This window comes from Cajanus cajan, chromosome 7 (genome assembly GCF_000230855.2).
Source record: "Cajanus cajan strain Asha chromosome 7, NIPB_CcT2T_4, whole genome shotgun sequence".
NCBI classification, from domain to species: domain Eukaryota; kingdom Viridiplantae; phylum Streptophyta; class Magnoliopsida; order Fabales; family Fabaceae; genus Cajanus; species Cajanus cajan.
In genome coordinates, this window is record NC_138523.1 from 55,030,644 (window position 1) to 55,298,161 (window position 267,518).

Here is a 267,518-nt window from a genome sequence, read left to right on the forward strand (position 1 = left end):
TCTCATTGTGATTCTTTTTTTTGTTTGACAGCATTGAACACGCTCAAGCATCTCATATTTGTAGCTATAAAGCAGCCAAGCTCAGTGATGAACAAGCTTTTCCCAAATTTCTAGTGAGAGGAAATTTCCTTATGTTGTTTTTTTTCCTTTTCTAAATTTCTAGCTGGGCACAATTCATGTGTGTTTGAAACTGGTCAATATGTAGGTGATCTAGCTGATCCAACTGCACCGAATGCTCTGCTGGTCGGTGGCTTGGCTAAGCCAAATCATGTCTCGGTCACTGGATCAGAATTGCAACTGGATCGGCCAGTCGGTGATGCCATAATCTAAGTGGATAAGATTGCTGCTCCTGATCATGTAGTAGGTGATCCAGCTGCTGATTTGGTTCCATTCCAACCAAGGTATTGTGTTGTTTTTTTTTTGTTGCTGCTATTATAAAAGCATGGTCTTTTGATTAATAGCCTATAATTTGGGGTTTTGTTGTGTTTTCAGACTGACCTCCGTTTCCAGAGCCATGCTGTTCTTGCGTTGCAAAAGGCTGTCGAGGCATATTTCTTTTTGTCGAAGCCGATAGGTTACTAGGGGAAATAGGTGTTTACTATCAGTCATATTAATTGTGATAGGCAAATATAGCTAAAAGTTTGTGAAGGTCTGATTTTTAGAAGTTTGGCATGTAATTGATTTTTTCCAAGTAGGTGATCCAGCTGCTGATTTGGTTCTAGTCCAACCATGGGATGAATTTTCATATAATTTGAATTTTTATTGATCTAAAAGATGCATTGAACCATATCTGTAGCTGCATATATTTCATAATTATTGAATGGATTTTATATTTTTAACAAGTTAGTCTTTTTAATTTTGCGCATCTTAATGCACATCTGATATGAAAACTTTAACGGTGATCTAGTGCGGTACTTGGCTGCGGGAGAGCACTTGGTGGAGCACCAGCTAAGAATCTAATTTTTTTTTTTAAAAGCAATCTACATCGGTTTAAAGTAGAACCGATGTAGATATGCGTTCAAATCTACATCGGTTTTATTTACAACCGATGTAGATTTGAACGCAAATCTACATCGGTTTTCTGACAACCGATGTAGATTTGAACGCAAATCTACGTCGGTCTATTCTACATCAGTTATAAAACCGATGTAAATTACCTTCCAGAACCGATGTAGAATAGTGCTTTTGTAGTAGTGAGAAGCAGTCGAGGGGTGGAGCTATATAAAAATAAGATTTAAATTTAGTATGTGATTAGATAGATAATGTTTTTAAATAAGTGTTTAATTCTTATCATTAAGTCAAAGATTTAGTTACTTGAACAATAAAATATTTTATCTATTAAGTAAGGATAATGTGCTTGATTATTATAATAAAATATCTCTATGAGATACTCATGTAAAAATATTTTGTTGGTTGTTAGGAATTAACCACTCAAAATTAAGATAAGTATTAGTTGTTATAATATTTTAAATTAATTTTTAAATTAACCTTTTTTTTCTACTTAATCATTTTCTATCTAAATAAACTATTTTTCAAAATTAATCTTTTCTCAATAAAATTAATTATTTTTAACTTAATTAATTAATCATTAGAACAAAAATATATGTCTCTACGTATTAAAAAATTGGGACATGCCTTATTCATATTAGAGCTTATGTATTATTTTAAAATTTAATTACAATAAATTAGTTTTTTATATTCTTAATTTAATAATTATTAAGAATAATAATAGTAAAGTATAATATGATTATTAGTTTTTTTTTTTTATAACAATTACTTATATATTTAAATTAATTTTTAATTAATTAATTGTTAAATGGAAACTCAACCACGAAGTTCATTGACGCTATTTCATTTTCACTTTGAAACCTCCATCATTTGTAGCAAACCCTTCGGTTTCTAGTGCTCATGTTTAGTTTTTTGACAAGTCAAACAAGTTGTAACATACTTTGCCACCTCCCTTTATATACTAGGCCACCAAAAACTCCTATTAATATCCTTATACATCTTAGTCATATCAAAATATATGTTAAGATAACTCTTGTGTCCATCCTTCAACACAATTTTTCTCAACTTAGAATCATGAGATAGACAAATATGGCCCTTGAACCTCGAAATCCCATTACCTCCCTACTCAAAACCCATAACCTTTTTGGTATCAAGCAAATCGAAGATTTACAACAACTCTTGATCTTGCAACTATTTCACCCTAATCTATTTCAAGAACTCATTACTTATGGTAGTTATCTCATAATTAATGTGATCTTGAGCTAGCTCCACCTCTAGATTTATATCTCTAAATCGCTTAACTAACTCCAACACTTTCACCATCATCGCCACCATGTGGATGAGTTTACTACTCAAAGCATCAACTAAAATATTCGACAATGATACATCAACTAGAAGTCGAAGTCCTTCAGAATATTCATCCACCTCCATTGCCTTATGTTTAGCTCTTTCTAATTAAACAAGTAATTCAAACATATTGAACCTCACACCATACAGATAATACCTCCACGACTTCAAGGCAAACACCATTGTTGCTAACTCCAAGTCATAAGAGGGGTAGATCCTCTCATGAGTCTTAAGTTATCTTGAAGCATACATTATAACTCTCACAGCTTGCATCAATACACAACCTAACCCCTAGTAAGAAACATCACAAAACACTTCAAAAGGTTACCCAAAGTCGGGTAACACCAAAATGGGAGAAGTAGTTAACTTTCTCTTCAGCTTTTGAAAACTCTGCTCACACACATCTATCCAAATGAAGGGAAATCCTTCTGGATAAGTGGAGTTAGAGACATCGCTATTTTGGAGAAATCCCATATAAATCTCCTATAGTAACCCACCAACCCAACAAATTGAAGCTTCTGATCTCAAATGCATTCCCCAACTTCTCTCATTGTAACATTGCCTTAACCTTGGTTGGGCCCATTACAATCCCCTCAACTGAGATCACACGACCCAAAAACATCACCTCAAACAACCATAACTCACACTTGGTGAGCTTCACATATAACTATTTCTCCCTCAGCACCTCCAAAACCAACCTCAGATGCTCACGGTGATCCTTTAAAGACTTCGATTAGACTAAGATATCGTCAATAAACACCACCACAAATCTATCCAAGAAAGGTCAAAAGAACGTGTTCATGTAATCCATGAACGTCATTAGAGCATTACAACATACTCATCGTGACCATACATAGTCTTAAAACCAGTCTTCAATATGTCACTCTCCTTCAATTTTATTTGGCGATAAGTAGATCTTAGATTTATCTTTAAAAATACCAATGCTCCTCTGAGATGATCCATCTAGTCATTTATTTGAGGTAGAGAATATTTGTTCTCAATGGTCAACTTACTGAGTTGTCAATAATCCACACACAACTAGGCATCATCATCCTTCTTTTTAACCAACAACGTTGAAGCATTCTAAGGAAACACACTTGGTCTCACCATCTAGTTTTCCAACAGCCCTTCCACTTGTTTTTTCAACTCTACCAACTTAGTTGGGGCCATCTTGTAAGAAGCTATTGATACTGGCCTAACACCTGGCACCAGATTAATATTGAACTCTATGTCCCTCATAAGAGCTAACCTAGGCACCACATTTCGAAACACCTTTAAGAACTCCCTCACCACATCAATCTCACTGATCACTTTCTCAGTCTCCACACTCATAATAGTAGACAACATGAAGCACTCAGCTCCTCCCCTTAACGACTCTTCAGCTTGGCTAGCTGAAACCAACACATCATCTTTCACTAGAGGAAACACTAACTCTCTTCAAGCATAATCTATAAGGATGTGATTGGAAGATAACCAATCTATCCCTAAGATTATGTTGATCTTCACCATGGGCAAATAGATCAATTTCACCTTGAACTCCCTACCAACACCTCTATAGGTTACCTAACACACATCTCCTACATCACAACAAAAATAGTAGTTAGAGTATAAACACACTAGATCAACATGCAAAGCAAATACAAGTATTCTTAACCTCCCCACATAAGCAACAAAGATAAAGGAATGTGTAGCTTCTGAGTCAAACAAATACATAACATCTTTACCTATCGCCCTGCCCTTTCCCTTCATCGAGTCTAATAAAGTAGATGCCTTTACACTAGATAGAGCAAAAACCCTCCCAGAAGATGTAGGCCTAGTTGGCCTTGGAGCACTCCTTGCTTGAATTGATCTTGCTTGAAAATCCTTGGAAATGTGGCTTAAGGTGACACACTTGTAGCACACATTGCTTGGGTGAGAATAATCCCAAGCAAAGTTGGATCCTCCACATTTGAAACGTCTCATTACCTAAACTCTTTTCTAAGGAGTAGCAAGCTAAGGTCCCCTAGTGACAGTACCTCCCTATTGCTAAGCAAGCCTATCATAAGACCCCCTCTACTAACCACCACTCTTGGATTTTAATGATCCATTATGATGTTTGGTAGCATTGCAACCACCACCATCCTTCAACCTCTCCACTATCTTCACAATTCTCAACCAAGGCCAAAAACTTTACTATCGACATGGGAACCACAATCCTCTTCAGCTCATGCCTCAACCCCTCTACAAACTTTCAACACTTTCAAGCCTCAAAGATAACCTAGGTGTAGAAATGAGCCATATACTTAAACCTCATTGCATACTTTGACATCGTCATACACCCCTAATGTAACTGCATGAACTTTGCCTCCCGAGCATGTCTCGCACTCTTTGAGAAATAATTCTCAAGGAAGATCCTCTTGAAGCAATCCTAGTCCACTACCACACCTCTGGCCACCAACAATTGATGGGTAGCCCTCCATCAGTACTCAGCTTCCCTAACCAACATGTAGGTAACATATGCCAACTTCATCTCAATTGTACACCCAAGCATCAAGAATATATTCTCTAACTCGTAGATCATTGGTCAACCACCTTCAGATTCACCTCTCCCTTGAACTGATGAGGATGACACTTTCTAAACTCAACCAAGTCCTTGCTTTATTACGACCTTGTCGGTTGTACTGCCTCCACTCTATCAAAATGAGCATTTCGGTGATGCATAACTACAAGCATCATCTTCATGGCCCCAACTATTTAATTGTATTGAGGTCTAAACATTATACAAATATTAATAAACTATTCAACAACATTGTACCATAACCCTAGATAACCAACTACACCACAAATCACGTAGATGACTCACAATAGAAACCTAATGGGATCACCCTTATAGAGTGCCCAAAAGAATTAAGTAGCTCTAATACCGTAAAATTGTAACGACCCACCATGATCCCTACACCTTGTGGAATCAACACTAGCAACAGAACTATAGATTTCTAGAACATACAAGTTAAAAAAAAAGGAATGTGTTGTTAGAAATGGCTTTATACAAGAGGGGTTGAATTGAATATTTAAAAATTTATTTTCAAGATCTTTAATTTTCAAAAACTTTTCTAAAATCTTTTCAAAGAAGTTTATTGATTTAGATAGCATAGGATGTAATATTGAGATTGGTTTCTAAATTTAATAACAAATTATATGATGAACCCTATATGATACGCAAGATTCAAATATAATACATTTAACACATGCAATCAATGTTGATAAGAACTCAAATAAAGAGTATAGAGATAAAGGATAGGACACAGGGATTTATATTGGTTCAGCCACCACCACTGTGACCTACATCTAGTCTCCAATCAAGCTGATTGAAAATTTTCACTATCTTTAGATTGAGAGATTATAGTCACACACATATACCATAAACTCCTAGAATCATAAAAGTAAACTCATTTCTTAAACCCCAAGAAATGTCCCTACTCAAGAACAATGATAAAGAAAGTTATAGAATGAATTCACCTAGATATAGAATCGATTAAATAAGTGAATCAGATTTTGAGTAGTTTAGAGCCTTTCTCTCTAGTTGGATGATAATGATTTTTGAATCCTTTCTTGAAATTACCCACAAAGGATCATAGGATTCTTTCACAAAGAAAATAGAGAATTTGAAAGAACTTTTTTCACAAGATATTTCACAAAGTTACAAGTATTTTAGATTGTAAGTTTTGAGTTTGAAAAAAGATATAGAACTCTTTAACTGAAATAATCAATTATTTTCATGGATAATCGATTATTTTGTTCTTGGTGAATCTAGAAATCAGTCAAGGACACTATAGTCAATTATGTGTTGGAATAATCAATTATTACAAAGAACTATTTCTAAAATAATCAATTATTTCACAATGATAATTAATTAATACAGTATGTTTTTCAAAATAGGAAAAAAATAATGTAAATAATCGATTATTTCAAGTGGATAATCGATTATTTTGAGGGATAAACTCAAATTCTCAAAATTTCAAATTTAAAACCAATTTAAAAACATTTTCATCACCAAAGCAAACATAAACATAAAGCAATACAATTTGCACTCTCTTAAAACATGAGGCACTCTTTGTAATCATCAAAACATAAACTTAAACTAAGTCTTCATCTTGAGCTTGATCAACATATGTCATATATATGGAACGTGAATATAAAAGTAAAACATTTATACCAATATAAAACATATATACAATAATCTCAAGATAAATTCTATGTCCTAGTGTTAATCGATTGAGCACACTTATAAAAGCTACACCAAAGGTAGCAGTGACACCACCAAATGGTCACACCACTTGCCAACAATAACTCTTTAAGTCTAGTCTTGATCTACTCCCATACAACGTATGATCATAACAGTTTAACAACATGGAAAGAAAAGGGTAAGTTAAAGATAAAAAAATATGTAAGTATAGTAAACATATCTATATCATACCACATATCATGAACATACTTGAAGACTACATAGAGAATCCATCAAGCATCTCACACAAACATGTCAGCAAGACATCCACATTATGCATGTGGAAATTATGAATTTGAAGCTTGAGCTAAGAATCAGAGAGTTTGGGTTAATGTAGAGCTTGTGAGCTCAAAGCTTAAAAATTCATCTTCTCCCTCCTTGTCATTCTTAGTTATTTGGAGTTTGAGGTAAGGCAATTAAGATGAATTGGTTTAATGATTTGATGAATTTTTGTTATTTTTTCATCAAATGTGAACATGTATGTGGTTGAAATCAAATTTAACGGTGAGGAAGACGAGTTTTAGTTGTTTTTAACTATGGGAGGTGATTTTGGTGAATGATGCAAATTGAGTTACATGTGTTATTTTCTTGATGATTTTGAATCTTATATGATGTGTATGGATTATTTGATGCATTGCATGTGTAGTTTGACTATTTTTCAAGTGGACTGAATCAGAAAACATTTTTTTTCAGTTATGAATGTAAAAAAAAAAATGAAAAATATCTTTTTTTGTGAGAAAAAAGTTTTTTTTTATATAAAAGAAAACAAAGCTAAAAGACTAAAACATCACTAAAATCACATATGTCAACAATTTAAAAAAACTTTAAAATGTCTTTTTGCTGGCTTAAAGAATTTATATATAAGAAGATATAGTAGATATAGTATATATGCCATTGGAATAGCATAACCATTTATTTATTTTTCTAAAAGCAAGTGCAGTACTTTCCTAAAGGAGAAGCAGATGGTTGCGAGAAGAGCATGACACGTCTCCTTGGTTGCACCGATCTTGTTGCCACGTACCCTCCCTTCCCACCTCCATTACCACTTATTTAAACCACCAACCTCCACCCACCTTCAAAACAAAACAACAACACTGAAAATAGTAGTCAACACTTTTATAAACAAAAGAAGATGAGTCAGGAGCAGCCAAGGCGTCCCCAAGACGGTGCCATCAAATACGGCGACGTTTTCAACGTCTCCGGCGACCTCGCGAAGAAGCCCGTCGCACCGGAAGATGCGGCCATGATGCAAAGCGCGGAAACCCGAGTGTTAGGCCGAACCGCACCCGGCGGAGCAGCCTCCGTCATGCAGTCCGCCGCCACTCGGAATGAACAGGCCGGCGTTGTCGGTCACGGGGATGTGACTGATGTGACCGGCGACCGCGGTGTTATTGTGTCGGAAACTAAAGTCCCCGGAAGACGCATAATAACTGAAGCAGTCGGTGGACAGGTACGTTCTGTTTTTCTTTTTTGTTCGTGTTTAGGTTATTTGTTTTGAGTCTTTGACTAATAATAATGTTTTATTTTGTTTAAGGTTGTGGAGCAGTATTCTGAACCGACTCCGGTTGAGGCCGGACGAGTGAGTAGGGAGAGTGCAATAACAATAGGGGAAGCGTTGGAAGCGACGGCTCAGACGGTGGGTGAGAAGCCTGTGAGTCTGAGTGATGCGACGGCGATTATGGCTGCCGAGACGAGAGCTACCGGAAATAATGTTGTAACGCCGGGTGGCTTAGGTGCTATGGCTCAGTCAGCGGCGGCTTACAATGCTGACTGCAGGCGTCTGGAGGATAAGGTGAAGCTTGCCGACGTTCTGAGCGGAGCCACCGCGAAGCTGCCGGCGGACAAGGAAGCGACGCTGGAGGATGCGGAGGGGGTGGCGAATGCTGAGGTCAGGAACAACCCGAATGCCACCGCCACTCCCGGTGGCGTAGCCGCTTCTGTGGCGGCAGCCGCTAGACTCAACCAAAATGTTATGTAAAATGAGATAATTAATATGTTTTGGTGTTTCATGTTGTGTTGTAGTCTAGAATAAGTGGTGGGGGAGTGTGTTTCTTTATCGTATGCTTGTGTTCTAGTTTCGTTATAAGGAATCTTCTGAGATGTACTACTCGTTTTCCATGCAAGAACTTGTCTACATACTATATATGCTATGCTTTGCTGTCGTTATCAGTAATTATATAATATCAGTTCATCTTATATGGTGTTTTTCAATCTTGTAATTTCTTATTTGCAAATCGCAAACATTGTAGATCAAAAAAAAAAAAAAAAAAAAAGGTTGTGAATCAAGAGAATTAATTCTTTTTATAGTGACAAATTAGACTTCAGACTTTCTAAGACAGATCATCCTTATTTTCAGTGTCTATGTATTTTGAATTATATTTTTTTAATAAAAAAAACACTTGTTAAAAAAATTCATGAATATTTTCAATTACTACTTCCTCCCCTCATTATATGGTCCATTTAACTAAATTACATTTATACACTATCAGTATCAATTATATCTATATATCTATATCTTTTAATTGTGTTATTTTTTTTTAAAGAATTATAAATATATTTATAGTACATGGTATAATTAAAATATATAGTTGGTTATTAATTTTACATTAACAATGTATAGGTAATTAATTCTTAAAAAAAATAATTATAAATTTTTATCGTTAAAAAATAATAATTAATTTAGTTAAGAGATTGTTTTTAAGCTTTCCTAATTTTTTTAAAAAAAATTAGTTAATTTAGTTAAATAAAAATAAGTTAATTTAGTTAAAAGTATTAATTATGTTTTAGAAAAAAAAAATTTGAAATAATTTTTTAATAATATTAGCTGTTAATAATTTAAACTACTTTTTAAAATTAATTTTGTACTTAATTATTTTTTATTTAATTTAGTTACATTTTCAAAATTAACTCCCTATTTTTTACTTTTACCATTTTTCACAATTTAAATTATTTTTAAATTAATTTTTTTACTTGATATTTTTTATCTGATTAAATTACGTATTTTTAAAATTAAATATTTATTTTTATTTAATTATTTTTACCTAATTAATTAATCTGTAAAACAACTTTTATCTTATTTTTAAATATTTATTATTTTTTTTAAAAAAATAATGAAATAAAATTAATTTAGAGAAGATATAATTAATCTAACTGACCATTACAAAAGTATAAGAAAATGTTCAACGAAAGTAATATTTTTTTTAGAAAATATACAGTTTATGTAATTAAAATAGTTTATGAAAAGTATATGAGAAAATATCTAACTAAAGTAATATTTTTTAGAAAATATTTTTAGAAAATATATAGTTTATGTAATTAAAATAGTGTATGAAAAGAAGATACAGTTAACTGTAACCGACAATTAACAAGAATTTGTGATTACAAGAATTTGTGATTAAATAAAAATATTTTAAAGAAGATATAATTAATATATTTAAATTATTTTTTAAAATTAATCTTTTTATTTTATTTAATCATTTCCTATTTAATAATAACTTTTCATTTTCACTTAATTATTTTTATAAAAAAAATAACATTTCTTATTTAATTATTATTTAATTAAACTACTTTTTTAGAATTAATTTTTTCTCTTTTCATTTAATTATTTTTAACTTAATTAATTAATTTTTAGGACAGAAATATATGTCTCTCCATATTCAGAAAATTGGGACATCCCTTATTAGAACTTATATATTACTTTAAAATTTAATTAAAATACATTGATTATATATATATATATATATATATATATATATATTCTCAATTTAATAATTATTATGTATAATAATAATATAATATATAATTTAATTATTAGTTTTTTATAATATTTATTCATATATCTAAATTAATTCTTAATTAATTAGCTTTTAAATAAAGTTAAACTCGTCATAAATTTATGCTGCCTATCTTTTGTAAGTTAAATTTTTTTGATACTGTTTAATTTGTACTGAAAATTTATTTTGGTTATGCACGGGAGACGTTTTCTAGTTGGAGAAATATCATAATGGGCCGGATCTCGAAATTTATTTAAAGAGAGGGTTAATTATTTTATTATTTTTGTTAACATAAAGGGGAAGAGTTCTATGATGATGCGAAGAAAAATTAAATAAGTAACTAGGATTGTAATCTTTGTTTGAAGTAAAATAGTTTTTTAACCATCATAAATATTGTTAATATATATACTAATAATAGCATTGAATATAACGATATGTTATAATCTCTACATTAAATTTACAGTTATTAATAGTAGAAAATAACTAACTTAAAAATATACATATAAAGATAAATCACTACATAACTATGTGTAATATAAATATAGTAATATTGTAAATATAAACTATACAACTTAAGTTGTTCGTTAAGCAACTCATATAAAGCTATACAAAACCACCATTAAAGGTAGTCATCAAAAGACGTCCAACTTTAGCATTAGTGCATGGTCTCCACTACAAAAACTTCATATTTGTCCTTACCTTGTTCTCATACTATGTATAATCATCATAGTCCAAATCATATGAAAATATATAAGGGTAAGTTAAAGTTAAAAGAACAATGTAAATACAACATAAGAACGTTAACAACTTAAAATACATCATCATCTCATCTCTGAAACTATCAACACAAGACATCATAGTACAACAACTCATATGAGTATAATAACTCAGTTTTCAACAAGCCAACACATTTCATCACAAATTAACCCAACATATGAACAACATAATTAAATCAATACATCATATGCTCAACACAACAAATATATGTGTTATCACATATTTTAATTAGGAGATCTCGTACAAGATAAGATGAGTAGTTTAAGTGGTTTGATCTTATCAGACCTATAACATAGGATGATCTTTTTGGACTTACTAGATCAACAACAAATTGGATATAAATCCACAACACAACAACTTAGTTTCTTAAATGTCGTCACTTAAACAAGAAAATCTAGCACTAGTGTCAAGGTAGAATTGTTAAGTTAGACGAAAAAACTCCTAACAAGGTTTTGAGTGAGACAAATATAATACATGTTGTTATCTCTAACAAGTGTGTTAGTGTTTTAGAAAAACATAAGAATAGGTAAAATGAAGAACAAGCATATGCATCAGACGATACAAGACGATAGACAAAAGGCTAACTCAAGTATCCAACAAGTCAAATCAAGAACAAGACAAAAGCGCGTCAAGCACAACCTAAAGCGAAACATAAAGACTTAGACGAAGGTTGGTCAAAGATCATTTGAAAGTCTGACCATATACAAGCTGACTAAACGAAAGGAAAATTCAATGCGTTAATGAAAAATGCTCAGACAAAGGTCAGGGCTTGAGCTACACATAGACTACTAGACGCGGAAGAAAATTGTCACGCAATCACTTGAGGAATCAACTTTCAAAGGACAATTTGAATATCGTCCACACTCATAGGAGAACACACGAAGTCATTGAAATTGTGAGAAGACAAGAAGAAAGAAGGAAAGTAAGTACAAAACGTCAAATCCTAAGTGTGTCAGAAAAAGGACACCTACTTTTCTGATAAAGATAACGTCTCTGCAGCTAATCCCTAGGATTCTAGAAAAATTAGAATCTGCAGATCCAAAATAGTATACGCATTGTTCATAAATAGGAAGTAACATTTAATACAATATCAAGTGCATTAAATGAAAGGATCAAACTAGTCATGAACGACTATATCAGCTTCAACGGACACTTGCAACGGGCAAATTTCTATGAGAACATATATATATCACTACTTCAAACCTTAAAGAGTTGGGCTTTTCAAATACGAACAAAAAAGTGATATCAAGCCCATATAGCAACAAAGTCAAAGACAGAGCGTATAGAGTCAAATGTACTATAGTGTATTCTTCTCTGTAAACTAAGTTCCAAACGTGTACATCTTAGGAACAAAACCTTAGTGAGTGTAGAAACTTAAGTATCATCTTCATGAGAGTAAACCAAACACTCAATCTTTGTAAAGACTGAGGTTGCATACCTTAGTGGGTGTAGAAATCTATGTATCATCTCTATGAGAGTAAACCATACACTCAACACCAAAGCACAAATCTATCATGTGTAAAGCCTGAAGAGGCTAGGGAAAGAATACTTGTAAAAGCCTGGAGAGGCTTGTCAAAGAATACTCACTACGAGTTTGAAGAGGCTGATTAAAGAATACTAGCGCTGGTGAGTGAAGCTGGCAGGCCAGAAGTAATCGAGAATACTTGGGGAATCAAAAGTGGTTTAAGAATATTAGAGTTGGTGAGTGAAGCTAGCCAACCAGGAGTGGTTGAGAATACTCGTGACCAGGAGTGGCCGTGACCGGGATGGTCTACAATACTCAAGGCCTGGAGAGGTCGAGAATACTTGGACCAGGAGTGGTTCTGACCTGGATGGTCCATAATACTCAATGCTAGCCTAAAGAGGCTGATAAGAAGATACTAGTGTTGATGAGTGAAGTCAACAGGCCAGAAGTCATCGACAATACTTTTGTACTTAATTGCATATTTAGTGGAACTCTTCAGTTGAAGGAGACTGGACGTAGCTCAGTTGAGCGAACTAGTATAAAAATGATTGTAGTGTTTTATTTATATTTTAGACGCAAACTCCTCTTAATTTTGTTTAACAAATATATTACACTAAAAAGTTTTATCTACTGCTTATTCTTAAATGAAACTATCTTGAAAAGAAGATGCAAGAACCTTAATCATTACTGTTATATGAAACATTTTCCTTCAGCAATCAATAAATTGTTTAGACGTAGTGACCTTGTGTTAAGAAAATTATGCATAACCGTCTAGTATTTAAAAGTGCATTGGACGAAGAACATTACTCTTGCGAAAATGGTTTTAAAATTTCTTCGTACTCACACACACATATTCAACCCCCTTCTATGTGTTTTTCACTAACTTAAAGAATAGTTGGATATAGGCCTACCACTGCATTAGCTTACTTAACTAAGTTTTCTATAGGATTAGCCTACCGACTACCCCGTAAATACTATGCCCTTCTGATACTTGGTTAGGGACTAAGTTCCTGACTTTGTATTTCACTTGATTAGTCACTTATAATTAGTATAGCTCGACTTGACTGTTATACTATGATTACTTTATACGTGTATGTCTCAACCTTACCTACACATAGTACCAACAAAGTCCTAGAGGAGATTCAACATAGTTATCCACTTTAATTGCCAACTTTCCAGGAAGGACTTTCAACAAACTTAGACTCTTGGAGCATCACTACACAATATTTATACAATGGGATATGCAACTTTTAAAAATCTTTCCTTTAGTCCTAGGTTAGTCATCAACGCCATCCAAGTAGAGAACTTTCTGTCTTGCACATGTCCAACACTACACAACAAGCACCCGATATGGCCAAGGCAAAGGCTCTTGAGACCTCACGCTAGACTTCATCTCGGTCAAAGAGTCTCTATCTGGTTCATGCTTAATGTTATCATATCGATGCTTGGTCTTATCTAGATAAAGAGCTCTAGCTTGGCCACACTAGGTGCCACTCAACTTTGGACCCAACGTCACCAAGTCAGAGACCTCCTAACATTCTTATGTTCGACACTATTCAAACCATGCCTAGCATCGTTCCAACCCAAGATGAGTCTCTCTCCTCATGTCTAGTGCTATCGATCCTATGTTTGGTGTGATTGAGACAAAAAACCTCAAACTAGATGGGTGCTCGGCACCATGAAGGTGCGCCCAACACAATATCAAAATTCTGCATATGCTAAACCTGATTTTGAGCCATAACCTGAAATTTAGCGAAGTGCCAATACATGCAACATAAAATAGTTATTATATACCTCAAACCAACACATTTTTCATCAAGAAATCAAAACCCTAACTCTCACTACAACCCACTCTAATTTGATCCACACAACCACGGATTTCAAAGAATTCATACAACTCAAAAACTCCATTAAAAGCAATAATTTAACTTTCCTTACCTCGGAATCAAGGATAATTGGGGAAGGAGAAGAAGGAAAGTCCACAACACAACTTTGAATGGATCTTAAGCTTAATTCAAGGTTTCTAAGCGCCTAAATTTACCAACAAGGCATCACAATGAGAATCATAGAAGGAAAAGGAAAAGATTGAGAGAAAAGAGTAGCTTATGGACCAAAAACATTCTCTCTAGAATCCTCTCACTAAACTTAGAGAAAAAGAGTTTATGAGACTCTGTTCAAAATAAAAACTTTATATACCCTTTCTCTCAAGGTCAAATTGACCCTATGTACAAAGAAATCTCCAACATGAAAAAAACTCCTAAGAGATCCTTAGATCCTAGAGTCTTTCAACACTGAACAATAATCCAACTTGATAACATAAAATGACTTAAAATAATCATAACACTTCTATAATTCACAACGTTACATTGAAACATTCCAGTTGATATAACAAGGTCTATATTTTAAGCTTTTAATTAAAACAATAGAGGCCATCAACTAAACAATTATAGGTCATTGTTTAAACTTCAAGAAAAGTCAATGAAAGATGTGAGCGTGGGGGAAAAAGAAAGGATAGAATAGAAAAAATAACTTTCTTTTATTATACAGACAAAATTGAAAGAAAATATAATGTAACAACATATCATCAACTAGGAAACTATTTATTCTTGTTATTGATTAAATAGGGAGAGAGAGAGAGACTTTATCTCTTCTCTTACATTTTCAATTTTTCACAATTTTAGAATTTTGAAAGTTTTCTCATTTGCCCAACCTTACTTATTCTTCACATTCAACAAGCACATTGAGTCTTTATCTTTTCTATTAAAAACTAAATGAAAAAATATTTTTACATGATTATCTCCTAAAGATATCATATTATAATATAAAGCACATTATTCTTAACAAATAGATCAAATATCTTTTATTCAATTGAAAGAAAATATTAGGGTTCCTATTATGTTCATCCTAAAAAGAAAGGGGAAAACGACAAAAAAGAGGAACAATTTATTTATGATAGGAAAAACAGTTTTGATCATCATCCATGTTAATTTTGGTAGTGCAATCTATCGTAGCATATTCACAACAACAACACTAAGATTTATCCTGCATGATGTTTTAAGACATCTTCACCTTGATATTTCCCCCTTAATTGTAGAGTTATATATTAAGTAATTTTTTATTTGATATTTTATATAAAAATAATATTTAAATATTATTTATTTTTATTTTTATATAATATTTTATTTTTAAAATTTTTATTACAGAAAGATTCTTAGTGACATAAAAAACGAATGCATGATATCTGCAATCTTTAAAAAAATGTTTAGCTTAACTTTATGTAAATATAATTTTAATTATATGTTATTGAATTATTTAAGAAAACACATTTATATAAAATATAATACATATTTATTAATTCTTATTTTTATATTGCTCCACCCCTCGATTGCTTCCGCTTCGTCGTGGAGACAGACCGAATTGGTGGATAATTTGGTGTAAAAGATGAATAATCCGCTACAAAAGGTATATGCTTAGATTATACATCTACTAATATATAAAGGGGATACCCTTTTTACTAACTATCTTGGTCTTCACTTTTTTTTATCATTATACTCTTTTATTTTAAAAAATTAAAAAAAATATTTTTTAATCACATTTAAGAACTTGAAACTAATGGATTAATTATAATACTAATTAAATTAATATACTTTTATTATTTAATTTTTATTTTTATTTTATTTTTAATAAAGGCAGGCAGTACCTTGACTCCACTAGTATAAGATCTTGACTCCACTAGTATAAGATAAAATAGATCTAATGATGTAAATTAATGCACCACCATAAATTACTTATTAGATGGTTGACCATAATCCTCATTTATATAAATAATATATATTGCTTGCATTTATGAATTTACAATTATAATTGAAAAATATATTACACAATATAAAATTTATTGAATGGTGTATTATTTTAAAATCATATTTAAAACATATTTAAATTTAAATTTAGATATATAAAAATGATAATGACAATCACCGTGTAAATGCATTTATTAATGTATAATATTACAATTGTAATGTTTCAATTAATGTTATTATTAGATATCAAAACGGTTAATTTTCATCCAACAAAGATTATAATCCCACTAACCCAGTGACTCATTACCTTTATGTTGTAAAAGAATAATAATAATTAACCCTCGCTTTAAATAAAGTTCGGGACTCGGCCCATTATGATATTTCTCCAACGAGAAAACATTTCCTGTGCATATCCAAATTTTTTTTTATTTTACAAATTAATCAGTGTCAACGTTTTTTAACACACAGAAGATACACAGCATGCATAAACTTATGACTTTATTTAAAAATTAATTAATTAAAAAATATTTTAAGTAAATAGCTGTTATAAAAAACTAATAATCATATTATACATTATATTTATTATTATTATACATAGTAATTATTAAATTGAGAATACATGAAAGAAATTTAATGTATTTTAATTAAATTTTAAAGTTAAATATAAGTTCTAATATGAATAAGGGACGTCCCAATTTTCTCAATATGCAGAGATATATTTATGTTACAAAGATTAATTAATTAAGTAAAATATAATTAAGTGTAAAGGGGAAAGATTAATTTTAAAAAAATACTTTAACTACATCAAAAATGATTAAACAGAAAAAAGAAGATTAATTTAAAAAAGTAATTTAAATTATTATACCAAACTAATAATTATCTCTTAAGTGGTTAATTTCTAACAACTAAAAATATGTTTTTTTGCATGATTATTTTCTAAAGATATTGTATCATAACAATCAAATATATTATTCTTATCTAATAGATAAGATATTTTCTTGTTTAATAACTAAAATTTTGGCTAAATGATGAGAATTGAACACCTATTTAAACACACTAGGTATCTAAATGCATTCCAAATTTAAACTCTCCTCTAATTTGAGTTAAAATGTCTTTGTAGATGTCTTTACCATCGATGTTGAAGTGTGAAGTTGTTCTCCTTGTCAGAACTCATGTTGAAACAAGTAAGAATCTGTTATCACAAATATATTTTGTTTTTCTCCATCTCCTTAACTCACATAATTATCACATCCCAATTTTATCCATTTTTGTAGTAATTGGAAAATTAACAAATAAAATAGATAATAATTTTTTTTTTCATTCAAAACGCATTATGGATACAAATTGAAAGAAAATTAGAGTTTTCTATCATTTTCACCCAAAAAAGAAAGGGGAAAATGACAAAGAAAAATAATCACGACTTTGTGATAGAGAAGACATTTTTTTTTTATCATTGTCATGGTATTAATTTTAATAGTATACTTTTTTTGTAGCATCCACAACAACATCATAAAAGTTCATCCTATCACGGACGAATCTACATGGTGGTCTATGACACCTTGACCCTGATATTTTTTTAATTATAAAATCTATACATTACGTAATTTTATATTTGATGTTTGAAATAAAGAATTATGTTTAAATTTTATCTTTTTTTATATAACATTTTAGTTTTAAAAGTTGTATTATAGAAATGCTAATATTGTTTTCTTTATATTAATTTGATAAATAAAAGATCTTGATTAGTGTTTGTTTAACTTTAAGATAATTAAAAAAATTGTTTTTCTTCTACCTATATATTTCTTTTATTTTCCTTTTTGTTCTATCGTTATTTTTTTAGGCGTAAAAGATAAATTAATATGTAACACAATTTATTCTAACTTAGTATATTTTTAGGAATTAACTGATGCGTTTACTTTTTAATATAAAAAAATACCGTTAACAAATATATAAATTTTTATTATAAAATTAAAAGATTCTTAGTAACAAGTAAAACTAATGATTGGCATTCTTTGAACAAATATGTTTACCCTAATTATAAATAAATATAATTTCAATTATTTGTTATTGAAATATTTAAAAAACATATTTATATAAAATTTAATAATTATTTATTAATTCTAATATTTTAAACTGGCCTTTCTATTCTTCAACTTTTTTGGCTTTGTAGTAGAAACTGATTGAATTAGTGGCGTGAATACGGTGAAAATCAACCTCAATCAACACGACCAATATGTGACATCCAACGGAACAATAGAACTCTTGTTCAATCATCTCGAACTCGACATGTGAGAGTTTCAGTTGTTAGAATTTATGTAGTCAAAACTTGTGAACACGGTGTTTTATTGACAGGGAGCTCATTGTTACAGTACCAAAGGAACATGAGGAAGAGGATGTGGACGATGATACTAGTACAGTGATGAATAAATGAGTGAGTAGGGGAATTATTGATTTTTTTGTTAATTTCTTATTGCATTCGAAACTTTACCTTAATATGTCGATTAGATTTCAGGTTGTTTTTGAAATTAGTTTATCTAAATATTTTTGTTGTTGTTGTTGAATCATGAAAAAAGTGTTCTATAGAAAACTTTATTCTTAGTAATGACAATTTTCATAAATGTGTAAACTAAATCAAGTTTTTGAAACATATTTTTTCTTTTTAAGATGTCTAACCTAAAAATTTAATAACTCATCACGGATGGATTCAAATTAATAACTTTAACTAAGATGTATGTTACTTGGTAGTTAATCTACCTATGCATAAATATGTAGGATTCCATTAAATTAAGTATAATTTGGATTAGAAAAATATTATCTTAGATCAATCTTAGTAGAATGTTGCCTATTTAGGTTTGCTTAATATTTTTATATAATTTAGTTATTCAAATAATTGAAATATTAATATTAAATAATTTACTAGATTACTTTACATTGAAATATTTAAATAATTTGTGTGAAAGGATAGTTAATGGTATTATATACTATTTATACTTTATCTCTAAAAACAACATAGTTATTGCACACTATAGGGGAAGGACGAAGTTAGATTAATATACAGTTATAGTTCTATTAATAGTTAGTTTCAAAATTATATCTAATCTCTCATAATACATGATGTTGCACCTATCTTTCAATACTCATTAATCAAGGACTTGTAAATAATAACATTAGTTAACATCTCTCTTTCAATTATTCCATCAAACACCTTTTTTGTCTCACATACATTATCCCTTAAACACTGACCATTTATCAAAGCATTGTAATTAGAAACATCAAGCTTCAACCCTCTCTTAAACATTCATCCCCAACTTATACAACGCATCAACCAATATCTTAAAAATTTACTTTGTTCAAATATCATTAAACTATCTTAGAGATATAGTGATCATTCTTATCTAACATAAGTAACATATATGAGTTATGAAATCAATCATATATATTGCAACTGTATATAAATCAAAGATTATAAAATCAACAATAGGACATAACGGAGCTTTGATAAAAATATGTAAATTGTATTTAACATTAACATAAAATAAAATAAAAATAAAAATAGTAAAATACGCGAGGGAATTCATGTTTTAAAAACGAGTTCTTATAAACATAGAATGTTAAAGATTTACTAACTCTAACAAAAAAAACCAATCTCATAATAATAATAAAAAAATGCAAGAGCTTACACTCTAAATAAAAATTGAAAAGAAAAGACGAAAATTGTCATTAGCATGAATAAAGCTTTTTCCGAATATTTATTTTTATTATTCAGCAACAGTAACAACAATATTCAGAAAATCTAATTTCTAAACAACTGAAATTTAATCTACATACTAAGTTTCGAAGGCAAGAAAAAAATTAGCAAAAGAATCAATTATTTTTAGACTCACTCATACATTTTTCACTATACTGTATATAAGCACGAGTCTTCATCATCCCCATGCTCTTCCTTATGCTTCTTCGGCACCGTGACGATAAGCTCGCCGTTGGCAACCACCGCGCTCGTGAGCTCCGGCCGCGTGGATTCTGGCAGCCGAAACCTCCACATGTCGAGTTCGAGCTGATCCACCGAGCCGCCGTCCCTCACCACGATCTTGGTGAGGCCGGGATGGATTTCCACTGTGTGCACCCTCACGTTGCACATTCCATCGCTCTCTGCCACAAAGCGGAAACAGTCGGGGGCCTCCTCCACCGCCACGTCGGCGTCCGAGCGGAAGGGGAGCTCCAGGACGCGACTGAACACGTGCGGGAGTCGCCGGAGCTTCTTGCCGGCGACCTGAGCATCCGACGTCGGGTTCTCTCCATCGTTGCCGGTTTGGATTGAGATGTTGTGCTTTCTTGGAACAGAGTGGAGCTTCTTGCTGTTGCCTTGGACCGAAACTGCATAGGATTGCATCGTAAAGGAACGGTTATTCTTTTTCTTCCCCTTTCTTTTTTGGGCCAAGAGAATACAAACCGTAACCCTAATTTTCTTTTTTCGAATGGAAACGGATAGATTTGAATTTGATGTTACTGCTGTTTCGGTGTGTTGTCCTTTTGCTTCTTTTAATTCTTTTAATTTACTAATTTTTATTAATAAAAAAACTATTGAACAAAATTAAAAATTCTGACTCCCCTTCATCTTTATTTCATTGCTACAGTTTTATGTATAAAACATATTAATATAATTTAGGTTTAATATATATGTTCACCTTGAATATTTTTAAAATGATAAATAATTGTTATTAAGATCTTAATTTTTTTTTGAAGTTTATGATCTTAATTTAATTTGGTTAAGTTGAACTGACATCAAGAGTAGTTGTTATTATTCTAATCTAATTTTTACATCAATTCTAGCCTTTTGTCTAACTTGAGCGTTGGAATATCTTTGTAGATATCTCGTCGCCATGGACATTAGACTACAAAAAAGAAAGAAAAAAAAGACTCTTATCTTCGACGCACTTACAAAATTTGGTAAGAACACTTAACATGAAAATTACGTTTAAGATATTTTAATTTTTGAAATGAAAATAATAATATCAATTAATAATTACACATAAAAAAATATATAACAAAAGTATATAACTTTTTAAAAAATTATAGTTATCAAAAGTGGCCTAATTCAATTATATAGTGTATTAGGCATAAATAAATTATGTTGAATTCTTTATTTTGAGACTCATAAAAAATAAATCCCATTTGACTTGACTCGATAAGTCAAACAAGTCAAGTTAGACCATAAAAATTTAATAAGAAAGTTATTTTTATAAACCTAATTTTTATACTATATGTTATACTAACTTAATTTTTACACTTACCCTACATTTCTCTTTAACTTGAGTGTTGAAATATCTTTGAAGGTACTTCCATTATCATAAACATTGAAGTACAAAGGAAACAACCCTTACCATCGGCGCACTTGTAGAATTTGGACAAAATCAAATAATTTATGAATTACTTAATGTATCAATTAGCTCATACTAGGCCCCAAGCCCATCATAAAAATTTTCATCTTTTGTCTAGCATCTATCGGGGAGGATCATGATGATGATATTTTGTATACTTGATTTATTTCATCTTGCTTAGAAATGCTATTAATCCTTAAATTTATGAATTATTTTTGAACAATCACTATGATCTAGTCATTATTTTGGAGATATTTGTGTTTTGAACTTGTTCTATTTTAAATCAAATGTGAATATTCTATCTTATGTATTTTATAAACTATTATTTCTTTCAAGTAAAAATGTATTTAGACAAATCTTTTTTTTTATTTCATTAGTATTTATGAGTATGAGTATTGTGGATAGAGGGTTTCATATTAATGTTCAACCTCATTGTGTGTATTGTGATCTATAAATCATTTTTGTTAAATGTTAGTTACATGTTCTAATGACAAAACAAATTCAATTTTTGTATTTATTTTGACACCAAATCTGTTTTGTTAAGAAATATATTTTAATTATCTTGACTTTAAAAAAAACATTGTGTTTATTTTGACCAATATTTCAAATCAAGTAAGGTCATAATTTTATAAATATTTTTGCATTACCACGAATTTATAACGATATTTAATTATTGAATTCAAATTTAGATTATTAATATCCTTTATGAAAATAAAAGTTATGGTGTTTTAAATTTATTATTGTCACAGTGAAGGCACAACAATGCATGAAATAGAACTGAATTATATAATCTCATTTAAATTTTAAAACTATACTGTATATAACTTGTTCGGATCTCAAATTTATTGTCTCATATCGGAAATTAATCCTATCTGACAAGTTTTCAAATCCAGATAAGTTTAGCTTTTGCCTTTACTCAATCCCAAATTTTGCTTAGATTAAAACTCAATCGGACCAAAACAGATAATGTATGAATGAGATAGAACTGAATTAATCTCCTCTATTGAAATATTTAACATTATATATAAACTGAAAGGTTGATTCAAAATACTTTACTGAATTCCCAACATGAATTGTTTCCATAAAGAAATTGGGGTTATTATAGCATATATACATGAAAGAGTAACAAAAAAAATTACTTTTCTTTTTTTAATGATAAATGTCATCCTAAATTATTTTATATCAATAAATAAAAGAGAATACTTCTTTGATATCATGATTTTTTTTTAATGTTTTAGACTCTTTTTTCTTTCTTTCAAGTTTTCTATATTTTACACCTTTTTAAATGATATTAATTACTTTTTTCACGTATATTTTATTTGGCAATTAATATTTATATTTCATAATTATAATTGTTCTTACTTTATATATTTTAAGATATTAAATATAGATATTTTAAATTTAACATACTAAATTAAATATTTTTTTATAAGATATGCAGAAATCTTATAAACGTAAAAAATTATGATCCAGTAGTAATTTATTATATTAATTTTATGATTAATCTTCTCTATTAAAAATAATACAATATTATATTAAAATAATAATATGACACTTATTTTATGATTTTTAAAATACGACTATTATTGTAAGTCGGGGAAAGTAATTTACTTCTTTTTTTAATTTAAAAGAAGCAATTTTTAACCAACTTCGACGTCATCAATAATGATCATCTTCCTAACCACCAAATTATACCTTTTATAGAAGGTAGCATAACTGGGATTTATTTATACTTGTAATTCATCCAATTATTATACACTATTTTGGAGTGTCATAACATTAACAGACACTCCCTATAGTTTTATTATAAAATTAAAATGACTAACTCATTGAGATTAAGAATTTTTTTTTTAGATGACTAAGAATAAAGACAATCGACAAGTCTTTTTAAAAGACTATAAGCATTTTCAAAAGATTGAGAATAACATTTCATTGAAATGTGTAGCCTTAAATAATATTGTTTTGATAGAGTAATATAATAACTATTCTCGTTTATATATATATATATATGCTTTAAATAAATTGGTTGGATATCTAGCTACTTTTAATTTTTAACAATTATTTTTTTACTCGTTTCTGCAGAATAAAAGCTCAACACCTAAAGAAAAAAACAAAACAACTTTGTTACTTACATATGATGGGCCTAGTAATCAGGCTTATTGGTGGGTTAATGGGAGGGCCAAGAGTGTGGAACAAATTCCCAATGTCTGCACATTCTTTATCTCTGCTGGTACAGTCCATATCATCCAAGCCTTTCTTCAGATCTTTTACAGATTAAACGCTCATATTAACAACCAAGCAAACTACTTTTCACACTCCCTCGTCATTTTCCACTTTGCAGTCACTAGCAGGTACTCTCATTTTAACAATAAAGCCTTTCGTAACAATCCAAGAATTACTAAATTAATTACAATCATATATATTTTATTTTACTTGATCATTAATTAATTTTCAATTTTAAATGGCTCAAATTCGTTGTCTACAATCTAGAAAATGTTGCATCATAACTTGTATGCTGTTACATGCATGGAGAGAATCAAAATATAAACATGACGAGTAACATGATGTGACAAGAAAAAAAAAATGATATAAATATACGAAGAGAGTTTTATGTTTGGATGTTTTTTGTATGTTGAAAGTACGGTTTGTTGTAAAACAAAACTGAATGCAAAAGCGTAGTCAAATTGAGGTTTTAAAGAAAATCAATTCTGGCTAATAACCAAACAATTTTTTTTATATATAAAATGGAATTTGACAACAGTTGTTATCCCCGCTGGTACAGTGAAAAATTGAAAGCAAGAAATTTGAAAGGAGGGCACAAAAAATCACAGCATATAGCGAAGCCTGGGTGTATAAGCAAGGTCAGATGTTCGAATCCTGCCTTGTGTAGCAGTCGCGTTAAATCTTGAGGCTAGTTATCCCACCCTTTGAGGTGCCTCCAACGTAGCAAGAAAATTAGTCACTGCTATCGGCAGTGGATACTCCAGGGACGAACAAAAACCATATAGGTATAAATGGAAAATGGGAAGGAGAAAGATGAAGCATTCACGTGATTCCATTAGAGGAGGAAGGAAGGACAGTCACACTCACATGGTACAACTGCAAATGACAAAGAGAGACTCACTAACAACAACAAGTTTAAAGTGTGGGGGGCATTTCTGTCGCCCTGAATCCCACTTTTAGTTTCCATGCCTGACATGCCATGCATATATAATATTCATCTGGTCGATATTATAAAATATAATTTTAAAGATTTTTATTTTATCTTTTTATGAAATATTTTATTGTTCTTTAAAAAATTAATTTTTTTCTTTATTTGTTCTTATTAAAGATGGTGAGAATATATGTTTTTTTTCTCTCATTTCTTAATCTCTTTCTAATTGATAATTATCATTTTTGTTGGTATTTGTATACCAATTTTGATCATATATATATATATAAGCTAATTCACTCCTCTTAAAAAAAATTAATGATAAGTAAGAAGGATAAAATTGGTAAATTGTAATTTTATTTGATTGCATTTCTAAATTTATATTTTAATTTTAAATTTCATTTATTTTCATAAACTTAAAAATTTGTTCATAACCAAAGTTTCATTTTTGTTATCATAGATTTGGTATTGGATGACAATCAATTGATAAATTTCGCGCTTGCTAAGATAGAAAGGTGTTGCAGAGTAAAAATAGAAGTTTGGCAAATTTCCCAACAATGCCTAAACCAAACATGTCATTTCTTTCAACATTAATGAATATAGGTTAATTTATGATGAGTTGAATTATGATAGCCAAAAGTTGGCAGAGGAACATAAGCAATTATTGTCATCAATGACAATTGAGCAAAGGGGTGTATATGATAAGATAGGGTATCTGAAAATAGGAGTGGATTATTCTTTCTTTATGGTTATGGTGGCACTGGTAAGACATTTGTTTGGAACACTATATTAACAGCTTTAATATGTGTGGGAGAAATTGTTTTGACAATTGCATCAAGTGGATTAGCAGCTTTGCTAATTCCCGGTGGCAGGACAACACATTCTAGATTTGCTATCCCAATTAATGTGGATGAGGGCTTTACTTGCAATATTAAACAGGAAAGCTATTTAGCTCAATTAATAATTAAAGCTAAATTGATAATCTGGGATGAAGCTCCCATGACTCATAAACATTGTTTTGAAGTAGTTGATAGAACTTTTAGAGATATTTTGCAATTTACTATTGTTGATATCTCTCATTTGGAAGAAAAGTGGTAATTTTAGGAGGTGGTTTAAAACAGATTTTACCTGTAATTCCTAAAGGACAAGACAAGATATTGTCAATGCCAACATTAGTGCTTCTTATCTTTGGAAATTCTGTGAGGTTCTCACTTTGACAAAAAACATGAAACTTCAGACTACTAATTCAATTTCTAATGCTGTAAAGATTAAAAAAATTTCAGATTGGGTGTTGAGCATCGGTGATGGAACTGTTGGTCAAGGAGATGATGAACATTGAATTTCCTAAAGACTTTGCTTATAAAGAATACAAGTGACTCTCTTTCATCAATTGTTGATATCACTTATCCATCATTTTTGCGAAACATGACTGACCACACGTTTTTCCAACATAGAGCCATATTAGCACCAACAAATGAAATTGTTAACCAATTAAATGATTGCATACTATCATTGATTCCTGGAAAATTAAAGTCATATTTGAGTTTAGATAGTACATGTTCTACTGAAGGGCAATTAGGTACACCTGATGATGTTCATACCCCTGAATTCCTTAATACTATCACTGCTTCTGGACTTCCAAATCATGAGGTGAAATTGAAAGTTGGTGTTCCGATAATGTTGTTGAGAAATATAGATCAATCTTTTGGGTTGTGTAATGGAACTAGACTTATCATAACTCAGTTGGGTAAATCTGTTTTGGAGGTAAAAGTGATATCAGGCAGTAATATTGGACAAAAGGTTTTTATTCCTCGATTGTCCTTAATTCCATCATATAAGAGAATTCCTTTCAAATTTTAATGTAGACAATTTCCAATAAATGTCTCATTTGCCATGACAATAAATAAAAGTCAAGGACGATCATTGAAGCATGTTGTCATCTATCTTTCACAACCTGTTTTCTCACATGACCAATTATATGTCGCAATATCTCGACTTACATCTCGCAGTGGTATGAAAATTCTTATTTGTGACGATGAGGTAAATGGTTCAACATCTACTACTAATGTAGTTTATAAAGAAGTCTTTTAGACTCTGACATAGGTAACTTGCATTTTTTTTACAATAACATTATAAAAGAAAAACATGTCTACTTTAGTTCTAATTTTACCAATTTTTCAGGCATTTCATCAAGTTTATTTTCCATGATAAATGTGTTCCGGAGTCATTACATAATCACTATATAAATTAAAAATTTAATTTTGTTTCCTTCTTATTTGAATTACTACATCTTTATAAAATTTTAATATTACACATTTTATAAATTAATTATAAGGTTTTTTTTTCTTCAAGTTAATGTATTAACTCATATTATAGATGTTGATGGTTTTGAAACTGAGACACAATGTAATTTAGTTTTCCTAATACTTTGATATTATCATGTTTTCAATCGTTTATTATTATTATTTTATTTATATATTTAGATATTTTTCTTTATGCTGCATTGAGTTTAATTAATTTTCACAATTATATATATATATATATATTAATTATTAAAATAAAAATTATTTATTATAATAATTTATTTTCTGTACAAGTAGAATAAAAAAGTTATTTAAAATATCTTTTATTTTTTAACATTAACTACGTAATTAATTTATCCATAAGTCGGTTGATGTTGATAGTAAAGTGTCATCATTGTATTGATAGATTAAAGGCGAGACACGAATGAGAGTAAAAGATGAGCATTGCGTGGGGAAATAAGAGGGCTAACGTTAATTTTCACAGCGCGTTTGGAGTTCCCGCGGGTTTTCCAATAGTCTTTTAAAGGTAGGGACTAGGGAGCAATTTATAACTTCATTTTAGTGCCAACAAGAAAATGTCTTGGTAAATCTTATGTCCCTTGGATCTAGGTAAAATGGGTTCACTTTGAATTTTAAATCATAACCTCATACTTAACCTCATACTTATTTTACATAATTTTTAATGCATGATGGTTTCCGAATTAGACATATTAATCTTTTAATGTACGAATTAAATTAACATAAGATTATAAATAAATGTAAAACTAGTCTATGATTTTTTATTTTCATACAAGGGGAGTCCCTACCCACACATGGGTGGTCCCAATGAGGAGTCAGAGACCAATTCCTGTTCCAGGATTGGCTTGCATACATTTTGAAAAATACATATATATTTTTTCTCACATGTGTTTATTTGGATTAAAATTATTGTTTATGTTTAATAATATTATCTCCAAAGTAATTTTATAAAAATATTTTTTATTTGAATAGTACAAGGTAAATATTATGTTATATAAAAATACTTTGTGACTCACTGACTCATGTTATAATAAACTGTTGTATTTTATTATATTTCAAGTACGAAGTGTACGTGTATATATAATTTATTTTAAGACATAAATATGTGTTTTATTTGTGTAAAATAAATTTTTTTTTGTCATTGTGATTTTGTTTTAGTCTTTGTAATGTATGAATGGTTACTTTTAGTCTCCACAATTTCTTTTTCAAAGTAAATATGATATATATTACAAGCACTAAAATGAAAAAATATATATATATTATAAAAATTAAAATAAAGTAACAAGAATTAAAAAAAATGTTACACATAAAAGAAATTGTATATTATAAAAAATAGGTACATAACCCTTTATTTTAATGTATAGGTGGACAATATATCTTTATTCATGGGAAATAGCGGAATTTAAAGGGATATAAGTTCACAAGCCATGAAAAGGGGTGAGGGAGCAAGAAGCAAGTCACTGCTTTACTTTGAGTTGTTTAGATAAATTTCTTTATAGTTACTTTTAGTGAAATAAAATAAAATAAAATAAAATAGGTCCTTTATATGAAATTACTACACTTAATGATCACTGCGAGGGCTAAAACCGTTATCCTTGCAGAACTTATCACTCGCTATGATTGAAACCTCCACCCATTATTAGAATCACCACCATGATGCAAACCCATGCTCCATGACTCAATGAGAGAGAGAGAGAGAGTAATTTTTTTACTGCTCCTACCACGGCTCCACCACAACATTGCTCTATGTCATTTAGGGGCCTTCATGGGTTTTGATAATTGTGAACCAAACTCGAGCCAAACACATTGATTGACATACTTGGAGTTGAAATTAACTCAACTCTTTTAAATTCAATGATCTAACTCATTGATGTGATATTTTTAATTATTATTTATCTATTTTCAAATTTATTTATTATTATCATGATTTACAATTATGTGGTAACTAGTTTGGTTTTATTTTAGTTTGGAAAGAAAGAGAATTAGTTTATTATATATAAGGCGCAGACCAAGAAAGTGTGCATGTTTTCTGTCTCCCTCTGATTGTGAAAAGTGGAAAGTGGAAAGATCAAAGATGCCGAGCCTGTTCTCCAAACACCTTCATCTGTGTTTCTTGAAGCCGAAATACCCCACCATTCTCTGCCAGCCACCACCTTCCACGGACACGAAGGACTCCGACAGCACAGAGCCAGACTTGGCCTCCGTGTTGGCCTCCCAGCGGTTCTTCTTCTCCTCCCCTGGCACCTCCAACTCCATCGTAGAGTCCCCCGACAGTCGCAGCTTCTTCATTCCCACAGGGGGTGGCGTGAGAGTCCCCAAATACTCTCTCAACCCCTACAAAGACTTCCTCCGCTCCATGCAGGACATGGTTCGTTCTCGCCAACTCTTGGACATCACGCTAGACTCCGATTACCTCCATGAACTTCTCCTATGCTACCTCGCTCTCAATCCCACACACACCCACAAATACATCCTTCGCGCTTTCACCGACCTCCTTCTCCAACTCTTCTCTTCCGCCCCTTCCCGCACTACGTACGAGGTTTGTGTTTCATCAAAAGGACAGCTTGAGCCAAACCAAGGAGGCGTCTGTAGACTGTAGACTGTAGACTGTAGAGGGACGAATGCTAGACCTCTTTTTCATTTTAATTAATTACTATAATATAGACTATAGTGCTGCTTTCTGTTCATACTTTTATTTTATTTTGGAAGAAAAGAGCGTGCTGTGATTTCTTGGAATTATTGTGACGTTGGTGATGGGGATAGTGGGTGACAAAGCAGGGTTCGTTTATTGTCCTTGTGTTTGTTGTTGCTCTTGCTCTCTCTGTGGTCCTTAATGGTATTAGGGATGTTCTGCACACAAATTCACCAGCACCTTCGTTTTCTTCTGTGTGCTAACGTACAATGCTGCCCTTTAATTTGTCTCTTCAATCCTCCTCATAACTCAATAACTATTCTGTAAATTTTGGTTCCACGTTCTAAATATATTCATCTATTTCTTTCAATACATTCAGTTTAAAGCCATAAGATCTCATTTTAGCTTGTTGAGACAATGGTAGACCTCAAATTTAGCGGGGATCAAAGAAAATTGGGACCATATAATTAATTAATGTTGCAGGTGGCTGGACTCCCTTTTCCCCCCCTTCTTTTCAGCTTTTTTTACCTCATGAAAATAATGCACCTATCAAAAGCAGAAACAAGTACAAAAACAATCGAGGATTAGGAAAAGAGTAAACCTGACAAGTGACAACAAAAAAGCAGATAAGGTTCTTTAGCATTTTGCCGATTATCAACAAGCTAGATAGGAAAAATGCTTAGGGAATAAGAGCCCAAGAAAGAAACAGTTGAGTGAATTTAATGTCCCAAAACTCACAGGTGTCTGCCGCATTTTCATTCCACTTGAGTTATTTATCCACCTTTGTATGTCTCCATTTCTTTCACACACCGTAATATTTACACTCTGTTTAACTCCACATATTCTCTGAATTATTACTAAATATTTAAGTCACGACAGATGATAAATAGTAGGGAAATGTGACCAAAAAAACAGATAAAATTAAATTTTGCAATGCTAACAAGCATTTAAAAATATATAGTGTTTACAAAATATTTATTGAGAAAAATCCAAGTTCTCACATCGATTAGAGATTAGATAATTGAATAGTATATAAGTAAAAAATAACTCTCACCTTAAAAGCTAGTTTTGTAAGGTTGAGTTAGGCTTAAATTCATTATTCTAAGATGGTATTAGAACAATCCTCTACAAACTAGTTTTGTAGATTTGAGTTAGGCTCAAATTCACCATTCTAAAAATATTATTATATTAAAATAACAACTTTCTTAATTATTACCTAGAAAGAATGATTAAAAAATCACTATATTTTTAAAATTAAAACTTATAATGGAAATGTATTGATAATGTTAAATGTTAAATGTTATATTTTTTAATTTTGTAATTAGTGTTAAGTCCTTGCTATTTTTTTTTAAAATAAGATTCAAATTTAAATATTTACCCAACTAAGCCTACCTAGTATATAATATTAAGTCTTTATATATTTAGTTCTAACATCGCATACACTTCTTTTAAAAATTACAAATATTTAATATGATGTATTTAATGATTTTTAATTAATATACTCATTATCCAAAATTTTCAATATTAAAGGGCTTATATTTATAATCATTAATTAATTAAATATTAACAACTAAGGTTATAATAAAAATCAAGTATATGCATAACAAATTTTAAGATTAATAATTGAGTCTTTTAAATCAGTGATATATTTAAAATATAAGAGGTCAATTTAATCTTTCATGATTGATTCTTCTATTGTTAAAATAATGTTTAACTAATAATAGTCATATTTTATAACGGCATGTTAATTCTTAGTTGTCAAATATAGTATAAAATTAACTTATCACCGAATATTTATGTGAAATATGATTTAAAAAATTATAAGCAAAACTTATATAATAAACAAAGTACAGTTATATAAGGAGAATACAAGAACCTCTCACAAGGCCACTACCATATCAAAAGAATAAAAAGAGACAAGTCATTACATGATTAATACGTGCACCCATAAACAAAATAATATTGAATATTACTTTTTTTTTCTGCCTTAAATCAGGTTTATGAAATGCCTTTTATTAAAACCAAAAAACTGTCATGTTCTAGTAAGAAAACTAGAGAGTATTTTGAAACATATTTCGATATCATTTTGCTATTCATTTCCTTTTGAATGCTCTTAGAAACAAATAATCAATAATATGTAATTATAAAAAGAAGAGTGTTCAAAGCTAACTTCAAAACAAAAACTCACAAGGTCCCAGAGTGGGTATTGTCAGGTTCAAATCCCCAGTTGAATGTTGATCTAGGAAATGTTTAGTCGGAGCCAAGAGTTAGCGTGGAAGAACTCAAAATTCGCATTGGGCTTAAAAAGGGTTTTGATGTTATATATTAGAATAAACATTTTGGGTTTACTCCGCTTAATAATTGCTATTTATTTAATGTGCCCTGAGGGAAAACTTGGGGACAAGCAAAGAGGATCCAAAGAGATAACTTCAACAACTACGTCAAAAGAATGGATATTCTTATCTTGAGTAATTTTAATCATGGATTTAAAGTAGTTGGTTTAGATAACTTTATATACCGGACTATTTGTCTTAAAGTGCATAAATATGTACTAATATTATATGTGGATGTTCATTTGGCTTAGAATTTTGTATGCCATATATTATCATAGAGTGGGGGTAGAGAGGAGTTTATAGCCCTACGCGAGGGTACCTACCTACTTCTGTGTATACTTCTCACTTCAACTATGAAACGATGTTAACATACATTATATATTTGACAATTAATTATGCATGGTAAAGACCGCCAGTGACTTAAATAATATTAGAAACAGTTCTAGTTAAACAATTAATATATAATCTAATGATAGGTAATGCTCTAGAAGAGTCTAAATATATAATGGTCATTTGGTTTGAGAAAATATTTTTACTTTTATTTTTTAAAAATAATTTTCATTTTAAATATTTTAAATTTAGAAAATATGCTTAGTTTGAGTTTGTGTTTTCTATTTTTAGAAAATAGTAATGTTAAAAATGTATTTGGTTTAATTATTTTTAATAATTTAAAATTTTTCAAAATGTAAATAAATGATTAATAAATATTTTAACACTAGTGACATAATAAAAAAAAATCATATTATATAATTTTTAGTATTTTTTTTATAAAATTTAACGACCTCACAATACATGACAGTTGTATAATAAGAAATATTTATAGTATCACTGTATATATATCAATTAAATTCTAAATTTATTTCTTGAAATTATAAAAATATTATTTAATTTTTAAATTATTGATTAAATGTCATTTTAATTTTAAGTTTTGATTTTAATTTTTAATTTAATCAAATGATGCTCATTTTAATTTTAAAGTTTTTACAATAAAAATCATAGTACGTAGTTGAAACTAATAAAATTCAGGAATAAAATAGTGTAGATTTTTAAAAAATTTGATCCACTAAATCTAATCTACTGATACAAATATTTTTCTTATCTCTAATCAAGTAAATCTAACTATTCCAAAAAAAAAAATTAAAATGGTAAGTTCATGGTATAACATTTTTTTTCAAAAAAAAAATTAATGTCTTGAAAAGGAAAAATATTAAAAATAAAACAATACAAAAAGATAAATTATCAAAATTAAAAAGATTATGCTAAACTAATAGCAAGTGGATCTACAAAGAATATACGGTCAAAATACTTAATACATATTGTAATATCCTAATATTTTTAACAATATTTTCATCATTATTATTAAGTGTATTGAAATTTTTTTTAGTTATGATAATTATATATATGGATATATATATAAAAGAGAATATATATATATATATATAAATTTTATTATAACATTTTTAGTGAAATAAAATTATGAAATATTTATTTCTAATTATATAATTATCATGAATTAATTAATAATAATAATAATAATAGTGTTTTATTAAATTTTATGTTCAGTAAATAAATAAATATATATATATATATGTGTGTGTGTGTGTGTGCGCGCGCGTGTTAACTAATTATATTATAAATATTACTCACTAAAAATAACTTATTATAAATTTACATGATTTATAGACATATAAAATAAAATGGTTTAGTGGTTTCATTCCTTGTGCTTAGGGACTTCTAGTGCTTGGTGCTGGGTTCGAATCCCACCAAGGCCTTATCTAATTTTTTTTTATATAAAACAATTAATAATAATAATAATAATCTTCTTAAAGTAAATAAGGATGCAAAAAGGAGTACGGTGAGTTACGTGGTGTCCATCCTTCTAAGTGAGCTACGTTGGTGTCCCATGGTATCTTCGTACCCAAAATTACGCACTCCCTTACGTAACTTTTTAACGTGAGAGTGAAAGATCGGAGGTTTTTAACGTGAAAGCGAAAGAGAAAGATAAAGAAAAAAGTAAGATAAACAACTTTAAGGTAAGAGGGAGGAGAACCTTATCTTTTTAAATTTTATATATCCTTATGTTTATTTAATTATGTTAATTTCTCGATATATTTATCTAATGAGGTGTCCCTAACCTCATTTATTTACTTATTTTATGCTTATTGTTATTTATAATAATTATTAATATGTTCATACTTTATATTGTTTATTTATTCTGTAATAATTATCATTATTATTTAATTAATTGGTGCTCTTAATATATTTTATTTACGTATATGTTAATTAAATAAAATAATGATAAATTCTCAAATTTATTAGGCGTTATATTTTAATGGTATTAGAGCAACGTTCCATGTGTAACTTGGGGAAATGTGCTAACCATGTTTCTAGTATAATAATTAATCTATAAATTTCAGATGGCAGGAAGGAGAAATACAGAACTGACTGAGGCTGTGCAGGCTATTAGAGACATGGCTGCCGCCTTGTTAAGGAATCAACAACCGGAAAGAGTGGGGGAGTCACAGGGACTAATAGAATTTAGAAACAATAAACCTTCCCAATTCGATGGAGGATATAATCCTGAAAAAGCTGAATTATGGATTAAAGAAATAGAAAAAATATTTCGAGCTATGAACTGTCCCGATAACCAAAAAGTAAACTATGCAGTATTTATGTTAGTAGGAGAAGCAGAATATTGGTGGGATAGTACCAGGAGATTATTAGAAGGAGGGGGAATAATCATTACATGGGAAGTATTTAGAGCCAAATTTTTTGAAAATATTTTCCTAATGATGTTAGGAGGGCTAAAGAAATAGAATATATGCAGTTAAAACAAGGAAACATGACAGTGGGAGAATATGCTTCTAAGTTTGAGGAATTGGGAAAATACTCTACTTTCTTTTATCACCCTGATGAGAGAATGAAGTGTATTAAATTTGAAGATGGACTTAGAGCAGAACTAAGAAAGGCAGTAGGAATATTAGAAATCTCTGATTTTCCCACATTAGTACACAAGTGTCAATTTTTGGAAGGCTTTGATCATAATAAGGATAATAGACCAAAATCCTTTGGCCCTCAGTTTAATAAGAAAAAGAATAATGAAGGAAAACCTTATGACCGACCACAATGGAAACCCCAAACTTCTCAATTTGCAGGAAATTCCAATAGACCCATGAATAATCAAGCTAAGTGTCTTAAGTGTGGACAGGGTCATTATACTAAAGACTGTCATCTCAAAGGACCTGTTTGTTTCAAGTGTGGAAAGCCTGGCCATGTGTTTTCTGAGTGTGGACAACCAAATGCACACGCAAATACCTCTGGACCCAAACCGAGATCTCTTACAACTGGGAGAGTTTACACTATGACCGGAACTGAAGCTGCTCAAAACAACGATCTAATACAAGGTAAATGTTTCATTAAAGGCAAAACTTTAAATGTACTGTATGATTCAGGCGCAACTCATTCTTTTATCTCTAATAATTGTGTTCAACACCTCCAATTACCAATTTCTTCTTTAGAGAATAATTTGATTGTTTCAACCCCTACAAACAAATATGTAATTGCCAATAAAGTTTGTTCAGACTGTCCTATTTTTATTGGTAATAAAAAATTTCTTGTAAATTTGATATGTTTACCTTTATCACAATTAGATGTGATTTTAGGTATGGATTGGTTATCTTCCAACCATGTTCTTCTCAATTGTGCAGAAAAGTCTATCATATTTTCTGATTCTAAGGACCTATCGAATTCATTATCCAAACCAATAAACAAAATTTCTTGGGGTAAAGTTCAAGGATATTTAATCTTATCTTCTATGGGAGCTAAAGAGGAAGTCAACTTGAAAAACATAGCCGTTGTTCAAAATTTTCCTGAAGTTTTTCCTAATGATATTCCTGGTTTACCACCTGATAGAGAGATTGAATTTTCGATTGATTTAGTACCTGGAACTGGACCAATTTCAATGGCACCTTATAGGATGTCACCTTCTGAATTAGCGGAGTTGAAGAAACAATTAGAAGAGTTACTTGAAAAACAATTTATACGCCCTAGTGTATCACCTTGGGGGGCTCCTGTTTTGTTAGTTAAAACGAAAGATGGAAGCTTTAGGCTGTGTGTGGACTATCGACAATTAAATAAGTTTACCATAAAGAATAAATACCCTCTTCCTAGGATAGATGATTTAATGGATCAATTGAGAAGAGCCATTGTGTTTTCTAAGATAGATCTAAGATCAGGATACCATCAAATCAAAGTGAAAGCAGAAGACATACAGAAAACTGCATTTAGAACAAGGTATGGTCATTATGAATATCAAGTGATGCCTTTTGGAGTAACCAATGCACCTGCAGTGTTCATGGATTATATGAATAGGATTTTTCATCCATATTTAGACCATTTTGTGGTGGTCTTTATAGATGATATCCTCATATATTCTCGAACACATGAAGAGCATGAAGAACACCTTCAAACTGTTCTTCAAATTTTAAAAGATAAACAATTATATGTCAAACTTTCTAAGTGTGAATTTTGGTTAGAGGAGGTTAAGTTTTTAGGACATGTGATTTCCAAAGACGGAGTGTCTGTGGATCCGTCTAAAGTTGAAGCAGTTTTGTTATGGGAACCTCCAAGGACGGTAACAGAAATCCGTAGTTTTTTGGGTTTGGCAGGATATTATAGGAGATTCATTGAGGGATTTTCTAAAATAGCTATGCCTTTAACTCAACTCACCAAGAAAGGGCAACCCTTTGAGTGGACAGAGAAATGTGAGAATAGTTTTCAAGAGCTTAAGAAAAGATTAACTACTATACCAGTTTTAGCCTTACCCAATCCTAATGGACAATTTGTCATATTTTGTGATGCCTCAAAAATGGGATTAGGGTGTGTTCTTATGCAAGATAGAAAGGTAGTAGCATATGCTTCTAGACAATTGAGAGCTCATGAAAAGAATTACCCAACCCATGATCTAGAACTAGCTGCCATTGTTTTTGCACTCAAGATATGGAGACATTATGTGTATGGTGGTAAGTTTGATGTTTTTAGTGATCATAAGAGTTTAAAATATTTGTTTGATCAAAAGGAACTGAATATGAGACAAAGAAGGTGGATGGAGTTTTTGAAAGATTATGATTTTGAATTACATTACCATCCAGGGAAAGCTAATGTTGTGGCTGATGCATTGAGTAGAAAATCTTTACATATCTCTTCATTAATGATTCATGAGATGAAATTGATAGAAAAGTTTAGAGATATGAATTTATCAACTACAGTAAGTCAGGATAGAATACAATTGCATGCGGTTCAAATTACTAGTGACTTACATGGACAAATTGGTGAGGCTCAGGTAGTTGATAAATTCATTCAAAAGAAAAAGAGATTGTTGGGTAAAAAGGATGGTGGAAAGTTTAATATAGATCAAAGAGGAGTTTTGAGATTTAATGATAGGGTATGTGTGCCTAATGATTCTGAAATTAAGAAAATAATTTTAGGTGAGGCACATAAGAGTAAGTTGAGTATACACCCTGGAGCAACAAAGATGTATCAGGACCTCAAGAAAATGTTTTGGTGGCCCAAAATGAAAAAGGAAATAGCACAATATGTGGCTACATGTTTGATTTGTCAGAAGGTCAAGATAGAGCACCAAAAACTAGCAGGAATGTTACAACCCTTAGATATACCTGAATGGAAACGGGATAGTATAGCAATGAATTTTGTAGTTGGTTTACCACGAACAATTCATAAGTTTGATTCCATATGGGTTATCGTGGATAGGCTAACAAAATCTGCTCACTTCTTGCCCATTAACATTAGGTATTCACTAGAGAAATTGACTGAACTGTACATAAGGGAAATTGTACGCCTGCATGGTGTACCATCTAGTATAATATCTGATAGAGATCCTAGATTCACTTCTAAATTTTGGGGAAGTTTACATCAAGCATTAGGAACTAAGCTTCGCCTTAGCTCTGCATATCATCCTCAAACAGACGGATAATCAGAAAGGACCATTCAATCCTTAGAAGATTTATTGAGAGCTTGTGTGCTAGAGGATTCTGGTAGTTGGGATCAATATCTGCCTCTGATTGAATTCACTTATAATAACAGTTTTCATTCTAGCATAGGTATGGCACCCTATGAAGCCCTATATGGGAGAAGGTGTAGAACTCCTTTGTGTTGGTTTGAGACAGGAGAAAATTTAATCTTGGGTCCTGAATTGGTGCAACAAACCACGAAAAAGATCAAAATGATTCGAGAAAAATTGAGAACAACTCAAAGCAGACAGAAAAGTTATGCTGATAAAAGAAGACGACCTCTTGAATTTCAGGAAGGTGAACATGTATTTTTGAAAGTTACACCAACAACTGGAATTGGTAGGGTAATGAAATCAAAGAAACTCACACCTCGATTTATTGGTCCTTACCAAATCCTCAGAAAAATAGGTCCTGTTGCTTATCAAATTTCTCTACCTCCTTTTCTTTCTAATCTTCACAATGTTTTTCATGTGTCTCAATTAAGAAAATATATTTCTGATCCATCTCATGTAATAATGCCTGATACAGTACAATTAAAGGATAACCTTACATTTGAAACAATGCCTGTACAGATCACAGACAGGAGGATCAAGCAGTTGAGAGACAAACAAATTTCACTAGTAAAGGTCATCTGGAATGAAGTTACTGGAGATGCTACGTGGGAAGTGGATGAAAAAATCAGGGAAAACTATCCTTATTTATTTTTAAGCAATAAAAATTTCGAGGACGAAATTTCTGCAAGTGGGGGAGAATTGTAATATCCTAATATTTTTAACAATATTCTCAACATTATTATTAAGTGTATTGATTTTTTTTTAGTTATGATAATTATATATATGGATATATATATAAAAGAGAATATATATATATATATATATATATATATATAAATTTTATTATAACATTTTTAGTGAAATAAAATTATGAAATATTTATTTCTAATTATATAATTATCATGAATTAATTAATAATAATAATAATAATAGTGTTTTATTAAATTTTATGTTCAGTAAATATATATATATATATATATATATATATATATATATATATATATATATATATTGTGTGTGTGTGTGTGCGCGTGTTAACTAATTATATTATAAATATTACTCACTAAAAATAACTTATTATAAATTTACATGATGTTATAAACATATAAAATAAAATGGTTCAGTGGTTTCATTCATTTTGCTTAGGGACTTCTAGTGCTTGGTGCTGGGTTCGAATCCCACCAAGGCCTTATCTAATTTTTTTTATATATAAAACAATTAATAATAATAATAATAATCTTCTTAAAGTAAATAAGGATGCAAAAAGGAGTACTTACGTGGTGCTACCTGGAAATATCCTTCCAGGTGAGTTATGTGGTGTGGAAATATCCTTCCAGGTGAGTTACGTGGTGTCCATCCTTCTAAGTGAGCTACGTGGTGTCCATCCTTCTAAGATAACAATAGCAAGTAATAAATGTTATAGATTAGCTTCAGTAAAAATATTCTTCGTACCCAAAATTACGCACTCCCTTACGTAACTATGCAAAGAATTGCTCCTATAAATAGGAGGCCGTAACAGTCAATCTCAACATAAATTGGAAGTTTTTAACGTGAGAGTGAAAGATCGGAGGTTTTTAACCTGAAAGCGAAAGAGAAAGATAAAGAAAAAAGAAAGATAAACAACTTTAAGGTAAGGGGGAGGAGAACCTTATCTTTTTAAATTTTATATATCCTTATGTTTATTTAATTATGTTAATTTCTCGATATATTTATCTAGTGAGGTGTCCCTAACCTCATTTATTTGCTTATTTTATGCTTATTGTTATTTATAATAATTATTAATATGTTCATATTTTATATTGTTTATTTATTCTGTAATAATTATCATTATTATTTAATTAATTGGTGCTCTTAATATATTTTATTTACGTATATGTTATTTAAATAAAATAATGATAAATTCTCAAATTTATTAGGCGTTATACATATACTAGTACATAATATACATTCTACGTATGTTATTTTAGGGGTTTTACGTCGGAAAAACCTTCGACATCGATGCGGGTTACAAAAATCGACGTAAATTTACGTCGAACATGCCAAGGTCCGACATAAAAAAGTCGTAAAAAATTATATATATAAAAAAAATGAGTGCAAATAGAATGAGCCGTTCTGCTTGGAGAACGGGCCATTCTGCTTGGAGAACGGGCCGTTCTGCTTGGAGAACGTTGTCTAAGCAGAACGACCCGTTCTGCTTGATAGTCCTAGGAGTGGGTTCTCCAAACCCGGACTTGGCCACTTCCTTCTCCAGCTTCAAAAACTCAGAATGCAACACAAACATCACCTTCCTATTTCCGTGAACACACTCAGCAGAAGACACCACCTCATAGAACCTCCTAGAAAAGCCTATGACCAACGCAACCGTCCCAAGAAGAAAAACATCATCACGCGAATCAACCTCTTCCCCAACCTTTCTAAGCTCCAGAGGAAGGTGCGGATGAAGAGGTAGAACTTGTCGAGGCGGAGGGCGTTGATGTCGGACCACTTGCGGCGCATGGTGTGGAGGAAGGTGGACGAGGTCGTCGGGGAGTGGCTCCGACTGCGAGAGCAGCCACGATTTGAGGAGGAGGCGGAGGGATTTCTCGCGTGTGGCCTCCATTGCACAACGGGAGAAGGAAACCCTAGATGAAGTTTTTGAAATTTCCAGCTAGTGTACACCTTCTTTTAACAGGGCGGTCCTCTGGGTTATTTATGTCGGCCCTGGTAGGCTCCGATGTAAATTTTAACATCTATGTCGGATACAATGCATAGCTGACGTAGATGTTAAAATTTACGTCGAACCCTAGGAGGTCCGACCTAAATAATTTAACTAAAATTACGAAATATGTCACCGCGTTTTTATTAAGTCGAGTTTTTGTATGTCCGACGTAAAATAGGTGACGTAATATACTAATTTTTCACTAATGATAATTGTTTATCTAATTTTCTTAATTTTACTATAATAGAAAACATATATTTTTTTAAAAGAAAAAAGTGAGTTGGTCTTAAACTTTTGAATTGCTCTCCCATGCATATTCTGAAAACTAAAATAAATTACTTTCATACCAATGGTAAAACTTCTTAAATTGTCTCAATTAGTTAAACTGATTGACGAAAAAGGTGAATACTCGAGTTTAATCTCCCACAATACGATTCCATCCTTACCCTTTCTCATTTTCTCATAATATGCTTTATAATTAGGTTCATTTTGAATATATCGACTTATCGTTAAGAAATTAAAATATTTAATTGCAATCATTAGATTAAAGTTGGTGGTGCAAATTGTACACTTACTCACAGATATCACGTTTTCCTCCTTTCTAATTAAATATTACAAGAGATTTTTGAAAGGTCGTGTAAGATTTATAATCAAATATGCAATTTCATTAACTTTAATCTAATAAGTATATTTTAGTTATATGTTTTTATTTGTCTCGCAATAAATTAAATATTTCATTAATTAAATGTGTGTACCAAAAGTTTAAAATTAAATTATTTCACTATAGACTTGAATTGATTGCTAATAAATTATAAATTTCAAGAGTATAAAATCACAATGTTCCACACATATGATTATTGTACAAGATTCTTCTTTCTTCTTTATTAGAAGGATTGAAATAGAAGAATTAATGTTTTACGTGAGCATAGGTTGCAGACTTGCAGTGCATAAAATAGTTCAAACTCCAAACACTTTTATGATAATATTTATGATAAATTATTTTTTTTCAAAAAAAAAATTACATATAAGTATATAAAATTTCTTTAATTAATTCTTAAAAAAAAAAAAAAACGCTGCTGAATTTCAAGATTGATGATTGAGAAGTTGGATTTAAGGATATGTTTATCTTATACGTAAGTACCGCCGCCAATTATGAAAAGAGAGGTAATCAAACTCGATAGCTAGCTTAGATACAAGATATAACACCCTGAACAACATATCTAGTTGAAAATGAAATATTAGCTTTAATTACATCAATGACTCAATTGTGAAAATGTCGACGTAAGAATATGTTCTATTACCTTTCAGGAAAAAAGAAAAAGAGCACCTAGCTAGATTTAAGTTTGGACAGGATTCGACACCGTGACCCCTCCTATAATTGAAAACAATATGTCAATGTGGAGAACAGGTCAATAATAGAAACCAATTATGAGGGTAATCAGGCTAGATGGGCTCATCCGAATCCATTCCAACCAAATATTCTGCAGATACAAATCTTTCAAGTGAATCCCTTCACCATACACTGTTCAAAGCCTCATTTCATAAACACCATCGTAAAAAGCTAGTTGAAAAGACAATGACAAATCTCATCTTGTGGATTTTAAAATTATTTGTTAATGCAGATATTATTATTTTTATTCACAATTCTATCATGAGTTGCATTAAGAGTTGCTTTTAAACGTTTGTACAAATATGCTTAATATATTAAGAATTTAAAATTTATTTTCTTAAATTCTCAACTAAACCACCAAATGTAGTTGTTAGCATTGACAACGAATGCATTATAAGTTATACATTCACGGATCTCATTTGTAGGTTTGGATGGTTTGGGGCCTCTTGTGGCCACCGAGACAATATTAATATTTTGGAAAATTCTAAAGGTTATTCCCTTTTGAGGTAAATTGGAGTGAAGAGGAAAGAGACAAGAAAATAAATAAATATAATAAATAATAAAAAAATGTGATAGAAAATATAAAAAAAAATTAATATATATTTCTCATAATCTTGTTATTTTCTCAGTTAATTCATTTTCCCGTACAGTAATGCATCAAACATAGCTATGTTATTTTCTGTAACGGGATATATTGGAAGTGGTAAAAGCGCGTTTGTCTTATTCTGTTTTGTTTAATTTACATGTTTTGTAACATGGGGAATGAGTACACTCTGCTAGCCCGTTTGAACAGCATTTTTTTTGTAGGCACTGTTCTTGTTAGCATGCATAACGACAACGTCAATTGCACGCCTGATGCTTCTATCCATACGCTTTATTTTGTTATGGTTGGTTTATTTAGGTTGATGATATTTATAATCCCTTTGCCTTTTATATTCTCTCATATAATTCTTTTACTTACACTTATACAACCATCAAGAGAAAATAATAGGAAGAAGCCCTCGAAACTAAGACAACCCCACTTAATTATTAAAACAAATTGTCCTGCAAACTTTGCCTAGCAGAGTCTACACAAGTTAAAAACTACTCAATAAGGTAATTATAAAGGTAACCATTGAGAGGCCTATATAGCATAGTTTTAAAAACCGGACCAGTCATCGAACCGGTTAAGGTACTAGGTCAGTGAGTTAAAGGTTGAACCGGTGGGTCATTAGTTAAACCGCATGACTCGATTTTTATTTACTTTTATTAAAAAATTATTCATATTAAATATATTTTATACTTATAAATTTTAATAAATTCATATCTTATTTTAAACTTTAATTTTTCTATCTTATTTAAAATTATTTTTATTTTTATTTTGTAAAAAAATACATAAAAAATTACATGTTAAACGGTATATTAATACAAATTAAAAATAGAAATAATATGTACATATATAATATGCTTGTAATTAATATCACAAAATAATATATGTAATATTTACATAAATATTATATTATTAAATATATAATTTAAATTAATAATATACTATAAAAGTTATTTAAGTTGTATATATTGCAAACAAATATATTAGAACAAGTAGTCATTATTATATTTAATAAGACTCCTTGCTTTTCCATTAAGAGATTCAATTTTTTTTATTATTTTTTGTGGTTTATGGTCCCTTAAAATTTTTTTTTTAAAAAAAAATGTGGTTGAACCGGTTTGACCCATCGGTTCACCGGTTAAACCGGAAAATTGACCGGTTCAATCCGGTTTGAAACGGGTCGACTGCATAACCGATCCAACTTAAGATTCGGACCAGTTGGACCACAGGTTCCCGGTTCGACCTGCCGGTTCGGTCCGGTTTTTAATCACTGCTATATAGTATTGTAGTAACTCAATTTCGTCTGGAAAATATTTTGTTTCTTTCAAAAAATAATAGCAAAAAGATATATAAAAAAAAGAATAAAAAAGATAAAATATGGAGGCCAAATGGAACAGCTCAATTTTCATATTTTTATGGAGGGTAATTTAGTAATTTTCATGTGATATTAGTAGCCCAGAATGGTCGTTCCCAAACTGGAACGGGCCGTTCCAAACTACTAAAAATACCTATAAATTCTAGTCCGGAACGAGCCGTTCTAAGATTCTAAAAAGAACTATAAATTCTAGCCTAGAACGGGTTGTTCCCAAACGGAAATGGGATGTTCCAACCTTCCAAAATGACCTATAAATTCTATCCCAGAACGGGCCATTCCAACTTTCCCAAATGATCTATAAATTTTAACCCAGAACGGTCGTTTCAACCTTCCAAAAAACCTATAAATTCTAGTCCAGAATGGGCCGTTCTCAAACTGGAACAGACTGTTCCAAATATGGTCGTTGAGAGTAAAATTGCAACCCTATAATGGGCCGTTCCAGATTCAGAACGGGACGTTCCAGTCACTCTGAAAGTCTATAATAGCGACACCTTAGCCTTCCCAAAGGGCCACACACACAAACACATCTCTACTTTGGACTTTTTCTTCTTCTACACTCTCTGAAGACCAGAGAGAACCCAGAGGAAGAGACCAGCAAGCTACCACTTCGGAAGAGACCAGCAAGTTATCACTTCTTGAGCAAAGAATTGTGAGTATATTAAACTCACTTCTTTTTATTTTTTATTTTATGTTTATATTAGTAATATCTGTCATTAGTCCTTATTTAAATTCAAAATGTGATTAAATATCAAAATATAGTGTTACAATATTCAATATAAATACTTAAAGTTATTGTATCAAAAATTTTATTGGAGGAATGGTTAATTGGATGTGACATCTTTTTAACTTTTGAATTTAAAGTACAAGTTGTGACAACTTATCTTTAAATTTTTCCTAAAAAAAAAACAAAAATGTTCAACCAAAAAATCTTTTAAAATAATAATATCTATAGCAATAATTATAATTAAAATTTTATTGAATTGAATTAAAAATATAGCAATAATTATATTTTTAGGGTGAATAAGCTGAGACAATTCAAAAATCTTATAACAAAAAATAAAATTTAATTAAAAAATATTAACACAAATATTTTCTACAAAAAATTACGTGACTCTGATTCTTCATTATACATGGAGATACGTAGGAACAGGAAATGAATCTTGTTGAGCAAAAAAATAATAATATTATATTTTTTATAAATACATTAGTTAAATAAAATACATTTTTTTGTTACAGTTAATTTTAATTAATCTAGGATGAGATAAATATTTTATAAATAATTTGTTTAATTAATTAAAGATAATCGTCTTAAGACGAACGTTGTGAGGTGCTAATACTTTCTTCATACGTAATCGATTCTCGAACTCAAAAATCTGGTTTTCATAAATTATTTTCTATTTTATGATTTTTTTGATATTTTTTCGTAAAAAATAATATTGGTGACGGTTACTTATTTTTTAATATATTTTTGTCATCCCGGTTGCGAAAGGTATTTTTGTTCTTGAGGTCATTGCGACGTGTGGGAGTGATATGAAGCAACGTACCGATGGTTAGGGTGTATCTCTCTCGTTAATTCTTCACAATTGTTAATGGGTAATAATTGGGTTAGAATCGCGTAACATTCGTCTAGAGTTTATTTATAATCACTTAAAAAAATAATTTTTTATAAGTTAAAATTAATTTATATAAATTAAAGATATATTTTAGATAAATTAATATAAAAAACCTTAATACAATTCATGTATGAGTTAATTTTATTTTTTTTGAATTTTTTTTCCTTTCATAACTACGTAGACTTATAGATAAATTTATGTAATGAATCCCTAGTTATATATTAATACGGAGGAGAGAGTTATTTGTAAAATTAATTGTTTTTATAGCACATAGAAAAATATTAATATAATGAAGTTATGTTTGATAGAAAAAAATGAAATCATGACTTGATTTAATTTGACGGAGGAAACTTTATTTTATTTTTTTTAGCTAAAGTCGTGAAGGAGAACCTACTTTTAGGTAGGAGTGTTTTAAAAAAATGGTGGGAACTATCTAAATTGATATAAATAAAATATGAATATATATATATATATATATATATATTATGTTTATGAAATATTTTAACATATAATCATTGATTAATAGGGTTTGGTGGTCCTGTTTTTTGTCCGCAAACCATTAGGAACATGGTTTATTTCTTGCCAACAAACATTGTTTATCGACCATTGTTTAAGGAAAATTCTTCATATACTTACCCAACGAACTCTTACTTATTGGCCTTTTTATGTTTATGCATTTGAGTTTGTAGGGTTGTTTAATTGTGTAAGGAAAGTTGTCCACACATTGAATCAATAAATTATTTGCATATCTCATCCTTAAGAAAATACATTTGCGTTAAAATTTACAGTATTACATAATATTAATAATACACACTAAATAATAGTCATAAATGTCAAGGTTTGGATATGATGTTGATATATACATTCAAAGACAAAGAATAAAGAATTTTAATAGAAATTTTAAGTTGAATATATAAAAATGAACACATATATTAGAATTAGATTACACTCATTTGATTGTTCTAAATTAGAATAATTGTTAAATTTTCTTTGTAATTGTTTGAAAAATTTTCGATGATAATTCTTTATTTAAAACAGTTACATTTTTCAACAAATTTAACATGAAGCATACTTGTAGCACCCACATGAAAAAAAATAAAATACAACACTATTCCAACACGTAAACTATACTTATAATAATTAACAAGTCTAACGAACGAAATAGGATCAAGATTTTTGCCATGAGTTGCAACTAGGAAGTTCGACTAGTTTAATGGTGTCAATGTGTTCAATGCAAGATTTCCTTCATTAGCCACAACTATGAATTCTAATAATAACACTAACTCAATATTATTTTTAACAACTTTAAGTGTATTGGTGCAAGATTTTGGCATCGATCGTGATTAAGAAGTCTTACAAGTCTAACAGGACCAACTCAAGATTTGCAACATCAACCAATGCAAGATTTTTGTCAATGATAACAACTAGTAAATCAAATAAGTCTAACAACGTCGACTCAAGATGTGCTTCTAGTAAGTCTAATTGTGTCGGAACAAGATTTGCAATATTGACCAATGCAAGATTTTAGCATTGATCATAACTAAAAAATCTAACAAGTCTAATAATTCTAATTCAAAATTTTCTATTGACAAGTCCAGTACTGTTGGTGAAAGATTTGCAGCATCAATTACATTTGCCTTATTTTAATATAATATGATTATTAAAAATATAATTTAGATTAAATATTAGTTTTATATCATCTATTTAAGATCATTTTTTTTTGTTTGTCCCTGGAGTATCCACCACCGATAGTAGTGATTAATCTCCTTACTACGTTGGAGGCACTTAAAAGGGTGGGATAGCTAGCCCTAAGACTATTTAAGATCAAATTATAACTTTAACGGTTAAAAGATGAATTAGTGGTAAAACAAAAATAAATTTTATGAAAAAAGAAATTAAAGCTACAAAATTTAAAATTTAATATTATAAGAGATGAAAGTGTAAATATATAACTTTTTTTTATTTGTCCAATGGATTTTAAAAGTTGGGCCGGTATTTCTATGTAGAATTTTAGCCCAAGTAAATGTTTTGAAAGGCTTCTCCGGCGCGAAGAATGTGAGCATTGGTTTGGTTGGAGCTCTGGGTGTCTTGAAGCGCCACTCCTTATACGTAACTGTAATATTTGCGGAACATCCGATGAACGTGCTTCCTCCAAACCCAAACCTGCTCGCTTCTCTGCTCGAGTCAGCTCTTTCAACTCACTCTCCCCTCCTCGCACGTGCCGTCCACGCGCTGATCCTCAAAACCCATGACCCCCCTCTCCCCTCCTTCCTCTGCAACCACCTCGTCAACACCTACTCCAAACTCGACCTTCTCAACTCAGCTCAACTCGTTCTCTCGCTCACCAACCCTCGCACCGTCGTCACTTGGACCTCTCTCATCTCCGGCTGCGTCCGCAACCGTCGCTTCGCCTCCGCCCTCCTCCACTTCTCTAACATGCGTCGCGACTCTGTTCCCCCTAACGACTTCACCTTTCCCTGCGCCTTCAAAGCCTCCGCTTCGCTGCACATGCCCCTCACTGGAAAACAGCTTCACGCCTTCGCCTTCAAGGGTGGCCAAATATTCGACGTCTTTGTGGGATGCAGCGCCTTCGACATGTACAGCAAAACCGGCCTTCGACGCGAGGCTCGCAACATGTTCGATGAAATGCCGCACCGGAACTTGGCCACGTGGAACGCGTATATTTCCAATGCAGTTCAGGATGGCCGCTGTATGGATGCTATTGTTGCGTTTAAGAAGTTTCTTTGTGTCGAGGGAGAGCCGAATGCGATAACATTTTGTGCATTTCTCAATGCGTGTGCTGACATGGTGAGTTTGGAGCTTGGGCGTCAGTTGCATGGCTTTGTAGTTCGGGGCCGGTGCAGGGAGGATGTTTCTGTTGCCAATGGGCTTATTGATTTTTATGGAAAATGTGGGGACATTGCATCTTCTGAAATGGTTTTTGATAGAATTGATAGGAGGAATGTTGTTTCTTGGGGCTCCATGCTTGCTACTCTTGTGCAGAACCACGAGGAAGAGAGGGCGTGTATGGTCTTCCTTCAGGCGAGGAAGGAAGTTGAGCCCACGGATTTCATGATATCGAGTGTTCTCAGTGCCTGTGCTGAGCTTGGAGGGCTTGAATTGGGCAGGTCAGTTCATGCTCTTGCTGTTAAAGCATGTGTCGAGGAGAATATATTTGTTGGGAGTGCGCTTGTTGACATGTATGGAAAATGTGGAAGCATAGAAAATGCGGAGCAAGTCTTTAGTGAAATGCCTGAGAGGAACCTTGTCACTTGGAATGCAATGATAGGTGGATATGCTCATCTGGGTGATGTTGACATGGCTTTGAGTCTGTTTGAGGAAATGACGTTGGGCAGCTGTGGTATAGCTCCGAGTTATGTAACACTAGTTTCGGTGTTGTCGGCATGTAGTAGGGCAGGGGCAGTGGAAAGAGGCTTGCAGATATTTGAATCCATGAGAGGGAGATATGGAATTGAACCAGGTGCCGAGCATTATGCATGCGTGGTTGATCTGCTTGGGAGATCTGGTTTGGTAGATCGTGCGTATGAATTTATAAAAAGAATGCCAATTCTTCCAACTATACCTGTGTGGGGGGCTCTACTGGCGGCATGTAGGATGCACGGGAAAACAAAGTTGGGGAAAATTGCAGCCGAAAAATTATTTGAGCTTGATCCTGATGACTCTGGCAATCATGTAGTGTTTTCTAACATGCTTGCTTCTGCTGGCAGGTAATAGTTCAAGACCATGCTGGCTAGTTTTTCTTCTTTAATAAGATTGATAAGTTAATTGAATTGTTCATTTTATATTGGTAGAATAACCTGCCACATCCTAATTAGATCACAGAGTTTTCTTCCTTTTTCATATTTTTGCATCTAGTGGGATAGGACACTTGTTATTTTCATTTTTCGGCTGTTGCTTTAACATATTTAGCTAAACCTACTACCGACTCTTCCTTCTGATTCAACATTGTTTATAGCATTGTTGCTCATGCTTGTAGTTGCTAAATGCAGATGGGAAGAAGCCACTATTGTTAGGAAGGAAATGAGAGATATTGGTATTAAAAAAAACGTTGGTTATAGTTGGGTTGCTGTAAAGAATAGAGTCCATGTTTTCCAAGCAAAGGATAGTTCTCATGAAAAGAACTCTGAAATTCAAGCAATGCTAGCAAAACTCAGATGGGAGATGAAGAAAGCTGGGTATGTTCCTGATACCAATCTATCGCTCTTTGATTTAGAAGAAGAAGAAAAGGCTTCAGAAGTGTGGTACCACAGTGAGAAGATTGCTCTAGCTTTTGGCCTCATTGCTCTCCCTCATGGAGTGCCCATACGTATAACAAAAAATCTTAGGATTTGTGGAGATTGCCATAGTGCCATTAAGTTCATCTCAAAAATCGTTGGAAGAGAAATTATTGTGAGAGATAATAATCGTTTTCATCGCTTTAAGGATGGTTGGTGCTCTTGTAAAGACTATTGGTAATAGTTCCATTCTTCCATTATTTATTTGTTTCATATGCCTCAAAGGATATGTTGTTGTAAGCAATGAGGATGTAAGCAACACGTCAGGTTTACGTTCTCTTTACCCATGTTGTTGGAGGTGTATGCTGATCGATTGTTACTGTCGGGCATCTATCATTGACTAATATCTGTGCAGGAGTTTGGGGGCTGATGTACCATTCTTCAGGTATGGTCATTCTGCATTGGTGCTTATTAATGTTCAGGTTGTTTATTCGGGGGAATTCGACAAAAAGGGGTTCAGGGAGTACAGGGTGATTTATGTATGTGACAACTGACAGGTTGATTTGGTTTCAGTATGTACGGTACTGTAGTTGGTAACTTGATATGAACTGGGATCTTATGCCTTGGACGGGGGGCATTACATAATTTTTGGTGGTTGAGGCAGACAAATAGTCGCAAAAATTCATCTGATTGTCATCAATGTCACTATAAATAGTGACTCGGTATATATTTTGGTGTGGTTCGGGTCATATCTTAATTTGGGGGCTGCCGTGCTGGGGTGAGTGGGTTGCTAGGTATTCATCTTCTGTGTGTGGAAAGTGTTTTATGGGGGATTATTACAGCTGCCATGGTCTTACTGTAGAGCCGTATCAAGGTCAATTAAAAGCTAGTGTGGACAATGAAAATCTATGGACTATGCAGTTTGGTCTCGCACAAACGTATGCCTGTGCATTACACACGAGGTATCTTCATTGTACACATGTATACTACTCCCTCTGTTCTTTTTATAAATAATAAAAAATTGATCTCACACATATTAAAAAATCAGTGAAGGACATTAAATTTTACTAATCTTATACTATTTTTCTTAAATTGATCTTATTATAAATTTTCATAAAGTGGTGCAGCCAAAGGGTTGGGCATTAAAAGAAAATAATTTTAAGAAGATTATCAAGTAATAGTAATTAGAATTTGTTTATATTTGAAAACAAAATGTGTTTTTTCCTTATAAAAGAGAACATTATAGTATATGCTTCGGCGGCCAAAATGGGGTTGTGGAGTGGTATCTTCAAATTATACACATTGGAATTAAAAAAAAAAGATAGAATGTCTGAAAGGAAATTCCGAAAAGCATTTTGAATAATTAAAATAATAATTTAAATTATAAAATATTAAATTAAATAATTATTTTATAATAAATTTATTAAAAAATATTAATATTTTAATATTTGTGATTTGGAATTTTTTTTTTCTAAGACTGTATTGTTACTCTGGAATTAATCATCAGGGAAGTGCACAAACTTGTTTTGATGCTTAAGGGAGTTTGGACCATTTCATGATGCTTGTCAAACTAGACAATCAGTCACAATCTGATTTTGGGAGCAGAGCATTGTGATTAAATACCAAAGCGGTTACGTCTCGTGCTGTTTTGGTATCACCTAATACTTAATTTTTTCCCCATACAAAATTAAACTTTAATGTTAATTTGAGAGTTTTTCCTTTCTTTTCTTTTGATGTAATGTTTATTTGAGAATCACAAACTTTATTACAAGGATCACTGGTTTCCCAGTTAAAATACAGCACCTGAAATCAGTAATGATGTAGCTTAGAGCCTTCAAGTGGAATTCAGGATTCAAAAGTCAGGCTTTCAGCTTCATGTCTGACTGAGTCAAACAGCACAGTGGACAGGTACCTCTCACCAAAGCTTGGAAAAATAACCTGCACCAAATGAAAACGAATCTGTCAACTAAGTGAACCTTCTAATTGTAACATAATGATCGTGGCCTATAATCTCGCTTGGAATCTATCAAAACCTAATCAAACAGGAGAAAAAAAATAACAAAAACATGGGACTACGACACAACGTTGCAATTTCTCAACTGACATTTCAAGACACTTAGACCAAAGTTTGTCTGAAGCGATCAACTTACGACAATAAGCTTTCCAGCATTTTCTGGTCTTTTTGCTATCTTAATGGCAGCTGCAGCTGCTGCTCCAGATGAAATTCCAACCTACAGCGATAAATATAGGTTCAATACATCATACGGGTATAAAAAGAATGACATAATCTCAAATATGGGTGATTCAAGAGATTTTGAACTTACAAATAGTCCTTCTTTAAGTGCAAGAAGCTTTGCAGTTTCTATTGCTTCATCACTTGATATCTGCCAAATCACAAATCCAAATTTTAACAAATCTTAAACTGTTACGAATGTCCAAACAAAAACTGCAACATAATGACAAAATCGTTATCTTATTAATAATTAAATCCACATAGAATGTTGTCCATAATAGGTACTGATTTCTAGTCCTCAAGGCATCCAACATTCTCTTCTTGCAAAAAATAATACAAAGTCTTGCTTGACTTAAGGTGCCATTCATTGTTCACAATTGGTGATTTGCCGTTTCCCCACAAAATGAAACTTCGTCCCAAAAGTCGGGACTTGTGCATGGAAGGAGAGAACCGTAATACTTAATGTAGGACACGTGTATAGCCGAAATTAACCGAATCTGCACCATAGTTCCTTGCAGCATTGTTCTTGTACCAAAAAATAATAACAAAGAATATGTACCTATACTGGACATGCTTAATTAGTAGCAAAAAGCGGCTTTGCTCAAGTCAAAGTAGACACAAACACAATGTATCAATATCACCAAGTTGATATTAAAACAAGAAACTACAGTATCAAACCCATACAAGAATTTCAAATCATTTGTAGATGATTGGATGCAATAACCATAAACACAGCAGCTATTACATTGTTTCCAAAAAAAAACTTCACATTGCATTTCAAAACAACTTTAGAATAAGGTCATAATATTTCATTATGTATAATTCTGTGAAGTCCTGAAAAATATGACGACTAATAAAAAAGCGTTAAAAGCTTACTTGAACTACTTCATCTAAAAGGCTAACTTCCAATACTCCAGGGACAAAACCAGCACCAATCCCTTGAATCTTGTGTGGACCTAGATGTTCACAATGGCAATCTGCTCATCAGCAACAGCTTAAAGAGCATGTTCTTATCACAACTCTATGGTTATATTACAAAGAAACCATTCAAAATATAGTAACCATTGAAGAGAAAACAAACAGGAACAAACATAATTTAAAGTGATAATTTTAAGATGAAGAAAAGATGGTATAATCACTGTTGCATCAACTTTACGTGCTTGACTTTAGCATGTGATAGTCCAAGTGCTGAAGAATGGAAAAACATACTTAAGGATTGTTTTCTTATTTAGGGGTTATTTAAGAGTTTTTTTTTTCCATTATGCTTATCATGTTAAGACTTTTTTCTTTGATTTAATTAGGATTTTATAGTTGATTATGGTTTATGTGGCATTTTGATTGTCTTGGGTTTATAAGAACCCTTTTGATTATGTTACTCAGACCTTTGGCATAGTATAACAGTAAAATTTTCTTCCCAAAGAGCATCTGAATTCTGAAATACTAGTCAGGCTAGTACTCTGCCCTGAAAGAGTACTCAAGGTTTTTCCGCATCACCAAAAGTCATCCTGGTTTGGTCAAAGAGGTGAAAATTCACAAGGATAGATACAATCAATACCCCACTAACAAAATAAAGCTTGTGACAATCACCCTTTAATAACATGATCAAGCAGAGCAAGACAAATAACAGTCATTCCTGGACGACTGGAAAGGATATCTAACAATTCCGATAGAATCACTTCTTTAATGTTAACAAACTAGCAACATGGCAAAGTAAAACAATCACCTAATAATTGAATAAGTAGAAAACTAAATAAAAATCTACTTGTCATGCAACATTTTTAATTTTTTATGGTTCATGTGAAAAAGTATTCAAAAAGAGTATATTATCACAGTGGAGCAAAGCATGTTTTTATAACTCACCAGGTTTTCCTCCAGAGAGTACTGCACTTTCAACTGGTTCCACACCATACAGCTGCAGGAAAATAAATAATTATATAAATAAATAAAAACAATGAGAGGGGGGATCGCTACAGCTGTAAACCAGAATCAAAATATATCTCTCCATTCTCAGGAAAAATTACATGCACATCCCTTAAATAATATTTAAACACATACAAATTTAAAAACTAACCTTTATATTAGGATTCTGCTCTTTAAGAAATTTCCCTGCACCCGTTATGGTACCACCTGTACCTATACCACTAACAAGTGCATCAACTTTCCCTCCTGTGCCCTCCCATATCTCTGGACCAGTTGTTTCATAATGTACCTACAAATACAATGCCGACAAAATGTATCACCCAAGTTGTGAAGCATCCACGGCTATAGTTACAGAACAAATTTGTAATGGTTACCTTAGGATTGGAAGGGTTTTCAAATTGCTGAAGTATATAGGCATTGGGAGTCTTAGCTAATATCTCTTCAGCTTTCTGAAGTGCCCCATTTATTCCCTTTGCTGGATCTGTGAGAACCAACTCAGCTCCAAAAGACAGAAGAATGATTCTTCTTTCAAGACTCATTGAAGCAGGCATTGTAATTATGAGCTTGTAACCCTTGGCTGCTGCCAGGAATGCTAATCCAATGCCAGTATTACCACTTGTTGGCTCAATGAGGACACTCTTCAGTAAAATAAGATAACCAACATGCAACAGAAACGATACTTGTGAACTCAGGGATGCATCAAGTTTATATCAACAATTTTTTCTATTTTTTTTTTCACATGTTTACTTCCTTAGTATTTATACACAAAAGTTGTAGCAGAAACTAACATAACAGTGCATTATTCACCTAAAATTTAATAGCTGCTATGAAATTTACATGAAGTTCATTTTTTAAGTTGAAAATGAGAAAGTCTAACTTAATCTGACTTTATTTTTTTTTATTGGTTTGATCTTTGACTTGTCGGACTAAGTCAAATTAAATCCCTTTATTTTTTTTAATAATTTAATATGTAAAAACTAATTGATTAAATAAATTTGATACCTTTAAACTTAACTATTATTGAGACTTTTTTAGTCCTAAAAGTAAAAAGTCTAATATGACTAACTAGTTACGTTAATAGGCTAACTCAACCAATTTTGACGGCTCTCGTAAAGTCACCAAGTTTCATCAACTACACACGAAAAGTTATTTGTGGTAATTGTATAAATTACAATTAAACACCTGACAATAAAATGCAGTTTTACTAATCTGAATAAGATCTTTATGAAATTATTAGAAGCTTCCCTATTGATGCCCAATCCTAGGCAATTTCTTTGTACTAACCTGTCCAGGTGTGATAAGTCCCTTCTCCTCTGCATCAGTAATCATACTATAGGCAATCCTACATTTATAAAGTAAGCATAGGAACAAAATCACTAAGTAACACCAAAACATGTAAAAAGCAAGACCCAAAACTCAAATAATAGATAGAAGCAAGGATGGAAGTAACCAAAAAAACATTACCTGTCTTTTACACTAGAGCATGGTTCCATCAATTCCAGTTTGGCAGCAACCCGAGCAACAGAATCATCCGTGATTTTATTCAGATATACTAATGGGGTTTTGCCAATCAACTTCATAAAATAAACAATAGGCATCAGCATGTATTCTAGCAAGAAAAACTGAAATAGAACAACAACACATAAAAAAAAATCCATAGAAAGTGCAGAAACTCACTTCCGTAACATCTTTTGCAATTCCAGCCTTCTCAACTGCCATGATATCAACTCACTTCAAGGCTAGAAAACAGCGAAAAATATATATTAGCATCCAAATGTGCCTTAATTCCCAAAACTATCAATTTTATGTAGTCTAAACTATAAAATATAAATGGAACGGAATCTGATCTATTTCTAAAATATGAAATCCACCAAGTTTAAGTTTGATTTTGGCGATTACTATTAGCCTTAAAAACTCAAACCTCTTCAAAATTCAATTGGGTCCACAAGAACAACTGCCATATCCTATAACTTAATGAACACCACCTTTCTCGGGAACCATACGGTTGGAGTTGGAAAGATTACAAAAATTAAAAATAAAAAAGTTTCATCTTTTTCATATAGATATATAACTTCAGTTATATTTTATTAGTAGCAAGAAATGATGTTTGGTACGAATTTTAATAACGAATTTGTGTAGTAAGAACCTCGAGTGATTTAAGCCTAACTGATTGGAAAAGATTGGAGAGAAAGAAGAGTCAATCACCTTTAGCAATGACTATAGCACAAGCCTAGCGTGTGTGTGTGATTTAAGAATAAACCTTACTGTATTTAATAGAGATGTTATTTGTCTTGTTTGTGGAAATTTTGCTACACCAGTTGATGCCGGTCGACAGATTTTGTACATAGCCAACTTTTCGTCCTCATAAGTTTCAAAAGATGACACCGTTATTTCTTAAGCATATAGTCAAACGTAGCTGGCTGTGATGCATGCAAGAATAGATTCTCTAGCCTTGGAATGGATACAAAGAGCATTTACAATTTTTTTTTATTTTTTTTTTATTTTGATCGACTATTATAGAGAACCAAAAAGCAGGAAAATACATTAATGTATTTGGACGGTATTGATATACTATCTTTCTAATTTAAATGCATTAACTCGCTTACTTTCTATTAATTCCATTTATTTTTGGTACCACAGAACAAAGCATACAGTTAAATGCAAACACATCATGATATATGCCAACGGGGCGGAAAAAGCCACAAACATAAACATCGACCTTCACCGAAGAAGATTCATTTTTTTATTTCATTAAATTTTATTGAGATGTCTTGAATATTTTTAACGGAACTATAACCCTAGTTTGGAGTTGTGGCAGCCTATCCCATAGCGCGGTCATGTTACTATAAAATTATAAATTGTTGAATATTTCTTCTGATAAGATATTTTTTCATCTCTCTAATTTATTTCAAATTCGCTTTTAGTCTTAAAAAAATTGTTAACCAATTTGGTAAGAAATGACTTGGCCACTTTAGAGAAAACTACCTGTTAGTTGGGATTAGTATAATTAATTATCTTATTCTGTAAACCACATAAGACAAAGGATAAAATAGTAAGTTACAATGTACAGTGAGTAGTTCTAAACCACTTAATTATCTATGAATAACTTAAATTAATTTAAATAAGGAATAATAAAAAAGGCAACTGTTGCAATGTGTTTTCTATTTCGACAATGTAAATCTTTTCTATTTCTATACGTTGTCTTCTTGACATGTAACTTTCATATTGGTGTTTTAGTCTACTTAACTTAATCCATAATGTCATCTTGTTGACTTTAGTTTTGTGTCACACACGTTACTTGAAGTATGAGGTTTGGAAAATTCTTCCTTTTGTTTCTTTCGGTGTCATCAGAATTAAACCGATATTCGACTTGATTAAGATAGTGAGTCGCTAGATCACTGATTGTACCGGTTTATAAACATAGACATTCCCCATTTCTTTTGATCAAGACAGTACGGAGGTTGAGCACGACGTGGTGGAACGTGGCTATGCAATTCCTGCTTGTCTTTGTTTATTTTTAATATATATTCCCATTCCCATAACTCGTATTGTTTTTTCATTTATGGATGAAGTAGAAGGTATGACTTGATGAACCAAAAAAACAGGCTTCATTTGCACAGACACAACAAATTTTGATCAAAATTAAATGGTATGTCACCTATTGGCAAAAACAATCGACAAAATATGGATAATGTGTGTCATTTCATGCAAAATTAACTGACTGAACGCTATTCAAATATATTAAACAAGGGTGAAATCCAAATTGGTTGTGTTCACCGTTGAGAAATATTTAAAATCTTAGCTCTAGGCTTTTCATGTGAATATCCACCGTTCAAGTACTTGAATTTCATGCAACGTGCTTGGTTCATATATTATCCTTCTTGGGTTTTCTTTGCTTAGTCTCTACTCTCTACCTTCACATTAAAGGCACTATCAATGATGTATTGAAAAACAATCTGAATTTTGAAGCTTCCGCCCCAGTTTTCCTTCTTTCCTTGGAGTGTAAATTACGTGTCCCCAAGTGAACCAAATTGCTCTTACTAACAACCTTAAAAGCTAGCTAAGCTAAACGGAATGCGGCATCAAGCTTGCTATTTTCCCTCCCTATGGACAATAATGCAAGTAAATGTCCAACCAAAATGGTTCATTATAAGGAGCCTTTGGCAAGTAAAAAGTAGTAGTACCCTGCCATGCCAAGTCTGCGTCTTATTCACAAAAGTAGTGTCATTGATTTCGTATATAGCAGGATAGGATAGATATTTCGCTTTTACTTGTGACTTCATCAACGTCGCTGGAAGTCACATTGGACTTGTTTTTTTATCTCCTCAACATTTTCTTTTCTTTTCGTTCTTCTTTAATTCTTCGGAATTCCGAATTATATTCTTGGAACTGTGCTCAAATTTATAGATATGTTGCCACGATTATCTCAAAACAAAAGCCACCACTTCACCCTCAAGGGATTCACCAATCACTCACTTCCTGACGTAAAGAATATGGTAATCATGTCATGCAGACACATAATCCACAAAACTCAATATCACATCCTTTCAAATGATGGTTAACATCAGAGAACAAGGATAAAAGATGAAGGCTACCTGAATAATCACAAGTTAGTATTGTACCGGAGGGGTTAGTATCGGTCACGTGGATCGATACGTGATATCTTATTAGCCACCGATACGGATTTCTGACACGGCTATAGCCGTAATAACAAACCTACAAGGCCATCAATGACTCAGCTAGGGTAGTGTTATTAGTTAATCCTCTTACCAACCTCTCGGCTTGGCAAATGGCCGAAACCGAGAGGGAACCCCAATCACACACACTCTCGGCACGGTCGGCGACCGGTAAGACCAAACATCAAGACAGCATAATGGGCTCTATCCCTGGACACCTCCTCGGCTTGGTGAAAGGTCGAGAATGAAGGACAACCCAACTCTCTATATATCGGCTCGGCCAAAGGCCGAGAACGAAGGACAACCCTAACCCTTATCTATCGGCTCGGCCAGAGGTCTATAGAGCCAGATAGCAATTAAGACGATGATCACGATTAACAAGGACAAACGTGCGATTAAGGCATAATCAACCAATTAGCACCGTATTACCTAATTTGGTAAGTGCCAGAAGAGGCCCACTACGTTCAGGGTCCATTACAGGTAGTATAAATAGGTTACGTAAAATAAGGTATGTTACTGTTCATTTATTATTCTCGAGAATCGTGTTTGTCCTGACTTGAACGTCGGAGTACCTTTTACAGGTATCTTTCCCCTCTGAAGCATCCGCCCGCAACTCCCGTTCGGCCCCCCAGTTACCAGAAGATTACGAGTGTACCTTTAGACAGGTACAAGTATAAAATGAGTTACCCTTCCTAAATGTTAATGGGAATCGTCGTTGAAGACTTTGAGTAATGTACGTCCTCAAGGAAATTACGAATGTAAACTCAAAGTAATCCAAAGTAAGAGTGATAGGAAAAGTGGAGTTGCAAGTTGTAACTCGACTGTGTAGTTGGCTTAACATGTGAAAAAAGATTCCCTGCCTCCATGTGGTCTTCTTTACAACCACCTATCTTCTGTGTGCTTTCTTCCTACTTTTCATGGGTTGTTGAGTAGTGTCAATACTTTTTCCCTAATCTTCAGGGATTCATAATTGCAATTTCTATCCTTCATCTTTATTTCCAGAAACAGAAACAATATTGCACAAACTGAATTACTTGGCAATATTCCCCTAACTTGTATCCTAGGCCTGGTTTACTCGCACTCTTTTCTCTTATCATCTTATATTTTGGGCCAAAAGAGAAGTTAATGCTATTCTTCCAACATTATCTTCTCAATACTTAATCTCCCTAACGTTTTATAAGAAAGTGTATATTAAAAATATTTATGTTAAAAACATTAATACTTTCTATATTTGGTAAATAAGAGGATTAGAAAATATGTTGTTAACAGATTTAGAATTATTCTTTGGAAGAATGTCACAAGGAATGTAACGAAGTACTATGGTTGAATTAATGCAGAACTAACAGATATCACAGTTTGGTGTGCGAATGCTGAACCACGGATGAAAGATTCCCTGCCTCCGTAGTGGTCTTTGAAACTGAAACAAGCCTATGTCCCGAATGCTTTCTTCCTTCTTTTTATGGGTAATCATCAAAGATTCCCTGCCTCCATAGTGGTCTTCGCAACAACCCTGTGTTCGGACTTCAGACTGCTTTTTATGGGTTTTTGCGCCCAGCTTGTTAAGCAGTGTAAATACTTTTTCATAATATTCAGAGATACATAATTGCCATTCATTAGTTTCCTTCATGTTCTTTTTGTCCCAACAGAAATACTGTTATACCAAACCATGGTGCACACCCCCAAACTGGATTACCTGGCAAGATTCTCCAAACTTTCACTCTCAGCCTGTTCTTCTACTCGCATTTCTTTTCTCTCATCATCTTGTATTATGGGGAAGAAAAAAGAAATCGTTATTCTTCCTACATTATCCTCTCGTTAATGTATTCGTCAAAAAAATAAAAATCCTCTAGCTAATGTTTCTAACACAATTGTCGTTAGTCTTCCTAACATTTTATAAAAAGATATTAAATATAAAAAAAATACAAGTTTAACATCTTATAAACATAAGAAAAACAATAATACTTCATGCATCAAAGGAAATAATGGGATTCACGATAATGTTTTGTAAAAAGATTAAGAATTATTCTTTGGAAGAATGCTACAAAAGGAAATGTAACAACATACTACGGTTGAATGCAATACTAACAAACACCATAGTCCGGTATTGCGAAAATGCAGAACCGCATTCATCTCGGACAAAATTATTTCCTTTATAGCCTTTTATACCATAGTCAACAGCTGCCAAGAAATAGATTACCTTTCTTTTTTTTTTTTTTTTCCTTCAGTTGGATCCCAAGATAAGCATATAATGTAAACACAGTAAGTCTTTCTACAACTAAACCGAACAGTGGTAGTTGAGTTTCTGATGTTTCTTGGCCGTCCTAGTTACTTTCCACAATCACCTAGTACTATGGGATCAACATTAGAAATACAACTTCTCCCCATGCAGAGCAGGAAGTGGGACAGTAGTTATAATTAACACACAGAACTGCTACCGTTAAACGGTTAGTGATTACAAACAACATTGCGAAAGTAAATTGGATCAAGGTCGTCATATCAGTGGTTACCATCTTCAAGGGTTGTCATTTCTATCGGTAGTAAGCCTGCTGATAAGTGGGTGCCAAAACATTTCCATAGCCACCATATGCAGGATAGTTCATGGGAGCAGCCGGGTATGGTGCCGGTGGTGCCGGCTCGGGTGAATAAGCAGCATAAGGATTGGCAGGGGGGCTTCTGCTGCCATACATGTGGGGTGGGGATGGGTATGGTGGAAGAGCAGCTGGGTATTGCCCGTGTGATGGAGACCTGACAAATGCAGGAGCAGCAGGGAAAGATGACACATACGCATTAGTCAAACGCCCAGCTTTGGCTGGTGGCATTGGACCTCCATTGCTGTTGCTTGCTCGAGTTCTTTTATTGGCAGGAACAGCAGCTGGTTTCCTTTTCTCAGTCTTCACCGTCTTCACCTTCTCCAATTGTTCAAGTCGCTTCTTCAGATTTTCTGGAGGGAACTCGGCCTCAAGTTTGTATTCCTCAATGCACTTAATCACAGCCCTGAGTGCAGACTGCTCTTTCCTTGCAGCTAGGTACTGCCAAATTTCATTCACCATAGCAAGGGGAAAAAAAAAGTCCATTAATACATTAAAACCTACTTCCACCAAGTCAAAAAAGGAAAAGAGACTACACTACACAAATAGAGCGCTTTTACCATTTCCAGCCTTTTTTTTCCTCCAACTAACCAAAAGATCAGCACAAATAGATGAGAATAAACAGAAAAGAAATCAAAATCAGTATGCAACCAACAGCCTGAAAGATCTCACCATTCCCTTCCCTCATATAAACCACATACAATCTTTCTAATCTAACCTAGATCCTCTGTCTATACAAGCAAACCAAAAATAGAAAGAGAAAAAAAGGCGTATCAAGCATCAAATACTAGACATTCACAAGATAACAGAAAAAGACACGGTACTAGTACTAGTACTACTACTCTACTGATCATTAAAGAACTAAACCAAAAAAAAGATATTAAAAGAAAGAGAAAAAATACCGCAGCTCGGCCTGCATTATTAGGATCTTCCAAAATAGAAGCGGCAACTTTCTTAGCATCCTTGAGAAAAGACTTCAACAAGGGAACAGGGGGGAACTTGTCGACAAGACCCACTTCATAGGTAAAGTGAACCGCATCAAGCTGCTGCCCTTTGCTGATCAACTCTTCAATCATATCTGCAAACAGATGAACAGCACCATCAGCACCACCACAAGAAAGCATGAAACCCTAAAAACTAATATAAATACCGGGCATCTGGTTGGCGAGACCAAGCGAAAGCGCGAGCTTGGGCATCTGTTTCCTCCAAGCGGAGGCAATAACGAGCTTCCGATACAAATCCAAGTCGCAGTTGTTGACAATCCCAAAGGTCACCACGTGCTGCAGGAAAGTGTGAACGTCGGGGGTCTTCACGTTATCGGCGCCGCCGCGCTCCTCCAGGGAGGCCTTCCACGTGTCGGCGATCTCGGTGGCCTGCTCCTTGACGGTGGGGGTGACGAGGAGCCTGGATTTTCCGACGACGGGGTCGACGAAGAGCGGAACGAGGGACTCGAGAACGAGGACGCAGGCCCAGGCGAGGTCGTGGCCGGCTTTGTCGCCTCTCTTGTCGACGGGGAAGACCTCCGAGATGGCCTGGAGGACGAACTTGGCCGGATCCACGCACTCGCCGAGTGCGGCGGGGAGGTCGGCGCGGAGGCCGTCGAGCTCCTTCTTCTTGGCGGTGAGGAAGGACCAGAAGCCGAGGGCGTCCATGCGGAGGCAGAAGGACTTGAGGTTGAGGACGAGGCCGGCGGCGTCGTCAACCTCGCCGGCGTCAGCGTCGTCGGGGGTGTCGAGGAGGGCGGAGAGGGCGGCGGAGCGGCGCGTGTCGAGGGTGCGGAGGGCGATCTGGAGGGTGGCGTCGAGGGAGGTTTCGCGGCGGTCGAGGAGGCGGAGGGAGTCGGAGGTGAGGGCTTCGAGGGAGTTAATCTTGCGATTTAGGGCTTCGGATTTGTGCTTGAGGTCTTGCTCGAGGGATGAGAAGTGGTCGGAGAGCTCCTTCCAGAGGAGGGTGCAGCTGGTCATGAGAGAGGTTTGGCGCTGGAACTCGTCGAAGCTTGGCGGAGTCAACTCGCTCAACTCGCCCGGATCGGGGATGGACCCCATGGTGGCCAACGCAGCGGAGAACCAAAACCCTAGCTTCTCCTTCTCCTTCTCCTTCTTCTTCCTCTTCTTCTTCTACTGGTGGATTAACGAAAGAGTAAAGGTGCTGTGGAGGTAAAATGAAATCAAAGAAACACCCTATGCTGACGTGGATGGCTATTGCCGCGACACGTGTTCTTCTGCTCTCTAAAAGGTGGTTGAGGGGCGACGCTACAATGCGCCGGGAGTGCATGTGTAGGGTAGTAGTAGACTATGACTTGTAGCAGTAGGGTTACCAACAAGATAAGATCATCAATTCACAACACTACTTCCACTTCCACTCATAAATTATTTATTTCCACTCTTTTTTAGTTACTTTTTTATACAATCATATAAATTTAAAAATAAATTTTATATAATTACGAGGACTAAAATGATAATTAAATATAAGATTTATAATCACGAACGACACATGAAAAATTATTCCAACTTAATTATTCATCTTAATCTTGGGTTCAAATGCTAAATATACATTTCTATTAATTATTTAGAAGAAAAGTTTTCTCATGCGTCTTAGACAAAATTATTCCTGATAAATAATACCTGTTATCTAAACAAATACAAGTAAAACCCTAAACAAATTCAATCGTAAATAGTTGTATATATGGTTAGGTTACCTTTTTATAATACCAATAATTATTTTTAAATGATATTTATCCGTATATTTTTAATTGGCGGATAGTGTTGAAAATTTTATGCTCATAATAAATAAAAATTAAAAATAAATAAATGAAAAACAGTAAAGACATGGTTCTATACTTTTTTTCGATACATTAGCTTTTTTTTATTTTAGAAGAATGTTTCGAAAATGATTGCTTTGAAATTAAGAAAATAAAACAAAAAAGTAATTAAGCATTATATGCATGGCGATCAATTATAGATTATTATGTAGGATATGTTTATTAGAATTTATAATGATTATCTTAAATCGGATGTTTAAAATGGCTTTTAATTAGTTAATCGTATGTATTAAAAAAATTAAAATTTAAAAATAAAATCATTTCAAATAAGTCTGACATCCATGAGATAAAAATACGAGGATAATGCATCTAAATATTAAAAAGAATTATAAATTAATTAGTTGCACTCTTCTATACTCTTGCTTAAAGAACGGCATGCTAATTTTTATTTTTATATGATAGCAAAACTAAAGAGCTAAAAATTAAAAAGAAAAAAGACCAACTCGATAGTAAAAGAAATGGATCAGGTTAAAAGAACACAAAAACGTGGAAACAAAATTGAGATCCGTGAAATTAAAAAAAAAAAAATCTGTAAATTCCAACAACAAATAAATAAATGGGAATTGAAACTCAAACATTAAAGTATAAACTTTCATTCATATTTCTATCCATCCGATAAATATATATATTTTTTACTGTATTTTTTCTCTTTTCTTTTCTTTATTTGAGATGTAATTTAGACAAATCATTTATAGCTACTAGTGGATAAAAGACATTCAGTGTCTTTCTTTTTAATATCCACATTAATAAAAAATAGTGAATAGTTATTAAGAGATTAAAAAATATATATTTGTATAAAAATACTTTTCTGATCTTTGTTATTTATTATTTTACAATTTTTAAAAATGAAAATTATCAATAATAATAATAATAATAATAATAATGTCTATACCAAAACAAAGAATCTGGTGCATATGAATTTATAAATAGGTAAATGAAAAATAGGAAGACTGTTTTGACAAGGACGGGTAAACTAATTGTACTGCTAGTGGTAGCTGTAAAAGGATAAAAAGTGTTTCACTTTGGATTGGTTTAGAGATAGACACTAAAGCATGGATTTATCCATTTCCATGCCCCTTCTGTCATCCTTAGATCTCAAACACACTGTATCAATTAATGAGTGGGTTAGTCCACACTAATCAGATCTTTTAAGTTCAAATCTTAAATATACAGAGTTTATCATTCAATATAATCTTATTTAACTTTAAAAAAAAATTACATTGAGCGGAAGACATATGTGTTTATAAAAATAAAAATAAAAAGTTTAACTATGTGAAGTACATTATTTTAAGATTTTTTTTTGGGCAAAAACTATGTGTAGTATTAATTGTAATAAATGCATTAATTATAATTAAAGCGATTTAGGAGTATTTAGTGCTAACTACCAAGCCAACGTGACTTGTTTTGACCTACTCAAGCATATGTTCAGTTTAATGCTTTCTTCCTGTGCAACAGTATGTACTGTTTTGATTTAAATACTTTTTTTTAAAATTAACAAATATTTCACTAAAATAATTAATCGCAATAAATTCAGAGTTTAATGTTTTGATTATTATTATTTATTTCCATCAAAAGTTATGATTAAATCATAACTGATAATTTTCTTACAATGCCCTTTTTTTTTTACAAGTACAATGTCTGGTTAAACATAGTATTTCATTTTATTTTAATAAAAGTGAAATATCTTCTAATCAAATTCTTTAAAATCTATATTTTAAAGGTTTTTTTGTTCATTGAAAATTTGAATTTTACTTTATAATTTTTAAACATTCTGTTTAGTCTATTTTTTCCTTTCTAAGAAGAAGATAAATCTTAAAATGAATTAACTCAAATGTCTAACTTTGCGCCGCATTAACATCAAGTCCTAACATTTTTATGTAAAAATCTCTTATCATTTTTCACTATCTATAATTTTATATATTTATCTTCAACATATTACACTAAATTTCACAATTAACATAAAAGATAATCGTAATAAGAATAATTATTCACATAATATAGTAAGCATTACAAAACAGTGTATTTGATAAATTTATTGTAATTAACACTAAAAAATACAATAATTAATGGTGTTCATGAATTGATTTAGTTAATTTAAAGAAAAAGTTTACATACATGTACTTATCCTATTAAAAATTATTTTAAATCTATTTCTCATGCCTTGGATTTTTATCTAAAATATTATACCTAATTTATCTATTATTTTTTTCAACAATACAATATATTGATAAATGTATAATTTTATAAATTAAGAAAAGTTAGTTATTATAATTGGCGATAATTAACTATAAATAAGTTAATGTGATATGAAGATATAAGAAATGGGTGTCCTAGGAGTAAAATATAAGATTAGAATATTAGTGGTGTTGCGTATGAAAGAATGATAGGAACTTTCCCAGAAATCGAAGATAGATGAAATAAAATAAAAAGGTGGGTGGGACAAGATTGCTGAGCTCCACATGGGAAGAGTCAGATAAAGTAGTAAAAGGGAAGAGAATGAAAATTCAAATCAAACGGTTAAAAACAAAAAACATGGCTTTGGTGGAGTGGAGGGTACAGTACCTGCCATCGCAGAAAGACACATGCATGCGTACAAATAATTCTCCTGCACATATCCCTTCCCTTCAAACTAATTCTATCTTTATGCCAACATGATTTCATCATTAAATAACAAAGCCTTACGTTTCATAAAGTAATTAACAAAAAAAGCTGAGGCTCACTACCAAAGTATGTTTAATATACATCTCCCAACTTAACAATTTCTGGGGCTCAGACTAAGTATAACGTGTACCTCCCAAAAATATATTATTTGCTAAAGGGCTTATTTCATATATATCTGCATTTCAATTTTAATACAATTTCTTTTTGTAATAAGACAAAATTTTAATACAAAATTTCATTCAACTGTCTTACTTATTTTGTTAAATAAAACACGTATTTTCATAGTAACCACCACAATTTAAAACATGAATTTAAACATCAATTACCCTTCATTAGGGGTGGGCAAAATAAATTGAACTGAACTGAACTTATAAAAACTATACTGAACTTAAAAATAGTTCTTATGAACTGAACTAAACTAAATATTAGTTCAGACTAACTGAACTGAACTATTTTTTTGTGTCATTGAACTGAACTGAACTATACTATAAAAACTTGAACTGAACTGCAGTTTAAACTGCACTGAACTGTTATGATATTTTGAATTGAACAATTTTGACTCATTGATCTATCAAAATAAGACACATTTACCAATATTACTTTATTTTCCATTTTATTTAAATTTTTCAAAAAATATATATATATAATTAAGTCAAACAAACTCATTGAATTTTAAGTCTAAAAATAAGTAGTCCAACATAGCTCAATTGATCCGTTAGATTCGACAAAATTGATACAATTTTTTTTGGATCACTTTTTTTTTTTTTAAGTTTTGGTTATTAGACTATCGAGTTAATCCATTAAGACATAACATGTTAGACACATTTAATTTTTATCCTTTTATAAAAATAGTTCAATTTTTATAATTCAGTTCAGTTTTATAGTTCAATACAGTTAACTATCCAACAGTTCAGTTCAGTTTTTTTACAAACAGTTCAGTTTTTTATAGTACAGTACAGTTCAGTTCACCACCAGTTTAGTTCAGTTCAGTTTTTTTTGCCTACCCCTACCCTTCATTGTTCACAAAGAATTATTAAAAAAATAATAATAATAAGCATACATACATACTTACAGGATATTTCGGGTACAAGTGTATATATATTTTACCGACGAAAGACAAAAATCTTTTAGTGTGTCACTCAAAGTGTAACTATTTAAAAGTAATATGCTGGTTTCGACGAGAATTTTAATAGTAACGACAACTAACCAATGTACCATAAAAGATTATATTGGTTACCATAAAGTTAAAAAGGCAGATCTGGATAATCAATACTCCAACTGGAATGGAAGCAATTTCTACTTTGAATAAAAATAATATATTTATTAAAATTATACAGAGCATGTGTTTTGAAATTTTAAAATAAATAGCAATGCTCTAGTGCCTAATTAACATTCTCTTAAGTAAACGATTTAAAAAGAAATCGCAATGATCTTTTATTCTTAAGATGGAATCATACAGCACACATCATACATCATCCAGCAAATTTAAGCACACTTAAACACTATTCACCAAATCATAACTGCTTACCACATGCTTCGACCACCTTCCATAGCAAACGTATTTAAATATCAAATTTGTTTGAAGACTGACATGTACTATTTGAATATAGACCCACAGCATGCATAGATGAAATCATGTAAAAGTAAATACTATATATACTAACCGTATATATCATCCAATTACAAATTACAACATAAAATAAGATTAACTTTAACAATAAATATCTTATAAATCATATTCTCATTAATTAATATTGTAATTTTTTTTACATTGACAGTATCTAAAAATTAAAAATTAAGAAAACACAACTAAAAATTTCCCCTCAAACGCAAATAATTAAAAAATTGAACACAATAAGTATTAATTTAATAAGTCCATTATGCTTTGTTTGAGAGAGGAGGAATGGAAGGAAATGAGAGAAAATAAGTATTAATTTAAAAGAAAATTAGTAGAAAATAAAATGGAATAAGTGAAATTTGTAGTTGTTTAATAGAGTGAAATTAAGTAAAAAAAAATAGTAAAATTAATATTTATAATTATTATTTTACCTTCATTTTGCAATATAGATTAAATAATTATCTTGTAACATATTGTAATTTTACATATTTTACAAATTCTAAAAAAATTCCCTCCATGAAGAGTATAAAAAATAATGAAGGATCCACTTCTAACTCCTTACAAATTTTCTTAAATACACTCCACCAGACAAGTCTTTCATTTGAAATCCACACTAATCCTTCCTCCTCCCTGTTAAATCACCTCCACCAAACAAAGGGTAAAAGTAATCAACCTTGAGATCCCATACAAGTCCCTAATATCCCTACTAAAAGCAGTTCACTAATGCGAACTTGTTTTTTAGAGTGAAGATGTATTTACCATTAAATTAAATAATTGCAATGAATACACCATAAATTAAAGCAGAGATAAATACAAATTGGCCAACTTTAGAAACGAAATCACTTAAAAGGAAAACAATCGTTGCTATCTTATGCAACAATAAATAAATATATATAAAAAATAAATAAATAAAACCTTGCGGAAAATCTTGTTACTAGATAGAGTATATCATCTGCAGTTATTTATAAGCACTACTTTTGCTAATGACAGACAGCAAAATCTAACATGCCCCAAACTCAAATTGAATCCACTTGTTTCTATGATCAAAAGGTTTTCCACACCACTTGATGTGCAGAGTATTTACACTAAAACATGGATTGGTGCCTTCAACTTTAGTAAGCTGGAATACAATCACTAAGCAGTGATCGTTGCAATGAATCCAAAATCCATTAACTTCACCATAACTATTTCCATTTAAACTTTGGGTACAATCTTGGGCAAGCTTAGAATGTAAGACTGCAGTACAAGTATCAATTATAATTTATAACGTCACCAAGCCCTCTCTACTCGCTGCCTTGTCCAAAAATTCAAACAAAGATCCAAAGAAAGAAAAATAAAAGAGTAAATGAATAATCAACAAGGAATTTGCAGCGAATAGAGGGTTCCATCAATCAATCAAAGTGAACTGCAAACAATCAACTAGGAAGGCTACTAATGAGGGATTTACAGAGTTGGCAGGAAATCATGAGTACAAATTTCCATGCCCCACCATTGTAATAAAAAATATGTAAACTGTAAACAAACAGATTCCAGCCAACATGGGCAAAAGCGAGGACAAGACTAAGACTTTAGATCTCAGTCATTGACTTTAACCGAGATAGTGCGTTCCAGGTTGTCAGATGGTGGAAAGGCAAAGAAATCTTCCTAATGTGCCTAAATATTAACTATCACAGGAAAATTCAGTATAAATTACGATGATTAAAATAAAAATGTTGACAACGCTGACTCCTATTGTACATTGAAACGGTCAGCACAATACATAAAGCTTTTATCATCTCCAGGAATCGGGACTGTAATGCAACTGGAAAGACTTTCTCCAGAACAGTCCACAAATCATTTTACATTGCTATTTCCATGCAAGTCCAAAAACTACATGGTTGGTTTGTATTCTCTCTTGCTCTCTATGACAGCCTTCTTCCTTGTGTCAAAATCAACTTTGTCGAGATCAAAAGCAGTCCCAAGATAACCATACAAGACCCTCCTTTTCTCTCCTTTTTTCTCATCCACCTTAACAAGGTTTGCATTGTTCTCATCATCCTTTCCTAACGTTTGTGACTGCACACGGGCCCAATCCTTGCGTCCATGATTTTCCTTCTCAAAGTGTTCAGCAAGTCGAATGGCCTCCTTAAAGCCTGAATGGTCCCCAGCAAATTTAACCAGTGTTATGCCCAAATGACCATCTCTTCCATATAATGACTTTGATTTGCCACCCATAAATCCAAGCTCTGGAAAACCATGCATGTATATCAGATGGAAAAAAATATAGTCAAAAGCTCACTATCATCAGATATGAGTGGATGATTCAAAAAAAAACCTAAGATTTTGGTTATGTGCCTAACAAGGATTTGTTTGTATAAATGCTGCCATCAAAGGCACATCAGCCAAGTAATTTACATCTTGAAGGAGATTTTGAGCCCAACAAAATGCTGTTTGTCAACGAATACTAAATGAGTGAAATCCGGTGGAACTAGAAAGGGAGAAAAAACAAAGGACAGAATAGTAAGCCAAACTATCTAAATCAAGAGACTATACTGCATGAGCAAGAGAAGAGAACTGTAAGGAGGGTGCTTAAACATTGGAAATATCGGATTCAGTTTTTTCTGTGTCAAATTTCTATCTATCACTAAAAATGGTTTATTTGATTAGGGCAAAAAAGATCAAGGTCTAATAGATTAAAACTAAAAACAGGTCTTAATGGAATTAGCTTGCGGATTCCTTAAAGTAACAGTAACCAGCTATGCTAAGCACTTGCAGTAAGACTAGAATCACGATTCATGAAGATTAGCTGAACTGACAAGCTAGTAAGTAATAAAAAAGAGTTCAAGAGATACCAAATGCAATTATATGGGGCTAGAAAAGCGAAAGGAAATAAGAAAAAATGGAGCAAGCCCCCTCAAAAGAAAAGGTAAGGAAGCAGAAAAAATTAATATTTCACACCAGTCATTGAGATTTGAAAAAGGTAGAACATTATTTAACAAACCCAGGTCAGGCTTACAAGCACAATATAATTCATACAAATTAAAATTAAAAACGACCTTGGGAAACCTAAAGATCAAATCAACTCCTTCTTACCTTGTTAAAGGTCAAGGCAGTTATTACCTTGACTAGTTAAATAAGCTAACAAGCTACAAATATAATTCAAAATTGATCTCAAAATATTTATCAACAACACTATGTGCAGAGACAATATAGTTAAGCATCAACTAGAATAATATATGGAAATTATTTTCCCAAAATAAACAGATATCCTCACAGTAATGCTTATCACTTTATTGATTGTAGCATCAGATATCAATAAAAAATATCAATGCATGCATGTGCATAAATGGACAGGGAAGAAATATATGCACGTGCACAACTTAATATTCTCCATCTCAAAATAAACACCCTCAGTGCTTGATGCAAAAACAACATAGTTTAACATAAACTAAAATAATGTCCAGAAATTATACACACAATGAAGAGCCATCCGACAATAACATTCACCAAAACTACTTTCTTAATCTCCAGACTACCATCATTAAAATATAAGCATTAGCATAGATGCACAGCCACATGTGTGCATAATTACATATATAAATGGACATGTACATATGTCCACAGACACAATTCATCTCAACATACACACCCTCAGTGCTAGGTTGCCAATCAAATGAAGAGCATAGTTAAGGAACAACTACAGTAACATCAGGAAAAGATAGGTCAAAAGGAAGAGACATCCAATAATAACATTCACAACCTACTTTCTTGGCTGTATAATCAACTGTCATTGACATATGAACAAAAGTGTGCACGCATAAATGCATAGGTAACAATTAAGTATCCCCTAGGTAAAAAAAAATCTATTCGTGAACATCTCTATCTATCTATCGAGCAAACAACTTTGAAGCTAGTCAAAGGAAATTAAAATAAACAGAAGAATTATCCAATAAATCAAATTATGAAGGAGGAAAAGAAAGCAAGGATGTGATTCAGTTCAGGTAACATGTACAGTATGAATAATGTTTCATACAATGGGCATGTTTAGAAAGGGTCAACATGTTTGACTTCCACAAAGTAAGCCTCCCCAACTAACACCCAAATTAATAAACCTTCTAAGGAGAAAAAAAATTATAGAAATTCCTCAAATGCTGAGACCACAAACTCTCTTATTCTCTAATTTTTGGCTTATATCCTTGTACCATTAACTGCTTAAACTTCTTCAAAGAACTGCTTTAAAGGATCCCCTAATTTCTTTGCATTGATAGGATCAAAACTCAGTTTTGAGCTACTCACCATTGCTTTCCAGTTCTCATAACTCAATATGTAATTATAAGAGGTATGCAAAAAAACACCCATCTGATTACCAAGTGGTCACAATCCTTCTTAAAAGATCAACAATCAAGGGTGGAGTGAAGGGGAAGTTTTAGTGGCCCAGAACAGGTAACTGACCTTATTAATGAACTGAGACCCATGTTTAGCAGTTCATTTGATAGGAAGAGGCAAAGTGTGAAGGAAAAGAGTGCAACATTCATCATCAAGAACAATGGTCATTATTGAATCAATGCAACAGAAATTCTTGGGGAAGAGAAAGGAACGAATATTTATATAAATTCTCAAACATAAAAATAACATCTATTATATATATCTAAGCACCACATAGAGGACTGATATAGTTTCCCCCAAGAAAAGCTACTTGTACACACGCACAAACACTCATCAATTAACATCAACAAAATTTTCACCATGTGATTGCCCTTTGCATGCAAACTCTGCTTCTACCACCTAAACAATTATGAGATGTGACTCCTTCTTATGAGTATCAAGCATCAGTCCTATGTACTCTCTCGAGCAAGAGTGATCTGTATTGATCATTGAGAAGCTGAATCCTTAGGGAGCTAAACCTAAGAGTTAGTCTGACAATTACATCCAGTCAACCCAAAATCAACATTCTTAAATATAAAAAAAATACAAAACAAAAATAGCTTTTAGATTGACTACAAAGAAATTTAACCAATGCGTAAATTAAATGAAAACCATCCAACAATCCTAACCAATCTACTCAACTTGACTCAAGCATGCATTGTGACAAAATTCTGAAAACCTAATACAAGTAAACCCAAAAGAGCAAAGTAGAATGGAACTTAAAATAGAACTTGATCAATGATTTGTCATCATCTTATCAAAGCTATGATGCAAATGCCTCTAGAGGATTTGCATAATAACTACACATCAAAAGCTACTAACTACAAATTAAAAGCTAATTTTTACATACCAAATCATAACACCATGAAGTTACAGTAACCCTCAGTATTTTGAAGATGTGTCAATAATATAAAAAATATATACATTAACTTCAAAAAATCTGCTTCATATTATTGTATTCTAAATCAACTACAACTGTCAAACCAAGACAAAAAAGGGCATTAGTGACTAATGAAAAGGTCAAAAAAATTGGCTTGGTAGCTTTTGACAAACACAAATTTTGTAATTCAATAGCCAAACCAGAGCAACAACCTACCATGAAAATATATAAGACAGGACTTATTTCAATTCAAGATTTACAAAACTGCTTCAACAAAACTGCTTTATATTATTGTATTCTAAATCAACTACATATGTCAAACCAAGACAAAAAATAGAGAATATACATTAACAGCTTCAAAAAAACTGCTTTATATTATTGTATTCTAAATCAACTACATATGTCAAACTGAGACATAAAATGGAAATAACGACCAATGAAAAGGTCAAACAAATTAGCTTGGTAGCTTTTGATAAATACAAATATTGTAATTCAATAGCCAAACCAGAGCAAGAACCTACAGTGAAAATATATAAGACAGGACTTATTTCTATTCAAGATTTACAAAAAAAAAAAAAAAAAAGCAAAGCAAAGCAAAGAGCAGCCTTGACAGAAGAATCAACTCCAAGAACTCTTTGATGTTAATGGAAAGTCCTATAAAATCAAAATTTTGTATTTCAAGTGAGACGGATGAGGCTCTAATGTCCCAGTTTCTAATTTGATGTTAATGACAAACGCAATAAAATCAGAATAACTTTTCATCTCATTATCCTTAACAGATAATGCCATAAAAGTATTCCATTAAACGGTAGCCTAAGAAGTGGGAGGTTGGCTAACTAAGAAATACTGGGAAAGGCAACTACGAAGTGTTCCCCACTGAAACTGCTCTAAAGGGCTAACTTAGCATGCATGCAAGACAGATTTTCTTGAGCTCATTAAGCCCGTTAAGAAAGACATCATAATAGAAGATGATAAAGAATGGAGGGGCACGTTATACCTCTAATTTTATTATCCATCGTTTTGTTTCCCAAACCCTCCATACGACCATCTCTATTTTTTCCAGTATTTGTGTTATGGATGATCACCAAAGGTGGCCACATGATCAGATCATCCTGATTTGCTGCTGCTTCATCAGCAGATAAAAACTGATACGCCTTTGAGTTATCAGGAGGCTTTGAGTAGTTCCAGCCCATTAAGACACACAGAGCTTTGTGTAATCCCAAATGCTCAACACGTGAATCAGCATTATCTGAGTTGTAAGTGTGCATGATGAGAGCATGCATATCTGGAAAATCTTTAGCAGACCTGAAAGTTGGCATATCAAGGGCATTGAAGAATATATTTTAGGTTTTCATCGTGCAAGTATTTAGAAAAGGCAAAGTAACAGCAGCACATATTCACCTCCTTTCATTTACATTTAAAACCAAAGATCTTCTTTTGAACTAAGTCACACAGAGAACCTACATCCTAAAGTACATCAAAGCACTGACGGACTACTTAAGAAAAAGTGGGAAACACAACCTCGGAAAAGTTCTAATTGGCACCATAAATATAATCTAGTTAACTAGACAGTTGGAGACAACCAAATTTTCAAAGACAATTTGACCAAACTACACATGTACCTTTAAATTGCATGTCTACAAATGGATTTTTTTCCCAGTATGTAGTATGTACCCAAACCATGAGTTGCATGGGCATAACACATCAGCAAATAAATATAGTATTAAACAGGTAAACAGATGCTCATACTCCAATGAAAAACAAATAAAGTTCTCTCTATAGCGACGTAGAAGAATAACTCGAGTTGGTGCAAATTTGTTCTCATCAAAGTTTCTCTTCTCAAAATAATTCAATCATTTGCAAAGACATCGTAGTAAGGGCCATGCATGATGCCAAAACTCAACTTCAGATGCAATTTACTAAAGGGAGCTGACAGGGCATAACCCAAGACTCATAATGCTATGTTCCAGTAGAAAAGGGAAAGCTAAGCACTGAAACTCACAAGAAAAAGTATAAAATCAATTTTAAATAAGCAGGAGAAAAATTGTATAAGGAATATGCACATTAGCATGGTTCTAAGGTTCTCCAAGGGGCCAGAGATGGATGAAGTTCACTTATCTATCTAAGATAATAAAGAACAACCTACTTCATCAAGAGCAGCTCGATGATACTCAGGGAATGCCTCAGATCCTAAATTTCTTTTGCAACAAACAGCACAATAGCCTTAGTTGTAATAAACGATAACTAACATAACCATACTCAACAATCACTGTACCTCGTGTTTAAAATATACAAAAGACTGAATATATATAGGACAAAGGAGGCTATATTGCCTTCATAAATTAGAATAATTAAGAAGCAATTGATGGCAATGTCAGCCATTTCATAAATCAAGCAACATTAGAGAAAAAAAAGGACAGACCAACACGATGTGGGATCTCAACCCACTAAGAGCCGATGTCTTGACGGCTTCACCCTATGACGCTTCACTCAGCTTTTCTGGTCAGCCCCTTCATAGGTAGCCCTTTCCAAGACATTGGCAACCATCTTTGATAGGCCACAATTAAGACAGGCTAGGGGTTATCACAATTAAGGCATTTATGGAAATGACTCCATACAAAACAACATAAATCAACAACGTAAATACCTCAACAAAAAATCCTTCATTGAAATTTCCTGACAATACCAAATGAAATCACACATGCAAAAGTAAAACTTTTAACAAAACTAGTTTCCAGTACTGTGAAGTATAAAATTCAAAGGTGTCAACCAAACCAGTTGATTGTCTTGTGGACTAGAGTAAAGTGATAACTCTTAATACTCACAAACAAGACATCAGAAGCTAGATGACTAAATTCTATGCAGTCAAATACAGGCATAGAACTGAATTTGACAGCCTGTTTCAAGGACCAAATTTGCTAGGCATGGGAATAACCGAATACATGTTATTACTGTCAAATTTTGTGAGGTTCGATAACTGTAGATAACAAACAGAAGTGATATGCTATAATGGGAAACAACATTGGGATCAGGAACCTAATATTTTCCAAAGCCTAATCTCCAGATAAATCTAAGTGGTAAGCGTTGTCAATCTGAAATAAAGTAACCAACTTCCTCTACTCAACCGAGCAGCACAAGTTTTCAAGACAGGAAAAGATCCATGATCCATCTGCTAAAACAATGGACACTTCATTTCTTAAAAATTTAGATTTATCACAGATTCCAAAATCCAAATATTTCCTTTGTCTCCTTGCGTACCTAATCTAAAGAGGTGGTCAAATGCCTAAGGCGCGAGACATCTTGCTCGTTGAGAGTCCAGTTCAGCCACTTTGGTTCAGGCAAGGCATGCTTTTAGTACCTCCAAATGTTACAACATAACTAGTTGTTAGTCTCCGGGATTTTAGCAGGAAGAAATCGAGTCACCTAGATTGAACAACTTATTTTTCTATTGTGACTATGATAATTATGCTATGCTTGAATATTTAACCTACATGGAAAATAACAGAAAATAATCATATGTTACTACTGTCCTTAAGAAAGTGAATTATAGGTCTAAGTCAAGCTTAGAAATCAGAGGAATGTTCCTCGCTTATATATACTGATTGGTCGATGTAAGATCTCGAAACAGGTGGCTCTTGCACGGGCCATAAAGAAATAAAGCGAAAGGAGAGAAAGTTAGAAGAAGGAATGGTAATGATCTGAATTGCAGCAAACCTGGCAGCGCCAGAGCCACACGCAAGACAGTGAAGGCGCCCCTGCTTGCCATCGTCCAAGTAACTCCTCTTCTGCGATACATTCTCGTTGATGAGCTTCGCGAAGTTGAAAAAGGCTCTCCTCAACGCGTCCTGATCGACCTGCGAGTGTCGGGAATTAGCCCCGTCGAGCCTGGAGAGCTTGGAGGGCCGCAAATCGCTGGGGCCGGCGGAGAAGTCCCCGCCGGGAGCCCTAGAAAGGCCGTTGGCGTTACGGAGAAGGTGGTCTCGCTGGCGGGCGAGGTCGGCGTCGTCGTCGGCGGCGTACTTGCGCTTGGTTTGGTAGTCGGGGAGGCGGAAGCGGGCGGGGCTGAGGGGCGGGAAGCGGGGGTGGAGGTGGGGCGAGAAGTCTTGGTAATCGGGGGGGAGGGCGAAGTAGGAGCGGACGCTGCCGTCGGCGAGGACGATGGTGCGGCGTTCGAGCATGTGGAAGCCGTAGGCGGGGGGAGGGGGAGGGGCGAGGGGGGGTGGGGTCCGGGAAGGGGAGGAGGGGAGGGTGTTTGGGGCTAGGAATAGGGTTAGGGTTAGGGTTAGGGTTGGGCTTGGGTTTGGGCTTGGGGGAGGGGGCGGTGGTGGGATCGGGCGGGGTTTTGGCAGAGGAGGCATTGGGTTTGGGTTCCCAGCGGGACTTGCGGTGGGAGGAGTGGAGAGAGGCCTTGGGATGGTTGTTGCTGCTGCTGCTGCCGCCGGCCATCCTGCGTTCAGGCTGCACTGCTTTCTTCTGCTCTATTACTTCCCTTCCTCCCCTTTACAACCCCACTTTCAGGACTTTCCCATTTTTTTTATAATTAGTTTTTATTTTTTATTTTTCTTACAATATTAATATTATTCATGTGTCTTTTATAATTTATATGTATATCTATATCTATTAAAAAGAAATATTAAGAATATGTAATAATTTTTAACTTTTATTTTTTAAGTGAATTCTTATATTCTTTAAATATAAAAAAATATATATTTTCTATGAATAACAACACGCAATCTTATAATATTATATTTGTTTATAGTATACAAATATGTTTATTATAATAATATAATAAAAATTAAAATTTGTAATAAATTATATATAAATATATTATAGCTAGTTATAGAAATTATATTCAAAATAAATACATAAAAGTATTTTTAAATATATAAATTATATTTTAAATTTATGATAAATAATTTATTTTAATATTTGTGTTTAATATTTAGGAGTTCATTTTATCTTATAACTATCCTTTAATAAATTATAATTTATATTTTGTTTTTTTATTTTGTTTAATAATCGTCCATATTTTTAAGGTTTAAATACGTTTTTAATTCCTTAAATTTAGAGTAAATTTATTTTTGATCCTTTAAATTTAAAATTGTTGTTATTAATCTCTATGATTTTCAAAAAATAACATTTGAAAATGACAGATTGAGACAGTTATGCAGTATCAATTGAGTTTAATATTATATTTTTATTAATAGAAACATTAGCATGTAAATTTTATACTATAATATTTGATGAATTTCTTAACAAAATTTTAGTATAAAGACTAAAACAATTTTTTTTGGAACTACATGACTAAAAATAATAGTTTCAAATTTGAGAAACTAAAAATAAAATTATTTTAAATTTAAGAGATTAAAAACATATTTAAATTCATTTTTAATAATTGTAATAACCCAAACACACTAGAATGAGATAAATTCATATATTTATACAAATGTGAGATTGTACAATTAAGAAAGACTTAAAATAATTAATTTGTATTACTTATACTAATAAGATATATTTACTTTTCAGTGACTCATCACATAAGAACTTCACAATTAAGTATGCTTGATTTGAAACGATTTAGGAATGAGTGACATTCTGAAAGTTTTCTCAAAAAGTGTGCAAATGAGAACAAAGTTCGTTGTAAAGTCTATGTTGGTTTGTGGAAAAAGTCTTTGATCCTAAGACGGTCAGGCATCTTAGAAAGGACTACCCACAGAGAGTCCTAACTGGTGAAGAGTTATAATTAACGAACAGTTGTGTGAAGTGTCATCATATAAAATGTCGTTGTGAAGTGAAGTTATTAAAACATTAAATTTGAAGGATGTTACAATAATCACTCACTATTATGTAATTTTTATTACTTATTATTTACACCACAATCATGTCATACAACCATATAAACACCAAAGCATATGAATAACATCAAATCACAACGCATCATATGCATACACCTCAACTGATGTATCATTACACATTCACTTACAAAAATCTCCTACAACAAGATGAGTAGTTTAAGCGGTTTGGTCCTATTGAACCAACTCGACCTTTTTACACTTGTTAGATCAACAACCAATTTGGGATATCAATCCCTAATAACATGATTTTTTGGATATCGTTACTTAAATTAAGAATTCGTATTTGTGTAAAGGTGTAACAGGTTGGATATGAGTCTATCACGATATTAACTTGCAACAGTAAGTAACCTATCGAATTAACCCACTAATTATCCTTTAAATATTATGCCCCTCTGATATTTAGTTAAAGGACTAAGTCTCTGACTTCATATTTTACTTAGTTGGTCATGTTATACACGTACACCTCGACCTTTCTCGCATGTGGATCAACATTGATCTATTGCAGGTGATATACCTCGACCTAGCCCATAGTCACATTAAATAAGGTCTTAAATAAGATTCAAAAATCCATTCCAACATGTAACACCTACTTAAGGATGGTTTCTCAATAACTAGGCTCATAGAACACCACATTGATATCCCACACAATGAAATATCTAAATTTAAAAAATAACTTCTCCTATAGTCCTAAGTCAAACAACATACCTAAATGTTTATAACACTTTGAGTATCAACACTTCAACAACATGCATCTATATGCCTTACCCCTAGGTCAATGAATATAGATTTAACAACATAAGTAAACTTATAGCATCCAAATGCATCTCAACAAATTCAACCATACAATCATCTATCTATTTATCTATCTATCTATCTATCTATCTATCTATCTATATATATATATATATATATATATATATATATATATATATATATATATATATATATATATATATACATTGTCTCAAATCAATATACATAGAACAATTATCATTAATCAATATACAACATGTAATAGATCTACCTAACTTATTCAAAATCACATTTAATCATACAAATAACAATAATTTTTAAAGTAACTTGTGCCTAACATCATAGGGGTAGGGAGTCTTTTGTCTCACCCACGCCCAATGCCATTTAACCCATGCCTAATGTGGATTAAGTATAGACCCCTAGACCCCTAGGCCTAGCATAACAAAGCCTCACACTCAATCCCAAATCAGGCAAAAATGATTCTTTCTCCTTACACCTGACATCATTCCTTTGATGTTTGACACCAATTCAAGCAAAACCAAATCTCTCACCTCATAACCAGTTTCATTCAACCCACCCTTGATGTCGTTTCAACCTAAGGTATTTATCTCTCTTCACGCTTGTCGTCACCAATCTTGCGCTCGACGTGAGAGAGACAGAGCACCTCAAATTGAAATCACATTCAATGTCTTAAAGGCATACCTGACATGACTGTGAGTTTTGCACTTGCAAATCATAAATTTGGCTCAAAGTCACCTGAAAAATAGAATAATCCAAGCATGTAATTCTACACCAAATTTGCAACATGCAATAACCAACTTGGTAGAATAACCCTAAACCATTTCCAACATGCTTTAAACATTCCAAACCCAACTCTTCTATAATAAAAATCCATAAATCAATTAACACATGTCCATTTGATAACAATCAAACAACATGCAACTCATCTAAAGCAAGTTTTTAGCCCCTTTACCTAAAATTCCATGAGGAAGGGAAGAGAAGAAGGATGAAGAAATTCAAGCTCCTCCGAGGAGACTTTACATTAATCTATATACTTCACACTAATCAACGAGTATGATTTACGATTCACTGACCTGAATCAACAAAAACACAACTAAATCAAGACCCTAAGAAAGGAATCACCCTCACAAGAGAAGATTTAGAGAATACGAGAGACTTACAAACTCTACAGTGCTTCTTTATACCACATCTCTCTAAATTTTTGAAGAACTTAACTTGTGAGACTCAATTCTTAACAAAAAATCTTATATATTTCCCCCCTTCTAAGGGTTAAATTAATTGGACTTATACCTGAAAAAACTGTCTAAAACATTGAAAGACTCCTCAAAATTTTCTTAACTCCTAAAGTTTCTCAACACCTCATCTTAGAACACCATGATAAACAATTATGGCTAAAAGACAACAATAATTAACGAAAAATTATGGTATTATACTTAGGTCACAAATAATATATCTAAAAATCATAAATTGAGATAATTATGCACCATAATGTGATATATTCACTAATAGGAACATCAATAGATAAATTTTATATGATCGTATTCGATAAATTATCAAACAAATTTTAAGTATAAGGACTAAAATAAAATATTTAAAAATTACATAAACTTAAAAAATTAATTTTAAATTTAAAAAACTAAAAGTAATTTTACCTTAAATTTAAGAGAGGAAAAACATATTTAAGTTAATATTTTATTATTTTTTTTCCACTTTAACATACATCTTAGCGTAGCACATATAGCTAATGTTAAATATTTTCTTATATTTTATAATAGATATCTATTATGAAAGACAATGTCACTCAAGCTAATATAACCACCAGAGCATTTTTTTTTTTGAAAATTTATTTATTTACATAGCATGAAACAAGTTTAATGTGTTATTTGACAAACCAACAACAAAGCATGCGACAAAGCAATTTTCTTTTGTTGTGCTGTTGTAAATATTACTTGAAATTGGATAATGGAATAATTTATTTGTTTAAAAAAATTTAAATTTTTTTAGCTGAATTATTTTGTTTGAATGAAAAATTTATAAAGATTTTGAAATATAAGTATTCTTAAAATTTATTAAAATAGTAAAATTTTAAATTTTGTCAAAAGAGTAAAAACTTAAAATTCTTTATATTTTTTTTATTTCACTTACATATTTTATTTTATTTCCTATCTCTTTGTATTTTTAATTATTTAATATTTAAAAAATATTTTTTAAATTATCAAATATTATCTGATATTAATTTTTAAAATATCAAATATTTAAAATTTGACTAATATTTATTTTTATAAAATTTAATTTAAAAATCTCAACATATAAAAATATTTTTAAATTCAATTTTATCATGATGAAATCAAAGTACCATATTTAAACTAAGAATTTAAAATTTTAAAATTTAAATTGACTTATCTAAAAAAATCTTTTAAAAAATAAAAATAAAAATCAAAGTAATTTAAATATCAAAATTTTTAAATTTCTTAAATTTTTCATCCAAGCACACTATAATTAATTGATAAAGCTCTATTATTATGAGTATTTGACTTAGATCTAAATCATAAATTTAAACCAAAGAGTTGAAATTATTGATTAATTTGAAATAATACTACATTCTTTGATTATAACATGCTTAATGGAAATACAGACATGTGATATATCACTTTAATTAAATATTTATTTATTTTTCTTTCTTTTCACATGTGGTCTCTGCAATAAATATTTATATTAATCGAATAATTTTTCAATAATCTTCCAATTATCTTTTTATTTATAAAATAGACAAGTATTTGATAATCTTTTTTATTTAAATTATTATATATATATATATATATATATTTATCTTTTGATATATTTTTTTATAAGATCAAATATTAACATCAAAGTACATTATAAAATTACAGCATTACTCTTAATTAAAATAGTATTTACATAAATAGTTTTGCTAAAAATAAGTAGTCATAGGTATGCTGGGGAATAACTAATACACCTTATTATTTTTTAATTATTTAAAAACATTGAATAACTATTTGTAATTTTAATTAAAAAAATCACAAGTTTTTCCTCCATATATATGTCTGTTAAAGAGAGAAAACTATAATATTTTATTATTAAAATATTTATTATATAAAATATGATTAATTTTTATAAAGTTATCCTCTTGAATATTTATATATATATAAAAGAAAGTATCCATTTACTTCAGAAATAAGTTTATTTAGATTTATTTTATTTGATAACTTCTGTTTTACATCAAATTTTAATGATCAAATTATTAAATTTAAAAATTTTAATACATAAATTAAGTTTATAAATTTAAAATAAATTTAAAATTTATTTAATATTTCGTTTTATTAATTTAAATCAATATATAAAATAATTTTGTGATTTTACATTAATATTATTAATATTATGTTCGTTCATATCATTTTTTTTTCCTTTTCTACTTATAGTCTGCACACAATTTTTATATCAACTGAATAAAAAGTCAACGTTCTCCTACTTATATTTATTATTATTATTATTAAATGGAAAAATTATTAAATACTCTTTTTATATTGTTTAAATGTTATATATTGTAGGAAAAAAAAACCTTTTTTTTATACACAACCATGAAATATCACACAAAAAAATACCATAAAATATAGAAAAAAATATTTATTTTCTTATATTGTATTATAGGTTCTTTGTTGAAATTTGAAAACTTTTTATTATTAACAATTTAAAGTTTCATCCAAAACACTACTCGACAGTCACTACGTGACTAATGTAATATAATTTGCAAATACTAGTTAGCATTTTTTATTTAATTTAAATGATATATTAACAGTAAATTAATATTATTTATTTTTGAATTTAGGGAGGCCAAATTTACAATAATTTTTTTGAGAAATTAAAATTGTATATTCATAGAATTATGAGAACCCAAAGTGAATTTAGGTATATTTTATTTTATATTTAAGCAATATCTTAGGGATGTTGAATTTAAATTATATATAAATATATATATATATATATATATATATATATATATATATATCGACTGTCACAAAATTACTCCAACTTAATTAATAATATGAACTTCAAATTTTAAGTATGCTATTGCATTGATTCGAAGAAAAAACTTTGTAGTAATCCTCCTATACTCGACTATCAAATCTATGACACAGACAAAATAGATGTTATATAACTGATTTGGCATTTAAATTTACTAAATAAAATGATTAATTTTTTTTTAATTTTTTTTTTATAAGACCACATGTTTTCCTCCTGAGAAATGTTAATATTAATCATACTCAAATTAGTGACAAGTAATAAGAGTATTGACAATATTTGAAGTTAATTATTTATCGTTAAAAAATATTCTTATGTCTTATTAGACAATTAAGTGACAAATCATGTAACACAAAAATCTTATCACTTCAATAAATTATTTACTTATTTATCTTTTCATTTGTGTCTCTATATTAAATATTTATTAATTGAATATTATCCTATTTATATTTTAATAATTAAATATAAAAAATTTAATACTTTAATATTTTCAAAATAATGCATATTAATTTTTCATTTAATATTTTTTTCTATAAATTAATTGAATATTAATAACAAAATACAGTAATAAGTTATTGTATTACACTTAATTAAAATATGTATTTACTTTAACAGTCTTGCAAAGTAATAGGTATGTTAGGTAATATTTAATAAACCTTATTAAATATTTTTTAGTGATTTAAAAAAACATTAAATAAATGCATGTAATTAAAATAGAATAATAATATCCCTTTATATGTTAAATTGTCAAAAATATTATAAAAATTGTGAAGGCTCCAAGTTACTTTAGGAATAAATTTCGATAAAGCTATCCTCTTTAATAACTATTTATAAAATCTTTAAATATTTTAATATTAAGTTAGCAATCATGCAGGCCAATTTTAGATAAATACAATACTATTAGTTATGTAATTTTATAATCAATTTTTTAAAAGTATATTACGCAAGTTGAATTTATTTAATAAAGTATTAAATTATTTTAAATATTCTCATCAAAATATTTTTAAATATTATGAAAGTTTACAGATTTGATCTACTCAATAATTTTTCTAATTAAATAGTTAAATGAATGAAGTTTAATATGTACACTAAATGAAGTAATTTTACCAAAAACTTATTCATGAAGTAATTTGTCCTCTTCTAATTAAAATATAAAAATCATTTATCATATCAATAAATTTTTTATTTTGAAAATTAGAATTAATGTAATAAATATTTTCTACCTAATTTTATTTTTCTCATGTTAAAAAATTTATTTTCTAGATGGTCAAAAGACAAATTACTATTAATGTAATAATGTTTTTTAGAATATTAATTAAATTATTTAATGTGTGTAAATATTTTATCGTATAAAAAGAGGCATCGGTGCTTAAAGTGTTTATATTCCATTTTCAGTGAGTTCTTTGCCCTAAGCCATGCCCATGAATATCAACAACATTTTTAACATTAGCTTTCAATTAGGTGTTTTCAACTCTGGACAACACCCTCACCAAAACAATATTACATGCAAATTGTGCAATCATGTTCTTCCTAACTTCCAAGCATTCATAGCCCATATTAAGTCTCATTTTAATCAAGAAAATCCTGCCATGAGAAGGCTAAATTCCCTGAATCATGTAAACTCGCACAGAGAAACGATTTCAAGCCCTTTGCAATCCAGTTTCCCTAGGCCTGTGGTGACACATGAAACAAGAGTTTTTGTTGACAATGGTGTTTTTCATGCACCACCACAACCTAGAATAAACTCATTTCCCTGTGTCAGCCAGCAAGTAGTTGTTGCTTCACAGTCATATCATGGTCTCCCACATGCCATGTTGCCTATGAGGAATAATGTTGCTGAAATGGCATGCTTGCGTGTTCCACCAATCTACCAAAGGGAGATGAAGGTTTCTCCAATTGATGGAACTAAGCCATATATCAACTTGCTGAATAAACCCATCAATGATAACGGGTTTTCTAATAGGGCTATCCTCAATGGCGACACATTAGATCTTGCGTTAAGGCTTTAAAGCTTTAAGGGATTATTTGTTCGAAGTCATATTGAGTTGTAAATGATGTTTGGTGGTTGTGAAAACTACAGTTTCATGTATGATTTAGCTTAAAATAAGGTGGATCTTCAATTGGGAATTAGTATCTTCAATTAGGTGTTTTTTCGTGTTGATCTTCATTCTAGTTCAAAGATATAGACAATGAGAAAAAGTCACATTGAAGAAAAATGTCGGTTTGCATTTTTTTTTTATTTATAAAAATGAAATTGTCATGTGCATTTTGTGTTTTTCTCTTTGTAATTCTTAATTTTCACTTTTATTTAGAGTTTGAATTAAAATAATAATCACAATTGAGGTGTGACAACATAGATATACATAATTCGCAAATACGGGATATTTAGAGGTTTCGAATTTCGATCATGATTAGTCCAAAATTTTTACTTAAAAGTTTTAATGATAAAAAATGACAAAGAATCACGAAGAATAATGAAAATAATCATGTTAGCTAGCGATACAAAGAATAATAAAAATAATGATGTAAAATCGAGATTTTTATTATATATATATTTTTTTATTTTTTCATGTGTAATTTTCGTTTCCTCTTGACAAATCTTAATTTTTTTTTTATACAAGATTCTAAATTTTACTTAGAATTTACCTTCGATAGATCAAGGAAGTTTCACTTTAGAGAATAAAATATAATAATAATTTTAATTAAAATTTAATAATAAAAATTGTGATTAATTTTAAATTTTATCATATGTGTATTTAATTCTATCACAACATTTTAATCTTAAATTTTTTAATCAATATTTATCATTACATTTTATTTTCTAAAATACAATTTTTATTTTAAAGGAGTCGAATCCACCCAGGTAACATCACAATTGAGATGCTTCAACATCACAATTGAGATGCTTCAACATCACAATTGAGATGCAATGTGAATCACATAAACATGCAATATATTAAAATAAAAGGTATTTCCTATTACAGCTAAGTTGTATACTGCAATTTCATAGTTCATGTTATTGCTTGATGATATTGGCAATACAAAGAATAAGGAAAAAAATATAAAGAATAAAAATGAATTGAGTTTTTCATTATTCAATTTTTTATATGATTTGTCTTTTTCTTCATCAAATCATAATTTTTATACTTTTATTCAGGACTTAGAGTCGCATTGAGTTCCAGCAATATGAACAAACATAAACAGTCATAATTTAAACTGCTACTGAGTTGCCTTAAAATCTCTTAACTCACTTACTCACTTGAACTTGTCATGTCTTATAATTAATCTTTTTAATTGGCTTTTAATTCCTATAAAATTAAAAAAAATTTAATTTTAATTTATGTAAAAAAAATTCTTTATTTTTTATCCTTCTAAAATTTGTAAACATTGTTTATCTTTATAAAATGAATAAATTTTGATTTTAATCTCTTCAAAATATTTCTTCTTTGATTTACATCCCTTTAAAATATAATGATGATTTTTAGGTATATAAATAAAATTCATTTTAAGAATCTACAATTTTTTTTAGAAATATCACATACTAATATAATATCACTAATAATTATAAATAACAGTTAAGTGAGTCACTTAACCTTGTAATAAATAAATAAGTAGTTAAAAATTATTACATAATAATATAAGCTAAAAATAATTGTTCTAAATTCTAAATAGATGAAAAATAAAGATTTTTTTTACAAAGATTAAAATCAAAACTTGATTATTTTGTAGAGACTTAAAATATATGTAAGTATTTTTAATTTAATTTTAACAATGTTCATTGATGATACACAATTATTATGATCATTATGATCAAATATTATAAATAATCTATACTAATAATAAAAACAATATCTTTTTAATGTACACTTTTTGTTAACTAATTTACTCTTATAATTTTCAAATCATTTTTTTATTTAATTTTATTATACCATCTAATTAATTACCAAAAACCAGTTTCACCCCATTGTTAACAGCTATTTCATATTTAACTTTAATTACTTTTTGCCATTTATTTATACTCTTTATGCAAAATACATGGCAACACAAAAGTATCTTTTGTATAGTGGTTATTATATATAAAAAAAAAAGATAATACATAATTATTATAAAATAAAGAAGGTCGCAAAAGAAGTGTTACCCTCTCTCCTAAGGAAGGATCTTCAAAGTAATAATAAACTCATTTTATTACGGTTATGGGCATGGAAAGACAAAACTTGGACAAACATAAATTGAATGATATCAAAATTGAAACATAAATGAGGATAATGGAGCACCACCTCTCAAGTATCAAGCATGAACCATCCACGTCTCCACCATCAGCTGGCCATTATCTATGAACAAAAAATGTGCACCAAATATGTATATTTCACTTAACTTATTTATTTAAAAATGTACACCAGAAAACACTAGAGATTATTTTGATTTCTAAAATATTTATACGTACAACAATATTGTTTACAGAGGCCAGTAACTTCTATCAGATACTGCCCCCCAGCACCAACATTTATCATCATACGGCATCTAAGGAATGTGATTATCGAGCCACACCAGAACAAACCATGCAGGTCCACCGGCCGAACATATTAACTACGGGACAGAACCCCTTTTGAACTGCACGTACAGAAAAGATGGATAGTATTAGTTTTACACAATAAGCAGATTCAAGGAAATTCACAGTTCTTGTACAAACATTGCAACTGTGAATGCAAAGAATGTAAACAAACAGAATTGAATATTTCTACATTTGAAGACAAATCATGGATCTGATGGTCTGATCCTATAGAGCAGAGAGATCATCTTTGTTATTAAAGAACAGGAAAAAAAATATAAATGGTTTTTTTAGCAATACTAGCAGCAAATAAAATCTAATTCTCGTAATCTTTGTACAAATCAAAAGGCAGCTTCAAAGATGCCTTACCTTGGTACAGTTCCTCGGCGACGTGGATCATACTCTGTTGCTTGTCGAAGAGCCCTAGCAAAAGCTTTGAAAGTTGCTTCAATAATATGATGGGAGTTTTTTCCAGCAAGCTGTGCTCAGAGGAATGCATATATATTCTGTTAAAAGGTTTTCAAAATTGGAATAAAAAACATCAACTAGGAAAAAGCATAAGACCTAGAAAGTTTAGGTTGAATTATGTAGTAAATGCATGAAAAACATAGAAACAATATCTCAATTTTCTAACCTATGTGGCTATGGGATACAACAAAGAGCCCTGGTACAAAATCTACAACATTCATTCGGTATGTTTCTTTCATAATGATATGCACAAATAAAGTGACAAATTTAATGACTATAACTGATTATGACATAAATTCTAAGTATTAATACCTGTCGAATGTGAAGTGTCATACCAGATGTGTTCACCAATGATTGGAAAAAATGCTCAACCAGCTATAAACAAGAATATCCAGTGAATTCATTACCAAAAAATAAGTGTAAAGGGAAAGATGAAAGGAACAAATAACATGATAAATTATTCAAATAATATATGTGTATATATATACACACACACATATATATAGAGAGAGAGGAAGGATTTACTTACTTCAGGAGTAAATTTACTTAGACTTACTTCACTTAATAACTTAAATTCTATATTACATTTCAACAATTCAACCATTGAATTAAATGTTGTTAATGCATAGAAAGTCTGCAAATTTTTTAAAAAATTGAAAATTATTTGATACTCCGTTTCGTTAATTCAAATTAATGTATAAGTTTTCAAATTTAAATTAATGAAACGGAGTATCAAATAATTTTTAATTTTTTAAAAAATTTGTAGACTTGGTCTATGCATTGAAAATCTTTAATGCAATGGTTGAATTGTTAAAAATTGATGTAAAATTTGAGTTATTGTGTGGAGTAAGTCTAAGCAAACTAACTTTACTCAATAACTCATGTTTTACATTAAATTTCAACAATTCAAATGTTAAATTAAAATTTTTTAATGCATAAATCAAGTTTACAAATTTTAAAAAAATTTGAAAATTATTTGATATTTCGAGTTATTGAATGTAGAGCATAAGTTATTAAATGAAGTAAGTTTACCGAGACTTATTTTTATAACAAATGGATCCCTATATATATATATATATATATATACACACACACATCATAAGCACAATAGTCATAAGGTATATGCACAAAATTCTAAACTTCAATGAAATAAAAAAACAGACATACACTACCTGAGTATCATATGTCCCAACCCTCTGAGTGGGTATGTCCAAATTATAACTTAAATGCGGTCGGCCAGACAAATCCTGAAAAAGTGTGCGAGGAACCCATGATGGAAATAGAGGGAAAATAACGGGTTTTATAGCTTAACTGAAAAATTAACAGAACAACGAGAAAGATCCCTCCTTAAGGGTTTCCCCTCACAACTGAGCTACTGTTTTGTTTACCCAATGCAAAAAATTCAAATGATGATTCCTTCTTCTTCTACACCATATTTAAGCTAAACTTCTGTCCTTCCAACCTATCTAACCAACTAAATTTATGAATTTATCTACTAACTACTGATGTGATACTCTACTGTAAGTCTGTAACTAACTAGTTACTAATTGTGATATCTGGGAATCTGAACACTAAAGGAGGGAAGCTAATGACTAAAGTAATTAAGTATATAACACAAATTAACAGTGAAACAATAAACTTATAAAGGTGATCAGACAAGTCATTAGAACCTCCTAATTCCTGTGTACAACTACTTCCAGAGCTAATGAATGAATGCCCTCAACACAAGCTCATATGTGCAGTACAGCTATGTCTGAATTTACCAAAATTTTTAAGAGTCAATTGAACTTCTTGATGCACATTAATCAATATGATAACATAAAATTATTAAGGTTATACATACAAAAGTCCCAACACTGTTTCAATTTATTTTATTCATTTAATATATTTGTAACTTGTAAGCAAGGACAAATCACATTTTTTCCCACAACACATATATTAAGTTGAACCTTTAACTAATAATTAATTATTATTTCTACAAACAGTGTGCAAATTACCAGTGAAACATGTATTAATGCTTCATCAAGTGGAGCAGAGAAGTTACCAAACCGGTTAATACCCTTCCTATCACCAAGAGCCTGCAGCAGAGCCTGAAGATGAAGTAATAGAAACATTTTAGTTTTAATAAGATGATAGATAAATGCAAATTTATTAAAAGGATAAGAAAGTCTAGGTAATTACAAATTGCCATTGATATAAGCTTAGAGTTGACATTGTAATTGTTAAATTTGTCACCAACTACTTAAATGCCATTGTGTGTAAAGGAAAAGATGAAATATAAAGATATAACTTTGAAGTAATGTCTTCAAAGCAAGATAATGAACTATGAAGCATGCTTGAGTTTCAAGGAACAATTGTAATAGAAAAACCCATAAAGAAAAAAGAGAGGAAAGAATCCTCTCATGTAATGGTTTAGTTGGAAGTACTGTTCCAATAGCGAGGGCGACATCTTCATTTGTGTGATGATCATCAATATGTATGTCACCTGTAGCCTTTACGTGTACATCGAACAGCCCATGTGAAGAAAGTTGCTGAAAAATTACAACCAAGTTTAGTTTCCATAACTACTATCTCCATTGAATAATCTTACATTCTTAACATTCTTTAATGTTTAGTTTTCAAGTTAAAAAGCATAAAACTACTCATTCGTGATCAGATTCTAGCAACTCAAATCTTTCCAGTGGGATACCTTCTTTTATAGACAAGATTAAAGTCCATCCCACATCCACCTAGCCTTTAATCTCTCTCATATTCCAACCTTAACATGCTCACTGTTCTATTATATAAAGAACTTGGATGTGATAATTTTAATTAATCAATTAAACTTTTGTTTTGGGCTCCCACGTGACCACGCAATTTATTTTCTGGAACATACAATAATAGGCACGTATATGACTATATGAACAATGATTGAATCTTATATTAGGTTTTAAGGCAGATGGCAACAATGGGATATAAAATACAAAGCATGAGCAAGAAGAAGACACTAAAATTGAGTTGAAAGTACTGACATCAAGCATATGATCGAGGAAGGGAATTCCAGTACTACTATCAGCAATCCCAGAGCCATCCAAGTTCATTTTGACCGATACATTGGTCTCCTTGGTGACTCTTCTCACCTCTCCGATTCTAGCATCTGAAAATGATCGAAAAAGCATTAAAACTCATTGGAAAATCCAAAATATCAGAACGGAGATTGGAAAGTGAGGCTTGTGGTGACCTGAGTCAATTGGCAAAGCCGTTGCAGCTGAAGAGTTGTTTCCCTCCAAAGCCGCGCAAGTGACGTCTCTGGGAAGATTCATTGGAGTGAGATTGCGTTGATTGAGTGAAAAGCTTGAAGGTCGAAAAGGTAGGGACGTGGTGTTCGGTGTTCTGAGTAAAACCCTAACCCTAGATTTCGTAAGCAGAGATGAAGGACATGGGGGAACTAGAAGAGAGGGTGAGGGAGGTGCAGACAGCTCCATTCAGAGTGCGTAACAACGACAGCGCCACCACGCCGATCTTCTCACAAGGTGTTTTTGGTCCACACAAAACCAACTCAAGCCCAAATAAATTGCAACCTTTGTATGGGTATGCCTGTTTCTATTTGCACCATTTTTTTACAAGGCCCGTTTGGATAGAAGAAAAGAAAGTGAGTGAAGAGAGAAAAAAAAATTAAAATTTGTATTGAAAGAGTAGTTAAAGAAAGGCTAAAAATCTATTTTGCTCCCTTATAATAATTGTTTATTTTAATTTAGTCTCACTTTATTTTTGGTCTCAATTTGGTCCCTCATAAGTTAATTGATTTTAATTTGGGACTTCCGTCCAAATTATTTAAGCGAAGTTAATTGTTGGCCACGTGGATGCCACGTAGATGCATACGTGGATACCATGTGAACGCCAAATTTTGTGAAAACACCTGGAACCAGAACGACCCGTTCTGGATGCACTCTTAGTGTGTTAATTTTGCATCTGAAACGGGCTGTTCTAGATGCAAAATGAACACACCACCAGTACACCAGAATGGTCCGTTCTGAAACCAGAACGGGTCGTTCTGGTTACAGAACGGCCGTTCTGGATTTAGAACGGCCCGTTCCAAGACTGAGAATAAAATATTCTTTATTAATTTTATTAAAAAATATAATAATTTTGAAAAATATTTTTTTTATGGTAAAAATTTTAAAATTATTTATTTTTATAAAATACAATTGTCTTATAAATAGAGTAATAACTTTTTCTTTTTCTCTTTCTGTCTGAAAAAATATTTAAGTGTCACTTTATAACTTTTTGCAACTTATTTAAAATTAGAGGAATAAAATGATAAAAATTAATAGGATAAATATAATAAAATTTTTACATTCATTTAAAACAAAAATATTTTATATGTTAATTTGAATAAATTTAACGAAGTATCATATGATTTTTAATTTTTATAAAATTTTTTATAAATTTGATCTATACATGAAAAACTTTTTAATTTAACAATTAAATTCTTAAAAAATTGATATATAACATTAATTATTAAATAGAATAAATCTATCAAGACTTACTCTTGAAATAAGTAAATTTTTTCTTTATTAAAAATGAAGATAATTTTACCACAAAATAAAAAATAATTAAACAATAAAATAAAATATATAAAAATATTAATATATTTATTATATTAAATATAACAACATAATTAAAATATAATTAATAATATATATTTTATAAAATTATTAATATTTTATATATATAAAAAAAAGAATGAAAAAAATTTTAGTGGGGGCAAGTGCCCCCACTATGATTAACTTAGATCTGTCCCTGCATATGATTGTGGTGAAATGTTAGTCCTGTGTATCCTCTTCTTTTACTTCAGGTTCTACCTCTTCAAGAACAGGTTGTTGTTGTTGGGGTACATCGTTAATAACTTCAAGAAAAAATACTATATCATTTCATCCTTTACTGTATAGTGTCAATTTGGTAGTAAGTGGTTCACTCCAGTTTTAAATGAAATAAAATCTGCTACCATTATCTTTAGTGATACATTGCATTGTCCTTAATAATACACTGTATAGCTTAATTGTTTAGTAATTGAAGTTATCAATTTCCATTGACAATATTACCAAATTTAGTGTTTGAAATGCTTTGTACCTTGGTCTTTTTCCTTCCATGATTCACAACGTGAACTATAATCATTGATCGTTTATGCTTAGCAGTCTGGAACCAGAACGGGCCGTTCTGGTTGCACTTTTAGTGTGTAAATTTTGCACCTGGAACGGGCCGTTCCGGATGCAAAATTAACACACCAAAAGTGTAACCAGTTCTGGTTCCAGGTGTTTTAAAAAAAATTGGCATCCACGTGACATCCACCTATGCATCTACGTGGCATCCACGTGGCCACACAGTTAACTCCGTTTAAATAATTTGGACGAAAGTCCCAAATTGAAACCAATAAATTTATTAGGGACCAAATTGAGACCAATTAATTTATTAAGGACCAAATTGAGACAAAAAATAAAAGTAGGACTAAATTGAAACAAACAATTATTATAAGGGACCAAAATAGGTTTTTAGTCTTAAAGAAAAGAAAAAAAATTTGTTAAAAAATAATCATAAATTTCAAATTTTTAGATTGTTGAAAACAACTTATTTATTTTTAGAAAATTCTATTCATAAATTTAATATAATTTCCCAAAATACACATTTCTTTAATAAAAACAGTTATTTTCAATAAAAACAGCTTAAAAATACAAGAAATCATCTTCCTCAAACATGCACTAAATGTATGATGCAAACAAACTACTATACAAAAAAAAAAACTCTTGAAAACTAATTAAATATGAAGAAGATAACATGTGAAATTATATTAGTAATCTTAAAAAAGGGAATATTTGATTTATCTTCATTGAAAATATATATTTTTATTATGTCTTCAAATAATTTTTAAAAAATGTAACCATAAGTATTTTTTATGAATTAATATTTATATATTTGTTATCATATTTGGTCGTCCCTTTCTGGGATAAATGAATAATATTTTATTTTAATACAAAATAAATAATTTTACATCATGTAAATATCTAAAATACTAGTATTTAAATAGTTTAATATTTAAAATTAATTATGAAATTTTAGAGTTTAGGAATATTCATAAAATACTCATTATAGGTAATGAGAAATGAGTGTTTTTATTTATTTTATTGTATTATTAGTAGATTATGTTTAAATTGATGGGAAGAAAGTGAAAGTGGCGCGTTTGTAAAGCCTTGAAAGCCACTGTGGTTTGTGTTGATGCAATCCCCAAATCCTCCCTCCCATTCCGAGACATGCGTCTACCTTCTCCAATCTGCAATAAAATCCCGGGACCCATTCATCGGAAGATGCATTCACGCTCGAATCATCAAACACGGCCTTTGCCTCGGCGTCTTCTTGGCGAACAACCTACTCAATTTCTACGCCAAAACTGCCTCATTCACCGATGCCCACCGCCTGTTCGATGAAATGCCCCTTAAAACCACCTTTTCATGGAACACTATTCTCTCCGCGTACGCCAAGGGAGGCAACTTATACTCTGCACGCCAACTGTTTGATGAAATTCCCCAACCAGATTCTGTCTCCTGGACCACCATGATGGTGGGGTATAACCACTTGGGTCTTTTCAACAGCACTATTCACACGTTTCTCCACATGGTTTCCTCTGGAATTTCGCCGACCCAGTTCACGTTTACCAATGTTCTTGCTTCCTGTGCCGCAACACAAGCCCTGGATGTTGGAAAGAAGCTTCACTCATTCGTTGTAAAACTGGGGCTATCCGGGGTTGTACCTGTGGCAAATTCACTGCTTAACATGTATGCAAAGTGTGGTGATTCTGTAATGGCAGAGTTTGTTTTTGACCGGATGAGGTTAAAGGATAAATCAACTTGGAATACTGTGATTTCGATGCACATGCAGTTTGGTCGACTTGACCATGCACTTGCACTATTTGATCAAATGACTGATCCGGATATTGTCTCTTGGAATTCCATCATCACAGGGTACTGTCATCAGGGATATGACATCAAGGCCCTGGAAACATTTGCTCTTATGCTCAAGAGTTCATCTTTGAAACCGGATAAGTTCACCTTGGGAAGTGTTCTGTCTGCTTGTGCCAATCTTGAAAGACTGAAACCTGGGAAACAAATTCATGCACATATTATAAGAGCCAATGTTGACATTGCTGGGCCAGTGGGAAATGCCCTTATTTCAATGTATTCGAAATCAGGAGCTATTGAAATTGCTCGAAGGATTGTAGAACTAACTGGGACTTCCAGTCTTAATGTTATAGCATTCACATCACTTTTGGATGGTTATGTCAAAATTGGGGATATAAACCCTGCCAGAGAGATATTTGATTCATTGAAGTTTCGTGATGTAGTTGCCTGGACTGCCATGATTGTTGGTTATTCACAGAATGGCTTACTTAGTGATGCTTTGGCGCTCTTTAGGTCAATGATTAGAGATGGTCCAAAGCCAAACAACTATACCCTGGCAGCGGTATTAAGTATCTTTTCAAGCTTGGCTTCTTTGGATCATGGTAAGCAGCTTCATGCAGTTGCTATAAGATCGGAAGAAATATCATCAGTTTCTGTGGGTAATGCTTTGATTACCATGTATTCTAGATCTGGAAGCATCAAAGATGCTAGGAAAGTATTCAATCGGATATGCTCCTACAGGGATACATCGACTTGGACTTCCATGATTTTGGCTCTAGCTCAACATGGTCTTGGAAATGAGGCCATAGAACTGTTTGAAAAGATGCTGAAAGTTAACTTAAAGCCTGATCACATTACTTATGTTAGTGTGTTGTCTGCTTGCACACACGTGGGATTGGTAGAAGAAGGTAAAAGTTACTTTAATTTGATGAAAAGCGTTCATAACATTGAACCCACCTCTAGTCACTACGCATGCATGATTGACCTATTTGGACGTGCTGGATTGCTTGAAGAAGCATATGATTTTATTAGAAATATGCCTATTGAACCAGATGTTGTAGCTTGGGGTTCACTTTTGTCTTCTTGCAGGGTTCATAAAAATGTGGATTTGGCTAAAGTGGCAGCTGAAAAATTGCTTCTTATTGATCCCAATAATAGTGGGGCTTACTCAGCGCTTGCTAATACACTTTCAGCCTGCGGTAAATGGGAGGATGCTGCCAAGGTTAGGAAGTCAATGAGGGACAGGGCAGTAAAGAAAGAACAAGGATTCAGTTGGGTTCAAATCCAGAACAAAGTCCATATTTTTGGGGTTGAAGATGCTCTTCACCCACAAAGAGATGCAATCTATCGTATGATTTCAAAAATATGGAAGGAGATCAAGAAAATGGGCTTTATTCCTGACACCAATTCCGTGATGCATGACCTAGAGCAAGAAGTGAAAGAACAGATCCTTAGACATCATAGTGAAAAACTCGCCATTGCATTTGCATTAATAAATACTCCAGATCATACTACATTGAGGATCATGAAGAATCTTAGAGTCTGTAATGACTGCCATTCCGCCATAAAATATATCTCTATGCTTGTGGAAAGAGAAATTATAGTAAGGGATGCAACGCGTTTTCATCATTTTAAGGATGGTTCTTGCTCCTGTCAGGATTACTGGTAGAAGAAACAGTTCAATTTCGTGTAGACTACAATTTGACCAGTAATTTACAACCACATTCACCAGAAAGCATAAATTTGCCATCACTTTTAGTTGGCCATAGGCCGAGAATTGTCTCTTAGCCCCTGTTTGTTTCGGGAGATTTACTGTTCACGACAAACGAAAGGTGAAGAAACTTGACGTTTGTTTCCGTTGATTTGCACCGAAAGAAAAGTGAAGAAAAGCGGAAGAACCTGCATGACCATTCTTCGCGAAGTTGTGAAGAAAAGAGATGAAAGCCACGTAAGAAATGAGAAAACTCGATAATACCCCTGCCCAAAAGTTGAAAAGAGATGAAGCTCTGCCATGCTCATGCATGCAGAGACTGTGCCATGCAGCAGAAGAATCTCTATCATGGTTCATGGGCCTTTGTCCTTCGTTTGAATGGCATGGTGACGCGTTTGAAATGAGGCTGAATGGGTCTCACTAGTCACGCGTTTATAAGAGACTTGGAAACTTTGTGTGTGCTGTGTGCTCGTGCGAGGGTGGTTGTTGCTGCAGTGATTCTTGATGGGGCAGCCATTGTAGGTAAGCTTCATTTCTTTATGCATGAGGGAGGGTAGCCGAGGTATGAGAATGAAGAATGGAGGGCAAACCGCGGTGAAAAACTGAACCCCCAGCCAGCATAATCGATTATGCATGGCACATAATCGATTATGCCTCAGCATAATCGATTATGATGGCATATTTTTGCTTCCAGGCGCGTTCCTTCCATATTTTTGTTATTATTATTTATTATTATAAATATTCTGTTATTATTATTTATTATTATAAATATTATTATTATTATTATCATTATTATTAATATTATTATTATTTATTATAATTAGTATCATTATTATTTATTATGATTCTTATTATTTTTCTAATATTTATTATTATTATTATTATCATTATTTATTATTTTTTTTAGTAAATTATACCTATTAATATAATTTTATTGTAATTATTATTATTTATAATAAATAATATTCTACTCATTTTTAATCCAAGGGTAAAAGTGTAAATTACATATTCATCTGTTTAAAATTTTAATTTTTATCTATTACATCAATCAATTTCTACACAAATTTTCACAAACTTTCTATTCACTTTTTACTATCTTTTCCTTAATCCAAACAACTTCACTTTCCACTCTCTTTCTCTTCAAATCTTTCCTTTTCCACTCTCCCAAATCCATTCTTCAATCCAAACATAACCTTAAGGAATGAGCCCAAGAATGCTTACCCCTACGTCCGGTAGAGATGAAATAGCCATGAATTGGCAAGGAGAGCAAATAAATGGCTAAGAAATAAAAAAACACAGATCGTTTGAAAGCAAAGAAATGCAACAGCAAAGAAATAAAAAAAGAATGAGATCTACACCTTATTTCTGTGTAAATTAGTGCGTCAATAAACAATACACACAAAAAAAAATGGTAATCAATTAAAAATCAATGTCATGACTTGACTATATTTTTTTCATGAGAAACCATGAAATCATCCGTTCTCAAAAAATTTAATCGATTAAATAACAATTCAATGGATTAAACTGTATTTTGTCATGACTTGACTTTTGAGAAGTTATAATGTTTTGAAAACAAGCTTAATCGATTATGATTTTTCTATAATCGATTAAACTTTAGAAAAATCGATTAAATTATTATTTTTTAATTTCTTTATTTGTTTTTTTCTTTTTTAATTCTCTTACATATTATTATTATTATTATACATTTTATTTCTCATATATTTCTTTCTATTCTATTAAATATTAATATTATTTTTCTTTGATTTTTTCTAATTTTTCTTAAATCAAATAACTAAATTTTCACTTTATTCCTTACTTATTTCCATTCATTTATTTTTCTTTTCTTTATTTCTCTTTTATTTCTTTTCTCTCTATCAAAAATATTCTACGAGTCAATCAAGCTTGCAGATGAAGTCTCATATTACCGACTTGGACATGTTCAGCAACGTTGGTTTTGAATGAATCACTTCAGATAATTAGTTAACCCTCTCAGTATGCAAAAGTTCTAATGTGTGTGGATAAGCCATTTCCCATAGTGAATTCTACTCTCATAAAGGATTCACGCTCAATAGAAGACCACGGAAATTCAAAGTGATAACCCGTTTTTGTTAATTGATAGCGTGTTTGATTCGGTGTTAACAAGGTGATTTTTCACGTCAAATTAAAAACAAGTAGTTTTAACTTTTATATTTCGGATAGAATTGATGTAAAAATACATTATGAAACGCCAAAACAAACACTTATTGAGGCTGAGTTGCTGACTTAATCTGGAAGTTGAGTTTCGATTTCTTTTTTCTGCTTTGTTAGGGTGAGGGAATGTTGTTCTATAAGGAGCGTAGGAGCATTTTGAGGGACATAAAACATGTATAAACATCTGCTTCATGATTCTATTTGTAACACATACGAAATAAGATAAGATGAAAATGTATAAGAAAAGCAAAAGGATCTGCTGCAGATATTTGTGCAGACTTTACAAAATATCACTTGGTAAAAACAAATTATAGTGATACAAGGAGTCAATCCACTGAAATTTTATAGTTCCCTACGAATCTACGATGCTTTTGCTTTTATAAGCTTTAGTAGATTCATAGGCTTTTAATAAAAGACCCTAGCACGTTGATAAGGTGCTTCTATTGAGAATAAGGTACAAGTGAGACAAGTAACAATACTTAATAAGGTTGCCTATCTCTGGTAGGATTCAAATGTGATTAACTCATTACTGCTGCTAATTAATACTCTATTTGGTAAGAAATCTGTTCGTTAAATCCTCTTTTGAAGCATATGAGATTGGTGATGGAGCCACGGAGGGTAATAGGTATAGAGGAAGGTTAATTGAAGAATAACCAATAAAATCAGGATTCTTAAGTATGTTATAAGGAGTTTAATTTTTAATGATATATATGAAAAACATTTTGTTGAGAGAAATAAAATAAAAACAAATTTAAGCACAATCCTACTCTTAATATTTGTTTTTTCTCTATGGCCTTAGGCCTCGTACTCAGAAATGGATGATCATAGCCTACTAATCTATTATTAATAATATTCCTCACAAGTTACATCTATAGATTAGTCACCTCTTCCTTCTTCTTAACCACGTTGCTATCCAATTGTCAAGAACATGACAAACACTCATTATGTACGAATAGACCTTGCCTCTATGATCATTGTTACGTGGATATATTTAATGGACACATCTTTAAGTTAAATTCTGTTCTGTTATCTGCCAAATGTCAATAAAGTTGTCATACTCTACAATTGCTTTGCCCCCGGAATTTCAACATAATCTTATGAATGATGATATCCATCAAAATCCTTTTTTTTTTCGCTCATCCAGATGATACTGTCAGTTTTACTTCCTTCTGGCACCCCATTATTTTGGGATAGCATAACTTCTCTACTCCTAATTATTAAATGAAGTTAAATTAAATTTACATTAATATAAAATTTAAAATTGAGTTTAAATTAAATTTTCATCTTGTCTTTAAATTACGACTATTCCCTCCATAATGACCCTTTGACTATGCGCTGCTGTTTGCAGAAGTGCTTTTTGGCATGCTTTCTGGTGTCATATTTAACGTTTACTTGTAAAGTGCCACAACAAAGCAAATAATAAAGGAATCCGTCTACGTGTGTGTTTATGACGACATTCATTGCATTTGTATGTATGGCCTACACTTTTCCATGTTTTATTTTCGTAGGATGCCATGTAGTTGTTGTTACTTATTAGTAAAAAAGTGTCAACACCAACTCCCCATCTTTAGCATATGTATTATTAATGAAGAGAGATACCCAACAACACTGCCAATACCTATATTCTCTTGAGAATTAAGATATGTTATTTTTTATTTAAACATGTAATTTCAATGAATAAAAAAAAACTCACTTAAATGAGATTTTGATATCATGAAAAATTGAAAATTAATTTCTAGCATGCTTGGTTTTATATTTTAATATAGATATGATTTTGAGAACTTAAATTTAATTTGATTTTACATTTCGTCATAAATGTGATTTTCAGATGCTATTAGATATAACTTTCATGGCTCAAATGTAATAACACATAATCAAACATGCCAAAAAAAAAGTATGGAACATCATAACCTAATTTATAGTATGAGTTAACAAACTCAAATGATATAGGCATAAGATGTTTCTTGGAGATTCACATCAACTAGAAATAAGATTATAATAATATATATAAGTAGAGAGTAATCTTTATCTTACAAAGAATTTTATAAAGTTGAATTAGATTCTTAATTTACTTTTTAAGATAATATAAGAAGAATTAATCATCTATACACTGTTAGTATAAATTTTTTTTACACTGGCAACTAATTATATCTTTTAATTATACCATGTCACTATAAACACATTTACTTTTAACAGTGAAATGACACAATTAAAATATATAATTAATTACTAGTGTAAAAAAACTTTGTACTGTCATTATATAGATGATTAACTCATATAAGAATATATCAGAGTCTTTATTATAATGATTATTGGTTGTTAGGAGACTTATTAATTCTCGGTGTGAAAACATGCTAAAAATTCTATATCAACTAGTTAAAATAGTATATATAAATAGAAAATAATTTTTATAATATAAGATAATTTTGTAATATAGTTTGACTCTTAGCCCATTTCTTTTAGAGACGGAGTTATCTAGAGCACTATACATCAAATTCCTTAAAACAAGTCACTTTAATAGAGATAGACCTATCCAGGTTTATAGTAAATCTTAATCTTGAAAATTCCTTCAATGGGTCTGTTATTGTTTGGCCAACAAAATTTGAAGCCACGGGATGCATATTTACAATGAAATAATATTTTGTCAGAGCCAACATGTTATCCGTACCATTGAAATATCTATCAAGTTGGCCAGTTTAGGATACGCAGCAGCAAAAGCATGTGGCGCCGCTGGCATGTTGAAGTGTGCATATCAGCAGAACATTAAACATCACACAAAATGATGGACCATTTCTTCCCTCCTCTTTGAAACCGCCCCACTATAATCTCATAGCCTTCTTCTTTGGCGTTATCCCTCAAAATGGAGAATATAAGTGTACTTTTCAAGCGACCTTTAACTAATATATATCTCAAAATTTTCTTTCTATAATTTGGCTAAGCCATAGTACTTATGAATGTTTTATGGATCCTGTTAACCGTACCCGGTCCGATTAACAAATCAGTATATAGATTTTTCTTTATTAAAAATTACATTGAAGTTATATGGGAGAGTACACTGCTATATTTCTAATAATATTTCTTTTCACATTTGATTCATTATTACATTGCCAATGAAGAAGGAACTAAAAATACTAGTTTCTGGTTACATGGTACCTTCATTCCTGGAAAATTTATCGTATGATATGAGATTACCACATATCAATGGTACCATGACTGAACTCTAGGTAGGTAACATGTAATCAAATTTTATTAGCTTTTTCTCGTAGACCGAAAAACTTGACTATACATTACATGATGTTTGGCGGAAACTAAACACACGGTAGTAGTTTGGACTATACAACAATTTCTCTCATTTCTAACCTTACCTGGTTGCCACATTACTCATTACATTAGGCTAGTGAGAAAGGTTAATTGAAGATAAATGGATTAAAACTTCTATCATAGAGAAGCCTGACAGGTTTTACTAATAAAGCATCTCATATCATCTGTAGTATATAATACTCTAGGAGATGGAGCTGAGATTCAGCATTGCAAGGGAAAATTTTGCTTACATTAACGTGACTGTGTTAGCCTGTGCATGATTTACATCTGGCATTTTCAATACTAGGTCAAGTGACCTTACTAGAAAAGTGTGCCAACAAGCTAAATTACATCTAGGGTTGTTTGAGTAACTTCTATTACTCTCTGGCTCTGATTTTTCTCTTCCCTAAATTTAAGTAAACAGGCAACCAGTTAAGTGTAGTTACATTGGTGCCCACTTATGATGAGAAAATTATGAACTTTGGTGGTTCATAGATTCTAAACATCTACTGCATCAACAGGAAGTGAGGTTGCCCTATGAAGTGAGTGTGGAAGCAAAGCTCCTGTGAAGAAATCCTGGGCTGTGACCATTTGCTCAGGACTGTTGGACTGACTAACCTCATCAATATTCTGAACCACTTGATCAGCCAAAGTAGTGCATTTTTCATCATCAACATGAAAATGCTTCCCAGAAAATATAGATCTCAATAGTGGTTTATTGTTTTGTATCTTCAAGTTGGATGTAGCCGAAAGCCTCAGAATTCCATCTTTTCCAATCCCATGCTCTAATTTTTCAGTGTCAGGAGATATGCTAGAAAATTTTGGTTTACCCCCTAGTTGGTGGTCTCTAAGCTCCCTTAACTGCATTTGGTACTTTGCTTTGAGCCATCTTAGTTCTTGCCTAATTTCATTTTCATAGTCCAAGGGAGCACAATTTGTTGCAGGGTTTGAAAGAGGCCTTTTGGTATTGAGATCACTTTGTTCATCCATATTAACAGTTTTTCCATCCTCCTTGATGTTTGATGGGTGTGATGCCTCGTGAGCTTGGTCACAGTGAATGTCTTTTAATTCTTCATGGCATAACTCTGGATCATCTCTCTGTGCCCAGATATCTGTATAATGAATGCCTTTAGATTGCCTTGATGCATCTGGCTCACCTTCTGTAGCACTATTTTCAGATCCTTCAACTTGGTATGTTATCTCTTCAAATCGCCCATGAACTGCAGCACATCCATTTTTAGAACAACGAAGAAATTGAAGGTTCTTGCCACATGGATTATTTGATGATACATAGTCAAACAAGGAACCGTTTGCAGCACAATTGCGGCAGACATTTGCACTTGAACATTCTGAATTTTCCTCTATTATCTGTTCTGCTTTCCACTCTGGAACCAAGGTTGCAATTTCATTGTCTATCATATTTGCTAATTTAGTTACATCTTGGTCAGTTATGTCAAGCTCAGCTACCATTTCATTTGCAACACTCAATGCAGTATCAGTCTCGATGTCAAATGGGAAGTAGATATTTCGAACTCGACCTATTTAGAGAAATGCATTGTTAATTTGGTTTCTTTGCTTATGTAGCAAGTATCAGAAGAATAACAGAATATGGAACGATCAAAGACAAAAACAGTTAAAGAAGAAAATAAGAAAGTGAAATGCTAACCTTCCTTATCTGCTATTCTGATTCTCAAAAAGATGCCATCATCTTCTCTTCTACTACCTTTGATTGTGGTGTCAACTTCAGCCAAATTGTCACCCTCTTCGCATTCAAAGAGACCAATTTCACTCGGCTCAAAATCATCTTGAGGATAATCCAATTCAGATACAGGTCCATAACCACCAAGATTATCAGTGTACCCACTCATTAAGGTATCGTTAATGCTATAAATTCCATTCAAAGGTTGTCTAATTAATGGGGTTACTTGATAGCAATCTCTTTGATACTGAACTACTTTTGAGTCAGACCCATAATCATCAATTTGGAGAAACGGGTCCTCCAAGAGTTCCTTAGCTGAAAGTCTGAGGGACGCAGTTGCTAGGCATTTCTCTACAAATTGTCTAACCTCGGGATTGTTTACTTTGTAAAGAGCTTCTGGCTTCTTACCCTGTAAAATTTGCATGCAAATAAGTGGAGCAAGAAGAAAAACCAAATAGGAAAGTGAATCAAGGTAAAATAGATAAATAAAAAATAAAACAACTACTTTTGGTTCTTACAGAGACAACTTTCTTGTAAATTTGAGCAGGATGGTTGCATTCACTATAAGGATATTCAAAAGTCACCATCTCTAAGATGCACATTCCAAAAGAGTATATGTCGACCAACTCATTGTAATCCTCTTCATACACTTCAGGAGCCATAAACTCAGGTGTGCCTGGAGTAAAACAAAGAAGAAAAATAAGTAAATCCGGAGTCTTAAACTGATAATTGTGCCTATATAGAGAACTGATTATCAAAGAGAAAAGTAACATTTTCATATTCGTAATTTGGAATATAATCACAGGCTTTTCATGCTGCTGTTCTACACACCAACGCAGCGAGCAGCATTAGATTTGCGGAGAATTGCAGCAAGGCCAAGATCACCAATTTTGACCTCCCCTTGGTTGCCATTGATGAAAATATTATCACACTTGAGATCTCTATGAATCACAGGAGGATCATAGCTGTGCAGATAGAGAAGTCCTTCCAAAATCTGCCTGCACCAATGCTTAATAGCTCTGATGTTAACCCTTCTGTGTTTAAGTCTGTACCTGCTCACACAATGAATATAAGCATATATAAGCCAAAAACAAGATGCAGCAGGTAGAGCTCCCTCATTAAAGCATTGAACGGAATATATACATACACACACATATACTAATAAAATAAAAAAGGAGAGTGCTTACTGTCTTAGAGTTCCAGAGGTAAACATCTCGGTGACAAAGTTAATGTGCCTGTTGGCCGTATCAACCCATGAAGTATAGAACTTCATGATGTTCTTGTGTTTCAATGTCTTGAGCAGATGAATTTCACTGTATAACCTCTCAAGATCTTCAGGATTCTGCAAAAAGTCATAAAGCTTTACTTGATTCCATGCTACTTCTATCCCTTCATACTCATCAAATGCTCTATAGCTGCAACAAAAAAATATGGTCTCATATTATAAAAAAAAACCTTATTTTGTTGAAACCCCATAACTGTTCCAATTAAACAACAAAAAGGAGAACATCTCTGAGCAGTTTAGGATTTTGCTTGGAAAATTCTGAGGTGGGTGTGCTGAAAACCAAGATATTAAGGACATGATGCATACACAGTCTTGGAAGCTCCCTTGCCAAGAATTTCATTGTACTGCAAAACATGAAATTCAAATCCCGGAATCAAAACAAAGAACTTGGAATATAAAAAAAGTAAGAAAAGTTGATGAGTAAAATAGAAGGTATATACTCTTCCATATCTTCCCGTGGGATCAACTTCCACAAACTCACAGCACTCTGCCTCGGCACATGCAGCACCATTCATGCTTTGTTTCTAATTATCTGTGCTCTCGTTTGCTTTTATTTATAAGGGCTTTTAATTGCTCCTGTGTGAGCGAGAGAGATAAAGAACACGAGAAAAGAGAGAAGCAAAAGTGAGTACTAGTTTTTTCATTGCATTTACAAGGAATATAGGAAAGTGTGATAAGTAATTATTTGGTTTTGTGTGGAGGTAGAGAGAAGAGAGAGATGGTGGGAAGGTCGATCAAAAGGACAAAGTTATTGCCAAGTGCCAACTAACCTATACAACAAGGCAAATGTTTCACAAGGTTGGAGAGTGATACCTCTAATCTACTACCACGCTTCTCTGACAAACAACTCTCTCTCTCTTCTATCCTCCTCTTTTTACATCTCATCACGAGCTGTAAAACCATTATCACTCTCTAAATGCAACAGCTTGCACTGCATGGACCAACCATTGTTTTAGGCTTTCTTATTAAACAAACATTTTATGTGGTGCTCTAAGCACGGGAGGGGAATTTGGGTCCTCTGCATTTATGGGAAGGTTAGACTTTTCATCATTCAAATTTATAAATACCTTTTAGTTAGGAATGTGGGTTGTTTGTTATGGTTACTATTTTAGTGAATTTCGTTTACTTGTTTTGATTTGTCCATGTCCTCGGTGTTACTTCTCTTAGGTTGCTTTCTATTTTTAGTTTTCCACAGTTGGAGGACAGGTAGGATGTAAAATTCTAAGGTTAGGCCTTATAAAGAGAGGTCCAAACTTTTAAATTGCAGATAAATATATCTGATGTCACCACAATCAGTTTTATTGTAGTTCGAAAGCTTCTAAAAATCCTCACGTTTATACCCCTTTTTCAATATTATAATTAAGATGTATACTTTTCTTTGAGTTTGCTTTTAAGATAGAGTTGTGTACCAATTATGATTTCATATTCAAATATCTAAATCTTTGATAAAGTAATATAAGTGTCAACTTGGTAACAATTTTAACCTTGATTGGGAAGAGAAGATATAATTGGGTAAGAAGTGACGTGGAACAGTGGCTGGCCCAGATTACTTGGCCTCCGATGCAGAAAAGGGGACCAATGCAGTTGAATTCTAGGCTAGGCCCACACACGCTTCAACCTGATTGTGCTTGCTTGTATTTTCTGTAGAGAATTGCTTGAATTATATATATATTTTTATTTATAAAAAACACAACCGGTACTTAAAGAATTTAAGATACTCACTCACTCCAATCAATTAAGTAAGTCAGAACTCCTTGAATTTTTTTTAGTAATTTGTATATTCACGGGTTTTTATTTTACAAACAAAATTAATTATATTTTGAACAACTTGATGTATATTAAAATGGCGAGAAGCAAAAAACTATGGTAATGAATAAAAAAAAATTGACGTAAAGCGAGAAAATATATAACAAATTTTTGCAAACTTAATATACTTAATGGTTGAGAATTATTTTGGACCTCAAATTTTAGTTTATTTTTTGCGTAATTTAATTTGTATTCTTTCCAAAAAAAAAAATTTAAGAGCAGAGTGTATTTCTATTTTCAAACCAAATTTAATAATTAGTGTTTTAAGATAATCTACGTTTATTGAATTTCGTAGTGACGATTAGATATTTCACATAGACTTAAAATATGAATATATATATATATATATATATATATATAATAGAAAGTGAAGAAAATTTTATTTTATAACGTTATTAAGCTCAAATTGAATTCTTAAAATGGCATCGATTTCCAAATGAGAATGGAAGAATATCTATTAAGATACATCAGTTCTTTAAATAAATATTTGTATTGTGATCGGTCTCTAACTTTCCACCAGGATGTCTTTTATTCTGCCAATAAAACATGACAAATCTAGTAAAACGATACTCTTAATAATATTGTTAAATAACATTATATTTTACTAACAATGTATTAATTTAAGTATAAATGAATTCAATTTTTTTGTCACAATCATTTAAATGAAAAAACATGGTACGTAAAAAGGATAACAACGGAGGGAGTAATAAGATGTCTAATACCTCCCACCACCCGTGTCATTTAGTACGAATATCTATTTAGTAAATATCTCATCATTTTTTATATATTAACGAATATGTTTAAATATTTTTTAAAATATAAATTTTTAAATAAAAAGGTATGAAATTAAATAAATATTTTTAAAACATATATTTATATTAAAATTAACAATAAATAATTTTTATTACAATATAGATTTTTATTGTAAATCTAAAATATAAATCATATGTCTAAAAATATTTATTTAATGCAAATTTTTATTATGGTATGACATAAGTATTCAAAAAGTATTTATTTATTATAAATCATAATTATATAAAATAAATATTTATTATGTGCATTATATGATTAAAATACTAATTAATTTTAAATATTATATCCCTTCATGTAAATTAGTATAATTATCTTAAATGAAATTATTTTTAAATAGTTATTATATATACTTTTTTCATCTGTTGCATTAAAATAAAAAAGTCTCAAAATAATTATGTTAATTTTTTAATGTAATATTAATTACTTTTTTCATTTATACTTTTAATAATATTATGTGGAAAGGAATTTTTGTGTTGCATTTTTTTAATAAAGAAGATTAATAATAAGATTAATTTTATAAAATTATTATTATCTTTTATCTGTTAATTAAATTTTCTTAGATTTATGTAAAATAATCTAAGACCACTTATTATAGGACAGATGAAATATTTAATATATTTTAAAATATTAATTTATTAAAAATCAATTATATTTCTTTTGTGTATCGTACAAATTAAAATATTAAATTTAGATTATGCAGATAAAAATTTGATTTTTTATTTCTTTTTTTTAGTTTTTGTGAATAGAGATATGAATTAAAAATATATATCAAAGAATTTAAAACGTGAGGTATTGAATTGAATCTGAATGTGAAATTAATCCTAAATTTTAGTGTAAATAGCATATTAAAATTATTGATTTAATTAAAAACATTTAAAGCAAATGAAATTAAAAGAATAATTAATATATTAAAAGATAATTAATGTGTTTAGTCAGCATAAGCTACTGAATTTTAATAGCATTAGTAAGTGAAAGACTTAATTACAAAAATTTTAAACTACAAAAAAATTGTAAAATATTTTTAACTACAAGAACTTAATTAAATATTAAAAAACTATATGAAGTTACGGATTAATTCAACCTATAATTTATGATAAACTAGCCTAAAACGCATCCCCTATCAATAAGCTAACCAAACAAAAGTTACCTAAAAATTTAAAGTGCTTTGTAGCACATGATTGATGTTAATGCCGACCATCATGTAGAGGCCGGTGCCAGATATGGCAAAAATGATGGTGCCTTAAGTTAAGACATATTTGTGACAACTAACAAACATTCCTCTTTTTAGGTGTATTTTGTTGGAATTAAAACAAGTAAACTTATTATTATTTTTTTATTATTGTACAATAAAATCTATAAAATGTTTTTGTCAAATAAACTTTGTTATTACGTAGTTCTTGTCTATTTTAAAGTTACAAACATAATATGTAGTTGAGGTTAATTTAGGCACACATTTACAAATCACATTTAATAATTCAAAACTAATTTCACCAAAATCAGTTTTATCAAACTTCAAACCAAACAGATATGCAGAAAACTTGTTAACATGGATGGAAAAGGTTTTTGGTTGTGTTGAATCGTAATTAATTTATATATGAACACAATAGAATACAGACTAATGATAACAAATTAACAATCATTAGCACTTCACGTTTTGTTTTTTTAGCTTGCTTGTTCTGTGCGAAAATTCAAGCTTATTGAATCTAGCATGCCATGGTCTGTTGAACTCTCTATATAACATAATTCATATAGAAAACTCAAAGTTGTTTATTGATGTAAATGTTTTAGCTCTAAACATTTGTTTGTTATGCTTTAAAAATGAGGACAAATGTCAAGAAATGGGTTCTTAACATGACTTTAATATAAATATATGTACAGTTTATTTATTTATAAAGGCATAGTTGCATGTGGATTAGTATGCATTAGTTCAGTAATGGGCCAAATAATTCTCAGACAAAGTTATCTAATCGGATCTTATGGAACTAACACATTTTAGGGAGAAAAAATAGTTTCTAGTGTTGTCCTTTCTTCCAAATCAGTTGTATGAGGTGATTCGTTTAACATATAAAAAGATTTTCAACTCTAAAGGTTAGAACAAAAGACAAGAAAGTGGGTGTAATTTAAGAAGAAGTATTATTATAATCAAAGCATCTAATCCAGCAGTCATATTTGTCTCTATACACACACACTAATCTTTGGACTAGGATTCTGTTACAGTCACAGAGTGATCCAATACGGTTTCTCCAGATGCCACTATGTTCGGAACAAGCGATAAAACCAAAAGAATAAAATCAATATTTATATGTTCCATTTCTTCAAATGGCACACAGTTCAGATTTTATAAACTAATGGCAATCTGATTTTGTCGATCGGCTTAAAGACAAAGTTCAAATTGTTGCTACATTCGCATGTGACATTTTTATTTTTAATCTTAACCAGGATTTTTTCCTGAAGAACTTCAAACCTGGCTCATCTGCTAACGGCCAAATTTCTTTTGACATGCTGCCTCATTTAGTCATTTTGGTTGACATAACTTTAATAGCTCGGAAGCCGAACACAAATACTAATCTTTACATTGTTTTTATTTTATGTTGTCTTCAAAAAGTTCCAAGGAAAATGATACTCTATTTTCATCGTTTCCTACTTTAAAATTAAAAAAATAGCAAAAACAACTTTTGGAAAAAAGAAAACAAAGTAAAATTTTGGTGATTTCTTTGTAATTAAAACTGAAAATATTTTTGTAAGTTATGATATAAAACATTTGTATTGAGAAAAAAAAAACCTTAATTCCACAGAGTTTCTACATTTCATATTTACATGTTTTAATTTACATTTTTATTAGGAAGAGGGTATCTCTTGAATCTTATTGAATTCCTATGGATTTATCATTTATATAAACAAAAAGGAATGATGGAAAGTTTATCCTTTAAATTTTCCTCAAAACGTGGAGGGTTCATTTACTACTTGAAAGTTAATAAATTTATCTGAGAAAATAAAGCAGGAAAATTCAGGCGCAAATTCAAGAAACCCAACTTTCTATTGTTAGCTGGTACAGTATCAAATCATAAGAAACGAACATCTTTCTTCAAACAATATATTATTAGCATCTTTTTGGATTTACACTAGATGGTCTATGATTGTATTGAAATACTAATTAACTTAATTTTATGTAAATATTCACATAATTTCATATTGAACAATTGATCCAAAATTAGTAAAAATTCATTGCAAGTTTTTGTTTAATAGTCACAATAATATGAGGGAAATTAATTTTTAACCAATGAATTAGAAAATACATGTGACAAGACAAAAAGAAACTATTCAACAATTGATTCTAAATCCAAATTTAATACATGTTTAGTAACATGTGGGCTTACATTCATTGTGATTTTTTGAAGCAACTAATTACCTGTGTTAAATTTAACATGGTTTTACAGTGAATGTGCATCCCTAACGTGTTAGCAAATATCAAACTCCAAATAACTCCAATTAGCTTTTATTTTTCTGAAATGTGTGTCCAACAAGCATAACATATTAAGCTTGTGGCATGTGCTTAACTATCAAGTGCTCTCATGTCAACTAGAAACCTTATAACCTTTTCCGAAATGCGTTTTTATTTGGGTACAAGAAGCATATTTTATAATTTACAATATAAAACTCAAAGAATTGGTAAATTTTACCAGTTCCATAATGCTTAATTTTCATGCACTATATGTGTAAAAAATTTACACCGAAAGTCAATTAAAACATTTTAAAATATAACTACTAAAGTAATTAGTACAAAAAAAAAATATAACATGATTAAATAACCATGTAAAACATTCAACATTGTAATGATGTTACTGCATTCTGATTAAATTCTTTGCACAACTCTATTTCTCCCGCTTCTGACTCTTCCCTTTTTTTTCACCTTTCTATCCTTCTACCTCCAAGGCTCCACCCCAAAATTGGGGGGTACCACAATGATTCCTCGCTAAGGATGTTGGCAAAGCATAAAAAACGCCAATTGATGTCTTGGACCACTCCACGAGATTTGGAGCAGGGAATCAATAACCATCACATGAATACTTCAGGCCTTGAATTGTGAATTTCACCACGAAATTTATATTTGAAAATTTTCAAATTTCTTGAAAATTTCAAATTCTCTATCCAAACACAACCTTAACCTTGGTTTCTTTGGCTTCAATAAACCAAAACAAAATGAATTTTCAGAAGGTACTTTTCATTATACTGTTTATTTCAAGATGTCGTTTTCCACATAAACAGAGATAAGCAGATATTAATGTTCACAAAATTGGTTTAGGATGAAGTAAATAAATAGTGCAAGAAATCAGTAAAATGAACTTGATTTCTCTATTGTGTTCCAATTCTCTACCCTGTCTCCGGCTTATTAATGAAGTTCGAATTCAGATTCAAGAAAATGGCCATCTTCCTAGAGATCACAGTGTCATCTAGTTGACGAAGTAAGAAAATATGGAATCCCCGATGTAAAAACCAATTAAAGAGGGGGAGAAAGAGAAGGTCAACTGTTGCCCGTTTCCTCCCATCATATTACAATATTAGCAACGTAGAGTGGGATCTTCAACCTGCATATATGTTACTTATTGGGTACCCTTCCAGAATTGCTTTCTCCATAACTTTTTCCTGGTTAAAAATTAAAGAAGGGAATTTTGGTTCTCTGATTGCAATGCTGTGGACTACAATTTAGATACAAGAAAGGCCAAAAAAGCTTGATTTTGAATCAAAGTTTTTCTTTTGCTTGTAAATATAGTAGGAAATAAGCGTTTTCTTTTGTTTATTTTCCCTCCTTTTTGTTAGTGTAGAAGTAATAAATAAATTTACCTGGATAACAGTTGTGATCATCCCAGGTCCACCCTGCAGTCACTCGAGTTGAGAAAATCATTAAAAAAAAAAAAAAAGTGATTTGATTGCAGCACCAGCAGAAATATACCACCTGAAATTGCTTTTTTGTCCATGATATATCCTTCCAAGTTTTAGAATGGGCTGATTGCCATTCTGTTGGAACCTGAATATTATCCACATGTTGCAAAAGCCTCAAGCTATCTGCAATGACATTTAGCCCCAAGTGAATGTTAGAACATGATAGTCCAACATTTGATTTAGGAATTTATCGGTGATGATGTGACAGTAATATATGAGTTGTGTTATAGACTTGTAAAAGGAAATTAAGGTGTCAGATTGTTATTCCCCAAGTGTTGAAGGATGATGCTCCTTGTTAGCGGGAAACCCTGGTAGTCTGATCCAGTTTGAAGGTATAGGAAACAATCATCAGCCTTTGATTCAGATCCAGGAAGGAGCAATTTTAGAAGTTAGAAAGCTTTCATACAGCTTAATTAGCCACTCAGTCAAGATAGATACTGAAATTTCTAAAAGAACTACTGTATGACATACAATTATTAAGCATTTGAACACTACAAATGAAACATTCAAAAGCCAAAATAATACTTGTGATGAATGCCTCCTCCCATATTTCACGTTCTGACCATGATGGAGCAACCTCTCGAAATGGAATTCCTTCACTCCTGCATATCCTGCACATAATGCAAGTCAGTGCTTGTAAGTGCTTCTTCTCTATCCTATAATTTATGACACTGGCCACGTTTCATTTTACCCCACAAGAATTTCTGTGGCTAAGACATTATCCCAATATTAGAGAAAGCAAGACTCCTCTCTGACTAAACTGTCTTTCAGAATTAAGTTTATTACTGTGATACAGTAGAGCTAAGAGCTCCATATGAATGTAAAAAGGGAAAAAGAATTAATTATTTATATTGCTTAGGCAGAGAACAGGAAAAATTACAAGTTCATCCAATTTAAACCAAACAAGACAATATACCACAAGTAGATTGTTCAAACACTACAAAAACAGAAAGGCAATGCTTTAAGTCTAGTCTTATTGTTAGCAATACGAGAAAAAGCCTTTGTTTTATACGCAAGTTGTTGAACTATAGATCACAGTAAATAACAGGAATTCTTCTAAAACTTCTACACGAGGTCACAGTTTCTTTATGGTCAAAGAAAATATATTAGCAAAAAAATAGTCAAATCATACTCAAGTACTAGTTGGCGTATCGTTCCTGGAAGAACACCATCACTGATAGGAGCTGTTTGTACTTCAAAAGAGTATTTATTTCCAGAATCACACAGGGCCTTCCCATCATTTGAATCCAGGTCCTAAAATGAAACAGGAAATGAACATTAAAAGTTGCACATGTAAAATCCATGATGAGGAAGCTTATTCCATAAAATGTTTCAATATGCACATGTGCATATAAAAATCCTTGATGAGGAATTCGATTAAATGCGTAAGTGTGCAGTGAACATCAAATGTTCATGAAAGCATAAAATTTTAAAATAGAACACAAACATGTAAAGGCTTGAAACTCAATTAGTAGTCCAGTACTGTGTTCATCAATATGATGAAGAATAGGAATTCATTCTGGAAATAGAATAGGAGATGAACTTAGAGGTTTTCAATAAATAAAATGCGTATGCTTGTTAATCGTCAACAGTCACTGCTACCTAAAGAAAGCTTATTGCATTAATTTTAGCATTACAACAAATCAAATTTAAGAAATCCCATAAAGCTGAGTTAGAATTTAAATTGAGAGATCAAATAAGCACACCTTGCAGCAAACAACAAAAAAATTTGTCACACAACCTTCAAGAATCTGATCCCCGTCATTAGACAGCAACAGTTCTGTTACTGAGGGAGGCCTGAGCTTTTCCAGAGGCTTCCTAATCCTGCAATGTAGACAAAATTTCCAACTAAATTAATAAATAAATTTAAAAGAAAAGAAGTGGACCATCCTCAATTATGGTAGTTGTAGGCCCTCAAACAAAGGTTTTTTTTTTAAGTAAAAAACTTGACTTGGTTTCAACCAAGCATTTATATATAATTCAATTTATAACCATGTGACAGACATGCTAAACAATTTCAGGGAAATCAAACAATTAAGACACTAGTGTCACTTAAAAAAAATCAAATCAAATCTGAGAAGCTAAATCATTAAGCAACAAATGCTGGCTTGAAGTAGAACAGAGAGAGTTTCTAGGACAAGATGACATTATATAAATACTTTCTAATAGTTCTTTAATGATTGTCTGTGTAAGTTGTCGTCATTCATTCCTAGATTTGTCCCTTATATAACTTAACCTACAAATCCAAATGCCTCTAAAGTCTAGACAACTCAATAAAGTTAAGCAAACAATAATAGATAAAAATACTCATACTTTTTAGTATCTGCATCTTTATTCATTAATAATTTAATATCATTTTTTTCTTATATAGGATTTAAGGAAAAAGCACAGTAGAGTTTAATAACACTTCCAATTCAAATTGCATAAACTTACCTTACCCAATCAGAATATTTTGCAGCTGCAACATGCCTCCCATAGCCCACCACAGCCAAATGTACACCATTTCCTCTAATACCAAATGTAGGAGGAACATAAGTCTCAACATGCACATGCACATCAAGAATTTTACTCATTCTTTCCTCGCTGACAGTATCACATGCATTTAATTCCTCCAAATTACCACTAACAAGAATTGTAGTGGCCAGCTCCTCACAATCATTCCTCTCTTGCAATGCAATCGGCAAGACTTTGCACAGTGAATCATTAACAAGCATCTGAACTGTGGATTGCCATATTGACAAGGTTGTTGATGTTGGTATCAAAATTGCAGAATTATTAGATTTAAATAGAAGCTGTGGAGACAAATTTGATAGAATTTTTATAGATTCTGAAAGTCTTTTCATGTGTCGTTCCCAAAATAACAACCACGAGGCATTGTTGTGAGTACGAGAAGTTGTGTAAGCACCTAGACAAGAAGATAGCTGAATAAGTGTTAAAATAAGCAAGGTAAGAAAACCATGAAAAAGATTATTTACTTATTTTACTAAATTGTTTTACTCGTTTGAAAGTACCTGGATGAGATTCAAGGAAGCTTTTGACTGGAGGGGCATTTGAGGTGTGTAAAAGGACGCCATTACTGAAGAGAAACCTTGAACCTGACATTTCTTTAGCTTTCAGACAATGAGAGGAGAATTCAAACCAAATAGCAGTCCAAAGGATGAAAAAACAGCTCTTGACCTTTCCCCAAAAGAATAGTTTGTCTAACTATCTTCAGAGGGAATAAAAATCCATGTGCACTGCAAATAGCTGTTGAGAGTATATCACGATGAGATACGTGTTCTAATGCCAGATGCAGCAAATTCAAAAGACAGCTTCTACAACATGTTATTTTTGTTGTTTTTAGAGAGGTCAGTGCAGAAAGACAAGGAGAGAAACCTGGAACCTAATAAATGACATTGCTATACCCTACTAAACTTATGAAGAGAAAAAAGGAATCACATTATAGATATATCATCCGCAACCACGAGTTCATAAATTGAGTATTTATTTCCCCTCCTACTTTTATCTGTAGATAAAAGAAAGCAATTTGCATCATTGTATCAAGTATGAACGAACACACACCACAGTTTTTCAGGGGAGAAAAAAGGCAAAATGGAAGAAATATGACCCGCAATAAAGAATTCAAGTGGGAAGGGGGCAGACGAAGAAAAAAAAAGAAGATTTTAGGTAGTCACTAGAACTTAGGTGGGTAGTGGCGGCAATTTTCAACATCAGCAAGAAATTGTGTTTTCTTTCATGTTTGTTGTTAATAAGGAAAGGAACACTGGTTCCAGCAATAATGGGTTTTTTTGTAGAGATAAAAAATGCTCCATTCCGATGTATAATGACCAAACCATGGCATTAAACAATAATAGAGAAAACGCAGGATACAGAAAAACCCAGAAAGAGGAAATGATGAATGTTACCATACGCAAGGTGCACGCCCAGAAAACAAGCACAGAACTCAAAAATCAAAATGACAGCGTCAGCAGATACAAGCTCCGCTACAGCTTTGGGGTTTCTTCACTGTTTCAAGTTTCTCCCATAATTTTATTTTTTTCCGGATATGTGATTGTGAATTAAGATCAGACATACAACAAACTTGTTCATTTCATTCGACTCAATTCAATCTCTTTACCCAACGTCTTGTGAGACTTCACTAAACCCTATCATCATATAAATTATATTTTAATTTACAATAATTATTTTGTATCATAATTTAATATTTGTTTAATTATTAATAAATTTATTATCAAAATATTTTTCTTATTATTTCACTAATTTTGTCCTTTAATTTTTATAATTTCATTTTTTAATATACATACTTATCTTTTTTAATCCCTAAATTTAAAATTATTTTTTAAATTTTTGTGCTTACAATTTTTTAATTTTTTTAATTTCTTTTGTTTATTTTTTTTAACGCTTATTTTTTTTTTACTTGATAAAAATTTTAAATATTAAGAGGATAAAAAAGTTATCTCACCAATAAATATCAAATACGAAAATATTTTAAAAAAATTAATTTAGAGTAATTCTAATAAAATAAATTGGACTACAAAATTAAATTAATATCTCACTTCAATACAAAAAAAATATTTTAAAAAATAATTATTAATAATTATTAAAAGAATTAAAAAAGATCTATCTTAAATTATATGGATGAATAGTAAATAAAATATATATTTAAAAGAAAAAACATTCATAATGTATAATTTAGAAAATAAAGTCATCATTCACTTGTATGTTATAATGCTGGAAAAAAAACTTTTATGTTTTAATTTATAGTATAAAAGTATATTATAAATAAAATGTTAATTACTTTTTCCTTATAATTTCATAAATTTTAATATTTTGTAATTAAAAATATTTTTTTAATCTTATACATATTATTTTTTTCACTTTTAATCTTATCGTCTATTTTTATAAAATTAAATGTAAAATTTAGGTAATTATAAAGATTAAAAATAAAATTAAAAAAATTATAAATAAATTTAAATAAATTTTTTAATTATAAAAATTAAGACATAAAATTCTTAAAAATATAGGGAAAAAAATAATTAAACCTGAATAAAATTTATAATAATATTTGTATAATGATAGAATTATTTACATAACAAATACGCATGCAAGTGTAAACAGAAGTATATAAAATAAGAAAAATAATAAATGCAAATTGCTTTTTAGAATGCAGAGTGAAAATCTTTATCTTTTAAATATGTTGTATTTGATCTCAAGTTCATGAAAAACCATCTACTGGGAAATTTAACTCTTTGTAAATGAATCTCAATATTTTAAGAGATATTAGTAATTAATTTTGAGCTAAAAAATATCTTGATTCACCCAAAGTATGAGAGAAAGGAAGGAAAAATTAAAAATAATAATAATAATAATAATAAATGTAACGTCATGTGATAGATACCGAAAAAAAAAAAAATAGGTGTAATTTGGACAAAAGAAAAAGTAAGCTTATTTAAAATATTTTTCATAAAATAATTTGATATATATATTTTGGAAATTTTGTGAGGTAAAGAGATGGAGTGTGGATATTGGAACTGTGTGTTATGGCTTATGGGTGAACCTAGGAACCATATCTTGTGGCCTTGTGGGTCTGGAATTCTGCTTCGTTGTTGTCAGGGCCCAATAACTCCAATGGGACTAAATGCATCTTCAACACAGATATTCAAGTCAGCTGTTAAATATAATTTTTTATAACATTGTTTTTTTTTTTTGGTACAATTCAACCAACTTTTTTCATCTAACCAAAAAAATTCGTTAAAGTTTCGTAATGAACCATACTATTTATTTCATTATTGTATATTTTATTATTATTCATCTTAATTTTAATTTAATATATTTGTATAATTAAATACGAAATTTTAATTAAATAAAAAACTAAATTAGGAATTAAGATGCATAAAAAATAATGCTGATTAAAAATGGGATTATATTGATCGAGATATATTTGTGTAAAAAGAAAGAACAATAAAGAAAAAGAAAACTTAAAAAAAAAAAAGAAGAAGAAGAAGAAAAAAGTAGATAACAAAATAAGAGATTTTTTATACAAATTATTGTGTATGAAATTTACCCAAAAATAAAAAAGTAATCCCAATTAAAAATGGGATTATAATTGAGTAAAAAAAAAGTCTAACTCAACTCATTGAAATATAGTTAAATAGATCAATTTGTGGGTCAATCTCAACTTATTTATACTCAAACGCAATGTTATTTCAACTTTACTAGTAATTTAACACAAATCGTTGGATTAATCGGAAGAGTTTCTTATCAGTTGATTTACATATTAAATAGTATCATTTATATTATTATTTCATCAATTTGGATTCTTATAAAAAAGACAGTACTAATTACTTCTTATAGTTAATAAAATTATGAGATAGTTTGAAATTATGATATATTAATAATCTTGATTAATATTTATATAATATATATTCAAATTTTAATTTTATGAAAGAGATTTAATAACATTTGATTATATATAATGTAGAGCTTGTGATGATGCCAAACCCTCAAAATTTCTCCTCAACCCGTGAATTAGTGGGTATCTCTAAATTGCTCCCTAATTATATATGACTTTATTATTTGTCTGAAGTTCGTAATATTTTTTTGGACACTCCATAGTGCAAATGTTGTATTAATACTTTTTTTCCTATTATTAATATAATTTCTTTTATTACATTATATTACTTATTATATTTATATTTCTCTTTTTATTTATTTATTTCACTCTCCGAAATATTCATGAATCATCATACTTCTTGATGTGAAATTTACAAAGACCCACCACAGTGTATTACAAAATCAATAAATATCAGCACTTGATTTGAACTCCAAAAATGGATGGCTACGTGTGAATGACTTTTTGAAGCCATTTATTTTATTTTATTTTATGAAGTCCTTCTGAAGCCAGTAATTATTACTGTACCACATGCTTCTTAGGACGATACGATAGTACTCCGCAATGCTTTAATTTGCCATTGCGTGCTACAAAGCATCAAAAGTAGCTATTTTAATTTAGCCGTGAATTAAAATGAGACATAGTTTTGATTTCACAAAAAATAAACAAATTCTAGAGTTTGTGGGGGATGTTTCATCAAGACTGCAGAGTTTCAAATACTAATTGCAGTTTGATTAAGCACTTCACATAATACATTCTGCTTAATATGCCTCTGATACTGTTCTTGTCAATTTTACAACATAATTGCCACAAGGTATTATAAAAGGTGCTTCCAGTGATTCCCAATTTAGAATTAAATGACATATAATTAACTATATTATCTCATCACCTCCCCTCCTTTTTTTACTACTTATAATTTGTGAATAGCTTATTGAAAGTATAAAAGACTTTCAAATTGAGCTTGTTACATGATTGAACGAGAGGGCCTATTTTCTATAACCTAACATGCTGTCACTCATTTTTAGATTGACTAAGTATATGCCTGTGCTTTCACTGGTCAACTTCAACAAGGGAAATAAAAGGAACAAACTACCATCTCAACAGCTTCAATAGACGTCTTAACAATCAAAATTAAAAAACCTTACACTAAGAAAACAAATTATGATTTCCTCTTTCCGTCCCCAAAAGCCAAAACAGGTTTCTTAGATGGACAATAACTTGTGCAAGCATTCAAGAATTAAGAATATAAAGATAAATGGATTTTCATATAAGAACTTATAGTATATTTAGTTTGGCTTCACTCTTGCTAAAATCAATTCATATTTTTCACTTTGAAGACAAAGCAACACAGAGCTGCTTCCAATTTTTCATGGTGTAATCATGATTTTGAGTCTCACCGTCGATTCAAACACACAACTAATAATGCTTCTAAATCAAAAGCTGAGAGTCACTCTACGCTAACGGTGCTACAAAAGTTAAGAGAAAAAAGTAAAAGAAGATGAAAACACTCTATTGTATGGACATTATAAATATATTTTATTTACATTATGATGAGCCTCTTCTCATTTCTGTATTGTGCCCATGGCCTTCATTTCTTGGATGGCAAAGAAGGTGAATGTGATTCCACTAGTATTGACCAGAGGACGTGCACGTCTTCATAGGGGCAAGATTTAACATCTTCATACAGAATGTAAATCCCTCTTCCTGATATGTTGGAAACAAATGTGAAAAGTTCACGTGGGAGTGAGATGAAGTTAATAAAATCATGCAGTGTAGTATGTTTGTGTAAAAAACACATTTCCCATAATTCAAATGGGAGTGTAGAGAGAAATGACATGAAATTGGGTTGTTTTTTTTACTTGATTTCAAATCCAAATTAAGTGATAAACATGGAAGTGAAAGATAACAGTGGTGTATTTGATTGATTGGTTAAGAATATATAGAAGGTATGTGACTAAGTACTTAAACAATGTAAAAAAACAGGACACAAGCATTGTGTGAATGAAAATTGATAAGTAGAATGCAGGTATGATGATGGAACATACTCTTCTTTTGAGTTGAATTCAAGCGGAGCCAGAACTTCTTGAGTGGAGAGAGGAGGGATTGCAGCCACCCCATTTGGTGAAGAAGTGGCTAACTAGCTCATGCAGATGAAGTAAAGTGGAGGGAGATAAAGAGGAAACATCTAGGCTTTTCTTAGACAAGGGTGAAGATTTTGCAAGGTCACTGTTTATAATTTTGGGACGTTTTAAATTCCATAATTGGCCATTCATGAATTAACATTTGTTGCTGGTGCACTGTCCTTTTCTTCCTTGCACAAGAAGAAGCCACTCCACCAATCAGCTGTGCATCTCACACTTTGATCACCACAAAATAGCTTAGTACCCATTTTACCTTTCCCATTGGCTTCTTCTTCAAGACATGTTTCAATTCTTTCGCCATCATTTGGCACGTAACTTGGTGGTAAAAGGAACACATTGGAAGGTTTCATGTTTTGACATATAGGTAGCCCTCTTGCATTTTAAGCAAGTAGATGCCTCTTTTGCTAGAGTCTCCCACAAGCCTTTCTTCCATGCCAGTCCACCTGTTCCACTAGGGTGCCTTATAAGAGTGAAAATTTCTCAAATCTCTTGCTGACTCATATATATCTCACACGTCAGCCCCATAAATTGCTTCACTTTTAATGAGTTTGAAAATTGGAGTTACTTCCTTGTGTGCACAAGAAAGATGTTATTTAATACTTAAACCTTAGGATGATGAATAACTAAGGGATAATTAAATTATATCACCCCCTTTTTGTTAAGAGGGGAAGACGTTTGTTCCATTTGGAAATTAAAACATGTCACAAGACTTAATGGTGACCAATTAATAAATGTCTACTGGTAGGTTTAGGTTATTCGAACCCCTTTACTATATATAATATTATTAGAAAAACCAAAATTTATATAAATGCTCTACCTATTCATTTCTCACCTAACACTCTTTGTTGGACAAAAATTGATAAAGTCACGAGAGAAAGAAGCATTCCATCTAAAACTGAAAAAAAAAAGACAACAAACATGCGTTTCAGAGCACGTACATTGGATTTCAAAATCCACAAATTAAATCACGAGGATTTAGCAATTCGTCTTCTGGTTCACTACGTAAATAAAATGCGTACCTTATTGTCAAATTCATGCGTAACTCGAAAAATAAAAAAAGGCATGTCTTTCTTTTTCATCTGTAAAAAGAATAAGGGCTAATACACATATTTAACGCTGTAGATGAACATATACTCTGTTTAGATTGCTGAAAGATATAGAAAGGAAAAATAAATAGAAAATGATAGAAATATAGAGAGAGGAGAGAACGATGATTCTAGGATATCGCTTGGTACTCCATGAAAATGATCTGTTGTTGTATCAGGTTTATGTAATAATTTTTTAATTATCTGGTAGTGCCTTTATTTTATATTTTTCAAGAGTACTTTTTTTTTGGATGATTTTTCAAGAGTGCTTAAAGCTAGTAATAATTAACATTTTAGGGGAGTATTTGAAATAGTTAATGAGAAGCTTATTTTAATTTATGAAAATAATTTATGATTTTCAAATGAGAAGTATTAGGAAAATAAAATTTTTGATACAATGAAATTTACAAAAATTACAAAATTTGTTTAGTATCATTGTCTTAATTAATTAATTTTTTCATAATTTTATAATTTTTAACCAATAAATAATAGTGTTTTAGAGGAGAGGAGAGATGTGTGGTGTTAACACTCTTCTATTCAAATTATTTTTAGGGTTAAATATGTCCATCAAATGAATGAATATTGATTACAATCTCTCTAAAAAAATATTTATTTTTCATTCTTCTAAAATTTATACATTATTTTTAGTCCAAGTAAAAAAAAAGTGCTCTTTGTAAAATAAGTAAATTTTAGTTTTGATTCTTGTAAAGTATTTTTTTTTACTGATTTTCATCCTTTTAAAATTTAAAATCATTATTTTTGGTCTCAAATAATGATTTTAAGATAGATAAAAAATATTTATTTTAAGAACATATAAAAAAAATTAGAAGTGTCATACATTGATATGATATCAATAATACAACAATAACACTTGAGATGATCGCTTGACCCTTTTAAATAATAAACAAATAAATAGTTGAAAATGATTACAAGGACTAAAAGTGTAACACTATCATTTTGAGGTGTTTACTTCAATCATATGATTAAGTGATGAGTTTTAGTAAAGTTAAGTTGGGTTAACTCACGAAAAGTATATAAGATTTTCTTAAAATCAAAACCTCATAACTTCTAATTTTAGAAAAATCTCAGAGAAAAACTACTGAGAGACTCTCTAGAAAACTCCTAACCCCTTTGCTTCTACTTGTCGAGAGATCTTTCATTCTTTTTCTTCCTTGTAGTTAAACCAATTGGATGACTTGAGGATTGAGAGCTTGTGCAAGCTAAGGAATTGCTTTGAAACTATATGAAGTTTCTTTTTCCTCTCCTTTTACTTACTGATTTGGTTTTTCAAGAGGTAAGAAAAATTTGTGTTGATTTTGGTTGAATTTCAAGATGATGAATTGTTGTTGATCTTGTGTTTGGTAGATGTTTTGATTGTACTTGAGGTGGTTTGCAAAAATGGAGGGAATTTTTTTTCTCAAAGTTGTTCATGAGTTGAAATATGATGATTTTTGGTTGTGTTGGATGCATGTTGTTTCTAATGGTGTAAATATGTTGCATAAGTTGTATAGATATGTTATAATGTATTACATGTTGGAAAAGTATATGATTTTCAAGTGTTTGGGCCAAAATTGTGTTAAGCATAAGTGAATAATTGATATCGCGCCAAATGCACTTTCAAGTCATCAAACATGGTTTCAACCAAGGGGTTCTATCTCATTCTCATCGGGCGTGAACGAGATAAGGAGCCCTTGCCTCAATGGTTTCAGACATCCTAGGCGTGGCACTAGATGTGGGTTACATGAATTTTTGTGTGTTGTTTAAGTTATTTTCTAGTTGCAAAGTGATGATAAGTTGAATGATGGATAATGTATGATGGTGAATCTATATGTTGTAAGATGGTGAATAATTGATGATTCATGTTGTAAGTTGTGAGTTGATAGGTGATTGAATTGTAAAGCAACATGTTGTAGGGTTGCTCAAGTTGCTGATTTGTTAAATTGTTAGACATGTGGTAGAGATACATGTCTTTGCTAAAATACATAAAGACTAGAAGAGAGTAAGTGTTGCTTTCGAAAATTAAAATCTCATTGTGAGGATATATGTTGTAGTGCTTTGAGAGTCAAGTATTAAAAACCTTCGATAAGTAAGTTGACTTTTGAATGGTAAGTTGTTGTGTTGTCTCCTCTTGGATTTATGTGGTATTCATATTTAGGTAAAGTTGAGAGATACATGTATAAAAGAATCAATCAAGTAAAATACAAAATTGAGAACTTAGTTTCTAACCAAGTATTAGAGGGACGTAATACTTAGAAGGTAGTCTGTGGGCTAATCTCATAGGTGACTTAATGTTGCAAACTAATGTCATCATAAACTCATACTTAAGCTATTGTAGCATAACAGTAGTACTAAACTTCTTAGTTTAAGTGATAAACTTAAGAAATTAAATTGAGTGGTTAGCTGACTTAATTGAGATAAGTTACACGTTATAATTTGGTAAGGTATAATCACTTAAATTGTTCACCTCTATTGTAAAAGATCTCCATAATTGATATGTCTGATGGCATATTAGATATAATTATATGTGTTGTTGTGTTGAATGTGTTGAAGTTGATTAAGCCATTAAGTTGTATAATGTATTTTTGGTAGAGAAGTTGTATGCTGTTTATATGAAGTTGAATATGCTGAGATTGTTGTGAGTTGTTCAATTGTATAGTATGATAATCTTCTTCACAAGTTTACCCTTCTTTTCCTTGTGGTTAGAATTGCAATGATCATACTTGGTATGAGAGTTAGACAATATTAGCTAGATTACTTGGTTGGCAACGTGGTGAGTCACGCTAATATGACTCTTTTGTGTTATAACTACTTTGATGCAGTATGATCTTGTATAGTCATTTGATATGTGTAAAGCTCATTATGTGTATGTATTTGATATAATTGTATATATATTTGTACATGGTATGTATATAGCTTGTGAGGGTTTATTTTCAGTTATTTATTTTTTACCTTATACAAATATTGCTTACATAATTGCTTACGTATCGATAACCTTAAGTTTTTGTTTGTTTACTATTCAGTTGTGTAATAATTGAATCGTAATAAGTATAATAATCTGTCAAGTTGTTACAAAAAATAATAGTTTTAAATTTTAAAAGAATAAAAAAGAAATAAATTCTTTTACGAGAACTAAAATAAAACTTATTCATTTTATATAAACTAAAAATATTATATATAAAAAATTTAACTTATTTACTTAGATAAGCTTCCTACTAACAGGTTAAAAAAATATTTTCTAAATTATTCCAATAACTTCATAATCAAATTTATGACATAAATTATCATATGATAAAAAGTTGTTAAATAAATACTTAATTAAATTATTTATCTAGACAATTCTTAATCATTAAGTGATACTATACTGCTTACTTATAAAGTTATATAGGCGTTTTGTCCCCTTCTCCGAAAACATTCTACGCTTGCTTTGCCCCGGGCTTCCCATGAGAAAGCCCAAGTGACAACTGGATAAAAGTATAAAATAAAAAAAAAAACTGAGAGAAGAAACATGTGTTTGCTTTATAAGAGAAAAAGAAGAAAAATGGAAGAAATAAAAATATGGAAGGATAAACGATTTTTTTATTTCTAAAAAAAAATATTAACCCCAATTTATGGCCACTTGAGATTTTTTTATTTTATTTTTTTTATAAGTAAAACTCAGTAATATGTTTTATCTCTGTCGTTTTTAATTATAAACTAGATAATAAAAATGTTTTTATTTACATCTTTTCCCATTCATTCATTTTCCATAAAAACAAAGATAACAGTGTCAACCAAATGATGCAACTTAATATATACTAATGTAATTATTTATTTAAAATAACTACAGAAGCGAACTCTGAGAAATAAGTTCTTATGTTTGCTGCAAGTGATGATTTATTATTTTTTGTTAATGGCCCATTTTTTATCTGCACAGGGTTTGTTTTAAAAGATGAAAGAGAGAGGAAAAAAAAACCACATTTTTAACATGAAGGAGAGAAGAAGAGAAAAAAATAAATTCAATATTACATAATTAAAATAGTTAAGCATAATTTAATCTATCAGTATAATTTTTTTTCCAAAATTCCTAAAAGTTTAAATAAGTTTTTCCTTTACTGTTCAACTCGTATTACAACAGTCATTTATTTTTAAAATTCTTACTTAACGTGTAATCTAGTATTCTAGTTTACGATTAATAAATAATAAAAAATTAGTAAATAAATTATATAATTTCTTATTTAATATATTTTATAAAATAAATAAAATACATTTTTATATAAATATAAACAAACTAATTTGTTATATGAATGAGTATATTTAGTATATATATATATATATAATAATAATAATAATAAATCAGTATGTTTATATTTAAACAAAAATGTGTGTTTATATTTATTGTATAAAAATATATTGAAGAATAAATTATATAATTTATTTACTACATAAAATATAAATATATAAGTATATGCAATATAAGATAAGTAATACAATATTAGTATATTTACTATGGATTCAAAAATAGTTTATTTATTTAATCTATACCACACGTCTCATTTTGTCACTTTTAGTGTAAATATTTTTGTATTATCAATGCACAAAAATTAAATTATCAAAATATTACTAGAACCATCACTAATTAAATTCTCAATAAGATTTTTCGCAATCAAGGTTTAATTAAAAGAAACAGAATAATAATAATTATTAAATTATTCTAAAAAAAGAAATAATTATTAAAGAAAAACTAATAAAGATTGCTATAGTAACTAGATACTCAAGTGAATAATTTCAAGCAGAAAGGATGACCGCATAAAAGTCACTGATCGCTGTAAAAAAATAAGAAGAAAAAAAAAAACCATCCAAAGTTTATAAATTTGCATTATAATTGCTTTTTTAATCGGATTGTAAAAAGATATTTTTTAATCTTCTTATTAATGCGTATCTATTGAATTTGTTGATAATTAAAATATACAATTTTCTATTATAATAAATTGTTTCATAATGTTGAAAACATAATATATTTTATATATTAATTTGAATGATTATATTTTTTTTCTTAAAAATAGTAAAAAAAATATATTTACAGCTAGACATTCAGAAACTTCTTTATGTGCATGGAACGTTAATTTCAACCAAAAAGTAGATCTACGATGCGAGTTGTGCAATGCAAAAAGGTAAAAATGTTAACACAACAAATAGTGTGTACAAAATTCTCATCATTTAGAAAGAGAAGTTTTCTTTAAGTGGTTTTCACATACAAAAATTTCATTTCTTCCTCTTAGAGTGTGTTTGTATTCACGTTAATGTGGAAGTTATTAATACAAACACGCTATTAGAGTGTGTGCCTAGATACACGTTTGAAAACCACGTTAATGGAGAAGTAAAAAAATTTTGCTTCTTATTTTTACGTTTTTGATCTCGGACGAACGTGATTAAATGTGTGGAAACGTATTTTCAAACACACTATTAGTCTATGAAATGCACGTGTTTTAGTGAAGCAAGTGAATAATAACACTTTCTTGTTGGATTTTATATGTGTTAGTATTATTTAAGTAAGGTCATTTCAGTAAGAAGGGATGTTTCATGATATATATTTTGAAACAAGTAATGTCAAAACAAAAATATTATCATATTCCACAAAAGACATTCAATTAAATTAATATGTTTTACAAAATTTATACATAACTTTAGGAATAGTTATACTAACCTTTCATGATGTTAGTGTGATAATTATGCCTTAACTAATTAAAAATTATACATTTTTCTCACTTAAAATAATTAATTAAAATATACCTATTTTCTTGTTTAATATATTTTTTGAATTTCATAGATTGACATCCATCTTTTTTCAAAAGGTTATGCACATATATTTTTTTTATATTGACCATACACATACTATCCTTATTTCAAAAAATTAACTAAAATATATTCATGATATTTTTTTAAAAAAAGTCATTTAATTATGTGTTATATATGTAATAAAATTGTTAATTATTTTAAAATTAATATTTACAATAACAAATTTCATTAATTAATTGTTAATAAAAAAACATATAAGATGTCAAGGAAATAAGTAAGAGTGTAAGTAAATTAAGTTTGATACATGTCTAAACATTAATAAGGAATAACGATTGTAAATGCCGTGACATATATGTCTCACGCAACACAATAATACCAAGAATAATGAATAAATACATAATTTAAGTCTAATGTATTATATATATTTCTAATTATGTGTAATAGAATTGAGAAAAATGTTAGTAACACTATCTTTAATATTATTTTATTAATACTTCTTTTATTGGTTAAAAAAATTTAAGTTAAATTAAAAAAAATGAAAATTTATTAAATGTTATATGAGACTTACAAAATTTATGACTTTTAAAGGATTTAATCCAATAATAAGAATTGGATACAAATTAAATTATTCGCTTGAATTTTAACTAATGTATTATATGTGTCTCTAATTATGCGTTGTATTTCATGTATATTAGATAATTAATATTTTTAAGGTTTAAATATGTTTTTAATCCCTTAAATTTAAGGTAAATTTATTTTTAGTTTCTCAATTTTAAGATGTTTTTTAGTCCTTATAATTAAAAAATTCTTATTTTAATCCTTTTACTTAAATTTTGCTAAAAAAAACTTATCAAATACTATTGTATATAATCTATTTATTGATGTCCTTATTATTGAAAACATGATATTAAACTTAATTGATCGTGTATAATTATTTGAGTTAATCACCTATACATTATCAGTGTAAATTTTTTTTACACTGGTAACCAATTATATCTCTTAATTGTGTCATGTCACTGTTAAAAGTAAATGTGTTTACAGTGACATGACACAATTAAGAGATATAATTGGTTGTCAGTGTAAAAAAACTTTACACTGGTAGTGTATAGGTGATTAACTCTAATTATTTTAATTCGTCACTTTTAAATATATTATTGATGACTTGAAAAGTTAAAACAAAATTTTTAAAAACTGTAAAAACTAAAAATAACATTTTAAAATTTAAGAAATCAAAAATAAATTTACTATAAGATTAAGAGATTAAAAATATATTTAAATTTATCTTTTTTTATTATTATCAAATTTAAGTCAAGTTAAATTGTTATGGTTCACCATGTTACAAACCTTTTAACATGGTATCCAACTTAACAATAATTATGGAAGGTAAAAAATAAATCCAACTCAACTCATTAAAATTTAATTGAGTTTATTGAATTCACGGTTAGGGATGACAATTATACTCGTACCCGTGGGTAATACCCGAACCCGTCCCGACTTTGACGGGGAATACCCGGTTTGACCGGGTACGGGTACAGGTACATGTATGTACTTACCCGCCCCGTACCTGTACCTGTCCCCGTCCCCGTTCTCATTTTTAATTTAATATCCACTTTTAATTTAATTTTATTAAAGAATTTTAATATTTTTTTATGTGTAATTATTTATTATAATATAAGATAAAGAAATAACTTAATTATAATTATAATATAATTAAAAAAATAATTTAAAAATATTATATTTTTAAAAAAAATAAAAATAAAAAATTTGGCGGGTACTACAGGTATACCCGATACCCGATGAGAACGAGAATGGGGATGAAAATCACATACTCGACGGGTACGGATACGGGAACAGGGACGAGTTTGGCTCGTAGGGACGGGGACGGGTATCATGAAACCCGTACCCGCCCCGCCCCATTGCCATCTCTATTCACGGTTGAATCACCATCCACTTGCATCCTAGAGCTGAGTATAAGTTTTAAGTCAAAAGTAGAATTTAAGTATAATTAGCGAAAATTCTAAGAAAATTAGTACAAGTATTAAAGAGTGTTTTTAAGCTGATGATGTACATGATAAATTAAATTAGTTTGCAGGATAATAATTAAAGAAAAGCAAAAGAGAGATAAAACTAAAAGAGTGGTATGGGTCCAAGTTGCAGATTGTTTGCAGATGCAGTAGGAAAAAGGCATGATCCGGATCGATCACCCTCGCAGAGAATCCACTTCTCCCTGTGCTGCTGCATCAACAGTATCATCGATTGGGTTCTGAGGACAAAATAATGTCCTGCTCCAACTACATTACCACTAAATTAGAATGATTAAAGATTCAGTCCAGCAAATGTTATTGGTGGGTTCTCAATACTAATTACCCCTTACCCCTTTTTTCTGCTTTTGCAACGGTTGGTTAAGAACCAAGTATTCCACTTCTGCACATGAAAAAATCTTTATAAAATATAAATTAAAAAAGAAAAAAAATAATTATGTCAATTTCAGTTCATCCGTTACGATGCCCCACCAAAGTTCAATGTCCACGTCATACATCCACTGTTTCCCTTTACATGCATATATCATCCTACTTTATTAAGTGTCGATAGTTTTTTGTTTTTTCCCACTCAATATACAGCTAGTTTCATAAAGATTAACAAAGCCAACATTGTTAAATTAGTCAAATCTTTTTTATTTTGGGAAAAGAAAATATCTCAATGGATATGGTGGCTTAGGTTCAAAATGGAACGAAATAATTGGTTTCAAGTCTTTAAGATCAGTAAAGTTTGAGACATGGACAACCTTTTGAGTTTTAATAATACTATAGTTACCGTTTGATTAATTATTCGGTGCCTTTACGGTCTTACTTTGGGTTAAACCTTAAAGTTTAAACTTCCTTTTTGAGCACAATCGATCTATGTTTCTGTATTTAAAGGTTTCACTACACTTTTAATTTTTATAACTAACGAATACTAATTAACTAGCTCAATTTATTAACAAGAATATAATTTTTCAATATTTAGATATAATTTATAATTTTCAAAGGTTATTTATTATTCCCCTTTTGACCAATATACGCCTCTCCATTGTTAAAAAAATATATTGTAACTTGAAAATATGAGTGCCTATAACTTTTTTTTAAAAAAATATTGCAACTGGCACGTGAGAAAAAAAATCCTTAATTAATTGGAGTGCCTATATAATATACTTTTGTTTACAATGTGCTCAAAATAGAGAAAGATAATTGATAATATTTGTAAATAATACAATTTGCTAACAAAATAAAAACTAATAGAAGAATATCTTATTTAACCGGAAATAACTTTGTTGCTAGGGATATAAGAAAAAATAGATATTAAAAAAAAGATTATAATTAATTAATTATTTTAAATGATTTAAATACACTTAAAATTTTAATACATTAATTTATCACATAGATAAAAAGTAAATTTTAATACATTAATGTATCACATATATATTTTCTACAGTTTTATATCGCATACATGTGTGAATGAAAATAATACCAAATATTCAACAACAAAAATAAAAATCTAAACGGCGATTTTCATTATAATTAGCATGGAGAAAAGGCGGGAAAAAGGAGCAAAGTGGTAGAGAGGTAGTTGTTAATTGAAACCGTGTATATAAAGATCATTTCCTTCATTTTATTTGGAATTATTATGGATCCGTTTTTAAATCTCTAATGACCTGGCATATATATCACCACTCACTCTTGTCCTTTGAGAGTCATTTTGGTTAATTCTTATTCTACTTAATAACGACACATATCAACACCATAATTAGTATAATTACGTACAATAATTTTTTTACTTCTTTATATTTGTGTGAAGTAGTAGAATTAGTTTGTATGGCATAAATAATTATAATATTAGATGATAAGATTATACTTAGTTGCATTCTTTTATTATGAAAATAAACTTTTGACATGCTTGTTTAATTAACTATTTATAAGTATTATTTTGTAAAACTTCTAAACTCCAAATTAATTGATAATTGATAGTATAATTAATTTCATTTAACATTCTTTATTTTGCAAAACTGCTAACACAGCTACATAAATAAGTACGTAGCATGATTTATTAATTAGTTTTTATTTTAAATAGTAGAATTAAAATATAATTTTAAGAGTTTATAATTATTATCTATGATGATAATTAGCACATAGACACACATGAACAAACATATATATCGTACCTATTAATTAATATTTAACTTATAATTATGTTTTTATATTTTTGTTTATATGTTTTATAATTTTTGTGGGTAGCATAATTGCTTAGCAATTGGTGGGGAACATGTCATTTATGAATGTGAATCGGTGTGTCCCAGAATGAATCCTTTTACACATCCATATAGTCCTCTGAAGGTAATGTGAACCCGCATAAGTTCTGTCCGTTTCAGGCCATAAAAGCAGACACCCATGCCCCACTCACTCAAATTCTAGTCAAATTACATAGTAGCTTCTATTATTTTAGCAAAATCGCTGTCTCTCTATCCTTCAACACAGTGAACACTACTGTTTAGAGAGAGAGATAGATAAACGGAATGTGCACTTTGAATTTAAAGGGGTAATGATTCAATCATGATGCGGTTTTAGTAAAAAAAAAAAGTGGTGTGTGCGCTGTGCAATATGCATCGGTCATCATGTTCACAAGGGCAATAGGGAGGGAGAGAGGTCGTGTTTCAAATTTTGAAATTAGAGAAAGTGAACACAGCATTTTTCTCACACGGGTAGGTGGGTGTGTGAGTGAGAACAAGAGAAGCAAGCCACTTTAGTAAACCTTGGCCACGTGGGACAGATTTATTTCAAGCAACTAGTACACAATCATACTATAATATCTCTTCAAAGAGTCACCAGTTAGCTCAACTAATTAGCCAACCTGACCCTAAAGTTATATTCTACATATTAAAATTATCCCAACCCAAAACTTCAAATATTACTTTACTTCTAGAATCCAAGTATCAGTTTCTTATTTGTTATGGGTCCTTTTTAAAATAAAATAAAAGTTGAAAAAAAGAAAGAGAGAGAGAGAGAGAACAGAATCTCTGTAATATTTGAATGAGGACAAGTGAAACAAATGTCACACTAAATTCCACCTTTATGAATATTAATTTAACCAGGACGATAAAGCTTACAACTTGATCTTGGAAAGCCCAACTTAGCAGCCTAAATACCGCTTTAACTTGGTTAATTACTTTTCCTCAACCCCACAAAACGCACTGTTTTGTTTCGGTAATCAGACGAGTATATGCTTTTATTTGTTTTCTTTAATCTTTTATTTATTTATTTCCGTAATCTACTTCAATATATATTGACTTTGGCTTTCGAAATTCGGCTACGTACTTCTAGGCATGCAATTAATTAAACAATGCAAAGGTTGATAGTTACATAAAAAATTCATAAATTAAAAACCGTCTTATTTAAAAGAGAGAAAAAAAATATTTAGTAACAGTAGATATGCATTTTAAAATTTTTGACGTATAGAGAATGTCCTTGGCATCCAATTCTCTCTCTTAATTTTTTTTCTATCTTTGGTGGGTCACCGCCGTAAGGACAACGGAGCTTGAACTTCTATGAACATGGGACTTATTTAGTGTATCATTTTCTACGGGTCTTTTTAAATAGCACGGAAGAACAAGTATCAAGGTTTTGACTTATGGAACTAAGTTATTTTTTGTGTTGAACAATTTTCTCCGTGCGAGTCTGCCAACACTGTTTTCACAAGCATTTGTCGTCCAAGCACAGTGTATATAATATATATAAGGGATGCATGAGGACGAATGATTTACTATATGCCTACTTAATTTCATGCATTATTTTTACATCCATATGTACGAATTCCATTGTTCGTGGTTCATTGTCATTCATTCACGATGAGAAAAGTAAATTTGAATACCTAATAAGATGGTCATTCATAAGGAAAAGCAAATTAACTCCTTCCTTCTTTGTTTACTTACTCCTTATTTGTTAATTATTACACATCTGCTTCAAATCATGATGAATTAATATATTAGGGTTTTAAAAAGTAGTTTGTCGTGATCCCGTTTGAAGGTGCAAATAGATATCAATTAACAAATAAATAAAAAATTTCCTCTGCATACCAGTCAAAAGAGAACTGATTTAAATAGAACATGTGTGTGACATTGTAAATTAAATAAATCAAGAGTTGATGTTTTATAGTCCATTGCTGATGCATGCATGATTCATCAAATGAATAACGAATTGAAGGAAACAAACTTAGATTCGAGAATAATCATTGAAGAAACAATGGACATATGTAGCATCCAAGTGTCCAAAATTGAGTGCATGCAGAGAGAAAAAATAAAGGTGCGTGGGAGAAAAGAGTTACAAACGTGGTACGAAGAAGTTAAAAGAAGAGGAGAATCTCCTATCAAATCTAAACAGCGAGTGGTGATGGTAAATGAATATTCCCTTTAACCCCCCATGCAATAAGAACAATCTGAGAGCAGAAAAAGTGGGATTCACCATTTTCCACTTCCAAGCAAACAACAATACTATACACTACTACTACTCTATCTTCCACACGCAAAGGAAGGAAGCCACAGTTCACAAAATCACAGCTACATATACCTATAGGCTATAGGTGAAAGATATTAAGAGAAACATGATTGTAGGTGCATTATTTCAATGAGTAATAAGTTACTACAAACAAAATCATGGACTCTTGTCTCTGTAACATATACATGCTAATCATACGTATACTTATCCCGCAATATCCGTTCACGTGCCCGGGTATTGTTTTGGCCTCTTATATTTCATATGCATCCCATTTTCCAAAAACAATGATCATGTACTTGGTCGTGTAATTACTCTCTCGCACAGTCCCACTCCTATTCAGCCTAATCCATCACTGCAGCCTTTCCCTTCCTACCTGCACTGCACACACCACACTTCCGGTCTTCCACATCATAATTGAACTGTCACTATGAAAATTCAATGCCAGTTTGCCGCTGCTACATGAGTAAAGGAATATATGCATCTGCCTGTGCTATGAATTATGATAATTTCCTAACCCCAACCAGCCTCCAAAGAACACGATCAAATTGTAGCAATTATGTTATTGAAAAAATATCGTGTATTAAGAAAAATTAAGTTTTAATTTTTGTTTGGTTTAATTGAGCATTTTCTCACTCAAGTTTCATGATTTCCTGAATTTTATCACCAAACTTTTGAAATTGCATATTTTATCATCAAATTTTCAAATTTTTACACATTTTATTATTCCATCAATTGATTATCTATTTCTATTAGTTGATAAATGATGTAACATATTAATGGTTGATTCATTACGTTAATTAGGGGTGTAACATATTAAATCGTTAACGTAATGTAACATATAGATGATGATATGACAAAATATATCATATGCATTAGTAATAAATATGCATATCACATCATTGGTCAATATATCACATTATTAGTCAACTAACAAAATGTAATCAATTATTTTGATGACTAAATGAGCAATTTCAAAAGTTGGATGACAAAATTCTTGAAATCATAAAATTTGTATGCTAAAAATTATAATTAAGCCTTTTTTGTTTTACCTTGTATTGCTGAAATAACATTTTCTTGTAAGGTATGTTTGAATTAGAGTACTGCATTTGTTATATGATGGTATGTAATGATAGTTAATAAAAAAACACAACCAGATTTTCCTTATGATTTTAGCTATTAAAAGACTAGTTTTCAGCTTCATCAAAGATTAGACGTCTCTCTTTAAACCTTAATTGTATTGAATCTATTTCTTTCAAGAATATGTTTTTTTTTTATCAAATCCAAAATATCAAATTTGAGACTTGAGGGCTAATCACATCACTAATTAGACTAACAAACGTTAGTATGTAATACGCTCATTTGAAAAATATAAAAGTTAAATTAATATTGAGATATTCAAACTATTTTAGGGCTTGCTATAGTGTAGGTGTATGTGAATTTAAGTTGATACTTGTTATCGTCTTTATAAAATAAATTATATTAAAAATATTGAATTAAGTTATCAAATTTTAAATAAAATTAAACAATTAAGTCACTCATTTCGTGAAACCGTTATAAAATGACAAAATTTATGACGTTTTAAAGATACTATGAATCTAACTAAAACAAAATTTATAATATGAACGACTTAATTAAAACTAAAAAAAATAAAGACCTAATTATTTGTGTTTAAATGATTTAGGGATTTACTAATTAATTTTTAAAAAATAAAATAAAAATGGTGAAGTGAGGTGAGGTAGAAGGCTTCTTTATACAATAAAGAGTACTATTTTGTGTTGTATATTGTTGAGATATTTCGAAACACTTTATTCCTATATTACTTGGAGATATATTACTTAAGAGTATATATTTATATACTAACTTATGCGTAACACTTTTAAAAGATACAAGTAATGGAGCGTGAGCTTGTGCACATAAGAGTGAGCCTATCACAATATAAATCCACCACCAATTTGTCCTCTTGCACTTCTCTGCCTTCTCTCCTCTGGATTCGCCAAACATCTTAAAATCATTAGTGGAAAATTATTATTATTATTTAAAATTAATTACTTAAAAATATAAATAAAAAAATATATATTATAATTGCAATATTTTATTTAGTACAATACCGGTTTATTGTTTTAACTAGTTAGTATAATTAATATATAAAGTATTAATTTTTAGTTATATTGTTGGTGTGGATTGAACTTATGTACTAATAAAAAAGTGTAATACTCATCTACTATTAATGTAAAATATTTTACACCTAAATCAATTAGAAATCAATTTTTGATATAATTTGTTAGGTGATTATCATTAGAATTAATAAACTTGACATGCAATATGACTTGTAATAGGATGATAGTTGGTATAATTTTTTGTTAATTATTATTTTTTCTCTAAAATTAAGACACGAACGGTTAATTATTATATAAATACTATTTACATTTTAGTTACAAGCTTATATATAATGTTTATCGTACTATATATTTCTTTTTCTATTAGACGCCTGATTAACTAATACAAATTATTTTAATTTAATTAGTAATTTTGAATTCAAGTTATATATGTATAGGTAATTTTTAAAGAAATAATTTTTTTCATAAATTTTCTACTGAACGCGTGATCAACTAGTACAAATTATAAATTGTTTTGCCTGTCAAATAATTTTCTATATTTTGAGAAACGATTCGATCATAATAAAAATGTCCACAACATAAAATTTCTCAATTACTTTATATTTTATGAACGTTTTTCAATTATTGACAAGAAAAGTATTGGTTAAAAAGCAAAAAACGAAAGTGTAATGTTTCAATTTAAAAATAATCTTTTGACTTTTATATTTTTATCCAATATTCTAGTTAAGAAAATTTAATTAGTATTTGCATGTAGTGAAATAAAATACACTTTAGAAGAGCTACAAAGTTATTTATATACTATTTCTGTTATTTTACTCTTATACAAATTTTAATTATAAAATATGTAAAATATAAATTTTTAAACTCTTCTTTCTATTAAATTAATTAATAAAAAAAGGGTAAGGAATGCTAAGAAGAAAATAGTAGAGCTTAAAAAAAACAAAATATATAATAATTCAAAAGACCAATGTAAACTAGGAAAATTAAGTCAATTGGTAAACATTTAATTGAATTACAGAAACTTAGAAGTCGTAGAATTGATTTCTGTTAATGATCTCTCGCTTGAAGAAATGACAAGTATCATTATTTCAAGTAATTTTAGGGAATTTTATCTTTTTCTTCACTAGACATTTGTTTGTTTGCTTTATTTTCATGTGTGTAATTAGAGTTGCAAATTTTGGGCACATCCTTGGCAAAAATTAAAGAAAATTGAAACTAGTTTAACACGCAAAGTCGGCGTTTTCCGTTACGAATCCCTGTCGGGGGCATCATTGTGGTGGTGAGTGGGGACCCATTTTGGGACATCGACTCAAAAAATCACTGTGGACTCTCAAGCCTAATAAGTAATCACAAGTGTTGACGTTTTCAAAAACAAAATCCCTCTCTCTCTCATCTCATCTAATCTAAGTGTTCGTGTTTTTCTTTTCCCCCCTTTGGTGCGTAACGGCGTTATTTGCCGTCGTTTCGCTATAAATAAAGCCTCCAAGTTCCTCTATCACATTACATTCATTTTCTCTCTCTCTTTCCTCTGAGTTGAGCGACAAGAACCCCTCCCACCCTTTTATTAATGGTTGCGTGAAGCAGAAGTTTGGAATAATAGTCGTTCTGTTCTCTCTAGCTGGCTACTACCTTGTTGGAGATTTGGTAATTATTGCAAACGCATTAGCCTTGTTTCTCGAAATGGGGAAGAAAACAGAGCTCAGAGATCACAAGGAGACACCCAAAGTTGAAGCTGTTCTTGAGCTCCTCAGAAAACAAACCCCTCTCACTGTCAAACAGGTTTTTATTTTCCCTCTTGCTTAACATGTTAAGTGACTTGTTTGGAGGATATATTAAATTGTGGTTAATTTTGTTTTTGTGTGTAGGAGAAGTTTTGCAACTATGCTTGTGTGAGACGGTTTCTGAAAGCAAAAGGGGATAGTGTGAAAAAAGCTGCCAAGCAACTCAAGGCTTGTCTTGCTTGGAGAGAGAGTGTTATCACTGGTATATTCCACGAATTCTTCTTTCTCCTTCTTCTCCACTTCACCCCCTTAATTCCTTTTTCTCGCAAAAGCTTTTTCCCGTTGCCAAAACACGCCGACTTCTCTTTTTGTTTTCTCTCGCCAAGGAATCTTGCTTTTCCCTTCCCTTTGAACCAAACGTTAAAGTGAAACGCACCCCACTACTCCTAGTAATCATTAGTTCACTCTCTTTACCTTTCCTCGTCCATACCCCAAAACCCCACACACACACATAAAAAAAATTATTAAATTTTTTTATCAAACATAATATCATGAAATGTAACTCATGATTTCCTTTGATGGGTTGAAAACAGACCATTTGATAGCAGATGACTTCTCAGCTGAACTAGCTGATGGGTTGGCCTATGTGGCTGGTCATGACGACGAATCCAGACCTGTTGTGGTAATTTCATACCCTTCTCTGACTTTGTGTTTGAGCCTTACTTTTAATATTATTTTATCTCGTCACTTCAAATAAAAGTTTGTGATTAATTTGAATTGGGGTGGTGACAGATTTTTCGTTTGAAGCAAGACTATCAAAAGTTGCATTCCCAGAAGATGTAAGTTACCAAACACGAGAGAATTAACAAATATATTTTTACCCTCTCACACTGCTATTATAGTAGAACCAACTAAATAAATTTACTCTTGATATATATAGTTATTTATTTACTCATGTGTTTATTTTGATATTGAAGGTTCACTCGTTTGCTGGCCTTTACACTGGAGGTGGCCATCTCGACCATGCCAAAAAACGTAGAACAATTTGTGATTCTTTTCGACGCAAGTAAGTGAGCTGCCAAATTTCCATGATGCCATTTGAAACAGTTATTGGTAAAGAAACAAAACAAGTAAAAGGGGTGAAGGAAAACAGAAAAGATTTAGGGATCAGAACAATAAATGAGAAGGCAGGGGGGATGTGGAACTCTGTTAGGATCACCGGCAGGGCCAGAGGGGCACACTGAAAGTGTCCGGAGTGCCCCTGAGGTGTCTCAGACTCTAGGCTCCAATTAATAACCATGTTAAAAGGGTATTATTGGGAATTGGTGTCATTATTGATATTCTCTACCCGAATTGGTCCATTTCAATCTTTAATGCTTCCTTAAATTATGCCATTGCAGCAGAGGAACAACCCATGATTCTCCTTTTTAGCTTTTGCCAGTACCCCTTTACCTTTTTTTACTCACCCCAACAATTTTATAAATTATCGTCCCAAAGCTAATTTGAAGATTGGGGAATACTAACGGGTTACTTAATTGCCTGTTGCAGGCTTTTACAGATCCGCATCTGCTTTCATGAACTTGTTGCTACCAGCACTGAAAATTGTGGCGGAGTACTACCCAGGAAGGCTATGCAAAGCGTTTGTCATAGACACTCCCTCGCTTTTCGCTTACTTGTGGAAGGTAACCACAATTCAAAATCCTTACGTACCTAATTTTGGTAGTCTACCATGTACTGTTTGCCAAGTGGCAGTTAAACTCTTTTAACACTGTTCCACCACATTTTAGTTTGGTGGTCTCGTTCTGCTGTTGTGTTGTGTTGTGTTGGGCACATAATGCACCCTTTCTGGCATCATCATATCCTCAGATCATGCATGTTTGACCAATATCAATAAATGGACCACTTCCCCTGGTTTTTTGGTGGTCCACCCACCCACGACCCTATATCCAAACCAAGTTCATATATACTCACTCTATTAATTAACATTGTACCCCATGCACAAAAAGTATCCCTTTCCCGTTACTGTTCAACATTATCATAAATTCAAATGTAGACCATTAACCAACCAAGAAATTGAAAAGCTAGTTTATTTGTCCTCGTTACATTCATATTTCATAGTGTACGAGGGAACACTATATACTGTTTTGGCAAGGGATTGAAAAAGACTTATTTGTACCCATTTAATATTAAATATTAAATATTAAATATTGCAGAAAAAACAAATTAAAGTAGAATAGAGTAATTATGGTGTGTTTTGTGTTGACGATGGTGCACTGGACTGCAGGGTGTTCGTCCGTTCGTGGAATTATCAGCGTGGACGACGGTGGTATCCTCGTTGGATTTCGAAGAATCGTTGGATTTCAACGACTTCGCGGCGTACCCGCGAGCCTCGTCCCTCCGATTCGATACCTCGAGCGTTAAATCAACGGCGAAGATTGGGTCGTGCTCGTCGTCGCGGTTCTCCTTCACCGTATCTCAGCACCTGGACTCGTTGAAGCCCTGGTACCTGAGCCTGACCGACACGTCAGCATCGAAAGTGGGACCCACGAGTGCCTCCCCCGCACTAATCTCGCCGCTGAACGCGCGGTCACTCTCGTTCGCGTCGCCATGCGCGAGGACCCCCCGTGGCCGTGGCCCCCCGGCCTCCAGGAAGGGCCTCTTTCCCTCGACCCCGCTGCCGCAGCGCGTGACGGCGCCACCGCGGACCTCCTTCCTGCAGTCGCCGGCGACGTTCTTCCGGCGAGAGAGCCAGGTGAGCAGCAGGGGAGAGAGGTGCCGGGAATCGTTCTTGGCGTACGTGAAGTTCTACCGAAGACCGTACGACGAAATGGTTTATAGGTCAAAGATGAGGCCCCCACTGGGTGGCCTCATCTCCATTGTTTCCCCTCACATCAGAAGACGCCACGTTTCTGTTTCTCAGCGTTTCTAATATTCTAAAATTCCACTACACCGCAATCAACGCCTCCCATTACCACTGCCATTTTTTTCCTTCTTGTTTTTACCCCCTCAGTACATAGTATTAAATGTATTATTATTATTATTATTATTATCAAGTACTACTAGACATCCATTCGTTTTTTGCACTTTGCTCCTGAATTTCAATTTTCAAGTTCCCTCGTGCGGTTCTAGTTGCATTGAATGTCAACCTGAACCATGGACGCTCCATCTCCATGAAAGAATAAAAAAAACGACGACGTGCGAGGCGGGGTATGAAATGACGTGCAGTGGGATGAAGGGAGCGTGGTGGAAACGGCCAACAGTAATGGAATGAATCCAAGTAGAGGAGGAGGATTTGGTTGAAACTTGAAAATGTAAAGACAACGTTGGTGTTTGTAATTTATTTAATTGCTACAGAGATGCAGATGCAATTTTGATTTGGAGGGTTTTAGAATGGAATCTTTTAAGGGTTGGACTTGGTTTTTTTATAATTACGGAAAAGGAAAAGGAGTTTGAAATTTTTTATATAATGTATAATGTACGGTAGATGGCGGTATGTAACAATAGTTTATAGATATGTGTTGTACGATGAGAGTTGGTAGGAATATGTGTCGGGTTTGGTTGTGAGAAGTGAGAAGTCAAAACAGAGTTGGAGTGGTGCCTGCATATGCATATGCATATGCAGAAGCAGAAGAAGTAGCAGGTTCATAAGTACTGTAGTGATGAAGCATGGAAATGCAAAAGATGCATGCATTCACCATTTAGAGGCAGACCATGAATGTGTATCTTGTATCGGGGAAGGCTACGACCTAGGTAGTAGTGTTGCGTTACAGAGGTCCGCATAAATAATTGACCTAAACTAATGCTAAATTCACTATAACAACATAAATCTTTTTTTTTATTATATAAAAATCAACTGCGCTGATTGTTTGAAAATTAAACTCTACTCAATTCTAAAAACTACATTCAACTATAAAAATTGAAGTGTTTTTATGAGAGAGTGAAAATTAAATACGTTTAGTATATTCTATCTTAATGAGTTAGGTCAATAATTCAACCATCTAGATTTTGAAAAACAAATAAGTGAACTAAAAAAATTGTCTAAATTTGTCAAATCTAAACTGGACGATTAATTTTTAGACTTAAAATTTATCAATTTTTTTTACTCCATTTTATATTTTTTTTCTTTGAAAATTTTAAATAAATTTAAAAATAAAATAAAGTTGAAAAATGTGTCCTATTTTCATACATCAACCAAGAATTATAACAGCTTTCAAATTGTAATTCTTTTCAAATTTTTATAATACAGTTTAGTTAAATTTAATGATAAAAATAAAATCCAATTCAGTTTATCTAAACTAATCTAAAGATTAATTTAAGAAACTCCTTTTAAATTCAATACAACTTTTATGATTTCAGTTCAATTTATCCACGGGTAATGGTAAAGATGGGAACGGCGCTGCGTTCGTTTCTTGCTGCACATGCTCATATCATAATGCCAGCTGTTTTTAACTTCTTTTTTTTTTTTTTTCAAATCACGTTCATATGAACCAAAATATTACTCCTTCTTTTTTATTCATAGTTGTTTTGTCATAATTTGTCATTTTTTTCCATTATTATTTTATTAAAATTAATGACTTATTAATTTTTTTTTTATTTTATCCTTGATAATTAATGTATATTTACCAAACAATGTGTCTATTTATTTCTAATGTCTACTTATTTTTTTTTAACTACCTATATAAAGTTAATGTTACATTTAAAAGGGTAATATGTTTCCAACGAAATACTATAAAAAAAATAGAGGGTAGAATAGGAAAGTAAATAATAAATATTTTTGAAAACTAAAATATCAATCATTTCCTTAAGTTCCGTGCAAAATCTTAAACGACTATGAATAAAAAACGGAGGAAGTAACTCGTTAAAAACACTAACTGTTCAAGCATTCTTATCCTAATTTTTAACATATTTAAACTTAAAAAGGTGCTTTGTTATTAATTTTTAGCTGATCTTCTTAAAATACAAGTTAACTGGAATCAAATATAAATTTTACACAATGTGGTTAATCCGAATAATAATACCAAACTCGATTCTTTTAAATAAAAAATATATTAAAAAAATAAATTTTACAATTATTTTTTTCAAAATTCATTTTTTTAATCATTATAACTATTAAGATTGAACTAATAATAGAAATTCAAGTAATATGTATAAAGTTTTACATTTAATTCTATGTATTTTCATTGTAAGTACGATGAATAAAAATAATTATTATTATCGATTCATGATAGCTTATAAAAACAATCGTCTGCCTTACAGATGCATTAAAGATTTATTGTGTTTTAAAGAGAAATGGTTACTTTTTATAACTGAATTTATGAGGAATAATTCTAAATTTGGTTTTGTTATTGGTGGCGTGTGGGTTTCATGATATCCGTCCCCGTTCCTGCGAGTTAAATTTATTTCCGTTCCCGTACCCGTCAGGTATGTGATTTTCATTCCCATTCTCATCTCTGTCCCCGTCGAGTATCGGGTATACCCGTACCCGTATCCGTACCCGTTAATTTTTTTATTTTTTATTTTTTATTTTTTATAAAAAATATGATATTTTTAAATTATTTTTTTTATTATGTTATAATTATAATTAAGTTATTTCTCTATCTCATATTATAATAAATAATCACATATAAAAAAATATTAAAATTCTTTAATATAATTAAATTGAAGATGAGTATTAAATTAAAAATAGAAACGGGGACGGGTACGGGTACGGGGCAGGTAAGTACATACCCATACCCGTACCCGTACCCGATTTAAAGTATCGAATTTTACCCGTACCTTTACCTGGTCAAACCGGGTATTCCCCATCAAAGTCGGGACGGGTTCGGGTATTACCCGCGGGTACGGGTGTAATTTTGCCATTCTTACGTGTGAGGCAATACATACAAATTAATATTTTCTTTAAAATGTTACAGTTTAAATATATATCAATTAATTATTTAAGAGATATAATTTTTTAGAATATTAATTGAGATACTTAAAATAAGATCCTTAAGAAAAATACAAATTATATATAGTTATTATTTAACTTTCTTGGAGATGCTTTATTATAGATAATTATCATGTTCAACATCATTAAGTTTGATACATGTATCATTGGTAAGTGACTCATTTAAAGTGGATCTAGATAATTCTAAAACCATATTAGAAAGTGAGTTTAAGCTTAACTCAATCTTACAAAAATGACGTGTAAGGTAAGGTTTACCCACCACTTATATACTTTTTTATCTCTAATTAATGTGAGACTTAAATTTTTTTAATATACCTCTCTCATGTCTAATATTATTGGGTTTGGTACATAGATAAATAGTGAGTGACTATTTTTAATGATTTATAATAAGTCGAGACTCGAGTTTTTCTCAATGAAAAGTTAAAATAAAGCTATCACAAATTACCAAATATCTTAATTTCTATTGTCAAACACCATTATTAACCACCTCTTTTGTCTTCAACAACAACAATAATAGTTGAGACATGATAGTAGTAGGACGCTTGCAATGAGAATAATAACAATGACAATAATAAAGATAACTACGATGATAGTAACACAAATTGATTTTATTTATAATTATTTTTTTTATCTTTAAAAATTACAATGATAGCAATTAAATTTGAACATGTTGCACATATTAATCTAACCTCTTATCACTAAATATAATATTTTAATATGAATCTTTTTATTTAAATTTAAAAAATTATTATTAATTATTCTTATAAAAGCAAGTATTCTCATTCAATAACCTTATAGATGATTATGGTATAAAAATTATTTACACTTTTGAAAGTAGAAATTTTTTATACTCATTTATTTTAACTAACACCAATTCAATAAAGTATACCTGATATTTTATTTTCTTCATTCAAATATGAAATTTTCATTTTCATTTTTATTCAAGATGTTTTTTTCGTCACCGTAGGACAATGTTCAAAAAAATCATTTTAAACTTTCTTACTTCTAATTACAAATCTTTTACTTTCTAAGTGAAAAAAATATTAATTTTTTTAATGTTTAAGACCTTGAATATATTTTTATTTTATATTTATTTTATATAAAATTAGGATGATTAGAAAAACAAAAGTATTATGAAAAAATTGATTAAAATACATTTTTAAGTCCTTTTATCTTATTATAAAAATTCGTTGTTGGATTTATGCAATAATGACCATTTTGGATTCTGGTACATAGTGAAAAATTAAATGAAAAGTGAGTATCCCAATTAACCGAAAAATAACTTGTTGTGAAAACTTTTAGTTTTTTCAATTGCTCAGAGTTCCCTTTTCACATAATTTCTATCATGTTTTCAACTTCTTTTGTTCAAATAATAGTTGGACTCCATAGCTTTAATATAAGTGTTTTTTATGAGACAAAATTCATGGTTTGAATAAAAAAATAAATGTTCAAAATCGCACTCAAAAATTTAAAAAGATAACACTAAGTCAAATTTAAAAGTTAAAATAATAAATGAGTCATTTAAAATGTAAAAGATGAAAAAAAAATATAATAAAAAAAATAAAAAATATTTAGGGAAAAAAATAATTTTACTTAAAATTAACAGAAAAATTGTGTTGTAAAAAAAAAAAAAAGAATAGTATAATTGAATTTAAAAAGTGAGTAAAATAGTGATGGAACCAGTGTGTTGGGAAATGGGATCTGAGAGGAAGGAAAATGAATAGATACGGTGTCGTATATTGGGGATTGGAGTTGGTTGTCGGGTAGCATGTGTCATTTAGGTATCAAGGTTTGTGTTACTCGAAGTGAGATGATGTTAGCAATTTGGGGTGTTTTTTCACCTTTCACGTCTTCCTAATCTCACTTTTGTATTTTAGCCCCAGATTCTGCATCAATGTCCACAAAAACTCTCCCTCTATTTCTAATTTCTATACTGCTTAATTTGCTTTTCTACAATTTCTTCTACTTGAGAAATCAAATAAGATAAACAATACCCTCTCTCTTGAAACTTATGTCGCCATTAGGCCCAAACCATCAAATATGTATCTTGCATATATGGATTGGGCTGGCCTAGTCTTAGCTCTTCTTTTTTATTTTACCATGTCCAAGCAAAAACACTCGTTGCTGTTCATTTTTACTCTTTCTTTCTGTTCAATTTGGTCATTTTCCTATTTCATTTGCTTTAAGGTCAATCCGGTGTTGTGTATATATAAAATGATGTCAAACGTACAAATCTCTCTTGATTATCTTTGAATATGCTCTACATTCTATTATATGTTTATTTTAGTATGTCTTACTTTAAAGAAACACTAATGAAAAACATTGAACAGCATATAAAAGGGTTTTTGCTCATGTTATTTTTTTGTTTCTTATTTCTTGGGACTCATTATGGCCTCCATATAACGGTGGCTTCATAACCAATTCATAGACCTTTCTAATTTCTGATCACTTCTTGGTGCCGTTTCACCCTTCTTGTTTTGTTGAGAAATGAGAAAGAAAAGGTTCTGGAACAACCTCTAATTGAAATTTGTGTTTAATAATCAATGGCAAGTTGGAAGTCAAAGTTTAAACTTTGAAGTTAGGTTGGTCTCGCCGGCTTGACTACAACTCAGATGTTGGGCATTCTGTCATGATGTGATATCCACCTGTAACCATATGTCAGAATTCTACTACTTTGGTTTCAAAATAATTATTAGTTATTGCAGAGAGGATTTTTGCGGGAATTCATTCAATTTTTATTTATTTTTTATTTCATGTCAATGATTTGGGTAAGATTTCTTGTATTCATTTAGATAAAATTTAAATACTTAAATTCACTTAGTCTCAGCTTTGAGAATTTTTTACTAGAATAATATTTATTTTAAAAAAAATTACAAGAATGATCACTGTGCAGGATTATTTACCAAGATAGAACCATTTACTGTTCAAGCTCAGAACTCGGTTCCGGGAACCGAATTCTGAGCATCAAAATGTAATTTTTTTTGTTTTTTCAACTCAGAATTCGGTTCCCGGGGAACCGAATTCTGAGTTGGTTTTAAATTTTTTTTTTTCGTGTATGGGGCAAATGTGGGCTGATCTGGGAAGCGGAACGGCCCGTTCCAAAAGCAGAACGGGTCGTTCTACTTAAAAAAACAGAGTGCAAATTCTGAATGTGAAACGGCCCGTTCCAAAAGCAGAACGGCCCGTTCTGCTTAAAGAATTTGCACTCTGTTTCTTGGCTCATGATAAACACACCTCCACTCTCCTATAAGCACACCCCCTTTTAAAAAAAAATATATATAAAATGTCTAAATTACCCTTAAAAAAACAATTCTTAAATTTACACCCCTCCTTCCTCGCACCCCCTTCCCCGCAAGCAGAACGGGCCGTACTGCAAGCAGAACGGCCCCGTACTGCAAGCAGAACGGCCCCGTACTGCTTGCAATACGACCCGTTCTGTTTTCAGTGCTGGCCGTTCTGCAGCAAAACGGGCCGTACTGTTTTCAGTACGCCCCGTTCTGCAAGCAGTACGTCACGTTCTTCAATCAGTACGGCCCGTTCTGCAAGCAGTACAGGCCGTTCTGCTTGCAGCAAGGGTCGTTCTGCTTGCAGCAAGGGCCATTCTGGGGCCGTTCTGTTGCAGTACAGGCCACCGCGTCACTTTTAAAATGACTACCTTATTACTGATTTTAAAACCCCGATTTTAAAAGTTATTTTTGTACTAATCTTTCTTTTCATAGAACAAGTAAGAGTCTTTCTCATACAAAATCACTTGCCGACATTGCGCACCCCTCTTCTTTCTCTTTCTGGCACTCCTCTTCTTCTTCTTCTTACTATTACGAAAAGTTCTTTCCGGAATTATATAAAAATGTTCCGGAAAATACTTTTCATAATATTAAATTCTTATTCCGGAAAGTATTTTCCGGAAATATTTTGTTATATAATTCCGGAAAGTATTTTCCATAATATTAAAGTTACTATTACGGAAAGTTCTTTCCGGAATTATATGAACAATAATTTCTATTCTGAAAAGTACTTTCCGGAATGCTAATGACTGTAAAAGTACTTTTCGAAATACTATGACTGTAAAAGAACCTTTCTTATGCTGATTATGGTGGGACTAGTCCTTTTTTTCTATTCAGAATGACTGTAAAAGTATATTGCTTAATAACATTGAGCGGAAAGAGGCTTTGGGAAGAAGAGGGGTGTGAAATGTGGGGTGCGGGGAAGGAGGGTGGGGGAAGGGAGGTGTAAATTTAAGAATTTCATTTTTTTTAAGGGTAATTTAGACATTTTATATTATTTTTTTTAAAAAGGGGGTGTGTTTATATGAGAGTGGAGGTGTGTTTATCACCCGCCCTGTTTCTTTAAGCAGAACGGCCCGTTCTGCTTTTGGAACGGGCCGTTCCGCTTCCCAGATCAGCCCACATTTGCCCATACACGAAAAAAAAAAAAATTTAAAACCAACTCAGAATTCGGTTCCCCGGGAACCGAATTCTGAGTTGAAAAAACAAAAAAAATTACATTTTGATGCTCAGAATTCGGTTCCCGGGGAACCGAATTCTGAGCTTGAACAGTAAATGGTTCTATCTTGGTAAATAATCCTGCACAGTGATCATTCTTGTAATTTTTTTTAAAAAAAATATTATTTCAGAAAAAAATTCCAGCTTTGATGCATATTTAATACTTCGAGGGACCAAATTAATTATAAAAGAAAATTGATAGTAGTATTTTAATTTAACAATTAATATAAAATAAGAGAGAGCGGAATTAAAGAGAGAGAAAAGAAAGTCATGAAAGAAATAACTTAATAGAGAGACAGAGATCAAAATATTATATAAAGACCGTTAGCATTTCTATCATATAAAATATTACAGAAATATACCGGATAAATAGTAGGGTTTATTTTAAAATTTTCAAAGAACCAATTTGATGTTTGTTATACTGGATAAACAAGTAAGATATCAATCCAACTATAAATTCTAAGAATGATATGGGAACTAAAACAATTATGAATGATATTCCAAATTATTAAGTCATTCTTCAAGCAATGGAGCCTATATATGCAGTTTACTCTTACCAGAGAAAGCAAGCAATTTACTGCTCAAGTACAGGTATAATTTATCAGATGAAATTCATATAGTTCCAATTTTTCCCAAAGACTGTCAGTAACCTTATACTACAAAATGTATCAGGGGAAAACGAGAAAATGAAATCAAGAGTTATTAATCATTCTTAAAAGTTAAAACTCAAACTTCACGTGGTTCATTAAGAAAGAACAGCATATATCGTCAAAGATAAGCACGCAGATTATCACATACTCTTTTGTTTCACTGTAGAAGTAAAGCAATAAAATTAATCAATTATTCTTGCTGTGAAGGCAAGGAAAGAACATATACAGGTAATGCTGAAAATCAAATTGCGCTATTCTCTGCTTTAAACTCAAGTCTTTTTCCTTTAACCACGAAAATTAAGTCAATAACCTCAACTTAAATCTTGTCCACCTAAATTATATGAGCTAAGCATGATGACTTCATTAACAAAGTTTGCAGAATTGTTTTCAATCATCCTGGGTACCAAAGGTAAAGGCAACAACAAACGAATATGGACAAGATTTGAAACATTCTCATATGAATAAAATAGGATAAACTTCAAAATTCAACGTTTATTAATTTCCATGCGACACAAATTTGGTACTATAAATACAACATGGTAGTCGTATCATATTATATATCCAACGCCCACAACACTGTGGAAAGCATGATGAGATCAAGGTTTGATAAAGGAATTCCCATGATTGTTCAATGTCTCATTCTATTCCTTTTTCTGAGATTAAACTCCATTAATAGTTTGCCTCACCCTTTAGACCCTCTCTCCCCTACTGAAATCAACAAAACAAGGGACATAGTTCAAGGGTCTTACCTTGGTGCTATTCCTAACTTGACCTATCATTTTGTGGATGTGGAAGAACCAGACAAAAAACATGTCCTAGAGTGGCTATCTTCAAACACAAAAGACAAGCCAATTATTATTCCTCGCCAAGCCAAGGTAGTTGTTCGAGCCAAGGGTGAAACACACGAGCTTGTAGTGGACTTAATCAAAAAGTCCATTGTATCAGATAGAATCTACACCGGTCATGGATACCCTCCTTTCACATTCAATGAGCTTTTTCAAGCCACCAAATTGCCTCTTACGTACCCCAAATTCAAAGAGTCAATAGCCAAAAGGGGCTTGAATTTGTCTGAAGTTTCTTGTGTACCATTTACTGTAGGTTGGTATGGAGAAAAAATCACAAGGAGAGCCCTCAAAGTGTCATGCTTTTATAGGGGAGGATCAGTTAATGTGTGGGCAAGGCCTATTGAGGGAATCACAGTGCTAGTTGATGTTGATTCAATGCAGATTACTATGTACAATGACAGGTACATTGCTCCTATGCCTAAAGCTGAAGGTACAGATTTTCAATCTTCAAGCACCAGCAGGTCCAAAACATCTTCTTCATGTGATGATGTGTCAGATATTGGGTTCACTATCAAAGGCCATGAAGTCAAATGGGCTAATTGGGTTTTTCATGTTGGGTTCAATGCTCGGGCAGGAATGATCATATCAACTGCTTCTATATTTGATGACAAAAGAAACAAGTATAGAAGAGTGCTATATAGGGGTCATGTATCTGAGACATTTGTCCCTTATATGGATCCTACAGAAGAATGGTACTTCAGGACTTTCATGGATGCTGGGGAATTTGGCCTTGGACGTGCAGCTGATACCTTGCAACCGAGGGTTGATTGCCCTAGCAATGCTGTGTACATGGATGGCTACATGGCAGGGCCTAATGGAGAGGTGCAACAGGTTCCAAGGGCTATTTGCATTTTTGAGAGGAATTCTGGCAATGTGGCTTGGAGGCACATGGAAATCAACAACCCCCAAAAAATGGTAAGGTGTTAGATTGTGTCGTAGCATTTTTGGTTGAAATTGTTTGGAATTTCTACTGTTTTGATGTGAACACACTTTGCTTTGTTTTTGTGTAGATAAGAAATGGAGAAGCTGAAATTACTTTAGTGGTCAGAATGGTTGCCACCGTGGGTAACTATGACTATGTTCTTGACTGGGAATTCCTTAGAAGTGGCAGTATAAAAGTTGGGGTAAGATTCTTCTACCAACTGGGTGATATGAACATTTAATTGGTTGAAGTGGCCAAGTGGGAGAAGGAATAAGAGCTCAATTTAATCAGCCAGCTTTAAAGTATATTTTTCTACTCCCCCATAGAGCATATACATGGGAATTTGGAAAATTAGCATTACTCGTACTCTCAAGTCTCACGTCTCGTGGTGAATATTATAACAAATACCATAGTTGTTCTATTTAAAGTTTAAACATAAGTTATATAATTGTTCAGTTATAAAAGAATATGACTTTTCTTTAAGATAACTATATAATTTAAAAAAGAATACATTTGGTACAAGTCAAACAAAATGGCACCAATCCTAAAATAGTATATTGTATTATATGCATAGGTGGATCTGACAGGCATAATGGAGATGAAAGCAGTATCCTATACAGAGAAAAGTCAGATAGAAGAAAGGGTGTTTGGAACCTTGGTGGCAGAAAACACTATAGCCAACTATCATGATCACCACTTAACCTACTATCTTGACCTTGACATTGATGATAATAGCAACTCCTTCATCAATGCTAAGTTAAAAAGGGCAACAGCAAGTGGCTTTGGAACACCAAGGAAGAGTTACTGGACTGTTGTTAGAGAAATTGCAAAGAGGGAAGCCGAGGGTAGAATTCAGCTCGGCTTGGAGCCAGCAGAGCTGCTAATAGTCAACCCCAACAAAAGGACAAAGTTAGGGAATGAAGTGGGTTACCGGCTGATCAGTGCACAGCCAGTTACTTCTCTATTGTCTGATGATGATTACCCTCAAAGAAGAGCATCTTATACAAAGTATCAGTTGTGGGTCACTCCCTATAACAGGTCAGAGAGATGGGTTGGAGGGTTCTATGCTGATAGGAGCCGTGGAGATGATGGCTTAGCCGTTTGGAGCCTCAGGTACCAATTAAAAAAAAACTTTATCTTAGTCTTGCATGCTAACATTTTGATATTTTTATATGAAATTTATATTTGTGCTGATGCTGCATGCTAAATCTATACTTCATATTTATATATACTACTATTAAAAAAATCAGCTAGCTAATTGATCAAACTATATTATGAAATTGTAATTTGACCGAGTGGATCATGGTTCACACAGGAACAGAGAGATTGAACATACAGACATAGTGCTATGGCACACAGTTGGGATCCACCACGTCCCTTATCAAGAAGATTTTGCAGCAATGCCAGCAATTCATGGTGGATTTGAGCTTAGGCCAGCTAACTTTTTCGAAAGTAGTCCATTGCTTTGAATAAAAGTATAGCTCTAAATTAATGCAAGCATGTTCAGCTCATTAACCATGCATTATTCATGAAGAAAAACAAGATGAAATGCTATATAAAAAATTAAATATTCGTTGTTCTTTTAATATTGTAAAGTGCAGGCATGTTGTTGAATAAAATTTATATCAAATTAAGGTACACCGGTTTATTGTTCTTTTAATATTGTAAAACTTCCTATTATGTCATGAATAGAATTACAAGTCCAAATCAAAGAGATGGTCTTCACAGTTCACATGACGATTGTTGCATCCATCCTTCAGCCTAAGAGTGAAGTGTTTCACCATGGACTTTTTCAAGCCTTCTTTAGTTGTTTCTAAACAGATTCTTAAGTTAATAAATAAAAAATTTAGGTTAACAGATACACTAAAAAAATAAGTCATATCATGCAAACAAAACTAACTTTTCCATAGTATACTGCTTCCGAATTACCACTACAAATAGTTCAAATTGTTGATGTACAATGTAATTAAAAAAAACAAAATAGGCAAGGAATTGCGCACAATAACTCAGATCGATGTTGAATTTACAAAAATCTAAGAGCAATAACAAAAATTGGCGAGGAAAATTGTTCTTCCCTTAACCTGGAACATTATTATCTTCTTGCCCACTCTAGTAATTTATTAATATGTCGTGAATCTCAAATGTTTTTTGCCTTCATTTGCATAAACAGCAGTGCTAGAAAATGTCCCACTCCTAGAAACCATTGAGAAATTCACTTCCTTCGCGTCCAATGTCCACCGAGGCATAGGCCCAGTTCGGAGTCCAATAAAACGACATCGTAAAACCCACCAACAGCCCAAAAGACTTGGACTTACGATTTGGAATGTTTCATGGCCTTTGTTCTTGCTCAATTGCCTAGAGTTGAATTTACAGGAAAAATACTCGGAATTGGTGATGGTTATGGTGAAGTCTTGCCTAAGAATTTCTTGATTCAAGTTATTGTAACGAGGCGTTGTTTTTTGTACTGAGATCAGGTTGTCTTTGATCTTTTATCATTATTATATATCTATAATGATAACATATATATATATATATATATATATATATATATATATATATATATATATATATATATATATATATATAATTTTATTATTATTTTAAATATCTTTACATTACTATATTTATTTTTAAATATTATAATATTTAATTTACTATTTCAACATTGTATGTCAAGATATTGATATTCATAAATGATAGATTTATTTTATTTTTTATATTATACTATTTATTTTAACCATTATAGTATTTGTATTATTATTATTATTATTATTATTATAAACATTGTGCTTCAAGATATTTTAATCGTTGTACTAATTAACAAAACGAAAGTGGAATATCAATGTATATTATTTTAACTTTATTTTAAACTTGATCAAAAATATTTTAGATATAATATAAGATTAATAGTATAATATATAATATGGAAAAAATTGAAACTAAAAAAGTAGTTAAAATAGTTCATCTATAAATTAAAAATTACAAGAGTTTAAAATAATTAAAAACTAAAAATATGCATACCCAAAAATATAATTTTTTTATCAATAAAATGTAATTCAAATTTATATAAAATAATAAAATATTATATAAACATGTTAATTTATTTAATTGTACATTTATCAATTATTTTAACATAATTTTACCAAACACTTACAATTCCATAAGCTAGCATAACAATTTTCATCAACCCATTTTCAGCTTTAAAGTAGCTTTTCAACTACGTTTTGCCAAAAGTAGGCTTAAAAAGAAATTATTGTGTGTTTGGATAAAAACTTTTACAAATTTAAGAAATTTGAAATTCTTGGTATTTGAATTACTTTGATTTCAATTTCTAACATTCTTAAAATATTTTGTTTGGATAAGTCATTTTGAAATTTTTTTAATTTTAAGTTATTAGGTTGGATATGATAATTTGATTCCACCATGATAAAATTAATTTTAAAAATATATTTATATGTTGAGATTTTTAAATTAAATTTTATAAAAATAAATATTAGTTAATTTTTAAATATTTAATAATTTTAAAAATTAATATTAGATAATATTTAATAATTTTAAAAATATTTTTGAATATTCAATAATTGAAAACATGAAGAGATAAGAGATAAGGTAAAATATATAAGTGAAATAAGAAAAAAAATGAAGAATTTCAAATTCTTACTTTTTTGGGAGAATTTAAAATTCTACTATTTCAAGAAATTTCGCAATTACTTAAATTTTAAATTTTTTTTATAAATTTTCTATCTAAATAAGGTATTTCACCTCAAAAAATTTGAAAATTTTCAAATAAATGAATTACTCCATTTAAATTCTCTATCCAAACACACTATTAAGTTTTTAGCAATTATGATAATTAAAAATGATTTGGTAGAGATCCATTTTAATACAATATGTTTAATTGATCAAAAAATTAATAGATCGTTTTATATTTTTAACATAGTAAACATTTTCAGTTTCGTCAAAATATGCGTAATTATAAATATCTATCAATCTCTCACAACTCAATTTCATTCCATTTTTCTTTTTATTTCTCGTTACTTGAATTTTTCATCACATGCCACATCTTTTATTTATTTATTTGTTTATTTTCCTATCTCTCCTTCCCCATCCACTTAAATGGGGGTGTACGTTTACACTTATTCATATATAGCAGCTAATGTTGAGAAGTGCAATTAGGCCATTGCACATAGTTGGGTGATTTTGTTTTAAGGACTGGGTTGCTCTCAAAGAAATTGGTTGGCCTCAACTCAAACCCACCACTCAATGTTGGCATAACTGGAAAATCTTCTTGGGAAGGAACATGATGGAATCCCATTGTGTACCACAGTACTATGTCCTTGTTCTCAATTTCCCTATCCCTGCGCATTTAAGTCACAATCACAATACTCAAACCTCATGTTAAATGCAGACTATTAACATTAATGTTTGGCTGAAATAAAAAATTAAGATAAAACTTAGATTTACGTAGTAGTTGCTTAGTGTGTTATTTTTGGATCAGAATCATAATTTTATAAAATGAGCAAGTAAGAAGTGTGACATTGTAACATGTGATCAAGTAAATAACACACCTGAGACTCCAACTAGCCAAAGTATCATCGCCTCTGCTACGATCAACGTATGACCCTCCCACCCATTTCTCAGATTTGTTGTATGGCGTGACCCATACATTGTAATTGGTGAAGGCAGCTCTAATTTGTGGATAATCATCAGTAATCAAAAGTGGGCGTGCTGCTGGGCCTGGAAGCAAACGATACCCAATTATGTTTCCTTGTTTAGTCTTTTTATTAGGATTTACCACCAGTAGCTCTGAAGGCTTCAACCCCAAGTTGATTCTAGCATCAGCTTCTGTCTTAGCCGTTTCACTTACAACTGTCCAATGGCTTTTCCTCGGTGTGCTGTGATCTTTCACTCTCACTGTCTCCAAATTGGACTTGACAAAGGAATTGGCTTCACCATCAATGTCAAGGTCAAGATAATAGGTGAAGAAGTGGTCATGGTAGACACCAATGGTATTATCTGCTAGCAGTGTGCCATAAATATCCTCTCTTATTTGATCTGTGTTGGTGTACGCCCCTCCCTTAATCCCTAATATCCCTGTAAGCCCTACCTATTTTAAAATATAACATGAGTTAATTAGCTTCTAAGCAACATGTAATCAGTAATTTAATATGTAAATTATAATTATAATTTAGTCAAATTTCACTCATGGCATAAAACATTTAAATATTGCAAGCGTCCATACCCCAAATTTGATGCTGCCACTTGGCTTAAATTCCCAATCAATGACATAGTCATAGTTGCCCACAGTTGAAACTATTCTCACCACTAGGCTTACATCTGACCTGACCTCAGTTATCTACCAAAAACAACAGTCAACTAAAGAACAAAATGGAAAATGGAACAAGAACCAAACAAAATAGAGAATAAAAAAAAATGTACCACTTCATTCGGGAGTGAAATTTCAGTGTGACGCCACATGATATCACCAGCATACCTTTCGAATATGCAGAAGGCATTAGCTATCTTTACAGGGGTACCATCTGAAGCAGCATAGTATGCATCTAGGAATGCAGCATTGGGTGGGCAATCAGTCAAAGGTTGCAATGAAGACATAGATTGTCCAAAGCCATATTCACCGCAATCAAAGTATGTTGTGTAATACCATTCCTCAGTTGGGTCTTGGTATGGCACAAACAACTCTGATATGAATCCTCTGTATAGTACTTGACGATGTTTCTGCTTATGTAGATCAAAAATTGAAGCTAGGGAAATTATTGGGCCAGCCCGAATGTCAAATCCTACGTGAAAATTCCAATTGGCCCAACTAATTGCTGAAAATGGTCAGTATCAAAGCTACATACAGCTATTAATTTAACGGTAAAACCGTGAGTTACACTGCCAATTAATTTAGAACAGAAATAGTAAATATTATGTGTGTTTTATCAAGTTTGAAATTAAATAGAAAAATAATATATTTTATTGTTGAAATAATTGGAAGAAGTAGAGGAAAAAAGGAAGTGGGCAAGTGGCAGTGGCACCTGACAGTATGGGCATGAATGGAGAATCCAGGTCCATCGTGTTGAGACACAGCTATGGGTTTGAGCTTCGGACCAAACGGTGGTTTGAGCTTAGAAGCTCTGTACTCAGTAGCCTCTGCCTTGGGCAGTGGAACTGGAACCACATATCTATCGTTGTAGTCAAGGACTTTCATATCGTCCAAGTCAACCAGCGCCGCCACCCCTTCCACAGGCCTGGCATACAAATTGGCAGTGCCGTTTGCGTAGTAACACTTAACCTTCACGTTCCGTTTCGTCTTGGCTTCTCCGAACCAACCAATAGTGAAACAGGCACACAAAACCTCAGACTCGTTGAGACCCCTCTTCTTCAAAGACTCTAAAAAGGGCTGGTGGCTGAATGGTAACTGCGACGCCCTCGCTTGTTCTCCAAAGGTCAGCATGGGGAACCCGTGTCCTTGGTACACTTTGCTTGAAACGATCGAACCACTTGACAAGTCAACGCTCATCTCCAGAGATTGTTTCTGGAAGCGGGCTATGACGGAGGCTCGCCGAGCTGGTGCTACTTTGGGCTTGCTTTTTGGGTTTAATGATAGCCATGAGAGGATTTCGGCCTTGTTGGGCTCCTCTAAGCCCACGTACTCAAAGGTGAGGTTGTGGGGGGTGGTTGAGGTTTGGACTATGGTTCGGACTAGGTTCAGCTCAGAAGGGCTTAGAGGGTCAAGTGGGTGAGGCTGGTTGCATTCTGCACACCGACAAAAGAGGATGAGGATACAGAACAGCGTCACCCTCCTCGTTGCATCCATTCTCTCTCTCCTCAAACTCAACACCACGCTCTTGTTCTTATTCTTATATATTTTATAATAACTCATCACTCAAACAATAATTTCATTTTTCCTTTGAGAGTTGACAGGATTTGGTGAATATAGCTTTGGTAAGGTTTTCTTGATAAATATGAGACTTGGTATGAGCTATGATTGCTTGGAAAAGTTAGTTAGGGAGAACATGGTTGCACAATGTTAAAACTAATGTTAAAACTATTATTGATATTCCTGGAATTATGGATACCACTTAGGAAAAAAGAACTCACAAAAATATAGTATTAACACTCTTCAAGCACTCAAATTATTCTTTAGCAATATTTATTTAATAATATTTGCACGTAATTTGAATGTAAAAGTAAGTTGCACACCACCTATATTATTTAGAATTTTCCTTAACAATATTATTACACTTTTTGTAACATATATATAAGCGAAAATTGTGCCTCTAATTACGATAAAAAAATATTATAAGTTATTATTAATACATTTTCTCAACATAATATTATAACAAAAATCACACATTACAAACGTTTTATTATCAGACTTACATTACATATCACATATTATTACTACTAAAAGTTTTAAACAATATATACTACCAAATGGTACACAATTACACATTCATTAAGTAAGAAGCATAAGTATTATACGTGGTTGAATTTGGTTTTCGATCATAACGAGAACTGAAAACTGAAGCCAGTGCTAAAAAAACAAACAGATAAACATACATATCATTTTAAATAAAGAAATGTTAATAAAAACGCTCCTTATCACACCTCTTCTAACAACTGACAAGCGCTTCTTAACTCCAATAATGAAGTTACAGAAAATGTTCCTATATACTATTATTTTATTGGAATGTAATTCTGAAGTACAGCAAAGTTTCCAATTATTTTATTGCAAAAGCGAAAAATCAACTCAACTTGACGTTTCTAAAAGAACCAGTTGCGGCATGGCAGAACAGAACCCTCGTGTGGGGGTCCTTCAGCTTAAGGGCACCAAAAAGTAGACTTAAAAAAAACAACTAAGGTTGAGAATTGCACTTGGGCAAACGCACAGGCTTTGGTCGTTTGGCTTTAAGGACCGGATTTCTCTCAAAGAAATTGGTTGGTCTTAGCTCAAATCCACCACTCAGTGTAGGCATAATTGGATAATCTTCCTGACAAGGCACATGATGAATCCCCACCGTGTGCCACAGAACTATGTCCTTGTTTTCAATGCTCCTATTTCTGTATTAATTTTAACAAGATTGAACAAGTAAAGTGACAATAATATTCTTAATTTCTTATGGAATATAGATATTCATATATAGTATAATAGTATATACCTGAAACTCCAAACTGCTAAAGTGTCTTCTCCTCTACTTTGATCAGCATAAAGCCCCCCTGCCCATTTCTCAGACTTGTTATAAGGGGTAACAAACACGTTGTAATTGGTGAAGGCACCTCTAATTTGTGGATAATCATCTGTGACCAAAAGTGGGTGTCCCACTGTGCCTGGGAACAGACGGTACCCCATCTTGTTTCCAGGCTTTGTTTGTTTGTTGGGATTTATAACTGCTAACTCTGATGGCTTCAAACCAAGTTTGATTCGAGCATCAGCCTCCGTCTTAGCAGTTTCACGCACCACAGTCCAGTAACTTTTCCTTGCCAAACTCTTGTCTGATATTTTCACGGTCTCCAAATTGGTCTTCATGAAGGAGTTGGCTTCTCCATCAATGTCAAGGTCCAGATGATATGTGAGGTAGTGATCATGGTGCACACCGATGGTGTTGTCTGCTAGTAATGTTCCAAAGACATCCTCCTTTATCTCATCCACGTGAGTGTATGATGTTCCTTTAATACCCAATATTCCTGTCAGACCAACCTGTCACACACGTCTAGTTAGCATTAAACTCACACACCTTGTATATAATTTATTATATTATTAATAGTGGAAAGAGTTCTTATATTGTTCATAAGAATTAAATTCTAAATGGTATGGTATCATACATACCCCCATTTTTATGGATCCACTTGGCTTGAATTCCCAATCTATGATGTAGTCATAGTTGCCCACGGTAGAGACAGTTCTGACCACTAGGCTCACATCAGGCCTAACCTCCCTTATCTGACAAGAACATGCATATTTATCAATATATATATATATATATATATATATATTTAATTATAACAAAATTTTAAAAATGTTATTGCACGCGAATGGTGGGGGGAATTAAGGGGCTAGTACCTCTTCATCATGGATCTCTGATTCTGTGTGTCGCCACATGATATCCCCAGCATACTTCTCAAAAACACAAATTGCATTTGATATTTTGACTGGTATGCCATCTTCTCCTGCAAAATATGCATCCAAAAATGCAGCATTGGCTGGGCAATCAGCGAAAGGCTCAAGTGACACCATGGACTGGCCAAACCCGAATTCACCACTGTCAAGGTAGGTCTTGTAGAACCAATCCACAGTTGGGTCCATATATGGCACAAAGAACTCTGATATGTATCCTCTATATAACACTCTGCGATACCTATGCTGTTCAATATCATAAATTGATGCTAGCGAAATCACTGGCCCAGCTCGAATATCATATCCCACGTGGAACTCCCAGTTTGCCCAACTGCTCATACATTTCATACAATCATACTTGCAGCTCGATCGGAAAAATTAATACTCTTAAGTCTTAACGTACATTCATCTTCTTTTTTTTTTCTTTTTTTTTTTCATCTCTTCTCTTTCTACCTCAATTATTTATCCTATTTTTGAGTGATTTCGTGTATCCAACCATATTAATTCTTCATTTTATGGTTTTTGATGGAATAGATCCTCTCATGTTAATTCTTCATTATATAATTTAATGTAATATTCTTGTTTCAAGAATTACTTCAAGACAAGTGTGGTGTCTTATTATGATAATTATAACAATACTGCATCACAAACTATATTGTCGAACTCAAGAATGGATGAATATCATTTTTAAAAAAATGCAAGATATTGAGTTACAAAATTTTAAAAATAATAAGACTACTTCGATCTATTAGAGTAAGGTAGACACACGCGGATCATATTTTTATTGACTAAAAGAGACACCAAAATGGTGTAAATACGCTAGATATAGTTCATCAATGTATAACATTATCAATTTATTATGGGTCAGCTTTTTTTTATTATTATTATTTTGTTTGCATTGGAAAATAAAAGAAAAACATATATCAAAAGTGAGATCATTTAGTAAGACGGAAAATCAAAGGAAAGAAAGATGATTAAAAAACAAATCCTCTCATTTTTTTTTGTGCTTTTTGAGTTTTCTGCACACAAAAAAAGAAATTGAATTCTGACTATTTTATTAAGGGGTGAAAGACTCTCATCACACAAATTTTCTTATTTGATTGATTAAAAATAGAAGGAAAGCAAATATACATATACATACATATATATATATATATATATAATTACATAAATTTCTTCAATAAAAAAATTATAAAAATAAAATAAATCGATATTTGTGTTTTCGAAAAACAACTCCGCTGCTTTATTTTAAATTTGGGAAGAACAAAATTTCATCCAGGTTCACAAAATTTTCTTTTCTCTCATTGACATTCTTGGGCGTAGACATCTTCAAAAGATATGAAGAGAAAAAAACAAAAAAAGAAATAAAATATGTGAAATAAATATTTGTAAATTATAGGTGTCTCAATCAATATCATAAGTATTCAAAGTTTTAGTTTTCCTCCTGTGTCCGTTTGGCCAATTGCTTTGGGTGGTGACAAACAGACACGACATATGAACTAACCTGATAGAGTGGCCATGGATCTTGAATCCTGGTCCATTTGGTTGAAGAAAAGCAGCTCCTTTGAAAGTTGGTCCAAATGGAGGTTTTTGCTTTGCAGTAACATACTCAGTCCCCTCAGCCTTGGGCACAGGAACACTCAACCTGTCAATGAAGTCAACAATCTTTCTCTCATCAAGATCAACAACCACCGTAATACCCTCCACCGGCCTCACAAACAAATTTGAAGACCCTTCTGTGTAGAAGCATTGAAGCTTCAACGTGCGTTTGCTCTTTATCTCCCCATACCACCCCACCGTGAAAGTCGAGCACACAACATGGGAAATATTAAGGCCTCGTTTGTTAACAGACTCGATGAAGGGTTTATACTTATGAGGCAGCTCCGCCACAAAGTCTTGCTCATCGAACGTGAGCATGGGGAAGCCATGGCCCGTGTGGACTTTTCTGGAGACAATGGAGCGTTTCGACAAGTCAACGGTGATCTCAAGGGATTGCTTTTTGTAACGTGCGATGACAAAAGCTCGACGTGGTGGCAGTTTTGTGGCTTTGGTTTTGGGGTTTGAATATTGCCATGATAGGACCAAGGCTTTGTCTGGCTCGTCCAAGCCAATGTATTGAAAGGTTAGTGTGGGGGGTGTGGCTGAGTATGCTTTTAGGACTATGGTTCGAACCAACTTGAACTCGGATGGGGTTAAAGGATCTAGTGGGTGTTCATAAATGGATGCTGTGGTACATAAGAAGAAGAGAGTTAAGGGAAATAAGAAAAACAGCTTCATGGTTCATCAACTTTAATCAAACTACTAACTAACTATGGAGGTGTTGTATTACTATTGATCTTAGAGGAATTATATATATAGTGGTGATCACTGGGCACCATCTCTTTCTAAAGTACTCTAGGTTCTTTGATTAAAGGCCCATGTTATTTGATTAAGAAATAAAAAATAATTAATATACAATAAAGAAAAGGAATTAATCGATATCCATGTTCACCAAATACAACTCAGCAACTCACTCATAAATATAATTAATTACCTTGGGGCGCGGGAGAACATGTCCTTTTGTTAATTTTGTTGACTTCTTTAGTTTCTTTTTCATAATAACAAGCTTTTAATTATTACCTTTAAATAATAAAGTTTTTATATATACCAAAAAGTTAACTAAACCGAATAATTATAAACCTCATTCACCATTGTATAGGACTATTTTTTCTTTTTTGAATTTTATGAATAAAGGTAACCCGCCTTAATTTGATGATTAAAATAGTGAGAAAGCTAAGGAAGAATTGTCGATCAAATTCAAGATATCTCTATTGATAAACAATCACATCTACACGTAATCGAGATATCTTAATTTTGTTTTTTTGTCTGTGTAATTTGGATGATTAAACTGTTGATAAAGTTAAGGAAGACATATCTCTATTGAATATTGATAAATAACCAAGTTCACATGTAACGAAGATATATATTTTTGTGTATGTGTATGTGTGAGTGTGTTTTAAATGTGTGCGAGTGTGTATGTTTTAAAATTTGATGTTAGTTTTAGTATATTTGTCTAATATGTTTAAGATATTTAGCAAGATTATTTATTGTTTAAAGTTAAGTTCCATAAACAAAAGATGTGATAGAATTTGAATGGATAATTCTTTAGGTTAATTATTTATGTATGAAACTATTTTATGTCTATTTATAACATTAATTGTATATTCTCTTTAATTATTTTGTTTTTAACAATAATTGTCTATTGTAGTGTTTTGAAGTGTGGTGTTGAGAGAATCTCAGAATTAAAGGAATTCCTTATGAATAATTTATAGGTGTCTTAAAGGGTTTCTCTAGATAAAGGTCTAGCTTAATCTTGAGGAGGGAGTATATAAAGTTTCCTTTAAGAATTGAGTCTCATAAATTCATTTTCAAAGAACTTAAATAGATAAACTAGAGAGAAAGTCTCTAGAATTTTGACTTCTTTCTCCAAGCAAGTGAAGATTGTGCATGGATTATTGATTCAAAGCCCATAATAACTAAGAATCTTGGTTGTGTTGGTGTGGAGCTTTGGTGAGAGCTCAAAGTTCTTCTCGTCCCTTGTTTTTTCTTGACTCTGAGATAAGGAAAGTTAGAACTTGTTTCTAGTTGGATTGCTTGGGATGCATGTTGGTTTGTATGTTGAGGAAGTTCATCTTGGATTGTTGCTTGAATTGTTTTCATAGTTTTTGTTTTGATTATTGAAATTGGTATGATGAAAGGGGTGGATTTTGGATGCTTTGAGCATGAGAGTTGGATTTTGATGAATTGGTCTATTAGTGGTTTCATGTTGGATTTTTGGTGTAAAATGTGTTGTTGATGATGAATATATGAGATATATGGTATTGTATGTTTTTAGTTCTCTATTTTTCAGGTGATGGAGAGCAAATTCATGAGTGTCTACAAGTATAGAATTCACTGTCACATCGAGTGCACCTTCTAGGCATCATACATGGCTTTAATCAAGGGGTTTCTGTCTTACTCGTGTTAGGCTCAAGATTGATGGCACCGAGCGTAAGGAGACAGAATTATCTCATGTTTAAATCATGTTAGAAAAGGTTTGAATGCCATTGAATATGAGGTGAGAGAATTAACTCATATTGGATTGAAGTTAACGTCAAAGGAGTGGAATCAAGCATGAAGAAAAATAATTATCTCGGGTTGATTTAGGATCGAGCGTGGGACTTTGCCACGCCATGAAGGTCTATGGATTTTTACCTAATCCACGTTAGACATGGGTTATATGGTGCCAAGTGTGGACGAAGTAGAAAACTCACTACCTTAATGAGTGTGTGGCGTCGAGTGCAAATTTCTTTAAAAATACTTGTTATTTAGGAATCTCTTACGATGAATGGTAATTTCAGTGTTTTCATGTATTGGATCAACCTTATTCTTATTATTGTGTTCCTTTGTTCTTAATTTGAAAATAATTTTTTCATTATTTTTTTTAATCTTGATTATTATTTCTCTGAATAATTCAAATCAAACTCTAAATTATCACATGGTTCGTTGTCTTTGTGAATTATAAGTTTTTAATTATTATGGAACAAATTTAGCACTGGAGTACAAGTAAGAGGGATGGATCGACACATATTAATATGGGGACAGACAGTTGTTTCCTAATCTTTTTCCTTTCATTAATTTGTATGTGTTTCTCACATAGTATTCTTATAACTGGTCCAAAAGTTCTTTAAATATTTAAATTAAATTTAAATATGTTTATAGTATAAATTAATTTTATTTAATAATTTAATTATAAATTATTATATAATGAATTGTTAATTTTTATAATAATAAACTTAAAATTCACACTACTATATAATTTCCGATTAATATGTAAAATAAATAACACTAATAATACATAATAAAAAATTATAATATTTAATAATATTAGATTACCAGCTGTAAAATAAATAATATTTGATTACTATATTGTATTATATTATATCCATCATTCCTTTCTTATACCAGATACAGAAAAGAATGACGAATCCGGATCGAATGCAACCTGCACAAAAAATAAGCAGATTAAAAAATAAATGAGGATATTATATTTAATTATAATCATGATTGTACTTTTGCATTATAATTAGTTCTCAAATAAATAAATTATTCATTTACAATGAAAAACTCAAAACAAGTAACAAGAGACGATTCAAAAAAGGGTCACGTGAAAGAACCAAGTTCTGAACAGTTTTAATTAAATTTTTATTTTCAAAGATTGCACGCGTTAAATATAAAACTAGGAAAGGGACCATGCTGATCACGAATCTTGTATATCTATATTTATTCATAGAATTTTGTAACATCTAATAAAGGATATAAAATAAAAGGCGCAATTGAGAAGCGGAAATTGATTGCCAATGCTAGTATATATCAAGTTACCATTTTATATTTTTGTACAAAGTTGACTGTGGCAGACCAGACCTTGTTGGAGAATTAAACATTCTAACATTTTTTTTTATGTGTGGTTTTTTTTTTTTTTTCTAATCAGCAGCAGGATATAAATTTCCCGCGGATTGGATTTGCAAATAATACTTTTATAGATAAAAAAATTCTTGGTGAATTCGAAAGAGTTATGTTTGGAATTTAAAAATTTACAGGAAATTTCCTGTGATTTTTTTCTTCAGAAAACACATTAATATTTAGAAGCATTAATATGTACCAAATTTGAGGCACGCCTTTCACGTGCATTAAGTATTGCGTTGATACTTCATCAAATGCCAATTGCTCTCTTTTTAGATGAAGCATTTCATTTTCACAAATGCAACATTTTTCTTACATTCCCGTCCCTTACTTATCGGGAGTGCATATTTTAATATTCTAACTTTTTGACCACAATATTATTAAAATTTTCCATGTAGATAATATATGACTCAATCAGAATATAGCGTCAATGATGTGTGTGATGGGTTATTTTTATGGTATATTTGTCTGAGAGGATATTTTATAAGTGTTATTTTATAAAGTTATTACATAAGCATACTTTACAATGATGAGATATTGTCCGTTTTAGGCCTTAGCCCTCACAATTTTGCTTTTAGTCATTACTCAAAAGGTCAATTGCCCTCTTTTTAGATGAAGCATTTCATTTTCACAAATGCAACATTTTTCTTACATTGTAGGTCGCATCCCTTACCCTTTCGGGAGTGCACATTTCAATATTCTAACTTTTTGACCACAATATTACTAAAATTTTCCATGTGGATAATATATGATTCAATCAGAGTATAGCGTCAATGATGTGTGTGATGGGGTTATTTTTATGGTATATTTGTCTAAGAGGATATTTTATAAGTGTTATTTTATAAGGTTATTACACAAACATACTTTACAATGATGAGATATTGTCCGTTTTGGGCCTTAACCCTCACGATTTTGCTTTTGATCATTACCCAAAAGACCAATTACCTTCTTTTTAGATGAAACATTTCATTTTCACAAATGCACACATTTTTCTTACATTGTAGGTCCCATCCCTTACCCTTTCGGGAGTGCACATTTCAATATTCTAACTTTTTGACCACAATATTACTAAAATTTTCCATGTGGATAATATATGATTCAATCAGAGTATAGCGTCAATGATGTGTGTGATGAGGTTATTTTTATGGTATATTTGTCTGAGAGGATATTTTATAAGTGTTATTTTATAAGGTTATTACACAAACATACTTTACAATGATGAGAGATTGTCCGTTTTTGGCCTTAGCCCTCACGATTTTGCTTTTAATCATTACTCAAAAGACTAATTACCCTCTTTTTAGACGAAGTATTTCATTTTCACAAATGCAACATTTTTCTTACATTGTAGGTCCCATCCCTTACCCTTCGGGAGTGCACATTTCAATATTCTAACTTTTTGACCACAATATTACTAAAATTTTCCATGTCGATAATATATGACTCAATCAGAGTATAGCGTCAATGATGTGTATGATAGGGTTATTTTTATGATATATTTGTCTGAAAGGATATTTTATAAGTGTTATTTTATAAGGTTATTACACAAGCATATTTTACAATGATGAGATATTGTCCGTTTTGGACCTTAGCCCTCATAATTTTATTTTTAGTCATTACCCAAAAGGTTTCTCAATTATTAAAGTATGTTTATATTATATTGTTATTTCTTGTCTTATTTTATTGATATGAGACTTGTTCGTATCCCAACAATGTGTTTATAAGAAAACTTATTATATACTCAATTAGCATAACACCATATTCTTGATACCTTAGGTAATATTCTGAATATTATTGGGACCTTTTCGTCAGCATCTTTCTCTCCTACTTATTGAACTCTCTGGTCATCTTGTTTTAATATATTTAGTTGCCATCAACAGTATTTCTTAATTAATAGTCAGACCCTAAACTTTTCGAAATGTTAAAATTATATATGTAGACTTTACCTTTTTCAACAAAGGTATTATTATCTATACATTATTTGTTACCTAAATAGCTGGCAAACTCACAAAATATGTGAATTGTATTTTATTTTTTTTTAAAAAAAATTATTGAATACGCGAAAGATACAACTATTAAATTGGATAAGAATTAAACAAGTAGAAGTAATTTAATTGATAATGATAATGAAATCCCTAATGTTAAGAAGGCACGAGCATAAAGGGATAAGAAAATTTTACAACTAAATAAAGTGCACAAAATAAAATAGTAGGATTAATTAAAGAAACACACCGAGAATTTAGTGATTGGATTTGATCACCAACTATGTGTGGCCTACGTCTAATTAATTTCTAAGCTAAGGTTGACATTTTATTTTACTATAATTGTCAGAGTATTACAGTGATTTAACCGATAATAATAAAAAGGATGACTTGCCTCAAATAATTAATTCGATCTCCTATGGATGTCTCTCGCCGTAAATTTTTTTTCTTTTTAAAGATATTTTATACGCGAAATAAAATTAAAAAAAAAACCCAACAATATAGATATGATACGTTTTATAAAAATATGGTATAAATATATTTTAAATTTTAATATTAGTAATAATTTATTTAAAAAATTATCTTTGTAATAATTTATTTATAATAAAATATCTAAATAGAATATGAATTTATCTTTCAATAAATTATAAGTTTCATTTTATTATATATATCAACAAGTTTAATATTTAAAAAGATAAATAAATGTACAATTTTAATATATTATAGTAAATTTAATATAATAATAATAAACCACCTTTTAAGTCTAATATAAGTTTTTTTTTCTTTAAATAACTTATAGTCTATGCTTTTAAATTAAATAGATTATAATAAAAAAATTTAGTTTGACTTGTTTTTTCAAAAGGCCTCACTTGCCCTGAACCTAATATAAACCAGGTCATAAACCTTTGTAAAGTTACCTAGCTTATTTTTATCCTTATAAATAATATTACTTAAAAAAAATAAAAGGTAACAATTTGAGTTCTTATTCTCCGAGTCAGGAAAAATAATCGTTGGCACACAAAGACATGCATTTATTATGTATGTAATTACTTCGTTCTAATTAATTTCTGTACGTGAATTGAGTAAATTACATTATTTAAAAAAATATATTTTATTTTTTGTTTTAGGTCATTTGTATTGTTTATAATATAATTTTATTTAAATATTAAATTTAATTCTTTCAGTAAAAAAAAGATCATACGTAAAAATTGAATTCAATATATAATTGAAATAAAATTAGGCATATGCGTACTAAACCAACTATTATTTTTGTTTGATAATTCAATTAGGTTTAATTTAATATAATAGAATATATAACCTTGGGCCAGAAGGACTGTGGTTTATTAGATTGGTTTGTAGAGAGTGGAACATGATAGTGGTTCATCTGTACCCACTAAGAGGAAGTTGTGGAAGCCCACATGGATGAATGATTATGTTTAATTGGGCCTTAAGCATTATCTGCTCATTCCTGTTGTTGCTTTCAATAACGAATTATTTGTGAATCTAGTGGCCCATTTATGTTAGGCATGTGTTAGAAATGCCTTTATATTACTCTTGCATTAGAGGGTTTAGGTGCCCTATGTGGCATGTTGACACATGACATTTTTTTGTCACATCATTCAGAACCTTGAAAAGTTGATCAGATGTGTAAATGAGTTATTCATAATTGGATCCGATCGTTTCTTGACCAGGATCTGAACTTGTATAACCTCTTTGTCTATTTGATAAAAGTATGACATCTCACCTCATCAAACATTAGCAAATGACACCTTACTTCATCAAACCTACTTCATGTCTTGTTCTTGTGACTCCATTGCCATTTCAAAACCATGATTTCATTTGTCTGATTTCATTCAAATGTAACCATACAAAATCTCATCTCATATTCCTTTTTTTGTGCCCCATTCCCGTGAAACCTAGTGTTTTGTGGCTTATTGTGAATAAGCATCTCGAGAGTTTGAATTATAGTTGCGCGTGTTTGATGTTCGGTGTTTATCTTATAAGTCACCGAGTGGTCGATTTAGGGATAATGACCATCGTCAACTCAATAGTTAGTGATAAGTTCATTTTTACTTTCAGCAAGAAAATAAAATAAAAAATTGATCGTCATATTCAATTCTCCAGTATTGTTTTATTTAGTAAGATTGATGGTGAATAACGATAAAAATGAATTAGATTATGATAGATTTTATAAGTTCTAAAATTGACTTGTTTTTAAAGTCAAAAGTAGAGTCAAATCTATTTATTTATCATAATTTAATAGTTTTTTTTAAATATTTTTCACTATTAGTCCAAATGTATTTAGAATCACGAACTCATAAGTAAAATTTGCTAAGATAATGTTAAAAAATTATTTTTAATATTTTTTAAGAATCGCAAAAAATCATAAATAAAATTTAGGCTAAAACCCTAATTTGAACTTTTATAATATTTTAAAGTTTTAATGTAGCTTCATTTTAATTTTTGGGTTTAATTTAGTCTCACCTATTAAAAATGCTAGTAATATTTATCTTCTGTCTAAATTTTTCAAACGCCGTTTAGAAGTGTCCAAGTGATTGAGAATCACGGATGTAATTCTCAGGGCTCTTACTTATCAAATGTTTTTATGACGATCGTGATTCTCACGACTCTTTAACGGAGTTTGAAAAATTTAGACGGAAAACAAACATTTTTAGTATTTTTAACAAGTGGGACTAAATTGAACCCAAAAATTAAAATGGGACTAAATTAAAACTTTAAAACATTATGAGAGAAAAGAACTGCAAACTTATCAGCAAGTAAAAGAAAATGTGTCCAACTCGGGAGAGAACTAAAAATATGCACTTCTTCAAGAAGGGAGAATCCTAGCTTGGCAAACCCATCAACAACTTGATTGGCCTCTCGGAGGACATGAGAGCAATCAATATTGTGGAAGCCACCTAAAATTCTGACAATATGATTGAGCAAGGAGTAACACGAGTGTGACCGAGGACAACCTTCAATTAAAAAGGAAACTACTGTAGATGAATCAGATTCTATGATTATAGGAGAATAGATGAATTTGTCCTTAATAAGCCTTAAGTCATTATATAAGGCCCAAAGTTCTGCTTGCACTACAGAACAACTATCAATTAATCCTGCCTAAGTCAATATAAATGATCTATAACTATCTCTCAGAATCCCTCCACATGACGCAAGTCTGTTATTCATTAATGCCTCATCAAAGTTAAATAACTATGTCATCTAATTTTTAATATTATTTTATTTTATTTTATTTTTGTCATTTTTTCTCAAAATTTCATCAAAGTGAAGAGAGTTTTTTTTTTTTTTTTTTTGGGTTGGAATCTCTTCAAACTTTTCTCTCTTCTCTCACTTCTCCTTCTTCTAATATAATTAAAAACTATTCTCTCTCCCCTTTTTCTCACGTACTTCTCTCTTCCCAAATTCATTTTAACCAAACATAACTTAAAATTCGTTTTGTAAAAAAAACAAAAACAAAAACAACAACTTAAAAGTACTCGTTAATAGCATTGTTTGAAAGCTGAAATTTCTTGTGTTGGAGATCAAGTTAGTTTCATCATCATTTATCGGACGTTAGTGGCCTTAAATTTTTTTGCATAATTTACGAACGAATTTAGTCATATGCATTAAAGTTTTCATTTCACGTCTCTAGGTCGGTCATTAATTTTTGTTTGGCAAATAGAGACATCAAATAACAGTGTTATCCCATGGAGATATACAACATCCTAAGCATATGTAAATATGTAAATTAGGCACAAAACAACGTGCATTTTCACTTGTGACGGTCTCTGTGAATCTGAGTACATGATTTCTTATGAAACCACATAATATATCACACGTTAATTTTGACTTATTTGATTTACATCCAAATTTTCAAAAAGGGACTTTCCAATTTTCAATTGTTTTCTACTTTAGTTTAACAAAAGCGTTCTATCTTAATCAATTTCTTTATTATATATCTGCTGTAATTTAATTAGAATCTGACCAAGCTTATCTAATGTCCAAAGGTAATCAGCATTTTATGAAAAAGTCGTGCATGCTTGGTTTATTTTTCTTTCTGCTTTTCGGTAACAAGATAAGGCCACCAGCCTCGTACCTATCAGCTAAGAAAAGGAAATTCATTTGGATCAAGAGGTTCATGCATAATATCACATTACTGTTTAACTAGAAAGTTATAATTAAGAAAAAAGAAGAATAAGAAAATTGCCGGCCTGATTAATAAAATTGGAGGTAGGCACATTCCAATTTTCTGCTATTTAATTAGATTCTTGAGTTGATAAGTATAATACAAAAGGGACATTTATACTAATTTAGTTTGGGAAGCATAATAACTTATACACACGAGGACAGTAGTCCATCATTGCTCCCCCATAATCCCCAACCAAGGATGATTTCTTTGAATGCATGGTTGGCCAGCATGAGCAACAGTATCTCCTCTTACGCCCCCTCCTTGTCCTCATTAATGTCTATGTGGAAACATCATGCTGATGCCAACCTTACATCAACAGAAAAACAGCCAATAAAACTCTCGGTCCCACAAAGTGGATCATACGAGGGAGAAATACTTGAGTATACCTCTTATTTTTCATATCTACCTTCTTAGTCAGTTAATATCTCTAAAATTGTATTTTAAATATTATAGTTAGTGTGGGAAAAAGGTTTAACGGTGCAAAACAAATATGTTTCTGCAGGCAGGACAACTAAGAATCTTTCGTGCAAGATATTATTATCCGATGCTGGTTAATTTTTGTTAGTAATGGTGGGGTTGAAATTAAATTTATTAGTTTGGGGGGATTGCTTTGATGGTGACAGTGATGATGAGTACTTATGGTAAGGCACGCGCAGTTCTCTTCCATAGCTTTTTGAAGCAACAAAGAGAATAAATATGATTGTCTCCACTGCACGCCCCCTTCTCTTTCTGTCCTCCTCTCACAAACCCAAGATTTTTGCACACATTTCAGAAGGAAAAAGAATTACCAGAATTTTCGGTAATTGTCACTCCCACAATCATCATTCATCACCTTTTACCCTTTTCTAATATATATTTCAATACGCAACAATCTCCTATGTGATAACTTTGTAGCAATAACATCATTAAATATAATCATGCATGCCATTTATATGCACCATGGAGAAATTCCTTAGCTGCCCATAAAGTTCATGGGAAAGTGTTTTTGGTATGTACCATTATTCGATGTGTGTCACATTAATTATGCGAGTCATTGCTGTTTCTTACTGTAATACTTTTTTTAGCCTTGTAACTTATAATTGAGGTGGTATATTTTTAAAGATAAAGAAGAAAGAATTTCTGTTATTACTGTTATTAGCATGCACATGTGACATGCTACTGTACACAAGTATAACAAAGATATTGGCCTAACTATGATATCAAATCAACCTCAGAAATCCCCCAGAACTTATTTGTATTCTACTTTACGAAACCCCAAGAGGATATTGCGCTTTTCATATATGCATTGAGCACATCCACTTTGCTAGATTTCTTGTTTTTCACATTCTCAACCCGCATCATTGTCCCTTTTGATTTCCCTACCATCTTCACCTCCTTATATTCTCCTCCCATTCTCCTATCCTATCACAACACTTCTCTAGCTATCTTTTCTCTTTAGCTCTCTTTCCAATACCTCGTTCAGTAGCTCTCAGGCTGAGTTGCAAGCGAAATGGGTGAGATAGCTTTACCAAATGGCATTAGCAATGGCAGTATTAGTGGAGTCAATGGACAAAGCCATTCTTCGAATGGTTACAGGAAGAGTTGTTGGTATGAAGAAGAGATCGAAGAGGACTTGAGATGGTGTTTTGCTCTCAATAGGTACATATATCTCTAGTTCTTTTTTTGTTCTTACCCTAAGTTACATATGCTATGTGATAATACTAGCTTGTTATAATACCACATTATTAATTACCATTTTGCATACCTGCTCAATGTGGAAGTTTTGGCTCCATCATATCGTCCAAAATGATGTTTTGCATATACTTCTTGTTGACTAAAAAAATCAAAAAAATGTATCACCCGGTTATACTTTTCATTTCGAACTCCATTCTCTCTTAGGAATAGGATTATTCTTCCTTTGACTGCTCTTTTGGCCTTTCCATGTTCATTTTACTATTAGTTATTATTTCTTTTTGTTAATAATGATTTAAGAAGATTCATGGAAGGAATAAAGCCACAAAACACATAACAAGAAGGTAAAAGAAGCAAGAGCTTTTTTATTTGGGTTTGATTTGAGTGCGACAAAAATACAGTGCTAGTTGTCTGCTACTAATGTTTGGAATTTTCTTGGATGTATATATCACGGACATTTTGATGGTTCCAGCTTCTCATGCTAGGAAAAAGTAAAAGGGATCCTAAAAGTTGCAAGTTCTTTTTGCTTGTGGCCATGAAAAAGGCAGACAACACAAATGAAAATAAGTTAGCTTTTTCATAGCAAAGTCCAGCACTATTTTCTGTTTGATATAGATACTAATGTAACGCATATTGTTCACATTAGAGTTTTCTTTTCTTAATAATGTAGCAGCAACTTTTCTATCTCTTTTTATTTGCCAAATGAAAAAAAAAAAGTTTGCAAAGAAGTTTTACGTGTCATTCATGTGTTACTTACATGTAAGTATAATTTATTCTTCTATCTTTGGTGCGGTTGCAGTATACTGCATACAGGAGCTAGCCAGTACCAAGACATTGCACTGTTGGACACAAAGCCCTTTGGAAAGGTTCATATGCACATACAACATAAAGTTACCTTTGCTCACCAAGAACCTAAAATGAACTAGCCTCTTATTATGTGCTCTACTTTGTTGTGCCCTCTTGCAGGCTTTGGTAATTGATGGAAAGCTTCAGAGTGCCGAGATAGATGAATTTGTCTACCATGAATGTCTTGTTCATCCGGCTCTGCTTCACCATCCTAAGTACCTCCTTTGTTCTCTAACAATCAAAGATGAGATGTAGATAGCATTTCTAAATTTTGTTTCATTATCTTTTGTATGCGATGTTTTAGCCCAAAGAATGTTTTCATTATGGGAGGAGGAGAAGGCTCTACTGCAAGGGAATTGCTGAGGCATAAGACCATAGACAAAGTTGTAATGTGTGACATAGATGAGGTAAAATCTCTTTTGTATAAAGTTTAGTATACCATGGAGCTAATTGACTAGTTAAAAACTTAAAATCTGTGTGTTTGCTGGAGCAGGAGGTGGTGAATTTCTGCAAATCGTACTTAGTTGTGAACAAGGAAGCATTCCGTGATATGAGACTTGAGGTCATCATCAATGATGCCAGGTTTGATAATCAAATAAGGTCCCGTGCTTGTTATGTCATTATTTAATTATATTTGCCACTAAGTTGCAATTATTATGTGTCATGTTGCAGGGCTGAGCTAGAAGCCAGAGATGAGGAGAGCTATGATGTTATAGTTGGCGACTTGGCAGACCCAATTGATGGTGGTCCTTGTTACAAACTTTACACTAAGTCCTTCTATGAGTTCATTGTCAAGCCTAGACTGAAGAAAGGTGGCATATTCGTGACACAGGTATATTTAAGTAAATATGTATCGATACTTATAAAAAAAAAATGAAACATAATTAAATAACATGTGTGTATTAAATTCTTATACATTTTCAGGCAGGACCAGCTGGAATATTTAGCCACACAGAAGTGTTCTCGTGTATCTACAACACCTTGAGACAGGTTTTCAAGTGTAAGTGCCGAGGGAAAAGAAAATATTTCTTTTTTGAGATCAATTGCATCAAACTGATCCTCTTCCTTTTGTTTGCAGATGTTGTGCCTTATTCAGCTCACATCCCATCCTATGCTGATATTTGGGGATGGGTCATGGTAAATATTACTTATAATTAATTTCAAGTTGTTGTTTAATTCTATGTGTTATGTATGATGATATGTACTAAAGAAAGGACCCCCAAATAAAATAAAAATAAAAAGGTTGTTCAACTGTTTGGAAAGGTGTTTTATAAGAAACGTATCTCAACAATATTTGCACATGTAACAGGCTTCAGATTCTCCATTAGACCTGAGTGCAGAAGAACTAGACCTGAGAATGAGACATAGGATTAAGGGGGAAAATAGATATCTTGATGGGAAAACTTTCACATCAGCCTCAACTTTGAGCAAAACTGTTCGCAAGTCGTAAGTGCAACGCTTAGTTGTATTCTATCATCTTGCAATTGCATTTGTTCCCTTTTGGTATTCTGTTCTTGACACACATTTGACACTATTGACAGGCTGAACAATGAAACTCATGTATACACAGAGGAATCTGCTAGGTTCATACATGGCCACGGCAAGCATGCATAGCCAAGCTTGAGAAGTAAAATCAAATAGTAACGCAAAAAGAGACACACAACGCAAGTGAAAGGGCTTTCAAGACTTTATTTATTTCATCTTTTATGCATTTCCTTTGTTTTTTCTTTTTACTTTTGGTGTGTAGTTCACCTGAAAAGGCTTACATGATATATGAATGGGCTACAAGCGAGTCCTATTTTCTGCTTCTTTATGAATATGCTTACACTATCCGCGGGTCTACCAATATTCTGAATCTGAATCACTTCAACAAAAAATCATCGTTGAGTTACTACTAATTTTCAGTTTTCACCTTTCTCCTCATGCGATGTGATCTAATTGGGTTTGTTTAATATGATGTTACAACGGGAATCATATCTTTTCACAGAATTTATTTATTTTCTTTTATTTTGGTGTTAATATTATATAAACTACTTTATGCAAATGATAAATTTTATAAAAAAAAAACCCTACTTTATGCATTCAAAATACTTTTTATGTAATCAATTTTATCTAAGCATTCGTTAAAAGTCATATTTTGTTTGCATAACTTTGCATACATATGATAGGCTTTATTTATTTACATTCTTGAAATTTAACAAAATTTCACTTGATACCTTTTCTTTTAGTTTAACTTATATACACTATCAACATAAAACACTTGTACATAAAAAGGATTTGCCTCCCCAACACATCATATCAATAAAAGAATGATGTGGTAAAATGATAAATATCTTGTTAGATGCTTGTATAAAAAAAATATATACAAATAATACATATAAAATAAAATAAAAATTACTCTATGCAAACATTCCTAATTTATATAATAACACAACAAGGAGTACGCTTCCCCTTAACACAGATATCTTATGCAATTATATAGATTAAGAGAAATCAAACTAATGAAAGAAAAATAAATATTGAGTATAATTTCAAAAGAAGAAGAAGGAAAAAAAAAAACCATGATACTGTACTCTCTTTTTAAAAGGAAGTGCTCAAGTGAGCTCCAAAATTAAGATTTAATTAACATGGAGAGCCAATTTTAGCCTTAAAACCAGGTTGCTTGTTCTGTTTCCCAAGTATCAGGCAGCCTCAAGCATATATGATTGCAAGTTGGCATAAAGTTATTCCTTTTAACAATATTTTTTTCATTAGTTTTTTCTTCCACCGACAAAATTTATATTATATTTTAGATTTTTTTGTTGAATAATATTATAGTTTACATGTGTACCAAACAGTTGATATATGATCGGCATATACAGCTTTCTTTATTTGTTTCTTGGTCCATAAGATTATGTGGCTGTTCTTTTAGCTCTTCTCAAAACGATGGGCCATAAAGTTAGACCTACCTTTCCCAATTTATACAAGCCAGCCCAAAAATTTACACCCGATACTGGGCTTTTTCCAGTTTAACATTTTGTAATACCTGAAGTTAGAAATTGGCAATAGAAGCAAGGGCCTAAACGTGGATCATGCCTAGTGTATCATATATTTAAGTGAAAGGAAAATGAAAGGTATAAATAAAGAGTTAATCAGTTAAAAAGCAAGAGGGGAGTTAGTAAGAAAAGGCTTGAGATTAGTATCATATATTTACCAAATAAGTTGATTCACGTGATTGTGACAGTACCTAATGTCTTGTATTCGACTTTTATCCTACTTATTTTCTTGTCTCTCCTTTTCAACGCCTACAAAATATGTTCTTATGATTTTGTAATATTTATTAATAGTTTTGTAAAACTAATTTTAGTAATTGAGTGTATCCTAAACGCAGTATAAAGCATTAAGGATCTTGGTTGTTTGATTATCTCATCATTTCTCCTAAGAAACGCTTATTAAGAATTTGGAAATAAGAGAATAGATAGTAGAGCACTTTAATTTCAAGATTAAGATCATATGATCTCAGTATACTATTCATAAGTTGTGTAGATAATCGCGTGATTAATCTTGGTATCCTTGGATCATAATGATCATTTACTTTATTAGGTGCTTGATGTTGCCCCTTCCCTTCTTCCCATAATTAGAGAAAACACCCAATGATTTTGCTTTCGTGTAGGACTATAATTTATTAGATACCGAGACAAAAACTACGCGTATATTTTGTAGCACGAAACTCTCGTGTTTCTCTCTCTTACTGCAACATTCATTTGCTGCAAATGATTCCAACCGATAATTTATTAAATTATTATTTTTTTTAGACGATTTGCCCCGTTTATAAGATTAAAAGAAACAGACAGTAGGAGTATACTTTATCATGTGAACACTTGCGCCACTGCCAACAACCAAGAATTAATGAGAATATTTTTTCAGTGATCCCTGTCTTCTCCTAGTGGTTGGGCTTGGGCCATCAATGACAGCCACATTTACATAAGAAAGAACGTTGTTTAATTCATTACTTGTATTTCTTGTTTCAGACAAAACACGTCCTATCCTTGCCTTATCAAATATCAAATATGCATTCTGGTTGTCATATTTTCTTATATTATTGCCCATCACGTTCTTTCTTGCATATTTTGTTATAATAATCAAACTAATATCTTCAAGCCTACGAATCTGAAAACGACCGTCTCACATGTAGTTAGTTAAAAAGACATGAAAATCCAAATATCAAGAAGAAAAGAAATGAGTTTATCATTACATTAATTTGATTGGAATCTCGTTTTTTCTTTGTTAATTTTCGAGCCTATCCTGAAGAACTATGATATGCCCTTAAATTGGACGAGATTTACACCTTTTTGGTTTCTCTATGGTGAGACGATGAAAAATTAAATTTATAATTATTAATAAAAGATGCATATTGTTTTGGTGTCTACATGACTAATATTTATAAACACTACACCATTATTAAGTTAATTATACAGTTCAACTTTATTATCTATTTTTATTTATTACTTTACTTTTTAAAATAAAATAACAAGGCACTTCAAAAAAATTTCTTTTAGTTTACACAATGATTCTTTGACTTTGCGCGTTGTGGAAAGTAAAATTCCTGGCATAAATTATTGGTAACATTCGATCGAAAGGAAGCGCCAGGTGTTGGCTGATAATTTATCAAACATGAAACATGCATGGCATTAGTACTACTTTATACAGTCCAAACGGTACTGCCGCACGAGAATCGAGTGCTTGTTCCTACCCAAAACCTTATCTGCACACTGCAGCCTCTGTTTTAATTAAGGCTTTATCGATGTTACTGGATCAGAGAATGTATTCTATGTTTTTTGTTTTTTACTATACTTGATTAGAGAATGTTTAATTCCAACTTGCGGGTTTTAATTTGTTTAAGGACTTATGTGAACATTTATGCTATCTTAAAAGGGAAGGTTAGAATCTCGCTTAGCAAATATCCCATTTATGTTTCGTTTATAAATTTTTAGTATTTTCGGCAATTAAACAACTTAATTTAAGTATTTATTTAACATTCTTTCGTCATATAAAGGCTTATTTCTTATATTTGATCATGAAACTTGTTAGAATAAGTTTAACATAACTTGTTTTGATAAGTTGTATTATGCAATTTGTTGAAATAAGGAAAACAAGTTTATAGAAATCATAAACTCAAATAAACTAAAGACTCTTTCAAATGCCCGTTAATGGTAAAAAAAAAAAAAGAATAAAATGAAATAAAAACATCATTTTCATTATTTAAATATTTTACTATGATACAAAATAAAGTTATGTTTATATAAGAGACAATTACATAATTTATTAATATTAAAAAAATAATTAATTTAGATAATAATAATAATTTGTTATATATTTTTTTAAAATTATCTTTATACTATTTTTTTTCCTAATTAATACTCATATATCGTCCAATCAATTAGAGTATATGTCCTATAATATTTCCCTCTTTTAACTAATGTTCCTGTTTTTCCTAACAAAATTGAGTGTATGATCTTTAAATAATATATAATTAATATATTTTATCAAATTAATATACTTTAATTAGTGAGTATTTTAGTCTAAAAATAATTAACATACGAGACAATGCAAATTGAATCTTATATAAAAGCACAAGTAATTATTTTAAATTAGATCTTATAAATAGGAATAAAAGTAACAATATATATCTTTATTATTCTTATTCTATCATTGTCATTATTAAATACATTTTTTATTAATTTATAATAAATTAATAATAAATCTATATTAATGAAATAAAATAATATTAAAAGGAGTTTAATGGAGATATATTGACAATATAAAATAATTTTACATTAACAACCAAACGTATATCACCATAACCAAGTCATAACCAAGTTTCTTAACCTAATAATTGTAAAGTTTGCCTTAAGACATAAGGTCGACTTGGTAGTAAATTAGTTTGTTAACTTTAAAATATTGCGTAAATAATGCTCATGGATAAAAAAAACACACATATATCACCATTTATATGACTTTTAGCTTATTTATTATAAAATAAATTAAGAAATTATCATGAGTAATAATTTATGATTAGATAACAATATAATATTATTTTACACTATTAGTACTGGGAGTGTTCATGATTGATACAATCTAATGTAAAAAGCATAAAATGAATAAAAAAAATAGAAAAATATATATATATATTTTAATTGGATTGAATTAATTTTTGGTTTCAATGAGAAAATCAATCCAATCTAAACCAAACCGAACACTTTTGTCTATATATATATATATATATATATATATATCCAATTATTAACTTTTATGATTTTGTATTAAAAATCTATTAGTTTGCTCATTTATTTTAAGCTAGTGATTTTATCACATTTTTAAATATTGATAGATTATCTCAATTCATAATTTTGTATATTATGACTTATATTATTATTAACATTGTTATTAATTAATTAATTATATTAATCTTTTCTCGCATATAAAAATATCATAGTTTTTTTGGCTCATCAAAATATTATAGTTATGTTTGAAAAACGAAAACCTATTTAATCCAAACCAAAATATATTTGGATTGAATTGAATTTGACTTTTAAACCAAATCTATTGGGTGATCAATGAACAAAATTAAAGAGATTGAATCAAATATTTAATCCAATCTGCGAACACCCCTAATTAATACATGACAAAAGGAGAGAGATGGAAGACACCACTATTATCATATATACTCACTCATTTGTCGAGTTCATTTTTATTTGCCCAGAAATATTTTGTCGATCAATTCACCCATTTAAACTCACCTCACGTAAGTTCACAAGTAAATGGTCCATCCACATAAGCATGCAACACAAACGGCTTAGAATCTAAATAACACATTTGTACCGTGTAACCTATAGGGTACATGCCAACATGAAACACTATGATTGAAATCCAAATTAAACCAAACTATGATTTAATGACACATCTTGTTATGTAAATAACAACTTAATGACGTATTTTGATATATAAGTTTTATGATTTTTTTAATTCTATCAATTAAACTAGAAAGGTATAATATTCATATTAAGGTAGAATAACTTGAGTGTGAGTATACCATGGCATTAGCATGCATATCAAGCCTCTTATGGGACTAGTTCGTGAACTACCCTCCAAATACTATATCTCTTACAATACTTAGTTAGAAATTTTGACTATCGATCTTGTACCTTACTCAGTTTGGTCACTTTATATACATATGGCTCGACTTGGTCCATGCAGATCAATAATGGTCATTTTATAATCAATAAAATTCAACCTAACCCTTATATTATGGTCACTTGTTGTTGGTATGCCTCAACCTTGTCCACATACTGCATCAACTAAATTGGGCTCATAAAGCACCACAACAATATCCTCATAATGGGTATACAACTTTTTAAAGCACCATTTCTTTTAGCCCTAATTTAATCAATACAACACACCCTAATGTCTTAAGCATTATCAGCATTATCGCCTCAACAATTAACAATTTAATCATGTCTATATACTTTATCTTAGATCAATGTATATAAAACTAACATCATTCATCAACATTCAACTATCAACAATTTAATCACCAATATGCATTATCCCAAATGAATGTATAAAAAACTAATAACATACACCAACATACAACATGTGAGATATACAATTAACACCTACAAGTTCACAATTTTATCAATCAAAAAACACATCTTCATAAGGCAATTCACGCCCGGTGTCACTAAGGCATAAAGTTTTTGGGCTCACCTACCCCCAATGTCACTCAATCTGCGTCCAACGTGAATAAGGTAGAAAGCCCTCATGATAATCACACATGACATGGCTAACCCCATGTCTAATCTCATTTCAGGTAAAGATTCTCTACTTGACTCACACCCAATGTCATTGAACTGATGCTTGATGTCGTTTAGCCAAAGAGCTTTTGTTTTGCTTACGTCCAACGCCTCTCGACTAGGGTTCGACTCACCAAGTAAAAAAACTCTAAAGGTTTTTACATCTAACGGCATTCAAACCACGTCCGACGTAACCAACTTAAAGAGCTCTCCTTTAACTCATGCTTGACATTACCAATCCATTTCTCATCAAAATAAAAACATAAAACCACCAATTGGCTAAAATCACCAAAATCATCTCAACATACTTCAAAACATCCAAAACTCACCAAAACATGAATTTCACTCCAAAATCATCAACATAGTCATGATTTTAGATAAGTTAAAGCACATACAACTTCAATAATTAACAAAATTCGAGTTCTATATATTCTTTTACATCTAAATCAAAGTGAAACAAGGAAGAAGAAGAAGAGGAATACTCTGAGTTATCACTGAAAGCTTCATACGAAAACTTGTTAAGTCTCAGTTATACCTCTTTTTGGACAAGACTTAATGAACAATTCTACTCATTCTTTGAATCATTGCAATATAATTGTTCTCTTTTTGATCCATTTTGTGTGCAGATATAACTAACCCATAATTTAGCTAACAATACCCTAATACACCTCACTTTTTGTGCAGGTATTGAGCTAGAGAATTGAGGATTGAAGACCCTTAGGATTGGAAATCTAAGGAGCTAAGGAGCAGAGCAGAGTGGTTGTGCTGGGCGCAAGATGACCCGCGCCGGACTTGAGAAGAACAGAGTGTTCCACCTCTACAAGTCACACCTGCGTCGGGCGCGAGACTACCCTCGCCGGGCGTGATCGAGACAGAGAGTACCTCAAACTCTCTGGAAGGTATTGCGTCAGGCGTAAAAGGAATTGAGCCGGGCGTGTTTTGAGGCAGAGAATACTTAACCTCACTGGAAGGCCCTGCGTCGGGCGCAAAGACTTATGCGCCGGGCATGTAACCCTAATCTGACTCCCCAAGCTCGTATTTGAACACATTTTTGAGGCTTTGCTCCTCATTCATACATTGGGCGCGTTTTAGGAGCTGTGGAAGGGATTCCTGGAGCTTGGAGTCGTTCGTGTGTGGGTCTTTCCTTCGGTTCTTCATTCTCCCTTCATCTCTATTTTTGTTTACCCTCATTGTTTTGAGTGGTTCTACCCATTTTTTGTGGGGTTAGATGTAACCAACATACTCTATTGTAATCCTTACGTTTTTAATGATATATATATATATATGTTGTTCATTCATTGTTGTGTATGTTTCTATTCTTAATGCTTGCTTTGGATTGAATCTCCTTTGCATGATATAGGTTTCATTGGGTGTTGGAAAATAACCATTGAAACTAGCTCTGAAACAAATGCCTAGTGGAAAATGTATCTAGGAATGGAGTTTAGCCCATTAGTAGTCTTAAACCCTAGCCCGTAATGCAGGTGTAGATATGGGGTACTCAAGGAATTGATATTCAATATCCGCACCTGGGCTCTTGCTCTAAGGGATTAGGTTTGAGTAAACTTATGGGTTGACTAAACAATGTTTGTAACAAGAGATTAAGGATTCATTAGTATAATGTTTGGTGAAATCTGACCCCACAATCTCACAAAAATCATAATACCATTTCTACCATTTTCCACTCACAATCAAATATTTTTATAGCTTACATTCCAATAGTCATAACTTTCGATTCAACTTGCATGACAAACAATGAATTTGGAATTATTCTTTAGTCACGAATAGTCAATAAATGCTTATTTTACCTACTAATCCTTGTGGATACGATAATTTTACTACTTGAACGGCCGGTATATTTGTCGTGTTTGAGACCGTTGATAGAACAAAGGTGATTTAAAGTGTTAACAAAAAAAAATAGTTTTAACGAAAATCTCAACAAAACTCTACCACTTGATTCTCAACCCAAATGCCTTGAATCTCCACCCAAAAGCTTAGCTACAATCTTCTACGCTCTCGGGGCTAAAAAGAAGGAAGAAGGAAATTTAGAATATCAAAGTTTCTTTCTCTAATTCTTCTAAGTTTTCTTAAGAAATTAACTTATGAAATTGAAGTCTTAAAAAAAATCTCATATGCATTCCCTCCCGATCAAATTGGACCTTTACCCCCTAAATATCCAAAACTCACAAGAATTTCTTAATTCTCAAAATTTCTCAACAACAAAACAACAAATCACTACAATACAATTATTGACAAAATTAGTAATAATTAGCGAAAATGTATTGTGTTACATTAATAAAATAAATAAAATCAATATATTTTTATTTTATTATCATTATTTACATTTTTTGTTGTTGATATCTATTTCTCTCTTTTTCTTTCTCCAAACTATAAGAAAGAAAACAAGTCAAAAGCAAAACCATATTTTATAATTATATAAAATACCGATTTCTTTTAAAAGAAGAAAATAAGACGTTATAAGAAAGAAAACAAGGCAAAAGCAAAACCATATTTTATAACTATATAAAAATACCGATTTAAAGAAAATAAGACGTTATTGCCCAAGTGTTAATTATTTTATTGAATAACTTTTTACAAAAGTTGGAAATAAACAAATAAGTTTGCATATCTGAGTTGTGACACAAAGCTGTGACACGATTGGTAACATAATGCCAAGTTCCTCACTTGTCACCATTTCTGTACAGATGCATGTCGTCTTGGAGTCGATTATTGTCCTATAACTTGTCTGTTTCGTTTGTGGGTAAAAATGAAGGAAGAAAATATTATTTTTATGAGTTTTGTATATAATATTATTTATCCAAAAAATGCTATTAAATTAAGGAAAAAAAAATATACTGCGTTCATTTATATTTTGTTTAACATTTTTAAGAAATAAAAAGAATTATAACATGAAAAAGTAAATAATTTTATTTTAGAGAAAATAATACAATAAAATGCTTATTTTTATAGTTAATTAATTTAATTTTTAATTATAAAAAATTATACATTATTTTTAATTTAGTTCCGTTTAATCTTCTTCTACCTGGTCGAGAAAGTTTGGGAGAATTTTTTCTATTTTCAAATAGATAAATTACCAACAAAAAAAAAATTAATGCATAGCATAGCATCAACTAATTAGTGGCTAAATTATTCTTTAGCGATTATTTTAGGATAATATTTGTTTTTCTTACTTTCTTTAAGAACGTGAGATCATCAAAATAAACAGAGGAAAAACAAATAGAAATAAGTGAAATAAATGAAAAGAGGACATTGGAAAACAAAAATTAAAAATAAAACTTAATTATATGATGCTTGGAATTTTCTTATTGCATGATTTAACAAAAAAAATAGTCACGAAATAGTATGGTTCCAGTTGTTATTGTTACTTAACAAAATATGATCTCATTTAATTTAAGTGCATAATGAAAATCTAAATTCTAAAGATATATGCACACGTATTAGTACACACATGTATAAATAAAAATTTACATTCTAAAGATACCACCGTAACATACACACAAACACATGGAAAGTGTGATATTTTTTTTTAAAGAAAAGTTTAGATCCAGCAATGTATAATCTAATACAAGGAGAAAACTAATCACTATTATATTTATATATATATATATATATATAGATTTTCTAATAGGATTATGAATCATTTATTCTATCTCCAACACAAATTCATGTGAAAAATTTAGTTACACATATAAAGATGTGGAGCGACTCTTATTAAAATGTTAAAAATATAATTAGTTATTGAAAATACAAATTAAGAATCACATTAGTCAAAGAATTAATAACATGAATAATTAAAATGACAACACACCGCTTAACTTTCATTAGTCATAAAGACTTTTAATACAAGTGTTCTGGTCAAAGGGTGGTCTAGGGTTTCCTCCTAGATCAAGCCTCCGAGCCCGAGCATTCAAAAGTGTAATTTATCTCTTTAACTCTAGGATTTTAGGTCTTATACTTTCTTGTTCATGGGCCTCATGGGCTCCGTGAACGCAGGGATTCTCATAACCGTCGATATTTGGGAAATATTCGATAATTAAAGGTAAGATTTTGTCCTTGACATAGGTCCAGCATCTATATGGGGAGGTTAGGATCGAGATTTGTCCGAGATAGCGTTCCAAAGAATAGGGTCAGATTCTGACCGAGAGCTCACTACAGAGAGGCAATATCGGATTATGGCCGAATGGCCCCCTATAGATCGCTAGATTGGATTTTAACCGAGTATCTCCCTGTATGGAGGTCAGATCGGCTAATACTGAGTCCCCCCTATATAGATCGGATCGGCCTACAGCCGAGACAGTACACTTTCCTTCCAGCCCTGAGCCTATAAGTCGTAGGGGCTAAGCTAGCCATGATGTTGGGAGGTCGGATCGGCTAATACCGAGTCTCCCCCTATATAGATCGAATCGGCCTACATCCGAGACGGTACACTTACCTTCCAACCCTGAGCCTATAAGACGTAGGGACTAAGCTAGACACGATGTTGGGAGGCCAGATTAGCTAATACTGAGTCCCCCTGTATAGATCAGATCGGCCTATAACCGAAACGGTGCAACAAGAATATTGCACATATTCAATGCTTAAAATAGCTAATATATAATGATACGGTAAAGAAATTTTTTTTACACTATCATTTGATTTAAATTGACATATATGACAAATTTATTAATTTTTATAATAATTACTTTTTAAGTCATAACTATCATTATTTTGTAATTGATAGTGTAAAAACTTTGTAATAACGATGTTTAAAAATGAAAATCCTTTCTTTATTAGGAATATTTCATGAATTGAAATTGTAAACCGCAATAATGAAAGAGTCTATATATATATATATATATTTTTTTTTTTCCATTAGATGGATTAAAAAAAAATTAAATTTGAATATAACCGTATCACATATTAGAAATGCATCAGATCTACTAATGTACTTTATTTAAATGTGTTAAAATTTAATTGAATTATTTAGTGAGACGAGAGAATTCATTAAGATTGCAAGTTTTTGTGATAGTTTTAGAGTGAATTATTTGAGTGATGTTGAAGTGGAATGAAAGTAAGTGTGGAATTTAGAATAAATTAGAAAAATGTAAAGAGCATAAATAGATAGTATTTTGAAGGAGTGATGAGGAAGTTGAGAAAATAGAATGATTTGAGAAAAATAAAGAGTATAATAAATAGATATGTTGAGGTGTGAAGGAAGCAGCGCGTGGGGTTATAGCATAAGCGGTTATCGTGTGGAGCCCTCGTCTACTGGGCTTCCAAAATCGAAACGCTGACGCGGCAATCATCCGTCAGCCGTTCCTATCCAATCCACGTGGTCCACCTCATCTCCCCTCTATAAATTATCTTCCAATCCCCGCTCAAAAGCTCGCTTCGCTCTCTTCAATCTTCATCTTCCCTATGGCTTCCCCTTTTGACTCCATCATCTTCGGTGAGTTCTTCTTCTTCTTCTCCTTTGCAAATTACAATTCCCTCAAAACTCGTATATATCTTGTTTCTTGTTTTCTCCAAAAACAGACTTGGACGACACTTTGTACCCCTCCACCACCGGAATCGACAAGTGCATCAAGAAAAACATTGAACTCTTTTTGATCCACAAATGCGGATTCTCAGAATCCAAAGCCTCTACTCTCCGAGTTCAACTCTTTAAAACCTACGGAAGCACCCTCGCCGGTTTGCGAGTCAGTTACATAACACTACTCAAATTCTCATCCATAATGTCAATATTCAATAATAATAAAAACTAATTAATAACCGCGCGCTTAACTCCTTTGCAGGCACTTGGCCATGATATCACCGCAGAGGAATACCATAGGTCAGGATCACAAAATTCTAAAAACTGATTTTACAAACAAACAAGACCTAAATATAAATGTTTGGTTCTCGAATCTCCATGCAGTTTCGTGCACGGAAGCCTTCCTTACGACGTCATCAAGCCTGATGCTCAGTTACGGAACCTCCTCCGCACTATCAACCAAAGAAAAATTGTATGTTACTTTACAATGGAATTTTTCTTTTTTACCTCTCTTTCATTTCATCGTCCTAATAATGTTTTTTTTTAATTTTTAATTTTATAGATTTTTACTAATTCGGATAGGATTCACGCGCTGACCGTGCTGGATAGACTTGGTATCAAGGACTGTTTCGAGCAAATCATATGCTTCGAGACGATAAACCCGAACCTTCCGAAGGCGACCCGACCCGAGGAATTCCCCGTGCTCCTGAAACCGTCGCTGGATGCCTTCAAGATCGCACTCCACGCTGCCAACGTGGATCCTCGTCGAACGGTAAGACAGCCAACCAAGACAAGTTTACGCGGCGTCGTTTTTCGACAGCGAAAACTGAATTAGTTGTTCAATTGCGGAAAAGTCAGAGATGATCATTTTTTATTATTTATAGGAAATAATTGAGAGGCATAGTAAAGTAAGTTATATTTTATGTTATTTATTGCAGCTGTTTCTAGATGACAGCATTCGCAACGTTGCCGCTGCAAAAGAAGTGGGTCTCTACACTGTTCTGGTAATTTCCGAAACTGACCTCGTCTATGTCTAGTTATTACGTTTTTGAATCCACGAGTATACAGTAATATTTAAGCGTGTTTGTTCTGGTTGACTTGGAAATTGGAATAGGTGGGGAAAACGGTGAAAAGCGAAGGAGCAGACTACGTTGTGGAGTGTGTGAATAGCGTTCCACAAGTGATTCCGGAGATATGGGGCAACGAAATGGAAATGGACGGTGATGATGGAACGATGCGGCGTTCCAAGAGCGAATTAGAGGCTGTACTCGCCACTGCTGCGGTGGGAGCTTGAAAATTCACCCTTTGCTTGGATCTAGTGTCTTATAGGCTAAGGCCTCACGTTGTACATTCCCAACCCAACTACTTAAAATAATACTCCAATAACCAAGACAATCAAAATAAATAACATGGACCCCCTCTAAGCTCATCTTTATCTTGTCAATATTCTAAGATTTCATGTACTATTACTATTACCTTACCTCTATCAATTATGAATTATGAATCGTATAAAAAATATCCAATTGTGTCTCTCAGAGATATCAATTGGTTAACACTTAAAGTTCTCTTATTATTATTTTCATTATCTTTCTTTACACTCTACTGTCTACCGGAATATTCGACAACCGTTTCACGTCATCTGAATTAAACTATGATAGCTATCGCTTCCCAAATGTTTTTTTATACTTTTTTTTTCGTGGAGAACAAAGGCCAGTAATTAATTACCATAGGAATGTTAACTTTTGCAAAAGGTCATTTGGCTATTTCGCTAAATGCCAATATTAAAAAGACATACCATCGATTAATCGATAAAGAATTTTGCATTGGACATGACAATGTTGGAATAACTTTCCAATTATTGATATTTGATTAATGTTTTTGCAAATGCATTTCTTGTATTATTCAGCACTTCAACGGAGTTTTTCTAAATTGCAAATATAGATCTCGCTTATAATCACGTGCATTTTTAAGTTTTTACATATAGATTGAAAATAATGATAAAAATCACTTTTTTTTATACAATTTTAATAAACTAGTGCAATCTCTTAATAAGTGTGTATTACTTTTAATTTTAATGGTTGAATAATCTACAAAATGATAAATTAGAAAAAAAATATAATTAATATTATATTAAAATGTGAGATCATTAATTTATGTTAGAATTATAACTATTATGAGGAATAATAGTTAATTTTTAATTGAACAATGATATATAAATTTAATTTGAAAGGACAACATTAGCACTTTAGACAATATGATATATCATTTCATCGATACTCATGCTACATTCATATTTACAAAGAAAGACTATGATCGATTAGTAATGCCAAAAAAAAATCTCTAAATAGAAAATGAATATTGTTAATAGGTATTTATGATAATTAATGGAGTATTTTTTTATATTCACATGTTAACGATATAAGTATTATAATATCCACTAATATTTAATTATATAATTATATATTAAATTTATAAGAATGATATATTTTAACAAATAAAATTAATTTTTAAATTGAAAATTTTGATTGATAAGATTTTTTATAATATTTTAATAATTTAAATTTAAAATTTAAAATTGTTATTTTTAAAAAAATTATCAGAGTAAATAAAAATTATTATTAAAATATTTTTTAAATATTATTTATTTTTAAAAATAAATATGTAAAAATATCTACAAATATGCGTAAATACTAAACAATACATAAATACTTACTTAACATATATCTATATAAATATAAAATAAATATTTATCCGACAAGACAACTAATGGACCTACTATCATTGCCCCCGGCCCGGCCCTTACATCCCTAGATCCAATTGTGTTCTTTTTTTTTTTTTTTTTTTTTGGATAATAATGCCGAAACAGTTTTGACTTAAATCTACAGTTTTGAACTTTTGAACTGGTCCAATATTGTGAACTGTCAGCATAAATTGTCCGGTAAATAAACTAAACTTGAGAATTAGTATTAACGAAGTATATATTTTTATTATTAAACAATTTTAAATTAGTATCTAAATATCTACTAAATTTGATTTATAAACGTAATTTTAACCTAGGTTTGTTTTTAAAACCATCAACCTCATGCATGATGATGAGGTCACTCGCAAGGAAAGTCCCATTTTCACCATTTCAACTTCATAACCAACCATATTTAATCCCTGTTTTTGCATTCGCAGTTCGCTCTAGTGCAAGATTTTATTTTATTTTTGCCAAATTTCTATCATCTCCAAGTAGGAGAAAGAAAATATTTGTTTCCTTTCTCTTCTTTTTTCCCTTGTTTTCCTTCGTGACTTGCAAAATGAATTTGGGATTTTGTGTATGTGATGTTGATGCAAGTTGTTAGTTTCATGTTTGTCCGTTCTCCTAATTAAAATATATGTCGAAAATAGTTGAGAAGAAAATGAGGACATGAGCATGGGCCTAATGCTAATGGTGGAACTTTCTCTTCTATGTACTTTTCCTTCCATTTCTTTACTCTCTATTCAATGATGAAACTCACTTGCCTTCTATGTACTTCTTTTACTCTATTGGCTTCTTGTGTGATTGAATATATTTGTGTGACTTGTCTACTAGACCGTAAAGTTTCTTGCGTTCGAATTAAGAGAAGGAAAATCTGAGGTCTAAGGATTATTTTAGTTGTCCTCTCCCAACTTAATGTTGAAAAATTATTTTATAATTTAAAATTTAAATTAAATATTTAATATAATTATTTTTTTAACGTTTCAAAACGGTTATGATTAAAAATTGGGGTGCAATATAATTTGGTTTCAAATTGGTTAGCCAAAGTGTACCACGTACACTCACTATTACCGAAAAGCTAGTGTACATCCACTCACAACGTACACTTTTTGGTTACCGGAAAAATTTGCAAAACGTGGGCACATCTTTTATCTAAAAATATATTGTGCTTATATAGAGTGACCCTGGTACGTGAAACGTAGCAGAAAAAAGATACACAGCAAGTTCATATTTTCTCTCCCTCAATATTATTTATACTAAAAATCATAATTTTGGAGCGGTGTTCTTTGGTTCGGGGATCTTTCGCTGCACTCGAACGGTCTAACGAGTTGACGTATCTTGGGAGAGGAGCGTACTATAAGGCTCAAAATTACCAGTGCAGTAGGGGCGTTTTCTCTCTAAGGATAGCGCTCTGCGTGCTTCAACCCAGGCTACTCTAAACTCATTATCTAATGATTTTATCTACTCTTTGTGTTTAACTAGTTGTTACTGATTGCTCTGTTTTAATTTTATAATATTCATGTGTTGTTGATATTGATTTTATTGATAAATCTAAATATTTAATTTTTTTGTGCTCTATTAAATTTATTTTCTAACAATCTTAGAGAGAAAAATCTTTTTTTTTTTATCAATATCAACATGTCTGCAATGGACATTTTAAATTCTTTGAGTAGTAAGCCAGAAAAATTTACTGGTGAAAATTTTTTATGTTGGCAACAACAGATGAAATTTTGGCTTACAGAGTTGAATTTATTTTCTGTTATTTTAAATGGAAAATCTGAAAATTCTTCTGAATGTGCCTTGGTTGAAGCTGGTTCTTCTAGTGATAAAGATATTTTGTGTCATGGTCGTATTTTGAGTGCTCTATCTGATAATATTTATAAAATATTTTGTCATACAAAAATTGCTTTGGAGTTATGGGACGCTCTTGAACTAAAATATGGTTCTGCTGAAAAGGGTTTAAGAAAATACTCTTGTGAAAGAATGATTTATTTTCAAATGGAAGATGGAAAACCTTTCTCTGACCAAGTTCATGAATTTGAAAATATTATTTATGATATGAAAATGAAAAAAATTACTTTGCCTGACATAATGCTTGTTAGCTTATTAATTTCTAAATTGCCTCCTTCTTGGTCTGAATTTGCAAGAAGCCTTAAATATAAACCCTATCATTTCACTTTATCTGATTTATTGGTTACCTTGCGAATTGAAGATAAACATCGTATTTCACAAAAGGTTTCTAATAAAACCCCTTTTCAGGCTAAGGCTCATTTAGTGGAAAACGCTAATAAGCCTAAACAAAAAATTTTCAAAAAATCTGGTTTTTCCAATAATAATAAATTTGGTCAGAGCTCTCATTTCTCTAAAAATAAAAACAAAGCTTTTAATAACAACTACAAACCAAAGAGTAAAATTCAAGAAAATGAGTCCTTTTGCTTTGTTTGTAGAAGAAACAATCATTTTGCTAAAGATTGTTTTCATCGTCGTCGTCAACCAAAAGACATTACATCTGATCCCAAATCTTCGTCTCAGCCTCAAGCTAATGTTATTACCGCTAATGCTAGCTCGGATTCCCCATCTAACAGGTATCATGTCACTAGCCCAGAGTTAAATTTTATTTATAACTCAAATGATTGGTGGATTGACTCTGGAGCTAATGTTCATGTGTGTGCTGATAAAAAATTATTTTCTTCATATCAGGAATGTGGCACACGTACTGTAAGCATGGGGAATGGGAGCCTAGCGCGCGTCATTGGTCTAGGCCGAGTAGAATTAGAATTATCTTCTGGAAATTGTCTTGTTTTAGATGAAGTTTTTCATGTTTATGAAATTAGAAAAAAATTGATTAGTGCTGCTTTGTTAGTTCAACAAGGTTTTAAAGTTGTTTTTGAATCCAATAAAGTTGTAATTTCTCGACATGGTTCTTTTGTTGGAAAATTATATATTTGTGATGGTTTATTTAAACTTAGTATCATGTCTTCCTTTATTAATAAAAATTCTAGCATTTCTTCATCTTCTATTTCAAATGTTGAATGTTGTGATATTTGGCATGGTAGACTTGGACATGTTAACTTGAATTCTATTAAAAGAATGATGACACTTGATCTTACTCCTAAATCTTTTAATGAATTGAAACAAAAATGTGAAGTTTGTGTTCAAGCCAAACAACCTAGAAAATCTTTTCAAAATTCTGTCCAAAAGGAAACTTGTGTGCTTGAACTCATTCATAGTGATATATGTGATAGTAATGGTGTTATTACTCGTGGTGGAAAAAAATACTTTATTACCTTCATTGATGACTTCTCCAAATATTGCTATGTATACTTGATTATTCATAAAAGTGAGTTATTTGAAAAATTCAAGGTTTATAAAGCAGAAGTTGAAAATCAATTAGAAAGGAATATTAAAATTCTTCGTTCTGATAGAGGAGGGGAATAATCTTCTAATGAAATGGGTGAATTTTTTGAAACACATGGCATAATTCATGAAGTCACTCCTCCCTATGCTCCTCAATCTAATGGAATTGCTGAAAGAAAAAATCGTACTTTATTAGACATGATTAACGCTATGCTTATAAGTTCTGGTTTGCCTGATAATTTGTGGGGGGGAAGCTTTGTTTACTGCATGTCACATTTTGAATAGAATTCCTTATAAAAATTCCGATAAAACCCCTTATGAACTTTGGAAAAATAGAAAACCAAATTTGAAATATCTCAAAGTGTGGGGGTGTCTTGCAAAGGTGAATATTCCTATTAATAAGAAAAGAAAAATTGGTCCCAAGACAATTGATTGTGTTTTTCTAGGATACTCTTTACATAGTACTACTTATAGATTTTTAGTTATTAATTCTGAAGTTTCTGAAATTTCTAATAATATAATAATTGAATCTAGAGATGCTGTTTTCTTTGAAAATATTTTTCCTTTGAGGAATAAATTGTCTAAACCTGTTTATGATACTTCTAGCTTTGTTTTACCTTCTAGTAGTACTGTTAACAAGGATTTTGAACCTAGAATTAGTAAAAGAATTAGAAAAGCTAAAGATTTTGGTCCTGAATTTTATTCTTTTTTACTTGAAGATGATCCTAAAACTTATAGTGAAGCTATGAGATCTGTTGATGCACCTTTTTGGAAAGAAGCTATTAATGATGAAATAGATTCTCTTAAAATCAATAAAACTTGGTTTTTGACTGACCTTCCTCCTGGTTGCAAGAGTATAGGTTGTAAATGGGTTTTTCGGAAAAAATTGAGAACAGATGGCTCCATAGATAAGTTTAAGGCAAGACTTGTTGTTATTGGTTATAAACAAGTAGAAGGTGTAGATTTCTTTGATACATACTCTCCTGTTTCTAAAGTTACTACTATTAGAGTTTTAATTGCACTTGCTTGTGTTTTTAATTTGGAAATTCATCAAATGGATGTAAAAACTGCCTTCTTAAATGGTGACTTGGAAGAAGAAATTTACATGAATCAACCTGAAGGTTTTATAGAACCTGGAATGGAAAATAAAGTTTGCAAGCTTGTTAAATCCTTGTATGGTTTAAAACAGGCTCCCAAACAATGGCATGATAAATTTGATCAAGTTGTTTCTTCATATGAATTTCAGTTTAATAATAGTGATAAATGTGTTTATGTGAAACAATTTGATGATAATTCATGTGTTATTTTATGTCTCTATGTGGATGATATTTTAATCTTTGGAAGTAATCTACATGTTATAAATGATGTGAAGTCTTTCTTGTCTAGTAATTTTGAAATGAAGGATCTTGGTCTTGTTGATGTTATTTTAGGTATTAAGTTGATTAAGAATCAAAATGGTATTGTTTTGACACAATCACACTATATTGAAAAAATATTTAAAAAGTTTAATTATTTTGATGTGAAACCAGTTTCTACCCCTTTTGATCCTAGTATTAAATTGAAGAAAAATATTGGTGAAAGTGTCTCTCCTCTTAAATATTCTCAAATTATTGGTTCATTGCTGCATTTGTCTAATTTCTCAAGACCGGACATTGCATATGTTGTTGGTAGGTTAGGAAGATATACTCATAATCCTGATCATTCACATTGGCTTGCTCTAGAAAGGTTATTTAGATATCTCAAAGGAACTGTTAGTTATGGCATTCACTATGCATGTTATCCTGCTGTTATTGAAGGTTTTTGTGATGCAAATTGGATTTCTGACTATGATGAAACTAAATCTACTAGTGGTTATGTCTTTACTTTAGCTGGAGGTGCAGTAGCTTGGAAATCTGCAAAACAAACTATTATTTCTCGTTCTACTATGGAAGCTGAAATAATTGCCTTAGATACTGCTAGTAGTGAGGCTGAATTTCTTAAAAATTTATTATATGACTTGCCATTCTTAAATAAACCTATACCTCCAATCTCAATGCATTGTGATAGTCAAGTAGCCATTGCTAAAGTTACTAGCAAAAACTTTAATGAAAAAAGAAGGCACTTGAGAATAAGACACAAATCTATTTAGAAATCTGATATCTCACGGTGTTATTTCTGTTGATTTTATCAAGTCTGAAAATAATCTTGCGGATCCGCTCACAAAAGGGTTGACGCGTCAACAAGTACTTGAATCGTCGAGGGGAATGGGACTAAAGTCCATCAATTAGTTGCAACAATGAACACCCGTCTCCACATAAATGGCGATCCCATAAATGGAGTTCAATGGGTAATAACGAAATTGTTTGTTAACTAAGTACATCATTATAAATTGCAAAATTATTGCATGTTCCATTCCTATGGCGAGGTGTACTCTAAAGTAAACTGTGACAGTAATAAGGTTGAGGTATTCAAATATTTATATTTATTGTGTTAAAATTAAAAATACCTCTTAATGAACCCAATGACAATTGTTGTAGGGGTGGGTGTCACATACCACCCTTGGAAGGGTTCACCTAGTGAGTGTGGTGGTGGGGCCGCTACTGTGAGATATGGACAATCTCTAAGTGACACTCACGAAACAAGATACATGCGCAAGACCGTAATGCGCTCTACTGATTAGAACTCAAATGAACACCTTTATTATACGTGTTATGTTCTAAAGTTTGGTTAAAGGGATATATGGCTCAAGACAATTATGTCTCCATATTCTCTCAAATGGAAGTTCATATACACTAGGTATAAGGCTCAAACCCGGAAGGTTCCTTGTACTGAAAATATAATATATTATGCTCCATTAAAATATTTAAGTTTATATATATATATATATCATTCTTTTTTTCTATATTTAAATTTTAAATTAGTGGGGGATTGTTGAAAAATTATTTTATAATTTAAAATTTAAATTAAATATTTAATATAATTATTTTTTTAACGTTTCAAAACGGTTATGGTACAGTTTCTTTTTCTCTTCAAGACCACGTATGCTTTTGGTTTCAAATTGGTTAGCCAAAGTGTACCACGTACACTCACTGTTACCGAAAAGCTAGTGCACATCCACTCACAACGTACACTTTTTGGTTACCGGAAAAATTTGCAAAACGTGGGCACATCTTTTATCTAAAAATATATTGTGCTTATATAGAGTGACCCTGGTACGTGAAACGTAGCAGAAAAAAGATACACAGCAAGTTCATATTTTCTCTCCCTCAATATTATTTATACTAAAAATCATAATTTTGGAGCGGTGTTCTTTGGTTCGAGAATCTTTCGCTGCACTCGAACGATCTAACGAGTTGACGTATCTTGGAAGAGGAGCGCACTATAAGGCTCAAAATTACCAGTGCAGTGGGGGTGTTTTCTCTCTAAGGATCTCTAAGGATAGCGCTCTGCGTGCTTCAACCCAGGCTACTCTAAACTCATTATCTAATGATTTCATCTACTCTTTGTGTTTAACTAGTTGTTACTGATTGCTCTGTTTTAATTTTATAATATTCATGTGTTGTTGATATTGATTTTATTGATAAATCTAAATATTTAATTTTCTTGTGCTCTATTAAATTTATTTTCTAACACTTAAAAGAATTCAAAGTTCTTAAAAATGAAGCTATGTAGGTCAACTTTCATTATTTTCTATACTTTATGTGTTAATAATATTGCTTGATCACTTCCATATATGGCACATTCCCTTGGAAGCAACCATAGGTGTAACTTAGTTAAGACGTTCTAAACTGGAATTTGAGTTCAATTTCTGTGTGAATGTATTTATTAGATTATTAACAATATAAGTAACAATGTCACACCAATTGGTTGAAAAATTATTTCTTCAATTACAAGTACTGTAATTAAATTTAAACATCACTAAAACCATTTAATTATACAAATTATACTTATTGAATAAAATTTAAATTTATAATATTATTAATTAAAATTAACTGATTTGATTACTTTTATTCATGTTGGTGAGTTAAATATTTGTTTTTATCATATAAAAGAGTGGAAATATTTTTTAACCATTGTAATTACTCTCTTCACTCACAACTTTCTATGTTTTAGATTTTCTCTCTCTCTCTGTTTTTTTTTTATAATGTTTTACATATTTTAATATTAATTAACTTTTTTCACATATATCCCTATTTAAAAAATGTCATTCATATTTCATAATTGTTATCGTTAAAAATATTAAATAAAAGTATTTTGTACTTAACCTACTGTGGCAACTGAGATCGCGACGGACGATAAAAAATATAAATTGAAAAATAGGGAGTTGTCACCAATGTTATTTTTTACAGAAAAAACATTGGAAAAAAACATAAAATAGAAAATGGTCTACGAAAATTAGATTTTTGGGTTCGGAAGTCGATTACGTGTAAGTAAGGTATTAACACCTTACAACGTTCGTCTTAAGACGATTACCTTTAATTAATTAAGCAAATTTATTATAACTTTTAAAATATTTACCTCAAATATTTATATTAAAAATTATGATAATATATTTTATATTAATTATATTTTAAACTTCAATAAGAGGGACTTTAAGATAACAAATTGTCACAATTTGCACCTTAAGCCCAAGAATTAAGGGAATGTCACATTCCAATAAATCCTTTTTTTTTTAAACAAAAGAATTAAAATTACATGAACATCTAACACATTTATATTAGGAAACAACTTAATCAAGTAAAATCAATTAAGCTAATTTTGTTAAGCAATAAATAAATGCTATACTCTAAGGAAATGCCTCATAATCTTATCACTATTATTATTAATTATTAAATAAAATTAACTAAATTAATTTGTTAAAACAATAAAAATTATCACCTAAGATTAAGGAAATGCCCCGTTTAACTAATCTTGTTTTGTCTTTTTTTTTTTTTAGGAAAGATAAATATTATTAATACTGATATAATAATAATAATTACTATTACCAATACCTTTCTTATTCATGTCTGTTGTGAAACAATTTTAGCAAAAAGAGGATAAGGAATTTAATTAGATAAGTTTAGGGCGGATGATAAACACACCTCCACTCTCGTATAAACACACTTCTATTAATACAGTTTAATACCGTTTAACACTTCCTTGCAATCCCAAATACCTAGCTGAAATATGATCACCCGGTACGTTGTTATATCAAACCCTTCCTTCTCGGATTTTATGTCAGTAAATAGGGTCTGGGCTTTTCAATTGTAGCTGTTGCTGCATTTAAACTAGGCAGCTGCATTTAAATTAGGCAAGTATATTTTTTTAGTTTTTTAAATTTAAAATTAGTCTTTTTTATCGCCAATAATTTAAAAAAAAAACCCTTATTTTAATCTTTATTATCAAACTTTGTTAGAAAATTTATGTTCACATAAAATCTATTTATTAGAATGGAAAATAAATTTATTTTAAATTTAAGAAATTAAAATCATATTTAATTTTTTAAATTATGAATCCACTACAAGATTGGGGCAACTGAAAATTTTAGAACTACCTATTAGGCTTTTATTGAAAAGATGGGTATTTGTGGTGGGTGTTTTCTCTTGAACACAGGATATAATGGAGAGCGGAGAGTTTGAGTGGAGAAAATATGAAATTGGATTTGTTTGTTTAGTAAGAAAACTCGGGAAAAGCTGTGAATTAGGTATGCATAAAAATGTTAGGCTACAGATGTAAAATCGTTGTGGAACCTGCAATGGTATTAGTAGGATGCAATTCATTCAGAATTAGTGAATTATTGATGAAAAAATTCTCAGTTGATCAGCGATTTGTGAGTCTTAGGCAAGCAAGGTTTGATGAATATATGAGGAAATAAAGATGGTGTAGACAGAATAATGATATAATAGGAGAAAGAAGAGTGTAAACAGAAGGGTTACAGAGTTGAGCATTTGTGACATAAAATGGAGAATAGGTAGATGAGAAACGGGATGTAATGATAGAGTTGTGATTAGAGTTGCTCACAAATCATAGGGTTGCTTGCCAGTGAACTTGACCTCAATAGGGTTAACATTCTTACCAATGGACCTGAAGTTTTGACCAACCCCTTGGCGACCAGGGTTGACCTTCTCAGGGTAGACACCATCCTTGGGGTGCAAGTATTGGACTTCTCCGTTGGGGAAGACCCTGTAGAACTGGTACTTGATCTTGTACTTGGACCTGAGCCTGGTTCCAAGAGCCAAGCACTGCTCCTTCCTCGCCAACTTGAGGAGGTTAGGGCCCTCCCTCATGATGGCAGCTCCCCCAGTGGGCATTTCGAAGATCTGTTCCTTCGGAGACTCCCATGTGATCACATAGAACTCCTCCACCTGGGCCTTCCGCAAAAGCCCACCAGTGCTGCCGCCGAAGATCGGGGACGGGGTGTTTGGGTCCAGCTCTGGGGGGGTGAACCCCACTGGAGCCTCTTTTGTTGGGGCCTCTGTCACCTCATCGGAAGCTGCTGCTCTCATTGTTTTCTTCAACTTGAGGGGCCTGCAGGAGAAGCTGGGGGGCTGTTTCCATGGCACGGAGGCGCGGTCGCTGGGCTTCAGGCCTGAGAGGGGTGGGCTCAAGAGGGAGGCTTGGGTTGCCATGGCCATGGAATATGCTATGCTACAAGGTTCAGAAGTGTCACAGATCAATAAGAAACAAAAGGAAAGAGAGTAAAGTAGGATGTGGGAGATGTGTGTTTGTGGATGTGGATATGGATAAGGTGATATGCCTTGGACCAATTATAATCTAACATTTTGATTCATTCTCCTACCCACACCTCTTATTCATCTATTCGCTATACCTACAACAATTCCAATGGATTTTCAATTATTTCCTCTTCAAAAATAAATTGTTTCTCAATTATATTTATATTGCATCATATAACTTGTCACATTTACATCTCGTTTCTATCTTTTTCTCTCTTGATCATGGATGTCAGAGATTTTTTTTTAAAAAAAGTCAGGCATCAAAATATATCTCTTTTTATATATACAACCCAAAAGAGAAAAAGATATATTTTAGGCACAGGAAATTAAACAAAAACTGATATAAAATGTATGGACTAAAATTTATTAACCTAAAAAATAATTAGGCATTATACCTTAAAAAAATACTAAAATGCTGTTGATCCGAATTTAATTAGAATAGATTCCTTCAATATTTAATGTTTATAGTGAATTAGATTTTCTGATAAAATTAATTATTATTAAAATTGATAAATATTTTATACTTATAATATGATTGATGAAAAAAAAAAAGGTTTCCCAAAAGATATAGTTTAGAACATGATTTTTTTTTACCAACCTTGTACTTTGCATGATAACATGCAAATATGATAGGTGTTCGAGTAAACTGGGTTTGAATTTGTTATAGTTGATCAATTAGTTTTATAATAAGTGTCATTCAAGGTTTTTCTTACATGTGCTTATAATTTTTATTCTCTCAAAATGACTGTAATTTTAGTATTTAAAGAAAAAAGAAAGTCATAAAATAATTGATGTTATCTGTTGTCAATGTAATTTTTTTTCCTAATTTATCCTCTCAAATTCTTCAACCATTATAATTAAAAATGATTATCTTAAATTGTAATTTTTTTAGAACAAAAAGAGTAATAAATAAAATAAAGAGACTAATAATTTCACAAAATTAATCTTATCATTAATCTTGTTTACTAAAAATATTTAATACAACAACTTTCTAAAATATATTATTAAGGATATTAATGAAAAAATAATTAATATTATATTAAAAACTAACAAAAACAATTATTTTATTGCTTATTTTTTTCTTTCTACACAATACTTATTTTTTTCTTCTTACGCAATATTTATTAAGAGATACAGATAATATTAAAAATAAAAAATTTATTTTCTGAATTTCAAGAATGTTAAAATTTCAATAATCATACTGGATATCATTAATCAATGAAGAGCAACTCCTCATTTTTGAAAGTGAGGGCCTGCCTCATGACCATCACGTGGACCTATGCTTATTGAAGCCCTATGACTATCCATCTCAGTGAAATTTTCCTTATTTGCTGATACTAATGCTAAATCAGCTAATTTAAAGAATCTTGCTTATTGCACAAATCTTTCTTTTCATTCTGTTTGTTCTTATGTCCCTGTGACTCAGAATGTGGTTTCAGCACGAACGAAACAAAACACAAAAAAGAGAGAAGCAACACTGGTCAGGGTTCAATAAGGGTTTATAATTTATTTTGATAAAATAATTCATTAAAATAGACTACATCAGCTTAACCAAACTTTTGAAACTTTAGCTTTCAAGTGTTTTATGACGCTCCCAAAAGATGGTATGGTTTTTGAATATCAGATGAGAAGATTACACAAGAAGCCTGAACCAATTAAAGCAGTGGCAGCATGATTATTTGAATACAAATAATGTTATATATTATACACACTCTAGTATTGCCATAACAATAGAATAAATTGCTAGAAAAATAATCACGATATACGTACGAACGAAAATGTTTATTCGACATCCCCATATTCCTTAGTTGGCTAGAATTGAATGAGAAGATAGAATCTAGTAATGGAGTTTTAGATAGATATACTATTGGGGATTCCCTTGCCAGTGAGTCCACCCTCCCTAGAATAATCTGATGTGTTGGGATAGAGAAGTGTGTAAGGCATCTTCACTGGCCCATTCCTGTTTTTCAATCTCTCGTCCTTGTTCCTTTCCAAAATATTGTTCTCAATTTTCAACAGCTTCTTTCTGAACCTCTCAAATGCTGCCAATGCTTCAGCATCTAAGGTCCATTCAGGATTTTCACTCTGCCCAAGGTAAACCTCTTCAGTTGAGTGTCTGGATAGAACTTCTATCAGTGAGACACCGAGGAGAGTTTGGAACTGCGCAGTGATTGTTTTCAGGAATGCCAAGTCAGGGTCTGACTTAAGCTCCTCATATTCTGGGGTACCTGGCTCAGGCATGAACCTACGACTCACTGTTGGACGATTAGGGAGGTAGCCAGCAAAAGGGTACTGTCCGAAATTCACAGCTGCATGGAATGCAGAAGCCAGCCAGATGATGATGGTGCATGATTGAATCAGTTCCTCTCTAGTCTTCATCTCTGGCCACCATGCCCTATCTTTTAAGTCACCATGACCCTCATTGCGGATCTCTTTCCACCAATTCTGAAGTTCATAGTCTTCCTCAACCATGTCATTAGATGTGTAATAGAAGTTGCAATATTCAGTCACCCATGTTTCAATTGCATCCCAGATTTCTAGCCCGTCCACAGCAAACGGATAATCCTCTATCACAAGTTTAAGTCCATGACGGCAGCTTGAATCAGGAACTGCCATTCCCCTGAAATATAATTGTAGTATGTTACTAAGTTCTTATAAGGATAAATAGCAACGACACATTTTTTACTCTCATTAACAATCTTTACTATTAATTATAATTTATTAAAAATTACAAAATTTTGCTATATACAAGTCTCACTACAAAAATTGAGATGCATGATACTTATCAGAATTAGCAAACCACGAAGATGAATTATAAGTTCTAATATCACATTAGATTTTATCTTAAAACTAATTGACTTTGAATGAAGTTATTCAACAAATATATAAGACGCACCACAAGAATTGAGGTAGAATGTGAGACTTCTCAACATAGCCAATAATAAAGAATATATTTAAAATAGTGCATTATTAGTGTGACAGAGTAAAATTAATACAAGTCATTTTCTGATTGAACTAACACTCACCTCTTCAGAAGATCAGCAGGCAGTGCTTGCTGGGTGAAATCCCAACTTTTGTATATAATAGATGACATTTCCAAGGCGAATTTACCAGGGAAAACTGTTTTCTCTAGCACCCCTCCAGCATTGATGAGCGTGTGCCTAGCTAAGGCATTTATATGCATTGTGTCCCTGAAGTGTGGCTTCAAGAGCTTGTGTAACGGGTGGAGAATACTCAACTGCCTGTTTGTGGCTATTATGAACGGTTCAATTACTGCGTGAGTGTATAACCTGCACAAGAGTTATTATTTGTTTAAGATCAGACATATTCTTCGAAGCACTTTGTTACTATTGAGATTGTTCATACCAATGGCTAACCAATTGATGATATCCCGAATCGTTCACAGCTGCATAAGCTTTAGCCAGCTGCCACACTGAAGCCGCTACTCCTTCTTGTGCTGCAGTGAAAACTTTGCTCACAGCTCCATGTTGATCCCCTTGTGGATGGGGTAAACTTAACTCTATAGCCAGTGGCTTTAGTGTACCGTCATCTTGTAGAAACAGGAGTGTTCTAGAGGCATAAGTCTTTGTGTTGGTAGAGTTTATTCGACTTATGTATGGCATCAGTGCGTCGTGGTGATCTAGTATAAATAGCCTCATTGCACGAATTGCCTGCAACAAAAAGATGTTTGGTTGTTAACAAATAGATACCATATTTCAATATGGGTTTGGCCTCAAGGAAAAAGTGAATCCTGATGTGAATTTATAACCTCATCTATTGTGAGTCCATCCAAACTATCTTCTATGTGCGTTGCTCTGATGGAGCTAGTTTGGTCTCCATAGAGTCTGGGGTCTAGCTTGCTGGCTGGGGGAAATTCCTACATGAAGCATTTAGATTTAGCTCACTTGCTAAAACAAATATGTTTTGAATCCAAAACATAGACACTCTTTCTTAAGCATTTTGGTGTATTGTTTTCTAATTAGAATCAGAGTTTCTAATTCTGAAATCAGACTTTTAATATAAACGTTCATTACATAGATTACCAAAATGAAACTTTAATTCTGATTGAAAGAAAAACAACACAAAAGTAACTACATCAATGTCTGGTCTAATTATAAATTGACATTGTTTTGTAGAGTACTTGCAGACGACGGATAATAACAGGGTTGACCCCAGCAAGCATTTCCCTTGCAAATTCCTCATCTGTCCTCCATGCAGTCTTACTCGCTGCAATTATACCAAAGTCAATGAATGTAGTAAGGGGAAGTAACTAGTAACGGGAAAGCATTAGTATACCTTTGATGACGTCAGGCACTGGGAATTTGAGGAATCTCTCACCATCATTCCTAATAAGTTCTCTGACCAGCTCATAGGGAACAAGTTCTCTAAGTTTACTCACCGTAGGTGCACTCGGCAGCTTAATACTTCCCTCATAAATATTAAGTACATCTTCAAAGGTGTCAAACTCATTGATAGTTTTGTCACACAGAGATTTAATCTCTGGAAGCAAGACCTGAGCAACGGATTTGAGTGCGTAAGCCAGGAAATCTGAAAACTTGACGTGCCCAAACTGTTCATCCCTCGGCACATAAACGTTTAGATTAAGAAGATGCAATCTTGACTCAGTTTTGGGATCTGCAACACAATGATTAATTATTTATTTGTTCCGTAGAACTACAATGGCCCTTTAAGTTAAATGAAATGAGATTGTTATTAGTGGAATTGGTGGAGAACCTGTTTTGGTATGTGGACGACTAGTTCTTCCTCTACGAGGATATGGAAAGTGTGATCCACCAAGAACAGGGCGTGCATATGGTGGACCATCATCTGGTGTTCCCAAATCATTGTAGTAAGCATAGTCATAAACTCTGTCCCACTCATTAAGCTTGCCGTATCCTTTCCCTCGGAGAGCTATTAGTTCTTGTTCCCTCAACTTGCGCAGTGCCTCGGGTGTTTCACATGGAAGATAAGCCTGAATCACAAAGCCAGCTTGTTTCAACTTTAATTATTGTGACATATATATACATACAATGCAAGATTACAAACATGGTCTTTGGCATGAAAGAAACATATTTCAGGTAAGATGCCATGCTATTCACCCCGACCAACCGACACCAATAATTCAATGTACAACCATTTTTACATTTCCCATGCATGTATTTATGTATCATGACGTAATTCTCTCGAGTCATCATTTCATTTCTCTTTCCTCAATGTTTTAATGTCTATTCTGCTAATCTTTTGTTGGATTGCCAAGGTTTCTAACTCCTACCGTAGAAGCAACATTCGTGTTGCTTACGGGTTTTGTTTATGGAAGAAATCTAGTAAAACGCTCTCTCGTCATTTAACATTAATCATCAATTCAATTATGTAACTTTTTCATAAGTTTAAACTGATATATTTTATTGACAAAAACGAAAGAAAAAAAAAAACTGATAGATTTTAAAAATAGTCTATAAGAGTGCGTTTGAAAAGTTGAAAACAGGAATACAACAATGATTAGAAAATTAAAAATTTAGATATAATACAACATTGGATCCCAAATTTTTCAAAAATCTGTAATTAGATGTAACTTGATGTTTGATTTTCGACCATTTTTGTAATTCATCTATGAAATTAGTAAAACTATCACAAATTATTTTTGTTATGGTTTCAAACTATCATAAATTTACTTTAGAAACTCAAATATAAACACTATAAAAAATATCGAATATACAATATCTTTTAGTTGATACTTAATTAAAAATTTTCAAAAAGAAAATCAAGAACTTACTAATATATTAAGCCTAAAATTTTTAATTAATCATATTTCAATGTGATTTATTAATTTTAATTTTAATTTTAATTTAATCACTATTTTGGAACATAATTAACCTTAAATTAATTTTTGAGAAAGTTCTTATGACAACAAAAATTTTGAGTATCATTAATAATATTGTAAAAATAATACACTACTAAAAAAGAATTAATTTTTTTATAAATAATTGATTTAATAACCTTTTTATCTTTATAATTTCATAATTTTACATTTAATCCCTATAGTTAAAACTATTTCATTTTAGTCTCTATACATATCATTTTTATTTCCTTTTGGTCTATATTGTTTATTGTTATAAGGAATAAAAAAATAAAATTTGTAGAACTAAAAAAACTAAAATAATAAAATCAGTAATATAAAGATTAAAATAATTTTTTTATAACAGAAATTAAAAAAGTAAAATTTGTAAAATTGTAAGAACTAAAAAATAAATAAACGCATATTATTTAATATTTCTAATAAAGTATCTATTTCCATTCTAAGTATTTTTTTCTCTATACCTTCAATTTAGAGAGAGAAAAAAATAATAACACGACTAATATCAAACCAATATTCACTAAAACTTAAGAATATAAAAGGTAAAAGTTTGGATGAGACCTAAAGCTTTGAGGCATCACAAGGTTTTATTGTTGTTTTTATTTTTATTTTGAAAGGACCACAAGTATTATTTTGGGATATCCAAGGTGAGGCATGTGTAAAATATTAAGATTAACGGTTTATATGGATATATTCCTATATTGTAAATACTCGTTTAATATTTTTTATTTTATTTTCTTATCATCTATCATTATTTTTCCTTTCTTTCTGAAAATGTCAAATAACATGAGGTATACATATTAATATTCTAGTATGAAAGTTTTGGGTATGAACTATAAACATACATGATGCAACAGAAATTATATTGACTATTAATTAATTTATATAAAGCTAAAAATGATTAAAAGTAATAATTATTATATTTATATACATTATTTCGTAACAATGATGATATCTAAAACATAATCAGATTCCGAATCCACTGTACAAGAAATTGATCATTCAAGAAAGAGACGAGACAACCATAACAGCTTTAACTTGCCACAGAAAAGGTGAACATTTTGTTATACCACTATTTTAAGAGTAATCATAAAGTTTTATTGTTATCGAAAAGAAAAAGATATTACTCAATAATTTCAAATATAATCACAAATTTCTATTTTTTATCAGCAATTTGTGTTAGTGTTTTCTGTAGTTTTGAATTTAGTCAAAATTGCTTTTCAGACCAAAGTTCCATTTGTGAGAAAGAAAGTAATCTAAAAAAATATCTTTATTTATATAAATGAAGACTTAATAATATAATATAACTTACAGTAGGTATATAAGAATAAATAACACTTACCTGAAAAATAATTTTGCGCAGGGACGGAGGTACACAGTACGGTAGGGTCCCCTGACTTTTTTTTTATTTATAATTTTTAATTTTTTTAATATGTATTATTATATTTTGATATTAGAATAATTAAGATGATTATTTACATTTAAGAATTTAATTGCAAAAATAATTGTACTTAAGTTTTATTTATCTCTTATATATATATATATATATATATATTATTTTAACAAAGTACTTTAGTTTATTCTCTTTGTATATTATTTATTATGAAGATAATGACATTTTTTAAATAAACATTTTACATCTATTTTTATAGTTTTCTTGCTCTATATGTCTTTTCAAATTTACTTTCACAATGTTGATCATTGCCAAAAACACAATGTTCTTTTTTCTTCTTTCATATTTTCTATAATTTTGAAAGTAAAATTTTATTGTTAGTTTCTATTATTGAAAAGATAGTATAATCAATAACATAACTCATTTTTATTTAACAATTTTATAACAATATAAATTTTATTGTAAAATTTATGAATAATATATATTTCAATTTTTAATTATAAATTCATGATGATTATTAGCAATATGGGAAACTAACAATTAACATTTATGCTTAGGTTGTCTTTTTATTTAAACACATTTTTAGTATATATTAATAAATTATTTTAAAAATACAAATTATAAATACTTTATATAAAATTTAATACTTATATAATTTTATAATTATTTAATAATTTTAATTTTTAATATTGGCACAATGTTCCCCAAACATATACTGTGCCTCCATCCCTGCCTCACGTTAATGTAAATTATAGATGTACTAAATTATATACTAGCAATATTATGATTTTGTAGAACTATAAAATTGTATAAAAAAATCATATATATATATATATATATTTATTTATTTATTTATTATAAGTGTTAAGGTTATGTTATGTAGTTATTTGAGAGTATATATTTATATTAAGAGGAGAGAATTATTATTCATTATTTTTATTGAGATATATCTCTTGTTTTAACTATGTGAAAGTTAGTTTGTATCATACTATGTGCCTATATTGTTTTCGGAGATTTGTCTTATTGTCTGTGAATTTATATCCTAGGATTTCTGCCTTCAAAGTAAGTAAAAAAAAAAAAAAAAAAAGGAAAAAAAAAAGTAAATAAACAACCTACGATTATAACTGCAGGGAATCCCTTACCAACGTGTCAACTGTCAACCACGTACCTCGGGTAAAGAACATGGATAACGGTCCCCAATAAATTAATATTATTAATTTTATATAACTACCTCAATTCTTATACTAGTTGTCAAAAACAAAAACTCAATTATTATATTCTTATATAAAACCTAAATACTTTATTTATTAGAATTAAAAACTAATTAATATAATTAATAATAATAAATATATCTTATTTTATAATATTTTAAAATCATCATTATATTATTTTTTAATAAATATTTTTATTTCTCTTAATCAATGTCTTATATTACTTTTTATAAAATTAAGAGAATTTATTTTAATTAAAATATTTTAATTTAAAAATAATTAACACATAAAATAAGTCTCATATGAAAATAAATAATTGTTTTAAATTGTTCTTTTAATTATGAACGGAAGTAATAATAAAAATCGATATTAATTATTCAGATACATTGTATCGTCAAATTTATGGTATATGAAACATATCCAGGACGCTGTGTACGATGAAAACGATTATTCAGGACACGACACAACCAATTGACCAAACCAATCATAGTAGCTTTAACCAGGTCACAGAGAAGGAAAAGGTTATTTAACATAAAAGATTAATGATAAGATTTTATTTTATTTTTATCCAAAAGAAAAAGAAATTACTCGACAATTCGGCAGAAAATCTTAAAGTTAAAAATATTTTAATCTGCATTTTTGTATAGTTTTGAGTATAATCAAATAAATTAGCTTTACAGAGGAAAGTTGGATGTGGGAGTTGTGAGCCAACAATTTAAGAGTAGCATTTTTGCCCCCTAAAAAGGAAATATAGCAAGTAGCAGGTAGGGTTTTAAACGAAGTTACCTTGTTGGCGAAGAAGACACGATCATAGGCATAGCGATGAGAAGGGTAGACCCAAGAATTGCAGACAAAATGAACAGGACCATGCCCAGGAATGTCTTCTATGGTCACAGTCTTTAGGTAGAATTGACTGTGGTGATGGTTCCTTATTATGAACGCCCCCGGAACTCCTATCTTCTCATCCCAATCAAATGAAACCAAAAACTCTGTATCTGCTGCACTTGTCAGAGACGAAATGGTCGAAACCCATCTCTCCAAATATGCGACCTTTCCGTGCTTCCCTTGCAGCCCCTTTGCTATAACACAAAAATAAATAGATCTTCAAAACTAATTAATACAAGTCAAACAAAACATTGAAAACATCCTAGTATTCCAAAAGATCGATCAAGTTTATTTATTTATTTATTTTTTGCTGGGATAGAATCATATTGGATGGGTTCAGACCCTTTGCTTCTCGTGTACTCTTCTTCTCCTTGTCGTGATTGACGAATCAATTTTTTTGCGAACAAGCATTGTGTTACAATAGTTTTATGTGCAGAAGATGGGGGAAAAAGAGAACCTGGGTCAGGAGTAGTAGCACTAATGAGCTGAAGAGAGACACCCTTGCCCAACAACTCGTGAACTCGATCAAGAACGTTGGCTTTGATGTCGTGGAAATCCAACAGACCCTTCTTCATCAAAACCACTCTCCCTTTAACCCTCTTGCTCCTCTCCACCACCTTCTCCTTGTGGTTTACCTCCATGTTTCTTCTTCCTGTCTCTCAACTCACAAAAAAAGTACAACTAAGAAAAAAACAAACAACAGCTATTATTAAAGAAATAACAAGAATAATTGTAGTAATTATTATTATAACTTGATCAAAAGCATACATTATACATAGGCACACATGTGTATCACTATTTCCACAAATTAGGTTCTGGAGACACGGTTGCTAACATTGGACTTCACACTCCGGACTTTAAGAAGTGGTACTATTATAGAGGGTACGGTTAGCTTCTCCTCCATTTGGTTGGGAATAAAATAAATAACTAAATAAATAGATACAAAGATACAAAAGAGAAGGGACTAAAAATTGAAAAATGAAAAAGACACATCTAGGGATTGGGGACCAGATGGAGTTTTCATCTTTATCTCTTAATTAATGAGAAATCAAAGGATCTGATTCCACCATGCCAACCATTAGCATGGACGACTTCCTTCGTAATTTTGCTCTTTTTTAATTAAATTATAATACATGTGCATCTTGCACAAATTAAATCTTATAACGCAAGGTCATATCATAGCGTTCGCCCTATGGGCAAACATGTTATATTTTATGTAACCAAAAAACAATTATATTCATTTTATATTTAAATGTATTTGTAAGTCATGTAGTTGACAAAGTTCTGATTTTGATCTTTCAATATTTTTTTTATTTAAAGATTAAAAATTATAGTTTTTAATTTTATTATATAATAATATTCAATTATATATATTATAGAAGGTCAAATCACAATCTTAAGGTTCACTTATTATTTATTAAGGTTTTAAAGAGTTTTAATCTTTAAATACTACATGTGGATATAATATTTAAAACCTTAATAAAATGAATCTTAAGATTACCATTTCACCTTCTAGTTAATATATTTATAAACATATTAAATTAAATATAAATTAAAATTTATGTTAAATTAGATTGAATTTTAATACGTTTATCAAATGTAGCACTCACTGAATAACATTCTTATTTTTCTTTCGTTATTGTGCGAAAGCAGCTCTTTTGTTAAATATTTTTTTATGATAAATTAATTTGGCATATAATAACATTGCTTACAAAATCCATCGATGTCAATAGATAACCTTAAGATCACCCTGGGAATATTTATGCATATATATAGAGAGAGATAGAGAGAAAATAAATTATATATATATATATATATAGAAAATTACTTAGGACAGAGCTTTATTAATCGGTTGGTCATTTCTCCTTGTTATTATAAAGATGACAAAAGCCTTTTTTTAGATTTTTTACCGAAAAAGTTTAACAGGCCAAATTATATTCAATATCTAAAGAGGGAAAAAATAAAGAGATCAGGAAAATTATAGATGATGGTAGAATATATGTTATATGAAAGTATGTTTAAATATTATTACTCGTTTTTTTACTACTATCCAAAATCTAAATTGGATGAGGATATTCAAAGATTTAAATATATTTCATTGTTATAAACATGCAAGGAAATTTTTCGTATTGTGATATCAAGTGCTATGTTATATGTATATATAGATATCTGTTTACTTTATGAAACTTACTTCATTTAATAATTTATGTTTTACATCAAATTTTAACAATCAAACCGTTAAATTTAAAATTCTTAATGTATAGATCAAGTCTACAAATTTTAAAAAAAATGAAAATCATTTAATACTTCATTTCATTAATTCAAATTGACGAATATTCATAAAATCATTTTACACATTGATTTAAATTAATGAAACGAAGCATCAAACGACTTTCAATTTTTTTAAAATTTTGGATATTTGATCTATGTATTAAGAACTTTAAATTCAACAGTCGGATTGTTAAAATTTGATGTAGAATATAGATTATTGAACAGTGTAAGTCTAAATGAATTTACTCCTAAAATAAACGGATTCCTCCTAATATATATAATTTTGATAGGAAAAAAGGAAACTAAAAAGTTTAAATAGTAATAGGAAAAAGGTAAATAAAGAAAAGTCAAAAACTATATAATAATTTTAGAAAATATGTTATTTCATTATGAATTATAAAAATATATAATCCTTATCAATATAATTTATTTTTAAAATATTAAAATTTAGTTAAAATACATATAAATTAAAATATATTAAAAAAATATTTTAAAACTTTTCTTTTTAAATAATAACTCTTCAAAATGTCTTCTTTGAACTAAAGTTTATAAAAATACTTCTGCACGATATAATTATTCTCATTTATATGTAGAATAATTATTTAACAAACTTCACATGATCTATTAAACGACAATGATATGTTTCCGTAAGCTAGTATTTATTAATTAAAAAAAATTAAAGACTAATTATTTTGAGATATTAATATTTATTTAAAAAATTAATTTAAAGATCAAATTCCTAATCACATATTTAAGAAATAAAAATATTTACCCATAATACCACGTTTTGGTGGTAAACAATCGTTATATAATAATTTAACTGTAATATCCATTATTGTATATAAATCGTATTTTCACATTATTATCTAACATCAAATCATATAAATTGTTAACTGTTTGTTGTTTTTTTTTACAGTTAAATTGTTAACTGTTATGTTCCGGAATATTGTCCCCTTAGAGAGCCTGAATTTCTGAACGTACGCAAATTGTGTTTGATATATAGTTAGTAAATGACTCTGACGAAGTATGTAAATTGCGTTTGATATATTGTGCAAATATCAATAGTGCTATCATTCAAAAACTTCCACAATTATAATTAGAGTTTAATACTAATACATTTTATATCGTTATCTAATCATATACTATTATTAGTAGTATAATTTTGAACTTTTTTATTAAAATTTTTAATAATTTATCATAAATAATAGTTCTTAATTTGATGATAGTATAAAATTATTAATTTATATATATTATTTTGTAAAAATTTGAAGCTATTCTTGTTGAAAAGAAGAGAAATAATAAAAATGAGGATTGGTAGGCATAAAGTTGAGAATTAATGACGTGCTTTTCTTGTTGGGTGTGGAATGTATCAAATTGAAATGAAAAGGATATTAAAGTTATAGGAACAGTGAAGTTTACAAGTCCATATCATCACCCTCAATTCCAGCATCCAGGAAAACCACAACTCAGTCCATCCAAAACGTTGTATCCCTGCAATTTCCTATATAATGAATTTTTAAGCGCCACCACTGCCCTTTTATTTTCTTACTTTATTAATCATCTCTACTTCCTTACAAAAATAATTAATCTCTCATTATTTTAGAAAAAAACAAAATACTTATCTCATCATATTCTACAATAATGTTAAGAAAAATAAACGAGTAAACATCTCTAAATTTGGAAACTAGTGCTATATTAATCACTAAAATTTAAAAAATAAATAATAAAAGAGTCAAATATTACTTTAAAATGTCAAATAAATCCTCAAATTTAGCTACAACCCATTATTTTAGTCTTTAAATATATTAATATTATCATTTTAATCACATATTTTTTAATAGTAAATAATATAATTGGGGATTTATACTTTCATGAACGTATTTTTTAATTTTTTAATTTTAAAAATTAATATGATAGCTTCTAAATTTATAGACTAATTTAGATATAGCCAAAAATAATCTCTTTGTGTATAAAATATATAAATAATAATATAGGAGTTAGTATGGTACCTTTATAAATTAAAATGTTTTGGTATAGCTGATTTTTTTAAATTAATAAAAATGATGTAAAATGTAAAAAAAAAAATTACATTTATTTTTTTTTCTTCCACACTAAGTAATGTATTTTTAACAAACAAATGATCTAAATAATTAATTTATTATTTCTTTTCACCAAATATTAGTTCAAGTGTTTTAAATCATTTTGTAAAAATCAAAATAATTTTGAGAAAAATATAATAAAATTTTATTTGTTGAATTTGAGCAAGATTTTATAAATTTTTTATTCTATTTATTCTTTATAATTTATATACAAGTATAAAAACTTTTGATTTATAATAAACCATAATATATAAAAAAAATCCTTACTAAATTCAAACATTTCATATATATATATATATATGAATTTTTTTAGGAAAATATATATTAAAATAAAAATATATAAACATGTTTAAAATCAAATAATTCTAAATCAAATATTTAAATATTTAAAAAAACATAATTTCAAATTCCGTTAAAATATAAAAATACCGTAGAATTTCTCTAATAATATTGATTACATATTTAATAGCAATATTTTAGTTAGCGGTTGTTACGTGTTTGTCCTTTAGTACTCGTGAAACGCACCAGGAACATGTACACCAAATATGTGTTCAGAAAGAAGGCGACGGAATAAATTAATAAACAAATAAATAAAAGCAACGTATTAAGGAAAAAAAAAAAAATCGATATCGAATATGCCTCGTCAAGAGGCGAGCGAGCTTTGTTTGTTAGAGGGACCACACTATCGTCTGGAATACAATTTTTTATTTCACAAATAAAAAAACCTTAACTGGTATTAAAAAAATTAGATATATTTTATCATCATATTTTTTATAATGTCAAAAAATAGTTTTTCATCTAGTGTTGAAAAATAATATTTTAGTATATTAATTTAATTAAGTATCAAAATATTATTCTCGATCAATTTTATTATGATAAGGTTATGATAGAAATTTAAAGATTTAAGAACTAAGACTATAAATAATGAAGATGAAGATAAAAGTCATCAACAATAAAGATTGGGATAGTAGTCATGGGTAGTTAGAATTCATACTTTATAAATATTAGTTTATATCATATAATAAGGGTTAGAATTTATAAACATTTTATGTATCTCAAGTCTCAATAATGACGTTCTTAGATTAACGGTTATTTTAAATATTACTAACCATCATTTCAAACTTAAACTTTTCACTTTCCAATCTTAAGTTCTTCTCCAAGTTTAATTTTTTCACTTTCTAATTTCATTTTCTTCTTCAAATTCATACTATTTTATATTTCCTCAAAATCTCTCTCTTTTTACTTTATTTCAAATTGAAAATTAATAGGCTACTAATTTAAATTAAAGAATACACATGATTTTAGAAGATTCTTAAAAATTCTTAAGAAATTTATTTATATTCGATTCTCAAAATTAAATTATATCAAAAATAATATCTCATCCAAAAAGACTTATGTATAATTTATTTGAAATTATATTTAAGTATTTTTGAAAGATAATTTATTTAAATTTATTTCAAGTATACGTGAAAATGTTTGAAATAACTTATAAATATTATGACGTATTTATAAAATAATTTTATCTTATTTTCACAAGTTATTTGAGATAATTTATTGGAATCACTTATGTGAAACTTATGAAAGGATTAGGGATGATAATAGGATCATGTGGGAGCAAGTATAGTTGTCCTGTCTCGCATGATATAAATTTGTTTCATTCCCATCCCATGCTCATATAGATATCTGTTAAGTAGGTACTTACGAATTTTTTAAATACTTGGAGATATTTATGGATATTTATAATTCTTTTAAGAAATTTATATATATATATATATATATATATATATATATTATTTTTAATCTTTTTCTATTCTCTTCTTTTTATTATTTCTTTAATCTAAAATGGAATTAAGGCACCCAATATATCATGAAAAATAATAATTGATTAATTAATCAAAATCAAGGTTGAAAAAATAAATAAATAAAAATGAGGACAAAATTAGGTATTCCTAATTGTCCATCTTTATTTAAATTTTACTAGATAATATGAATAATTAATGTTTTTATCATATCGTAACAAAATATGAGTAAAGATGTGAAGTCCAATTTTGTTTATGGACTCAAAGCATTAAAAATGCATAAAATAACACTTGTAGAAATGTCAAACTAAAAAAGGATAGGTGTGAGGATCTAGTATGCAAAACGATTGTCATAGGGACCAAAAACATGACCTTAACTAATGCAAGGATGAAAAAGGAACTTAGTTGGCACAAGGACCCAAAATGTAAACCATAAAAAAAATTGAATTTAATTATACCACTTGTACCTAAAAAATAAATTCACATAAATTAAGCTTTCATGAGCATTTGATATTTGTGCACGACACAACCAAAAATCATGATAGGATGGCAAAAATTTAAAATAAAAGTGAAGTCGCTATCAATATTTAATTAAGAAAATATTGAGAAAAAAAATTATGAAGGAAAGGAAGGTATTTAGAATCAAATTTTGAGTTCAAGAGTTATTTACGTGTAGGAAAGATATTAATATGTTACAATATTTTTAAAGATATTATCTTTAATTAAATCTGAAAAATTAACATTACCGTAAAATTATTTGTGTTATTTCTTAAAAAAAACTAAATTATTAAGCTTTTATTGTATATTATTTTATTTTTTAAAATTTTACATTGAATAAATTTTATTATTTTTAAAAGGTAGAACTGTAGAAGTATTATTTTTTTATCTTTTGAGTTGATAAGGGACAATTTAAGAGCTGTCGAATAGAATAGAGGAGTGGGGCGACACATTTGATTTCTTTCAATCAAAATTGGCTTCTCCTTTTTTAATCAATTATTTATTTTATTTTATTTTATTATTTCTACTCTTTTTCCATTCTCTTCTTTTTATTATTTCTTTAATCTAAAATGGATTTAAGACACCCAATAAGACATGAAAAATAATAATTAATTAATCAATTAATGTAACGACCCGGCTAGTCACTACACACGGCATCGCACACTAGAAACTCCAGACAGATAGAACAAGTATATAAATATAGGATCTAGAATATATAATATACTAAGTTCTGGTCTGACTAGGGTTAAAGTGCACCAAAGAAAATTACAACCAAATGCTACTATCCCAAGTAGCTACAATCAAAATATCCACACAAGCAAAACAGCTCCAAGGTCCACCGGAGACTCATCCCAGGACGCCCACCTATTCCTGTTCTGCTCCCATACATAGTATGATCATCGCAGTCCAACAACATGGAAAACAACAAAGGGTAAGCTAGTATTCTTTAATCAAACATATCAGCAAAGGCATAATAAGGTAATTAAATTCATCGCTATAATTATCAGCACATCTGCACAACTCATACTGCTCAACAACATCAGCACCGCGATGCGGTTACATCAACACTGCTTAGTAGCAGCAACAGCACAACAACAACACCACTTCAAGTGGTTAGAATGGCCTCTCACTTAGGCACACATCAGCACCAGCTAGCGGTTATTACAGCACCACGTATGTGGCAAACAACAGCACCGACTTAACGGCTACAGTACCACACTATTTGGCATAGTATAGTATGGCATAACACAGCTCAACATGGTACAACACGGCACAACCATTCAACAGGTTTACTAATTACATATATTTCAACCCAACAGTATACATCTAGTACAGCTAAACATGTTCATCATTTTATCAGCTTAAATCAACATAAACAACATCTAATCTGACCCAACCATCTTGTTTACAACTCATCTATCTTGTCAAATTACTCACCCAACAACAAGAGTACACCTAAGTACCTAAAACAACTTTCCACTTAACCAAATCACTAAATGTGAAAGGGCAACCATCACAACAAACAGCGCATCGGGAGTTATACTACTCCTACCATGCTCATCCTTATCTCATATGAAAGATAATAAAATTTCCTACAACTCTCATGAAGACACCAAGTCTCAAATCCTTCATCTACCTTGTTAAAAAATCCAAAAACCGCAACAGCTACAAGTAATGCTGGCAGCTTGACCCCTCTTCACTAAAACGGCCATATCTGGAGTTCTAGAACTCCTTTTTGGGTGATTCCAGCGCCATTGGAAAGATAACATCCAAGGCTACAACTTCCATGAAGACCTTGAGACCAAATTCGGTCATCTAGGCCCAGCGCTGCAGCGCTCAATCCAGCGCTTTAGCTGCAACTCTCGGCCAGATCAGTTTTCCCTTCCACCCATGGCTGCAAATCCACGGCTATAGCTGTGATTCCACGGCTATAGCTGTAGGTTTCAGATCTTTCGAAAATTCCATGGATTTCACTTCCGTTTTCACTCAAATCCTCAATAAACATGCAATTCTTCACAGAAAATTCACATGCAATCCAACCAAAATGTCACATTTTCATCAAGGAGTTCAAAGATACCAACTTTAAATGCATGCAACCACAAATCAAAGAAAATTCCAAACTTTTGACTCAAAACCACAAAACCCCCAAGACTTCCATTTTTCAGCAACTCAAACAGGCCTTAGTCATCATCATCAGCAGCAAAAGAGCTCAAAGAACTCGTTTTTAGCCAAGTAGAACCAAAAGAACACTAGCTTCCCTTACCTCCGTCCAATGGTCTGAGTTCCAGGAAGGAGAAAGCTAAGACGGGGAAGAACGGAGAAGAGCTTGAACGAAAATCTGAGTCCTTACTCAGCAGCAGCACCTACGGTTCCAAGGCAAGAATGGAAAGAGTGAGGAAGGAAAAATGAGAAAGAGATATGGAAGTGGAAGGTGATTCAGCCAAAGAGTGAGTGGAGAGTGTCGGGGGGGAGAAAGAAAGAACCACGGGAGGGGGGTCTCACAATTAAAATCAAGAGATGAATAAATAAATAAATATAAATTAAAATAAACACAAAATTAGGTATTTCTAGTTGTCCATCTTTATTTAAATTTTACTGGATAATTTGAATAACTAATTTTTTCATCATATCGTAACAAAATATGAGTAAAAATATAAAGTTCAATTTTGTTTATGGACTCAAAAACATTAAAAATGCATAAAGATATTTGTAGAGATGTCAAATTTAAAAAGGATAGGTGCGAGGACCTATATGATAAACAATTGTCGTAAGGACCAAAAACATGAACTTAACTAATGCAAGGATGAAAAATTGAAAAATGGAACTTGATTGGTATGAGGACCAAAAACATAAATTTATTCGACGTGAATACCAGGAAAAAAATGTATTTAATTATACCACTTGTACCTAGAAAATAAATTCACAAAAATTAAGATTTCATGAGCATTTGAGATCTGTGTATGACATAACTGAAATTGTAGTGAAAAGACAGAAAAAAAAATGAAGTTGCCCCTAATATTCATTTTTAGAAAAATATTGAAAAAAATCTCTTGAAGGAAAGTAAGGTCTTTGAAACTAAATTTTAAGTTTAGAAGTCATTTATTGTTTCTTTAATCTAAAATTGATTTAACACACAATAAGACATGAAAATAGTTGATTAATTAATTAAAATTAAGGAGAGAATAAATAAAATAAAAAGGACGACAAAATTGGATATATATAATATTTTACTATAATATATAAATTATATAAATATAATACTTTACTTGAATATATAAATTATTATATTTAAAATTTATATAAATAAATAATTTTGAACACTTAAGTTATATTTTGTATTTATGAATAATAATTTATATTATAAATATTATTTTTATTTAATGAAAAATTATTTAAAAATAATTAAATTTAATTTAAAAATAAATATAATAAATACAAATTAAAAAAGTTAAAAACATGCGTATGTTGTAAGCCTTTCGAGTAGACTTAAATAGCAAAATTAAGTTTTGTAATCTTTATGAAAGTTGTAATCTTAGATGTTAGCTTTCAAATATTGTTTGAAATTACCTAAAAATGAAGTCTAGAACTCAAGTTATTATCAAATTAGTAAGTGAAGGTCAAATTGTCAGATTTAGACTAAAATGTTGCGGTTTTGTATTTATTTAAAATAGTAGATGACATATTTAGATCTTAAAGTCAACATAGAAGTTGGAGATAATTTTCTTAACTTTCTAATAAAATTAAGATCAACATATATATATATATATATATATATATATATATATATATATATATATATAGCTATAGCTAAGGTGCTTGGACCATGTGATATCGTAAAAGATTAAGTTACGGAAATGTAGTGTGTGGAAATGTAGTGTGTGAGTGTGTTATTGATATGCATGTGAGTTATGTATGAATTATAGTGATGCGATCCCTTATGCCATTGATTGTTAATATTTAATTAATATAGTTGAATTGTTAATTACTATATTGAGAATGGTGAATAATTTTATGATATGGGATTAGTTGACAATGAATTCATGAGATCATGAGAAATGTTATGCTTAGAGTTTGTTTGATCATGTTCATAAAAGTGTTTTTTTAAGGGCACAATATGGAATACACCATCAGAAAAGATCCCTTGTGTAAAAGCATGGGAGCTAACCTTGGGGATAACTCGATTTGGAAGTCTCAGTCCTGCCATCATGAGCATAGGATGTATCTTGCGTTCAGGCACGGATCCACGAAGAAGAGAGTGGGGGCACATGCCCCCACTACCATTTTACACACACATTTTTTTTATCCCAAAAAAATATATTTTAAAAATAAAAATTATATTTTAATTAAAGAAACATATATATTTAAATTATCATATTATAAAATATAAATTTAAAAGATTTGTTCATTTATTTGATATTTATCAAATTTTCGAAGGAGATTAGTTCTCTTATGTAATAAAAAATACTCTTTAATAACGAATTAATTTTTTTTAAAAGTTTAAAATTTTTTATAAAATAAAATTTGTAATATATATATTTACCTTTTGTACTTTTTATTTATGTATACATTGATTAAAAAATCAAAATAGTAAAAATTGTAAGATTCTACACATTAATTAAAAAAATCAAAATGGAAAAGATTGGAAAATTTATATTCTATTTAAAAATTTTATTATAAAATATGTTTGAAATAAATTATTATCTAAAATATTATATTAGATATTAAAAACATGTTTATATTATAAATAAATTACACTTGATTTTTATACAATTTAACATATTTATTTTTATGTTTTTATTAGTATTAAATTATTATAAAGTATATTTTTAGGATTGTAGTTTTAACTAAATATTTAAAAAATGTCTATGATAGATAAATAAGTCATACTTAGGACATGTATTTTAAAAAAAAGTTAGGATCAAACCTATTAAATTATAATATAATATAGTCTGACTTAACTTATTTTCATCCTTAATCGTAAGCATAGATATAAAAGTTTTTAAAAAATAATTATGATATATATTTATATTTTTAAAAATTATATGTAAAAATTTTAATATTATAAATATATAAATAATTATTGCCCCCACTATCTAAAATTTCTGGATCCGTCACTGCTTGCGTTGCAAAATTATTCTAACTAAACCCCTACTAGTATGTCTTTCTAGTGAGCATATGTAAAGGGTGTGACCCGGCATATACTCCTGGACTACTCTAGTGTGTTATTAGCGGCAATGCACAAGTGTAATATGTGATATTTTTACTTGTGTAACATGTATAATAACACGTAGTCCATGTCCATTACATATGTATTATAATCTTACTTGTTGTTGCTTACTATGCTATAAATGAGTTAAATATGATAGTGTGTAATTGTATATGTTATATCATATTGTATATGTTGTTTGTGTCTAGCTAGCCCGTTTTCATTTATACACTGTGAGTCAAAGTGAGATGTTGCTCACTCTTTTTTTTGTGTTGTCTTCTTATAATTTTGCAAGTAATCATCAACATGGTGTCGAGGATGTTGATAACGAAACTTAGTCCTCGATATTGGAATTATTTATGAAAGAGTTTGCTATTCAATTTTAATTATTTGTGTATTATGCTATGTGAGATTGAGAATATCACACATATTTTAACAAATTTTTAATAAATTTTTTTAATCATATCAAATTATGAATGTTTATATAAATTTAATGTTAATTAATAAATTAGTTTTCGAGTGCGTTATTAGTTATAAAATAAAAAATCCCTAACCCGTGGAGCTCGTGGAGCATATTGGATCCTGCACAGGAAGAACGTTAGTTAAACTAAATAGTCGTTGACTGCAATTTTTACATGCTCACGTCGCAGACTTCGTAATGAAATATGATATGGCATATTTGTGATTGTGACACTGTGGAAAACTTTTTAGATTTATAGATTTCGTAATATATTTTCTGTCTCACTCTTTTTACACCGAAAGTGAGATTATGCACTTCAAGGGGGTTTACATCTACCGGCCCTCCTGGATGTAATAATAATAATAATAATAATAATAATAATAATAATAATAATAATAATAATAATAATAATAATAATAATAAGGTTAAAACCCTTATTTGGTTTCTTATAATAATTTTTTGTTTTAATTTAGTCTTATTTTAATTTTTATTTTCAATTTAGTCTCTAATAATTTAAATCATTGCAATTTGATATTTCTGTCCAAATGATCTAAATAGAGTTAATTGGTGGTCATGTGGATGTCACGTAGATGCACAAGTAGATGTTAAATTTCATGAATACAAGTGAAATCAGAACGACCCGTTCTGCTTGCACATGTTATGTGTTAATTTTGCAACTGGAACGGGCCGTTCCATCTTCCAAATGCAAATTTAACACAACATGAATGCATCAGAATAGGCCGTTCTGAAACCAGAACGGGTCATTCTACTTTTAGAACGGGCCGTTCTGAATCTACGTGCTTTTTATTGTATTTTTTCCAAAACGCTAACTTCATGCTTTTTATTGTATTTTTTCATTATATATATATATATATATTAATAAAAATACAATAAATAAAAAATATAATAAATTAATATTATTTATGAATAAAACTAAAAAAAATCAGATAAATAAAACCTTTCAAAATCCTTTTTTGATTTGAACTTATCCAGTTCAAAATCTTGAACCAAAATGTCGCAATGTGATTCAAAAATTGAAAAAAAAAATTCAAACATATCATAAATTCAAAGACAGAAACATGGTTCAGAAACTGAAAATAAAAATTCAAAACATAACATATACTAAAAAAGTTCAAAGAAATTACTGAGAATGCACATGAAATAACATATACTGAAAAAGTTCAAAAATTCATCATTGACTGTATAGTGTCAATTTGGTAGTAAGTGGTTCACTCCAATTTGACTAACAATGAAATAAAACCTGCTACCATTGTCCTTAGTGATACATTGTATCGTCCTTAATGGTACATTGTATAACCTAAATGTTTAGCAATCGAAGTTGTCAATCCTCATTGACAATATTACTAAATCTAGTATTTGAAATGCTTTGTACCTTGAAGTTCCTTACGTGAAAATTCTGGAACTAGAACGGTCCGTTCTGAAACCAGAACGGCCCGTTCTGGTTCCAAGTGTATTCAAGAAATTTGAGATCCATTTACATGGCATCTACGTGGCATCCACGTGACATCCACGTGACCACTAGTTAACTCCGTTTAAATCATTCGGACGAAAGTTCCAAATTGCAATAATTTAAATTATTAGGGACTAAATTGAAACAAAAAAATTAAAATGAGACTAAATTAAAAAAAATATATTATAAGAGACAAAATAAGGATTTTAATCTAATAATAATAAGTCTTCGTATTTCATCCAACTATGACTTTAGTTAAATTTTTGTGCCTGCAATTTGAGCCTACACCAGATTCTCAAGACAATTTTCATCCTTAAAACACACATTTTTCTGATTGCGGAAGCTTGTGTTTAAAATGTTTGGTACATCGTTATTTTGTCTGTTTTACTTTTACCGGGTTCTGGGTTCAGCCATCGAAGTGATCCTTGGGGCATTTTAGCTTGTTGACGTCTTATACTTCACATCATTGCCCTTTAAATGGAGCTTTAAAAATGTTTAAAATATTTTTTTGAAAATAAAATTTCAAATCAAGATTCTGAACTAGAATAACATTTATAAGAAAAGAAATACTTTAAAAAACCTAATTTAAAAAGAAATGCATTACATGTGGGCCATGTGGCTTAGGTCCCAAGGATCTCTACAACTTAAATTCAGTCCATTTGGCCCAACAAACTTGGAGGGTAACTACTAAGTACTAATCCAGATGCATTACGGGTCCAAATTACTCATCCAGGAACACTAAAATGTTAAACTCATCTTGGATTTGGTCTAACATTTAGCAGGGACCCCGGAACTTTGCAATTGAAGTTATTCAAATTTCAAACCCACAATGGATTGGCTTAAGGAAGGGATTTTTTCATTTGGATTTTGGCTACCTCTAATGAGTCCTATTCCTCCTATCTATGTTTTTATCAGTACTTTGCATTATAAGTCCTTCAATTTGGATACAAGATTTCTAACCATACTAGAGCCTAGAGGTAGCGTGGATCGCATTTAACTCTCGCTAATTGCTAAACATACTCTTCTTCATTGCTAGACACATCCTTTCCCTTTTTTTTCCCCTCAAATACTTCTTTTCAAAAATACTTAAATATATTTTAATCTTTATATAATGAAATACTTTTGATTTTGATTTTTTTTTTGTTTTTATTCTCTAAAATTCAAAATTAGTGTTGTAATATACATTAACATTTGATATCTCTATTTTTTTTAAAATATTTAAAATAAATATTATTTATCTATCTTAAAATAAATATTAAAGACCAAAACTAATAATTTCAGGCATTAAAGAGTTTTTCTATAAATACTAAAGTTAAAAATTATTTATTTATTTTTATATAAATGAAAAGCAATAATTTTAAACTTTATAGAGATAAAAATAACTTTTTCATAAAAATTAAAATTAAAAAAAAAAGTTGATTTTATAGAACTTAAAACATATTTAAATATTTTCAAATAATTACTTTACAGACTTTTAACTTTGGTGTGGTGTTTTGTGTCTCCTGAATGTTATGATGATTGTGAGTATTTGTTAATAAGAAGACATTATTGGTAATGACGTGATGGTTTGTCATGACTCGCGAAGTTCCCAAAGGTCCTCCAAGAATTGTTTCATCCGTGTCTACATTATCGACTATTGAAGCATTACACAATATATTAATGTTCATTATGATAATCATAATAACCCACCCAGTACTACTTTATTATTTAAATATTCATAATATAAAATTATTGGCCGCAGGTAAATAATAATCCAAGTCACCAAAGCATATTGAAATTTGCGTCCACGTGATACAGATCTGATTATGGCTTGATTGAGTCTATCATAAAAAATAAAAAAAACAGTAAACTAATGTTAGCAATAGTCGTACCCTTTCGTTTTATATGTAATTTACCTGTCTAGATCCTTGTAGAATTTAAGAATCAGCTGATGGAGATTATTTGCAGAGAGAAAAAAAAAATATATTATCTTTATTCAATTGTAAGATTTTGAAACCAAGTGTACTTCTTGATGACTGTGTTCAATTGAGACAATGGCCAATTATTAAAGCAACTCAAGGCCCCCCTTTTAGTTAATGACAACTACTATGCATTAAAAATTAAAAATAAAATAAAACGTTGCCTACGCTACAGCAAAGGTTTCATTTTTATTTTATTTTCTGAGATTTATCCTCTGACCCATAATTAGAAACTAATTATTTTCAAAATCATTTGACAACGAATCGATTAAAATTAGTAAAATCAAATCCGTTCAATTTTAAAAAAATTAATTTAATTAATTTTTGTAATATAAATACATATTTAAAAAATTATAAATTTGAGTAATTTATTTTTAATACTTTTCTTATAAATATAATTTAATTATTTATGTTAATTTTTAATTTTTAATATCTTTATTTTTTACAATTTTTATTATAATAATTTGGTATCCATTATTTAAAATATAAATTTAATATTATTATTATTATTAGATATTGTTATATTTTATTAAAATTTATACTTAAATATTATATCACATTAAATGTTAAAGAAAATATAAATAATATTTTATTTATAATTTTTAGTATTATAAGATTATGACATTATATTTATTTAATATTATTTTTACATTAATAATACTTATTATTGTTTTATTAATACTGTTTTCATCCTAGTTCAATTATAATTAATCCATTGATAATATCATACTTGTAAATAAGGGGTCTGTAGTTGATGAGGTCGAGCATCACTATTACAAGTTTAGAAGAACATCCTCCATCATCTATTATTATTATTAGCTAGATCCAAGATTTATTGTCTGCCCATAGGACATATACAGAATAATGCATCTTTAATCTTTGTAATATACTGGAATATCTTGTGATTAGTAAATTAGTCTGATAATAGTTTTTATTTTATTTTAGTTTGGAGTTGGTGGATGTACTGTAGATTGGGGTGTCGCTCAAAGCTTAACAATTTACAATGTCTATAAGCCTAATTTCGTGTATATGCCCAAATACAGAAACCCAATTTTTCAAAATGTTAATGGGCTCAACCAAGGCCCATGTAGCTGACCCAATATTTATTAGGTTTGTAGTTTAATCTATGCACATAACAGTGTAGCATACTGGTAAATTAAAACCCGCGACTCTATTCAACTTGTTAAAGTCAAGTCATAATTCTATTTAGGTTTATATGAGATGCATTATTAGAGTAAAATATATCTTTATATTGTCATTGAGTCATGTATTATTACATTATTAGAAAAAGAATGAATCTCACAATTTTTAAAATGTATTTTTTTAATGACGTGTTACTTTTGATGTAATTATAATATTAACAATGTGTCAAATTTTAAATATTTATATAAAATTATTTAGTACATGATTGATTTCGACTTTTTAACACATGTACTTTTTCAATTTGACATTAAAAATATTTTTCAATACTTAATCAAGTTACTTGTCATACAACTCATTAAGTCAAGGAGAATATTTGTTTAAATTTAATTAATTTAATCTTCTAAATTATGTTAATATATTTAAAATCAATTGTGTTATTATCAACGAAATAGTTTTGGAGTACCTTTTAATTTTTTTTTTCTTTTCAAAAAGGATGATTTATTTCTTCTATTTAATGTGGTTATTTTATATAATTAAAGAAACCTGGGATGTTGTATATTCCAAAATTAAATTTCATAAAATCAAATGAAAAACAAATTTTAATGCACTAAAAATCTAAAGCTTGTTTAATTTAGTGGTTTAAATCATCATTCAAAAAATATTGGTTGAGTTGGTATCAATTTTCACGCAAGAATATAATTTTAAAAGATAAAGTCTGATTTAAAAGTCGGTAATTTAAAAATTTTTCCCTTGAGTTGATAAAACCTGTTACATCATATTTGCGGCGGAATAGGAATTAGTTATTTGGCACAAATTACGAGGCTTAAATTTTATTTTACGATTAAATATGTTCTTTTAATTAGAGTAAATTTATTTTTATTTTTTCAAGTTTAGAATTCTTTTTTAAAATTTTATTTTAATTTTTTAGATTTTATGTAACTATTTGATTCACAAAATTTGATTATAAAAATTAAAACAGAATTTTTATTTATTTTGTGAGACCTTTGTCTTACTTACTATATACAGTATTTAAAAGTTTAACAACTTGATCAAATATAACATTATACAATTTTATAACTCAATTATCTATCAACTTAATACTTAACAACATAAACATCATTATATAGTATATTAATTTAAAACAAAAATGAGTTATCATCACACAACCTTCATCATACAAATTAATCGTCATTATTCAATTATTAGACAACTTAGAATATTACATAAGAATCACACAACTCACACTACGTTATCCCTTAGGCACCCAACGCCATTGAGACAGAGGGTTTCCTATCTTGTCTACGTTTGACATCAAACTACACTTAGCGTTGTTGAGGCAAAGAGTTTCCCACTTTCTCACACTTAACCATAATAAGCAAAGGGTCTCTATTTAACTCATGTTTGATACCATTCCATTGGTGCCTGTAGTCAATTCAAACAAAGATGATTCCTTCTTCTCACATTTGGTGTCATTCAAACCCATGTTTAGCATGATCAAATTAGTGACAATTTTCTTTCTTCACACCAAATGTCACCATTCTTGCGCTTAATGTCTTGAGAGTGGGAATCTCTTACCTAAAGGTGTACCCGGTGCAGTGACAAATTTTGCACTTAGGCACAAACTCAATTTGCCCAATCCACCTAAAATTTACCAAAACACCAACATGCATTGTAGCATACGACATATAAACAACATGTAAAACACAATTCCATCATTAGAAACAACATGCATTCGTTAGAAATCAAGATCATCATACTATGCTTCAAAAATACCTTCAAATTCAACTAAATCTTTCAACAAGAATCCACTCCACAACCAACAAGTGATAAATGTAAAGAATCAATAAACATCATAATTCATCAATGATTCAAACACAAAGCTTCCCTTACCTCTAAAGGTTCAGAAATCAAAGGAAGCGGAAGAAAACTTGAAGTCTCCAAGTTGTCGTATGACTTCCACCAACTCAAATTCTCAGCTTTGAGGTCTTAAGTGTTCAACTCAGCCAAGTGGATTAGGTACAGGAAAGAGAGAAGGGAAAGATTTCAGTCTAGGTGGAAAATAACACTTAATCTCCAAAGAACCTCTCTATAGTTTCTCTCTAGAATTTCATAGAACATGAACTTATGATATTCATGTCTTAAGAAAAATCTTATAAATCATTCCTTAAATTAAACTAATTAACACCAATGATCAACTATCTTAAAGATAACTTAACTCTCAAAAGTCTATTATTAATCCTGAAGTTTTAAAACAACAATACCAATAACATTTAACAATTAATCATATAACTAAATTAAATACTTCAAAACATATAATGTCACAAATTAATTAAAGTTCATATTGATATTAAATTTAAACTAAAATTATGACAAAAATATTCATTATTGATGCAAATTTTGGATTTTAAACCTCAAATAAATACATAAGTTATTGGAGTTGAATTTAAAATTCAATTGTTTGTGAGAATTAATAGTATAACTACTTTTAATTAAATGAAGAATTTATTTGAAAAATAAATTTTATTTAAATAAGTTTTTTCATACATACCATGAAAAATAATTAAAATTAAAATTTGAAAGAATACTATGTAAATACTGCTATTCGTGATTTTATGAATCAACATGTGATTGAAGGTACGTGAGTCAAATGAGAGATGGAATAGGCGACGTTATTGTGAAATCCTAATCCACATTGATGTGAATGAGACTAAAATTTTGTTGACAAAGTTTGCAATAGGTGCATGGTAGGTAATAGTTTGTTCAATTTTTGTGGAGAATTTGCAAGTGAGCAAACATAATTACTGCAATGTCCACCAAAAGCGTCACTTAAATTATATACTCGGTGCTAAAAGCGACAGTGTCACCGTGGTGGTGGGTCTAGCGTCGGCACCACCTTCACAAATGCTTGGGACCACCATTCAATGGTGGGGCACCGCACCATTCAATTGCCTCTCTTTTTCGCCTCTGTTCAATACTTTTTTAGTGAAGAGAGAGACTCACTTTATTTTTTTTTACGTGTCTTTTATCAAATGGTTACATAAATTTGAAAATCTAATGTAACTGTTAGTAGCTTATAGATAGTAAAACTGTATTAGTTTTGTAGTTTTTGGGATAAATAATAAGTCAGGTGAATGAATTATCTTATTGAGGCAAGAAAGCAGATGAGGGAGAGGGACCCAACAACCCGGATTTTGTGGTAACGTTGTTGTCTGCACTCCAAAGTCCAAACACAGTACTGAGTTTCACAAGGCAGGGAAATAAAAATTCATTTGGGATTGGGACATGGGTCCTACTATTTTAATTTTAGTCATTGCAACCTTTTTTGTTTTTTCATATGCTGTCTGGCAGGATCCATGTTACTCATTTTTGTATTCTACTATTCTGTTGTGAGTCAGCCAGGGTGCTATTACTATACAAACTAATTATACATAATTATTTTCAAATGATTATTCTAGTAATGGAGAACAAAAAATCAAATCAAAATTATTTATAGCAAGACTGAAACATATATAATATCTTCGGACTTGCTCTTTTCCATTTCTTAATAAGATTTAAATAAAAAATTCTGTTTTTTTTTTCATGAGAATTAAATGTCTTTTGTATTATTTATTTTTTTAAAATATCTTTGATTGTTCTAGAAAAATTGATTAAAAGCATTTTCTTAATTAAATAACTAATTAGTGGAGTAAGTCAGTAAGTGTCTCATTTAGAAGTAGTTTTGAAAAAGAATAGAATATATTTAATACTATCAACTAAATTAGTAAACTTTCTTAATCTTGTTGAATTAAGTAATTAGGTCTTGTAAAAAGAAGTAAATAAAATATTTAATATAAAATTTAAACATTTGAATGCAATAAAAAAAGGAAAAAAAATCTTGAAAGCAACAAATAAATATTTTGAAAACAAATCTAATTAAAATAATTATTATTAATATGGAAATTTATTAATAATTAGAAGCATATATTAAGTGACTTCTTATAAATAGATTAAGTAAAATTAGCAACAATTCATACCAATAACACAAGGTGAAAGGTAAAAGAATTCTATGATCATGTAAGATTTTTTTTTTTTTTTTGATTGAGACATAAACTTCTAAATTCTTGAATCATATTTGACAAAATTAGTTGAAAAAATATTTGAAAGCTGAAAATTTATTCAGAGCTGGAAATTGAGAATCTTAAGACAAACAAAATTTAATTTTTGTGTGTATTTACAGGATCCTAACTTCTAAGTTATATGCTGGTCAAATCAAATATTTTAAGCCCGTATTCAAGGAAACTTCACAACTTGAAAAACTTAATAACTTTTTTTTTTTAATCAAGCAAGCTAGTAGAGTATCAATAGTAGCACATTTCATATATAGGTAACTTTTTTTCTTCTTCTTAAATATATATGATCAGTGGTTTAATCTCTTAAATTTGTGTATATATATAGATGAATATTGATTGGGAGGCAATGAATTTCAATACTTTAAAAAAGTAGTCTAATTCTTAATTAGAGAACACCATATGCTCACACAAACAAAAAGAAGCTAGTTGATTAGCTTGTAAGTTACCAAATTATCTTACCAAATGCACGTTTATTTTAAACTCAACACCTATGGAAAAGAGGGTTTGTTGACTCATAAAAATTCTTTAAGTAGGGTCCTAATAAAATTTAAACGTGTCAAGTGTTAACCTAAATTCAATCCATTTTATCAAAAACATTAATGATGTCTAATGTAGTTATAAATAATTAGGGCATTTATATATTTTGAGATATGAAAAATAATTGATTAGAAGTTATAATTATTTTTTATGATTTGTTTGTCTAAAAAATTATTAATCCTCAATTATCGATCGGAAATATATTGAACAAAAAATGATAGATATCTTTTTTGATTTTTTAATATACAATTCAATAAAATTCATTTATGGAAATAACATTTTTTTCACCAAAAAAACATTATTTCAATTTTAAATATTTTCATGTATATATATTTTTAAATTTTCTTCAAATATTAAATTTTGACAATTGTGTAGATAAGAAACGCCTACTAATAAAATTATAAAAATCAATCAAAATCATGAAATCAGATAATAAAAACATATATAGATAATTTAAAATAAGGAAATAACAGTACAATATACCAACCAAAGTTGAGTGACTCACTTGAGTTCCTTGCCAAATTAAAAAATTATAAAACAACAACCCAAAATTTTGGTATGATCATGCCAAATTATTATTATTATTAAATCGAAATATATACTTTTAATAAACATTTGAAGCCAAACCTAGTTAAATAACATATTGTGGTTAGATGTCGCTGGACGTCAATCATATATAACATTTGAAAATAAGTATATTAAGATCTGTTTCGTGAACGAGAATCTCATTCCAAATTACTTGTCGATCATAAGGTATTCTTAAGGTGAATCTTCGATCACAGCAACCAATAGGATATTGTAAGAATTAAATTGAGTTGAAAAGAAAGAACATCAAACCATTAATTAATTATATATATATATATATATATATATATATATATATATATATATATATATATATATATATAATTTGACTGGATTTTAATAACTAAAAAAAAAGAGGGATAAATTCCCAAATAAGAATGGGTGGATAAATACTTTAACAACGATTATTGGTGCAAGTGATAATAAGAGCATAACTTTGTTAATGTATGAAATTCAAGTCTTATTAAAAAAAAAAGGAATTAGGAAAGTTTGATGAGATCAATGTAGCTTTTAAATAATACTAAATATTTAAAACAAAAAAGAATAAATACTTTCAACATGAATAAAATAAAATAAAAATGGAATCGTTAAGATGATTTAGCAAACAAATTGCTTTAAAAACTGATAATTTTAAAGTTTTTTTGGGTGGAAAAAATTTAGGGTAAATGTTGAGAAATTCAAAATAGAAAGAACAGATAAAATAAAACAATGGAAAGTGATATTGACATCTTTTACACGTGTTTAATAGAAACGGAAAAAAATATAAGAAATAAAGTAAAAATAAATAGTTTAATAGGAGAAAAATACATAAAAAGTAACATTAAAAAATTATTTGATTTAAAATTAATAAATATTTTATTTATTATTTTTATTTGTATATATTATATTACTTTAAATATATATATATATATATATATAGAGAGAGAGAGAGAAATCCAAAAGATTATAAGAACAATTTTAGGTTATCGATCAAACATCTATACATACTGCTTACGCTATAGTAGCTCAACAAAATCAACCACTAGCATGTATGTCTGGCTAATCTTGTCATACTCCAATGAAAAAATGATCATTATAGTCTAACCATAAAAAAAAAGACATGTAAGGATAAACTAGATTTTAAAAAACATAACATATAGTAAATATAGAAATAAAAGTATTTATACCAACAACAATATCAACATGTAAACTATACAATAAAATCACACTATGATATGCAATTCATCACCATAATCAATCATCTCAATATGACATTCAATACCTTATGAGCGTAAACAATTCAACATATATGAATGTGCATATGTAACCACATTAATGTCATTCAACGACGTTCAATAGTGAAGCCAGAACATTATGTTTAGGGGGCCAAATTTATTTTTTTTTACCACTTATATGTAAATATTCTAACATCATAAATAATTTGTTATCATTTATACTTCTTTTATCTTTCTTTCTATCATATTATATATCAATCTTATATATATTTCTCTTCTTCTTTTTTTCCCTTCTTTTTATAAGTTAAATTGACATCACAATTTTTATTTATCAATCTATATTTTTTTTAATAAATTTTAGGGGGGGAAAATCTAAAGTAATTTTGACACATTTTAAAAAAATGGAGGGACCATGGCCTCTCTGAGTCCCCCTTCCCTCCCCTTGACAACATCCTCAACCAAGCATATGAACAATATTAAACAACACCACATCATATGCATACACATCAACTAATGTGTTGCCACATATTCACTTCCGGATATCTTCTACAATACTTAAGCAATTTAAGTAGCTTAATTCTATTGAACTAACCTATTCATTTTCACTCCTTAGGGATCAGTTAGATTGACAACTAACCTTATCTTTTAGTTCTTATAGTTCCAAATTTATTTTTTTTAATTTATATATTTATATCTTTTAATTATTTTTAGTCTCTATAAATTAAGATAAATTTTTTAGTCTATATATAGTTATGTTTGCAATTTTTCAATCTTTGTCATTAATTTTCTTTTGTAATGTTATTTCTTTTATCGTAACAGAGATATTAATTTAACTTTACATATTAGGTATCAAATTTATTTAATGAAATTACTCTAAATTAAATTTTTTGACTTTTCATGCATCCTTTCTTTTATACCATTGTCATGACATCCATTGTGAAGAGGATCATTTTTTATTTTCACAATATTAAAAATCTCTAACATGTCAATACAAACTATTCAATATCACCAAAAATAATTTCATGTAAAAATTAAAAAAGTACAAGTATAAGAACTAAGACAAATTATCTTAAATTATAGAGATTAAAAAAGATAAAAATAAATAAAAATAAAAACTAAAAATATATATTTTAAATTATAAAATTATGTAAAATAAGTGAAATTATATATATATATATATATATATATATAGAGAGAGAGAGAGAGAGAGAAAGAGAGAGAGAGAGGATGATTATAATAACACCGATGTAACTTTTATTAAATATTACACCATTCAATAACTTTATATTAAATGTGAATTTTGTAAATCTAATTGTTAGATTAAAAGTTCTTTATTATTAGATCATATATAAAATTTTATATTAATTCAAGATGATTTGATACTTAATTCTTATAAAATAAAATTGACATAATTATATATTTTAAAATATATTAAAATATGAACACTTTGATTACTTTCAAGTTATTGTTTAATGTTAACAAAATTTGATATAAACATATAAAGTGATATAAATTTTTAATTTAACGATTTTATTTACAAAATTCACATTTAATAAAAAATTATTAAATAATATAATAATTAATAAAAATTATATCATATTATTATAACTCTTATATATATATATATATATATTAACCTGAAATTTATTTTATACTTTCTTTTTTTACGATCAACATTTTACACTTCTTACATATCCATCAAACTCAAATAGTAAATATTGTAATATATTTTGTAATGAATAAATGTGTAGACACCTATAAAAGTTAAATAATAAAAAAAAATTATCGTCCGAATCGATGTATATTGTATATTATGGATGGAAATTCGGCCTGCTTCTCGCATACATGTATATAAATAGAGAGAGAGAGAGGTGAAAAGAGACGTTGCATCAAAAATAAAATGATGTGTGATGTGTGATGTGTGATGTGTGTATGGTTCTCAGTTCTCACTCAACCCACCTGGGACCTGCGACGGAAGTAACAAACTCCTTTTCTCTTTTCTTCTCTGTGGATGGAACCCCATTTGCTGCTCCTACCGCTAACTTAACATATTATTTGTACTTCTTTTCTATTTAATGGTCTCTCTATTCCTGCTAGAGGGAGAACAACAATTCAGAGCTACCCTTTTTCGAATCGTAACACTATTTTCTCATTTTTTCTTGAGGGTAAGGCCAGGTTGGTATACTTAATTACTTCATTTTCGATTTTAAATGGTAACCCAGATTCACTTTAATCGAATCTGGTTCCAACTGGACCAGTCTTTTGGTACAGTTATTGATCTTCTGAATCCAAGCCTCACTCTTACCATACACCCCAGAACAGAAGAAAAAAAAATGTACGGTGTACTTTAATTGGTTCATTTTTTCATTTCGGGTGGGTTTTTGAATGTTCAAAGTTTTCAATTTTGCATCCAATAAATAATCGATGCTTCCCCTGTAGTGATTCTCCCTCTCTGCTACTCAGCTTCTGCCAGTGACTGTTAGAAAAATCTGTTTTTGATTTCCCTTTTCCTGATGCCTGTTTCAGCGCAAGTTCCCAGAACCAAGTCCTTTCTTCTTTTTTCTTTTTTTTTAGGTTTGAAGATAAACATGGGGAAAAAGAGTTGAAAAATTGCAATTTTTCCTTCTTTCTCTCTCTCTCTCTTTTTTTTTTTTTTTATTTAGGGAAAGCAAAAAATTGGATACAAAACGTCCATACTTGAGCTTAATTTCGGTTGACCAATTGATGTACCAGATCCATTTAACCAAATTTATTTCCATCAATGGAAGGCAATTGTTCAGATAAGGGCCCCCCTATGGTTAGTATTCATTGTTGACCGTTCTTTCTGGGCGCAAGTTGAGACTTGAGTGTACTGATAGAGAGAGAGAGAGAGAGAACAAGTTGGAAAGGGACTGGAAAAAATAATTGGAAAAGTATTTATATTTGGATTCAATTCAAGATGATCTATTTGTTTGTTATCTGCCCTCCATTTGTGGTCAACTACAAGTTAGATATTATAGAATTCAAGACACTTACCAACACAATTTATGCCACTATGAAATCTTGTCAAGAATCTGTTCTCAGTTAGGATTATTAAAAGCGAATATGACCCAACTATTAAGGGAGGATCCCACCACCATTTTCTACCCATTCCCCCTCCCGGTGGTTTTTTATTTTCTCTCACTTTTTTATACAATGAATTTCAAAAGTCCAAGCCACATGATTAGTTATTGCGACACTTTGTTAAGTTCCCTGGTATGAGTGAGATTTTGAGTGTCACACTGTAGAGCCTGCTTGTTCCACTTTCTCAAGTAATCAAAGGACAAGTATTTATCTAAAACACATGTGAATTGCCCTCTCTTGTAGTATATCCTTTCCTTTTCAGACCTGGTTGGCAAAGCTTTACCCCATTACTTTGTCTTGTTATACCATTAAATAACTTTTAAAGTAGCACCAGCTCCTAATGGAGACAATGCCTGCAACGTGGATTCACCTCGCTGCCTTAAATGCATGGACCTTCCAATTAGGCATGGTATCTTTATTATTTATGCTGTGGGGTAGCCCACATCTTAGCATGATCTTTCTTCATCTATTTAATATCCCCCAATTGATACAATATTATACAGTACATTTATTTTCTCTTCATCTTCAATCAAAGGGGCCAAAGAGAAATCATTTCATTCAACCCCTCTTTCTTTGCACTGCTACTGCCGTCGCTGGTTATTGTGCCACCAATGTGAAGAAAACCACGATCGCGAGGGCCAACATCGCAAACCACTTTTGAGGAATCAATTAACTTTCCTAAGTATATGGTTATGGTTTACTGTTTGCCTACCCTTTAATCAAACCTATGTTTCAAGAAGGATACAAGCACAAGTGACTACTACCCAACCGATATCAAAAGAAAAAAGAGAAGATTCATATTGGAGTACTATTGCTCTAAATAAATTTAAAAATATAAAATTTATAAAGATCTGAATAAAGTAATGCTAAGTATATCCAAAAGGGCAAAAAGAAATACTTGTGTTGTGCTAGTTGTATGAGCAAATCAGAAGCTTGAGGAAAGAGTGAGTTGGGAGATTTATAGTTTTGAAAATGTGAAGAGGAAAGGAAAAAGTTGAATTGTAGCTTGAGTCTTTTGCGATGAGTGATGAAAGAGTCAGTTATAGTGCCTAAGATGCTCAACTAACATAAATAATGATTAAAAAATAGAAAGGAAAAGACTTTTTGAAGGTGTTGAAGTGGGGCCAGGAAGGTGCGATAAGTCATAGTTGATTTTAGGTGTGGTGAGCTTCTTCAGGCTTATCTTTCAGTGTTCACAAATTGGTAATGGAGGGGCATGGGGACTTTGCTTATTCCATTAATTGATTCCTTTCACGGGTCCCTCTGAAGAGGAAAAGGACACAAAATATTGTCTTTTTCGGTTTATCAAGAGGGAACCAAGTGAAGATCTGTATGCTTTATCTTTGGCCCCTCAAAAAAGAAACAGATAAGTGAATAAATGAATCACACAATAAAGCTTTCAATCTGAAATTCCCATAATAATATGATTATATTTACGCACTCCACTCTTTTTTATTAAAAATAATAATAATACTTTCCTGCCATTTCAGCACCGCAAGGAAGTAGATGCATTCCCTTTAAGTTGATGAAAAATAGATATTTAAAAAGAAATCCAGGTCACTCTCACTCCCTCTCCCTCTGTCTATTTATCTAGCTTCATTTTTTGCTATTGAGCTGGTCCATATACCCCGAACAAAGTTAAAATCATATTTCATATATTTTTATTAATAAAAGAATACAACCTATTGACAAAGCCAATTCCGATAAAGAAAATAAAAAAGAAATATACATATCATAATGGTAGGCTCCCTTGTCCATGTCATTAACTTGACTAAGCTGAACAAAAGAACTTTGACAAAATATTATAATTAGTTCGTGTTATTAAGACACATCAACGTAGAATTTCTGAAGAAAATAAATTTACATATACATATTAAGGATAAAAATAAAATCTATTAAGTTAATTAATTTGAAAATAAAGCAAGGCTAAAAGAATAGTGCCTAAGGTAGCGGTGGCTTATTGAGGTAGAGGGGTAGAGTGTAGCTCTGTGGCAAAGAGAAGATTTGGAACATTTTGTTACTTTGAGAAATGAAAAGAAAATATAAAGACATTGGATACACGTGTATTACGTAGAGACAAGAGCAAAGTTTTTCACATCGTCACAGGTGGGATGTCAGGACCCGCAATGTGTTGCTGCTTTAAGTTTGGTTCTAAACGCTGTGATTGCTCGAGTGGGCCAAGGTGCTGTCTCATGGTGGGGACCTCCATCAAGGGCAAACATGGAAAGCAATTACGTGGAAGAAGAAAGAGCCTACCCCACCAAGTACCACCAACACACGTTATTTAATATGATTTTTAATGATATAGCAGCAGCTTAGGATAATAATCGATGGGATAATACCAAGAATAGTAACACATCTACAATGAATCCGTAAGCCACGTGTGCGATAGTGACAGTAAAGAGCGCACATCTCAGCAAAGGAAATTGTCCAACTCGATGGAAACTTTGAAGATATCTTTACCACATGTTCCGGACCACGCCATCCTTGCGCAAAACCAACCAACCATTAGCGATATGAAAATTAAAGATCCAATACCAATACAAATACCCTTGATCTGCCACCTATTTTATCTACTAACTCACCTGGTTTTTAGTCTACACATTGAATTCAATTTTCACTCGCCTCACATGCAAGTCCCCATCCCTCAAAAAGCATATTCGTATTATTTGAAATTGCTATTGCTTTTCACACTCACTCATTGCAATTTGTGTCACCGCCCACTCAAATTTCACTAGAACTTGGGGAAAAAGAAAAGGAAAATAATGGCATCATAGCCACACCAGCAATGGATGAGGGAAAATCATCTTTTGATCTTTAAATTAAAAAATAAAATTGAGGGTTACTATAATATATGATCAGCCAGCCAGCCAGCCAGACACGTACATATTCATCCTTCTCCACATAGACTTTGTCAAAAAGATTTTTACTGCTCTAGTAGCCTAGAAGACAAAATAAAATAAAAAGAAAGAGTAGAGAAAGAACATGTATTACATCCCCAAAAGAAGAAAAGGTGGTTCTTTCCCTTCCTTTCCTCCACATCTTTTTTTCCCACCATATCAACCCCGTCCTTTTAAAAAAACCAATCGAATTTGATTAGACTTCACGATCAACCTTGTCAGATTATAAACACAAGGGTACAAACAAATGACTAAACACAATTCAGGCACATCAATGGTCTGGTCGATTTACCATCCAAAATTGAGGAATCCAAATCGTCTTTATCTTCGTTGGCATTGACCTACTCCAGCTTGTTCCTTTTCCACATCTTCTCCAAAACGGCATCAACATTGCATTTTCCCCCCACCATCGAGAAGACCCCATCATGCACTTCAAAATCCCATGTCAAGGGGTGCAGGCAACCAAGGAATATATTCATTCTACTCACCCGCAGGTTGTTTCTGCTCCGAAGGCTTCACTTGAACTGAGGGCACAGGATGAACATAAGAAAATCCAGCAGGAACAAACTGATGGTGGCTCCCTGAAGGTGGCATTGCAGCAAACTGGGCAGGATGCAAAAGACCCTGAGTAGGTAAGGCACTGCTGCCCTTCACGTTATTAGCTGCTGCCGAGTTATTGCCGGAAGAGCCCGGCCGCTGCATCGGCTCAGGGCCACGCCTTTGGAGGTAATAACCAGTTGGAGCTGTGGTGGTGGATGTGGGGCTGTTGGATTGTGAATGCACGTAAGCATTTGAGAAGAAAAGCTGGGGCTGTGGCAATGCCTGCTTTGATGACATTTGCTGCTGCTGCTTCTGTTGCTGCTGTGGCATTTGGGATTTACTCCCAGTGCTGGAAGAGGAAGTTAGCTGAGGGACATTGAGTATTGATGGCACATTCCTGCTACCAACAGGGGACGATTTTCGAGCCGGCACAGCAGAAGAGTTCTTGGCTTGCTGAGAGGATAAGGAAGAACTTTGGCTTATCTTGTTGTTGGTTGTTGAAGTTGAAGTGGTCCTTGGACTACCAGTATTTTTGGACATAGATGAAGTTGTTGGTGAGCCAACCATGACTGGGGGTGATGGAGACTGGGTGGAACTTGTGGGTTGCACTTGTGTTGCGGATGATTTTGGATTTGCTGCAAAAGATATCTGCGTGTGAGGCTGTTGGGAACGGGCCTGCTGCTGCGGAAGAGTTTTCACCGATGAGGGTGGTGTTGTTGAAGCCATTGATGGAGGTGATTGTGAAGTGGTTGTTGCCCTTACAGAACTCTTCCACTGAGGCGACTGAGCAATGGTATTACTGCTCTGTACAAGGCTTTGAGGAAATGCCGATACAGCATTGGGAAACTTGGTAGCCATTGAGGATGTAGAAGGGAGGTTATCAGAATAGACACTACCATTGCCTGTTGATGGGGTCTTGTTGCGAGCTGCTGCAGCAAATTGGTTCTGCTTCTGATGCTGCTGAAGCATTTGCTGTTGATTTCGCTGCATTTGTTGTTGAGTACTGGCAGCAGGCATAACAGAAGCAGAACCCCGGGAAGAAGCAGAACCAAGATTGAGATTACGACCTGAAGTATCTATGACATTGTTGCCGCCGGACAATGCCGCCATTGAGGGATCGGATACATCCGGCCTTCCGAATGCGATGGATTGCGCCATTGTTGTTGGAATTTTTCCAGACATTGCTTTTCTATCTTCGTCAAGATTAGAAGAATTAACCACATTTTTCCCTTCCTCAGGGGCATGATAACTCTTTTTCAGCTGAGCACTGGCAGCTTGTGCTGCTGCCATTATATGATAATTATGACTACTCTGCATGATGGAATGATTTTGTGCAATAGATGAGAGGTCAAGGCCAGGAGCCCCAGCCGCCCCATTGATGGATGCAAAAGACATGGCAAATGCCGGAGATGTTTCACCTCCAGCCTTCGAACCAGGGTGCTGCTGGGGTTGCTTCTTTTCGCTGTGAGCACCATTAGAAGTAGCACCATTCATTGTGGCCTGTGTCATCAAAGAAAAGTTTGGCTTCTGCACAGGGACGGGGATTGCAAAATTATGGCCATAAATATTCATCGTATTTATGGTAGAGCGGGTGAGACGGCTATCAGCAGTAGATGGACTATCTTCACCACCCATCTCAGACTCAACTTGGCGAACTGGATGAGAAGTGTGATGATTCTGCCTCTGCTGCGGTTGCTGCTGCAACTGTAGTGGCTGTGTTGGTGGGTTTTTGGTGACGGGAAAGCCTTGCAAGCTTCCACCGCCATTGGAGCCAGTGGCATTATTATTAGGCTTTTGTTGTTGATTCTGGGCGTGCTGCTTCTGAGACGAGGAGGATCCACTAGACATACTGGTATTTTGATGGCCCTGTTGGTTCTGCTGTTGTGACTGAGCAGGAAGTTGCTGCGGTTGCATCTGTGAAGGATGTAGCATTTGAGAAGAATAGAAAGAGCCATTGAAAAATGGAAAAGCCTGGGCATGAGGGGTTCCACGGTACCCAGGTGGACCACCAACATGTGTTGGAATTGGAAACGAGTAAGGATTGTTCTGCAAAATGGCCAAGTACGGAGTCTCATTGCCAGGCATATTTGGATAGCTGAAGCTCATTGTTGGGGCGGCTGCAGCAGCGCCTGTGCCAGAAACATTTGGTGGGGCAGAATTGGGCGCACTGGATGGTGCACCATTGCTTGAAACTGGCAAAGACTTTACAGATCCAGGCCTAACAGATGCTGCAGCAGCTGCTTGCTGTTGATGCAGCGGGAATATGAATGTAGGGCCATGCTGAAACTTGCGACAAAGGATAAATTAGTTTAAGAATTAAAACAGAAGGAGAAGACCAAATGGCTTTAGAAGAAGAAAACCAAAACATACCAAGATATTACTAGGTGCTGCTCCTGGAGGCAAAGCTTGCTGAAGCAAAATTTGCTTTCTGGACGAATTATCCACATTGGCAGGCTGAGAGCCTTTGTCCTTAGCAATATGACCCGGAAACATGGCAATACCGTGCCCTTTGTCCTGAGCAGAGTTTGCAGCCCTACCGGAAACATTAGCATGCAACTCTGTGGGGGGCACAACATTATGACTGTTTGGTTTAGTCCCATATAATGAAGCAGAACCTGCTGCTGCTGGCCAGAATGGATTCATCCTCGCAATTTGCTGGTGATATGCTATATTGCGAGCAATGTAGCAATGCGTTGCACACCTTTTAGGCCGAGGCTGATTAAAAAGAATCTGGGGAGGCTGAGTTTAAGAAAAAAGAATTAATCAGGAAGCCAATTCACATTGTTTGTAGATGAGAAAAAATCAAGAGGAACAATAAGACGCATACATACCGGTATAGCTGCAGATGTCACAGTAGTCCCATCCATGGATACAACTCCTTGCAGAGGGGTCATATATCTGCTAATAATGAGACGAGATGAGGGTCATATCAAAATTATTACAAATATCCGAAACAACAGTGAACACACAGCAATTGATCTTTGGCCGTACCCCATGGGAGGAAGCCCACCAGGCCAGTTGGGAACAGACAATGGTAGAGGCACAGAATTGGGTTGAACTGGAAGGAGGAGGAGAAAATCGTAAGGCACAAAACAGAGATCAGGAAAAAGTGTGAAGATAGGAAAGACAAAAGAAGGAGCATTTTTAGCTTCTAAATTGAACGTACCATTTTTCTCTGAGTTTGTTTGTTGTTGCTGCTGCTGCCTCTGAACGTTCTGATGTTGTTGCTTCTTGTTAATATTACTACCGACATTGCCACTAGTATCCATCCTATCAGTTTTCTCCAAATCAAGTTGCAAATCAATTCCTCTTTCTTTCTGCAAGATACCCGGTTTCTGCGACTCAGCCTCTTCGGCCCTCGCTCTCATTTTCTCCATCTCCACAACCATTGCTTCTTCCTTGTTCATTCTTTGTGCTTTATCGTCCTCCTTCATCGCAGACTTCACTTCCTGCACAACACCCCAAAACGCCTTAAGTACTTATTCATCTGCAGCATGAAAAGAGTTCATAGCCAATACATGGCCCACTTACCTTTTCTGCGTCAACCACCATATTATTCTCCACATCCCTTTCCGGAGATGACCTCAATGGAGGTGGTGGCGCCTGAAAGTCCAAAATACCCCCGATAAAAATCAATCAAAAAAGAAAAAACGGAATATCAGAGACAGAGAAGGAAGAAAACGATAAGAACCATCAGATCTATCTGGATCTTCTCTTCTCGCTGATTTTCACTCTCGGACATGGACGGATTCCTGGAGAACCAAGAAAATCAATAAAGCAAGATCAGGATTCACATTCAGAGCGAACTGAGCACAAAAAGCTAAATGATTAAAGAAAAAAAACGAAAAAGAAAGAGTAGTAAAAGTCGATGCTGCTCACGCTTTAGTCGCTTTCACATCTTCACGGTCATCATCTGCTACATGTCGCACAGGAGATTCCTTCTTGGGTGACGACTGAGGAGCCACCACCTCACTCAATCCCACATCTTTCTGCTTCTCCGCTTCCTCCGCTTTAGACTCCGGCGAGGCGTTGCTCTCAGTCTTCGCCGGCTCCGGCGACGCCTGAACCGTTTGAGAATTCGCCGGTTTCTCTGTTACAGACCCCACGTTGCCCTTATCCAAATTAGACGAACAAGTTTCCATCTTGGCAGGCTGATCGCTCTCAGCCTTCGTCGTTGACGAAATGGGACTGCTTCGAACGCTCAAATTCTCATCCTCGTGCTTCACCGGTCGCGGTCTTTTTCTCTTCGGAGCTGCAAAGATAAACACAAGGAGAAATTAAATAATAAAATCTAAAAAAAATGATAAAATTTAGATTTTTCACGAGTAACACACCAACGGCGGACATGGGAGTGGCAGAAGAGCTTGAATTTTGGGGGTTGGAAATCGGTGACTTGGCATCGGTGGAAGATTTATTGGGTTCTCGGGAATCGAACTTGGTTGAATCGTTGGAGATGATTTCTTGCTTGGTCGGTCCCTGAGGTTGTCTCATCATGCCGTACAACACTTCCGCGATCTCTATCTCGATCTCATCCTGCGCTGAGGACGATGACTTGGACGTCGTCGTTTTGGGTGGTCGAAACTTTGCCGCTCCATTCTGCTTCTACACCCATCAAACACAACACTGTTAGCGCTTGCATCAAAACCAACACACCACACTCAGATTCTCACACCTGGATTGCGGAACTCACTATCTTCTTCCTAACCGAGGCGTTAGACGACGAAGGGGATGCCGGCGCCGGCGCCCTCACCGGCGAACTGGAAGGCTGTCGGTGATTTTGCTCCGCCACTATTCCACCGCCGCTCGAAGCCCAGCATTCGTGCGACCTCTTCGTCGACGCTGTCCAAAAAAAAAAAAAGGAACGCATCAGAACGCGGTGAATTCAGAGTGGTTCAGCGAGTTTGTTGGCTTCCGGTTTACCTGAGCGCGCTTTTCTGGGGACGGAGAATCCGATCATCTCATCGGCGGCCTTCAAGGCTGGCGGCGGCGTTGGTCTAAAAAGTTTTGCCGGAGGAAAGCTCTTCCGATGGTGGTTGGAGAGAGAGGAAGGGTTGAGCGGAAGCATTCTGACGGAAGCGCTGGGTCCGGCGGCGGCGTTAGTTCCGTCGTCGTCGTCGTCGTCATCTTCGTCGTTGATACTCTCTTCCGAAGTGTCCTCTCCGCCATCCTCTCTGCTACTGTGCATCAACCTATCACCCCTTCTCTTCTTGCTCCGACCCAATCGATCTCTCTCCCTCTCCCTCTCGCGATCTCGATCCTTTTTCCCACTCCCTCCTCGATCTCGCAATCTGGTTGGCTCTTGCAGCTCCATCGCTCCATCTTCCTCTGCACAAAACCAAAAAAAAAAAGGAGAAAAAAAGCACGCATGGTGAGAAAAAAGAAATAAAGAGGAAGCGATACAAGTATTGAGATCTGAGAGAGAATTGGGAACCTGGTGAGTCTCTGAGACTGTTAGTCCTGTGTCTTCTTCGGGTTAAACCATTTGCGGCCATAGTGCTTCTTCTGGCTTCTCTAATCCTGTCCATTCCACACGAAGATCCTCTATTTCCGCCGAATCAGGTATGAACCATAATCACAGAGAGGCAATTTTGAACCCGCAAATAAATTGATTCTCTCCTCTAAAGATCCTCTTTTCCTGTTATAACAATTAACAGAGATCTTAGGGGGAGGCTACTTTGCTTTGCTTATCTTTTCTTCTCCTCCTCACGCTGCTGCTGCACCACTCTTCGCTTCTCTATCTCTATCTCTCTTCCCCTTTTTGTGCTCCAATCTCATCTCCTTTCCGCTATTTCACTCTCTGCCAAACCCACTCCAAAGACTCCTGGACGGTCACGATTCTCCACCGCGTCACCTGTTTCAATCTCCACCCTTCCTCACTCCGCCGATCCAACGGACCCCCTTCTCTCGTGACATCATGGCACCATCTTAGCCCTCCATCTCACCACTCATGCGTAACACCTTTTTCAGCGACTCACCTCCACGTGTCCACTTCCCTTCTTTGCCCTCTCCATCTTTTTCCATCTTTACTTGCTACTTATTTGTTATAATATCTTTTTTATTTAATAAATTAATAATTCAATTAATGGGTTCAAATGAATGTGCCATACTTTGATTTTTTTCCTGAGAAAATGTTAAATAATAGGACGTCGACCGGTTACCGGCTATCTCCGGTTGCCGGGACCTTGGTAAAAGCAAACATGAAACACCACCATCACAAGGAATCTAGGTGACCGCAGAAAATATCGCTCCCACCGGTCAAATTCATTAATTAGCTTCCTCTTTTACCCTTTCTGCTTTTTTTCATTTTATTTTAATTTCTATATCTATCTATAATCTATAATTTTAGAATAGACTACACTAGTGGACCCACCTGAGAATAAATAAACAACCAAAACAAACATTTCTGTTCTACGGGCCAGATCCTCGCGTTATCAATAACACGTGCACTCTCCATCGTTGGATGCGTCCAACGTGGCAGTGGGCATTCATTGAAAAAACAAGCAGATTCCAACGAACGAGCGAGTCCGACATGGCACCTAAACCAAGAGGTTCGGGCGCGTCCATCGTCAACCCCAAATCGCCCCCGTCCAAGCTTTCTGATTGGACGGCTGAGATGAGCGCCGAAGCTAGAGTAACTCAGAGTCACGGTCACGGAACTTCCAAGGTGTGTGGGCCCACCAATAGCTGCCGATCTAGAAATTATTTTCTCTCCTTTGGCCTAATTGTCACGTTCGCGAGATGTGGTAGCTTCATGACATGTACCTGGGTCCCACAATTAAAATTTCAGAAAATTTATGAACTTATCTTAATATCTACTAGTTCTCCTCAAAATTTACACCACAGTTAAAATAATAAACAATAAACAGTAATTGAATAGTTAATAAATATTTAATATTAATAACAAAACGTATAACAATTAATTAATTGGAGATGGAGACAGCAAACCCAAACAGGCTTTCTTTTGATGCACGCGCTGGTTTAAGCCAAGGGTACTCTTGGTTGAATTTCTTATTTGACATGTACACACACGTTGCAGCGAAAATATTATAATTAAGATTATTTTTTTAAGTTATATTTTAATTGTGTTTGATAATTTGAAATAAGTGAAGGTAATTGAGTTGGAAAGCAGTATGTATTGGAAAACGTGGCAAAGAAAATATGCAACACGTGGAGGTTGTAACGAGGCTCGTTGGTAGCCTCGGATCTTGGTATTGGTTACACTTCACTTGTCTTTGCTTTTGATGAGGTAAATATCTTCCTTGTGAACATAGGAGGGATAGCGTCACTGGGAGGGGCTGCTTGCCTGCTTTTAACTCGAAAAGGCAAAACTATTTTTTTTTTATTTTTTTCACGGCTTAAAAAAGAAATATACCATCGGCGTAGAATGCGGAGAAAGTGTTGAGAAGAAATAATAATTTGTATTTATTTGAGAAGAGTAATGAAACGAAATTTAATTTGATAATGCACAGGCGACTGGAGTTGTCGTACCTTTTGATAAAAAAAATATTAAATTTTGGAGCAAGTGTGCCACGTCAGAATGGGTGGACCCTGCATCACAGGTTGTCGTTTTGCGGGGTGCTTTCATTCTCTCTCGCTCACTCGCTGTCGTGAAATCCCACAGTTCTGCCACGTGTGCACCGGAATTGCTACCTCAGATAGCCTACGTGGCTTGGTTTATGACCGTAGACAGCAACCTAAAAAACCCTAGCCGTCACCACACCGTCACTCTCCTCTCTTCCTTTCTTGCCCCACTTTCCTTATCTAATTTCATTATTAATATTATTACTTTATAGTACTAACTCATTTCCCATGACTTATTTTTAATTTATTTATTTATAGAATCATTTTTATTTTTACTTTTAATAAATTATACTACTCTTCATTTGTTAAAAAAAAAATCATTCGTAAGATATAAATTACCTCTTCTTCTTACTATAATATAAAATAAATCTGAAATACTTTTTTTTAGACGGTGCCAAGTCCTTTTCAAAGTTTTTCCTATTTAACCTAGTCTCAAAATCTTTCCAAGATAGTCCGGTATTAACTTGTAAGTTGTAACCAAAATGAAATCCCATGATCAAAAAAACAAAAAAACTTGTAACTATATATGTTTTTACATCTTTCCAATTCAATGCGGGTGAAAATGGATTTGACAAAACCACGCAACTATCAGTATATAATTACTTTAGAAAGTGCAATCAGTATAATATTTTTTTAAAATATAATTTATTCTTATTAAATCAATTTTTATAAAGATAAAATGATTCTTCAATCACAAATTTATATGCAAAATGAAAATTTCACTTCAATTTTTAATTAAAAAACAAATTATAACATAACAATAATATATTTATATTATATTTGATAATAACATATCAGAATTATGTGTTATATTTTGTTATTAATGTTTGTTAAACATGATGAACATCGTGTTTAATTACATATATATATTTATCTTGTTTTTTTTTTGGTAAAGTAGGAAAACTAAACAAAGCACACAGCTCAAGACATAGAGTCTCTCCCTAACGGAAACAAAACAAAATCTGGAGGACTCCTCCAAAATACATTGGAACCTAGGTTCCTTACACCCCAACTAGCAAGCGTATGAGCTACTGAGTTTATTTCTCTAGGGATATGACTTACGTAAACTACCCAATCCCTGGCTAGCCATCGCTGAACACGCCGAATAACATCATAGTGCTTGTGCAGATAATCCCTATCCGTTGGCCGAATAACATCATATTACTGTAATATTCTTATAAAATATTAATATTTATATTTTATATAATATTTTATAATTATTTTCTAAATACCTTAATATAAAATATTTGATAAAATATAATTAACTTAAATATATTATTATTACTGTATAAAATGTTTCAAATAAAAAATTAATATTAAAATTTTCACTTGTAAAATTTCAAATAAATTTATCCATCATAACAATAATGACATTGTTCTCATGTCCAAAAATAAAATAAAACATCAAGTTTCAATATCATAGGAAAAAAAACAAAACACCATAAAATAAAATAAAAACTTTGTAGTAATGTATGCGTCAACCCATAAGCACCCTGTGAAAAAATATTGTTGATAAATTAAAATACTAATTATGTATATTTTTTACATTTTCAATGCACTTAAATGTTTATATTTTCTGCTGTACGAAAAAAGTAATTCTGTCCCTTTTACGTTAATTTTGTTTAAAATTTAAAATTATAATAATAATGGAATAAACTATTTTTTTTGTGTAAATTAAAAAAAAACTTGCACACATATTTAAAAATATATTTGTTGACTTATTTAAATTAAATTTATTGGTTTGTTAATGTAAAATAGATTTTAGGTTAAGTTAAACTTAAACTTTAATTTTATAAAATAGATTTACTCTATATATTCAAAGTATAGTCTCATCATTATGTGTAATACATCAACATGTTTATTATATACAATTAAATGGGTGCGCATGTGCACATAAATATGTACGAGTTATTCCTCTTACGTTAATTTTAAAATTTTAAAATTTTAACAATAATAGAGTTAATTTTAAAAAAAAAAGACATAATTAGTATACTTGAAACATTAATAAAGATATGAAACATACTATCAAATATTGCTTATTATAATTTTATCTATTACATTACCTTGTGTAATATCTTTAATGCGACTACTATGATCTAAAGATCTTTCTTGATTTTTTTTCACAAACTCATTAATCAATATAAGTGCCACCCCAAACATTGTAAGAATGTTAATGTACATCTTCCAATAATAAAAGAAGGTCAAAACACAAAAAATGTTTTATTTAATGCCTATATTGAAAAACCAAAATAAAATCAGACAACAAATCCAATACCAAATTTACTAAAAAAAACACTAAATTACTTATCGATATATATATATATATATATATATATATATATATATATATATATATATCAACGTTGATTTGATTTAAATTGATCCACCGTTTTCTCTATTAGCAAACGATAGTAATTCAAATGATCAGTAATTTATATAATACAAATAGTAAAGCATAAAAATTCTAATGATGTAAATAACACTAAAAGAGAAAAAAATGTTTTGTCCTTGTATGCAATGGGAGCAACAAATAGTGCAAGGAGAGGGGGAAAGAGCAGTGAACAATGTCGAGCGAAAAATGATTGCGACAAGGATTTTGTTTTTTAGTTGGGTGTGCGGTGAAAGAGTTATAAAGATAAGGAATGGTAATTTTGTTATTAATAAATGTTTAATAACATGTCATGTCTCGTCCGAGTTGGTTCCACTTTTTTATAAGGAACAAAAGTATTTCACTATTTTAATCATGTGTTCCATTTTGTTCTCTCATTTAATTTCATCAAATAGGGAACAAAACTCATATCTTACGTCATGTCTCATTCTAACGTGTATTTCAAACGCTCTCTTAGTATTTTTTTGTTATTTAAACAGTAAAATATTCCTTGAAATAATTTATCTATCCAAAATAAAGTGAAATCCTAGTTCAGGATCCTGATTCATAAATTATTCATAAATGTTACTTTCATGCAATTTCTTTGCAATAACTCTTATAATAATTTAAGAAAAATAATAGAAAATGAAAAAAAAAATGCGATAATAGATTCGGCATGTGATGAAAAATTAAAGAATAAATAAATTTATAGTGTATTTTTTTTTAAATACTATAAGTATAACATTACTTTTTTTAATATTATATAAAAAACTATTTTGTTGTTTCGCATTGATTGGTGGAATTGGATTCTCAATTATTTAATTATAAAATAAAAGTTAGATTTTTTGTATTATTTGAAAGTAGTGATAAGTTAGGGTTACGAATTTACCATATATATATATATTATTTTAACTTTTAAAACTTTTTTATATTTTTTATTTAGTTTATATTTTATTCATTGTAAATTTATTTTCCAAAATTTTCATATTCTAACTAATTATTCAAAAATACTTGTAATTGTTAATCACTTACATATTTAACTTTGAATTTTTACTTATTAAAAAATATATATGGAGATACAAAGTTTTTTTTATTACTAATTTTCGTTAAGGATAGTTAAAATTTTAGATTAAATAACATATTATGATTTTGATATATTGACTTGTAAAATGTAACAATTCAATAGATCTTATACTTTACAGATCAACAACTATAGCAATGGAAGACATACATCTAATTACCCGAGGTTAACATACAAACAGTACATGAATATACTTGCAATAAACATATAAATCAAGTAATATAATACTAAAAACATAAGCCTAAATTGTCAATCAAATAATATTGCAAAAAAAAATTCACACCAAAGTAGCTCAACAACACTACCATCCTCCAATACAACTCTCAACACATACGTCTCTTCTATCCTATCTCTATCTTGCTCTCATACTAAGTATAATTATTGCAGTTCAACCACAAAGAAACATATAAAGGTAAGCTAAAAATAATATAACAAGTATAGGGATAAGGTACAATTATACCACCAATTACACTTAGCATACAAACACAATATATGAACTCCACCAAACAACTTATATATCTTTTCAACTTAACCAACAAAACAACACTTCAACTTATAATATGTCAACTTACAACGCAACGAATGACAAATCAACATATCAACTTAATCTGTGAAAGTTACCATTATTTCAACACAACAATTGATCAACAATATAGTTCACAATACAACAACTTAGACAACATCTCCAAATATCAACACATGTCAACTTCAAAACTCATCAACACAATAACACAATGTATCATCACATATTTAAATTAATATATATTTAATAACACAAGTAAGTGATCTAAGTGACTTAACCTTATCAAATCAACTTAACAACTCGAATTTTTTGGGTTTGTCAGATCAACAATAAATTTGGATAAAAATTCACAATACAACATGATTTTTCAAAATTTTCCACTTAAACTATAGAAGTTTAGTATTCTTGTCAAGGTTATGACAACTTGGATGTGAGTCTACCACGGTCTTAACATGTTTAACTAAGCCAATTATGAAATTAATCTGTCGACTATCTTCCAAATATTGCATCCCTTTCAGTACATAATTAGGGATTTTGACCCCCGATTGTCTACCTTATTAAATTTTGGTCACTTTATACACTACGACTTGACCTTGCCCCATATGGATCTACATTTGGCCGCTTTGTAATTAGTACTGTTCAACCTAACCCTTGTACTATTTTATATTGGTCACTTTATAATCAATATGGCTCAACCTGCCCCCTCATATTATATCAACTAAAAACTTAGAAGAGACTCGACATTTCACTTTGAGAGTTAACTTTTCAAGAAGAGTTTTTCAACAATTAGACTCTCATAGCATTACATCACCATATTCTCACAATAGGATATTCATCATTTAAAAGAATACATTTTCTCTAATTGTAAGTTAATCAGCACAAATCAACTCCATGCATTTAGCATTCTTAACACAACCGCCTTAACACTACGCAACATACAACTCAACTTTCATTCAACTTACAACTTTAAACAACTTAAATATCCACATACATCATCCTAGATCAATGTATAATGAAATTAAGGTCATACAACATGTGAACATTTCCACTTATACACACAATGTTCAACACTTATAGCCAAATGAACAATACACTTTCATTTAGCATCTCACCTCCGACACCATTCTTCTCGCATCCAACATCATTGAGGTAATGAGCCTGAGTCTCGACCACGCTTGACGATACTCAACCTAGGCCAAGGTGGGTTAGGTAGAGACTTTTGTGTCAATCACACCTGGCGTAGCAAAACTTACGCTCAACTTCATTTCTATGCAGTCTCTACTCGACTTATGCCTAGTGTCACAAGCAATAGCGCCTAACATCGTATAGGAAGATAATTGTTGTCTTAAACACACCTAGTGTCACTCAACTAGGTCCAAATATCACAAAGTCAGAGAGTTTTAAGGATATCCACCTTTGACGCCCCTCAACCCACGTTCAGTGTGACCAAGTTGGAGAACTTTCCTCTAACTTACGTTCGGCACTATCAATCCTACGCTCAACGTCAGTGAAGTGGAGATCTTTTGGTCTACATTATGCCCAGTGCCTTGAAGTTGCGTGTACCTGACACGATGGTGAATTTTGCATTTGACAAATTCATATTTTTGGGTCAATTCACCTGAAATTCAACAAATTTTCAACATGCAATGCAAGATATCACAACTAGACATCATAAGTAACTCATATTTGTCCAAACATACAAAATTTAACCATTAAAATTCAATATCACTAATTCTCCTTTAAGAACAATTAAAAACTCAACACATGCATTTTACTTCATAATCATCATCACAACCACAATTTCAATGAAAATCAAATAACATGCAACTCAATAATTCATCAAGAATCAAGTTATAACTCTCTTTACCTAAAAATCAATCAGAAAAGAGGAAGAAAAGGAGAATGGAATCTCTTGAGATGACTTTGCACTATGACCTCCACAACTCGATTCCCAGCTCCCCAATGCCTTGAATCCTGGCTCAACAACTCAACCATGCTCTAGGGAAGGATCTAGCTGCTCATAGAAGTCGGTAGAAAAAAAGAGATCTCACAAACTACAGAGCACTTATTTCTACACACTCTCTCTAAACTTTTAAGAAATGAACTTATGAAATTCATTTCTTAAAAAAGACCTTATATATATACCCTTAACAAGACAAACTTGACCTTTGTTAAAAACATCTTAACTAATGAAATTCATAAAGATTCTTTAATTATTAAAGTCTCACAACTTATAATAAATACCAAATCATAACAACATTTAAATTAATAAAATCATAAATATTAATAAAATTACATAGTGGTACATGAAATCTTTACACTAATAATATACGTCACAGTTTAATAATTATATATTAATAGTTAAAAAATTAAACTTTATCAATAATATTTTACTTAAAGTAAAATTTGATCTTCTCTCATATTATATTATTTAACATCTATTGGTTCAGATTCAAAGTTCAAACAAAATGATTTTACTAAGATTTCAAATCATATAAACACCAAACCAGTACCATTTACTAGTGTTTATCTGTCTAAAATGGAATGAAATCATAGTTCACGTTGAAAAATGAAATCACATTAAGTTTTTTTTTTCTTTCTTGATGAGGTCTACTATTATTACGATGTCCTTTTCATATCTCGCTTTTTTTTATGCACTCACTATTATTTAGTTATAAATAATAATTACTTTATATATATATATATATATATATATATATATATATATATAATTATTTAAATAGTTTGTTTGCGTAGGGGAAAAGGGTACACTATGTTGATTGTTGACTAACTACTAATAAAAGCACCAGAGGCAAAATTGGCTAACAGTAGTTTCAGACAGACGAAGGAGAATGAATATAAGGATTATTTGATTTAAGTAAATATTACATTGGTAATAAATAATAAATTATATTGTTTACTATATATATGCTTAATTTTCATATATAAGCTATTAAATTACTTTTTATTTAAAATTTCAAATATCTTATATTTTTAATATAAATAAGTAGTTGATAATTACAAATTAATTTTTTAAGAATATTTTTTTTTTATCGTTTTAGGGTTTTTAAAACAATTATTAATCATTTTTTAATATTATACAATTAGTTATATATTTTCACATTATATATAAAATTTTAAAAAAATTCATTATATTTTTTTTTAATTCGTCCATAAAGTATCCATCGTCGATAATAATGACTAATTTCGTTATCAAATTAACTTCACAAACAACATTAATTATTTATCTTATAAGGTTTCAAAGTTAAGAATAAACTAGAATTTTAGACTAAGGATACTACTTACTAGTTTGACACTTGTTATTTAAGTAAGAGTTGACGTTTGATTTTCTGATTTAAGTATAAAATTGTGATTCGAAATATCACGTTATTCTTATATGAGGTAGTCTAATGAAAAAAGAGTTACATATTTTTATTAAAAAATTATATTTTAATTTATAAATAACGAAAGATAAATGTTTATCTTTTAATTTATAATAAATTATAAATATTTCAATATAAATTATATTAATACTAGATTTATAATAAATAACTATTTTAAGTATAAAATTATATTTTAGAATTATTATGAATGTAAGACCAGCCATGGCCGTCACACTACGAAACAACACTACACATTACTGAAATATATATACTAAAATAGTATAATAAAATATTTACAATACAAGTTGCTAATCAAGCAACCAACGGCAACCAATTATATACAACAAAATATGCTACTATAAGGTAGCCTACAAAAAAAAATTCATCTCCAGGCACCTCCTGTGGCCTCTAGCAGCTATCTCCAGTCTATCCCTGCCCTGCTCCCATACAACGTATGATCATCACAGTCAAAACCACATGAAAACATGCAAGGGTAAGCTAGAGACAATAAATAACTCATAATAATTTAATATGCAACATAACAACTATATAATCATCTTCGCATTCGACACATGAGACAAACAACATATATACTATACATCTTAACGTCATTTCAACTTGATTCCACATATCAACACTTCAACGCAACTACTGTACAACCCATTGGAATAGTTACCATATTCATCATAACAACAACTAACACATGTATTACACATCTCTCAACAACACATGTTTAAAAGCAACTTACAACATAACAATATTATCATCGTCCTCAACAAGGTCAACATACAATACAATCACAGCTTAACAACATAACAACAAATATACAACTCATATCAACAACTTATGCGTCGCCACGCATTTCAACTCGGAGATCTCTTACAACGTGGTGAATAGTCTAAGTGGCTAGGTCCTTCCGAACTGACAACACAACAAATTTGGATATCAATCTACAACACAATAATGGTTTCTCAGACTTTGTCACTTAAACAAGGAAGTATAGTACTCGGTTAGGAACTAAGTTCCCGATTTCGTACTTTACTCAAATTGGCCGCTTGTAATCGGTACAGCTCGGCCTTGCCTCTATATTATGGTCGCTTTGTAATCGGTATAGTTCGACCTTGCCTCTATACCGTGGTTGCTTTATAATTGGTATAGCTCGACCTTGCCCCTATACCGTGGTTGCTTTATAATCAGTATAGCTCGACCTTGCCCCTATACCGTGGTCGCTTTATAATCGGTATAGCTCGACCTTGCCCCTATACCGTGGTCGCTTTATAATCAGTATAACTCGACCTTGCCCCTATACCGTGGTCGCTTTGTACACGTGTGCCTCGATCTTGCCAACACACGGGATCAACTAAGTCCTAGAGGAGAACAACACAACGACCACTCCAAGGGACAACTTCCCAAGGAGGGTTTTTCAACAAATTGGGCTCCTAGAGCACCACAACTATCTCAATCCACACAATAGGATGAGCAACTTCGAAAACATCTCTCCTAATCCTAGTGATCAACAACTTATCATCACAGCTTAATCAGCTTACAACTCAACAACACAGCTCAACTCAACAACTTAGACAACACACAACTTTTTAACTCATCATCTCAATCAACTTTCAACTTGAGCAACACAATCAACTCACAACTCTAACAACACAGTTTATCAACACAACAATTCATCAACGCTGTTTAACAACAAATTTTAACTACACAACATCTCATTTCAACTTTAAACAACACAAGCAACTCAACAACTTATTAACTCAACTCATAATTTACAACTCAATCATCATAAGATAATATCTTTTCAACACATGGCACAACATACAACTTTATAGCAACATACAACTCTCCTCTAACAACTTGACAACACAGTCTACTAATAACATCTCATCATATTTCACAACATAAACATGTCCACACATAAAATATAGAAACCTTATCAACTTAATTTCAACTAGCTTCAACAATATCATAGATCAACACACAACTTGTAAACAACTTCACAACTTAACTACAACATGCATCTCATTTACATCCCATTTTCATCATGAAAGCATCACCAACAACATCATTAATAAATATTTAATCATATATTAGCAACACACAACATTTTCACCTTGTAACACAACTCATATACAATCAACAAATTTACAATCTAGCTTCCCTTACCTGAAGATTGGCTCTAAAAGCCAAGAATCTAAAAGGAAGAAGAAGAAGAAGAAACATCCTCCAAAACTTGACTCTTGAACTTCAACTCTCCAAAAACAACTTTCTAGTCCAGAGTCCTTCTCTCTAGAACTTCTCTCTAAAACCTCCATTTTCCTCAACTTCCCACAACCTCTATTTATAGAAGTCTGAAGTGGCCAGAACGGCTCGTTTCAAATCCGGAACGGCCCGTTCTGGGCTCCTTCATCATGTGTAAAATTCACATGCAGAACGACATGTTCTGAAATAGGAACAGCCTGTTCTGGCACGTCTAGAACGACCCGTTCTAAAATCAGAACGGCTCGTTCTGGAGTTGAATTTAACTCACAATGATCATTTTGGAACGACCCGTTCCAGTTCAAGATTCATAGGCCTATTTAGTAGTTTGGAACGGTTCGTTTCAGTCAGGGAACGACCCGTTATGGGCTACTAAATCACCTTTATTTTAGTAGTTTGGAACAATCCGTTCCAATCTGGAAATGCCCTGTTCCAGTCTACTAACTATGTTACAATGAATAATTTAAATTTTATAAAAAAATATTTTTAATTATTCACATTTCTTAAAAAATATTAAAACTTAACTTAGAGCATAATAGATAAGAGGCAAAGATAAAACTTAATTCATTTTTAGGCATTGTATTATTGCCATTTCCCGAAATTGATCCTCCTATTTTTCTTTTTATTTTATTTGATCCCTTGCTATTTAAGCTGTACAAATATAATTTATTTTTTAACTTAATATATATTTAACATATAACTATAATAAATGTGATATTTTTTTTCGTATATATTTATTTTCTAATTTTATCTTTGTAATTATTATTTAAATTATTCTACAAATTATTATTTAACATGAAACTACTTATTAATATATAATTTATATAATTTTGTTTTAAACTGGAACACATAAAATATCTCTTTTTCTTATTAATAAAAAAATAATGTTGTTATACTCTGTTAAATGACACGTTGACACATTTATACTTTCACGACATTAGTGTGACGTGACATTGATTTACTACATTTTCACATTATTGTTTCGATTAAATATTTTTATGTGAATTAATTATAATTACACGATTAAAATATTGATGAAATCAAATTCAAGAAAAAGAAAACAAGGAAATTGAAATGCACAAAATCAAAATAGTAAAAAGAGTAAGGGAGAATTTTTTTTATAGCTAGAAATCATGATTCTTAAGAATTATAAACATGGAGAATTATGATTTTTAAAAATAGATAAAATATGTTTGGTTACTCATAAAGATTATTGGAAATATTTATATAAGATACCTGAGAATTAATGATTTTCATATTTGATTATACTATTATATTTTTTTGAATATAAAATATTTTTTACAAAAATATTCTTCATTAAAATAAACTTACTAGATATATTTATTTACTCAAATCTTATTATAAATATGACATTAAAATATTTTTAGAAAGTTGAAAATTTTTAGTTAAAATAATTTAAATGCATCATTCAATAATAAAAAAAACAAAGCAAAATGTTACATAGTAATTAAGAGAGATATAAACATATAATTCATTTCATTCAAACAAATAAATAATAAGTGTTAATAAATATTATTAAATTATAGAAATAAAATAAACTTTAGTATTATTAAAATTGACCAGATCAATAAATAATGAAATACAATAAACAAAAAGAGATAAATAAATATATGAGAGAGATAGAGAGAAAGACAGGGAAAAGGGGACAGTGAGGGGGAGTGAGACAGAAAAAAAAAGAAATAAAAGGAGAAAGAAGAAAAGAAAGAGATAGAGAGGGGCAGAGGGAAGTGAGAGTGAAGGAGAGGGAGAGGGAGAAAGAAAGATATATATATAGAGAGAGAGTGGGAGGGAAAGGGAGAGAGGAAGAGAAGGGGAGTGAGAGTGAGAGAGAAAGAGAGAGATTTTATGTTTTAAAAAATGATATTGTGATTTTTTTTTATGTGCATTAAACTTCCCACTAACTCAAGAAATTTGGATTCTCACCCCATGAGAATATTTTTATGAGAAAATGGGATACAAAATGGTTTCCAAGAAAGTACATTTTTTAAAATTTTTTTCTTAATAGCTACCAAACATAAGAAACTAAAAGTACAGTTAAAAGAAAAATTTTGTTGAATTGTTGGAGTAAAGTTTGAAATGTTAATTTTTTAATGGTTATTTATCGATTTAAATTAATGAAACGAAGTATTAAATAATTTTTTAAATTTTAAATTTTGTAAGCTTAATTTATATGTTAAAAACTTTTGATTTAACAATTAAATTTAAGAATGACAATGGAGCGGGACGAGTATGGTTTCAGTATCTCTATTTTTGTCCCCTTTCTTGTACATGTATCTTATATTCATCTTCATCCTCATACTCGACGGACATGAGATTTGTGTCTCTATTCACATCCTTATTGGCTATCGAATTTTTGTACCTGTCTAAAAGTTAATTAAATATTTTTTAGAAAATATTAAAGAAATAAGAATTTCAATGTAGATAAATAATTACAAAATTATATTAATTAAGTTTTATTTTATATAAATTTAAAATAGAATAAAAATTACATAAATGTTAAGTAATTTTTTAAAAATAAATTAAGTTTTTAGAAATTTAAATAGGTACGAGTATGCGCAAATATATGTATATTGATCCCCGTCTTCATACTCATATTCGGTTAAACCAAATATTCTCTGCAAAAGTTATGACAAGTTTAGATATTATCTATGAGTACAAGTTTACTTATCATCCTTAGTTAGATTGTTGAAATATGATATAAAACACGAGTTATTGAATGAAACAAGTTTACCAAGACTTTCTCTCGAAGGGATTAATCATTCCAAGAGTTAGTTTTAATAAAGTTACTCCACTTAATAACTGTGTGTATTGAATTTTAATGATTCAGCCATTAAATTAAAAAAATTTAAGTTTAAATCAAATTTAAATTAAAAAAAAATTGAAAATTATAAGATATACATATAAAATACTTTTATGATTATTCATCAATTTAAATTAATGAAACAAAGTATCGAATAATTTTTAAATTTTTAAAAAAATATAAATTTGATTTATGCATTAAGAACTTTTAATTTAATGATTGCATTATTAAATTTAACAATTAAATTAAAATTTCTTACTGTACAAATCAAAACCACAAATTTTTAAGAAAATTAAAAACTATTTAATTCTTCATCTCATTAATTCAAATTGATGTATTATTATAAAAATATTTTATACGTTGATTTGAATCTATATAATAAAATATTATACGTTTTCATTTTAAAAATTTTATAAATTTATTTATACATTAAAAAAATTTAATTTCACAATTAAATTGTTAAAATTTATTATAGAAGTTAAGTTAATGAGTGAAATAGTATATCCTTCTATAAATATTAATGTAGTTCACACTCTGGAACAATATTAATCCATGAAATTGGGAAGTGATTTTGAGTGATGGCAAACGATTGTGAGGCAATTAGTGTACTTGACTTTTATATAATTTTAATATAACTCTTGAGAAGTTTATACCAGCGTGTGACTCAACTGGGCTCGGGGAAGATGAATATCATAGGGATCCAAAGAAGAAGCCAATGATGCCAGACGCGAATACATGCGGTCCAAAGTTCAAACCCAAGGGACCAAATCCTTTTAAATATGTTTCGGTCATTATGTAGATATTGTTGTCTTAATTTAATTCTTGTAAACAAAATATTGTAACTTTCAAATCCTTAACATTTTATTTGTGTTATTTTTTAATATTAAAATGGTTGACAACAATTAAGATAATTAAAATAACAATTTTTTAAAATTAAGATAATTAGATTACTTTGAAGTGTATAATAAGACATTTTAAATATTATTTTTTATTGTAACTATAAATATGAAATAAATAATGTTTTTCATGTTAGCATATTTTTAGTTTTCAAATTTATATTTTTAATTTATTATAGTGTTAAATAATAATTCATAAAAACATAATAACCAAGTTTTAATTAACATACTATTTTCTAATTCTAAACCTCCTAAATATAAATTATTTAAAATAGTGATATTATTTTAATTATAACTTTAGTTAAAAATTAGCAAACAACAATACGATGTTTACAAATAATATGATCGGAGAAACCTTCATTTCTCATTCTGGGTCTAATTGTCAAGTTCAAGTATAACTGTCAAAACGAGTTACAACTTGTGAGACAACTCAACCTATCATAGATGATTCTAATCGGGTTGAGTAAAAAAACTTACAAATTTCAATATTTAAAAATTGAACCCAAGCCATTAAGAACATAATTCACTTGAGTTGAACCTGTGGTAGGTGGGTTGAATCGTGAGCCTACTCATGCAAAAAAATATAATAATAATAATAACTCACAGCCCACTCATGCAATAAATAAATAAATAAAATTTCACACCACAACACACTCATACAAAAAATAAATAAATAAATAAATATTCACATCAAAATCCACTTATCCCGAATGTCACACACACCATAGGCCATTTACTAGGTTACGTAACTTACGTTTGGGTCTCATTTTGTTTTTACGGTCGTGGGTGAAAAAGAAAAGAAAGGGAGTTAGGGTTTTGTTACTCCTTCACTTTAGCCTCTTCACTTCTACAGACTTCTCTTTACTTCTACAGACTTCTCTTTGACATATTTGTGATCGGATCACGCACCACCACCGCCACTATGTGATTGCCACGTTCCACATGTAGTCATGTATAACTCCTTCCGCACCTCGTGACTACCATATTCCATCGCCTCGAGCCATAAGTATCGAGCCAACCCGTTTAACCCACCAATTCATGGTGGGTCGGGCTATGCTTATTATTTGTAAGCTCATTAAAAGGTGAGTCAGGTAGGGTTGGTTTACCTATTAGCCAAGTCGTGGTAGGTCAGGCCAGATGACAGCTCTAGGTTTAAGTGAACTTAGCGTTCATACTTGAAAAATAAAATTATATATATATATATATATATATATATATATATATATATATATATTATAGTGTAGTGTAAAATGGAAAGGTGTGTAGACATATGGAATTATTAGTCGAAAATGACGTGCAATAGACTTATCTAAAAGAATAAGAAAAAAATTGAATTTTTAATATGTTTTGTTTTCACGTGATCAGTAACTTCGGATAAGGAACATTATATGATTAGTATTCATTTTACTTATAAATTATTATTATTTTGATGCTTATCTAACCATTTTCAAAAGAAATGTGTTTTAACTCCTTAAATATTAAAGGAATCAAAAGGATTTGTAAATAGGATAGTTTATGAAAAGTTGGTAAATTTTTGTACTTATGAATCCTTATTTTTCATGCAGATTTAATGAAGTTCAAGACTTCAAAACCCCTTAAATCTGCTTAGTTGATATGCAAGGGCTCGACGAATCAAAGGTAGAGAGCAAGGTTGACTGTAGAGCAAAATCTGCTCAACCGTTTGGAAAGGATTTAACCTATTTAGTCTAAAGAATGGTGAAATTTTGGACCCTCAATAGTTCAACAAATTGTAATTGGCTCAATTGATGGAGATTTCTTCACCTTCATGCCTACTTTATTTTATTTCATGGACATATTTAAGGGAGGAGGAGAGAGAAACACACCATCAAATTGTTGAGATGCAAGCAAAGTCCCACATCGTTCAAACAAGAGGATTGAACATGAGTTTATATACACACAGTTATCTCCATTGGTTGAGAGGCCTTTTAGGTAATGTCCAAAAGCAAATCCGTAAAAGCATGGGCCTAAAGCGAACAATATCTCACCAATGTGGAGACATGTGTATATGTGTGGATTCCCCCCCTCTGCACAACAAGTGGTAATGTCCCGTGCGCTGTCATGAGGGAGGTCATGATGGAGTGGCGGTGCAAGCACTCTGACCCAACACAAACAAAATAGAACAGAGCTATGAAGAAGGAGGAAGACTTCAAGACTATCAAAGGATAGGGATCTTGGGTTCAATTTTTTTTCTTTTTATAATTTATTTGTACATGAAGATTACTCTTATTATCATGAGTAGTTAATCCTCTCTTTTGTTAAGATTGAATGTAATCTATCAAACTCTTATATAATCCTTTTTGATTTTTATATATGATGCTCTAATATTCGGTGTTAGTGATTTGATTGTGTTTTTGAAACTTTGAGTGAATTGATCACTCGTCTTTTGATTTTTTTATTTAAATTTTGGTTGGAAGACATTTTCTAAATCCGTTTTGGAACAAATTACCAACTGATTCTAAAGCTAGGAGTAGATTTAAAATTGTTAGTTGAACAAATTCCCAAACTTAATGCATGGACTTTGATTTGGTAAACTGAGAAACCGTTTATTAAATTATAATCCTTAAAATTTCTAAAGGCAAAAAAATTATTTAGAATGATCTCACATAATTCAATAACATTGAGTAATATAAATCATATATAGATAATATTTGGAAAGAGAAGTAATACAGGTGAAATACAATCCCAAGAGTTTCTCTCACCGTTATCTTTCAACTTTACATGTGTTTTCTATTATTTTGTTTACAAATTTAATATAGAAATGCACAACATATTTATATTCAATGTATATTTTTTTTTTGCAAGTTTTAACTATGATAATAAGAATTACTAAAAATATCTTTCAAATATTTAAAGATCAATAATCCATACTTTAAAAATATATTACAACATACTTGGTATGCTTCCAAAATTCCAGCATTATACGGTGGGAAAAAATATTTGTTGGATGGAAACTAAATAAGTCTCAACCGAATCAAGTTATTTACATATCAAACTTAGTGTAATCATGACACCAATAAAAATAAATAAATTCTTACTATTTACAAATAGGTGAAACTTGCGTAGGAGAGAAAGAAAGTTCGTTATCTTTAGGTTCAAAATTATATGCCGGAAAGTTTTCTTAAAGGGGAAAACATCTTCTATAATTTTAGGAATATTCTTTTCAAGCAAATTAGTAATTTTTTACTTTTACATTTTCATAAAACTTATTAAGGTAGGAGAAGGGACATTTATTATGGTCTCTCTATATATAATCATAATTGTGTTAGTGGAGTGTTTATAATTTCATCTTATTTGTTTATTTTATTTTATTTAACTATTATTACTATATTAATTAACCGTTCTTATTTTCTTCATCACCTTATATATGTTACGTGTGTCTTCTTTGATTCATTTTAGTATGATAATTCTTATTTACAAATATTTTATTTAACTTCTTTTGAATAATGTCAAATTAATCTAGACTAATTGTTGAATAATATTATATTACAATAGTTGATTATACATTTAAGATTTTTTTAAAAAAATTTACAAGTTAATCATATGTCTTTAATTAAATTTCTTTTTCTTCTTCTTTCTGGTTGCTGCCACAAGAAATGAAAATAATAATAATAATAATTATTATTATTATAATATATATTATTCTTAATTTCATTATGATGAGTAAGTCATTGTTATTAATATTGTTTAACTAGTATGATCATGTCATGAGTAATAAAGATTTGAATTCGTGGATAAATCATGAGCTTGTAGTTGGAGTTAGGGATGAGAATAAGTCAGATTTTAAACAGGAAATAGATCCCCTGACTTTGGAGGGAGAAAGTTAGGGTAACTTTACACATTTAAACCATTTGATTTGTAATAGTAGATCAGATTGTTACACGTGTACATTTAAGTTAAAATATATTTTGTACACATGTGACAATCTGATCTATTATTACAAATCCAACGATTGAGATGTGTTAAGTTACCATAACTTTGATATCTCAAAGTCAGAGGATCCGGATCCCTTTAAACATGGGCATATGGTGTGACCTTTTTAAAGTTTAGTCTAGTCTAACCTATTTAATAAAAAGGTTAAGTTTAAATTTAAAAAAAAAATATTTATATAAAAAGACCAGTCTTAGGCTTATAGAAAAACTTATTAGGTCTGATATTATATATTATTTATTTATAATATAATATATATATATATTATTAAAAATATAAATAAACAAATAAATTTATAAAATAAAAATAAATTATTAATATTTTAAAAATTGTTATACAATTTTTTTTCATTATAGGATTTATAAGTTTAAGATCTATGCATGAGTATACATCAACACACATAGCTATGCATGAATTGTCCCTTCAATAAGAAATGATTTAATTTTTCTCATATATTTATTTTAAAATTTAAATTTTAATAATATTGAGCAAATTATATTTCAAAAATAATGTTGTTGATTTTTAAAAATTAAGTTTATTGGCCTAATTAACATTAATAATTTAAATGGGCTAATAGGTTAGATCATGCTTTAAAAAGGTCAGACCAGACTTATAAAAAAAAATTATGATAGATAATAGATCAAACTAGGACTTTAATTTTGCAAAACAAGCTCAACCTATATATTTAAAACCTTACCTGATTTGACATATTCTCATCCCTAGTTAGAGTTTTTGACCTTGAAGATTTAAATGAGTATACATTTGATTAAGGTGAGTGATCCTTCTATTATTAATGTGAGACCCGTGAACCCTTCCCTCTCACTTTTCTCCCCTCTCTTGCACTTAACTCTCTTTCACTCTCTTTTCTACTCACTCATTCTCTCTTCTTCCATTTTGCTGGTTGTGTCCTCATTTCCTTGTGGTGAATTTGGATTGAAGATGCTGAGTAGGTGGTTGTTT

At 31.1% G+C, this 267,518-nt stretch overlaps 20 protein-coding genes, 1 long non-coding RNA gene and 2 pseudogenes across 41 annotated transcripts in view; 10 read left to right on the forward strand and 13 right to left on the reverse strand.

Moving 5' to 3' along the window:
- Positions 1-842, forward strand: part of LOC145950086 (putative clathrin assembly protein At4g40080) — a 2,194-nt pseudogene extending 1,352 nt beyond the window's left edge. The window contains exons 1-2 of the transcript XR_014428210.1: positions 1-401; positions 493-842. The exon at positions 1-401 is cut by the window's left edge and continues 1,352 nt beyond it. The product of XR_014428210.1 is annotated as a putative clathrin assembly protein At4g40080 (transcript). The remainder of the gene's footprint in view (positions 402-492) is intronic.
- Positions 843-7,681: 6,839 nt separating this feature from the next.
- Positions 7,682-8,830, forward strand: LOC109794034 (late embryogenesis abundant protein D-34). The gene is made up of 2 exons (XM_020353504.3): positions 7,682-8,069; positions 8,154-8,830. Exons 1-2 carry the CDS (start codon positions 7,752-7,754, stop codon positions 8,595-8,597), a joined length of 762 nt encoding a protein of 253 aa, XP_020209093.1. The 5' UTR covers positions 7,682-7,751; the 3' UTR covers positions 8,598-8,830.
- An 11,334-nt stretch (positions 8,831-20,164) lies between these two features.
- On the reverse strand, positions 20,165-21,105 carry LOC109812851 (uncharacterized). Its single transcript, XM_020376912.3, has one exon. The coding sequence runs from the start codon at positions 20,822-20,824 to the stop codon at positions 20,333-20,335; it is 492 nt and encodes a 163-aa protein (XP_020232501.1). The 5' UTR covers positions 20,825-21,105; the 3' UTR covers positions 20,165-20,332.
- Positions 21,106-23,949: 2,844 nt separating this feature from the next.
- LOC145950087 (uncharacterized) lies at positions 23,950-27,329 on the forward strand (annotated as a pseudogene).
- A 2,029-nt stretch (positions 27,330-29,358) lies between these two features.
- Positions 29,359-29,883, forward strand: LOC109795305 (transcription repressor OFP16-like). Its single transcript, XM_020354762.3, has one exon. It carries the CDS (start codon positions 29,359-29,361, stop codon positions 29,881-29,883), a length of 525 nt encoding a protein of 174 aa, XP_020210351.1.
- An 18,140-nt stretch (positions 29,884-48,023) lies between these two features.
- LOI1 (Pentatricopeptide repeat (PPR) superfamily protein) lies at positions 48,024-51,953 on the forward strand. 2 transcript variants are annotated; one of them, XR_002240594.3, is made up of 3 exons: positions 48,024-49,724; positions 50,007-51,193; positions 51,739-51,953. XR_002240594.3 is itself a non-coding variant. In XM_020371446.3 (2 exons), exons 1-2 carry the CDS (start codon positions 48,133-48,135, stop codon positions 50,470-50,472), a joined length of 2,058 nt encoding a protein of 685 aa, XP_020227035.1. In that variant the 5' UTR covers positions 48,024-48,132; the 3' UTR covers positions 50,473-51,323. The 2 variants fall into 2 exon arrangements, 1 of the variants encoding a protein (XP_020227035.1); XM_020371446.3 differs by lacking the exon at positions 51,739-51,953 and having other exon boundaries at positions 50,007-51,323.
- On the reverse strand, positions 51,925-56,803 carry LOC109808446 (cysteine synthase). 4 transcript variants are annotated; one of them, XM_020371476.3, is made up of 11 exons: positions 56,650-56,803; positions 56,062-56,123; positions 55,849-55,958; positions 55,669-55,726; positions 54,759-55,022; positions 54,536-54,673; positions 54,325-54,376; positions 53,341-53,420; positions 52,556-52,615; positions 52,382-52,462; positions 51,925-52,169 (listed from the first exon to the last, which is right to left on the reverse strand). In XM_020371476.3, exons 2-11 carry the CDS (start codon positions 56,101-56,103, stop codon positions 52,077-52,079), a joined length of 978 nt encoding a protein of 325 aa, XP_020227065.1. In that variant the 5' UTR covers positions 56,104-56,123; positions 56,650-56,803; the 3' UTR covers positions 51,925-52,076. The 4 variants fall into 4 exon arrangements, with proteins under 4 accessions (XP_020227065.1, XP_020227048.1, XP_020227073.1 ...); XM_020371459.3 differs by having other exon boundaries at positions 56,590-56,766; XM_020371484.3 differs by lacking the exon at positions 56,650-56,803 and adding an exon at positions 56,531-56,595.
- A 4,388-nt stretch (positions 56,804-61,191) lies between these two features.
- LOC109818587 (FRIGIDA-like protein) lies at positions 61,192-63,797 on the reverse strand. The gene is made up of 3 exons (XM_020384108.3): positions 62,799-63,797; positions 62,551-62,726; positions 61,192-62,089 (listed from the first exon to the last, which is right to left on the reverse strand). The coding sequence occupies exons 1-3, from the start codon at positions 63,691-63,693 to the stop codon at positions 61,589-61,591; spliced, it is 1,572 nt and encodes a 523-aa protein (XP_020239697.1). The 5' UTR covers positions 63,694-63,797; the 3' UTR covers positions 61,192-61,588.
- Positions 63,798-70,112: 6,315 nt separating this feature from the next.
- On the reverse strand, positions 70,113-78,550 carry LOC109812859 (uncharacterized). Its single transcript, XM_083060140.1, is given in 4 exon segments — positions 70,113-70,973; positions 75,030-75,337; positions 77,747-78,247; positions 78,249-78,550. Coding segments are annotated over 4 exon segments (1,395 nt in total). The 5' UTR covers positions 78,479-78,550; the 3' UTR covers positions 70,113-70,617.
- Positions 78,551-88,861: 10,311 nt separating this feature from the next.
- LOC109817539 (imidazoleglycerol-phosphate dehydratase, chloroplastic) lies at positions 88,862-93,287 on the reverse strand. Of its 4 annotated transcripts, XR_002241355.3 has the most exons (9): positions 92,940-93,282; positions 92,731-92,855; positions 92,146-92,250; positions 91,717-91,809; positions 90,892-90,966; positions 90,032-90,094; positions 89,621-89,730; positions 89,147-89,313; positions 88,862-89,033 (listed from the first exon to the last, which is right to left on the reverse strand). XR_002241355.3 is itself a non-coding variant. In XM_020382819.2 (8 exons), the coding sequence occupies exons 1-8, from the start codon at positions 93,181-93,183 to the stop codon at positions 89,286-89,288; spliced, it is 843 nt and encodes a 280-aa protein (XP_020238408.1). In that variant the 5' UTR covers positions 93,184-93,282; the 3' UTR covers positions 89,050-89,285. The 4 variants fall into 4 exon arrangements, 3 of the variants coding, with proteins under 3 accessions (XP_020238408.1, XP_082916267.1, XP_082916268.1); XM_020382819.2 differs by lacking the exon at positions 88,862-89,033 and having other exon boundaries at positions 89,050-89,313; XM_083060141.1 differs by lacking the exons at positions 88,862-89,033; positions 92,146-92,250 and having other exon boundaries at positions 89,050-89,313; positions 92,940-93,287.
- A 2,570-nt stretch (positions 93,288-95,857) lies between these two features.
- On the forward strand, positions 95,858-99,121 carry LOC109792720 (pentatricopeptide (PPR) repeat-containing protein). Its single transcript, XM_020352153.3, has one exon. It carries the CDS (start codon positions 95,972-95,974, stop codon positions 98,318-98,320), a length of 2,349 nt encoding a protein of 782 aa, XP_020207742.1. The 5' UTR covers positions 95,858-95,971; the 3' UTR covers positions 98,321-99,121.
- A 4,959-nt stretch (positions 99,122-104,080) lies between these two features.
- On the reverse strand, positions 104,081-107,806 carry LOC109814920 (putative serine/threonine-protein kinase WNK9). Of its 3 annotated transcripts, none has more exons than XM_020379466.3 (8): positions 107,650-107,806; positions 107,277-107,412; positions 107,143-107,180; positions 106,739-106,966; positions 106,383-106,603; positions 106,070-106,227; positions 105,519-105,960; positions 104,081-105,390 (listed from the first exon to the last, which is right to left on the reverse strand). In XM_020379466.3, exons 2-8 carry the CDS (start codon positions 107,349-107,351, stop codon positions 104,351-104,353), a joined length of 2,202 nt encoding a protein of 733 aa, XP_020235055.1. In that variant the 5' UTR covers positions 107,352-107,412; positions 107,650-107,806; the 3' UTR covers positions 104,081-104,350. The 3 variants fall into 3 exon arrangements, with proteins under 3 accessions (XP_020235055.1, XP_029126478.1, XP_020235063.1); XM_029270645.2 differs by lacking the exon at positions 107,650-107,806 and adding an exon at positions 107,607-107,624; XM_020379474.3 differs by lacking the exon at positions 107,650-107,806 and having other exon boundaries at positions 106,739-106,893; positions 107,007-107,180; positions 107,277-107,590.
- Positions 107,807-113,192: 5,386 nt separating this feature from the next.
- Positions 113,193-118,527, reverse strand: LOC109819299 (D-aminoacid aminotransferase-like PLP-dependent enzymes superfamily protein). Of its 6 annotated transcripts, none has more exons than XM_083060147.1 (9): positions 118,302-118,527; positions 117,574-117,642; positions 117,408-117,491; positions 116,830-117,301; positions 116,103-116,220; positions 115,529-115,650; positions 114,922-115,007; positions 114,298-114,519; positions 113,193-114,099 (listed from the first exon to the last, which is right to left on the reverse strand). In XM_083060147.1, exons 4-9 carry the CDS (start codon positions 117,237-117,239, stop codon positions 114,053-114,055), a joined length of 1,005 nt encoding a protein of 334 aa, XP_082916273.1. In that variant the 5' UTR covers positions 117,240-117,301; positions 117,408-117,491; positions 117,574-117,642; positions 118,302-118,527; the 3' UTR covers positions 113,193-114,052. The 6 variants fall into 6 exon arrangements, with proteins under 6 accessions (XP_082916273.1, XP_082916272.1, XP_020240604.1 ...); XM_083060146.1 differs by having other exon boundaries at positions 116,830-117,317; XM_020385015.3 differs by lacking the exon at positions 117,574-117,642 and having other exon boundaries at positions 114,298-114,330; positions 114,410-114,519; positions 116,830-117,317; positions 118,302-118,525.
- Positions 118,528-122,024: 3,497 nt separating this feature from the next.
- On the reverse strand, positions 122,025-124,172 carry LOC114916404 (uncharacterized). The gene is made up of 4 exons (XR_003804850.2): positions 123,948-124,172; positions 123,761-123,823; positions 122,833-123,371; positions 122,025-122,491 (listed from the first exon to the last, which is right to left on the reverse strand). It is a non-coding gene; the product is annotated as an uncharacterized LOC114916404 (long non-coding RNA).
- Positions 124,173-139,811: 15,639 nt separating this feature from the next.
- Positions 139,812-143,220, forward strand: LOC109793006 (uncharacterized). The gene is made up of 7 exons (XM_020352469.3): positions 139,812-140,208; positions 140,295-140,412; positions 140,744-140,832; positions 140,943-140,989; positions 141,128-141,216; positions 141,699-141,832; positions 142,435-143,220. Exons 1-7 carry the CDS (start codon positions 140,110-140,112, stop codon positions 143,077-143,079), a joined length of 1,221 nt encoding a protein of 406 aa, XP_020208058.2. The 5' UTR covers positions 139,812-140,109; the 3' UTR covers positions 143,080-143,220.
- Positions 143,221-151,192: 7,972 nt separating this feature from the next.
- Positions 151,193-155,064, forward strand: AO1 (amine oxidase 1). Its single transcript, XM_020370239.3, has 4 exons — positions 151,193-153,009; positions 153,105-153,218; positions 153,591-154,129; positions 154,332-155,064. Exons 1-4 carry the CDS (start codon positions 151,786-151,788, stop codon positions 154,483-154,485), a joined length of 2,031 nt encoding a protein of 676 aa, XP_020225828.3. The 5' UTR covers positions 151,193-151,785; the 3' UTR covers positions 154,486-155,064.
- A 1,932-nt stretch (positions 155,065-156,996) lies between these two features.
- LOC109791767 (amine oxidase [copper-containing] alpha 2, peroxisomal) lies at positions 156,997-160,141 on the reverse strand. The gene is made up of 5 exons (XM_020351118.3): positions 159,055-160,141; positions 158,456-158,840; positions 158,259-158,372; positions 157,585-158,123; positions 156,997-157,374 (listed from the first exon to the last, which is right to left on the reverse strand). Exons 1-5 carry the CDS (start codon positions 159,900-159,902, stop codon positions 157,170-157,172), a joined length of 2,091 nt encoding a protein of 696 aa, XP_020206707.2. The 5' UTR covers positions 159,903-160,141; the 3' UTR covers positions 156,997-157,169.
- A 416-nt stretch (positions 160,142-160,557) lies between these two features.
- LOC109812868 (amine oxidase [copper-containing] alpha 2, peroxisomal) lies at positions 160,558-164,488 on the reverse strand. Its single transcript, XM_020376935.3, has 5 exons — positions 163,642-164,488; positions 162,084-162,468; positions 161,850-161,963; positions 161,182-161,720; positions 160,558-161,083 (listed from the first exon to the last, which is right to left on the reverse strand). Exons 1-5 carry the CDS (start codon positions 164,412-164,414, stop codon positions 160,879-160,881), a joined length of 2,016 nt encoding a protein of 671 aa, XP_020232524.2. The 5' UTR covers positions 164,415-164,488; the 3' UTR covers positions 160,558-160,878.
- A 10,490-nt stretch (positions 164,489-174,978) lies between these two features.
- Positions 174,979-178,116, forward strand: LOC109788091 (thermospermine synthase ACAULIS5). Of its 2 annotated transcripts, none has more exons than XM_020346736.3 (10): positions 174,979-175,424; positions 176,257-176,323; positions 176,424-176,518; positions 176,608-176,710; positions 176,797-176,885; positions 176,976-177,135; positions 177,228-177,303; positions 177,382-177,440; positions 177,613-177,749; positions 177,845-178,116. In XM_020346736.3, exons 1-10 carry the CDS (start codon positions 175,276-175,278, stop codon positions 177,915-177,917), a joined length of 1,008 nt encoding a protein of 335 aa, XP_020202325.1. In that variant the 5' UTR covers positions 174,979-175,275; the 3' UTR covers positions 177,918-178,116. The 2 variants fall into 2 exon arrangements, with proteins under 2 accessions (XP_020202325.1, XP_020202335.1); XM_020346746.3 differs by lacking the exon at positions 174,979-175,424 and adding an exon at positions 175,978-176,024.
- An 11,306-nt stretch (positions 178,117-189,422) lies between these two features.
- LOC109818421 (Haloacid dehalogenase-like hydrolase (HAD) superfamily protein) lies at positions 189,423-191,226 on the forward strand. Its single transcript, XM_083060149.1, has 7 exons — positions 189,423-189,581; positions 189,668-189,831; positions 189,928-189,965; positions 190,050-190,137; positions 190,228-190,437; positions 190,604-190,669; positions 190,780-191,226. Exons 1-7 carry the CDS (start codon positions 189,551-189,553, stop codon positions 190,957-190,959), a joined length of 777 nt encoding a protein of 258 aa, XP_082916275.1. The 5' UTR covers positions 189,423-189,550; the 3' UTR covers positions 190,960-191,226.
- A 10,377-nt stretch (positions 191,227-201,603) lies between these two features.
- LOC109789014 (photosystem I reaction center subunit II, chloroplastic) lies at positions 201,604-202,452 on the reverse strand. The gene has a single exon (XM_020347877.3). It carries the CDS (start codon positions 202,353-202,355, stop codon positions 201,738-201,740), a length of 618 nt encoding a protein of 205 aa, XP_020203466.1. The 5' UTR covers positions 202,356-202,452; the 3' UTR covers positions 201,604-201,737.
- A 1,649-nt stretch (positions 202,453-204,101) lies between these two features.
- On the reverse strand, positions 204,102-212,722 carry LOC109813937 (linoleate 9S-lipoxygenase 5). 2 transcript variants are annotated; one of them, XM_083060150.1, is made up of 10 exons: positions 212,566-212,722; positions 212,255-212,478; positions 211,699-211,991; positions 207,189-207,426; positions 206,751-207,089; positions 206,596-206,681; positions 206,224-206,331; positions 205,821-206,125; positions 205,481-205,744; positions 204,102-205,074 (listed from the first exon to the last, which is right to left on the reverse strand). In XM_083060150.1, exons 2-10 carry the CDS (start codon positions 212,436-212,438, stop codon positions 204,306-204,308), a joined length of 2,586 nt encoding a protein of 861 aa, XP_082916276.1. In that variant the 5' UTR covers positions 212,439-212,478; positions 212,566-212,722; the 3' UTR covers positions 204,102-204,305. The 2 variants fall into 2 exon arrangements, with proteins under 2 accessions (XP_082916276.1, XP_082916277.1); XM_083060151.1 differs by having other exon boundaries at positions 212,255-212,449; positions 212,566-212,719.
- Positions 212,723-239,887: 27,165 nt separating this feature from the next.
- Positions 239,888-247,474, reverse strand: TIC (time for coffee). 4 transcript variants are annotated; one of them, XR_014428009.1, is made up of 14 exons: positions 247,121-247,474; positions 246,610-247,014; positions 246,380-246,528; positions 246,024-246,291; positions 245,569-245,941; positions 245,381-245,441; positions 245,221-245,292; positions 244,856-245,138; positions 244,681-244,747; positions 244,521-244,587; positions 244,060-244,428; positions 241,442-243,975; positions 240,592-240,735; positions 239,888-240,501 (listed from the first exon to the last, which is right to left on the reverse strand). XR_014428009.1 is itself a non-coding variant. In XM_083060152.1 (12 exons), exons 1-12 carry the CDS (start codon positions 247,212-247,214, stop codon positions 241,630-241,632), a joined length of 4,554 nt encoding a protein of 1,517 aa, XP_082916278.1. In that variant the 5' UTR covers positions 247,215-247,474; the 3' UTR covers positions 241,043-241,629. The 4 variants fall into 4 exon arrangements, 2 of the variants coding, with proteins under 2 accessions (XP_082916278.1, XP_082916279.1); XR_014428008.1 differs by having other exon boundaries at positions 239,888-240,735; XM_083060152.1 differs by lacking the exons at positions 239,888-240,501; positions 240,592-240,735 and having other exon boundaries at positions 241,043-243,975.
- Positions 247,475-267,518: the final 20,044 nt, after the last annotated feature.

Bases quoted from the DNA above. Each gene is read 5' to 3' on its own strand.
- LOC109792720 (XM_020352153.3), top strand. From the start codon at position 95,972: ATGCAATCCCCAAATCCTCCCTCCCATTCCGAGACATGCGTCTACCTT.
- TIC (XM_083060152.1), bottom strand. From the start codon at position 247,214: ATGGACAGGATTAGAGAAGCCAGAAGAAGCACTATGGCCGCAAATGGT. The intron at 246,529-246,609 runs GTAAACCGGAAG...TTTTTTGGACAG, and splicing joins CCCCAGAAAAGCGCGCTCAG to CGTCGACGAAGAGGTCGCAC. The intron at 244,588-244,680 runs GTACGGCCAAAG...CATTATTAGCAG, and splicing joins GGTGGGCTTCCTCCCATGGG to ATATATGACCCCTCTGCAAG.
- LOC109818587 (XM_020384108.3), bottom strand. From the start codon at position 63,693: ATGGGGTCCATCCCCGATCCGGGCGAGTTGAGCGAGTTGACTCCGCCA. The intron at 62,727-62,798 runs GTATTTATATTA...ATCTGTTTGCAG, and splicing joins TCTCGCCAACCAGATGCCCG to ATATGATTGAAGAGTTGATC. The intron at 62,090-62,550 runs GTATTTTTTCTC...GAAATTTGGCAG, and splicing joins ATAATGCAGGCCGAGCTGCG to TACCTAGCTGCAAGGAAAGA.
- LOC109808446 (XM_020371476.3), bottom strand. From the start codon at position 56,103: ATGGCAGTTGAGAAGGCTGGAATTGCAAAAGATGTTACGGAA. The intron at 55,959-56,061 runs GTGAGTTTCTGC...TATTTTATGAAG, and splicing joins TTGCAAAAGATGTTACGGAA to TTGATTGGCAAAACCCCATT. The intron at 54,377-54,535 runs GTTAGTTTTTAA...ATTTTCCTGCAG, and splicing joins AGCAGAATCCTAATATAAAG to CTGTATGGTGTGGAACCAGT.
- LOC109794034 (XM_020353504.3), top strand. From the start codon at position 7,752: ATGAGTCAGGAGCAGCCAAGGCGTCCCCAAGACGGTGCCATCAAATAC. The intron at 8,070-8,153 runs GTACGTTCTGTT...ATTTTGTTTAAG, and splicing joins CTGAAGCAGTCGGTGGACAG to GTTGTGGAGCAGTATTCTGA.
- LOC109813937 (XM_083060150.1), bottom strand. From the start codon at position 212,438: ATGGAGGTAAACCACAAGGAGAAGGTGGTGGAGAGGAGCAAGAGGGTT. The intron at 206,682-206,750 runs GTATACTAATGC...GTATAATTGCAG, and splicing joins AGTGCCTGACGTCATCAAAG to CGAGTAAGACTGCATGGAGG. The intron at 206,126-206,223 runs GTTATAAATTCA...TTTTTGTTGCAG, and splicing joins ATGGACTCACAATAGATGAG to GCAATTCGTGCAATGAGGCT.
- LOC109791767 (XM_020351118.3), bottom strand. From the start codon at position 159,902: ATGAGTTATTATAAAATATATAAGAATAAGAACAAGAGCGTGGTGTTG. The intron at 158,373-158,455 runs GTACATTTTTTT...TGTTTTTGGTAG, and splicing joins TTTCACTCCCGAATGAAGTG to ATAACTGAGGTCAGGTCAGA. The intron at 158,124-158,258 runs GTATGGACGCTT...ATTTTAAAATAG, and splicing joins GTGGCAGCATCAAATTTGGG to GTAGGGCTTACAGGGATATT.
- LOC109795305 (XM_020354762.3), top strand. From the start codon at position 29,359: ATGCCGAGCCTGTTCTCCAAACACCTTCATCTGTGTTTCTTGAAGCCG.
- LOC109812868 (XM_020376935.3), bottom strand. From the start codon at position 164,414: ATGAAGCTGTTTTTCTTATTTCCCTTAACTCTCTTCTTCTTATGTACC. The intron at 161,964-162,083 runs GTACTAGCCCCT...TGTTCTTGTCAG, and splicing joins CAGAGATCCATGATGAAGAG to ATAAGGGAGGTTAGGCCTGA. The intron at 161,721-161,849 runs GTATGTATGATA...CGTGTGTGACAG, and splicing joins GTGGATCCATAAAAATGGGG to GTTGGTCTGACAGGAATATT.
- LOC109789014 (XM_020347877.3), bottom strand. From the start codon at position 202,355: ATGGCCATGGCAACCCAAGCCTCCCTCTTGAGCCCACCCCTCTCAGGC.
- LOC109814920 (XM_020379466.3), bottom strand. From the start codon at position 107,351: ATGAATGGTGCTGCATGTGCCGAGGCAGAGTGCTGTGAGTTTGTGGAA. The intron at 107,181-107,276 runs GTATATACCTTC...CATGTTTTGCAG, and splicing joins CCACGGGAAGATATGGAAGA to TACAATGAAATTCTTGGCAA. The intron at 105,391-105,518 runs GTTAGCATTTCA...TTCTCTAAATAG, and splicing joins CAGAATAGCAGATAAGGAAG to GTCGAGTTCGAAATATCTAC.
- LOC109788091 (XM_020346736.3), top strand. From the start codon at position 175,276: ATGGGTGAGATAGCTTTACCAAATGGCATTAGCAATGGCAGTATTAGT. The intron at 176,519-176,607 runs GTACCTCCTTTG...GCGATGTTTTAG, and splicing joins GCTCTGCTTCACCATCCTAA to CCCAAAGAATGTTTTCATTA. The intron at 176,886-176,975 runs GTTTGATAATCA...GTCATGTTGCAG, and splicing joins GTCATCATCAATGATGCCAG to GGCTGAGCTAGAAGCCAGAG.
- LOI1 (XM_020371446.3), top strand. From the start codon at position 48,133: ATGAACGTGCTTCCTCCAAACCCAAACCTGCTCGCTTCTCTGCTCGAG. The intron at 49,725-50,006 runs GTAATAGTTCAA...TGCTAAATGCAG, and splicing joins ATGCTTGCTTCTGCTGGCAG to ATGGGAAGAAGCCACTATTG.
- AO1 (XM_020370239.3), top strand. From the start codon at position 151,786: ATGGTAGTCGTATCATATTATATATCCAACGCCCACAACACTGTGGAA. The intron at 153,010-153,104 runs GTAAGGTGTTAG...GTTTTTGTGTAG, and splicing joins TCAACAACCCCCAAAAAATG to ATAAGAAATGGAGAAGCTGA. The intron at 153,219-153,590 runs GTAAGATTCTTC...TTATATGCATAG, and splicing joins GTGGCAGTATAAAAGTTGGG to GTGGATCTGACAGGCATAAT.
- LOC109819299 (XM_083060144.1), bottom strand. The intron at 117,318-117,407 runs GTACTTTCAAAC...ACACTTATTCAG, and splicing joins CTTCCTTGAATCTCATCCAG to CTATCTTCTTGTCTAGGTGC. The intron at 114,520-114,921 runs GTATTATTTTGG...ATGTCATTGCAG, and splicing joins GGAGGAGGCATTCATCACAA to ATAGCTTGAGGCTTTTGCAA.
- LOC109793006 (XM_020352469.3), top strand. From the start codon at position 140,110: ATGGGGAAGAAAACAGAGCTCAGAGATCACAAGGAGACACCCAAAGTT. The intron at 140,990-141,127 runs GTAAGTTACCAA...TTGATATTGAAG, and splicing joins AAGTTGCATTCCCAGAAGAT to GTTCACTCGTTTGCTGGCCT. The intron at 141,217-141,698 runs GTAAGTGAGCTG...TGCCTGTTGCAG, and splicing joins TGTGATTCTTTTCGACGCAA to GCTTTTACAGATCCGCATCT.
- LOC109818421 (XM_083060149.1), top strand. From the start codon at position 189,551: ATGGCTTCCCCTTTTGACTCCATCATCTTCG. The intron at 190,138-190,227 runs GTATGTTACTTT...TTAATTTTATAG, and splicing joins CTATCAACCAAAGAAAAATT to ATTTTTACTAATTCGGATAG. The intron at 190,438-190,603 runs GTAAGACAGCCA...TATTTATTGCAG, and splicing joins ACGTGGATCCTCGTCGAACG to CTGTTTCTAGATGACAGCAT.
- LOC109817539 (XM_020382819.2), bottom strand. From the start codon at position 93,183: ATGGAGCTGTCTGCACCTCCCTCACCCTCTCTTCTAGTTCCCCCATGT. The intron at 90,967-91,716 runs GTAATTTGCACA...ACACTTTTTCAG, and splicing joins CATTAATACATGTTTCACTG to GATTTGTCTGGCCGACCGCA. The intron at 89,314-89,620 runs GTAAGGCATCTT...CTGTACGTGCAG, and splicing joins CGCCGAGGAACTGTACCAAG to TTCAAAAGGGGTTCTGTCCC.
- LOC109812851 (XM_020376912.3), bottom strand. From the start codon at position 20,824: ATGCAATCCTATGCAGTTTCGGTCCAAGGCAACAGCAAGAAGCTCCAC.